This window comes from Aquarana catesbeiana, linkage group LG03, assembly GCF_042186555.1.
Source record: "Aquarana catesbeiana isolate 2022-GZ linkage group LG03, ASM4218655v1, whole genome shotgun sequence".
Taxonomy (NCBI): Eukaryota; Metazoa; Chordata; class Amphibia; order Anura; family Ranidae; genus Aquarana; species Aquarana catesbeiana.
The window spans coordinates 331,176,097-331,390,274 of record NC_133326.1 but is presented as its reverse complement, the minus strand read 5'-3'; the positions used below and the strand labels follow the sequence as shown (position 1 = coordinate 331,390,274).

The window sequence follows — 214,178 nt, the reverse complement described above, 5'->3', positions numbered from 1 at the left end:
TGTGACGGACTTTAGATTTAGAACATGTTTCAAATCTTTCCGACGGACTCGAGTCCGGTCGAAAAATCAGTTGGTCTGTATGCTAGTCCGACGGACGAAAACTGGCGCTAGGGCAGCTATTGGCTACTGGCTATGAACTTCCTTATTCTAGTCCGGTCGTACGTCATCACGGTCGAATCCGTCGGACTTTGGTGTGATTGTGTGTAGACAAGTCCGATTCGACGGAAGTCTGTTGAAAAGTCCGTCAAAGTCCGTCAAAGTCCAACGTGATTCAGTCCTTCAAAAGTCCGGTCATGTGTACACAGCATCAAGCATTCAACCATTTCCAAGGTGTGCTTTATGTAATCCTGCATATCCTGGCCTTTTATCAGCTTGCTTTGGTATAGCTTTCTAATCAAATACAATTTATCACTTTTGTAATCCTTCCCATATTTCTTTAGCAGTTTCACACTTACATATACGTATGATTTGATCATCTTCTATGCAAAGAGAGACTGTGCTCTGAGCTGTTTTATCTTTCTCTATCCACTCATCTGAAGGGTGTTCTGGCCTGACTTCATTTATACATTTCCACGTACTTTATCTTATTAGCAGCATTTTCATCTTGAATTTTGCAAGATTGGTAGTTCTGGTTTGTCAGATTTGCATATGAAAGCTTTGTTGAAGTTGTGTTACTGGCCATTTTCTTTTATTATTTTGCAATCTTCTTTTTGTTGCTGTATCTTGCACTTATTTGCTGTAGCTGGCTATGACTGGGTTCTCAGCTTTTCTCTGGGCTATGCCTGGGCCCATAACCTGTTACATAGTTGCCAACTGTCCCGGATTTCCCGGGACATTCCCGGGACTTACACCCCATTCCCGAATTTTTGGCGTCCCGGGAAATGTCCCGAAAAATCCGTTTTTTGATTTTCGCCGCCCGCCGCCGCTAGAGGTCTGCGGCCGGCGGAGACATTGTCTCCGCCGGCCGCCATCTTGAAGAAGCTCAGGAAGACGGCTGGGGGGGGCTAGACGGAGCTCCTCCGTCGCCGCCCACCCTCCACCCCGCCTACCTCCGCCCCGCTGCCAATCTGTTATGGAAAGGGGCGGGGGTTTTGCCATGCGGTATTTCACAAGAGTGACACCGGCGGACACCTCTGAGGTAGGGGAGGGGGGGCGCACCGCTGTGGGAATTTGTAAGGGGGCTCTGCCAGGGACACCTGATGTGAGGGGGGCTCTGCCAGGGACACCTGATGTGAGGGGGGGCTCCGCCAGGGACACCGGATGTGAGGGGGGCTCTGCCAGGGACACCTGATGTGAGGGGGGGGCTCTGCCAGGGACACCTGATGTGAGGGGGGCTCTGCCAGGGACACCTGATGTGAGGGGGGGCTCTGCCAGGGACACCTGATGTGAGGGGGGGCTCCGCCAGGGACACCTGATGTGAGGGGGGCTCCGCCAGGGACACCTGATGTGAGGGGGGCTCCGCCAGGGACACCTGATGTGAGGGGGGGCTCCGCCAGGGATACCTGATGTGAGGGGGGGCTCTGCCGGGGACACCTGATGTGAGGGGGGCTCTGCCGGGGACACCTGATGTGAGGGGGGGCTCTGCCAGGGACACCCGATGTGAGGGGGGCTCTGCTGGGGACACCCGATGTGAGGGGGGCTCTGCCGGGGACACTCGATGTGAGAGGGGGCTCTGCTGGGGACACCTGATGTGAGGGGGGGCTCTGCCGGGGACACCCGATGTGAGGGGGGGCTCCGCCAGGGACACCCGATGTGAGGGGGGCTCCGCCGGGGACACCTGATGTGAGGGGGGGCTCCGCCGGGGACACCTGATGTGAGGGGGGGCTCTGTCGGGGACACCTGATGTGAGGGGGGCTCCGCTGGGGACACCTGATGTGAGGGGGGGCTCCGCCGGGGACACCTGATGTGAGGAGGGGCTCTGCCGGGGACACCTGATGTGAGGGGGGCTCCGCTGGGGACTCCTGGTGTGAGGGGGGGCTCCACTGGGGACTCCTGGTGTGAGGGGGGGCTCTGCTGGGGACACCTGATGCAAGGACGGACTCTGCTGGGACATCTGACGCAAGGACGGACGGCTGGTGGCAGGCGACGTGGCTAGTGACACACTCGGGGCTCCCACTGATTCTGCATTATGGTGAGTTGAATGATTTCATTTTATATTACAATGTAATAATAGAAATAATGCACTTCAATCATCCTGACACCATAACAACCATTTCCCTCTCCCCCTCTCCATCCCTCATTCATCTCAGACTCTAACCACACCCTCTTGAGCCACGCCCATTTAAGCCATGCCCACCATGACGCGTAAACCACGCCCATTTTCGGCGAACACTTGTATATTTTTCCTAAGACACGCCTACAAACGAATGCCCCACCCCCTAATTATTGAACGGCTCCGCCTACAGCCACAAAAGTGTCCCACATTTTTTTTTTTACAATGTTGGCAACTATGCTGTTAGAAATTCCGTATATAGGTAACAAACAGATGGCCCCCGCACCCACCTATAACTGGCATTCCCAGCAAGGAGCACACAAAAGAGCAATGCATGAAAGGCAAAACCAGAGAAAATTCCCAGCTCAACTCACCAACCAGTCTGCTTACCAACCAAATTAACTTGTCCAATATGCCATATTGCCCAGTATGCATTAAAAACATGGGTTTAGTTAACACACATTTGCAAACGCACATGTAAGCTGCAAGGCCCCTTAACGGCACCCTCTATTACTTGCAGTCCTAACCCTTGTAAATGTATGAGAGTCTCCACAGTGGAATCACATGCTTTCCAATAGATAGATAAGGGGCAGGTGGGCCTGGAGGTAGCCCAATCCTGCTTAAAAGCACAGGGGCACATAGGAATTATGTATATATAGCCCTACAGAACAGACAGTGCACAGTGCACATGGGCTTTGCTGTTTAACCACAGACAAGAAACAGGAAATTTTATTATACAGAGAAAAGTTATAGAGTTTACCATAGAGCAGCTACAAACTTATAAACACTGCCATCTACTGGCTGAAGAATATATCTCTACTGAATACTGACATTGATGTAGCTGTTGCATAAAATACAAATTAATATTGTATTCCAACAGTCCCCCTAGTCGTCAGTGGAGTTTGGTTTTAGATCTCAAAAAGAGCGACAATGCCAAGCCACCTACATTCAGAACTCATCAATGCAATTCCGGATAATCCAGAAATGGGAGACTTCTACATGCTGCCCAAGATCCACAAGCCAGGAAATCCAGGCAGACCCATTATAACAGGTATGAATACACTTACTGAACATATCTCAGGCCTTGTAGAAAACATGTTAAAACCTTTAGTCATGAACACTGCAAGTTTCCTGCAAGACACCACTGATTTTCTGAACAAGCTTAACAATATACAACAATTACCACCTAATACTCTTCTAGTCACTATGGATGTAGAATCTCTGTACAGTAACATCCCTCACAAGGATGGGTTGGCGGCATGTCACAGATTCTTATCATCCTCACCAGACCACAAATACACTGCTGAGGATGTGACACGGCTCATTGAATTCATTCTTACACACAACTACTTCACTTTCAATAATGACATCTATCTCCAGTGTATAGGTACTGCTATGGGAAGCAAAATGGCACCCCAATATGCAAATTTATTTATGGCTGACCTGGAGGACAAATTTCTGAACAGCATACAACAAAAGCCATACAGATATTATCGCTATATTGATGATATATTCATGATATGGACTGAAGGTGAAGAAAATCTAAACCAATTCTTTTCATTGATCAACACTTTTCACCCATCTATCAAACTAAAAATGGACTATTCGAACACACATGTCAACTTCCTGGACACTACAGTATACATCAGGGATGACAAGCCACACACGTCAATATACAAAAAACCGACTGACCGATGCAGCTATCTTCATAGTTCCAGTTTTCACCCCCAACACACCAAACGGGCCATCATACACAGCCAGGCCATCAGATACCACCGAATTTGTTCAGACCCAGAAGACAGAGATAAACATCTCAGAACACTGGCAGACTCCTTCCATAAGAAAGGTTACAAAGACAAAACCATAAACAACAGCATAAACACAGCCTTGAAAACCCGAAGAGAAAATCTCCTCCAATACACAGAGAAAAAAACAAATAACCGAGTACCTCTAGTGACCACATACAACCCAGCACTTGAAGGGATCAAAAAGATAATTAAAGATTTACAACCCATTATAACAGAGGATGAAACTCTGAAAGGAATATTCCAACAACCCCCATTATTGGCTTTCAGACAACCACCCAACCTCAGACACAAACTAATCAGCAGGAAACTTCACTCTGATTATGAAGTCAAAAATAATGGTTGCAAACCCTGCAATAAAAAACGCTGCAAACTATGCAACCAGATAAATCTATCCAAAAGTGTTACACACACAAATGGGACCTTCTATATCATGGGATCTTACAGCTGTACCTCAAGTAATGTTGTGTACCTCATCCAATGCAAAAGGTGCAGCAAAGGATCTTATGTTGGTGAAACAGGACAGAAGTTGCAAGTGAGGATGAATTTGCACAGACATACCATCAAAGAACATAAAGAAGACAGTTTATGCACACCTGTGGGACATCATTTCTCACAATCGGACCACACTATAGAAGACCTCAATGTCTTAGTTCTTAAAGGGAATTTCAGAACTATCCAGGAAAGGAAAACGTTTGAACTAAGAATGATACTTCTTTTTGACACAAAGAATAATGGCCTGAATTTAGACATTGGTTTCCTTACACATTATGCTAAAGTTTTACGACCGCTCTGTGATTAGTATTTCCCCCCCTTGCATTCCCTCCTAGCTCTACCTCTGTCTTATCTCACTAACTCTGCTGCTATCTTTATTACCATTGATTTGTATGTGTTTTGTTTTGTTTTCTTTTTTTTTTTTTTTTTTTTTTTTCCTTTTTTTCTTTAACATTCTGCTTAAAAATGTGTGAATCAGTACTGCTTGGACCTTGAAGAAGGGGACATACCCCGAAAGCTTGTCCTGAAAAATTGTATGTTAGTGCAAATAAAAAAAGTATCACGGACAGTACTCAATTTTCTCTGTCACAATTGCACTAATACGGCTACAACAAATCAAGTAGATCTCAAAAATAAATTATATACGCTGCGCTTCCAAATATGAAATAGATTTTACACATTAAGTGTATGCAATACAAAAAAATACACGCAATAATAAATGCAGTCTGTGCTGACTGTAGAAAAGTGACAGTAGTGCAACAAATAAATATAAATTCTTAAAAACTACTATAAAGTGCTGTAACGTGCATCCATGTGATAAGTAATTGTATCAAAATGAATGTCCATAAAATCATGTAGTGGACCTAATACACTAAAGAAATAAATAGAAATTGCTCCTTTGTGCATATGTGACATCTAATTAAATCAATTCAAAAGTGCTTTTAAAGTCCATGCGATTTGAAAACTGCTGTGTAGGCAATCCAAAGCAAGGTGTGGTGATATCACTCAGGTGCTCCCCCCTAGGTAATAGATTTAGCCAAGCTCCTGGACCCGTTAGCGCAGTACCTCGGATTGATAAAAAAAGAACTGGATGGTGTAATATCGTTTAAACAATTTTATTAATCACATGAACCCCCCTATGGGGTACTTGCATAGACCAGGCGCGTCAGTGCGCCACTCTGCATCAAGCAAACAGCATGAAAAAACGGACTGGTATTGGGAAGGTCTAAGGTTCCTTCCTGACAGATCTCCTGCTGTACGTCCGTCCTGTCCCCTCCCCAACGCGTGTCGATACAGGGACACGCGTTGGGGAGCACCTGAGTGATATCACCACGGCTTGCTTTGGATTGCCTACACAGCAGTTTTCAAATCGCATGGACTTTAAAAGCACTTTTTTGAATTGATTTAATTGGATGTCACATATGCACACAGGAGCACTTTCTATTTATTTCCTTCTTCAGTGGATTAGTTCCACTACATGATTTTATGGACATTAATTTTGATATAATTACTGTATTTATTGGCGTATAACACTCAATTTTTTACCCTAAAAATTGGGTGCAAATAGCACGTGCGTGTTATACGCCAATACTTCAATTTTAGATGCATCAGAGGGGACAGGGAGCGGGGCGGGTTGAGCGCTGTCAGATTACATACAGTGAGAATCTCCTGTTTACTTGGCGGCCTCTGTAATAGGAAGTCCCATCTCCTGGGCTGCCATTGGACCACTGTTCTGTCTATCATAGGAGATTCTCACTGTATATAATCTTTTGGCGCTCGTCCCGCCCCCCTCCCTGTCCCCTCTAGGCTGCAAATGGGCATCGATCAGGCTGCACTGATGGCAATGGTGAGGCTGCTGCACTGATGGCAATGGTGAGGCTGCTGCATTGATGTGGACTGATGAGGTCGCATTGATGGCACTTGTGAGACTGCAGATGGGCATTGATGGGGCTGCATTGGTGGCAATGGTGAGACTGCAGATGGGCACTGACCCTTATTTTGCTTCAAAGTTCCTTATTTAAAATTTTTTTTTTTTCCCTGAAACTTCCCTCTTAAAATTAATGTGCATGTTATACACCTGTGCGTGTTATACGCCGATAAATACGGTATTGATCACATGGATGCACGATACAGCACTTTATAGTGATTTTTAAGAATTTATATTTATTTGTTGCACTACTGTCACTTTTCTACAGTCAGCACAGACTGCATTTATTATTGTGTGTACAGTATTTCACATGCATATCTGCACCTAGGTTATTGCATACACTTAATGTGTAAAGTCTATTTCGTATTTGGAAGCACAGCATATATATTTATTTTTGCTTTTATCTGCATGGCTTTATGAGACGTGCTTGCAGCTGGTTTATAGTGTCATTTTAGGCAATTCATAAGTAGAGGAGGCTCGCAGAACTTTCTATATATTTTTAGTTTTAGATCTCAGTTCTCAGACTTCATGATGGGTTTAGTGAACGCCTCGCAAGAAAATTGTTTAAGAGAAACCTCTAAAGAGAGTCAGAGCTGGAAACCCATGCCACATCCCATATATAGAAATGTGCAAAAAAAAGGGAATGCCCCAGGGATTATATGGGCATGGGAAGTGAAATCAGATCACACAAAAGTATAAAAAAGTACAACATTTATTGGAAATACATATAAACATAAACTTAGTATACAAAGAGTAGAAATAGCTATAAAAACAATGGTACATTACACAAAGAAATAATATATAAACAGCAAACATACACATGAGGTCTAGACCTATAGTCAACCAAAATGTGTTTGCAGTATACCCAACATGTTTCAAAGAAATGGTATATTATTTATTTCCTTCTTCAGGGGCTGAACTGGGGTATGCTGTTTTTATTCTATTAACAAAAGAAAAAACAGAATAATACAACATTCCTAATAAATGAATATAGTAGTATATGTGAATACAGTGGCTGCTTCTCCCCTTTTATATAAGCATGGCATAACATCAACAATTGCAAAGAATACTTACATAACTCGTGTCTTTTTACACAACAAGATGAATTGACACAGGGGAGGCGGAGATCTTCCTATTCTGTTCTACCACATGTTCTCAAGGCTCATAAGATATTCTATATGGGGGGCCATAGAAGGCCTCACCCAATTCAGTGTTATATGATTCCGAGTCTAGCAGACAAAGTACAAAGACTATGTATTGAAAGGTAGCAACGCTTGCCTCACCGCACAACACATCAATGCTCACAAGGATTAAGCCAAAACAACCTGTAGATACAAACCTATCATAGAAAGGAAGAATAGTGCAATAAGTATATTTGCAGAAAGTGCCAAGAATTGGCTTAATATAAAGACATTGTATGTAAAGCAGATTTATAGCACCCCTTGGGGACAGACCTCCACAATGGTAAGGAGAAGTCACCCAAAGAGGATAGTGCTCAGAGCGTCCAAAGATAATGGGCCAGAAATGCTCACCTGTCTGGATTTCTATGTCTAAAGTTGCAGAGATAGAGAGCATGTGTATCGTTCAGGCTGTGCAGCAGAAGTAATTGCAAACCTACCTGGCTAATAAAGGAAGTATGGGGGAGAGACTGGGCTTAAACATACATGAATTGTTCAATGAATGGGGGTAAAGTTTAACAGGTGATCGGGAGGGTCATCCGATTAATGAACGCCTGGAGGTAGCTCAATCCTCCTTAAAGCGGAGTTCCACACAAAAATGGAACTTCCGCTTTTCGGAACCCTCCCCCCCTCCGGTGTCACATTTGGCACCTTTCAGGGGGGAGGGGGGTGCAGATACCTGTCTAAGACAGGTATTTGCACCCACTTCCGGCATAGACTCCCATGGGAGTCTATGCCTCTTCCTGTCCCTCCGCGCTGTCTCCTGGGAAACACACAGCTCCCAGGAGAGAGCAGGGACCACTTGGGACGCGCAGCGCGACTCGCGCATGCGCAGTAGGGAACCGGGAAGTGAAGCCGCAACGCTTCACTTCCTGATTCCCTAACCTAGGATGGTGGCGGCAGCTGCCGAGAACCATGCGGGTTCTCGGCGTCGCCTGCCGACATCGCTGGACCCTGGGGCAGGTAAGTGGCCATGTATTAAAAGTCAGCATCTGCAGTATTTGTAGCTGCTGGCTTTTAATATTGTTTTTTTTTAGCTGATGTAGGTGGACCCCCGCTTTAAAGGCACAGGGGCACATTGGACACCCAGCACATAACACAATAGCAGCAAAGGTGCCCAGTATGTCCCCTCACCAAATTTACACCAGTAACAAACAGATGGCCCCTGCCCCCACCTATAACTGGCCTTTACAGCAAGAAGTGGAAGGGCAACACATGAAAAACAAAACCAGAGAAAATTCTCAGCTAAACTCACCAACCAGTCTGCTTAGCAACCAAATTAACATAATTAATCTGTCCAACAGTATGCGTTAAAAACAGGGGTTTAGTTAGCACACATTTGCAAACGCATGCGTAAGCTGCAAGGCCCCTTTACGGCACCCTGTATTACTTGCAGTCCTAACCCTTGTAAATGTATGAGAGTCTCCACAGTGGGAGCACATGCATTCTAATGGATAGATAAGGGGCAGGTGGGCCTGGAGGTAGCCCAATCCTCCTTAAAGGCACAGGGGCACATAGGAATTCTGTATATATAGCCCTACAGAACAGACAGTGCACATTCCACATGCTGTTTAAAGCGGAGCGCCGCCGAAAAAAAAATTTTTAAAAGTCAGCAGCTACAAATACTGCAGCTGCTGACTTTTAAAACATGGACACTTACCTGTCCAGGGCGCCCGCGATGTCGGCACCCGAGGCCGAAGCGTCTCTCCGTCCTCGGGTGCTGCCGCCTCCATCTTCGGTAAGGGAATCAGGAAGTGAAGCCGTGCGGCTTCACTTCCCAGTTCCCTACTGCGCATGCGCGAGTAGTGCAGCGCAATACGGATGGTCCCTGCTGCCTCTGGGACCCGTGTGTTTCCCAGCAGGCAGCGGGGAGGGAGCAGGAAATGGTGTAAATAACCGCAGATTTTGCGGCTATCTATGCCGGAAGTGGGTACAGATACCTGTAATATACAGGTATCTGTACCCCCCTGCCCCCTGAAAGGTGCCAACTGTGTCACCGGAGGGGGGGAGGAATCTGATGAGTGGAAGTTCCACTTTTGGGTGGAACTCCACTTTAACTACAGACAAGAAAAAGGAAATTTTATTATACAGAGAAAAGTTATAGAGTTTACCATAGAGCAGCTACAAACTTATAAACACTGCCATCTACTGGCTGAAGAATATATATCTACTGAATACTGACATTAATGTAGTTGTTGCATAAAATACAAATTACCACTTGCCGCCCGCCATATAGCAAAATGACGGCATCAAAGTGGTTTCAATATCCTGACCAGACATCATATGAGGTCTTCAGGATATAAGGCCCCCGGGGGCACGCACTGCAGCGATCGTTGTTGCGGTGTGTCAGTCTGACACACCACAACTTCGATCTAGGGAAAGAGTCTCTGATGGAGACTCTTTACCACGTGATCAGCCATGTCCAATCACGGCTGATCACGATGTAAACAGGAAGAGCCGGTGATCAGCTTTTCCTCACTCGCGTCTGTCAGATGCGAGGAGAGGAGAGCCGATCAGCTGCTCCTCTGACAGGGGGGTCTGTGCTGATCGATTATCAGCACAGCCCCCCCGAGGATGCCCACACTGGACCACCAGGGATGCCACCAGACCACCAGGTATGCCACTCCAGACCACCAGGGATGCCAATAAGTGCACACAATGGATGCCAATCAGTTCCCACAATGAGCATCACTGATTGGCAGGCATTATTGTTTGGCACTGATTGGCATCCATCAGTACCATATGTTACAGTACATCAGTGCCACCTATCATGGGCCCATCCATGCCCATCCTTGCTGGCTATTGGTGCCCATCCATGCCGCCTATCGGTGCCCATCCGTGCTGCCTATCAGTGCCCATCCGTGCCACATATCAGTGCCCATCCGTGCCACATATCAGTGCCACCTATCAGTGCCCATCAGCACCGCCTATTAGTGCCCCATCAGTGCCACATGTTAGTGCCCATCATCAGTGCCCATCAATGCCACCTCATCTGTGCCACCTTATTGGTGCCACCTCATCGGTGCCCATCAGTGCCCGTCAGTTCAGCCCCATCAGTACCCATCAGTGAAGGAGAAAACTTACTTATTTACAAAGTTTTGTAACTGAAACAAAAAAAACATTTTTTTTCCCAAAATTTTCAGTCATTTTTTTATTTGTTTAGCAGAAAAATAAAAATCCCAGAGGTGATCAAATACCACCAAAAGAAAGCTCTATTTATGGGAACAGAATGATAAAAATTTTGTTTGGGTACAGTGTTGTATGACCGTGCAATTGTCATTCAAAGTGCGACAGCACTGAAAGCTGAAAATTGGTCTGGGCAGGAAGGTGTATAAGTGTCCAGTATTGATGTGGTTAACATTGTATTCCAACAGTCCCCCTAGTCGTCACTGGAGTTTGGTTTTAGATCTCAGTTCTCAGACTTCATGATGGCTTTAGTGAACGCCAATCAAACTACATCCAGATACATCCCAACTGAGCAACTGGAGACTTCAGTGACCACCAATGTGAGGAAACACTTTTCCATAGACCACCAATGTGCGGGAATACTACAATTTTCACTAACTGTATGTCTTTTCTGGCCATTATTAATATTTGTTTAATTTCATTATTATAACAGAAAATACTTTTTTATATAGAAAAGCCCTAGGTGTCAAATACTTTAGGAGCCTACATGCATTATTCTTATTTATCCTAAACGTGTTGTTAAACCCAGAGTTCCAAGGAAATATGTGTAGAACCCTTGTCCCAAAGCAGGGCTACAGGTAAATTTAAAGGAAGGGAAAAATGGTGCAAGGTATCAACCAAACATGAAAAGAAAAAATATATCAAAATAATAATGATAATAATGTCCCAAGTGTCCAGAATGTCCGAATGGCAAATGTGAGCGTATAAGTATTAACACTATAAGGCACATATACGCTATACTGTAACTATGAAGTCCCAATGGTAACAAAAAGTTCAAATGAGGGTGATACTAGGCACCAGCGGCTGCTCCCTTGGGAGTAGAAGCAAAACTCTGGAAGGCAATGTGGAGATAAAAGACAAGGTGCGCCAATCTAAGTGCAGTATCAAACGTAACTTTTAATATATAAATATAAAAACAAACGGCCAAATGGCTACTCACAAGGATTCAGTAAAAGTAAGGCACATAAAAACATGTAGATGGCCCAGGGACATAATCTCAGCTGCTCAGTGTAGGAACCCAAAGATGTTTCTCAGCGCTGGGGAGAATGTAGAAAGGATGGTCGCAGTGTGTAATCCTCGGCTGGTGGAGGCTTTACTGTAGGGAGAACGGGAAGACCCAGGTGTCCGCAAGGTAGAGCCGGAATCTAGTCAGATACCAGAAGCCAGGAACCGGAAGCAGGAAACAGATGCGGACCAGTGTGAAGCGCACCATACACAAGTGGGGGCAGTGGAAATGTCATCTGGATGTGTCAGATGACGCATTTCAATGCATCCGCATTTTCTTCAGATCTAATAGGCTAACGGGGTAGGAATCATTTATATAGAGGGGCTGGAGTCAGTCGCTAAGCGACGGCATAAACAGGAAGTACTGGCAGTGTATAAGGGAACTGTTTGAAAACAAATGATAATACAAGTATTGGATAAAAGAAAAAAAAATGTGAATATACAGATAAAAGTAAAAATAAAACTAAAAATAAAAACGCTCCCCTCATTAGCTTCCACATTTTTTCCCTTTTTTATCATATTTATTTTCATTTTCATTTTCATTTTCATTTTCATTTTCATTTTTATTTTCATTTTCATTTTTATTTTTACTTTTATCTGTATATTCACATATATATATTTCTCATCATTGCTTTTTTGTCTTATTTTCTTTATTTTCTTTTTTATCTATATTTTTTATCTATATATTTTATATTCTATATTTTCTAATTTTTCTCTGGTTTTCCTTAATATTTTTTATTATTTTTTTATTTTTTTTTATTTTATTATTTTTTTAAATTTTTCAATTAATTAATTTTTATATTAATTATCATTATTTCCCCATTTTTCAACTCTACTAGCTTACATTCCACTTTCTTGTTCTTATAGGTATGAATTTTTCTTTTCCTTTTTTTCTTTTATCCAATACTTGTATTATCATTTGTTTTCAAACGGTTCCCTTATACACTGCCAGTACTTCCTGTTTATGCCGTAGCTTAGCGATTGACTCCAGCCCCTCTATATAAATGATTCCTACCCCGTTAGCCTATTAGATCTGAAGAAAATGCGGATGCATTGAAACGCGTCATCTGACATGTCCAGACGACATTTCCACTGCCCCCACTTCAGTGTATGGTGCGCTTCATGCTGGTCCGCATCTGTTTCCTGCTTCCGCTTCCTGGCTTCTAGTATCTGACTAGATGCCGGCTCTACCTTGCGGACACCTGGGTCTTTCCGTTCTCCCTACAGTAAAGCTTCCACCAGCCGAGGATTACACACTGCGACCATACTTTCTACATTCTCCCCAGCGCTGAGAAACATCTTTGGGTTCCTACACTGTGAGCAGCTGAGATTACGTCCCTGGGCCATCTACATGTTTTTATGTGCCTTACTTTTACTGAATCCTTGTGAGTAGCCATTTGGCCGTTTTTTTTAATATTTATATATTAAAAGTTACATTTGATACTGCACTTAGATTGGCGCACCTTGTCTTTTATCACTACAGGTAAATTTAGTTGTGCTGGGTGGTATCCAGCCTGGCTAATTTGTAGTGTTTAGTGGTCAGATGGCTTTCTTCCAAATCCTGTTTAGCTGTGGCTTTTTCTTTTTGTCAGTAGATGGCGCTGTTGCCTTTGACATTAATATAATGAGCTACAGTGAGTTCAGGTTATGAATAAACATACCTTTCTCAGCCAATCAGATTCGCTGCTATGAATGCTGGGAGGAGGTATTTATTTGGAAGGAGTCAGGTGATCGTAGTCTTCCCCAGCCAGGCTGCGGTCTGGGTGGGATGTTTGTGAAACAGTTCCTGGCTGCTAGGCCTGAAGCTTGAGGCCTATCCAGGTGTTCTCCTAGCTGCTAGGCCTATCCAAGGCCTATCCAGGTGTTCAGGATTCACAGAGAAAAGCCTGCTCAATATTCGGAAACAATTCAGAGAGGGATGGAATTCTAGAGAAGTAAGTACCAGAGGTGACTCTTCAAGGACTGGGGATCCATGAGGTGAATTTATTTTATTTATTTATTTTAATTTTTATTTTTACACTCGTCTTTAAAAAAAAAAAAATGTGTCACTGTTATTCCTATTACAAGGAATGTAAACATCCCTTGTAATAGAAAAAAGCATGACAAGACCTCTTAAATATGAAATCTGGGGTCAAAAAGACTTCAGATCTCATATTTACACTAAAATTCAATAAAATTAATTAAATAAAATTTCGTTTGAAAAAAAAAAATGTCCCTTTAAGAGCTATGGACGTCGCTTCCGCCCTGCAATGGTATGGAGCTGGGTGGGGGTCATCTTCCCTTTACTCTGCAGCCAGCCAAGCAGGGCACAGTATCCGATCGTCTCTGTCACTGCCGGCGGCTCCAGTAAGCGGCAGAGGGCACCGGAGCAGGACACCGATAGAAGTGATCTTGTGGCGAATCCACCGCTGAGACCACTTTTATCTGAAAGCGGACCGCCCGCTGCCATAACAACGATATTCCACTTCAAAGAGCCGCCGTATAATGACGGCAGGCGGTCCGTAAGTGGTTAAAGGCTCTTTTCCTGTACTGCTGTCTGCTTTATCTCACCTTTTTGTCTAAGGATCATGTCTAATGATCATTACTATTTTGACTAAGTGTGTCCTGTGCCATATCCCCTTTTTCCCACATTTTTGTGTTTGTGAGAAATAAACTTCTCTTTGTTTAAGCATAAAAGTGACTGGTGGCCAATTTTCTATCTTGTTCATCACCCACCATGCCTAGTTACCTGCACCCTGAGGAGTTATGTTGGCCCTCCCTGCCTCTGGGGGTCACCACCAGGCCGCTGGTTTCTTACATTTTCATACATTGAAATGAAATGTATATGTTACACATCAAAAAAGCGCCCCAAATACCTTTTTGAAAAGATCATATACCACGGTCACATGATTTTTCTAAATCAACCCCCCCCCTGCATTGTGGGTCCTGGAGGAGGAGCTAAAAACGTTACTCCAAGAAGAGTTTTCCCATGCCCCCCCATCCTCAGTGCTAACTGATGCTGTTGCAGTGATGTCATTGATTAAAAAAAAGAAAAGGTAATTTAAATAAAAAAAAACTCTAAAAAAATGTTTTGAGTAGAAAGAATAATCCTTTGATTAACATTTGTTAATTAATGGTGGAAGCAGAGTTTTGTTATGACATCCCATATCACAGTTTTCGGGTTAATTATCCCTGCTGGATCAGTTCCACTGGATGCTGCTGTGATTGTGTAGGGCGAAGAGGGGGGACAGCGATGACTAGGGGAGGCTTGCTAAGGAAACAAAGAAGTGAATGGCTTCCTCTGAGTGGACTAGTGGAGCGTGCGCACTGAGGGTGACAATGCTACAGCTAGAGAATTGTCAGCTATAGTGTTGCCAACAGCTATTACGAAGTGAGGAGAAACGGCTGGATCAACCAGGTATTTATAAATGTACAGAACGTGCAGGATTGAAAATGTCATTGGTTGCTAGCATGCAAGCAAGTGGGACTGCACATCTTCATGTGTTTCCATGGTGAGGTCAGGCCAGCTGCCAGCACCATAACAACCAGTGATGCTTTACGGCCAATGTAAGATGCTGTGCCGCCTGGCTGCCATGTTGAAAAGAAAGACTATTATTTATTATTTTTATACAGGATTTATATAACGCCAACAATTTGAGCAGCGCCTTACAACATGAGGAGAGACCATACAGTTCCAGTACAATTCAATACAGGAGGAATCAGAGGGCCCCGTTCATTGGAGCTTACAATCTAAAAGGGAGGGTCAAGTGATACAAAAGGTAATAACTATGGGGTATGAGCTAATGAAGAAAATAAAAGTATCGTTTTTTGGTGAGAGCAGAATAGGCTTCTCTGAAAGGAAGGGTTTTCAGGGGTCGCCTAAAAGGGGACAGAGTAGTAGATCGTTGGACAGATTGGGATAGGGAGTTTTATAGGTTGGGAGAGACTCGGGAGAAGTCCTGGAGGTGAGCATGGGAGGAGGTGACGTGGGAGCTAGAAAGCAGGTGGTCTTGGGAACAAAAAAGGGAACAATTTAGTTGGTATTTTGAGACAAGATTAAGTATGTAGTTGTGGAAAGAGTTAGGAATGGCTTTGTAAGTTTTCTAGTATTTCTTTTTTTGGTGTGAGCAGGAGGCCAATGGAGGGATTGCAGTAGTCAGAGTGAGAGACAACCAGGGAGTGAATTAGAAGCTTTGTGGTGTCACTGGCATATTTTGGAGACGTTGTGGAGGTTGAGGTGGCAAGATTTGAATAAAGATTGGACGTGGAGCCGAAAGGAAAGTTCAGAGTCCAGGATTACACGTAGCACCCTCCCATACAGGGACGGGTTAATAGTTGTGCCATCAATCTTGGCAGAGAGGTCAGGGAAGGACCACATGGAGGAGGAAATATTATGAGCTCAGTTATGGATAGACTGAGTTTGAGGAAGTGGTGTATCATCTAGACGGATATGTCTGTCAGTAAATTATTGATGTGTGAGGAGACTGATAGAGTGAGCTGATGGGTAAAAAAGATAGGATTGCTTGTCTGGTGACAGCGTATAAACAGAAATGAAAGTGATGGGAGGCTATCAGCTGACCCACAGAGATTGTGTAGATCGAGAATAGGAGAGGTCCAAGAACAGAACCTTGAGAGACCCTGATTGGAAGAGGAGAGGGGAGAAGGTAGATTTGTAAGTGACACTGTAAGTGCGATGGGATAGGTAAGATGAGAACCAACAAAGAGTACAGTCATAGAGACCAAGGAAGAGGAGTTTTTTGAGGAGCAGGGAGTGGTCAACTGTGTCAAAGGCAGCAGAGAGGTCCAGGAGTAAAGCTGGTCATAGATGGATCGAAATTTGTCCAAATCAGAATGGACCTGTCGAAATTTCGATCCATCTATGGGTAGGCTGGTTGCACAGGAGTTGATCTCTCGGTCGACTCCGATGCAACCAGTCTGCTGGAAAATGTTTGCTTGATCAGTGTCACTGGCTATAGCTGTCTCCCCACTGTCAGAATACAGTAGCTCCACGGGAGGGGTTCCCCCATCCACCCTAAATGTGTGGATGGGGGAATTGATTTATTTTCTTTGTTTAACCCACTGGCATAAGAGTACAGAATAGACCATTGGTTTTAGCCATTAGTAAATCATTTGTGAGTTTTAGGAGAGCTCTTTCTGATTATTGTTGTGGGCGAAATCCAGACTGAAGGGTATCAAGAAGGATATTCTCAGTAAGTAGGTAGCTCAGGCAGTTGTAGACCTTGCATTCAAGTAGTTTGGAGGTAAAGGGGAGTAAGGAGGTTGTTAAGACTGGTGGGATTAAGCGAAGGTCTTTTTAAAGTCTAACTAAATGCTAAACTATTTTTTTAGTTTTGGATAGACTGGAGAGGGAATACAACCCCTGTCAGTTTTTACTTTCAATCTTTTTTATTATTAAAGCAAGTCAGAATACAAAAGTAATTTTGTACCGAGAGATTCAAAAATAAAGGAGGGAAGAAGTAGAAATAGAGGAATAAAAGGGGGGGACCTGGTTGGAACACCAGAACCTAAATAAAGAGGGGGAAACTCAAACGAAGAGCCTGCATTATCATCTCGAAACCAGGAATCCCAACCAGGGTCTAGAAAGAGAGCTCCTACAGTTCAATATCAACGTAATGAGCCATGGCTCACGTACCCTTTTAAACTGAGATACAAAGTCATTAAGCTTTCTTGCAAGGTGCTCATTAAGCCTAATCCAGGAGACCTTACGCCTGAACAAAGCAATATGAACCGAGGTGCTCTTCCAGGAGCAGGCTATAATAAGTTTCTGCTAATAGCAGAAAGTTAATCAACTGGTGTGTGGAACCAGAGACATCAGCAACTTTTTCATTTAATAAAGCAATTCGGGGTAACTGTAGAACAGGTGTAATACATTAATGGTCAGTGTAAATTCCCATAGCATTGGTGGCCAGTGTAGAAACTCCTCTTTATATTGGTAATCGTTAAAAAAATCCAAACCTGCATTTGTGGTCAGTTTCGAATCCTCCCTTACATTGGTGGTCCATGTGGTAGCACCCTTTAATCAGCTGTTGATGTAAAATATCCCATTACATTGGTTGTCAGTGTAAACTTTTCATAACATTGGTGATCAGTGCACATTTCCCTTTACGTTGGTGGTAAGTGCAGAATTGCCCTTACACTGGTGGTCAGTGTAAATCCCCCTTTACATTGGTGGTCAGTGTAAATCCCCCCTAACGTTGGTGGTTGGTGTAAATCCCCCCTAACATTGGTGGCCGACAATGGTTGTCAGTGTAAATTCTCCCTTACATGGAGGTCGTTGTATATTCCCCCTTACACTGGTGGTTGGTGTAAATGCTCTTATTGCAGGTGTCAGTGTAGAAATCCCTCTTTTCTGTTGGTGGGTGGTGTAAAATCCCCCGTTACATGATGGTCAGTGTAAATTCCCCCTCACATTGATGGTCAGTGTAAATCCCCCATCACATTGGTGGTCATTGTAAATTCCCCATTACATTGGTAGAATCCCCCACTATATACTTGCCAAAGATTTCCAGATTTGCTCTACATGATTCAGAATTTGTCACAGTGTACTGCCTCTTAACTAATCCCATCCCCCCACCACTGATCCCATCAACCCCCCAGAATTGCCACTAATCCCAACAGTCCTAGGAGTTTTCTATCTATTGATGGGTCCCCTCGCCTCCCCAGGCTATGGTGTGGAGACAGTGAGGAGATGAAGTGCTGTAACCTTTAGCAACCAATCAGTGAGCAGTAATGCTGTGCACTAACCTCTTGCAACCAATTATTGAGTGGTAAGGATATGCAGTAAGCTCTAGGAACCTATCAGTGAGCAGTAATAATGTGCAGTAACATCTAGCAAACAATTAGTAATTGGTATAGATGTCCAGTAACCTCTAGCAAACAATCAGTGAGCAGTATTGTACAGTAATCTCTAGCAACCAACCAACAAGCAGAAGTCATGTGCTGTAACCTCTAGCAGCCAGTCAGTGAGCAGTAATGATACACTTTAACCTCTGGCAACCAATCGCAAACACTGCCTAATCTGATTCAGTAAACTGATTTTGAGTCTGCTATTTATTGTATGTCTCAAAGCACGTGGAGCAAAATTGCATGGAAGTGGGGGTAGAAGCAAATGTTTGCCCAGGGTCCAGTCAATATTAAAGACGGCCATGAGTGCGAGGATTCGTGCCCTGTCGTTTGGAGGACTAGTGCCCCATCATTAATATTAGTGAGAGAACTAGTACTCCATCTCTAGTGTCAGTAGAAATATAGCACCTTATATCAGTGGAAGGAATAGCGTCCCAAGGGCCGGATAAAGACTAACAGAGGGCCACAGTTTGGAGACAACTGTTTTAGAGAGTTGCAGAAGATGCCAGAAGAGAGGGAAAGGTTAAAGGGGTTGTAAAGGTAAAAATTTTTTCACCTTAATGCATTCTATGCATTAAGGTGAAAAAACTTCTGACAGAACCGCCGCCCCCAGCCCCCCCGTTTTACTTACCTGACGCCTCGAAAGTCAGCTTCGCGTTCCCGACATCTGTTCCTCCGCTCACCCTGGCCGCTGATTGGCTGCAGTGGATGGATTGAAAGCAGCGCAGCCATTGGCTCGCGCTGCTGTCAATCACATCCGATGACGCGGCGCGCCAGGGGGCAGGGCCGAGTGATACAGCGAGCGGCTATAGCCGCCGGCTGTATCACGGGAGCGCGCCCGCAAGCACTCACCACCGTGCGAGGGAGCTCGCATTAAGGTGGTGAATGCTTGCGGGGAGGAGCTGAAACAGCCGCCGAGGGACCCCAGAAGACCAGGTTCGGGGCCACTCTGTGCAGAACGAGCTGCACAGTGAAGGTAAGTATAACATGTTTGTTATTTAAAAAAAAAAAAAAAAAAACACCTTTACAAACGCTTTAATGTTATGAGTTAGAGAGCATATATAATAGAACCAGAGGGTAACAGAAAAAGAATGTAGAAGACAAAGTGAGAAAAGAAGGTGTTAAAGTGGTTGTAAACCCTTTACAACCACTTTTTACTAAGGCAAGTCTATAATTAGTCTTACCTGTAGCTACACTGGATATCTCCTAAACCTGCACGGTGTAGGAGATATCCCTGTATTTGTATGTGCCGGCACCTGCGCACTTAAGCAAACTGAAGTGACAGCACATACGTGGTGTTGCTTCAGTTGTACTGTGCCGTTACCGGCGGCTCCTGTGCACATGCGTGGGAGTGACGTCATCGTGGCTCCGGGCCAATCACAGCGCCCGCGTTACCCAGAAGTAACCCCCGGAAGCGATGCCAGCCGCCAGAGTGGTGAACGAGGACCGCTGCGAGTGCTTCAATCTCAGGTAAGTAATTCATAATGAGCTAGTATGCTATGCATACTAGCTCATTATGCCTTTGTCTTGCAGGGTTTTTTTTTTTTTGGATTTTTTTTTTTTTTTTTAGGGTTTACAACCACATTAAATTAGTTACCTACAGTGACCAATTAGATTTAATCTTTTATTGGATCATAGACAGAACAATTAATACAAGAAACTCACTACTGCAGCACCTGTGGTTTAATAGGCCGTGGCCCTTTATTATAGGTATATACAAATAGTTAATAATAACATTTATATAAATGAATCAATTTATTAAAATTTATTATTAACAACTTCAAATTATTTCTCATATATGTACTAAGAAATATATATATATATATATAGCTCAGCTATATATGAGCTCGAGCTATTACATTACGTACTAAAAACAACATCCCGTACATACAAAAAAATCCAAAAAGAGGAGAGGGATTAAATGACCTCATAATAGGGCCACGACAAAGAAAAATGGGAGGGTAGGGCGGGCAAGTTATACTACCGTCTTCTCTCCTCTGCCCGCTAGTGACGCATCTTCTGTCTTTTATATAGCCTACTTTGCTTGTGCCAGACAGCATTTGATTGGATGATTTAAAACTGACAATCAGGTATTTGAAATATATAATTTAATAATAATTTAATTTTTTTTTTTTTTAATTAACTTTAATTAACACATCAATTTATTTCAATTGTCTGACATGATCCCATAGGTGTTGGGATGGGGACATTCTGCCCCACCTTTCACCTTTATTCTCTGGAAAATGAAACAACTTTCACTTCTCTTTCGGAAAAGAAATGAATATTAATATGGAGAAGAAGGCTAGGAGAATTCTCTGTCTTTCTTGTGATTCTATGTAGACAGCGCACAGTAATAGCCGCATCATTTGCGGTGTGCACAGTCTAGTCAGCGTGCCAGCCATTCACCCACAGCTCTAACTTCCGCCAATCAACACATGGCGTCACCACACTCGCACGAAGACACCAGTAGTCCAGACAGTCATAGAAGCCCCTCCCCTATGGGGTTGGGAAACAAATTAGGACAGGGCTGACTGACGTCCCAACCTCACAATAACCCCGCCCAATTCATATTCCTATCCAATCATCGCGCAAGCCTCCTGACAGCGGAGAAAGCGATTAGAGCGGCGCACTCTAAAATGCAGTTAGTGGCATTGAAAACTTCAGCCAATCGGCGCTCTGTCCGGGGGTGCGGCGGAACGTTGATTGGGCCGGGTGGGTGGGGTCTGTCATTGGCAGCTGGGTGCTGAGAGTCTGGTAGGGAGTGAGTGGCCGCCCGAGGCTCGCAGCCCCCGGCCTATGGACCTATGGAGCTCGAGAACATAGTAGCCAACACCGTGCTGCTGAAAGCCAGGGAAGGTGAGTGTGTGCGGGGGGTGGAGGGGGACTCGGGAAACTTCTATGAGGCTGACTAAGTGACAGGCGAGACTCCTATTGTATGTGTATGAGTGGGAATGTCAGCATGGGTGCCTACCTGCCTGCCTGCAAAGGATTTCTTATTCTTATAAAGCAATATTAGGATCATCATACAGGATCACCAGTCTGATGGGGGTGAAAGCGCAGATGTGATGGCAGATGATGAGTGTCATTGCATGGCTGAGTTGTCAGCTGGGAGATGTTCTGCTGGATCTTCTTCCTTGATCACACTATATCTGGAACTGGGGACATCACATTAGACACATCACAAGGATTCACTATTAGGGATGAGCAGAGTGATTTGGGCCAAATTCATCTCAGTCAAAGTTTGCAGAGAGGAGACTCAATTCTTCACTAGGAGCTGCTTCTGACAAATTTGCTTGGGGGGGGGGGGGGATAAAACTTCTTCCCCTTCTCTCTCTTTTTTTTTCTCTTTTAGAGGATGTTTTTGTGGGTGTATTTAGGGTAGTATAGTTTATTCAAGATTGTTGTGGGTTTTGTTTATTTGATTGTTCTTTTGTGGGTTTTTTTTTGTTTTTTTGTTTTTTTTTCTTTTGTTTTGTTGTCTGCTTATTTTTTATTTTTTTTTTTGTAAAGAAAAACATAACTCAATTCCGAAATATTGAGACTTATGGCCAGTACACACGATCTGAAAAACAGACGACAGATCATCCGTGTTTTTTTTTTTTTTTTTTTTTTTTTGCATGCTAGTCACATATCGAACATGGAGAGGTTACTAAAGTGACAAATTCTCGTACAACAGAATAACAAATCGGAAGTGATGTAATGTGTTTGTAGTGTATTTCTATTGTATTTTCGGACGACAGGTACTGATTAACCACATCGATACAGGGTACTTATACCCCCTTCCTGCCCAGGCCATTTTTCAGCTTTCAGCACTGTCACACTTTGAATGACAATTGCGTGGGCATGCTACACTGTAACCATGTGAAATTGTCTTCACACAAATGGAGCTTACTTTTGGTGGTATTTAATCACTCCTGGGTTTTTTATTTTTTCCTAGAAAAAAAAAAAATAATAATAATGAAAAACAAGTTTTTCTTAGTTTCTGTCAGTAAATTTTGTAAATAAGTAATTTTTCTCATTCACTGATGGGCGCTGATGAGGCGGCACTGATTAGGTTGCACTGATGAGGAGGCACGATTATGCTGCACTTGTGGCACAGATGGGCAGCAGTGATGAACATTAATGGGCAACGGTGATAGCCAGCCCTGATTGGCATCACTAATGGCCTCTGATTGCTGGCACTTTGGCAATTGTGGGCACTGTTTGGCATTGATTGCTGGCAGGGGTGGGCAATCATTGCTGCGACTGGTGGGCACTTAATTGTAATCAGGGCACTGATGATCAGTGCCCTGATTACATACCTAGCTGTCCCCTGTGAGGAGATGCCGCTGATCAGCTCTCCTCTCCTCACTCTGTCAGTGTGAGGCGAGGAGCCCCGATTGACGGTATCTCCGTGTTTACATGTGACCGGCTGTGATTGGACACAGCCGATCACATGGTTAAAGAGCCGCGGCTCTTTACACAGATCGGGGTCGCGCCCAAGAGCGGTCGTTCTGGGAAGACATCATATGACGTCCACCCAGAACGAGAGCCGCACCGCCCACCCGTCATTTGACGGCCGGCGGCAAGTGGTTAAACGAAAATAGTAAGATCTGGTATCGTACGAGAAATTTTCATGTTTGCTCGATCAGATAATATTGGATGAACTGTCGTGATCGGCTCTCGAAAAGCGCTATACTAACGATCTTTTTATCGTACGATCGCTTCGAAAGGTGTTTTTGGTGGCACAAGAACAGGTAAAAGAAGCTACTTTAACCACTTCCCTACCGCTGTATAGTCATGACGCCCGCAGGAACCCTTCGTCCCTCCGGGCAGGCTTCATATGACGTCCGGGGAATACCCTGCATTGTGGAGAGCACGTGGCCGCCGCATCACTTGGGACCCAATGCACGTGCCTGGCGGCCGCGATGTCCACCAGGCACCCGCGTTTGCTCGTCACACAGCAGGGACGTGGATCTGTGTGTGTAAACACACAGATCCACGTCCTGTCAGGTGAGAGAAGACCGATCCGTGTGTTCCCGTTACACAGGAACACCAATTGGTCTCCTCCCCTTGTGAGTCTCCTCCCCCTACAGTTAGAATCACTCCCTAGGACACACAGTTAACCCTTTGATCGCCCCCTAGTGTTAACCCCTTCCCTGCCAGTCACATTTATACAGTAATCAATGCATTTTATAACACTGATCGCTGTATAAATGTCACTGGTCCCAAAATAGTGTCAAAAGTGTCCGATATGTCCACCGCAATATCACAGTCACAATAAAAATCGCAGATCGCCGCCATTACTAGTAAAAAAAAAAAAATAATAATAATAAAAATGCCATAATTCTATCCCCTATTTTGTAGAAACTATAACGTTTGCGCAATCCAATCAATATACGCTTATTGCGATTTTTACCAAAAATATGTAGAAGAATACTTATCGGCCTAAACTGAGGAAAAAAATTGTTTAAAAAAAAAATGGGATATCTATTATAGCAAAAAGTAATATTGTGTTTTTTTTTTTTTTTTTTTTTCAAAATTGTCGCTCTTTTTTTTGTTTATAGCACAAAAAAAAAAACCGCAGAAGTGATCAAATACCACCAAAAGAAAGCTCTATTTGTGGGGGGAAAAAAATTATCAAAATTAATTTTGGGTACAGTGTCGCATGACTGCACAATTCTCATTCAAAGTGTGACAGCGCTGAAAATTGGCCTGGGCAGGAAGGGAGTGAAAATGCCCAGTATGGAAGTGGTTAAAGTGACGCTAAACTCAGATTTATTTTTAATAAAATAAAATTAAACATGTCTAAATATAAGTAGAATGTACAGTGGGTAAAATAAGTATTGAACACGTCACCATGTTTCTAGGTAAATCTATTTCTAAAGGTGCTATTGACATGAAATTTTCACCACATGTCGGTAACAACTAGAGATGGGTTCGGGCGTATTCAAAATCCCAGATGCCCGATCCCGCCAGGAAGCTGACGCTGCAGATCGCTAATAACAGGCAGGGAGACACTTCCCGTCCCGCAGCTGCACAGATCAGGAAATCTCTCACTGCCTGTGATTAACGCTGTGCAATATCGGCTTTCTGGCGGGTTCGGGCAGGTGGGATTTCAAACACGCCCGAGCCCATCTCTAGTAACAACTAAGGATGAGCTCAGGCATGTTTGCAACCCGCAAGTGTAGAGCCTGCCAGGAAGTCAGCACTGCACAACGCTAATCACAGGCAGTGAGACATTTCTCGATCTCTGCAGCCGCGGATCAGGTAAATGTCTCATTGCCTGTTATTAGCACTGTGCAGTGCTGACTTCCTGGCAGGCTCTGCACGTGGGGTGTGTGAACACGCCTGAGTTCATCCTTAGTAACAACCCATGCAATCCATACATACAAGTAAGTTCAGAAGTTCTGTGTAATAAAATGGAATGACACAGGGAAAAGTATTGAACACGCTAACTGAAATGTATTTAATACTTGGTACAAAATCCTTTGTTGGTAATGACAGCTTCAAGACACCTCCTGTATGGAGAAACTAGTCGCATGCTTTGCTCAGGTGTGATTTTGGCCCATTCTTCCACACAAACAGTCTTCATATCTTGAAGGTTCCGTGGGCCTCTTCTATGAACTCTGATCTTTAGTTCTTTTCATAGATTTTCTATTGGATTCAAGTCATGTAATTGGCTGGGCCATTCTAGCAGCTTTATTTTCTTTCTTTGAAACCAGTTGAGAGTTTCCTTGGCTTTGTGTTTGGGATCATTGTCTTGCTGAAATGTCCACCCTCGTTTCATCTTCATCATCCTGGTAGACGGCAGCAGATTTTTATCCAGAATGTCTTGGTACATTTTTCTATTCATCCTTCCTTGATTGATATGAAGTTTCCCAGTACTGTATGCTGAAAAACAGCCCCATACCATTAGGTTCCCACCTCCAAACTTCACTGTTGGTATGGGGGTGTTTTTGGGGTGAATTGTAGTGCCATTTGACCTCCAAACATAGTGTGTATTATGGCATCCAAAGAGTTCAACTTTGTTCTCATCTGACCAGACTATATTCTCCCAGTATTTCACAGGCTTGTCTAAATGTTGTGCAGCAAACTTTAAATGAGTCTTGCGTGGTCAACGTGCATACAGGCCATGGTGGTTGGGTGCATTACTTATTGTTTTCTTTGAAACAATTGTACCTGCTAATTCCAGGTCTTCCTGAAGCTCTCTATAAGTGGTCCTTGGCTCTTGGACAACTCTTCTTATATTTTTTTTTTTTTTCCACTCCTTTGTCAGAAATCTTGTGAGGAGCACCTGGTTGTGGCCGGTTTATGGTGAAATTATGTTCTTTCCACTTCCAGATTATGGCTCCAACCATACTCACTGGAACATTCAGAAGTTTAGAAATCCTTCTGTAACCAATGCCATTAGTATGTTTTGCAACAATAAGGTTGCGAAGGTCTTGAGAGAGCTCTTTGCTTTTACCCATCATGAGATGTTTCTTGTGTGACATCTTGGTCTCATGACCCCCCCCTTTTTTTTTTTTCTTTCCTTTTCTTCTTTTCTTATAGGCCATCAGTTGAGACTGAACCAGCTGATATTAGTTTGCACTGACAAGGGGCAGGATTGCTTTGTAATAACTGTTAGTTTCAGCTGGTGTCTTATCTTTCCATGCCTTTTTGCACCTCCCTTTCTTCATGTGTTCAATACCTTTTTCCCTGTGTCATTCCATTTTATTACAGATTACTTAATTTCTGAACTTTTTTTGTTTTTGTATCTTTGCATGTATAGATTAAAATTTCATGTCAATCGCCCCTTTAGAAATTATATTTACCTTAAAAAAAAAAAAAAATGGTGACGTGTTCAATAATAATGCTGGCCATACACTATACGCAAAATCGGCCGAAATTCGGTTATTTAGACCGTTCGTGCGATAATCTTTGGGACGTTTTTGAGCCGAAAAAATGAAGGACAGGTTTGGAAATTTTTCTGCCGAATGCAAGATAAATTGAAAGGTTAATGTGTTTCCCCTCCGTACTGTACTGTATGAGCTGTTAAAATGTTAACAAACAAAAATTTTCAAAAAAAAAATGTGTTTCCCCTCCGAACTGTCTGCACTAGGTAGATGTAAAAAAACAAACACAAAATGCACTCATTTATGTCCACTGAACGATTTATCAGTCATTACATGATGGCACTATCGTTTGAGCTCACGGCCTGATGTTCGTTTTTCGAATATGGGTTCGGCCGATTTTTTTTTTTTTTTTGTATAGTGTATGGCCAGAATTATTTTACCCGCTGTACTTTATTTATTTTTATATTTCACTCTCTTCCTTTTGTTTTGTCTCTCAAATGCAAGATTTGTTTTTGCAATTGTCTGATTTCCTGTGCTGGGGTGGCTATGTTTCTTCCCCATACTCCTTTCCCGTGTATGTGAATGTAGCCACCGTGTCTTGCTTGCTTCTGAGACTACACACCTACCTATCTATACACTGGGGGAAGAACCTCTGGGGGAATCTAGGATGACAAAGGACCTGGGGGTCCTAGTAGATGATAGGCTCAGCAATGGCATGTAATGCCAAGCTGCTGCTAACAAAGCAAACAGAATGTTGGCATGCATTAAAAAGGGGATTAACTCCAGGGATAAAATTATAATTCTCTCACTGTACAAGACTCTGGTTCGGCCGCACCTAGGAGTATGCTGTCCAGTTCTGGGCACCAGTCCTCAGGAAGGATGTACTGGAAATGGAGTGAGTACAAAGAAGGGCAACAAAGCTAATAAAGGGTCTGGAGGATATTAGTTATCAGAAAAGGTTGCGAGCACTGAACTTATTCTCTCTGGAGAAGAGACGCTTGAGAGGGGGTATGATTTCAATGTACAAATACCATACTGGTGACCCCACAATAGGGATAAAACTTCTTCGTGGAAGGGAGTTTAACAAGATACGTGGCCACTCATAAAAATGAGAAGAAAAGATGTTTAAACTTAAACTTAATAGTTACATAGTAGGTGAGGTCGCAAAAAGACACAAGTCCAACCTATGTGTGTGATTATATGTCAGTATTACATTGTATATTCCTGTATGTTGCGGTCGTTCAGGTGCTTATCTAATAGTTTCTTGAAACTATTGATGCCCCCCGCTGAGACCACCGCCTGTGGAAGGGAATTCCTCATCCTTGCCACTCTTACAGTAAAGAACCCTCTACGTAGTTTAAGGTTAAACCTGTTTTGTAGAGGGTTCTTTACTGTAAGAGCGGCAGGGATGTGGAATTCCCTTCCACAGGCGGTGGTACCAGCGGGGGATCATCAAAAGTTTACAAAAAAACTATTAGCTAAGCACCTCAACCTCACCTACTATGTAACCTGCAGATGCATTCAGCTCTATGGGAATTGTTCCACACATAGAGGAGCAGAGCGTGTGGCCAGAAATAACAGCTCTGTTCTCTCTACACTAGTGGCTGTGAAATGCATCACTGGAGGATAAGGAGCATGCACAGGACAAAAAAGATACCTGAAAACAATTGTAGGAGATATGTAAAAATAAAAAAGCAGAGTCATGGTATACTTGATATTTCAGAATGGTTGACAAAAAATGAGTTTAGTGTCAACTTTAAAATGTTGGTTCGCCTTTACAGAAAATCTGTAAGGGCCAGTTCACACTATGTGCGGTGACAGACGTTTTACCACATAGTAAAACGCCTGTCACCGCAGGGACAAACAGGAAACAATTGTGTCCCATTCACACTGCGACGCAGACTAGCGTTGCTGTAAAATGCAGACATGCTGCATTCTATCGCAGCACACTGGCCTGAATCGCACTGCCAGGCATTGCAGTGAATGGAGTGTAAGTTTCGTACACTTCAAATAAAGCTCATACAAAACAAAAGAAAGGGAGCAGTGGGATGTGATAAATCTTGCACCACATTGCCCCCTAGCGCAGCTGGCAAAGCAGAGCTACCGGAGCAGTGGAAGGTAAGTACAACGGGGACCAGGGGAGCGGGGAGGCATCCCGGTGTTTGGTCACTTTTACAGATTTTCTGTAAATGTGAACTTACACTTTAAAGCGGTATTAAACCCAAAACCAGAAATGTAATATATTGTTGGTTACCAATTATTAGATGTGGTGGCTGCATTTGTTTTCTTTTTTAGCCCTTATTCCCTTTGTTTTTCGCCTGATGATCTGGCCAGTAATACAACTCCTGTATTGGGGGGCTCCACTCTGGATGAAGGAGCAACAGAGACATCTTTGGACAGTAGCATTGTCAGTCTGGCGGGAGGGGAGTGTTAGATGGACCGGCAGATTTAGATATACTAACAAATTGAAGCCAAACTCCAGCTAACAGTGCAGGTACGCAAGCAGTTACAACAAATTTTTATTTTATTTTTTTTCTTTTGAGATAAAAGCTTTACATAACTATAAAAGCTGATCATTGTAAGTACCGCTGCCAGTACCTCTATCAGTAGTAACTGGTTTGTCTCATTCCTGTAATTGCTACATCTGCAGGACAGCTTATTCTGTTAAAAAAAAAAAGCCCAGACTTACTGGCTGGATCACCAGGTGAAAATAAAAGAAAGCAAGCCTAAATAAAAACGAATGCAGCCACCACATCTAAGAATTGGTAAGCTGCACAATAAATGTTTGCTTTTGGGTTTAATACCGCTTTAACCTCTGGCCAAGTCCACGTTTTGCAAAAAAATTAATAAATGTACCCACATTGATTAAAAATAATAATAATGTTGTAGTGCTGATTGTCTCTCTGTTGTACTTTTTGTTTTGTATTTGTGTACAAAACCAATAAACAGCTTCCAAAAAAAAAAATCATTATGGTCATTGGAGCATGCGAAGCATTACAGCTGCAATCAGTGCAATGCTCTGGCTCCTGCGGACTAATCTTCCAGCCGAAGGTCCCTACCAAAGTACAGGCCTTCAGTTATGGGACTGGAGAAAGTATCAATGAAAAACAAGTGCAGTGATGGCACAATTGCACTCCTTTTGGGACTACAGTCCTTGTGCTGCAGTGGCACATGGGACTTGTAGTCTCTCTGTTCGCAGATCTCCCATGAGCACAGCATGCAGAAAGGCCATGTTTATGTACCTGGGTGGGGGGGTCAAAGGGGTTTTATGCAGCCAGCAGCCTGTTAAAAAAATCAATGACAGGCTGACAGATACAGAAGCTTTATTATTATTATTATACAGGATTTATATAGCGTTGACAGTTTACGCATCACTTTACAGCTTGAAGATAGACAGTACAATTTAATACAGTAGGAATCAGAGAGCTTACAATCTAAGAGGGAGGGTCAAGAGGTAATAGCTGTGGGGGGTTGTGTGATGGAGAAAATGAATGTACAGTTGTTAGGTGGGGGCCGGTTAGGCTTTTCTGAAGAGATGAATTTTCAGGGATCGTCTTTGGGGGGGGAGTCGGAGATAGTCGAGCAGATTGGGGTAGAACAGTAGTGTATTTAGGTTTTGTGCTGCCCTAGGCCTAAATAAACTCACGCACCCCCTAATTTGAATATGACCCACCCCTTCCTGTCAAGGCAAGGCCACACCCCTTGCTGCTTAAGGCCCGCTCTGAAATTTTCAAGTGGGGACACTAGTTCTGAGGGCCTGGGGGGGGGGGGGCAATGGATTCCCTTAATTTGCATAGATTTCCTCTCATATCCTGTTTGGCTATGGGACAGGGATGGTAAAAAATACACTGTCAGGGGCTATAACCCTCCCTTACTCTATCCACAATGAAAGAAAAAAGTGTTGCCTATACTTCTACTTTAAGCAAAAATTTCTGCTAATGTTATGGAGAGGACTAAGAAGATATAACCATGCCAATGGTGCAGCAGAAAACATATAGCACGGTGAGGAAGGTTTGTGGTCCAGGATGATAGGACAGTCAAAATTAGAAGCGGCGCCCCCCCCACCCACAGTTGCGGAATGCCGGTCGCCCACATACCGGAAGCAGTGCAGCCGCTTTATGGGGGCGCTAGACTAATTTGCCTCTCAGCCCAGTCCACCCCATAAGACTGGTGTTACACTAATAGTGTAGCGCAAGCTGGCGGGGACTCTTTCCATGCTGCCCCCCTGCAAAGTGCTGCCCTAGGCCTGGGCCTTGTCGGCCTAGGCCAGGATACAGCATTGAGGTAGAGCATTCCAGAGGATGGGAGAGGCTTGGGAAAAGTCCAGGAGGCAAGCATGGGATGAGGTATGGATGTTCCCGCACATCTGAGTGTTTACATTCGCACAGGGACGGATGCATGGTTCTGGATGCAGGCAACAAAACATGGCCTTGCTGCACATGCTTGGCCTCTGCTTGTGTGAATGAGCCCCAAACAGAAGCAGTGGGACAGAGTTACAGCTCGAGTCATAAATCCCTCCCTCAGCTGCTGTAAACCAACACTGCAACAGAATGAAACTTCTTGACTATTCGTCCATTTAGAGTGAACATCTAAAGGGACACATTTGTCACAGATCCTTTACAAATCTGTTGCAATTGGCTGCCAGGATTCCAGGCGCAGGACTGGCAAACACACAGACAAATGGACTTTGCTAACTGAGAGGCAGCCTGATTTGCATTTTATAGTGTTTCCTGATTTGCATTTTATAGTGTTTCCTGATTTGGTTGGTAAATGTCCCCCATTCTGTCACAGCGGCTAAGGAGGAATTAATCTGTCTCGCTGCTGCTGCTTTGCTATGCATTGGTATTGATCAACGCCCCACCCCCTCAGTCCATTTTTACTGATATGCTTTCCAGACAGATGTTGGGATTTTTACATGAATGAGTGATTTTTCATTTTGAACAAATAATCTTCCAGACTTCAGGAACGTCTTTCTTATTTTTGCCCATTCTTTACACTTTCACCAGCAAAGTAAGCTTTGCAATCTGAAAATTAGTTTTCTGCCCATCATTAGAATTGGTGTCGTGCGTGAGACACTTTACTTTGCTTTCCTGTTTTTAGAGGGCAAATCAATGTTTGGAATCATTTTAATTTATTTGCATGTTAATGGTATTTTCCTAAATCTTGTGGAAACTCTAGTCAAACCTAGTCCAGGGATTTGCCTACGCATACTGCCTGTCACCTGCTCTGCTGGATTGGACCTGACAGGTGTCGTGTTTATTTTACAGGTGGCGGGGGAAACCGAAAAGGAAAGAGCAAAAAATGGCGACAGATGCTGCAGTTTCCACATATCAGCGAATGTGAGGAGCTAAGGCGTACGATCGGTGAGTTGTCCATTGCATCCCAGCTCACCCTTGTGTCTGTTATGTCACAAGCTAGTACTGACGAAAAAGCTTCTGTAGTTAGTGTTGACTAAGATGGTTGCGCAGCTTCCTCTTGTTGTGGTACTTAACCCACTTCCTGTGTAAGCCAGCTTACGTGCAATGTAGTACACATATGTATACTTATTGCAGTGTGAAAATCTACCGTGCTTGAAATTCCTTGTTTTGTTAGAATACACTTTAAAGTGTTTGTAAAGGTAATAAAAAATAAATAACATATATAAATAATGTATACTTGCCTACTCCTGTGCAATGGTTTTGCACAGAGCAGCCTCGATCCTCCTCTATTTGAGTCCCTCTCTGGGGGTCCTGGCTCCAAACCCCCCCCATCTGAGTGCCCCATAGCAACATAGGAAGTCGCTTGCTATGGGGGCAGTCATGCAGTCTTGCTTGCAAGCTGCGCTCTGCGTGTCTATTGACTTGGCCGCGGTCCCCGCTTCCTTCTCACTGGCTGTGATTGACAGCAGCAAAAGACAATAGTTCCCACTGCTGTGTCTAAGCCAGTGAGGAGAGGGAAAGAACAGCGATTCTGCTCTCATGCACAGTGCTTAATTGACATTGGGCTTAGGTAAGTATAATGAGGGGGCGCTGAGGTGAACCTGCCTGCATGGAGACGGTTTTTACCCTAATGCATAGAATGCATTAAGGTAAAAAATACTGTCTGCCTTTAGAACTACTTTAAAGCCCAACTCTGGAGACAAGTAAAAAATATACCCTTGCAATGGGGCCCACACACACCAAGGGTTAAATGCTCATGAAGTCTTATTCCTGCTCCCAGCAGAGTCCTGCCATCGGTGCAATTGGTCCTCCAAAGTCTCTTTCAAAGAGGTTCCTAGCCACGTTCACACACTTCCCTCCTCGCATAAAATGCAGGTCCAATACTTCTGCATTGTAGGTAAGGGACCAGCTACAGCCCGGAGCACTGGAGCGAGGAATATGGATAGTATTACAGCCTGTTCCTCTACCCATTGGAGTTAATGATTACAATGTGGGGGGCCCCATTGCAATAATTTTTTCCATCTTAAAACTAGGTTTTTAGTAAAGCTGTATTCCAGTGACAGGAACAGTTTGCACTTGCTGTGGGCCCCATTTCTTCTGCAAGGATTAACTGCTCATTTTGTCTAGGGCAGTGATCTCCACTGGAACTGTGGCCTGGGGGCCAGATGCGGCCCTTTGCATGCTCTCATCCAGCCCTTGGGGCACTATTTTCATCCACTAATACCAACAATGAGGCATAATCCCCCCCCCCCCCCCACCACCACCACCACTGACCCCAATGAAGCAGCAGAATTCCCCACAATGACACCAACAATGGGGCACAATTCCACCCAATGACATCAATGATGGGGCATTATTTATTTATTTATTCCTATTGGTGTTGGGACCTTTTCTACTCCCAATGCCCACAATCCAGCCCCCCTTAAGTCTGAAGGAGAGCAAACGGGCCCTTTATTTAGAAAGTTTGGAGACCCCTGGTCTAGGGGATGATGAAAAATGTGATTATATTTGCTTTTTTTCCTTGCTTCCTCAGCAGCTGACACTCTTCTCCATTGCCTGATGCTCTGGGTTGTGGGTGGGACCCCAGCATCCTTCCATAGAATGCAGGACTGTTGGTCTTGCATTGTACATGATGATGTCAGAGCTGCAACTGGAGGCTTCAGGGCACTGCTTGTGTAAATTTAAAGTGGTTGTAAACCCTTTGCAACCACTTTTATACTACAGGTAAGCCTATAATTAGGCTTGCAGAAGTGACATCATCGCGGCTCTGGCCAATCACAGCGCCGAAGCCGCGATACCTGGAAGAGATGTCGGCCGCTGGAGCGGTGTACAAGGACCGCTGCGTGGGCTTCGATCTCAGGTAAGTAAGGTAAGGTAAGTAATTCATAATGAGCTAGCATGCTATGAAAACTAGCTCATTATGCCTTTGTCTTGCAGGTTTGATATATTATATAAATTTTATAATTTTTTTTTTTTTTTTTTTAAGGGTTCACAATCACTTTAACACTTTATTCAACATCTCTGAGACAAGAGTACCAGTTAACCTTTGCAGCCAAGGGAATGGGATATGTAATTTTGCCTATCATTCCCTAAATACCTTTCTTTAGAAAAGGCTTTACTGTATGTTTCCCTGAGCCTACAGGTACAACATTTTTAAATTGACTCCTGTATTTGATTTCACTGCTTCTCCTATAATGCAGTGAGAGCTTTCTCAGGTTGCAGGTCCATAATGCTCTGCACTCCAGAAAGTGGATTGACACTGACATTATTCAAACTGCTAAATTGCCTGCAGAGCTGTGAGTTTCCAAATAATTATGTTGCGCTACCCTCTTTACATATGCAATCAATAACATGAATGCATAAAAATCACTAAGCATTATAATATAGTGACAAAGTGAATCAAAGGCTGAAGGTTTTTTTTGTCTTCGTACATTATATTACCAAAAGTATTGGGAGGCCTGCCTTTACAGGCACATGAACTTTAATAGTATCCCAGTCTCAGGCCCCATACACACTATTAGATTTTCTGCAGATTTTTGTCTTCAGATTTACCAAAACCATATAGTGCAAGGGCCTGCCTGATTGCATACAAATTGAAACTCTTAAGGTCTGACCTCATATATTATATGGTGTTGGTAAATCTGAAGACAAAAATCTGCAGAAAATCTAATAGTGTGTATGGGGCCTTTCATTTTTAGGGTTCAATATTGAATTGGCCCACCCTTTGCAGCTTAAACTCTTCTGGGAAGGCTAACCACAAGGTTTAGGAGTGTCTATGGGAATGTTTGACCATTCTTCCAGAAACGCATCTGTGAAGTCAGGCACTGATGTTGGACAAGAAGGCCTGGCTCGCAGTCTCCTCTAATTCATCCCAAAGGTGATCTTTTGGGTTGAGGTCAGGACTCTGTGCAGGCCAGTCAAGTTCCTCCATCTTAAACTTGCTCATTCATGTCTTTATGGACCTTGCTTCGTGCACTTGTGCGCAGTCATGTTGAAACAGGAAAGGGCCATCCCCAAACTGTTCCCACAAAGTTGGGAGCATGAAATGTTCCAAAATGTCTTGGTATGCTGATGCCTTAAGAATTACCATCACTGGAACTAAGGGGTCAAGCTCAACCCCTGAAAAACACCCCCACACCATAATCCCCCCCCTCCATCAAATGATTTGGACCAGTACACAAAGCAAGCTTCATAAAGACATAGATGAGCGAGTTTGGGGTGGAGGAACTTGACTGTCCTGACCTCAACCTGATAGAACACCCTTGGGAGGGATTAGAGCAGAGACTGCGAGCCAAGCCTTCTCGTCCAACATCCGTGCCTGACCTCACAAATACGCCTCTGGAAGAATGGTCAAACATTCCCATAGACACACTCCTAAACCTTGTGGATAGCATTCCCAGAAGAGTTGAAGTTGTTATAGCTGCAAAGAGTGAACCAACTCAATATTGAACCATACGGACTAAGACTGGGATGCCATTAAAATTCATGTGCATAGAAAGGCAGGTGTCTCAATACTTTTGGTGACATAATGTACATTGAAAAATCTCCAGGGTGCAACTTCCCCCTCAGCCCCCCCCCCCCCCCCCATACTAACCGACGCCTGATTGATTGATAACACAATGTACTCACTGGAGATGGACTTTTATGTGATTCTTATTATGGATGTCACTTGTCACTATTACTTTGATTCACTTTGTCACTATATTATATTGTTTAGCTTTTCTTCCACATTTGTGTTATTGATGGTGTATTTAAAGGAGGTAGTGCAACATATTTATTCCTAACTGTATGCTCAGTGCTTGGTAATCGGATACTTTTAATTTTAAACTTTTATGTTTTTACCGGCTCTAGACCCATGTACTAAAAGAAAATGTATAAGTATGCTTTTATTTATCTACATGCTACATTGATTTTGGAATTTTTTTGTTGCTCTAAGCGATTGAATCTATGGAAAATGTAACTTGTTTTTTCTAGTTCTAGTTGTACTGCTTGTGTTTTGTGAGGGTGTCGGATACTAGAGAGCTGCTAAATAAAAATCATTGTTTTAGCTGTGGTAGCTAAACAGCACTCTCACCTTGCAGTTTTTCGGAGTCATGGATTTGATCTTTACCAGGGATATGATCTGCATAGAGTTTACATGTCCTTCCTGTGTATGTGTGTTTCCTCCCACAATCCTGTAACCTACTTGTCAGTGTGTTGGCTCCCTCCCAAACTGGTTATACTGTATACTGTATATGTGTTGACGGCTATGGTAGAGCCTTTAGTTTGTTAAAAACTGGGTAAGGTAAATAATGTGCAGAAACCCTTGGCAACCGTCTTTTGTTGCTCAGAATTGGCAAAATGTGACCTCCTGTTGTATTTTGTTGATCACCATTGCTCCTTACACTGTATTTATTAAAGAGCCTGTCCACCCAAAAGTGACATTTCTTTTACAGGTGGAATGTAGTGCGATACTCATACTAGATTCTTCTATTTCTTGAGTATTCCAGTGGGGAGATCTCACGGTTTTAAATTCCTAGCTCTATTCTGTCCAGTGTTTAGGGCAGGGGTCTACAAACTATGGCCCTCCAGTTGTTCAGGAACTACAATTCCCATCATGCCTTGCCATGTCTGTGAATGTCAGAGTTTTACAATGCCTCATGGGACATGTAGTTCCACAACAGCTGGAGGGCCGTAGTTTGGAGATGCCTGGTAGGGTGTTTTAACCACCTTATGGTGTCCCTTTTTGACATACAGCATTCTCCACTTTGTAAGATCTGTGAAAATCCCAGAGCAAGAGTGAGACTCCATGTAACTTCTGGAAAATATACAAATCACCTGTCCCTGAGAGATGCACAGCTCTGAGAAAGAGGAACAAAACTCTGGAAGCTGTCTCCAAACGATGCAGAAAGAGGACAGTCATCGGTATGGCATGCGGTGTCCCTGCCGGTGATCTTTTCTCCATTACTGACTTTCCACCCCTTGTTCTGCACTGTGTCTCTCTATGGAGGCGGCTGTCTTGGTAGAGGCAGGGTTTTGCTTCCTCATGACAGAGCCTCCAGAAAGGAAAATAATGAGCATCACAATAACTGCATCATCAATCTCACTTCAAATCTCTATAGACTAGCAGTCTGAGGCAGCAGTGCCTTAGATTCACACTGAAGATATAGAGCTATGATATTGTAAGCACAGGAGTGCCTAGGCACACTTGCATATCAAGAGGTTTTTAGGTGGAATTGGACACAATTTCATTACGCTCTCTATCATAGCAAATCTTCTTCACTTAAGCACTGTAAACACTGGTTTTCAATCCCTTTCACTTTCAGTAAAAAAAAAAAAAAAAAAAAAAAACAGATACAGTAAATACCTTTTCTTGGATGTCACCTGACTGCAAGATTGCTCCTTTTCTGATCTCTACCCAGGAATGTTGATAGTTGAAGCTATGCGTTTGTGATGTCACTACTGGTTTCCTTAACTGTTCACTTACATCAGGGCAGCCTAGGAAGCGTGGCTGCATGTAGGGCAGCAACTAACGATTATTTTCATAATCGATTAGTTGGCAGATTATTGTTTCAGTTAATAACCTTGAAGTGTCGTGTATAATTTAGTTAACATGCACCCCAATTTAAGAGGAAAGTTTCAGGGAAAAAAACTTTAAAAAAAAATAAACCACTTTGAAGCAAAATAATGGTCAGTGTGCATCAATGCAGCCTGATTAGTGCCCATCTGCAGCTTCAGTGCAGCCTGATCAGTGCCCATCTGCAGCCTAATCAGTGCCCACCTGCAGCATTGCTCAGTGTCCATCTGCAGCCTTGCCGAAATATAGGCTGCCACCGAGGGGAAGGAGGGGACAAGCGCTGCCAAAATCCTGCCAGATCTCCTGTGTACTTGGCTCGGCGTCATGCCCAGTTCCGCCCCTTGGCCCGAATCCTATGATGGATAAAGCTGGTTCAATGCTGGGAAGTCAATGCTAGGAGATGTCCAGGGGGCGGGACTGAGCGTGACTGCAAGCCGAGCCGAGTACACAGGAGATCCGGCTCTATTTCGGCAATGCTCGTCCCCTCCTTCCCCTCAGTGGCAGCCTATATCGGCATATAACACGCAAATACGATTTTCCCCCTATTTTAAGGGGGAAAAAGTGTGTGTTTATATGCCGATAAATACGGTATGTAAAGTTTAAAAAAAAAAAAAAAAAAGACAATTTATTCTTAAATATGAGATCAAATTTTTTTATTTAAAGGGGGGGGAAAAAAAAAAGTTGGACAGTTTTTTTTGCAGATTTTCAAACAGAACTGTAATATATTATATTCTGGCCATACAAAAACAATGTCTTCCTTCAAAAAAAGTAATTTTAAGAACGTTCGTTTGATTTTCTAATCATTAGTGGGGTCAAATCGACGTTTTCTTTTTTAACCACAGTGACGGGAAAATTTAGAGATAATAATAAACTTCTTGGTCCAAAGGAATTTCTTTTCTCGGACATCACGGGACACAGAGCCACAGTAATTACTGATGGGTTATAGGGTATCACTAGGTATTGGACACTGGTCACACCCTAATCAGGAAGTTCAACCCCCTATATAACCCCTCCCCTTCCAGGGATACCTCAGTTTTTACACCAGTGTCTTAGGTGTTGGGCGTGTAAAGATGTCCTGTGCTGAAGCTCCAAAAGGAATATTCTAAGATCCTATACTGGGGCAAGCCAGGCGAACCGGATCCATTCAAAGTGTCTTTTCATGGCCGAATTGGATGGTACCCGGGCCTCGTGTCCGAAGAAACGAGGTTTTACCTGTAACGCTTCTCTTTTTAGAGAGCTGGACCCGCGGATCAGAAAATGGCTTTAAACTTCCTAATTTCTGGCGAGGTGCTTTACAGGCCCAGAACTGAAGGATCCCCCTACTGATGGGGGCCCCAGTCTCTGACGGTTTTTCCACAAACGGAGCCCACCGTGAGAGGCGAAGGCTGGGTCTGTGTAAACTGAACCCTGCGGCCTGGATAAGGTAAGAGGAGATTCCACAGAATTTTAATTCTAGTGGCTTTTCTCCTTTAAGGTGAATGCATGCTGTGCCTATTGTGACCACCGGGGGCTGCCAAGAGCACAAACCTTTTCATGTTTGATCTGTCTCAGCGTCCGCTGCATTAGCTCTTCCTCCAGCTCCAAAGGTAGATGGTGGGGGGTTTTCTCTGCTGGGATGGTCCCCCCAGGCTAGGGAAAGGCTCAGGTATGCTGTAAGGCGGGTGAGACCGCACTGTCACAGCCGCTGCCGCCGCCGCCACCGAAGCCGCATTGCGATGCAGGGCCCATCACTGCCGGCCTCCTCCTTATTCCCCCAACCCCAGCCTCCCTTCAGGCTTGTCAGAAAGGGTCGGCTCGCGCGGGAAGCGCTCGTTTTTCAAAAACGAGGGGGGGGAAGGGGGGGCGGGGCGTCAGCGTCAGCGTGCCCAGACGCCCACAGTGCCAGAAAGCATGGCCATTTAAAGCACACTGTACAGGTGCTCTGAGCTTTGGAGAGACACAGAGCTGACAGTCGCATGTAAGGTGGGACACAGGCATTCCCCTAGGCTGCATTTACTAAAGAACACCGGACTGGGCATTTGGTAGCAAGGCTTTTAGCCAGACTACATCGCTCAGCAGTCAGTGTTCGCTTTTGATACCTCACACCTTGTTGCTTTGCACTATGGGTAGATGAGGTTCAAGCACCCCAAGAACCAGAGGCACTAGGGGGTCTCGTTCAGGTTCTGAGGACCCCCTGTCTGCTACACCATCCCCTCCTGAGGGACCAGGGGCAGCTGGACAGGGAGAGCCATTGGGGTTAGGGGCTACATCTGCTGCCGGCACTTCAGCCCCTGTGTACATTACACAAGAAGTTTTTTCCTCAACCATTTCTGGATTAGAGAAAAAGCTAATGGCCGCGATTACATCTTCACGCAGTGAAAGAAAACGCACAAGGCCTTCCTCTGCTTCCCAAGACCCTCAGTCAGAGGAGCTCTGGGATAAAGGAGATGAATCCCTTTCAGAGGATCGGGATGGGACAGATGATTCCTCTTCGGAGGATTCAGGTGGAGAGCGACCCTCTGCGACTTCCCAAGAGGAGAAAGTCTTAGTGCAGATCCTCACTGGTTTGGTCCGCTCCACATTTAAGTTGTCCCTACCTGAAACTACTACAGAAACCTCTTCTGCTTTGGGGTCACTGAAACCTTTCCAAGCAGCACAGGCTTTTCCTGTTCATAATTTACTTGAAAAGCTGCTTTATTCTGAGTGGGATCACCCAGATAAGCGATTTCTTCCGCCAAAAAAGTTTTCTACACTTTATCCTATGGAAGAAAAGTTTATTAAGAGGTGGGGAATACCGGCCATTGATGCGGCCATTTCCTCTGTAAATAGTAATCTGACTTGTCCTGTAGACAACGCTCAGATGCTCAAAGATCCTGTGGATAAAAAGATGGACTTCTTATTGAAAGATGTGTTCTCTTTAGCAGGATCAGTGGCCCAACCTGCAGTAGCAGCGATTGGAGTCTGTCAATACTTAAGAGACCATGTTAAACAGGTCATCAAAGTATTACCTGAACAGCAGGCCCAGGGGTTTGCTAACCTTCCTGCGGCTTTATGTTATGCTGTTGATGCCATTAGAGATTCTATCGTGCAAACCTCTCGCCTCTTGCTTGGGTTGGTGCATATACGTAGAATCTTATGGTTGAAAAACTGGTCAGCCGAAGCACCATGTAAGAAGCTACTGGCTGGGTTTCCCTTCCGTGGTGAAAGGTTGTTTGGAGAGGACTTGGATAATTATATCAAGATGATCTCCTGTGGGAAAAGCACTCTCTTACCTGATAAGAAGAAGAGTAAGCGTCCCTCTTTTAAACGGACTCTTTCCCCAGTGCCAGGGGCATCAGCCTCCAGGTAGTCACGAGGGTCTCCTCCGTATGGGGCAAGAAACAAGAGTCAACCCCAGGGATACAAGAAATCCTGGGGGAAAAGGTCTTCTAAGCAAGACACTAAGACCTCTTCATGAAGGGGCGCCCCGCTTGCTCGAGTGGGGGGAAAGACTGCTGCAGCTCTCAGGGCCCTGGCAGAAGGACTTCCAGGACAGATGGGTGATCTCCACGGTAACCTTAGGGTACAGACTGGAGTTCCAAGAATGTCCCTCTCCTCGTTTCCTCAGATCAGGTGTTCCCAGAAAGCCAGAAGAGAAGCAGTCGCTCCTTCTAGCGATAAAGCGACTTTTGTCGCAAGAGGTCATTGTGGGGGTTCCCACAAAGGATCAAGGATTGAGACTTTGTTCCAATCTTTCTATGGTCCGAAAACCAAATGGGGACGACAGACCCATTTTGGATTTGAGAGATCTGAAACGATTCCCAAGGATGCAGTCCTTTCGTTTGGAATCAATTCAGACAGTAATCTCCGTCCTGCAGGGAGGAGAATTTCTGATATCAATAGGCATCAGAGATGCAGGCCTATATGTGCCCAGTTTTCCTGCTTAACTGAAGTGTCTGCAGGCAAAGATCACTGCTCTAAGGGAGCTGATTCTGACAGTCAGGGCCAAGAAGGGTCTTTCTGTCCGCCTTTGTATAAGGCTGCAGGGGAAGATGGCGAAGCAGTTCCCTATGCGCAGTTCCAAGCAGAACTGTTGTAACACAGTATTCTGTTGACCTGGAACAGGAAGGTGCAGGCATTAAACTTTCCAATGCACCTATCGCATGCGATGCGTCAGAGCCTCAGTTGATGGCTCATACCCGAAAACCTACAGAAGGGGGAATCCTTCCTACCGGTTGCCTGGGATCCTCTTGCAGGCAGGACGGATGCGTTGGTGATTCCGTGGCATCGGCTCTCACCGATTTATGCATTCCCTCCCATTCTGCTACTGCCACGGCTCCTTCGCAGACTCAGGCAAGAAGGGAAGTCGGCACTTCTGGTGGCCCCCGTTTGGTCCAGAAGAACCTGATAAGCAGAAATAGCAGGGATGATGGTGGGTTCCCGGTGGACCCTACCAATACACCCAGACCTGTTAGCTCAAGGTCCGGTGTTCCAGCCTGCCTCACAAATGCTAGATTTGACGGGTGGGCTATTGAATCCCACGTTCTGAAAAATCGTGGGCTTTCAGGTCCTGTCATATCTACCTTGATCAAGGCAAGGAAGCCAGCTTCCAGAATGATTTATCATAGTGTCTGGAAAGCTTATGTATCCTGGTGTGAATCCAGGGGTTGGCATCCCAGGAAATATGTCATAGGTAGAATTCTGGATTTTCTACAATTAGGATTAGAGATGAAGCTGGCCTTGATTACCATCAAGGGCCAGGTGTCGGCCTTATCAGTGTTGTTTCAACGGCCGCTTGCTTCGCATTCTCTGATCCGAAACTTTATACAGGGGGTGATGCGTCTTAATCCTCCGGTTAAGGCGCCCCTAAACCCCTGGGACTTGAACTTGGTTCTATCGGTGTTACAAAAACAACCTTTTGAACCAATACGTCAGATTCCTTTGGTCTTACTGACGAGGAAACTAATTTTCCTGGTAGCTATCTCTTCTGCTAGAAGAGTATCAGAAATAGCAGCTCTTCCCTGTAAAGAGCCTTACTTGATTATACACAAGGATAGAGTGGTACTGCGCCCTCATCCTAGTTTTTTTACCGAAGGTGGTTTCAGATTTTTCATCTAAACCAAGACATTGTGCTACCTTCCTTTTTTCCAGAACCTTGTTCTTCGGAAGAAAGGTCATTACATTCTTTGGATGTAGTAAGAGCAGTCAAGACCTATCTGGAGGCAACTGCTCAGATTCGCAAGACGGATGTCTTGTTCGTGCTGCCGGAGGGTCCCAATAGAGGACAGGCAGCGTCAAAAGCGACCATTTCTAAATGGATTCGACAGTTGATTATTCAAGCTTACGGTTTGAAACGGAAGGTTCCCCCGTTTCAGATCAAGGCACATTCCACAAGGGCTATTGGTGCTTCTTGGGCAGTGCATCACCGGGCCTCTATGGCTCAGATCTGCAAGGCCGCAACCTGGTCTTCAGTTCATACATTCACCAGATTCTATCAGGTGGATGTGAGAAGGCATGAGGATATCGCCTTTGGGCGTAGTGTGCTGCAGACAGCGGTACAAGGTCCTCAGGTCTGATAGCACCCTACTTGGTTGTGATTCCCCCCCCCTCAGTTGGCATTGCTTTGGGACATCCCATCAGTAATTACTGTGGCTCTGTGTCCCGTGATGTCCGAGAAAAGAAAATAGGATTTTTTATTACAGCTTACCTGTAAAATCCTTTTCTTTCGACGGACATCACGGGACACAGAAGTCCCGCCCCTCTTCTAATACACCTATACTGCTTTGCTACAAAACTGAGGTATCCCTGGAAGGGGAGGGGTTATATAGGGGGTTGAACTTCCTGATTAGGGTGTGACCAGTGTCCAATACCTAGTGATACCCTATAACCCATCAGTAATTACTGTGGCTCTGTGTCCCGTGATGTCCGTCGAAAGAAAAGGATTTTACAGGTAAGCTGTAATAAAAAATCCTATTTTTCAGACCGTGTATTTGGTTTTCGTTCAGAAATTGCATTCATTTTAACTGCTTCAGCCCCAGAAGATTTTACCCCCTTCCTGACCAGAGCACTTTTTGCGATTCAGCACTGCGTCGCTTTAACTGACAATTGTGATGTTGCACCCAAACAAAATTGACGTCCTTTTTTTTTTTTTTTTTTTTTTCCCCGCAAATAGAGCTTTCTTTTGGTGGTATTTGATCACCTCTGTGGTTTTTTTATTTTTTGTCAATTTTTGGCCAATTTGTTGGGCAGATTAAAAAACACAAGTTACTGCAAAAATGCATTACATGCTTTTCTGCAGCTTCTCCATTTAAAGTCTATTAAACCAAAAAAGTACCGTTTTGCATTGAAAAAAAGTCCTTGACCCTTTCCAAACACTCAGCAGCTGAAAAAAGCATAGATGTGAACATGTCCCATAGGAAACCGTGTTAAATGAACTGTAGTCACAGTGTGTTTCTGCAAAAAGCACCAAAAAACGCATAGGTGTGAACCAGGCCTAAGACGTTTAGTAACATAATGGGGTTAAAATAACTAAAATTAGCCCTTTATGGTACAAAAAGAGCAAATAATTGCTACTGTAAGGGGTTCATTTTTTTTTTTTTTTTTACTGTGGAACAGTGAAAGTAATAATTTACAGTAGCGATTCTTTTTGTACTGTAAGGGGCTAATTTTTTTTTTTTTTTTTACCCCATTATGTTACTGGCCGATTAATCGATTATAAAAATAGTAATTGATTAATTTCATAATTGATTAGTTGTTTCGGCCCTAGCTGCATGTATCAAAGGCAGATAATAGAACCTTGCAGGCACATATAGGGGGGCATTCATTAAGAGTTTCTACAACATACTTTAGTATTCCATTGTGCCCCCACATGGCAAATGTCGGTTGGTGTAGCTGATAGAATTTTGGAAAAAGCACAATGTGCAGAGGCCAGAGTGTCGATACCCCTGGTCCCCAACCTGTAGCCCAGAGGCTGCATGTGGCCCTTTTGGCACTTTTTGTGCAGCCTTTGGGGCCCCTGCAAGGAGTTTGTGTTTTTTCTGTTGCCCTGTTATAGCAGGCTCATGTAATAATGTCTCTAGTCAAAGTCTGCTGAAGCATGTCCTAAGGCTGGGTTCACATTGGTCCGACAAACGCTCCGACATTGGGAGCTCATGTCGCATGACGTGTGAAATTTAATGTTTCCCTATGGGAGCCGTCCTAACTGGTCCGACACAAGTCGTTCCGACTTTAGAAATGCTCCCTGTACTACTTTGGTCCGACTTTGATCCTACTTCAGCCTATTGACTATCATTGAAGTCGGATCAAAGTCGGATTGCCGTCTCGCATGATCCGACTTCGGCACGCGACTTGTGCTCAGATGATCTTGAGGGGGAACTCCGCGCCAAATTTTAGATAAAAATCCGGCATGGGTTCCCCCTCCAAGAGCATACCAGGCCCTTGGGTCTGGTATGGAACTTGAGGGGAACCCCCTACGCCGAAAAAGCGGCGTGGGGGTCCCCCCAATCCATACCAGACCCTTATCCGAGCACGCAGCCCGGCCGGACAGGAATGGGGGTGGGGACGAGCGAGCGCCCCCCCCCCTCCTGAACCATACCAGGCCGCATGCCCTCAACATGGGGGGTGGTGCCTTGGGGGAGGGGGGCGCGCTGCGGCCCCCCCACCCCAAAGCACCTTGTCCCCATGTCGATGAGGACAAGGGCCTCTTCCCGACAACCCTGGCCGTTGGTTGTCGGGGTCTGCGGGCGGGGGGCTTATCGGAATCCGGGAGCCCCCTTTAATAAGGGAGCCCCCAGATCCCGGCCCCCCACCCTATGTGAATGAGTATGGGGTACAGCGTACCCCTACCCATTCACCTAGGAAAAAAGTGTCAATTTAAAAAAAAACACTACACAGATTTTTAAAGCATTTTATTAGACAGCTCCGGGGGTCTTCTTCCGACTTCGGGGGTCTCTCCGGTTCTTCTCCACGCTCTCCAGATCTTCTGCCGGGCTCCTCCGCTCTCTTCTGCTCTTTTGCCGCTCTTTTGCTAAAGCGGAGGAGCCCGGTCTTCGGTCTTCAATCTTCTGCCTTCTGCCTTCTGCCTTCTGCCCTCTTCTCCTGATGTTGACACGACGCTCTCTGGGGCTAGAATGCTCTCTGTGCGCTCTGCTCTGACTTATATAGGCGGTGACCCCGCCCCCTTATGCCGTCACAGTCCCTGGGCATGCTGGGACTGTGACGTTTTAGGGGGCGTGGTCATCACCCGATGACCACGCCCCCTAAAACGTCACAGTCCCAGCATGCCCAGGGACTGTGACGGCATAAGGGGGCGGGGTCACCGCCTATATAAGTCAGAGCAGAGCGCACAGAGAGCATTCTAGCCCCAGAGAGCGTCGTGTCAACATCAGGAGAAGAGGGCAGAAGGCAGAAGGCAGAAGGCAGAAGATTGAAGACCGAAGGCCGGGCTCCTCCGCTTTAGCAAAAGAGCGGCAAAAGAGCAGAAGAGAGCGGAGGAGCCCGGCAGAAGATCCGGAGAGCGTGGAGAAGAACCGGAGAGACCCCCGAAGTCGGAAGAAGACCCCCGGAGCTGTCTAATAAAATGCTTTAAAAATCTGTGTAGTGTTTTTTTTTAAATTGACACTTTTTTCCTAGGTGAATGGGTAGGGGTACGCTGTACCCCATACTCATTCACATAGGGTGGGGGGCCGGGATCTGGGGGCTCCCTTATTAAAGGGGGCTCCCGGATTCCGATAAGCCCCCCGCCCGCAGACCCCGACAACCAACGGCCAGGGTTGTCGGGAAGAGGCCCTTGTCCTCATCGACATGGGGACAAGGTGCTTTGGGGTGGGGGGGCCGCAGCGCGCCCCCCTCCCCCAAGGCACCACCCCCCATGTTGAGGGCATGCGGCCTGGTACGGTTCAGGAGGGGGGGGGGGGCGCTCGCTCGTCCCCACCCCCATTCCTGTCCGGCCGGGCTGCGTGCTCGGATAAGGGTCTGGTATGGATTGGGGGCGACCCCCCACGCCGTTTTTTCGGCGTAGGGGGTTCCCTTCAAGGTCCATACCAGACCCAAGGGCCTGGTATGCCTCTGGAGGGGGAACCCATGCCGGTTTTTTATTTAAAATTTGGCGCGGAGTTCCCCCCTATTCATACCAAACACAGTGCCGGCATTGGCGGGGATCCAAGTCGGATCCTCGTTCATTGAAAGTCGGACACATGCCGGCTTCATGTCGCAGGGCAAAGTCGGATCCAAAGTAGGACGGCTGTCGTGTCGCACCAGTGTGAACCCAGCCTTAGCCTCCAACAACTCCTGTAGCATGTCCACAGTCTCTGACAGTCTGCTGTAGCATGTCTGCGGTCTCTGACCATTTACTGTATATGTATATCTACTGTATATGTCCACAGACTCTGACCATCTCTTTTATTATATCTACAGTCCCTGACCATCTCCTGTATTATGTCCACAGTCTTTGATCATCTCCTGTATTTTACAATGACCAGCTTTTATTTATTCATGTAAAACTGTTGCTGTAACTGCAGTGTGAGTTTGGCATCAATTTTAGTCTATTTTGGGCCTTTAATGCACACTGGACATCATAAAAATGCCAGTAGCATTAGCTGTAGAATGCTGCGTTTAAAAACGTATGTTTTTTGCTTTAGCGTTTTTTAGCAAAACTATACTCCCACAATAGCTTGAGGCTCATAAATGCTGGATAGCCACGTTCTTCAGCGTTAGATCGTTTTTCCAGCTGAAAAACTCCTCTTCAAACGCAGTAGTTCTGGGGGGGGGGGTTGTTTTCAGCCTGAAATCTCCCCTGCCAAAAAACGCTGATGAAAGCCTATGTGTGCATGGACAAATAGGATACCATTGCGGGGGAGTTTACTGGCTGTAGAAAAAAATGCCTGACGCCCAAAATGGCAGCTGTAAAAACACCCAGTGTGCATGAGGCCTAAATCTGCTAGTACATATAGATGGCCATGCATGGATCGAAATTCCACCAGTCCAACAGTGACCAGCCGAATTTTAATCGACTTCTGTACAATTAGCCTGTTGGTTTTTTTACAGATGATTAGTGCCACCCCCAAAGCCCCCCTCAAGAATGATAATGCTGCTTTCCAAAGGTGTCTCTGTGTGTCTTCATCCATAGTGGGAGCGTGCCAGGAGGTGTTACTGGCCAGATCACTGGGGGAAAGAAGAAAACAAATGCAGCTACTACATTTAAGGTGGATGAAAATCAATGTGGGTTTTTGTTTTGTTTTTTTTAAATCTAAAAAATCTTTTTTTTTTTTTTTTTTTTATCAAATTTATTTTAATAAAATGCTTTTGGAGTAAAAAATCTATTTAAGATACATTAATCATTTAGTTTATTCAGCATGAAATGTAGGATGAGGCTGTATATTCTGTAATATTTACATTTTTGGTAAACTCATTTATTGAATCCAAGCTCTGCAAGCTGAGATAACAACATGCACTGCATTGATGCATTCACACAATGTCACAGTAACCATGAGATAAACCAACGTTCAGGAATATTCCTTTATCCCATTGTTTTGCAAATCTATGTACACAACAAACTGTATGATTGAATCGGTTCTGATATCGCTGTTTTACTAACCTGACAGCTTATTATTCTAAATGGGAAACCTTCATTTTGTTTGCAAATATTTACGATTCTAACTACCAGCGGGCATCCACTCACCTGCTGCCACCACGTCCCTCACCTTGTTGTGTCACTGCCGCATCACCAGACGTCCCATTAAAGTGAATGGGACTGTCGGTGAGTCAACAGCGGGTCAACGCTGCAGGACAAAGCTGACAGTTGCTCTTTAAAAAATATGATTTAAATCGAGTTGATTCAAATCAAACCCACCCTGAAACTGGGCTTAAAAAATGCCAGTTCTTTTGGCTGCAAAAATGCCCATATAGAGCATTTTTGTACAGGCGTTTAGGAGAGCTTATGTTTTTATTTATTTATTTTTGTTTTTTTTCTGTCTCTTAACCTATGCCTCTAAATGTCCTAATGTGCATAGACACATAGGATAACATTGAGCTGCTTCTACAGGCAAAACATACAACTTTTTTTTTTTTAAGCCAGTTTGCATGGACCCTTAATGGTTGGTAAGCTGCAATACATTGCATTTTTGGATTTGGGGGTTTAATACCACTTTAAGCATCTAATAAATCAAAATTTACTTTTAGGTGGACAAGCCTCTGAAACTTTTGATGCTTGTCAACCTGCAGAATGTTGAGAGCACACTGGAAATGTTTTGAGTCTATACAGCTGCTCTTTTAGATCAAATGTCATTGTTGCCTCTACTTCTCTAGACGTCCTCACTGGCCTTTTGTTCTTCCCACCCTGCGGATTGAGCTTTTAATGACCTTTTCCAGCAGCTTCTTTGTGTTTTAGCCCACCTAATGTCAGTCAAAATGCATGTGACAAAAAACAAATGTGCGAGATTTGTGTGTAATAAATATAAAATATATATATATATATATATATATATATATATATATATTATAATAATAAAATCACACATATATATATATATATATATATATATATATATATATATATATATATATACACACACACACACTTTCTCTATATCTCTATCAAGGATTTGTTGACAAGTTCAGATGTTCGTTGCTATGTTTTTTATTTTCAAATCCTATTAGCTTTAGGCTAAAAGATAGTTAACGATTAACAAAGACATGTCTGCCTGTCGGCATTGAAAACATACCTTTCCAACACAATTTCATTATTTGCCAGGTAAATAATTTTCATTTACAAATGAATGTATTCCTGTGTCCTACAGAGCACGATTATCACAGTCTTTGCGATCGGCAACCCATTGGGCGTCTTCTCTTCCGTCAATTTTGTGAGACTCGGCCGGAGTTGTTGCGTTGTGTCCACTTCCTAGATGCTGTGGTGAGAGCGCTATATTCACATTATACAGCAAGCTATATGTTTTTCCTGTGCCATAAACCTCATTATTCCTTTTCTTTTTAAGGCTGAGTATGAAGTATCTCCAGATGAGAAGCGGAAAGAATGTGGTCTGCTACTGATTCAAAAATACCTCACTAATACGGTAAGGATTTGAAACCTATTAAGAAAACCCAGGTAGAAGAACGCTGAGAGGACCTTTTTATATACCTTCTACGGTTATGATCATTTTGTGAATTTTTGATAAACTAAGAATTTATCAAAAATATAAAAAAAACAGACAAACCAGCCAAAGTAGCATACACTAGGATATTTATAGTCTGAAATATCCCTATAGACCATGTTGTTTAAATGCAACTTATTACGATTTTTAGATGTCTGGGTTTCTTGGGTCAAGTACTTGATAGTCTCTTTTTTTACTAAATCGGCTTCACTGCACTGAATGATTGACTGCTTCCAGGGGAGGCTTCTCAAACAAGTATATAGCTTCATGGCACACTCCCTGCAAATAAAATTTGTGCTGTGAGATATAACCAGTTTTTCATGGTTGCTCTCCCTGGTCATGGTCTCCCTATATTAGTTACTATGCTCCTTCTGCTTTGAATACTTTGACTCTCTGACGTGCAAGCATTCAAAGGGGAGTCCACAGTGCCATCCTACATATTCAACTTAGTACTAATTTCTTTGAAAATGACCTCATATGGTATATAGATGGTTCTTATGATTGTACATCAAATACACATTCTGTCTTGAAGGCTCATGAGGTGCATTATTGAACCAACCAGTCAGGGGCATACCTTGTCACTCAAAGAAATTGATTTTATATTAAGACCTCATGCACACTGGATGTTTTTGCAGCTGCTTTTAGGGGCGTCAGTAGTCCCCCCCACTTCTAAACTCTACTACATGTTAACCTATGTATCCCTGCACAACACAGACTTTTAGCAGCATTTAGGGCACTTTCACACTGGGGTTGGGGGCATTAGCGGCCCTTTTCGGCTGCTAGCGGGGAGCTTTTAACCCCCGCTAGCAGATGAAAAAGGGTTAAAAGTGCTGCGGTAGTGCTGCTTATTGATTTCAATGGGCAGGGGCTCTTTAGGAGCGGTGTATACACCGCTCTTAAATCACTGCAGAGATGCTGCTTGCAGGACTTTTTTTAACGTCCCGCAAGCGCACCGCTCCTTTACACTGAAGTGACAGGAGAGGTGCTTTACAGGTGCTATTTTTAGCGCTATAGCGCCTGTAAAGCGCCTCAGTGTGAAAGTGGCAGGGGCTTTTAGAGGCAGGAAAAAAAAAAACACTGCCAGTGCGTCCAGAAGCAGCAGAGTTTTGGCATAAAAACGCTTGACGACGCTAAAGGCACCTAAGCACGCTAGATGCATTTAGTGCTTGAGAGTAATTAATTTCAATCGCCAGAATAAATTCTTGTTCTGGCCAATGAACTAATGCCCAAACTCTTGATGCCTGTAAATGCTTTAAACACTTTTACAAGCGTCGGGCTTTTTTTTCTGCCAAAGCACTGCTGCCAGGAAGAAAGGCTTCTAGGAGAGTTAGCAAACCATCCTGTGTGCATGCGACCTTATAGCTGCCAGAATCCCCTTTGCAGATCCTGGAAGACTTGCTCCTCTTGAACTGGTCAAGGTCAAGCATTCCAGGCTAATGATTAATAAAAAACTATTGACTGTACTGAATGATAGGATGGAGACCTTCAGGGATGTCTGGATACAATACTTCTCAGTATCTGTAAGGGACAAATAGGTGCCCTACAGATTATTCCCTACACATTATTCTTGATATATAGGCATACCCCTCCTCCTTTTTTTATCCTCTCTATCCTTGCGATAAAGGGTATAACCTTAAATGTTTGCCAGCCAATCATGAGAGCTGTTGAACCAGGTCTCGGAGATTCCCACAAAATCCAAATCCTCCTCGTACAACAGTATCTCTAATTCACCCATCTTGTCGGCCAGGCTCCTAGCATTGGTGAACATGCCACGTAGTTTAGACCAGTAGCATATTATCCTCTTATTGGGTGTTCCGAGATTGTAACTAGGATTTACTACTCTACTTGCTTACCTTGGGTTTATGTGCTTTGGTCAACTTACCACTAATGCCCCCAATACTACCCTCTGGAATATGTTCCGCACTGACTATCTCTACCTCTGGACATCCCCCCCCCCCCCCCCCCCCCCCCGCTTACTTTGAAAATCCCTCTAACTTTTTGACCATCTTCATTCCCAGCTGATCTCATTTAGGTGCAGTTCTTTAGTACCGGTTATCAACTGAGAAGTCTGCCCAGTTCTCCAGGAACACAAACCGCTCCTTACTACACCAGCTCTTCAGCCACTTGTTTACTTCCCTAATCTCCCTCTGCCTTTCTGGTGTGGCTCGATGTACCAGTAGTATTCCTGAGAATACTACCTTGGAGGTCCTTTTCCTCAATTTTTAGCTCCTAAGTCCCTAAAATCATTCTTTAGGACACTCCATCTGCCTCTGACTTTGTCATTGGTGCCAACGTGCACCATGACAGCCGGGTCTTCTGCAGCCCCTTCCAGTATTCTGTCCACCAGATCCGTGATGTACCGAACCCGGTAGACAATATACTGTTCAGTGCTTCAGGTCTTTGTTACAGATTGGCCTCTCTGTCCTTCTAATGCCGCGTACACACGACCGGACTTTACGGCATACTTGGTCCGGCGGACCGGAGTCCATCGGACAATTCGATCGTGTGTGGGCTCCAGCTGACTTTTTTTTTCCCAAAAGTTTGATGGACCTAGAAATTAAACATGTTTCAAATCTTTCCGACGGACTCGAGTCCATTCGAAAAGTCAGCTCGTCTGTATGCTAGTCCGATGGACTAAAACCGACGCTAGGGCAGCTATTGGCTACTGGCTATCAACTTCCTTATTTTAGTCCGGTGTACATCATCACGTATGAATCCGTTGGACTTTGGTTGATCGTGTATAGGCAAGTCCATTCATTCGGGAAGTCCGACGAAAAGTCCGCCGGACAAAGTCTGCTGTAAAGTCCGCTCGTGTGTACGCGGCATAAGAATTGAGTCCCCTACCACCAGAATCTGTCTTTCCTTTCGCTTCCCACCCACTCTCACTGGAGGAGTTCTACCCCTGGCAGCTAGGAGAGTCCCTCAGCTCCAGCAGTGCTGGTCCCTGACTGGTTTCACCAATGGAGCGTACTTATTGGGATGCTCCAGCCCTGGAACGGCCTTGGCAAAGTTCACCTTTGCCAAAAAACTGCCTATGTAGATAAGAGTTGCTGTAGGTAAAGACAAACTGTGCACCTTTTTGACTAAAGTTGAAAAATTCCCTTGCTATAGGTGTAGGCCATTTACATACCTTATGAAGCCTGACTGGAATACTCTCAAGGACATTGTTAGGACGTTACTCAGAAAGGCTTAGTCGTTACTGCTCACCTTTAGGCCTCATGCACACTGGACATTTTTACAGCGGCTGTTTTTGGCTTCCGGTATTTCTTTTTTTCTACTGACAGTAAACTCCCCAGCTTGTTATCCTATGTGTTCATGCACACATAGGCTTTTATCTGTGTTGTGTGTTTTTTTTTTTTTTTTTTTTTTAGCAGGGGTGTCTCCTGGCTGGAAACCCCACCCCCAGAACTAGTGGGTTTTAAGAGGAGTTTTTTAACTGTAAAAGCTCTCTAACTCTGATAGAAGCTTAAAAACACAGAAAAAGCATCTATTCTGCGTTTCATCAGCGTTTTTGAGCCATAAGCGTTTGTGGGAGTATACCGTAGTTTTTTGAAAAACGCTACTGCAAAAATCATTCTACAGCTTTTTACACCTAACGCTACTGGCGTTTTTATAACCTCCAGTGTGCATGAGGCCTTATCACAGGTATGAGCTCCTAAACGCTGAGCTCAAAGCTACTGTATCAGGGGAGAGAAAATGCATGCAAGGGGGGGTCGGAGAAAGAACTCACTCCTGTGATGGTGAAGGTGAGCAAAAATGACAAGCCCTCTCTTAGCAACGCCCTGGGAGTATTCCAGTCAGGCTTCAGGAGATATGTAAATGGCCTACACCTATAGCATTATTTAACTTTAGGGCATTTAAGGGCATTATTCAACTTTAGTCAGAGTTGCACTGTTTGTTTTTATCAACAGCCACCCCTTATCTGCATAGGCAGTTTTTTTGGTAAAGGTGAACTGACCCTTTTAATATGTTTCTGCTATTGTAAAATAGGCTGATGGAGGACTTCTGTTGGATTGCTATGAACTTCTGAGCATTGAAATTCAAAGACAAAGCTTCTTTAGGATATTTTCCCCAGAGTAACATTAGACCTTTTTTCCAAGAATACATAGCTTTTGGTCCCAGATGACTGGTTGAGGAAGCCCATAATTAGCGGTAAATTAGAGAGTTCCTGTTCATTCTATCTCATTACCTACATAGAATCACAATAATCTGACTTGCTTAATTTCCTCTGCTACCGGTAGTAGTGTGTTAGAAATAGACTGTTGCAAACCAAGCTGTATTGCTGTTGCATTCAAATTGAACAACACAGTTTAAGCAATTGACCTCTATAGTTAATTAATTCAATCTTTGTGATGAGAGAGAGAGAGGCAAGAAATTTTAAATCCAAGTGCAACCGTCAATGTCTGGAGCCCCCGGCATAATCATTATGGGTCCACAAAAGCCGCAAATCCATTCCCACTACTGACGCTTGTTCCATTTTATATCAATACCTGACACTTTAATATGCTAAATGCCTTTGCTGCATTTGAATTTACATTTACATTTGCATTTGTAATGAACCGCAGTGAAAGTATTTGCCCACTGCTTTTCCTGTTTGATAAATCACTCAGGCTTCAGCCTGTTTAGGCTTCTGAGCAATCATATTCAGTAAAGTTGGCTTGGTATTCAGTGCTGCCCCTCTTAGCCAGCTGATGTGTAGAGGGTTACCATAGGCAAGTACTTAATAAAAATGTTTAAAGTGAACACGTGCTTTGCTCATACAGTGCAAAGCAACAGGGTCACTTTAATGGTGGGCCCACCAGCAATTTCCATTTGTGAAAGAACAAGTAGCTCACTCCCTTTCCTTCTATTTTAGATGTCTCAGACATCTAGTGCTGTCACATGGCGGAGAGGAGAAAGTTCTCAGCCCTGTGTAAGCTCCAAGTTGCAATAATGCCTTTCTGAAAAGACAGGTGAGGGAGGACTCAGCGTTTTTAAGCTTAATGCATTGAGCACAATAAAATAAGCAATCCCCATTAAACAATTTCTTAAATTTCTTATCCCAGTATTTGCAGATTACAGCTTTCAGTGCTGCCACCTCTTGCTCCAAACTTCCAGTTTTCACAGTTAACAGTGGACAGTGCAGTCTTGAGCCAGTCTGTTAGCTTGGAGATGGAAGGAGGGAGATGAAGTGGAGTGCCAAGCCACCTTCGGTTACTGGGCTGTGTTTCTACTGATGCACACAATGTAGGCAGACACAAATCTAGTCTCTGCATGCAAGTGGCTCCAAAGGATGTTGAAAGAGAAAGGAGCCACCCTGAATCTGGAAACCTTGGGTAGCGGTCATGGCACCAGCCTAAACTAGAACATAGTCAAGGATTAAAAGATAAGGAAGCGGCATACTTAAAGCGGTTGTAAACCGCTGGACGTTTTTTTTTTTGTTTTGTTTTTTTTTTTTTTTTTGTACCTGCAAGGTAATGTCATAATGTGCTAGTATGCATTGCTGTTTATGGCACAGGGCTGTGCTGTGTAATTTGGCCCAATGTAACACCTAAAATACCTGGTTAATCCTGTCAGTTTCTGCCCTCCCCTCTGTAAACTAATCACGTTATATCATGGCTGCTGAGCCCTGTCATCGTGGTCAGTTTACGTGCCTCCGTAATCCGCAGCTCTCCTGTCTGTCGTCCTCTCCCTCCCTGCCTGTCGGCTGCTGTGTCAGGGCCCGCCCCCTCCTGTCCTGCTGCTGAAATACTTTTTCGTATTGTATATAATCCTCCTTGTCTCCTAACCATAGGTGTGTGAGTGTTTTATAAGGAAAAAGTAGATTCTACCTCATTTCAGAGCGTAGCCTGGTGATCACGCGACCCGCTGGCTCTCTCCTCCTCTTCTCCTCCTCCCCTCCCGTCAGCAGGGGAATCTCAACCCCTTCCGCTGCATCCTTCAGACTGGGAAAGGAGAGAGCTGGGCGGGCACGTGATCACCGATTGCCGCTCTGAAATGAGGTATAGACGGCTTTTTTTTTTTTTTTTTCTTTTTTTAAAACACACATACAGGGACACCTATTGTTAGGAGACAAAGAGGATTAGATAAGGTTTTATAGTGGGTTAACAACCCCTTTAAAACCTGGTACACACGGGCCAAATGTCGGGCGGCATTGTCCGGTTCAACCGTAACCTGGGCGTGACCAAAAAATGATCTTCCGATCAGCGCTCTGAGCCATGTCAGATAGTTATTACAATGGCTTCTTCTGAGCTGTCAGTTTTTTGCAGGGCTGAAAAAAAAAAAAAAAAAAAAAACTACTAGTGTGTACTAGGCTTAAGACTTAGAGGAGGTCCAGTCTGGGTGAAAAAAAAAAAGTCAGCTGACTTTTTTAATATTAGGGCATTAACCTGTCCAGGAAGCCCACGATGTCGGCACCCCAGCCGATCTTTGGATGGACTACCAGGTGTTGCCGCCGTCACCATTCCTGGTAAGGAAACCAGGCAGTGAAGTCTTTCGGCTTCACTGCTGGTTCCCTACTGCGCATGCGCAAAGCGTTTTCTAATTGGCCCGGCGGCGGGGGAAGGAGGAAGGGGCCGAACTTACGGGAGATGGGAAGGAAGTGGGGAAGGGGACCTGTCATGTCAAAAGCCCCCCCCCCCCCCCCGACAGGTGCCAAATGTGACACCGGAAGGGGGAAGGAAGTGTATAAGCGGAAGTTCCACTTTTGGGTGGAACTCCGTTTAAATTCAACAGTTACATATTGAGTTACTGAGCACGCTTGGGGTCTAGGGCTATTGGGGCTTGCATGAGAGAGATTTAAATGAACATTGAGATTGATGTAGTAATCGAGTTGAGAATATTCACACAAAAAATGTAGCTGTATTAATTTTGAATACCCAGTCATGTGCAGATGAAATAAACAGGTATTTGTTTTTGCATGATTGCATAATTAAAGTGACTTTTCACTCAATTGTCAACTCCTGTAGTTAATTAGTCTCCAATAGGTAGAGACACTCCATTGGCAAGAATTGGTTCCACTCTTTCTTGAATCGGGCTGTAAATCCATTAACCGCCTCAATTTGTAAGCAGCCCATAGATGTTACTTTTTTTTTTTTTTTTTTTTTTCAACCAGCAGGTTGAACAAAAAAAAATTACTAGATTCCCCTATCCACACATGCGATGTGGATGAATATCCACCCACTGTACTTTTGTATATTGACAATGGGGAGACTTTTTCACCATCAGAATACACTGATCAGTACTGTAGACTATAGCCAGCGGCACTGATTTGAGTGGCAAAAATCTGACAGGGTGGTTGTGCAGAAGTCAATCGGTAGACCGACTATTGTACAACCACCCTGCCAATACATGGATTGAAAATTTGACCGATCCCTGTCCTGACTAAGTTTGAACCATGTGTGGCTAGCTTAAGGGCTGTGTTAACTTTGAGTCTACCTCTGAAATCAGCCAGTACTGAGACAGAGTGGTTGTTGGGGGACAGAGTTCTATAAATGGTAAGGTAAGCTAATATTGGGAGAAATATGGAAAGTACTATTGCTGATCTATCTCTGAAAATGCCAGTTCTGACTCACTTTTTTCATTTGCAAATCACTTCACCATGCTTTGTGCCAGGAAAATCATTTTAGCATCATTTTAAAGGAGGCAAATTATACAATTGATGCTTTCTATAATAATAATACGAGTAGAGCGCAAGCTGACAACGCGAAAGCCTGGAAAACTTCTGCACTTAGTTTTGAAGCGGTGAAACATTGCATGAACAATATTATGGTCAATGAAAAATTAACAGCTATACTTTCTGATTCCAACGACCAATTTCTGTGTGTCTGGCAACCCTGGATACCCTATGCTCACCCTTCACGCTTTGACCAAACACTACTGACACTATGATACTTTTAGAAACGTTGCCCTCTGAGACCACAACCTCTTTCTTTTCCTTCTTTCTTTTCCAATTTCAACATTCTCACCTTTTTCCTCTTTAGCTGAAGAGGTCCTCCTTACACTAAATCTCTCTCTATATCACAACGGACTGATAGCCTCACAGTCAAGAGCGGATAATAATTCGCTCTCGCTCTCTCTCATTTTGAGGCTTGGACCCCTCTAACTCTTCTGGTTTTTTTAGTTATTGTTTCTACAGATTGTTATGCCTTTTTTCAAGGAACACTACCTTAATACAATGGTTCAGCTTACCTATTGTATTAATTTACTCAATGTAACTGCCTTTCACTCCACTTTGGATTTGAACCCTGTGTCACATGTATCGGGGTTTTTTTTACAGTTTGTCAGTTGGTTGTCAGTTGGTTTTTATATATCCATGCTACTTACTAATAAAAAGCTTTTGTAAAAGAAAAAAAAAATGTAAATTCTACCCAAAGTATGCCAACCTTCGACCCTTACACTAACCCTGGCAAACCTTGATCCTTTTATTTTCTTATTTTATTTATTTTTATTCAGTTTTTTTTTTTACACACTTAAGTTTATTTACATTTTTCTCTCCAGCAAGAAGCGGAAGATACAACATATCTTTCTCTTCATTCAGAAGAGGGACTAAACGCATGGGTGGGCTCACCATGACTGATCACTGTGATAGCCAGTCAGAGGCTATCACAGTGATCAGGTGACCTGGAACCAAAAGTCCCGGGTCCCAATCGTTAGCAGGAGACCCAGGCTTTCGGTGAGATACGCATACATGCAATCCCCACGGATAAAAAGCCCACTTCCGTGACGAAGGGGTTAATTCTCTAAGGTAAAAAAACCCTTCTGTGTACAGGTTTCCCCAGCCCCCCTGATCCCAAACTCTATCCAGTGCTGTGCCCGAGAGCAGCGACTCTCACCTCTCTCTCTCCTCACTGAACATGAAGGATACAGTAGGAGGCATTGGGAAGAGTGTGGTGGTGGTGGGGGCAAAGCTATGCTGTGTGTGGTAACGGACACACACAGCGTGTGTCGCCAAATGGCTTCCTACTAAAGAGGCACTTGGAAGGGGTGAGGAGCCAGGGGACCCCCAGAAGAGAAGGTTTAGGGCCGCTCTGTGCAAAGTCATTGCACAGAGCAGGTAAGTATGCCATGTTTGTTTGTGGTTTTATTTATTTATTTATTTTTTTTAAATGTTACCTTTACCATCACTTTAAGACAAATGGTCTTGGCTGAATTCCACAACAGAAAATGTTGTGTTAGATCCCCTCTGTATCCTGCTTCTTCATTTGGTTCTCTGTGGGAGGACATCTCTCCATAATAGTGTTGACCATGCTTGTATAATCACTTTGGAATGCCCAGGCCTCGGTTTAATGTGCTACGCTACTTGGTAAAGGTCATGGGTCCCCTTTCAATGTATGTTTTTCTTTCTAAATGTCTGTCCTTATGTGTGTCAAATGTAATCATCTCTAATCCTACCGTCATTACACAGTGTTGCATACATGTCATGAGTGTACTGTTTAGAGCTTATTTCTCATTAGTTATACAGAATCTGCCGAATGACTTTTTTTCATGTTAACAGAGTGAAGATTTTATCACAGAGGTCCCTGAACAGCTGGTCGGTGGTTGTAGAGACAGCTTGGAAAACAATCCGTGCAAAGAACTGTTTAAAGACTGTTCTAAGTAAGCCAAGATTCAAACATATTATGTGACATTGGTATATTATAATTATAAAATGTGATCTGTCTTATGACAGTGTACAGTAATTTCTAAGAGACATGTACACCCAACCTAGTCCTGATACAAGTAGTAGCAGACTCATCTTCTTTTTTTTTTTTTCGTTTTTCCTACCATTTTTTTTATTATTTTTGTTTTTTCAGACTTGTCCATGACTTCCTCAGCATGGCTCCATTTTCAGATTACCTGGATAGCCAATATTACAACCGCTTTTTACAGTGGAAATGGCTGGAGAGGTAAGCAATAATGCATTCCTGCAAAGCTATTGTCTTTTCTGATCAGGCCATGCTCCTTTGGGCCTAAATATGTCAGATGTATTTAAATGGTGTAAATAATGATACATCAAAAGGCATATCAGTATCACGTTGACAGTCTTTCATCCTCTGCTTGTCATTCTTTTCAGACAGCCAGTCACAAAGAATACATTTCGCCAATACAGAGTTCTGGGCAAAGGGGGATTTGGTGAGGTAAGAACTAATATGATTTTCAGTGTGTCTTAACCACTTGCCGACCAGGCTTTTTCTGGCACTTTTCTGTTTACAAGTTTTAAATCACTATTATTGCAATTCTTTATGATCGTTGCAATTTCTTTTCTCGGACATCACGGGATACAGAGCCACAGTAATTACTGATGGGTTATAGGGTATCACTAGGTATTGGACACTGGTCACACCCTAATCAGGAAGTTCAACCCCCTATATAACCCCTCCCCTTCCAGGGATACCTCAGTTTTTACGCCAGTGTCTTAGGTGTTGGACGTGTAAAGATGTCCTGTGCTGAAGCTCCAAAAGGAATATTCTAAGATCCTATACTGGGGCAAGCCAGGCGACCGGATCCATTCAAAGTGTCTTTTCATGGCCGAATTGGATGGTACCCGGGCCTCATGTCCGAAGAAACGAGGTTTTACCTGTAACGCTTCTCTTTTTAGAGAGCTGGACCCGCGGATCAGAAAATGGCTTTAAACTTCCTAATTTCTGGCGAGGTGCTTTACAGGCCCAGAACTGAAGGATCCCCCTACTGATGGGGGCCCCAGTCTCTGATGGTTTTTCCACAAACGGAGCCCACCGTGAGAGGCGAAGGCTGGGTCTGTGTAAACTGAACCCTGCGGCCTGAATAAGGTAAGAGGAGATTCCACAGAATTTTAATTCTAGTGGCTTTTCTCCTTTAAGGTGAATGCATGCTGTGCCTATTGTGACCACCGGGGGCTGCCAAGAGCACAAACCTTTTCATGTTTGATCTGTCTCAGCGTCCGCTGCATTAGCTCTTCCTCCAGCTCCAAAGGTAGATGGTGGGGGGTTTTCTCTGCTGGGATGGTCCCCCCAGGCTAGGGAAAGGCTCAGGTATGCTGTAAGGCGGGTGAGACCGCACTGTCACAGCCGCTGCCGCCGCCGCCACCGAAGCCGCATTGCGATGCAGGGCCCATCACTGCCGGCCTCCTCCTTATTCCCCCAACCCCAGCCTCCCTTCAGGCTTGTCAGAAAGGGTCGGCTCGCGCGGGAAGCGCTCGTTTTTCAAAAACGAGGGGGGGAAGGGGGGGGCGGGGCGTCAGCACAGCGTCAGCGTGCCCAGACGCCCACAGTGCCAGAAAGCATGGCCATTTAAAGCACACTGTACAGGTTCTCTGAGCTTTGGAGAGACACAGAGCTGACAGTCGCATGTAAGGTGGGACACAGGCATTCCCCTAGGCTGCATTTACTAAAGAACACCAGACTGGGCATTTGGTAGCAAGGCTTTTAGCCAGACTACATCGCTCAGCAGTCAGTGTTCGCTTTTGATACCTCACACCTTGTTGCTTTGCACTATGGGTAGAAGAGGTTCAAGCACCCCAAGAACCAGAGGCACTAGGGGGTCTCGTTCAGGTTCTGAGGACCCCCTGTCTGCTACACCATCCCCTCCTGAGGGACCAGGGGCAGCTGGACAGGGAGAGCCATTGGGGTTAGGGGCTACATCTGCTGCCGGCACTTCAGCCCCTGTGTACATTACACAAGAAGTTTTTTCCTCAACCATTTCTGGATTAGAGAAAAAGCTAATGGCCGCGATTACATCTTCACGCAGTGAAAGAAAACGCACAAGGCCTTCCTCTGCTTCCCAAGACCCTCAGTCAGAGGAGCTCTGGGATAAAGGAGATGAATCCCTTTCAGAGGATCGGGAGGGGACAGATGATTCCTCTTCGGAGGATTCAGGTGGAGAGCGACCCTCTGCGACTTCCCAAGAGGAGAAAGTCTTAGTGCAGATCATCACTGGTTTGGTCCGCTCCACATTTAAGTTGTCCCTACCTGAAACTACTACAGAAACCTCTTCTGCTTTGGGGTCACTGAAACCTTTCCAAGCAGCACATGCTTTTCCTGTTCATAATTTACTTGAAAAGCTGCTTTATTCTGAGTGGGATCACCCAGATAAGCGATTTCTTCCGCCGAAAAAGTTTTCTACACTTTATCCTATGGAAGAAAAGTTTATTAAGAGGTGGGGAATACCGGCCATTGATGCGGCCATTTCCTCTGTAAATAGTAATCTGACTTGTCCTGTAGACAACGCTCAGATGCTCAAAGATCCTGTGGATAAAAAGATGGACTTCTTATTGAAAGATGTGTTCTCTTTAGCAGGATCAGTGGCCCAACCTGCAGTAGCAGCGATTGGAGTCTGTCAATACTTAAGAGACCATGTTAAACAGGTCATCAAAGTATTACCTGAACAGCAGGCCCAGGGGTTTGCTAACCTTCCTGCGGCTTTATGTTATGCTGTTGATGCCATTAGAGATTCTATCGTGCAAACCTCTCGCCTCTTGCTTGGGTTGGTGCATATACGTAGAATCTTATGGTTGAAAAACTGGTCAGCCGAAGCACCATGTAAAAAGCTACTGGCTGGGTTTCCCTTCCGTGGTGAAAGGTTGTTTGGAGAGGACTTGGATAATTATATCAAGATGATCTCCTGTGGGAAAAGCACTCTCTTACCTGATAAGAAGAAGAGTAAGCGTCCCTCTTTTAAACGGACTCTTTCCCCAGCGCCAGGGGCATCAGCCTCCAGGCAGCCACGAGGGTCTCCTCCGTATGGGGCAAGAAACAAGAGTCAACCCCAGGGACACAAGAAATCCTGGGGGAAAAGGTCTTCTAAGCAAGACACTAAGACCTCTTCATGAAGGGGCGCCCCGCTTGCTCGAGTGGGGGGAAAGACTGCTGCAGCTCTCAGGGCCCTGGCAGAAGGACTTCCAGGACAGATGGGTGATCTCCACGGTAACCTTAGGGTACAGACTGGAGTTCCAAGAATGTCCCTCTCCTCGTTTCCTCAGATCAGGTGTTCCCAGAAAGCCAGAAGAGAAGCAGTCGCTCCTTCTAGCGATAAAGCGACTTTTGTCGCAAGAGGTCATTGTGGGGGTTCCCACAAAGGATCAAGGATTGAGACTTTGTTCCAATCTTTCTATGGTCCGAAAACCAAATGGGGACGACAGACCCATTTTGGATTTGAGAGATCTGAAACGATTCCCAAGGATGCAGTCCTTTCGTTTGGAATCAATTCAGACAGTAATCTCCGTCCTGCAGGGAGGAGAATTTCTGATATCAATAGGCATCAGAGATGCAGGCCTATATGTGCCCAGTTTTCCTGCTTAACTGAAGTGTCTGCAGGCAAAGATCACTGCTCTAAGGGAGCTGATTCTGACAGTCAGGGCCAAGAAGGGTCTTTCTGTCCGCCTTTGTATAAGGCTGCAGGGGAAGATGGTGGCTTCATTCGAAGCAGTTCCCTATGCGCAGTTCCAAGCAGAACTGTTGTAACACAGTATTCTGTTGACCTGGAACAGGAAGGTGCAGGCATTAAACTTTCCAATGCACCTATCGCATGCGATGCGTCAGAGCCTCAGTTGATGGCTCATACCCGAAAACCTACAGAAGGGGAAATCCTTCCTACCGGTTGCCTGGGATCCTCTTGCAGGCAGGACGGATGCGTTGGTGATTCCGTGGCATCGGCTCTCACCGATTTATGCATTCCCTCCCATTCTGCTACTGCCACGGCTCCTTCGCAGACTCAGGCAAGAAGGGAAGTCGGCACTTCTGGTGGCCCCCGTTTGGTCCAGAAGAACCTGATAAGCAGAAATAGCAGGGATGATGGTGGGTTCCCGGTGGACCCTACCGATACACCCAGACCTGTTAGCTCAAGGTCCGGTGTTCCAGCCTGCCTCACAAATGCTAGATTTGACGGGTGGGCTATTGACTCCCACGTTCTGAAAAATCGTGGGCTTTCAGGTCCTGTCATATCTACCTTGATCAAGGCAAGGAAGCCAGCTTCCAGAATGATTTATCATAGTGTCTGGAAAGCTTATGTATCCTGGTGTGAATCCAGGGGTTGGCATCCCAGGAAATATGTCATAGGTAGAAATCTGGAATTTCTACAATTAGGATTAGAGATGAAGCTGGCCTTGAGTACCATCAAGGGCCAGGTGTCGGCCTTATCAGTGTTGTTTCAACGGCCGCTTGCTTCGCATTCTCTGATCCGAAACTTTATACAGGGGGTGATGCGTCTTAATCCTCCGGTTAAGGCGCCCCTAAACCCCTGGGACTTGAACTTGGTTCTATCGGTGTTACAAAAACAACCTTTTGAACCAATACGTCAGATTCCTTTGGTCTTACTGACGAGGAAACTAATTTTCCTGGTAGCTATCTCTTCTGCTAGAAGAGTATCAGAAATAGCAGCTCTTCCCTGTAAAGAGCCTTACTTGATTATACACAAGGATAGAGTGGTACTGCGCCCTCATCCTAGTTTTTTTACCGAAGGTGGTTTCAGATTTTCATCTAAACCAAGACATTGTGCTACCTTCCTTTTTTCCAGAACCTTGTTCTTCGGAAGAAAGGTCATTACATTCTTTGGATGTAGTAAGAGCAGTCAAGACCTATCTGGAGGCAACTGCTCAGATTCGCAAGATGGATGTCTTGTTCGTGCTGCCGGAGGGTCCCAATAGAGGACAGGCAGCGTCAAAAGCGACCATTTCTAAATGGATTTGACAGTTGATTATTCAAGCTTACGGTTTGAAACGGAAGGTTCCCCCGTTTCAGATCAAGGCACATTCCACAAGGGCTATTGGTGCTTCTTGGGCAGTGCATCACCGGGCCTCTATGGCTCAGATCTGCAAGGCCGCAACCTGGTCTTCAGTTCATACATTCACCAGATTCTATCAGGTGGATGTGAGAAGGCATGAGGATATCGCCTTTGGGCGTAGTGTGCTGCAGACAGCGGTACAAGGTCCTCAGGTCTGATAGCACCCTACTTGGTTGTGATTCCCCCCCCCTCAGTTGGCATTGCTTTGGGACATCCCATCAGTAATTACTGTGGCTCTGTGTCCCGTGATGTCCGAGAAAAGAAAATAGGATTTTTTATTACAGCTTACCTGTAAAATCCTTTTCTTTCGACGGACATCACGGGACACAGAGGTCCCGCCCCTCTTCTAATACACCTATACTGCTTTGCTACAAAACTGAGGTATCCCTGGAAGGGGAGGGGTTATATAGGGGGTTGAACTTCCTGATTAGGGTGTGACCAGTGTCCAATACCTAGTGATACCCTATAACCCATCAGTAATTACTGTGGCTCTGTGTCCCGTGATGTCCGTCGAAAGAAAAGGATTTTACAGGTAAGCTGTAATAAAAAATCCTATTTTTTTTGTCTCGCAGCATTTGCGCATCGGTTTTGTAAACACAAATTTTTTATAAAAAGTATGCTTTAATTAAAAAAAAAAAAAAAAAACATAATAGTTGCTCTAATTTTTTTTTGTATAATGTGAAAGATGAGGTTACACCAAGTAAATAGATGCCTAACATGTCACACTTAAATTATGCATGCTTGTGGAATGGCGACAAGCTACGGTACTTAAGTCTCCATAGGCGACGCTTTAAATGCCTTTATGAGTCACCTGTTTAGCGTTACAAAGGAGGTCTAATGCTAGAATTATTGCTCTTGCTCTAATGTTCGCAGCAATGTTCGCTCCTGCGTGCAAGCACAGAGGGATAGGGGGCTTTATGTTTCTTTTTTTACACTTTCCCTTTTGATTTTTTTTTTCTATTACTTTTATTCCTATTACCAGGAATGTAAGCATCCTTTGTAACAGAAATAAGGTTAACAGGTCATGTTTATGGAGAGGTCTAGGGTCAAAAAGACCTCAAATCTCTTCCTTAACTTTAGAAGCGAATTATTATTTATGACATCGCTGCAGTCCTCCAAGGCCATAGAGATGATCAAAGAGTATCCAGCTGCAGATCGTTTCTCAGGTGAACCGGTGGAAACAGCCTAAGAAACGCCCATGAGTAGCGCCGGGAGGGGGAAACGTGCCCTTCCCCCACTTTGGAGGGGGGGGGGAAACTCAGCAACTCATGAGCCGCTCGGAATGGTTTCATGACAGAGCCATGCGCTGGCAGCAGAAAACAAATACCGTAGTTATGGCTGATATACTCAGCCGTAATCCCGGTAAACCACTTGCAAACCGCAAGGTGTGTATGTATACATTTTTGTGTGTGTGTGTGTGTGTGTGTGTGTGTGTGTGTGTGTGTGTGTGTGTGTGTGTATATATGTATTGCGGTCGAAAATAACCTAAACTAATGCTAACCCCCACCAGCCAAACCTCTTAAACTTGACTAACTTCCCCGCACCCATTCCAGCCACTTACTTGCCGTGGTCCAGTGTTTACATCATTGGCAATATAATTCTCTTCAGTCCCTAGAAATACTCAGTATATTGACCTGAAGGGGGCCAGAGCAGAAGAGAATTTCAGTGTTGCGGATGTAAACACTGGCTCAGGCCACATCTGTGCAACAAAGATAAGTAAGGAGCTGGGGTTGAGCAAGGTTAGTCCATTTTAGTTAAGAGGACTGGGGTAGGGGGTTAGTGTTATTTTAGGTACACCTTTAATATGACCCTTGCCATTCAGTCTTTTATCCAGTATAACAGCACCTGTGCATGGAGGATGTTGAAAGCTTTTTATTGGTTTCTTTCTCATGTCGCAGCTCTATAGCAGTCCTTAGATAGCAGCTGTGAAAACTGTTAAAAAAAAAATAATAAAACCTTCATCTTCAGACGTCAGATGTGCATTGGTGACTTTTTTTTTCTACTGGTTATGCTTTTTCCTAGCAGAAAAAATTAGCACATGGGCAAGATGCACATTACACTCCCCTTTCTTCCAATTTAAGGATCTAGTATTCCTAGAGTTCTGCAGTAAAATATTTTTTTATTAGATTTTTGTGTGTCAGCTGATAATGCAGAGATTACTAGAGATAGGAGATTGACGCAGTGTGCTACCTCATAGCCAGTAATGAGAACATCCCATGACATGCCACTGAATAGCCATCTTTGTTTATCAGAGTGTTTTGAAGGTAAAACTGCTTGTACTTGCATAACTCATATTCACTTTTTCATTTTGAAATGCAGTCCATAAATGTATAACATGCATGATTGCTTTCTAAGGACATCAAAAATATTTCTTCCTTCAAAAGCTTTAGAGATGAGAGCTGTGTTCTACACCTCCCATTCTTTCTCTACGGCTTTCTTTGAATTATGTGCCTAATGTCTTACCTCATGCAAGCAATTACTAGCTGTTCTAGTTAAAGCAGTCCTAATCCAAATTGCATGCTTTAAATGGACTATTTAGAGATGAGAGAAGAGCATGTCTAATCCCAGTAAATAGACTTGGACATGATTTAAAAAGCTCTGATAATTTTTGCAAGCTTAATGAAGAAATGTAAGAAAAGGATGCTAGTTCACTTTTTGTTTTGGAAAATAGCTAGAATTATTGTGTTTATTGTTGTATTGCCCTTAAAGGGGGTTTCCACCTTCCTCCTTTGTTTTTAACAGAAGAAAAAAAAAAAACTCTTCTGTTTGGTCTGCATTGAAGTTAACATCACTCAGGCAATGGTTTGAATAGAAGTGCAAAGCTTCGTCAAGGGCACGCACTCTGCTAGGCTTGTCATACAGCTTGTATAACAGTGTAAATTTGGCGTCACCTCAAAATAACTCAACACACAGCCATTAATGTCTAAACCGCTGGCAACAAAAGTGAGTACACCACTAAGTGACTTATACAAGCTGTACACTGGCTACTGTACATTGTAGCAAAGTGTAATTTCTTCAGTATTGTCACATGAAGATATAATAAAATATTTACAAAAATGTGAGAGGTGTACTCACTTTTGTAAGATACTGTATTTTTTATTGTAGTCGTTTATTAGTGTGGGGTGCCCTGATTTGCTGTACCTGCTGTGTGGCCCTGTCTGGTCGCCCCCTGCTCTTTCCACAGCTTTTTTTTTTTTTTTCAGTATATTCATGATATGGTCTCTCTGCAGATATTTCATCCAATATAATAAACTCTTGAAGTGAACTTTGCTTCACAAAATGCATCAAGTTATAGGATATCAATCAGTCGTCTTTCCATATATGTGCTGTCATGCCACCATATACAGTATCTCACAAAAGTGAGTACACCCCTCACATTTTTGTAAATATTTTTAAAAAATGTCCAAATTGGGCCCAAAGTGTCAATATTTTGTGTGGCCACCATTATTTTCCAGCGCTGCCTTAACCCTCTTGGGCATGGAGTTCACCAGAGCTTCACAGGTTGCCACTGGAGTCCTCTTCCACTCCTCCATGATGGCGTCACGGAGCTGGTGGATGTTAGATGTTTACCCTCAGCTTCTTTAGCAAGGCAGTGGTCATCTTGGAGGTGTGTTTTGTAGTCGTTATGTTGGATAATGACTGCGGCCTAGTCTACAAAGGGGGTCGGTCATGCTCTGCTTCAGTATGTCACAGTACGTGTTGGCATTCATGGTTCCCTCAATGAACTGTAGTTCCCCGGTGCTGGCAGCACTCATGCAGCCCCAGACCATGACACTCCCACCACCATGCTTGATTGTAGGTAAGGCAGACTTGTCTTTGTACTCCTCACCTCGTTCCCGCCACACACTCTTGACACCATCTGAACCAAAAGCTTATTGTGTCTCATCAGACCTCAGGACATGGTTCCAGTAATCTATGTCCTTAGTCTGATTGTCTTGAGCAAACTGTTTGCAGGCTTTCTTGTGCATCATCTTTAGAAGACGCTTCCTTCTGTGACGACAGCCATGGAGACCAACTTGATGCAGTGTACGGAGTATGGTCTGACTGACAGGCTGACCCCCCATGCCTTCAACCTCTGCAGCAGTGCTGGCAGCACTCCTGTCTATTTCCCAAAGACAACTTCTGGATATGATGCTGAGCACGTGCACTCAACTTCTTGGCAAGGCCTGTTCTGAGTGGAACTTGTTCTGTTAAACCGCTGTATGGTCTTGGCCACTGTGCTGCAGCTCAGTTTCAGGGTCTTGGCAAACTTCTGATAGCCTAGGCCATCTTTAAGTAGAGCAACAATTCATTTTTTTCAGATCAGAGAGTTCTTTGCCATGAGGTGCCACATTGAACTTCCAGTAACGAGTATGAGAGAGTGAGAGCGATAACACCAAATTTAACACACCTGCTCCCTATTCACACCTGAGACCTTTTAACACTAACAAATCACTTGACACCAGGGAGGGAAGATGGCTAATTGGGCCTAATTTAGACATTTTCACTTAGGGTTGTACTCACTTTTGTTGCCAGCGGTTTAGACATTAACCACTTAAGGACCGGACCATTATGCTGCTTAAGGACCAGAGGACTTTTTCCAATTTGGCACTGCGTCGCTTTAACTGCTAATTGCGCGGTCATGCAATGCTGTACCCAAACGAAATTTGCGTCCTTTTCTTCCCACAAATAGAGCTTTCTTTTGATGGTATTTGATCACCTCTGCCGTTTTTATTTTTTGCGCTATAAACGTAAAAAGACCGAAAATTTTGAAAAAAAAATATTTTCTACTGTTTGTTATAAAAAAAATCCAATAAACTCAATTTCAGTCATACATTTAGGCCAAAATGTATTCGGCCACATGTCTTTGGTAAAAAAAAATGTCAATAAGCGTATATTTATTGGTTTGCGCAAAAGTTATAGTGTCTACAAACTAGTGTACATTTTCTGGAATTTACACAGCTTTTAGTTTGACTGCCTATATCATTTCTTGAGGTGCTAAAATGGCAGGGCAGTACAAAACCCCCCCAAATGACCCCATTTTGGAAAGTAGACACCCCAAGGAAATTGCTGAGAGGCATGTTGAACCCATTGAATATTTATTTTTTTTGTCCCAAGTGATTGAATAATGACAAAAAAAAAAAAAAATATTTACAAAAAGTTGTCACTAAATGATATATATTGCTCACACAGGCCATGGGCCTATGTGGAATTGCACCCCAAAATACATTCAGCTGCTTCTGAGTACGGGGATACCACATGTGTGGGACTTTTTGGGAGCCTAGCCGCATACGGGGCCCCGAAAACCAATCACCGCCTTCAGGATTTCTAAGGGCGTAAATTTTTGATTTCACTCCTCACTACCTATCACAATTTTGAAGGCCATAAAATGCCCAGATGGCACAAAACCCCCCCAAATGACCCCATTTTGGAAAGTAGACACCCCAAGCTATTTGCTGAGAGGCATGTTGAGTCCATGGAATATTTTATATTTTGACACAAGTTGCGGGAAAGTGACAATTTTTTTTTTTTTCTTTTTTTGCACAAAGTTGTCACTAAATGATATATTGCTCACACAGGCCATGGGCATATGTGGAATTGCCCCCCAAAATACATTTAGCTGCTTCTCCTGAGTATGGGGATACCACATGTGTGGAACTTTTTGGGAGCCTAGCTGCGAACGGGGCCCCGAAAACCAATCACCGCCTTCAGGATTTCTAAGGGTGTAAATTTTTGATTTCACTCTTCACTGCCTATCACAGTTTCGGAGGCCATGGAATGCCCAGGTGGCACAAACCCCCCCCCCCCCCCCCCCAACTGATCCCATTTTGGAAAGTAGACACCCCAAGCTATTTGCTTAGAGGCATGGTGAGTATTTTGCAGCTCTCATTTGTTTTTGAAAATGAAGAAAGACAAGAAAAAACATTTTTTTTTTTTTTTTTCTATTTTCAATTTTCAAAACTTTGTGACAAAAAGTGAGGTCTGCAAAATACTCACTATACCTCTCATCAAATAGCTTGGGGTGTCTACTTTCCAAAATGGGGTGATTTGGGGGGGTTTTGTGCCACCTGGGCATTCCATGGCCTCCGAAACTGTGATAGGCAGTGAAGAGTGAAATCAAAAATGTACGCCCTTAGAAAGCCTGAAGGCGGTGCTTGGTTTACGGGGTCCCGTACGCGGCTAGGCTCCCAAAAAGTCTCACACATGTGGTATCCCCGTACTCAGGAGAAGCAACAGAATGTATTTTGGGGTGTAATTTCACATATTCCCATGGCATGTTTGAGCAATATATCATTTAGTGACAACTTTGTGCAAAAAAAAAAAAATTTGTCTCTTTCCCGCAACTTGTGTCACAATATAAAATATTCCATGGACTCGACATGACTCTCAGCAAATAGCTTGGGGTGTCTACCATTTTATGCACAACATTTTGAAGCTTATGTCACACATCACTCACTTTTCTAACCACTTGAAGACAAAGCCCTTTCTGACACTTTTTGTTTACATGAAAAAATTATTTTTTTTTGCAAGAAAATTACTTTGAACCCCCAAACATTATATATTTTTTTAAAGCAAATGCCCTACAGATTAAAATGGTGGGTGTTTTATTATTTTTTTTTTTTTTCACACAGTATTTGCGCAGCGATTGTTCAAACGCATTTTTTGGGGAAAAACACACTTTTTAAAATTTTAATGCACTAAAACACACTATATTGCCCAAATGTTTGATGAAATAAAAAATGTAAATATCCCCTATGATAGCAATAGGTAGTGACAGGTACTCTTTTTTGAAAAAATTGGGGTCTATTAGACCCTGGATCTCTCCTCTGCCCTCAAAGCATCTGACCACACCAAGATCGGTGTGATAAAATGCTTTCCCAATTTCCCAATGGCGCTGTTTACATCCGGAGAAATCTAAGTCATGAAATGCTCGTAGCTTCCGGTTTCTTAGGCCATAGAGATGTTTGGAGCCACTCTGGTCTCTGATCAGCTCTATGGTCAGCTGGCTGAATCACCGGCTGCATTCTCAGATTCCCTGTTGAGACAGGAGAGCCAGAGAAAAACACGGAAGACGGTGGGGGGGCATTCCCTCCTTGTAAAAGCAGTCTAGAGGCTAATTAGCCACTAGGATTGCTTTTACATGAAAGCCGACCACTGGCTGAAAAGAATGATACCAAGATGGTACCTAAACCTGCAGGCATCATTCTGGTATAACCACTCAAAGTCGTGAATGGCGTACCTGAAGACAAAAAAACGGTTAACAATAAAACACAGTAAACGGTAAAGTATAAAAAATTGCATACCTGAAAAGCAAACATGATAAAACATAATAACAATAAAACATTGCAGAATAGAATACAGTAAAAAAGAGCAGAACAATAGAGAGAGAGAGAACAATAAAACGACAACTATCTTTTTTTGAGAGAGAGAGAGAGAATCTTTTACAAAAATAGGGGTAAGTGGTGCTACCTTTATTGGGGTATCTAATGTGAAAATAAGTGCTGAATGTGTATTTTAAGAGCACCCGCTCTGAAGGGTAAAAATCAAATTAATTAAAATAAACTATTTATTTATTTAATTTGATTTTTGATTTTTACCCTTCAGAGCGGGTGCTCTTAAATACCCCAATAAAGGTAGCACCACTTACCCCTATTTTTGTAAAAGATTCTCTAGTAATAGCCACCCTCCAGAAGAGCTGTCTAAGGGGAGGCTGCACACCTAAGTCTGTGAGCGCGGAAATCCCCGTATTTTATATATATATATGTATAATTTTTTTTTTTTACACTTTTTTTTTTTTTTTGTAACTAACTTTTATAACTGTAACCGGTTCCAGGTTCGGGTCTCTCAAAATGCGATGGCATCTTGGGAGACCCTGTGAAAGTGTGCCTAGTCTGTGCAATGCTGTACCCTACGCTAATACTCAGCTAGTGAATGGTAGCGTTCAAAACATTCACCAATGCAAAGACCAGGATTGTCAGGACAGGAGGGACAATAATAGCGGGTGTCACGCATATATCCGCGCTTGCTGCAGACATGACATCTTTTTTGGGGGGGTTCGTTGGGTAGGGGTACTCGGGAGGACATAAAGAAAATGCCTCTCATGAGGGGACTGCATTTGGTTGGGGATGTGAATAGGGGAAGTACGGGTGCTGCAGAAGTGGTGGGTTCCCAATTAGGATTGGCGAATGCAGCAGGAAGGGCACTATGGGCACGACGGGCCTGTGTTTGTCTTCTTCTTGGTGGCAGCGGGACACTACTTGTGCTTGCCACCTCACCAGCTTGAACTGCACTTATGGGACTCGCCACGTCACCACGTGATACTGCAGTGCTGGTTTGACTACGACCGGGGTGTACAAGGCCACTGGTGCTTGCCAGTTCACCAAAACGCTACCAAAAAAACTGTTAGCGATCGCAGGGATCAGGCCTGACTCTGCGAACGCTGCAGTTATGTGTTTAGTGTTTTGTAAGTGACAGTGATCGATCGATACTGCACTTGGGTGGGCTGGGCTGGGCTGGGCGGAGGGGCAAAACGCAGGTGCTAGCAGGTATCTGGGCTGATCCCGCTAACACTGCGTTTTTGGGAATCCTAAACTGCTGGGGACGCTAGTATGGATCTGATCGGATCAGATATTGATCCGTTCAGATACTATACCACTAAGGGAGGCACATGCTGCGTGCGTGGGTGTTAGTGGTACTGGTGCTAATCTGACGCTGCCTGGGGCGATGCATATCACCGCCGGGCGATCAGGGGGCTAAACCTTTATTCGGTAATAAACGGCGGGTGCCCTGACACTATAAAAAATGAACAAACTAACCAGCATCACCCGTAACGGTTATACGGTGATCAGTGGTGAAAGGGTTAACTAGGGGGCAATCAAGGGGTTAAAACCTTTATTAGATAGTATATGGGGGTCCCTGTCGTTATAAAACGCTGACGGCGAACCTAAATATTTACCTCCCTAACTAGCGTCACCAGTGACACAAATACAGCGATCAGAAAAATGATCGCTTAGCGACACTGGCGACGGGGTGATCAAGTTAAAACTTTATTAGGGGGGGTTAGGGGGGTACCCTAGACCTAAAGGGGGCTAACCCTAACTGCCCTAACACAGTAACTGTCACAAACTGACACCATGCAGTAATAAAAAAAAAAAAACAAAACTGTTTGGTGTCAGTGTGACGGGGGGGGGGGGATCGGGGGGTAAAGGGGGGTGTAATGTGTGCCTGGCATGTTCTACTGTGTGTGTGTGTGTGTGTGTGTTTGGTGCACTCACATTTCAGTCTTCTCCTCGGCGCCGGAACAGAAACTGCCGAGCCGAGGAGAGATGACATCATTTCCTCTGCCTCTGTGTACTACACAGAGGCAGGGGAAGAATCTCATTGGCTGGGAGCGATCGCGAGGGGGGGCCACAATCGGATGGCCTCCCCCTCATCTCTGATCGCTGCCAGACCAAAGGCGACCGCCGCTGGCACGGGGGGGGGGTCCAATCGGACCCCCCACCCGCGGGAAGGCAAGGACGTATATGTATGTCCTTTTGCCTGCCCGTGCCATATATCGTCGTGCGGCGGTTGTCAAGTGGTTAATGGCTGTGTGTTGTTGAGTTATTTTGAGGGGACAGCAAATTTACACTGTTATACAAGCTGTACGCTCACTACTTTACATTGTAGCAAAGTGTTATTTCTTCAGTGTTGTCACATGAAAAGATTCAATAAAAAATTTACACAAATGTAAGGGGTGTACTCACTTTTGTGAGATACTGTATCATCAGGATATATTCTATGTAATTTTAATATATTTGTGTTTGGTGCAACTTTCCAAATTCCCTTTTGGCAATGTGTGTTTTTGAGAATTCCCATTCAGATGTCTTTTGGGGGAAAGCCTTGCATATTTTAGCAGGACAATGCTAAACCACATATTGTATCTATGACAACAGCATGGCTTCATAATAGAAGATTTCGGGTGCTTAACTGCAGTCCAGACCTTTCACCAATTGAAAATATTTGGCACATCTTGAAATTAAAATTATGACAAAGAAGACCCTGGACTGTTAAGCAGTTAGAATCCTTTTATCAGGCAAGAATGGGAAAACGCTCCTCTCCCACAATTCTTGCAACAGGTCTCCTCAGTTCCCAGATGTTTATAGAGTGTTGTTAAAAGAAGAAGGGGATGCTACACTGTAGTAAACGTGGCCCTGTCCAAACTCTTTTTAAATTTGGGGTTTCTTTCTCGAACATCACGGGACACAGAGCCACAGTAATTACTGATAGGTTATATAGGGTATCACTGGTGATTGGACACTGGCACACCCTATCAGAAAGTTCAACCCCCTATATAATCCCTCCCCCTGCAGGGATACCTCAGTTTTTACACCAGTGTCTTGGGTGATGGACGTGTAAAGATGTCCTGTGCTGAGCTCCAGAGGGGAATATCCCATATCCTATACTGGGGCAAGCCAGGTGAACCGGATCTATTCAAAGTGTCCTTTCGTGGCCGAATTGGATGGTACCCAGGCCTCGTGTCCGAAGAAACGAGGTGTTACCTGTAACGCTTCTCTTTTTAGAGAGCTGGACCCCGCATATTAGAAAATGTTTTTTCAAGCCTAATTTCTAGCCGGGTGCTTTACAGGCCCAGAACTGTGGATCCCCCTATTCGTAGGGGGACCCAGTCTCTGACGGTTTTTCCAGATGGAGCCCACCGTGAGAGTTGAAGATTGGGTCTGTACAACAGAACCTTGCGGCTGGATAAGGTAAGAGGAGATTCCACAGAATTTTTTAATTCTAGTAGGTTTCTCCTTTTAAGGTAAATGCATGCTATGCCTATTGTGACCACCGGGGGCTGCCAAGAGCACATACCTTCTCATGCTGATGTCGGTCTCAGTGTTCTCATGCTGCACAGCGTCTCCGGCCGGCTCCAGGTAGGATGAGATGGGGGGATTCCTCCTGCAAATGTTCCCCCCAGGCTAGGGGGAGGCCATGGGTGTCTGAAAAGCGGTTGTACACCGCTCGAGCGCCGCCGCTTTGCCGCCATTACAGGTCAGGACCCATCACTACCGGCCTCTCTCCTTCCTCCCCCAGCCTTCCTCCATATTATTTCCGGAGGGTCGGCCAGCACGGGAAGCGCTCGGTTTTTCGAAATTCGAGGGGGGGGGCGGGGTGTCAGCACAGGTGTTTAGACGCCCACTCAGGCCAGCTGCAGGCTATTAAAGGCACTTTGTACAGGTGCACACAGCCTTCTGGAGGGACACAGAGCTGACAGGTCGCATGTAAGGTGGGACACAGGCATTCTCCTAGGCAGCATTTACTAAGGTAACACCAGGCTGGGCATTTGGTAGCAGGGCTTTTAGCCGGACTGCATCGCTCAGCAGTCAGTGTTCATTTTCTGATACCTCCACCTTGTTGCTTTGCACTATGGGTAGAAGAGGTTCAAACACCCCAAGAACCAGAGACTAGGGGATCTCGTTCGGGTTCTGAGGACCCCCTTTCTGCAGCATCCCCCCCCCCCCTGAGGGGCCAGGGACAGCTAGCCAGAGGGAGCCATTGGGGTCAGGGGCTATACCTGCCTCCGGCACTTCAGCCCCTGTATACATTAAACAGGAGGTTTTTTCCTCAGCCATTAGTGGTTTAGAGGAGAGATTAATGGCCGTGATTACATCTTCACATGGTGGAAGAAAACGCACTAGGCCTTGCTCTGTTTCCCAAGACCCTCAGGAAGAGGAGCCCTGGGATAAGGGAGACAAATCCCTTTCAGAGGATCGGGATGGGACAGATGATTCCTCTTTGGAGGAATCAGGTGGAGAGGGACCCTCTGTGACTTCTCAGGAGGAGAAGGTCTTAGTGCAGATCCTTACTGGATTGGTCCGCTCCACATTCAAGTTGCCCGTTTCTGAATCCGTTAAAGAACCCTCTTCTTCTTTGGGGGTCACTGAAGCCTCCTCAAACAGCACATGCTTTTCCTGTTCATAGTTTGCTTGAAAAGGTCATTTTGATCTGAGTGGGATCACCCAGACAAACGTTTTTTTCCGCCGAAAAGTTTTAACACTTTATCCGATGGAAGAAAAGTTTATTAAAATGTGGGGAATACCGGCCATTGATGCCGCCATTTCTTCCGTAAATAATAGTCTGACTTGTCCTGTAGACAATGCTCAGATGCTCAGGGATCCTGTAGATAAAAAGATGGAATCCCTATTGAAGGATGTTTTCTCCTTGGCAGGTTCAGTGGCTCAGCCTGCAGTTGCAGCGATTGGAGTCTGTCAATACTTAAGAGACCATGTTAAGCAGGTTATCAAAGTATTACCTGAACAGCAGGCCCAGGGGTTGGCTAACTTTCCTGCGGCCTTATGTTACGTTGTAGACGCCATCAGAGATTCTATCGTGCAAACCTCTCGTCTTTCACTGGGGTTGGTACATATACGTAGAATCCTATGGTTGAAAAATTGGTCAGCCGAAGCACCATGTAAGAAGCTGCTGGCTGGGTTTCCGTTTCGTGGTGCAAGGCTGTTTGGAGAAGACTTGGATGACTATATCAAGCAAATCTCTGGTGGGAAAAGTACTCTCTTACCTGTCAAGAAGAAGAGTAAGCGTCCCTCTTTCAAACGGACTCTTTCCCCAGCGCCAGGGGCTTCACGGCCTCCTCCGTCTGGGTTCAGAAACAAGAGTCGACCCCAGGAACAAAAGAAGAAGGGGAAGAAGCCTATTAGGCAAAACACTAAGACCTTCTACATGAAGGGGCGCCCCCGCTCGCTCAAGTGGGGGGAAGACTGTGACAGTTCTCAGAGCTCTGGCAGGAGGACTTCCAGGACAGATGGGTAATCTCCACAGTAACGTTAGGGTACAAGCTGGAGTTTCAGGAATTTCCCTCTCCTCAGTTCCTCAGATCAAGTGTTCCCAGAGACCCAGAGAAGAAGCAGTCGCTCCTTCTAGCGTTAGAGCAACTTTTGTCGCAGGAGGTCATTATGATGGTTCCCGCAAAGGACCAGGGATTGGGCTTCTATTCCAACCTTTTTACGGTCCAAAAACCAAATGGGGATGTCAGACTCATTCTGGATTTAAGGGATTTGAACCGATTCCTAAGGATTCAGTCCTTCCGCATGGAATCAATTCGGACAGTAGTCTCCACCCTGCAGGGAGGAGAATTTCTGGCATCGATAGACATCAGAGATGCATATCTGCATGTGCCCATTTTTCCTGCTCATCAGAAGTTTCTGCGCTTCGAGATAGGAGGGCGCCATTTCCAGTTTGTGGCTCTGCCTTTTGGGATCGCCTCTGCACCTCGGGTGTTCACAAAAGTCTTGGCCCCTCCACTGGCCAGATTAAGGGCTCAGGGGATAGCTGTCATAGCATACCTAGACGACCTGCTACTGATAGACCGGTCGGTAGCCCCCTTGAACGGGAACTTGAGAACCACAGTCAAGTATCTGGAACGCCTAGGTTGGATCCTCAACCCAGAAAAGTCTTTCCTAAAACCAGTAAGAAGACTGGAGCATTTAGGTCTGATCATCGATACAAGCCAGGAGAAAGTATTTCTACCTCAGGCAAAGATCACTGCTTTAAGGGAGCTGATTCTGGCAGTCAGGACCAAGAAGGGTCCTTCTGTCCGTCTTTGTATGAGGCTGCTAGGGAAGATGGTGTCTTCATTCGAAGCAGTTCCTTATGCTCAGTTCCATTCAAGACTACTGCAACACAGTATTCTGTCGGCCTGGAACAAGAAGGTTCAGGCGTTAGACTTTCCGATGCATCTGTCGCATGCGGTGCGTCAGAGCCTCAATTGGTGGCTCGTACCCGAAAACCCGCAGAAGGGGAAATCCTTTCTACCGGTTACCTGGATGGTGGTAACAACAGATGCCAGTCTGTCAGGTTGGGGAGCAGTTATGGAACAGTCTGCGGTTCAGGGGGTATGGTCCAAGACAGAGAGGACCTTACCTTTCTGGAAATCCGTGCGGTAGGTCTAGCCCTGAAGGCCTGGACTATCAGGCTACAGGGTTACCCGGTCAGGATCCAGTCCGACAGTGCCACAGCAGTGGCCTATGTCAATCATCAGGGAGGCACCAGGAGCCGAGCTGCTCAAAAAGAGGTGAACCAGATCTTAGTCTGGGCAGAGAGGCATGTGCCGTGCATATCGGCAGTCTTCATTCCAGGGATAGAGAACTGGCAGGTGGATTATTTAAGTCGCCAGAAGTTACTTCCAGGGGAATGGTCTCTACATCCTGACATCTTTTTGGAACATATGCCAAAGATGGGGGGGTCCCAGATGTAGATCTTTTTGCATCCCGTTTCAACAAAAAGATAGACAGATTTGTGGCAAGAACAAGAGATCCTCTTGCATGCGGGACGGATGCGTTGGTGATTCCGTGGCATCGGTTCTCACTGATTTATGCATTCCCGCCTATTCTGCTACTGCCACGACTTCTTCGCAGGAAAGGAAGTCAGTACTTCTGGTGGCCCCCGCTTGGCCCAGAAGGACGTGGTATGCGGAAATAGTAAGGATGACGGTGGGTTCCCCATGGACCCTACCGGTACGCCCAGACCTGTTATCTCAAGGGCCAGTGTTCCATCCTGCCTTACAAATGCTAAATTTGACGTTTTGGCTATTGAGACCCACGTTCTGAAGAGTCGTGGGCTTTCAGGTTCTGTGATATCTACCTTGATCAATGCAAGGAAGCCAGCTTCCAGAATGATTTATCATAGAGTCTGGAAAGCTTATGTAGCCTGGCGTGAATCCAGGGGTTGGCATCCCAGAAAATATGTGATATAGGTAGAATTCTTAATTTTCTACAATTGGGTTTAGAGATGAAGCTGGCCTTGAGTACCATCAAGGGCCTGGTCTCGGCCTTATCATTATTATTTCAACGGCCGCTTGCTTCGCATTCTTTGGTCCGAAACTTTATACAGGGGGTGACGCGTCTTAATCCTCCGGTTAGGGCGCCCCTAAACCCCTGGGACTTGAACTTGGTCCTGGCTGTGTTACAGAAACAGCCTTTTGAACCAATAAGTCAGATTCCTTTGGTCTTGTTGACAAGGAAGTTCATTTTTCTGGTAGCCATCTCTTCTGCTAGAAGAGTATCAGAATTAGCAGCCCTTTCCTGTAAGGAGCCTTATTTGATTATACACAAGGATAGGGTGGCACTGCGCCCTCATCCTAGTTTTTTACCAAAGGTGGTTTCTGATTTTCATTTAAATCAAGACATTGTTCTGCCTTCCTTTTTTCCAGATCCCTGTTCTCCGGAAGAGAGATCACTACATTTGTTGGATGTAGTAAGAGCAGTCAGGGCCTATCTCGAGGCAACTGCTCAGATTCGCAAAACTGATGTTTTGTTCATGCTGCCAGAGGGTCCCAATAGAGGACAGGCAGCGTCAAAAGCTACCATTTCTAAATGGATTCGACAGTTGATTATTCAGGCTTACCGTTTGAAACAGATTCTTCCGTTTCAGATCAGGGCACATTCCACAAGGGCTATTGGTGCTTCTTGGGCAGTGCATCACCAGGCCTCTATGGCTCAAATCTGTAAGGCCGCAACCTGGTCTTCAGTCCATACATTCACCAGATTCTATCAGGTGGATGTGAGAAGGCATGAGGATATCGCCTTTTGGGCATAGTGTGCTGCAGGCAGCGGTACAGGGTCCTCAGGTCTGATTGCACCCTACTTGGTCGTGGTTTCCCCCCCCTCAGATAGCATTGCTCTGGGACATCCCATCAGTAATTACTGTGGCTCTGTGTCCCGTTATGTTCGAGAAAGAAAATAGGATTTTTTAAGACAGCTTACCTGTAAAATCCTTTTCTTTCGATGGACATCATGGGACACAGAGGTCCTGCCCCTCTTCTAATACACTATATTGCTTGGCTACAAAACTGAGGTATCCCTGCAGGGAGAGGGATTATATAGGGGGTTGAACTTTCTGATAGGGTGTGCCAGTGTCCAATCACCAGGGATACCCTATATAACCCATCAGTAATTACTGTGGCTCTGTGTCCCGTGATGTCCATCGAAAGAAAAGGATTTTACAGGTAAGCTGTCTTAAAAATCCTATTTTTACTTTGCCAGCTTTTTTGTTGCCCTGCATCAGCTTTTTTGAGACATGTTGCCATCAAGTTCATCTTTTATCTTAAAATGGTACATTTTCCCAGTTCAAACATTTTATATGTTTTCTATTGTGAACAAAATATGGGTTTATGAGATTTGCAAGTCATTGGATTCTGCTCTGCTTTTATGTAGCTTTTTTTTTTTATTTTTTTTTTTATTTTACAGCATCCCAACTTTTTTGCAGTTGGGGTTGTATGGTTCATTTATTTTTTTTATCTGTTGCAAAATTTCCTACCTGGAGATTCAGCCAGTAACCACATCCCCTGTAGCAGGCTGACCGTGCCAAGACACTGCTTTTAGCTTTGTCATCCTGTCCTGTGAACTCTTTCAGTTGACCATTGGGCTGCCTATCAATTAGACCTGATGTGCAGCCCAACAAACAGCTAAAGGAAAAATTGGGCTGGCCGCACTGCTGATAACTGTAGGGTAAAGTTCTAGCTTTGTCAGTCTGCAGTAGGAAGTTATTTTGTTGGCAGGATCTCCAGTTAATAAACTTTGCAACAGATTTACAAAATATTACTTTCTCAACACCAGGATAAGCAAATCTTGTCTAAATACAAGAGGCATGATTTGTGCATTTCTTTCAGGTCTGTGCAGTAATCCAGTGTGAAACTTTACCTTTGTTCAGGAGCTTCCTGTAATGAAGGCCAGTCTCTGTGCCTTTCTCTCCCCTGTGCAGGGTGACTGGTCTTGTCCCCGCCCCTTCCTGTAGTTTTCTGCATGCAGCCTGTAGGGGGTGGGCCTCCTGGGTCCCTCCCACACCTCTGCTTTCCGCACAGGCTTTTTACAGCACAGTGATGATGTCACACTTCTCTTTTAAAAGGCAATGCCTTTTGATAGCATATTCATTTAGTGCACACAGTAGAGTTTTATCCTTTCTGGCCTAACTAAATTATTTTTTTTGTGCCCGAAGTTCAGCTCTAAGAAAACATACAATGAGCCATAAAGCCAAACATGCTGAAATTTAGATTTTGGGGTTATATTAACACAGTAGTAGCATAGCAGCTGTGAGTTTCTTTGTTCTAAGAGCAGGCTGTGGGATGTGTTGTAGAATGGAAGCCAATCAGTTGCATTTACACTCTTTTTAACGGACCCCCTCTCCTCAATTCCCAGGCTCACCTGCTTCACACATTAAGATGGCAAGCAGGGAAAGGTGGAGGAACGTCCATTTTGCCATCTCTTCTGTTAAGTATAAACTCAAACACTAAGCTCTGAGCACTTCTGGGTCCCAAGCAGTTTCCATCCAGAAGAACCAGGTGAAGCAGTGCACTTGAGGACACTGTGTGTCCTTATAGGCTATGGCTAATTGCTGGGGAGGCATTAGGGGGGTTAAAAGACACCAGATGTCTTTTATAAAGTGTACTTTTCACTCAAAAAGTTCTATTGCTTAGGGGCTTGTCAGCCCCGTTGTGATAGCAATAATGTTTAAAAAAAAAAGTGTAAAAATTTTAAATGAAAAGCCCCACACCTCTGCACATACATTTACACACCGTAACATGGCACGCGTACATAAACATTGATTGTCTGACTCATGACACGTGCTGGGTATCACTGTGCAAGCCAGAATTAGAAGAGTGTGATTGGCTGACTGATTTTGGGCATTCTTTGTAACAAAATTATTTTGCTGAGATGCTCCCAAAGGGAAATTGCGTATTAGAACCTTGCAAGTGCAGCAGCTGATTGGTCTTTTTAATATCTCTCCCATTCACATTCACTTGGCACATGGACACAGACAAACAAATGGCTATTTCTTCAGAATAACAAAAGAATCTACAACAAAGTTTGTTAATCATTTCCCACAAAATCTGCACGGGCGTACGCAATTTGGTATCTATTCGGCGTGACATCATCTTTTATATTTTACAAAAAATGGGGTTATGTATTGTGTTTGCATTAAAATTGAAAAAGTGTATATCTTTCCCAAAAACAGTGTTTGAAAAACTGTGGCGCAAATGCTGTGTGACATAAACAAAAACCACCAATTTATTCTCTAGGGCCTCTGCTTTAAAAAAAATGTTTGGGGGGTTCTAAGTGATCTTCTAGCAAAAAAAAAAAAAGTGCCAGAAAAAGCCTGGTCTTCAAGTGGTTAAAATAATTGCAACATATGTGCTTAGATTACCCAGAGGGGAATGTGTGTGTGTGTGTGTGTTTGTGTGTATATGTGTGTGTGTGTGTGTGTGTGTGTGTGTATATATATAAAAAACCTCTAATGCCCCGTACACACGGTCGGATTTTCCGATGGAAAATGTGTGATAGGACCTTGTTGTCGGAAATTCTGACCGTGTGTAGGCTCCATCACACATTTTCCATCGGATTTTCTGACACACAAAGTTTGAGAGCAGGATATAAAATTTTCCGACAACAAAATCCATTGTCGGAAATTCCAATCGTGTGTACACAAATCCGACGGACAAAGTGCCACGCATGCTCGGAATAAATAAAGAGATGAAAGCTATTGGCCACTGCCCCGTTTTATAGTCCCGACGTACGTGTTTTACGTCACCACGTTTAGAACGATCGGATTTTCCAACAACTTTGTGTGACCGTGTGTATGCAAGACAAGTTTGAGCCAACATCCGTCGGAAAAAATCCTAGGATTTCGTTGTCGGAATGTCCGAACAAAGTCCGACCTTGTGTACGGGGCATAAGTCCCAACTTTTACATTTTTCAGAAAATTCTGAGATTTTGTTGTGTTTTGCATACACTAAAATTTATTTGACAAACGGGTGCGCAAATATTGTGTAACCTAAAAATTTGCAGCTACCATCATTTTAATTCTATATGCTTTTAGAAAATATGTGGGGATTTTGGGGGTTTTATGTGCTTTTCTTGTTTTAAAAATGTACATTTTGACTTGGGTGTGAAAAATGGAAAGGGCATATAGACCATTCACATTAGGAGTAGTAGAGCATGTTCACATTGTCAAAGTGAATGTTCACTTTAGTAAACAAGGTCAAACCAAGTGACAATCCATTTAAAAAAAAAAATACCAAGTCAAATGCAAATTTGTTAAGTAAATAAATGTATTTTCCTAAGGATTGACATCAGCACAGCTTTACCCTATTCACTAAGCAAAGTGAAAATTACCTTTTGCAAAGTGGATGCATTCTACTCCTTTAGTACATCAATCCCATTGTCTTTAACATGGAGAGATTTGATGTTGCATTTATCACACGGGTTTAGCCAAAGAATGTCCAAGATTTGAATCCCATCAAAAGGGGTGTACCCATGTCATCATTCCTTGTGAAATGAATTCTCCATACAGAGACATTCCGGCCAGATAAGATGCAAACCGATATGCAAGGAAAGCAATTTCTTTATCACTGAAAATCCTGAGTGTCAGGAGGGCACATTACATGGGATCAGGTCTCTATTGGCAAGTTGTTCCCCGTTAGCTCATCCTCCCCCTCTTGTCCTGGACAGTAAACTGTTTGTCAAACTTGATGTTTCTGGACAACCCCATACACCTGTCTACTTTTTGTTTTCTTTTTTTTTTTTTTTTTTTTTGAAACACTGTGAAAAGACGTGTGTGTGTGTGTGTGTGTGTGTGTGTGTGTGTGTGTTTGTGTATATTGCGTCTTTTTATTATTAATTTTTATGGCAGCCTATCTCCAGTTGCTCTTTTGAGATGAGCAATTTCTGGAGTGTCCTCTGCACGTAGACAGGCAAGGGAAACCTTTAGTAAACAGAACGTTTGAGTAGTTTGTTGGAATTGGCTAAAATTAAACTTCCATCCTTATCTTTATTGAATTACTGTATCTAGGTTTGCGCCTGCCAAGTTCGAGCAACAGGCAAGATGTATGCATGCAAGAAACTTGAGAAGAAACGTATTAAGAAACGGAAAGGAGAATCCATGGCCTTAAATGAGAAACAGATCTTAGAGAGAGTCAACAGCAGGTTTGTAGTAAGTACAAATCCATCTGTAGGTCCAGGGGTTGATGATAAAGCAAGGAGGGTGCATTCAATACATAGATAATATCTGCATCTGTGCGTATTCAAGGAAAGTTAAAGAAAAATGTAATTGTTTCATGCAGACTGGGTAGTCTTTACATTTTTTGAATTGAACCCATATTTAACTTGAAAAAGTCTAAAGACTACAAGTATGCAAATACAAATCCAAAGTCTAAATGTACTTTGGATTGTGCATGCTTGACTCAGGTTACAGGAACTGGCATATTTACTTTGGGATGCCAGCTATGACTGCTTGCAGCTTCCCACTGCACATGCGTGAGCCATGCTGTGCTTTGTGACTAATCCCGCAGCACTCTGGGACCTGTGACATCCTAGAAGGCTACAGGGGAAGGACTGGGGGGGGGGGGAACCAGCTACATGCTCCCCACCCAAAAAAAAATTGTGCCAAAGCATAAAGGGGTGGTGGCAGACGAATGGAACCTCCCCGTTTTGGGTGAAATTGCACTTTAAGCTACCCATAGACCCGTCAAATTTCGATCCATCTATGGGTAGGCAGGTTATACTGAAGGCAATCTAACAATTGACTTCATTACAAACAGCCTGTCATTTTTATTTCGTACAATTAGCCAGCAGCAGTAATCATATTCTGACAGTGGGGAAACCTCCCTCTGTCAGAATACAATATCGCAGCGGGAAGGATTCCCCCCATCGACACTTCTTTAATGTATGGCCATATACATATGCAAAAAATAGTGCGCTTCTTGTGGTATACTCAACATAATTATCTGTGCTATGTGTGTATACATTAAGCAAAACAACCATTACACGTTCATAAATGTGATGGGTAAAAAGTGGTCAGTCCATATTGTAACAGAAGAACTGAGATAAAACGTCTTTGTGAATAAATTAAGGTAGATCTTCTCACAGAGATTCCACCAAAAAATTAACCACGTGAAGAGACTAGGATGTGCACCTTACATGCGTGCCCACCACCACCAAAAAAAACCTCTTGCCAGACGGATGTGATCCCCAATTATAGAGATCAAAAGCCCATAGAGTCTCAAATCCTCAGCTGGAGTCTACAAATCAGGTAAGTATGGTCAGCAGGGTCTTAATATAAAAGCATCACTTAGTAATTGCCACAACTTCAGCTCAGCCATTATACAGGGAAAGGAATAAAGGACTCGCATACATGATGCAAGAACAGTTCTTGCTCTGGTTTTCCGAAAACAACAACTTTGTGATGTGAAATGTATTGGGCTGGTCCACGAACGCATGACTTTGTCATGCCTGCTGATGCCGGTTGTCTGTGAGGCCGTCCACTATCTGATTGCCTTGTATCTGCCTGAGCAAGGTGAATACCTTTTTCTTTTTTTTTTTAAGTTGTACTAGCGGTATTGACGCTAATGTGAGTCCTTTATTTCTTTTCCCTGTATAATGCCATCACATTTATGAACGTCTGATGGTTGTTTTGCTTACTGAAAATAAACATAGCACAGATACTTATGTTGCGTAGACCATAAGAAGCACACTATTTCTTTTCTCGGACATCACGGGACACAGAGCCACAGTAATTACTGATGGGTTATAGGGTATCACTAGGTATTGGACACTGGTCACACCCTAATCAGGAAGTTCAACCCCCTATATAACCCCTCCCCTTCCAGGGATACCTCAGTTTTTACACCAGTGTCTTAGGTGTTGGACGTGCAAAGATGTCCTGTGCTGAAGCTCCAAAAGGAATATTCTAAGATCCTATACTGGGGCAAGCCAGGCGACCGGATCCATTCAAAGTGTCTTTTCATGGCCGAATTGGATGGTACCCGGGCCTCGTGTCCGAAGAAACGAGGTTTTACCTGTAACGCTTCTCTTTTTAGAGAGCTGGACCCGCGGATCAGAAAATGGCTTTAAACTTCCTAATTTCTGGCGAGGTGCTTTACAGGCCCAGAACTGAAGGATCCCCCTACTGATGGGGGCCCCAGTCTCTGACGGTTTTTCCACAAACGGAGCCCACCGTGAGAGGCGAAGGCTGGGTCTGTGTAAACTGAACCCTGCGGCCTGGATAAGGTAAGAGGAGATTCCACAGAATTTTAATTCTAGTGGCTTTTCTCCTTTAAGGTGAATGCATGCTGTGCCTATTGTGACCACCGGGGGCGGCCAAGAGCACAAACCTTTTCATGTTTGATCTGTCTCAGCGTCCGCTGCATTGGCTCTTCCTCCAGCTCCAAAGGTAGATGGTGGGGGGTTTTCTCTGCTGGGATGGTCCCCCCAGGCTAGGGAAAGGCTCAGGTATGCTGTAAGGCGGGTGAGACCGCACTGTCACAGCCGCTGCCGCCGCCGCCACCGAAGCCGCATTGCGATGCAGGGCCCATCACTGCCGGCCTCCTCCTTATTCCCCCAACCCCAGCCTCCCTTCAGGCTTGTCAGAAAGGGTCGGCTCGCGCGGGAAGCGCTCGTTTTTCAAAAACGAGGGGGGGGAAGGGGGGGCGGGGCGTCAGCACAGCGTCAGCGTGCCCAGACGCCCACAGTGCCAGAAAGCATGGCCATTTAAAGCACACTGTACAGGTGCTCTGAGCTTTGGAGAGACACAGAGCTGACAGTCACATGTAAGGTGGGACACAGGCATTCCCCTAGGCTGCATTTACTAAAGAACACCGGACTGGGCATTTGGTAGCAAGGCTTTTAGCCAGACTACATCGCTCAGCAGTCAGTGTTCGCTTTTGATACCTCACACCTTGTTGCTTTGCACTATGGGTAGAAGAGGTTCAAGCACCCCAAGAACCAGAGGCACTAGGGGGTCTCGTTCAGGTTCTGAGGACCCCCTGTCTGCTACACCATCCCCTCCTGAGGGACCAGGGGCAGCTGGACAGGGAGAGCCATTGGGGTTAGGGGCTACATCTGCTGCCGGCACTTCAGCCCCTGTGTACATTACACAAGAAGTTTTTTCCTCAACCATTTCTGGATTAGAGAAAAAGCTAATGGCCGCGATTACATCTTCACGCAGTGAAAGAAAACGCACAAGGCCTTCCTCTGCTTCCCAAGACCCTCAGTCAGAGGAGCTCTGGGATAAAGGAGATGAATCCCTTTCAGAGGATCGGGATGGGACAGATGATTCCTCTTCGGAGGATTCAGGTGGAGAGCGACCCTCTGCGACTTCCCAAGAGGAGAAAGTCTTAGTGCAGATCCTCACTGGTTTGGTCCGCTCCACATTTAAGTTGTCCCTACCTGAAACTACTACAGAAACCTCTTCTGCTTTGGGGTCACTGAAACCTTTCCAAGCAGCACATGCTTTTCCTGTTCATAATTTACTTGAAAAGCTGCTTTATTCTGAGTGGGATCACCCAGATAAGCGATTTCTTCCGCCGAAAAAGTTTTCTACACTTTATCCTATGGAAGAAAAGTTTATTAAGAGGTGGGGAATACCGGCCATTGATGCGGCCATTTCCTCTGTAAATAGTAATCTGACTTGTCCTGTAGACAACGCTCAGATGCTCAAAGATCCTGTGGATAAAAAGATGGACTTCTTATTGAAAGATGTGTTCTCTTTAGCAGGATCAGTGGCCCAACCTGCAGTAGCAGCGATTGGAGTCTGTCAATACTTAAGAGACCATGTTTAACAGGTCATCAAAGTATTGCCTGAACAGCAGGCCCAGGGGTTTGCTAACCTTCCTGCGGCTTTATGTTATGCTGTTGATGCCATTAGAGATTCTATCGTGCAAACCTCTCGCCTCTTGCTTGGGTTGGTGCATATACGTAGAATCTTATGGTTGAAAAACTGGTCAGCCGAAGCACCATGTAAGAAGCTACTGGCTGGGGTTCCCTTCCGTGGTGAAAGGTTGTTTGGAGAGGACTTGGATAATTATATCAAGATGATCTCCTGTGGGAAAAGCACTCTCTTACCTGATAAGAAGAAGAGTAAGCGTCCCTCTTTTAAACGGACTCTTTCCCCAGCGCCAGGGGCATCAGCCTCCAGGCAGTCACGAGGGTCTCCTCCGTATGGGGCAAGTAACAAGAGTCAACCCCAGGGACACAAGAAATCCTGGGGGAAAAGGTCTTCTAAGCAAGACACTAAGACCTCTTCATGAAGGGGCGCCCCGCTTGCTCGAGTGGGGGGAAAGACTGCTGCAGCTCTCAGGGCCCTGGCAGAAGGACTTCCAGGACAGATGGGTGATCTCCACGGTAACCTTAGGGTACAGACTGGAGTTCCAAGAATGTCCCTCTCCTCGTTTCCTCAGATCAGGTGTTCCCAGAAAGCCAGAAGAGAAGCAGTCGCTCCTTCTAGCGATAAAGCGACTTTTGTCGCAAGAGGTCATTGTGGGGGTTCCCACAAAGGATCAAGGATTGAGACTTTGTTCCAATCTTTCTATGGTCCGAAAACCAAATGGGGACGACAGACCCATTTTGGATTTGAGAGATCTGAAACGATTCCCAAGGATGCAGTCCTTTCGTTTGGAATCAATTCAGACAGTAATCTCCGTCCTGCAGGGAGGAGAATTTCTGATATCAATAGGCATCAGAGATGCAGGCCTATATGTGCCCAGTTTTCCTGCTTAACTGAAGTGTCTGCAGGCAAAGATCACTGCTCTAAGGGAGCTGATTCTGACAGTCAGGGCCAAGAAGGGTCTTTCTGTCCGCCTTTGTATGAGGCTGCAGGGGAAGATGGTGGCTTCATTCGAAGCAGTTCCCTATGCGCAGTTCCAAGCAGAACTGTTGCAACACAGTATTCTGTTGACCTGGAACAGGAAGGTGCAGGCATTAAACTTTCCAAAGCACCTATCGCATGCGATGCGTCAGAGCCTCAGTTGATGGCTCATACCCGAAAACCTACAGAAGGGGAAATCCTTCCTACCGGTTGCCTGGGATCCTCTTGCAGGCAGGACGGATGCGTTGGTGATTCCGTGGCATCGGCTCTCACCGATTTATGCATTCCCTCCCATTCTGCTACTGCCACGGCTCCTTCGCATACTCGGGCAAGAAGGGAAGTCGGCACTTCTGGTGGCCCCCGTTTGGCCCAGAAGAACCTGATAAGCAGAAATAGCAGGGATGATGGTGGGTTCCCGGTGGACCCTACCGATACACCCAGACCTGTTAGCTCAAGGTCCGGTGTTCCAGCCTGCCTCACAAATGCTAGATTTGACGGGTGGGCTATTGAATCCCACGTTCTGGAAAATCGTGGGCTTTCAGGTCCTGTCATATCTACCTTGATCAATGCAAGGAAGCCAGCTTCCAGAATGATTTATCATAGTGTCTGGAAAGCTTATGTATCCTGGTGTGAATCCAGGGGTTGGCATCCCAGGAAATATGTCACAGGTAGAAATCTGGATTTTCTACAGTTAGGATTAGAGATGAAGCTGGCCTTGAGTACCATCAAGGGCCAGGTGTCGGCCTTATCAGTGTTGTTTCAACGGCTGCTTGCTTCGCATTCTCTGATCCGAAACTTTATACAGGGGGTGAGGCGTCTTAATCCTCCGGTTAAAGCGCCCCTAAAGCCCTGGAACTTGAACTTGGTTCTATCGGTGTTACAAAAACAACCTTTTGAACCAATACGTCAGATTCCTTTGGTCTTACTGACGAGGAAACTAATTTTCCTGGTAGCTATCTCTTCTGCTAGAAGAGTATCAGAAATAGCAGCTCTTTCCTGTAAAGAGCCTTACTTGATTATACACAAGGATAGAGTGGTACTGCACCCCCATCCTAGTTTTTTACCGAAGGTGGTTTCAGATTTTCATCTAAACCAAGACATTGTGCTACCTTCCTTTTTTCCAGAACCTTGTTCTTCGGAAGAAAGGTCATTACATTCTTTGGATGTAGTAAGAGCAGTCAAGACCTATCCGGAGGCAACTGCTCAGATTCGCAAGACGGATGTCTTGTGCATGCTGCCGGAGGGTCCCAATAGAGGACAGGCAGCGTCAAAAGCGACCATTTCTAAATGGATTCGACAGTTGATTATTCAAGCTTACGGTTTGAAACGGAAGGTTCCCCCGTTTCAGATCAAGGCACATTCCACAAGGGCTATTGGTGCTTCTTGGGCAGTGGCTCAGATCTGCAAGGCCGCAACCTGGTCTTCAGTTCATACATTCACCAGATTCTATCAGGTGGATGTGAGAAGGCATGAGGATATCGCCTTTGGGCGTAGTGTGCTGCAGACAGCGGTACAAGGTCCTCAGGTCTGATAGCACCCTACTTGGTTGTGATTCCCCCCCCCTCAGTTGGCATTGCTTTGGGACATCCCATCAGTAATTACTGTGGCTCTGTGTCCCGTGATGTCCGAGAAAAGAAAATAGGATTTTTTATTACAGCTTACCTGTAAAATCCTTTTCTTTCGACGGACATCACGGGACACAGAGGTCCCGCCCCTCTTCTAATACACCTATACTGCTTTGCTACAAAACTGAGGTATCCCTGGAAGGGGAGGGGTTATATAGGGGGTTGAACTTCCTGATTAGGGTGTGACCAGTGTCCAATACCTAGTGATACCCTATAACCCATCAGTAATTACTGTGGCTCTGTGTCCCGTGATGTCCGTCGAAAGAAAAGGATTTTACAGGTAAGCTGTAATAAAAAATCCTATTTTTTTGCATATGTATATTGTTATATCACATTTGATATTCGTGTGAGTTATAGTTGCCATGCTTGCGGTTTTTTTTTTTCTTTTCTTTTTTTTTTTTTTTTTTATACTTCAGCGCAGTAACATTCTCTTGGTTTTAATGTATGGCCAACCTTAGGCATGCGAGTCAAGATTTGAACTTCTGTTCTTGCCAACAAACTATAGGATCAGCATTGCTGGCATGTGCCCACTTAGGAGTAACCATAGATAAGACAAGAGTTTTAATGAGTATACAGTAAGTCCTATAGAAAGATGTCCTCATAACAAAACAACTTTCCTTTTTAAACTTGGTGCATGACATAAACTTTTGACATCAATGAAAAGTTTCTTCATTCTATGTATATGAGAAGAATGTTTTACTTGCAGGTTAGTCTGGCTTATGCATATGAGACAAAAGATGCTCTTTGTCTGGTGCTAACACTAATGAATGGAGGTGATTTGAAATTTCACATTTATCACATGGGGGAGGCTGGATTTGATGAAGACCGAGCAATATTTTATGCTGCAGAAATTTGTTGTGGCCTTCAAGATCTACAACAAGAAAGAATAGTTTACAGGTATGCATGAATGTGTGCGTTATGTATTTGTGTGTGTGTAATGTAATGTAATGGGGACTGTTGGAATACAGTGATAATTTGTATTTTATGCAACAACTACATTAATGTCAGTATTCAGTACAGATATATTCTTCAGCCAGTAGATGGCAGTGTTTATAGATTTGTAGCTGCTCTATGGTAAACTGTCTTTTTTTTTTTCTCTGTATAATAAAGTTTCCTATTTGTCTGTGGTTAAGCAGCAAAGCCCATGTAGACTGTGCACTGTCTGTTCTGTAGTGCTATACAGTATCTCACAATGAGTACAGCCCTCACATTTTTGTAAATATTTTATTATATCTTTTCATGTGACAACACTGAAGAAATTACACTTTGCTACAATGTAAAGTAGTGAGTGTACAGCTTGTATAACAGTGTAAATTTGTTGTCCCCTCAAAATAACTCAACACACAGCCATTAATGTCTAAACCGCTGGCAACAAAAGTGAGTACACCCCTAAGTGAAAATGTCCAAATTGGGCCTAATTAGCCATTTTCCTCCCCGGTGTCATGTGACTCGTTAGTGTTACATGGTCTCAGGTGTGAATGAGGAGCAGGTGTGTAAAATTTGGTGTTATTGCTCTCACTTTCTCATACTGGTCACTGGAAGTTCAACATGGCACCTCATGGCAAAGAACTCCTCTGAGGATCTGAAAAAAATAATTGTTGCTCTACATAAAGATGGCCTAGGTTATTAGAAGACCCTGAAACTGAGCTGCAGCACGGTGGCCAAGACCATACAGCGGTTTAACAGGACAGGTTCCACTCCGAACAGGCCTCGCCATGATCGGCCATAGAAGTTGAGCGCACATGCTCAGTGTCATATCCAGAGGTTGTCTTTGGGAAATAGATGTATGAGTGCTGCCAGCATTGCTGCAGAGGTTAAAGGGGTGGGGGGGTCAGCCTGTCAGTGCTCAGACCTTATGCCGCACACTGCATCAAATTGGTCTGCATGGCTGTCATCCCAGAAGGAAGCCTCTTCTGAAGATGATGCACAAAGCCTGCAAACAGTTTGCTGAAGACAAGCAGACTAAGGACATGGATTACTGGAACCGTTTTCTGTGGTCTGATAAGACCAAGATAAACTTATTTGTTTCAGATGGTGTCAAGCGTGTGTGGCGGCAACCAGGTGAGGAGTACAAAGACAAGTGTGCCTTGCCTACAGTCAAGCATGGTGGTGGGAGTGTCATGGTCTGGGGGTGCAAGAGTGCTGCCAGCACGGGGGAGCTACAGTGCATTGAGGGAACCATTAATGCCACCATATACTGAAGTAGAGCATGATCCCCTCCAAGACAACCACTGCCTTGCTAAAGAAACTGAAGGTAAAGGTGATGGACTGGCCAAGCATGTCTCCAGACCTAAACCCTATTGAACATCTGTGGGGCGTCCTCAAACGGAAGGTGGCGGAGCGCAAGGTCTCTAACATCCACCAGCTCTGTGATGTCATCATGGAGGAGTGGAAGAGGACTCCAGTGGCAACCTGTGAAGCTCTGGTGAACTCCATGCCCAAGAGGGTTAAGGCAGTGCTGAAAAATAATGGTGGCCAAACAAAACATTTACACTTTGGGCCCAATTTGGACATTTTCACTTAGGGGTGTACTCACTTTTGTTGCCAGTGGTTTAGACATTAATGGCTGTGTGTTATTTTGAGGGGACAGCAAATTTACACTGTTATACAAGCTGTACACTCACTACTTTACATTGTAGCAAAGTGTCATTTCTTCAATGTTGTCACCTGAAAAGATATAATAAAATATTTACAAAAATGCAGGCAACTTTTATTCATTGATTTTACCAAATCTATGCTATAAAACCGATCCTTACTAATCCTCTGCAGCCTATTTATTTACTCTGTTTATATGGTGTTCATTAACTGCCTGCTGTATGTGTTGATAAACCACAAATATTCCGTTTACTACTTAGATATTTGTTCAGGTAAAACAAATGGCTAGTTTTTATAACCATGCTGGAAAGATCAGTAAATCTTTGAGGATTGCCTGTAGCTCAGAGTATTCTTCTGTCGGTGAATGCAATGTTCACTTAATTGTGGCAATTACAACATGACTTGCAGCCAAAGGAAAGTCACACCATTCTATACATCTCTTGTGGTAGGACTTTCTTATGTAACATAGTAATTGTTGAATCATAAATCGCCTTCTCTATTTGTCCTGTTTACCGTTATCACCAAGAGTGAAAGTACAGTAAAATCCAAATTTTTGGGTTGTTGCCAGAACTCAAATAGAGAGGAAATCTTCCAATGGTGACAACCAGGAAATCCTCCAATTTGAAAGGATTTCCTCTCATTACTTGTTTTGGCAATGGGACAGGAAGTAAAGCAAAATCTCCCCAATTGGACACAGATGACAAAAATTAAATATCTGACAGCGGTTATAACTCTCTCTTAGGCCAGCCATAGATCGTTCGGTTTAGCTGGAAAGGGCCGAGATTCGAGCCATGTGTGTGGGCAGGCTGAATGTACCAAGTTGATTGATTAATCAACTTGGGTACAACCAGCCTGCCGGATTCACTTGTGATTATCGCAAGTGGCCTGCTAACGCCGCTAGCAATAATCACTGTCTTTTCTTTTCTCGGACATCACGGGACACAGAGCCACAGTAATTACTGATGGGTTATAGGGTATCACTAGGTATTGGACACTGGTCACACCCTAATCAGGAAGTTCAACCCCCTATATAACCCCTCCCCTTCCAGGGATACCTCAGTTTTTACGCCAGTGTCTTAGGTGTTGGACGTGTAAAGATGTCCTGTGCTGAAGCTCCAAAAGGAATATTCTAAGATCCTATACTGGGGCAAGCCAGGCGACCGGATCCATTCAAAGTGTCTTTTCATGGCCGAATTGGATGGTACCCGGGCCTCGTGTCCGAAGAAACGAGGTTTTACCTGTAACGCTTCTCTTTTTAGAGAGCTGGACCCGCGGATCAGAAAATGGCTTTAAACTTCCTAATTTCTGGCGAGGTGCTTTACAGGCCCAGAACTGAAGGATCCCCCTACTGATGGGGGCCCCAGTCTCTGACGGTTTTTCCACAAACGGAGCCCACCGTGAGAGGCGAAGGCTGGGTCTGTGTAAACTGAACCCTGCGGCCTGGATAAGGTAAGAGGAGATTCCACAGAATTTTAATTCTAGTGGCTTTTCTCCTTTAAGGTGAATGCGTGCTGTGCCTATTGTGACCACCGGGGGCTGCCAAGAGCACAAACCTTTTCATGTTTGATCTGTCTCAGCGTCCGCTGCATTAGCTCTTCCTCCAGCTCCAAAGGTAGATGGTGGGGGGTTTTCTCTGCTGGGATGGTCCCCCCAGGCTAGGGAAAGGCTCAGGTATGCTGTAAGGCGGGTGAGACCGCACTGTCACAGCCGCCGCCGCCACCGAAGCCGCATTGCGATGCAGGGCCCATCACTGCCGGCCTCCTCCTTATTCCCCCAACCCCAGCCTCCCTTCAGGCTTGTCAGAAAGGGTCGGCTCGCGCGGGAAGCGCTCGTTTTTCAAAAACGAGGGGGGGGAAGGGGGGGGCGGGGCGTCAGCACAGCGTCAGCGTGCCCAGACGCCCACAGTGCCAGAAAGCATGGCCATTTAAGGCACACTGTACAGGTGCTCTGAGCTTTGGAGAGACACAGAGCTGACAGTCGCATGTAAGGTGGGACACAGGCATTCCCCTAGGCTGCATTTACTAAAGAACACCGGACTGGGCATTTGGTAGCAAGGCTTTTAGCCAGACTACATCGCTCAGCAGTCAGTGTTCGCTTTTGATACCTCACACCTTGTTGCTTTGCACTATGGGTAGAAGAGGTTCAAGCACCCCAAGAACCAGAGGCACTAGGGGGTCTCGTTCAGGTTCTGAGGACCCCCTGTCTGCTACACCATCCCCTCCTGAGGGACCAGGGGCAGCTGGACAGGGAGAGCCATTGGGGTTAGGGGCTACATCTGCTGCCGGCACTTCAGCCCCTGTGTACATTACACAAGAAGTTTTTTCCTCAACCATTTCTGGATTAGAGAAAAAGCTAATGGCCGCGATTACATCTTCACGCAGTGAAAGAAAACGCACAAGGCCTTCCTCTGCTTCCCAAGACCCTCAGTCAGAGGAGCTCTGGGATAAAGGAGATGAATCCCTTTCAGAGGATCGGGATGGGACAGATGATTCCTCTTCGGAGGATTCAGGTGGAGAGCGACCCTCTGCGACTTCCCAAGAGGAGAAAGTCTTAGTGCAGATCCTCACTGGTTTGGTCCGCTCCACATTTAAGTTGTCCCTACCTGAAACTACTACAGAAACCTCTTCTGCTTTGGGGTCACTGAAACCTTTCCAAGCAGCACATGCTTTTCCTGTTCATAATTTACTTGAAAAGCTGCTTTATTCTGAGTGGGATCACCCAGATAAGCGATTTCTTCCGCCGAAAAAGTTTTCTACACTTTATCCTATGGAAGAAAAGTTTAAGAGGTGGGGAATACCGGCCATTGATGCGGCCATTTCCTCTGTAAATAGTAATCTGACTTGTCCTGTAGACAACGCTCAGATGCTCAAAGATCCTGTGGATAAAAAGATGGACTTCTTATTGAAAGATGTGTTCTCTTTAGCAGGATCAGTGGCCCAACCTGCAGTAGCAGCGATTGGAGTCTGTCAATACTTAAGAGACCATGTTAAACAGGTCATCAAAGTATTACCTGAACAACAGGCCCAGGGGTTTGCTAACCTTCCTGCGGCTTTATGTTATGCTGTTGATGCCATTAGAGATTCTATCGTGCAAACCTCTCGCCTCTTGCTTGGGTTGGTGCATATACGTAGAATCTTATGGTTGAAAAACTGGTCAGCCGAAGCACCATGTAAGAAGCTACTGGCTGGGTTTCCCTTCCGTGGTGAAAGGTTGTTTGGAGAGGACTTGGATAATTATATCAAGATGATCTCCTGTGGGAAAAGCACTCTCTTACCTGATAAGAAGAAGAGTAAGCGTCCCTCTTTTAAACGGACTCTTTCCCCAGCGCCAGGGGCATCAGCCTCCAGGCAGTCACGAGGGTCTCCTCCGTATGGGGCAAGAAACAAGAGTCAACCCCAGGGACACAAGAAATCCTGGGGGAAAAGGTCTTCTAAGCAAGACACTAAGACCTCTTCATGAAGGGGCGCCCCGCTTGCTCGAGTGGGGGGAAAGACTGCTGCAGCTCTCAGGGCCCTGGCAGAAGGACTTCCAGGACAGATGGGTGATCTCCACGGTAACCTTAGGGTACAGACTGGAGTTCCAAGAATGTCCCTCTCCTCGTTTCCTCAGATCAGGTGTTCCCAGAAAGCCAGAAGAGAAGCAGTCGCTCCTTCTAGCGATAAAGCGACTTTTGTCGCAAGAGGTCATTGTGGGGGTTCCCACAAAGGATCAAGGATTGAGACTTTGTTCCAATCTTTCTATGGTCCGAAAACCAAATGGGGACGACAGACCCATTTTGGATTTGAGAGATCTGAAACGATTCCCAAGGATGCAGTCCTTTCGTTTGGAATCAATTCAGACAGTAATCTCCGTCCTGCAGGGAGGAGAATTTCTGATATCAATAGGCATCAGAGATGCAGGCCTATATGTGCCCAGTTTTCCTGCTTAACTGAAGTGTCTGCAGGCAAAGATCACTGCTCTAAGGGAGCTGATTCTGACAGTCAGGGCCAAGAAGGGTCTTTCTGTCCGCCTTTGTATAAGGCTGCAGGGGAAGATGGTGGCTTCATTCGAAGCAGTTCCCTATGCGCAGTTCCAAGCAGAACTGTTGTAACACAGTATTCTGTTGACCTGGAACAGGAAGGTGCAGGCATTAAACTTTCCAATGCACCTATCGCATGCGATGCGTCAGAGCCTCAGTTGATGGCTCATACCCGAAAACCTACAGAAGGGGGAATCCTTCCTACCGGTTGCCTGGGATCCTCTTGCAGGCAGGACGGATGCGTTGGTGATTCCGTGGCATCGGCTCTCACCGATTTATGCATTCCCTCCCATTCTGCTACTGCCACGGCTCCTTCGCAGACTCAGGCAAGAAGGGAAGTCGGCACTTCTGGTGGCCCCCGTTTGGTCCAGAAGAACCTGATAAGCAGAAATAGCAGGGATGATGGTGGGTTCCCGGTGGACCCTACCGATACACCCAGACCTGTTAGCTCAAGGTCTGGTGTTCCAGCCTGCCTCACAAATGCTAGATTTGACGGGTGGGCTATTGAATCCCACGTTCTGAAAAATCGTGGGCTTTCAGGTCCTGTCATATCTACCTTGATCAAGGCAAGGAAGCCAGCTTCCAGAATGATTTATCATAGTGTCTGGAAAGCTTATGTATCCTGGTGTGAATCCAGGGGTTGGCATCCCAGGAAATATGTCATAGGTAGAATTCTGGATTTTCTACAATTAGGATTAGAGATGAAGCTGGCCTTGAGTACCATCAAGGGCCAGGTGTCGGCCTTATCAGTGTTGTTTCAACGGCCGCTTGCTTCGCATTCTCTGATCCGAAACTTTATACAGGGGGTGATGCGTCTTAATCCTCCGGTTAAGGCGCCCCTAAACCCCTGGGACTTGAACTTGGTTCTATCGGTGTTACAAAAACAACCTTTTGAACCAATACGTCAGATTCCTTTGGTCTTACTGACGAGGAAACTAATTTTCCTGGTAGCTATCTCTTCTGCTAGAAGAGTATCAGAAATAGCAGCTCTTCCCTGTAAAGAGCCTTACTTGATTATACACAAGGATAGAGTGGTACTGCGCCCTCATCCTAGTTTTTTTACCGAAGGTGGTTTCAGATTTTCATCTAAACCAAGACATTGTGTTACCTTCCTTTTTTCCAGAACCTTGTTCTTCGGAAGAAAGGTCATTACATTCTTTGGATGTAGTAAGAGCAGTCAAGACCTATCTGGAGGCAACTGCTCAGATTCGCAAGACGGATGTCTTGTCCGTGCTGCCGGAGGGTCCCAATAGAGGACAGGCAGCGTCAAAAGCGACCATTTCTAAATGGATTCGACAGTTGATTATTCAAGCTTACGGTTTGAAACGGAAGGTTCCCCCGTTTCAGATCAAGGCACATTCCACAAGGGCTATTGGTGCTTCTTGGGCAGTGCATCACCGGGCCTCTATGGCTCAGATCTGCAAGGCCGCAACCTGGTCTTCAGTTCATACATTCACCAGATTCTATCAGGTGGATGTGAGAAGGCATGAGGATATCGCCTTTGGGCGTAGTGTGCTGCAGACAGCGGTACAAGGTCCTCAGGTCTGATAGCACCCTACTTGGTTGTGATTTCCCCCCCCCCCTCAGTTGGCATTGCTTTGGGACATCCCATCAGTAATTACTGTGGCTCTGTGTCCCGTGATGTCCGAGAAAAGAAAATAGGATTTTTTATTACAGCTTACCTGTAAAATCCTTTTCTTTCGACGGACATCACGGGACACAGAGGTCCCGCCCCTCTTCTAATACACCTATACTGCTTTGCTACAAAACTGAGGTATCCCTGGAAGGGGAGGGGTTATATAGGGGGTTGAACTTCCTGATTAGGGTGTGACCAGTGTCCAATACCTAGTGATACCCTATAACCCTTCAGTAATTACTGTGGCTCTGTGTCCCGTGATGTCCGTCGAAAGAAAAGGATTTTACAGGTAAGCTGTAATAAAAAATCCTATTTTTTTCTCTCGGCAGGGATGTGGTTGCATGAAAGAAATTTTCACCATCTATGGCTGGCCTTACATTATGCATTGATAGATTATCTTTACCTTTTTGACACTCGGTAAGGCAAGGTCAGTGATAGCACCAACCAATAGTGTTGGATATCTCTTACTTTTCCTTTTACCAGCATATGATCTTGAAGAATACGTGTAAGTAGAGCTTTACATTTCTATGACTCATTGCTCGAACATTGTACAACAGTGCTGTAATAAAAATCTTAGTTTCATATTGAAAATGAACATGTCCTTTGCCTGTAGAGGGCAAACTAATGGCTTTACTTTAATGTTAACACTCTCAGCTGCCTACACTTACTTACTTACGTTTTACAGAAATAACAACAATCCTCTGAGTGAAACCCTTACTGTCTACGTGGCACTAACAGTACCTGAGATGCATAAAAAATGAGGCATGCAGTATATAAAGCGGGTAAAATAAGTAGTGAACACGTCACCATTTTTCTAGGTAAATCTATTTCTAAAGGTGCTATTGACATGAAATTTTCACCACATGTCGGTAACAACCCATGCAATCCATACATACAGAGAAACCAAAACAAACAAGTTCAGAAATGAAGTTCTGTGTAATAAAATTAAATGACACAGGATAAAAGTAAAGAACACACTAATGCCCCATACACACGGTCGGACATTGATCGGACATTCCGACAACAAAATCCTAGGATTTTTTCCGACGGATGTTGGCTCAAACTTGTCTTGCATACACACGGTCACACAAAGTTGTCGGAAAATCCGATCATTCTGAACGCGGTGACGTAAAACACATACGTCGGGACTATAAACGGGGCAGTAGCCAATAACTTTCATCTCTTTATTTATTCTGAGCATGCGTGGCACTTTGTGCGTCGGATTTGTGTACACACGATCGGAAATTCCGACAACGGATTTTGTTGTCGGAAAATTTTATAGCCTGCTCTCAAACTTTGTGTGTCAGAAAATCCGATGGAAAATGTGTGATGGAGCCTAAACACGGTCAGAATTTCCGACAACAAGATCCTATCACACATTTTCCGTCGGAAAATCCGACCGTGTGTACAGGGCATAACTGAAATCTATTTATTTAATACTTTGTACAAAATCCTTTGTTGGTAAGGCGCCTCCCGTATGGAGAAACTAGTCGCATGCATTGCTCAGGTGTGATTTTGGCCCATTCTTCCACACAAACAGTCTTCATATCTTGAAGGTTCTGTGGGCCTCTTCTATGAACTCTGATCTTTAGTTCTTTCCATAGATTTTCTATTGGATTCAAGTCAGGTGATTGGCTGGGCCATTCTAGCAGCTTTATTTTCTTTCTTTGAAAGTAAGTGAGAGTTTCCTTGGCTTTGTGTTTGGGATCATTGTCTTGCTGAAATGTCCATCCTCATTTCATCTTCATCATCCTGATAGATGGCAGCAGATTTTTATCAAGAATGTCTTGGTACATTTTTCTATTCATCCTTCCTTCAATGACATGAAGTTTGCCAGTACCGTATGCTGGAAAAACAGCCCCACACCATGATGTTCCCACCACCAAACTTCACTGTTGGTATGGGGGTGTTTTTGGGGTGATGTGCAGTGCCATTTGGCATCCAAACATGGAGTGTATTATGGCGTCCAAAGAGTTAAATTTTGGTCTCAGCTGACCAGACTATATTCTCCCAGTATTTCACAGGCTTGTCTAAATGTTGTGCAGCAAACTATAAACAAGGTTCAACATGCTTTTTCTTCAGCAATGGAGTCTGTGGTGAGCGTGCATAGAGGATATGGCGGTTGAGTGCATTACTTATTGTTTTCTTTGAAACAATTGTACCTGCTAATTCCAAGTCTTTCTTAAGCTCTCCACAAGTGGTCCTTGGCTCTTGGACAATTCTTCTAATAATTCTTTTCACTCCTATGTCAGAAATATTGCGAGGAGCACCCAGGCCCGGATTTACTCCCTTTGCCGCCCCAAGGCCGGGCCCTTCAATGCCGCCCCCCCACCACCACCACCACCACACCACCAGAAAGAGCCCCCAGACATAATACGGTCAAAGACTGCAGACATGATACAAGAGATGGTCAGAGACTGCAATCATAGTACAGGAGATGGTCAGAGACTGCAGACATAGTACAGGAGATGGTCAGAGATGGCAGACATGATACATGAGATGGTCAAAGACTGCAGTTCCTATGGACATTAGTAGATAATGGCCGATCGGCCCTCTCACCTGACCCAGCGATACAGCAATGGTTCCCCTGATCAGGAGTCAGCTCACTCTGAATTGCCCGTGGCGACTCCGCTGGGTAGCACCCAGATCTGTATTCCTGCAATGACTCCATTCCTTTCTCCGCCAGGGATGGCGCCAGGCTGTGTCGCTTTCCCTCTGGTGGTGCAGGGCAGCGGGGTTCTCTCTCTGATGGTGTTCCCTCTGCACTGCCCTCTCCCTCTGGAGCCCTGGGTGTACTTTCCTGGGTGTAGACCCCCCCAGGACAAACCACCCCCTTCCATTAGTACAGACCCTCCCCCCAGGACAAACCCCCCACCATTAGTACAGACCCCCCCCAGGACAAACCCACCCTCCTCCCTTCATTAGTACAGACCCCCCAGGACAAACCCCCCTCCCTTAGTACAGACCCCCCCAGGACAAACCCACCCCCCTTCCTTAGTACAGACCCCCCCAGGACAAACCCCCCTCCCTTAGTACAGACCCCCCGGGACAAACCCACCCCCCTCCCTTAGTACAGACCCCCCCAGGACAAACCCCCCTCCCTTAGTACAGACCCCCCCAGGACAAACCCACCTCCCTTCATTAGTACAGACCCCCCAGGACAAACCCACCTCCCTTCATTAGTACAGACCCCCCAGGACAAACGCCCCTCTATTAGTACAACCCCCCCAGGACAACCCCCCTCCATTAGTACAAACCCCCCCAGGACTACCCCCCTCCATTAGTACAAACCCCCCCAGGACAACCCCCCTCTATTAGTACAAACCCCCCCAGGACAAACCACCCCTCCCTTCATTAGTACAGACCCCCCCTAGGACAAACCCCCCTCCATTAGTACAAACCCCCCCCCAGGTCAACCCCCACCCCCTCCATTAGCACAGACTCCCCAAGGACAAACCGCCCCTCCCTTCATTAGTACAAACCCCCCAGGACAACCCCCCTCCATTAGTACAAACCCCCTCCATTAGTACAAACCCCCCAGGACAAACCCCCCTCCCTTAGTACAGACCCCCCCAGGACAAACCCACCCCCCTCCCTTAGTACAGACCCCCCCAGGACAAACCCACCTCCCTTCATTAGTACAGACCCCCCAGGACAAACGCCCCTCTATTAGTACAACCCCCCCAGGACAACCCCCCTCCATTAGTACAAACCCCCCCAGGTCTACCCCCCTCCATTAGTACAAACCCCCCCAGGACAACCCCCCTCCATTAGTACAAACCCCCCCAGGACAAACCACCCCTCCCTTCATTAGTACAGACCCCCCTAGGACAAACCCCCCTCCATTAGTACAAACCCCCCCCAGGTCAACCCCCACCCCCTCCATTAGCACAGACTCCCCAAGGACAAACCGCCCCTCCCTTCATTAGTACAAACCCCCCCAGGACAACCCCCCTCCATTAGTACAAACCCCCTCCATTAGTACAAACCCCCCCGGACAACCCCCCCCCCTTCACTAGTACAGACTTTGCAGGACAACCCCCCCTCCATTAGTACAGACCCCCACCAGGACAAACCCCCCCTTCACTAGTACAGACATCCCAGGACAACTCCCCCTCCATTAGTACAAACCCCCCAGGACAACCCCCCTTCACTAGTACAGACCCCCCAGGACAACCCCCCTTCACTAGTACAGACCCCCCAGGACAACCCCCCCTTCACTAGTACAGACCCCCCAGGACAACCCCCCCTTCACTGGTACAGACCCCCCAGGACAACCCCCCCTTCACTGGTACAGACCCCCCAGGACAACCCCCCCCTTCACTAGTACAGACCCCCCAGGACAACCCCCCCTTCACTAGTACAGACCCCCCAGGACAACCCCCCCCTTCACTAGTACAAACCCCCCAGGACAACCCCCCCTTCACTAGTACAAACCCCCCAGGACAACCCCCCCTTCACTAGTACAGACCCCCCAGGACAACCCCCCCTTCACTAGTACAGACCCCCCAGGACAACCCCCCCCTTCACTAGTACAGACCCCCCAGGACAACCCCCCTTCACTGGTACAGACCCCCCAGGACAACCCCCCCTTCACTGGTACAGACCCCCCAGGACAACCCCCCCTTCACTGGTACAGACCCCCCAGGACAACCCCCCCTTCACTGGTACAGACCCCTCAGGACAACCCCCCCCTTCACTAGTACAGACCCCCCAGGACAACCCCCCCTTCACTGGTACAGACCCCCCAGGACAACCCCCCCTTCACTGGTACAGACCCCCCAGGACAACCCCCCCTTCACTGGTACAGACCCCCCAGGACAACCCCCCCCTTCACTAGTACAGACCCCCCAGGACAACCCCCCCTTCACTGGTACAGATCCCTCAGGACAACCCCCCCTTTACTGGTACAGACCCCCCAGGACAACCCCCCCTTCACTAGTACAGACCCCCCAGGACAACCCCCCCTTCACTAGTACAGACCCCCCAGGACAACCCCCCCTTCACTGGTACAAACCCCCCAGGACAACCCCCCCTTCACTATTACAGACCCCCCAGGACAACCCCCCTTCACTAGTACAGACCCCCCAGGACAACCCCCCCTTCACTAGTACAGACCCCCCAGGACAACCCCCCTTCACTAGTACAGACCCCCCAGGACAACCCCCCCTTCACTAGTACAGACCCCCCAGGACAACCCCCCTTCACTGGTACAGACCCCCCAGGACAACCCCCCCTTCACTAGTACAGACCCCCCAGGACAACCCCCCCTTCACTAGTACAAACCCCCCAGTACAACCCCCCTTCACTAGTACAGACCCCCCAGGACAACCCCCCCTTCACTAGTACAGACCCCCCAGGACAACCCCCCCTTCACTAGTACAGACCCCCCAGGACAACCCCCCCCTTCACTGGTACAGACCCCCCAGGACAACCTCCCCTCCAAGTGTGTACAACAGAACAGATGGAGACAGGGACAGGCTTGGGCAGGAGTGAGAGGAGAACACGCCCCCCCGCCGCCGTCGCCGCACAGAGACCAGCCGCTCCGATCTTCGGCGGCTGCTCTCCTTCTCTGACAGGAGGAGGGAGGGGGGACGGGCTTGAGCAGTGAAAACACAGCGATGGTGGCAGTGACCTGCGGAGGGAGCCGCCTCAGTCTGGACACAGAGAGGAGGAGGAGGAGGGAGCGCCCGGGTGCACTGCATGCTGATGTTAGTGTGGGGGGAGGCGGCGCCGCCCCTGTACCACTGCCGCCCCGAGGCCTAGCCTCGGTGGCCTTGTGGGAAATCCGGCCCTGGGAGCACCTGGTAGTGGCCAGTTTATGGTGAAATTATGTTCTTTCCACTTCTCGATTATGGCCCCAACAGTGCTCACTGGAACATTCAGAAGTTTAGAAATCTTTCTGTAACCAATGCCATCAGTATGTTTTGCAACAATAAGGTTGTAAAGGTCTTGAAAGCTCTTTGCTTTTACCAATCATAAGATGTTTCTTGTGTGACACCTTTGTAATGTGACCCCTTTTTTATAGGCCATCAGTTGAGACTGACCCAGCTGATATTAATTTGCACTGACAAGGGGCAGAATTGCTTTCTAATTACTGATAGATTTCAGTTGGTGTCTCATTTTTCCATGCCTTTTTGCACCTCCCTTTCTTCATGTGTTCAATACTTTTTTTCCCTGTGTCATTCCATTTTATTGCACATAGCTTAATTTCTGAACTTTGTATGTATGGATTGCACAGGTTGTTACCAACTTGTGAAAAATTTCATGTCAATAGCACCTTTTAGAAATATATTTACCTAAAAAAAATGGTGACGTGTTTAATGCTTACTTACTTTACCCGCTGTATGTGGAGTTCTGCATGTTACCAAAGTCAGTGGTTCTGAATGTCACAAAGGTAGCTCAGTGTCTTACAAAAAAATAGATGCAACCTGGGAACACCCATGCGATCCGATTCTGCTGCAGACCAAAAAAAGGATCCTGTATGAGTTTGGTCCGAGTGCAATGCGAATTCAGCCATATTATCTGTATGGCTGAAATCGCATCGCACAGAGATCGGATGTGATTTTGCACTGCAGTGCGGTGCGAATCACATCCGATCTCAGACTCCGCAGCAGTGGGAACTGGCCCTAAATCATATTGCATTTGCACCAAAATGGTACAGGACCCTTTATTTGAACACCCATGCGATCCGATTCCTGCACCATTACATAGTTCGTACTGCGATTTGTGAAATGATCTGGGGGTGTCATTAACTTTACATTGACACCCGCAGTGGTGCGCAGATGTCAATGTAGGTGCGATGTCTGTCTGTCTGTCTGTCTGTCTCTCACTCACACACACACACACATATATATATATATATATATATATATATATATATATATATATATATATATATATATATATATATATATATATATATATATATATATATATATATATATATATAGATATAGATATATATGTGTGTACCAGTGAGGTGCCGAGATCGCACCTTCATAAACTGGCTGTTTCTGTGACAGTCCGTTACAGATTCACACTGTGCTGAGATAATCAGCAGAGAACCTCAGTTTCATAAGCTGGTAATGACCTGAGATCAGCGGTGAGACTCGGGATCGCAGCTGATCTCAGTTTCATAAAAGGACACCTAAGTGCTGGTTGCATATCAGATGCTACATGCTCTGATTCTTTATGTACTCAGTTGTTTTGCCAAGAAATATCCCATCTTATGAATGCTATAAAACACACCATGTAAACCCACTTAAAAGTACAAGCCTTCAGATTTTATAGTAACCAGTATTTATTGTTGACTGCCAGGGGCAAGACTTCATATATGCACTGAGAGTTTTAATTAACTGTTGGCAGGTATCTTATTTGCAGCACATTAAAAAAAAAATAGTGCTTTTATTGAGATAAATCCACAATCCGACACAATGTAATGCACATAAGAAATGCGTTGAAGTTGGGGAGGGGGATTGCTTCAATGTGTGTTAACGCTTTGCAATGCACACCAGTGCATGCATTGTACACACAGAAAAGCACATTCTGTGGTGTGCATGAGTTGGTGTAGGTCTAGCCTTACCATTGAGAGACCTTTCATGTATGTATTGAGCTGTGGTACTGCAAGGCTTTGAATTCACTGTGCTGTATAGCATTACACCACCACAATATACATATAGAGAATTATAAGCATAGTCCTAACGAATCATAGGTAAACAGATTATCTGTATAGATCTTTTTAACACATTTTCCTACCTAGAATTAAAAAAAACATATATATTTTCAGGTTCTTGAGTCTCAGTTTTAGAAGATGAGAACCTTATTTTCGAAAGCAAAAATGTTAGCTACTTCATATTTTTAGGGCATATTGGAAAATGATAAAGAGGAGGAGAAGCTGACTGATTTCAAATTTTCGTTATAAGGGTCCAGCACAAGGTAGCAATCTTGACTGTGATCAGTCCCTAATTACACTTAAAGCTGACTGGCCATAGATGGTTCGAATTACGGCTGGTTCAGCAGGGACCGGCCGAGATTCAAACTATCTATTGGTAGGCCGATTGTACCCAAGTCAAACCATTAATTGGCTTACCAGCATGTCGGATTTTTACATGCGACGATTGCCAGCAGCTACAGGAGCTTACAATAATCACTGTGTTCTCCCAGCAAGGACTGTTTCCTGCTCCCCCTGCCAGGTGAACACAATGGCTCAGCAGGAGGGATTCTTGCATCAACACTGACTGTTAATGGGGGAATCACGCCATTTTCTGTCCTGAAACTGTGGCTGCAGGAAAGAAAATTGCATCACATATGGCCTGCTTAAGAAGGCTGGCAAATTTTTCAGGATATCTACTTCCCAACTTGCCCCATGTTTAAAGCTATATTTTACTTCACAAATGGACTGCTACAACCCGAAGAGCTAAAAAAAAAACAATTTTATAATATTTATTTATATAAAAATGGCCAATCACTAATACACAAGCTAGATTTTTTTTTTTTTTGGATCATTTGGTTCCCACACCCCCAGGGGTTATAGATTCCCCCAATTAATAACACTTGCTTTAGAGATTTGTCTTGATGAAGTAGAGTAATTGCCATTTTATATTCTATGTGGGATGCTCATGTGTGAATACCCTCTCTCTTTCAACAGGGATTTAAAACCAGAAAATATTTTGCTGGATGACCATGGTATGTAATAAGATTCTAAATCCTTATCTATCATTGAGCCTAATGGTTAAACGGGTTATGATTTATGCACATTATCAACTGGAAGAGGTTGAAAAGGCTTGCTACAGATGTTATGATGTTGTAGTTCAATGCTGAAATCATTGGAACTTTCTGCAAAGAAAAGTATGCTTGTGTATGTCCTGATAAATCAGTATAGACATAAATTATCCTAGGCTGGCCATACACAAGTAATTCTTCTTATAACTAATATTTTTGCATAATATGATTGATAGTAAGTAACCAAACCTATACATTTTATCATTTTAATTTAGTGTGAACATTCACTGTTTCTAAAGGGTTTTCACTTAGATCGTGTATCATTGTCCTGTAAAATTAATAATTGTTTGTATAGAAAACATTTCTCAGAGAATGATTTTCCCAGCTGAATTATTCTGAAATAATTTATCCATCGCCAGTTTTTTTTTTTTTTATTTTGCACCCTATAATGTAATGGTTGGTTATGTTCACTGATTTATTTGGTTGTACAACAACAACAAAAATTGTGTATGGCTAACCTAGGCATGGCCATTAATTGGCATTCACCAGACATCTCAAGCTTTAAATGAATAGTTTTTCATATAAAAGATTGTTCAGTAAGCAAGTTATTAGGTTCTGTGCTGAGAACATTGTTTGAAAAATGCAAATATAACTGTGCCAGATAACCACAAACGAGAACAGGAAGTGGGCATGTGTCTTGCATACAATTTGCCAATTACCTGCTTGACGGGTAGACCTGCAAACAGATCCTGATTAAAATCGGTATATTGAAATGAAAATATAGGTTGATATGCAAATTAGCGTTTTGAAATCCTACTTGGTGGTCTTCTAACTACTTCCTTCTGCTCTTATGCTCTGTGTCTGTCATGTTCCAGTATTTTGTCAATGTAGATATTTGCCAGCACACCATGGATCTTTAAGTTGTCCAAACAGCTTTATTGAAGTATGATCACATAACAAAACAGGAGAGTTTAACATTTCGGAGTCATGCAGGACTCCTTCATCAGGCAGTGACGATCATCTTAAATGGCCACCTTAAATGCAAACTAGTAATTGTACCAGGGCCAGATCTAGCTTATCTAGTCTGGGGGTGCAGTAATAAAAGTCAGGGGGTGTAATGTCGGTAGAGTGACAGAGACAAAGGAAACCAGTATTCCCTGTTCACTGGGCATGCTTCATAAGTGATCAGGGAACACTATTACAGTTATGTCTTAGCCTGTCATCAGATTAGGATGAATAAACAATACCTGTGCCTTCTTATATCAGGTGTCCTCATCAGAGTCCCATCTCACATCAGGAGTCCTCATTCGAGTCCTTCTTTACATTAGGTGTCCCATCAGAGCGCCCCTTTACATCAGTTGTTCCCCATATGAGTGCCCCTTATATCAATTTATTTTCATCAGAGTACACTCTTAAAGAATAGTTCCAGCCCATATTAAAAAAAAAGTATTTTAATAAAAAAAAAAAACTTGCCTGTCCAGGGAGTCCGCGATGTCGGCACCTGAAGCTGACCCGTCCATTGGCTTCGGGTGCAGGCAGTGGCATCCTTACTAAGGTAAAGGGAAGCCTTGTGGCTTCACAGCCTGTTTCATACTGCGCATGCGCAAGTCGCGCTGCACTTTCTGAATAGTCCAGCTGTCTTCTGGAACCTGTGTGTGTCTCCCAGAAAGCAGCGGTGGGAGCGTAAATGACGTAGGTCGCAGCGACGCCCTTACACGCAAGTGGGATTGGGTATCTGTGTTTGACAGTTATCTGCGCCCCAACCCCCCGCCCCCCCCGAAAGGTGCCAACCAAATGTGGCACCGAAGGGGGCAAGAAGCAGATAAGTGGAGCTTCCATGTTTGGGTGGAACTCCGCTTTAAATAAACTGTCCACATCAGAGTGCCCCCTTACATCAATTGGCCCCTCAGATTCCTCCTTACATCAAATATCCACATCAGAGTGCCCCCCTTACTTCAAATGCTCCTATCAGGGTCCCCATCGGAGTCCCCCTTACGTCATTCACCCCCATCAGATCAGTGCATGCACTCTCGGAGGCCCCAGTAGATGGGGGGGGGGGTGCAGCCCACCCCAGCACCGCCTAGATCCGGGCCTAAACTGTACAGATGTTTACCCTGTATAATATTATAAATTGTCTCATCCCTTATTGTAGGTTGTGACTTTTTTTTTTTTTCTTTTTTTTTTTTTTTACATGCTGTGCATATATTTGTTTCATGTCATAAAACAATTCATAAAATATTCTTAACTTCCTCCAAAGACTATTTTTATACATAAGGCCAATGATGTAGTGTAGGCATATTTTTATACTTGAGTGGGTGTCTGCTAAATGTATGTCTTCCTGCCTGGCTTTTCATACTGTTCTTATTTTCATAGGACACATCCGGATCTCCGATCTCGGGTTGGCTGTGCACATCCCAGAAGGTCAAACTATTAAAGGCAGAGTAGGCACTGTAGGATACATGGGTGAGTAGAGGTCTTAAGGTGACCAGGAAAAGTGCTGGCTAAGATGGGGTTATAACAATGCTTTTGTCTTTTTTAGCTCCTGAGGTGGTGAAGAATGAACGGTACACATTCAGCCCAGACTGGTGGGCACTTGGTTGTCTGCTGTATGAGATGATAGAGGGACAGTCCCCTTTCCAGCAGAGGAAGAGGAAGATCAAACGTGAGGAGGTAGAGCGGTTAGTAAAGGAAGGCCAAGAAGAATATTCAGGCAAGTTTTCGCCAGAGGCGAAGGCTCTCTGTACTATGGTGAGTAAAATTCCATTCTGTGTGACATGATAGGGAAATGGCAGAACCTATAGTCGCCAATTGCCAATCCTAGTTGGTGTTGGGAACTGCAAAACAGATGCATGCTCTGTATTTTTGAAACAGCACTCAGGCTCAATACACAAAAAGCTTTAGCACAAAGATAAGGATCTTTATTTTAGTCGCCCTCGCATGACTACTTTTCAAATCTCATTGGACAGTGAACTCTTTATGACCAGGCCATTTTTTGCTATTTAGCACTATTCTACTTTTAACTGGTAATTGCTTGTTCATGCAATGCTGTACTCCAAACAAAGTGTCTTCAGTTCCTGCTTGTTCTTGGGGCATTTTCTCTTCAGTTTTGTCTTCAGCAAGTGAAATGCATGCTCAATCGGATTCAGGTTAGGTGATTGACTTGCCATTGCATAACATTCCACTTCTTTCCCTTAAAAACCTCTTTGGTTGCTTTCGCAGTATGTTTCGGGTCATTGTCCATCTGAACTGTGAAGCGCCGTCCAATGAGTTCTGAAGCATTTTGCTGTATATGAGCAGATAATATTGCCCGAAACTTCAGAATTCATCCTGCTGCTTTTGTCAGCAGTGACATCATCAATAAATACAAGAGAACCAGTTCCATTGGCAGCCATACACGCCCATGCCATGACATTACCACCACCATGCTTCACTGATGAGGTGGTATGCTTTGGATCATGAGCAGTTCCTTTCCTTCTCCATACTCTTCTCTTCCCATCACTCTGGTACAAGTTGATCTTGGTCTCATCTGTCCATAGGATGTTGTTCCAGAACTGTAAAGGGTTTTTTAGATGTTGTTTGGCAAACTCTAATCTGGCCTTCCTGTTTTTGAGGCTCGCCAATGGTTTACATCTTGTGGTGAACCCTCTGTATTCACTCTGGTGAAGTATTCTCTTGATTTTTGACTTTGACACAGATACACCAACTCCTGGAGAGTGTTCTTCATCTGGCAGGGTGTTTTCTTGACCAGGGAAAGAATTCTTCGGTCATCCACCAGAGTTGTTTTCCGTGGTCTTCCGGGTCTTTTGGTGTTGCTGAGCTCACCGGTGCGTTCTTTCTTTTTAAGGATGTTCCAAACAGTTGATTTGGAGAGTTGCTATCTCTCTGATGGGTTTGTTTTGTTTTTTCAGCCTAATGATGGCTTGCTTCACTGATAGTGACAGCTCTTTGGATCTCATATTGAGAGTTGACATCAACAGATTCCAAATGCAAATAGCACACTTGAAATGAACTGTGGACCTTTTATCTGCTCCTTGTAAATGGGATAATGAGGGAATAACACACACCTGGCCATGGAACTGCTGAGCAGCCAATTGTCCCATTACTTATGGTCCCTTTAAAAAATGGGAGGCACATATACAAACTGTTGTAATTCCTACACCGTTCACCTGATTTGGATATAAATACCCTCAACTTAAAGCTGAAAGTCTGCATTTAAAGTACATCTTGTTTGTTTCATTTCAAATCCATTGTGGTGTATAGAGCCAAAAAGATTAGAATTGTGTCGATGTCCCAATATTTATGGACCTGACTGTATATTGCTTGATTTGCGTGAAAGTTAGTGTCTACAAAATATGGTGTGTATATATACTGGATTTTTTTTTTTTTTTTGGTACTACTAATGGCAGTGATTAGTGACTCATAATGGGACTGCGATAGTGTGGTGGGCAATCTGACACTAACTGGCGCTAAATGGGAACTGACTAAATGACACTGACATCACCAGGGACACTAATACAGTGATCAGTGCTAATATACACTGTCATTGTACTAATGACACTGACTGGGAAGGGGTTAACCTCTTGGGTAATCAAGGTGTTAACTGTGTGCCTAACAAAGTGTAATGTGTGCTGATTATTACTAAAGTTCTTTGTTTTTTATCCCTGCAAAGCAGGGATAAGAAACAGATTGTTCCCTTTGTATAGAGCCCTGTATTGATTGTCAACACAGGGCTCTGGGCTGTGATTGGACACAGCCAATCAGCAGATCCCGCCCACGAATCATTGGCCGAGACCTGCTGACAGACTCCCGCTGTGTACAATCACAGTGGGGCGGCGCCTGTGCCTGCACAGGCTGCGCTTCTGCAAGTGGTTAAAATAAAGATCCCCATCCTGGTGTTAACTGTGTAAATTGGCCCTCATAGGTTTAGAATAAATAATAGAAACATGATTTAGTTTCAGGAAAAAACAACGCAAAGTGTAATTCAAATACACTTTTATGTGTACCTGTTAGAAGTGGTCTTGTTAGAATTTTTACATATCCACCTTACACGGTCTTGAGCTGATGTGAATCTGGGCAAGAGACCCATTTACTGCTTTTAAATAAGAGCAGAGGGCTTGAGTCTTTCTTACATTCCAACCGCTTTAGACAAAAAGGTGTTCTTTATGGCAATGCTGACATTTTCTAAGCAGTATTATAAAACGTCTGCTAGAATCTGACTCTTGGCTGTGGGTGACATTTGCACTTTGGTTTACCCAACTATGACATATACAGTATGGCGTAGTTGGTAAATATCTTGAGAAAGATTCTCATGACTTTCATATCTAACTTGTGATGTACAGAGGATGTAGGTGTGGTGAATATCTGCAACATTCACGAGCAGGAAGATCTGGCCTTTTATATAGGTGTTTTTATTTGATTTTTCTTCTGCATACCACAGAAATAGGAAGGCAATTAGGTTTTGTAACCCATGACCTGATCTAGATTTCTGTCATCAGTTGTAGTAGAAGGTGCACCACTTCCTTTCTTCTTCTTTTTTTTTTTTTTTTTTCCACACTTCTATATTTATCGTGAAACAATTAAGATATAGGTCATTCGATGTAAACTGGCAGTTTCAGAGGAAATGGTCTGAGGGAGCTTTTATACTTTTTTTTTTTTGTTTTGTTTTTTTGTTTTTTTTTTTTTTTACAAATTTTCCCCATGTAAAAATACATTTGTGGAAATAAAGTATGGTAATTGGCTATAAGAAAGTAAAACGTAAGCCTACTAGAACAGCTAGCTATGTCTGTAATTGTGAAAGTGAGATTGTTTTGCAGAACAGGGTAGGGCACTTCCGCTTGATAGTATGAAGAGGAGAGGTAAGTAAAGTGTCAAGTTCATTCATTCACTTAGGATGAAAGGGTGAAATATGACATTAAAGGCTAAAATCGATCAGCCCACTGGTTGATCAAAAAAAATAAAAAACTGTTCTAGGTATGGCCAGCCTTATATCCAAAGCAACACTGACGAGACTATATTTTTCTTTTAAATTTGAATTCCTGCCTGATAGGGGCACACAGCTGTATTAAATGGGATATGTTGTATCTGCCCAGAGTTCAGCTTCAAATGAGCCTCCCACTCGAAACGGGAAGCTCTGCTTGTTTACTTCCTCTCCCCTCCGCTGCCACATTTGGCACCTTTCAGGGGAAGCAGATACCTGTCAATAACAGGTACCCACTCGTTCTGAAGCAATCTACAAGATTTCCTGCCCCCCCCCTCCTCTGCATTCTGGGAGACACACAGATCCCAGAAGACAGCGGGATTCAGAATGCGCAGTGCGACTTGTGCATGTGCAGTAGTGAAGATGCCTGCACCCGGAGCCGATGGACAGACATCATGGGATTCCTGGACAGGTAAGTATCATTATATTAACTCAGCAGCTACAGTATTTAATTTTTTTTTTTTACAGGCCAGAACTCCTCTTTAAAGTGATACTAAGCACTGTACTGTTTAACCACTTGCGGACCGCCCACCATAGATATAATGCAGAAGGGCGGCCGCTCTGTGCCTGATCACCTACCTAGTACCTGTGATCATATACAGCAGGAACTGACCAGCGGGTTCTGTGGACTCGATGCCTGCCAGCACCCGCCAATCCTTTGGTACAGAGGGAGAACTGCGATCTGCCTATGTAAATAAGGCAGATCACCATTCTGTCAGTAAAGAAGGATGGATCCTGTGTCTCTGCAAAACAGGGGCACTGATCCATGCCTTCCCCTAGTACAAGTACCTCCCCCACAGTAAGAAAACACCAGCTAGGCACACAGCTAACCCTTTGATTGCCCCGGATGTTAAAGTGTTTAACACAAAAAAAATAAATAAATAAATATATATATATATATATATATATATATATATATATATATATATATATATATATATAATTATGATAGATCCTGGTCCCTTAATGCAGATTAAACGGCACAGTGCTTGAGTAACCTGCCCCTCTCTAAACTAAAAAAAAACTGTCTGATCCTGCCACTTCTTAAATCCGCCCCCCACTATTAGTACAAATACATTATAAATGGGCACTGCCAGCCCCTCTAATATAGTCAGGCCTACCACACTGTATTGGTCTTTTTTTATAAAAAAAAAGAGGCATGTAAATGTCTTTTAAGTGCGATCTTTAGGCCGGTCACGTGACTCTCGGCCGGTTTCCAGGGCTACTGCAGGAGGGGCTGAGTGGCCACGTGACCTCCCCAGCTGACGTCAGAGGGAGATCTTGGCCCCTGCAGAAGCCATCCATCGGAGCTGTAAAGCGGCCGCGAGTCTTTTATATTTTTATATATATATATATATATATATATATATAATATATATATATATATATATATATAATTATATGTGGGTTAACAAACCCTTTAACCCCTTCCCAGCCAGTGTCATTAGTACAGTGATAGTGCATATTTTTTAGCACTGATCACTGTATTAGTATCACTCGTCCCCAAAAAAGTGTCTAAAGTGTCAGTGTCCGATTTGTCCGCCACAACTATGCCTTTTACGCAAACCAATACGCTTATTGGGATTTTTTTTTTTACCAAATATATGTAGCATGCATATTTGACCTAAATCAATAAGGACTTTTTGTTAAATGTATTTATTTATTTTTAATTTTATTGGATGTGTTTTATAGCAGAAAGTAAAGTAAAAAATATTCCCCCCTTCTTCCTTTTTTTTGTTTGTGTTTTTTTTTTTGTTTTTTTTTTTCAAAAATTGTCATTCTTTTTTTGTTTATAGTGCAAAAAATAAAAAAACGCAGAAATGATCAAATTCCGCCAAAAAAGAAAGCTCTATTTGTGGGAAAAAGACATACATTTTATTTAGGTACAGCATCACACGCCCGTGCAAATGTCAAAGTATAGCAGTGCCGTATTGCAAAAAATGCCCTGTCGTTAAGGGGGTAAATCTTCCAGTGGTTAATTTTACATTGTCCCCTCCATTTGTGTATATGGATGATAGCGCTGTAATTATTTTATTTAAAAAAAAAAATCTAAGTACCCTTTTCCTAATTGCTGACCCAGATCTTTGCCAGCCCCTCTGCAAGGAAACATAAGTAGGATGAGCTTGTAGTCCTCTGTTGCTGGTCACAAAAAAAAAAAACAGCCTTTGGAATACAGAGTAAAAATAAAAAATTAACCAGTTCTTGCCTATAGCAAAATGTTGACAGGTTGGGACTTTCATTTATCGGGTAGATGTCATATGATGTTTTGAATTCACTGTTTTTAAATTGTCATATAAATATATATTTGAAATCAAATCATTATTTTGTGGAAATAACATGGTGTGAGTGGATTTCTGCCAGTCACAGGCTGTGTCACGCCCTGCCAGCCTATGTCTTAGATTAACAGGGAGGCGATTCCTCCATTAATCTACATGAAATACCCCACCCCCATTGTGTTTAGTTTGTATGGCTGAAGTCGCATCGAATTCGCACCAAAATGGTGCAGGACCCTTTTTTGGTCTGCACTGGAATCGGATTGCGTGGGTGTTCAGACCCATGTGATCCGATTCCACAGTTTGCACTGTGTTCTATGAACCGATTTGGGGGTGTCATTAACTTTCTACTGACACCCACAGAGGTTCGCAGATGTCAGTGTGAACTGCCTGCAAGTCAGATGCGGGGACCCGCACAGGAATCTGCTGGTTTCTGCATCCCACCAGTGTGAACCGAGTCTTAGTGACTCTTTAAAGCCTTCTAAAGATATTTTGCATTCTGTAAAATTTTTCCCATGCCTCGCTTTCAAAAGAACAGTAACTTTATTTTTTTTGGAGCTTGCGTTGGATTGCTGTCAGAAATATGTAGTGTTTCTGTGGTACGTGACTGCAGATGCATACAGTGTTTATTTTTTTTTCCTTATCGAAGTATATGCATTGATTGGCACATAAGCATAACAGTGATAAATACGTGCACTGTAGAAATGAAGCCTCCCACGCACTCATAATTTTTGTTTCTGTATGAATAGGTGTCATGTTGGTGTTCAGTTCTCAAATTTGTTTTTTTTTTTTTATCTTACACAGCTTCTATGTAAAGACCCTGATCAGCGATTAGGTTGTTGTGGTGGAGGCGCACAGGAAGTAAAAGAACACCCATTGTTCAGGCATATAAATTTTAAGAGACTTGAAGCTGGAATGCTAGACCCCCCATTCAAACCAGATGTAAGAATAACATTTTATTTTCAACACTTAAAGAAAGCGAATTCAGTGATGTGAACAGGGGAGGGGGAGATCTCCAAGCTTACTCAATATTTCTGCTGGTCATGGGATGATCCATAATAGACTTTTTATGATGCTATGTGATATGCTTTTATGTAACCTCATTCTCCTGCTATGTTTCAGCCGCAAGCAATTTACTGCAAGGATGTCCTGGACATAGAACAGTTTTCAACAGTAAAAGGAGTGGAGCTAGAGCAAACCGACAGCGACTTTTACAGAAAAATTGCTACTGGTTGTGTGTCTATACCGTGGCAAGATGAGGTAGGTCTACATCAAGCATGATGTAAGGATTGCCATAGTCACCAGTCCAGAGACTGAATTCCCTTTTATGCAACCTTAATTGGAAAAGAAAAGGGTATATTTAGAGTTTATTATTACTGTAGTGGTAATGTAAAGGTCATTTGAATACAACTTTCACATTTTTATATATTTGTGCTTTTGTATTTTTATATTTGTATTAAAAATCAAGATTTGTAGATTGACATTTAAAGGGTTGTAATAAGCATTTAAGGCTGCACCAACAAGTTCATAAGAATATTTACATAAAGCTGACTTTACATTTAAAGTGTAAGTTTACCTTGGTGGGCAGGGGCGTTGCTAGGTCTGCAAAAGATCTGGGGCTAGAGCCCATAGCAGCGGTCACCAACCTTTTTGCAGGCCCGGGGGGGCACACCGGTGGTAAGCAATTTTTTATGGGCAAAGGCTGGTGTTGGCGTTTCAGTGATCATGGCACCATGGTTGATATTGTTTCTATTGTTACATTCTAATATATAATGAAGTGGTTCAACTCGCCATAATGCAGAATCAGTGGGAGCCCTGGGCGTGTCACTTGCCACCGTCGCCTGTCACCAGATACAGCTTTTTAACTTGCCACCGTCGCCTGCCACTAGACGTGGATTGTCACTTGCCATGTCGCCTGCCACCAGATGTGGATTGTCACATCACCTGCCACCATTTGCAGATTGCCACGTCACCTGCCACCATTTACAGATTGCCACGTCACCTGCCACCATTTGCAGACTGTCACTTGCCACGTCACCTGCCACCATTTGCAGACTGTCACTTGCCACGTCACCTGCCACCATTTGCAGACTGTCACTTGCCACGTCACCTCCCACTAGATGTGGGTTGTCACTTGCCAGCTGATGTGGATTGCCACTTGCCATGCCAGCCAGTGCCACCGCATTGTCGCCGCATTGGTGGCAGACTGGCAGCACTGGTCCATTTAGTGAGGGCAGAAGAGCGGAGATGCAGGGCGGGCAGTGAGAGATGATGTAATCTCTCTGTTCCTCTCCGCACCTCCAACATTAAAGATGCCCGCGCTGTGAGGGCGGAAGAGTGCTGATGTGTGGCGGGCAGTGAGAGATAATGTCGTCTCTCTGCTCCTCGCCGCACATTGCTCCCACATTGAAGTGGCCCGGCTGTGAGGGCGGAAGAGTGGTGACGTGGTGTGGGCGGAGAGAGATAATGTCATCTCTGCTCGTCTGCCCACTCGTCTCTCCCCCCCACCTCTAATGCAGCCCACCTGCCGCAGCCGCGGCCCGCTGGTTAGGCAGGGACCCTGTGGCAAGAGATGGGCTCCAGATTCGAGGCTACAGCCTCAATAACCACCCCCTGGCGACGCCTACGGTGGTGGGTATTATTGGGGCACACAAACAGGAAAAAGGGATTAAAAATCCATACAAGCTCTATTGCTTACAGCTAAAAATCCACAATATCGGCCATAGCTTTGGAAGTGTATCCCACGAAACATACACAAGCACACAAGCAGGGGCGTAACTAGAAATAGCAGGGCCCCATAGCAAAATGTTGTATGGGGCCCCCCTGCAAACAGCCCCCCCCCCCCACAGCTGCCCTAGTGTCAATGCATCGTGACCTGTGCCCAGTGCAGCGTGACCTGTGCCCAATGCAGCGTGACCTGTGCCCCATGCAGCGTGACCTGTGCCCCATGCAGCGTGACCTGTGCCCCATGCAGCGTGACCTGTGCCCCGTGCAGCGTGACCTGTGCCCAGTGCAGTGACCCGTGCCCCATACAGCGTGACCTGTGCCCCATGCAGCGTGACCTGTGCCCAGTGCAGAGTGACCCGTGCCCCATACAACGTGACCCTTGCCCCATGCAGCGTGACCCTTGCCCCATGCAGCGTGACCCTTGCCCCATGCAGCGTGACCCTTGCCCCATGCAGCGTGACCCTTGCCCCATGCAGCGTGACCCTTGCCCCATGCAGCGTGACCCTTGCCCCATGCAGCGTGACCCGTGCCCCATGCAGCGTGACCCGTGCCCCATGCAGCGTGACCCGTGCCCCATGCAGCGTGACCTGTGCCCCATGCAGCGTGGCCTGTGCCCCACACAACGTGGCCTGTGCCCAATACAGCCTGGTCTACCTGTGCCCCATAAGCCTCACCTGTGCAGAGGAAAAGGCAAGCCACCCAGATCAGCAGAGAGCGGGATTGCCCGCTGTAATAGCTTTCATTTGAATCCCATCTTCCCGGGGCTCATCGTCACATAGCCCCACCTCTTGGCCTGATGCCTTTGATTATGTCACACATCCCGCATTGGATCGGCATTCTGTCTATCAAAGGTGCCGGGCCAAGAGGTGGAGCTATGTGACGTGAGCCCCTGGAACACTGGAAGTTCTAATGAAAGCTCTTACATCGGGCAATTCAGCTCTCTGCTGATACGGACAGCTTGCCTCTTCCTCTCCTCTCTCTTTCCCTGGCTGGGAGACTGTGCCGGCGGTGCTCTCATCCTCACCAGGCCCCACTTGGCTGTGGGCCCCATAGCGCCCGCATGGGTTGCTATGGTGGTAGTTCCGCCCCTGTACACAAGGATAATAAATACCATAAATGCTAAACACTGTACATTTTCTGACCCAGCCAAATTTTCATACATTTATGGCCAGCTTAAATGGTAAGTTCACCTTTACAGAAGAATCTGTCTACAGGCTTGGAAATATCAGTTTGTAAATGTATAGAAAACTGGCTAAAAGACAGAATTCAGAGAGTAGTCGTTAATGATTCTTACTCTGAATGGTCTAAGGTTATCAGTGGTGTACCCCAAGGTTCAGTGCTAGGACCCTTACTTTTTAATACCTTTATAAATGATGATAGGGTCTGGGATTAAAAGTACCGTTTCAGTCTTTGCAGATGACACCAAGCTATGCAGTGGAATAACATCCTTACAGGATGTCTCCAATTTACAAGCCGACCTCAATGCATTGTCTAATTGGGCAACTATGTGGCAGATGAGGTTTAATGTTGATAAATGTAAAGTTATGCACTTGGGAGCTAAGAATATGCATGCATCATAGTACAACTGGGGGAATCCGTGGTGGAGAAGGATCTGGGGGTTTTGGTAGATCACAAGCTCAATAATAACATGCAATGCCAAGCTGCGGTTTCCAAAGCAAGCAAAATACTTTCTTGCATTAAGAGAGGTATGGACTCCAGAGATATCATTTTGCCTCTGTACAAATCATTAGTAAGACCTCATCTGGAATATGCAGTTCAGTTTTGGGCATCAGTTCTCAAAAAGGATATCGGGGGAACTGGAGAAAGTGCAGAGAAGGGCAACCAAACTGATAAAAGGCATGGGTGAGCTCAGCTATGGGGAAAGATTAGAGGAACTGAATTTATTCTCTCTTGAGAAGAGATTAAGGGGGAATATGATCAACATGTACAAATATATAAGGGGTCCATATAGTGAACTTGGTGTTGAGTTATTCACTTTACGGTCAACACAGAGGACAAGGGGGCACTCTCTATGCCTAGAGGAAAAGAGATTTAATCTCCAAATACGGAAAGGGTTCTTTACAGTAAGAGCTGTGAAAATGTGGATTAGACTCCCTCCAGAGGTGGTTCTGGCCAGCTCAATAGATTGCTTTAAGAGTGGCCTGGATTATTTCCTAAATGTACATAATATATCTGGGTATTGATAGGTAAAGTTGATCCAGGGAAAATCCAATTTGCCTCTCGGGGGGGGGGGATTTTTTTACCCATGCTGTAGCAAATTGGATCATACTTTGCTGGGGTTTTTCGCCTTCCTCTGGATCAACTGTGGGTATAGGATTGGGTATATGGGATTGTATGATATTTTTTATTTATTTTTATGGTTGAACTAGGTGGACTTGTGTCTTTTTTTTTTCAACCTGATTATGTAACTATGTGAACTTACACTGGACCCCCTCCCCATTGCACCTGGTCCCGCTGTACCTGAAGCCGGCGATCTGATGCATCATATCGCCACTTTACCGGTACGGGGATTTGAAATCCCTGTGGCTTTCTCTTCTCCAGCGCTGACAGGATGGGCTACATGGGTTCTGATTGGTCGGCACCGAATGCCCAATCAGAATGCCTCCTATCCGTATTTCTGTGAGCTACATTTAGGAGATTAAACCGTGGGGGATTTCTGATCCCCGGACCGGTAAAGCAGCAATTCGATGTGTTAGTTTGGGAGATCGACAGCTTCCCACCCCTTTAAGCTGGCCATAAATGGATCAAAATTTGGTTGGGTCAGAAAATGTATAGTGTTTAGCATTTATGGTATTTGTTAACCTTGTGTATGTTTTGTGGGATACACTTCCAAAGCTATGGCTGAGATTGTGGATTTTTAGCTGTAAACAATAGAGCTTGTATGGATTTGAAATCCCTTTTTTTCTGTTTGCCCCAAAAATACCCACCACCCGCATTTTCCAGTTTGTATATCTGACACTTTTTGGGCGCGGATGGGCACAGAGACCGTCTCCAAACGCACCCATTGATATTATTATTTAGTGCCCTAGCCTTACCCCTTGAAATGTCAAAATGTTGTTATACAGCTGGGGCATGCCTTCTGACTTTGTATTTTGCAGTATTGTCACTTTCAATTTATCACTGTCACTGATGATAGGAAAGATTTGATAATAAAAATATGTTTATTATGTGTTCTCTTTTTAGATGATAGAGACCGACTGCTTCAAAGAACTAAGTGAAGTGCCCATGGATGGTCCTGTCCCACCTGATCTGGACTGGAGAGGTCTACCTTCCCCAGAACCCAAGAAAGGGCTGCTGCAGCGACTGTTCAGCAGACAGGTGATGGGAGAGAGAATGAGAATGTTAGGATTTATACTGGTGTGTCATTATAGCAACAGGCTCTTATTCTCAGAGCTGGATACATTCCAGGATCCAGTTTTAGTAAATCAGCCCCTAATGTTTATAAATGTGTACAGCTAGTGTCAAAGATTTTACAAATATTTTTTTTGTAGCATTATTATACAATTGTTATGTTATAACAATGATTGTTGTTTTTACTATGATATCTGGAAGAACATGTTCTCTGGGCCCTTAAAGGGGATCTGTTCTGTGAAAGCTGTGCCTAAAAAGACAGGCAAACTGCAAAGGCCTAGTCATTGGTATTGCCAGTGGTCTCCCTGCAGATGATCTTTTCCCCATTACTAACTTGCCATGCCTTGTTTTGCACTGTCTGTGACCACCTTGATAGAAGCAGGGCTTTGCTTCTATATACATTATATTGTCAAAAGTATTGGGACACCTGCTTTACACGCACATGAACTTTAATGGCTTCTTAGTCCATAGAGTTCAATATTAAGTTGTCCCACCCTTTGCAGCTATAACAGCTTCAAACCTTCTGGGAAGGCTGTCCACAAGGTTTAGGAGTGTGTCTATGGGAATGTTTGATCATTCTTCCAGGAGCACATTTGTGAGGTCAGGCACTGATATTGGACGAGAAGGCCTGGCTAGAAGTCTCTGCTCTAATTTACCCAAAAGATGTTCTATCGAGTGAGGTCAGGACTCTGTGCAGGTCAGTCAAGTTACTGCACCCCAAACTCGCTTATCCGTGTCTTTATGGACCTTGCTTTGTGCACTGGTCCAAATCATTTGGTGGTGGGGGATTATGGTGTGGGGTTGTTTTTAAGGGGTTGGGCTTGGTTCCAGTGAAGGGAACTCTTAAGGCATCAGCATACTGAGACATTTTGGACAATTTCATGCTCCCAACTTTGTGGGAACAGTTTGGGGATGAACTCTTCCTGTTCCAACATGACTGCTCACCAGTGCACAAAGCCACGTCCATAAAGACATGGATGAGTGAGTTTGGGGTGGAGGAACTTGACTGACCTGCACAGTCCTAACTTCAACTTGATAGAACACCTTTGGGATGAATTAGAGCGGAGACTTCTAGCCAGGTCTTCTCATCCACATCAGTGCCTGACCTCACAAATGCGCTTCTGGAAGAATGGTCAAACATTCCCATAGACACACTCCTAAACCTTGTGGACAGCCTTCCCAGAAGAGTTGAAGCTGTTATAGCTGCAAAGGATGGGCCAACTCAATATTGAACCCTATGGACTAAGACTGGGATGCCATTAAAGTTCATGTGCCTTGTAAAGGCAGGCGTCCCAATACTTTTGACAATCTAGTGTATCAAAGCTGCCTCCCTAATGACTAGTGACCTGATGAGTGATTGAGAAATAATCAAGCAGCAGAAGTGCAGAAAGCATGCAAAGTGTGGATCAAGCAGGGAGATCCTTGTACTGCTGGTCCTCAGCTACATCTTCCTCTTCTGCTAGGAGAACTGTGAGCAGCATAGTAGTGACATTAATAAATCTTACTCTAAATCCTGTAAGACTATCAGTCAGAGGCAGCTGTACCTTGGATGATCTCACACTGCAGATACACAGCTATAGGGCTCAAGGCATGTTGTACTATAAAACTGTCCCTCATGTAGGCTTGTAATAATAAATAGAGGCTGTACTTGTGCCTGTCTATATCTTGGGGTGTTTTCACACTTTTTTTGGTAAAAATGTGTGTTTTAACACATGTTAAGATGTGTATTTTAAATGCCTTTTATGTGCAGTCTATTGTGTATTTAAAGAAAATAGGAAGTGGTCAATAGAAAGGTTTCAGTTCTGCTAGCTATCTTTTAACAAACTTCACCGCAGTTAAAAGTGAAGTCAAGAATGGCACCAGATTTGTTTGCATTTGAAATGTGCGTTAAACACATAAAAAAGCAGAAGAGTGTGCCCTTCATTCTGTGTTTTTGTTTTTTTGTTTTTGTTTTTGTTTTTTTGTTTGTTTTTGTTTGTTTTTTTGTTTTTTTAATAGAGAGCCAGCTGCATTTTTTATTCATTTCCAGCATGCAATGCAGCCACCACATTTTATAATTGGTAAGCTGCAATATACCTGTATTAGATTTTTTTATTTTAGATGTGAAGACATTAGCAATGAATGGCATACCAGCATGTACAGTATCTCACAAAAATGAGTACACCCCTCACATTTTTGTAGATATTTTATTATATTTTTTCATGTGACAACACTGAAGAAATGACATTTACATTGTAGCAAAGTAGCGAGTGTAGACCTTGTATAACAGTGTAAACTTGCTGTCCCCTTAAAATAACACACAGCCATTAATGTCTAAACCGCTGGCAACAAAAGTGAGTACACCCCTAAGTGAAAATGTCCAAATTGGGCCCAAAATGTCAATATTTTGTGTGGCCACCATTATTTTAAAAGCACTGCCCTAACCCTCTTGGGCATGGAGTTCACCAGAGCTTCGCAGGTTGCCACTGGAGTCCTCTTCCCCTCCTCCATGGCAACATCACAGAGCTGGTGGATATTAGAGACCTTGCACTGCTCCACCTTCCGTTTTGAGGATGCCCCACAGATGCTCAGTAGGGTTTAGGTCTGGAGACATGCTTGGCCAGTCCGTCACCTTTACCCTCAGCTTCTTTAGAAAGGCAGTGGTAGTCTTGGAGGTGTGTTTGGGGTCATTATGTTGGACTACTGCTCTGCAGCCCAGTCTCCGAAAGAGAGGGGATCATGCTCTGCTTCAGTATGTCACAGTACATGTTGGCATTCATGGTTCCCTCCATGAACTGTAACTCCCCCGTGCTGGTCAGCACTCATGCAGCCCCAGACCATGACACTCCCACCACCATGCTTGACTGTAGGCAAGATACACATTTGTCTTTGTACTCCTCACCTGGTTGCTGCCACACACGCTTGACACCATCTGAACCAAATACGTTTAGCTTGGTCTCATCAGACCACAGGACATGGTTCCAGTAATCCATGTCCTTAGTCTGCTTGTCTTCAGCAAACTGTTTGCAGGCTTTCTTGTGCATCATCTTTAGAAGAGGCTTCCTTCTGGGATGACAGCCATGCAGACTAATTTGATGCAGTGTGCGGCATATGGTCTGAGCGCTGACAGACTGATCCCCCACCCCTTCAACCTCTGCAGAAATGCTGGCAGCACTTGTACGTCTATTTCCCAAAGACAACCTCTGGGTATGACTCTGAACACGTGCACTCAACTTCTTTGGTCGACCATGGCGAGGCCTGTTCTGAGTGGAATCTGTCCTGTTAAACCGCTGTATGGTCTTGGCCACTGTGCTGCAGCTCAGTTTCAGGGTCTTGGTAATCTTCTTATAGCCTAGGAAAATCTTTATGTAGAGCAACAATTCTTTTTTTTCAGATCCTCAGAGTTCTTTGCCATGAGGTGCCATGTTGTGCCATGTTAAACTTCCAGTGACCAGCATGAGAGCGATAACGCCAAATTTAACACACCAGCTCCCCATTCACACCTGAGACCTTGTAAACCTAATAAGTCACATGACATCGAGGAGGGAAAATGGCTAATTGGGCCCAATTTGGACATTTTCACTTAGGGGTGTACTCCCTTTTGTTGCCAGCGGTTTAGACATTAATGGCTGTGTGTTGAATTATTTTAAGGGGCTAGCAAATTTACACTGTTATACAAGCTGTACACGCACTACTTTACATTGTAGCAAAGTGTCATTTCTTCAGTGTTGTCACATAAAAAGAATAAAATATTTACAAAAATGTGAGGGGTGTACCCACTTTTGTGAGATACTGTAGCAATACTTCTCATTGTTACAAAAAATAGTATCCCTTAAATGTATAAAAGTTGATCCAAAGGCTAAGCGTAGTTCATAGATACATAGAACAACACCAGATAGCATGCATTACTAACACCAGAGTTATGAGGGGAGAGCCAAAAAAAGTGGTGGCTTTTCAAGCTGTTATCACCTCACCTTTATGTACTCATATCCTTTTGTAACTATGAGATGTATTACTAATAACTTGTATGCTATATATACAAACACACCTAAATCTAGTACCCGTGGAAACTGTTAAACTAGTGAGTTCATTTATACAAAGAATTATTGCTGCACTATTTTTGTTTTTTCTGGCGTGCTTAAAGTACTATTAAACCCAAAAATAAAAATGTAATATATACTGTAGCTTATCAATCCCTAAATGTGGTGGCCGCATTATATTTTATTTGCACCTAGTGTCCTAGCCAGTAATGCACTTTCTATCTTAGAGTCAGTTCCTACCTGAATCATACAGGAACTACTTTTGGTGCGATCCAGTGCGATTTTCATCCTGTTCAAATGAATTTGCTGAAAATCGCACCAAATTGCACCAAAAGTAGTGCATGCACTTTCAAGATCACACTGCATCAGATGGCATGGTATTGAGGTATAAGAAGGTCTCCATTAATCCACACATCTATATACAATCCCATGGATCACAGGTTAGTGGCAACCTCAGCCTGGACTCCCACCAGGCCATGCCCCCGACGCGTTCCACTCTGCTCCTCGGCTCTTAATCATGGGGATATAGATGTGCAGCTTAAGGGAGACCTTACACATTCAGCGTTCACAGGAGCCGGGACGAGCTTCCTCCCAGACTGGCACTCTCAGCGGTGGATGTCAAGGATTCCTACCCTTTGGAGAGCCTGAACGGTTCACACATTGGGTCTTTTGGATTCACAATGGTACTGAGGTACCTGAGGTCTCCCCTTTTGGATGAAGGAGCATTGGAGACACCTTTGAACAGCTGTATTGTCAGTCTGGAGAGAGGGTAGTGTTAGATGCACTAGCAGATTTAGATGAACTTGACTTACAAATTAAAGCTGAACTCCAGCTAACGTTATTTTAAGCAGTTAAAGTAATAATTTGTTTTCCCTTTTGGGGTAGTTTTATATAAATGAATAGCACCCCTGCCAGTGTTAAATGGTTTGTCTTAACCCTCATGCCACTTTTACTGGGCAGCTAAATAATATATTATTTGGCTATATGTAATAACATAATCATTTATTTATCTATTTACTGTGAAATTACTGGTTTGATGTTATAACTTCAAACTTCATTAATTTGTCCGTTAAGCCACCTGCTTGAGTACAGTTTTTCAAAATATAGTAAATACACCCTAGGGCAGTGATGGCGAACCGTGGCACCCCAGATGTTTTGGAACTACATTTCCCATGATGCTCATGTACTCTGCAGTGTAGTTGAGCATCATGGGAAATGTAGTTCCAAAACATCTGTGGTGCCAAGGTTCACCATCACTGCCGTAGGGAATAAAATGATGGTTGTTGCTACTTTTTATGTTACACGGTATTTACGCAGCAATTTTTCAAACGTGTGTTTTTTTGTTTTTTGTTTTTTTTTGGGGGGGGGGGAAACAGTTTCATGAATAAAAAAAATATTGTTTCCAGCATCAACAAAAAGGGTGACTGATAAGCATCTTAAAGTGACATTGTTTGTAAATATTTTTGTTAAATGAGTATAACTAGTAGAACTGTAATCGCCTACATAATGAGAATCGAATACATAACTTGTGAATATGTAACCTGTGTGTATCTGGCTCTGATACTAGCCAGTGCCCCACCAACCACTGACCTCACCGCAGGTCCCTGCTAGAAATGCCTAAAATAGAACATATGGAAGGCAAACCAATGGGTTAATGTTAATGCCAGCACCTTCAGCAACAAATACCTACTTTTCTTTGTCTCCTATACTGCTGGGGAAAAAAGGAATGCCCTATGTAAGATATTATTAGTCATACCTACGACAGGGCAACAGTTTACCAGTGAGGCCACGCTAATTGGCCCAGTGCTGTCACATGATCCTCAATATCTGAAAGGACTGGGTATTTCCTTCCTTTTCCATCCACCGAACATAGCTGCAGAGAAGTAGAGGTCAAGTACATAGTACTGTATATGTGGGAAGTATATAGCGAATAGAAGCAAACCTGTGCTCTTAGACAGTTTAATTGTAGTTTTTGCTTTTATTCGCATGGCCTCTTTCACTGTATTTGTTCTGATTGTGCTTTTTCTCCTTCTCCAGGACTGTTGTGGTAACTGCAGTGATAGTGAAGATGAGCCGACTCGCCTATAGCTTTGCGGGACTTCAAAACAATTGAGTTGAACCGGTTTACAGTTGTGTGTTTGTTTTTTTTTTTTTTTTGCACACTTACCACACACTTCCCCTCCAGAAAGGCAGTTACAACACAGTGCTACATGAATTGGTCACTAGTTGTCTGCTAGGGGAATTGTGTCAAATATTTTATGTATAAATGGAAATCTATGAATATAGGAATGTATATTTTCAGAGTTTTTTTTTTTTTTTTTTGCCCTCAGTGGCTTGATTAACTCCATCCCTTGCTGCCATAGGCCAAAGGACTGCACAGGCCTCTCAGGAAGGACTAGCGAAAGGAAACCACACAATATTTCACACTGTCCTTTCTTTGTGCTAAAAGATTTTTTTTATTTTTGTTTAAAAATTTGTATTTTTTTTTTTTTTTACTTCTGTATAGGAATACATAGGGTATTTACCACAGTCCTCACTTCAAACTCCTTTTGAGAGTTAAACCTCCACTTGCATATGTTATGTTTGTCTTTTTCATGTTATGTAAAGCTAAAAATGGATGTTTAGTAATCCAGTATGTGAAAAACTACTTTTAAGCATTTAGGTGTGTAATTTCAAGGCAGGCGATTTAATGTTTGTTCATGCCACACTGGGCATTATGGGTAATACTTTAGAATCTGTTGTGGTGAGCCTGCAAATGTTGGAAGGGACTGGTTTCATAGGGTGATGGCACACTGGCGCTTTTAAGCTAGCATATTACTATGCTATACATATTATTAAAGAATTAACTGCTGCAGACAATCTTCACAATTTAAAAGGGTCACAGCTTTTTGTCAATGCTTGTTCAGCCTAGAAAAGTCATGTACTACATGTGCCAACAGCAACCAATTCATTGTTTTATTTATTTTGCTTTAACTGCTTTAAATTATTAAAAGTTGGAATATGATTGGTTGCTATGGTTTCAAGAACTTGTTAACTGCTCTTTGAACTGGCTTATTAAGCACAACAGACATTTAAAAGCCTAGTGTATGTACTTATCAAGTGGTTGTAAAGGGTGAAGGTTTTTACCTTCATGCATTCTATGCATGAAGGTAAAAACTTTCAGTGTGCAGCTCCCCCAGCAGGCCCTTCTAATACTTATCAGAGCGCAATCTCGATCCAGGGATGTGCACAAGCGCAGCAGCTATACCAGGTCTCTTCCTCAATGGCTGTCTATCACAGCCAGTGAGGAGGGAGCAGGGGGCAGGACTGAGCCACACTCTCTATGTATCCCATAGACACACAGAGGCGGCTAGGGAGTGAGCATGCACGAGGGCCCCCAGAGCAAGCTTGCTCTGGGGGCACTTGGCAAGGGGGAGGAGCACCAGCGGGGGGACCCCCGAGAAGAGGTGGATCGAGGCTGCTCTGCTCTGTGTGTGATGTGTTTTTTTTATTTTAAAGAAAAGAAAATTGAACATTTTTAAAACCTCTGTAAAGTGGTTGTAAACCCTTGCATATAGCCAGTGAGGTGACTAGCTCCAGGTGATGCAAAGATGAAACAAATCCTCTTACATAAGTTGTATCTGTAAATTTTTACGCCACAGAAATTGTCTTTCAAAATCTTTCCAGTTGGCCAGTGTGCATTCTGAATTAAATCCACATCACATTGAAAGCCAGATGACCAGCCTTACACTGAAATGGAATTCAGAGTGTAAAGCCATCATAGGCCACACTGGTTAACTGGAAAGCATTTGGAAGAAATATTGTGCAGTGCCAGGCAAGACCCACAGGTAAGATCTCTGAAGAGAAGTGTCAAATGTAAGTAATGTTGAATACAGAGAGGGGAGCCCACTCATGAGAGAGCACTTATCTTTACAGTTTTAGCTATAGACCATCTTTACATTCCAAAATCTCCAACCATAGCATTTTGAATCTGAACAGGCTTTTATAATTTTTTTTTCCCCCCTTAAAATGGACCTGTATATGAAATGTCATTGTTAATACTGCTCTTTAAGCGCCTGTGTGCCACTCCCATAGCCCTGTCCCCTCGGTGTCCATGCCTGTGCCTTTTTACATTTCTGTTTTCAGGAAAAGTACATTGAACTGAATTGTCGCTGTTTTTCTTTCTCCTTTAATGAGGGGCACAGGATTTCAGAGATTGTTGGGTTATACTGCTGCCTACAGGAGGGTTTAAACAGCAGTACAGGCAGTCCCCAGGTTACAAACAAGATAAGTTCTGGTCTCCCCCCCCCCCCACCTTTGGGGGGGAACCCCGTCCCCACTTCTGTCAGACCTCGCCACGGCAAGGTACATCAGAAGTGTAGCTCCCTCCTCCTTTCCCTGCTGTCGGGCCAGTAGGGTAGCGCAGTGCGCTTTGCCCATAAGGCTTCACGGCCGGGTTCCCGTACTGGCAATGGCGGCGGCAGCAATGGAAACACCACCTGGGGTGCGGACATCTCTGGACTGCAGGATAGGTAAGTCTCCTAATATTAAAAGCCAGCAGCTACAGTATGTGTAAAATGTTTGAGGGGGAGGCGTAACTCCACTTTGTTGAATTTGTAGTTGAATAATAGGGAAGGGTTAACATCCGTGTAACATTTGTTTTGCTGTTTGTGCCCCTGTTCAGAAGATTTCACTTTACTTTCTGTCCCTGTGACAATTCGATTTGACAATTTTGGGTTGTCTTGAAGGATTGGTGATAAAGCTTCAGTGGAGACACCTTTTTCCCATAATAACTCTTACAGGAGTGAATTTTCCTTCCTAGAGGTAGATTTCCTCACACTTCCTGTTGTCTCCCTCCGTTTGTAATTAGGAGTCATTCGTTACTCGAATGTTCATAACTCAGGGGCTGCCTGTGTTTAAAAAGAAAAAACAATGGCTAGCCTGCTACAGTCCCTTCTACTCCCAGCATGCCTCAGTTTGGTGAAGCGGTACCAAGAGCATAATCATTTTTGCTAATGTCCTAAGAAGATAGACACCTTTCCTCTGCTCTACTGAGAAAGTGTAACCTTTTCTTTGATCAAGATTTTTTTTTGCTCTGTCAAGACTTCTCTGCAAGCTGCTCAGGTGGCCTTTTATATGAATCCGCAGCACTAGCTTTGGAGACCGTACAAAGTCCCCACTGGACTGGAAAATTGTGAGGTTAGTTCCTGAAGGTCACATTAATGTCTGCTCTGCATTGCAGACCTGAATGTACTGAGTGCTTTATGAATCCAGAGCCATGGAACAGCATCAGCCCTGTGTGGGCTGTGCACCAGGAGCCACCATGTTACTAGGGCTACTAAGGACCATTTGAAATTCATGCTTTCTATCAGTTTACCGTGAAAAGAGTAATGCCAAGGGACTGGCCTTTGACATCATCCAGTGGGGTGTAATGTCGTACGTGCTTCTTACACCCTTTTCTGCCATTTAGTATAGAGGAAGCACCTTCCTGCTGCTACTCCTGACTGCAATTGACGTTGATTTATCCTTAGTTTATCTCTGTTGCCCTCACCTCTGGCCACCTTAACCTTTCCTGCTACCAGTAACTGGTTCGTGAGTGTTCAAAACCTGACCTTATACCCTGAGCTATGTTGCTTCTGCCTGCGGTGCAGCATGTCTGATCCCAGACACTTGGATAACAGTCTCACAGCTCCAGGAATCTTCAGCTTAAGATCTGCTAACTGTTTTGGTGCTGCCTACAGTACACCCTCTGAAGGTCCTGACTTTGGCAGCCTGGTATTTTGCCCTCTGCTTGAGTCTACACCATCCTCTGAGTCTTCCGTAGCTCTGTCGAGAGTGCCCTCCCCCCAATCCCCTTCAGCAATGTCTCAAAAGCATTTCACCACAGCCATGCAGGATTTTATGGAGCAACTTTAATTGCTGACTGACCGCAGAGGCCATGAATGCGTCCACATATTCCACTGAAGAATTCTTATCTGAGCTACCTGAGGTATTAGTGGCCTGAGGTTTCAGTCATCAAGATTCCATTAGACGCTGAGTCTCTTAAGGGGTTGTAAACCCTTGTTTTTTGTTCTTTTTTTGTTTTTTTTAAATAATAAACATATAATACTTGCCTCCACTGTGCAGTTCGTTTTGCACAGAGTGGCTGTGATCCTCGACTTCTGGGGTCCCCCAATGGCACTCATGGCTCCTCCCCACATCGGAAAACCCCCTAGGAGAAGCGCTGTCCCTGGGGGTTAATGTGCAGGCGAGCTCCTGAGTCCAGCATTTGCGTCCAAAGACACAGAATGCTGAACTCGGCCCCGCCCCCTGGCGCCCGCGTCATTGGATTTGATTTACAGCAGCGGGAGCCCATGGCCGCGCTGCTATCAATCTATCCAATCAAGAGCCAAGACCCCGGCCAGAGAGGGTTTGCGCGTCTCCGGCTTGGGAACAAACAGGCTCAGTTGAGTAAAACTGGGGGGCTGGTCAGTGTCAGAAGTTTTTTCACCTTAATGCATAGGATTCATTAAGGTGAAAAAACACAAGGGTTTACAACCCCTTAAGTTCTTAACAAACAACAATACGCCTGAGGAGACTGCATATACTCCCAGACTTGAAGACCATTTTGGATTTATTAAAGCAGTTTGTGCTACCTTAAAACTTGAGACTCCGTCTGCTGCTTTTAACAGTGCAGTTCCCAGCCTAGGCTCAATTAGGGTCACCACAACCTTTTTGGTTGTTTTACATTGTCCTTTTAATAGTGACTAGAAAACCCTGACAAAGATGTTCACCCCTCCCAAGTAGCTGTCAGTCCTGTACCCGTTTGGGGAAGACTGTTAAAAATTGGGTGCCCTGCTTTGGATCTGGCAGTATCTCATCCTAACAAAACCCTAACCATCCCTGTAGAATGTACCTTATTTCAAGGACCTCATTGACAAGCAATTGGAGGCCCTTCCTCACACCTTTCTCTCTCAGGTATACCCTACTTTTCCACCTGCTCTGGCCATAACACTAATTTGCCAAATTCTAGCTGCTTAGTTGATTGCTATTCAAGCGGATCCTCTACTTAGGGAGCATATGTATACATCTGTCCTAACAAGAAACCTAGGACTCAGTCCGGGAGGATTCATCCCTCCACAGAGGCCAAGAAGCATTCCTTTAATCATTCCTAGGCTTTAACTCTCAAAACCAAGCCCAAACCTGTCACCCAGTCCGCTCACAAACCCTGGACTTCCAAGTTCCCCAAGCCTTCGGAAATACTTTCTAACCCTTTTGATAGTGAGAAACGCCTGGTAGGCTTTGTGGACATTTTAGGCAAGCATCTCCGTTGCTTGGGTGCGGGAGGGGGTTCCAGAGCTTCAATCTAGAACTTCACTCTCTGTCCCTACCTCTGTTTATTCCTTCCAATCTACCTGTATCACTGCACAGATTAGCAGATCTCCATGTAGCTTTTGTGGGACTTCTGGAGCCAAGGGGTCATTGCCCCAGTACCAGTGGTTCTACTTCAACCCATTTACAGTTCTTAAATGTCTTTGGGCCCAGAAATTCTGCACGGAATCCACCAGTCCTGTCATAGCCTTTCTCCATCAAGGAGACTTTCACCTGAAGGTGTCTCAGGACCTTTGTCACAGGTGGGGGTCACTGGATGTGGCTCTACTGGCCTTCGGGTTCAACAAAAAACTAGACAGGTGTTGTCACCAGGCGCAGAGATCCTCTGGCAGAAACAATGAAGGGATCAGGACACCCTGATCTATGCTTTACCTCCTGAAACTCCTTCCTCGTCTGTTCTGCAGGATAAAGATGGAGGGAGGACATTCTGGTCATCTACACAACTTCGGACTTGCCCAGGCAGATGTGGTACTCCAAAATAAGCAGACTCCTGGCAGATGCTCTGTGGGCTCTTCCAGCTCTTTAATACCAGGAACTGGATTACCATCCTGCTACACGGTCACTGGCTTTAATGGCATGGCTGTTGAAGCCCAGGTCTTGAGGGACAGAGGCATCTCTGAATTGGTATTTTCCACAATGCTAAAAACTAGAAGAATATTTTCCACAATGTCTACTATTGCACTTGGAAGGCATACTTTGCTTGGTGTAAGGCTGACCATACATTGTACAGTTTTTTTTCTTGTACAATTTTCAGTTCACTTTACCAAAACCATATAATATGAGATCAGACCCTAAACACTTTCAATTTGTATGCAGTCAGGCAGGCCCTTGAACTACATAATTGAAGTTAAATATATAGGAAATTGAATAAGAAAATTGTATAATGTGTGGCCAGCTTAAGTGAAGAACAATTTCATCCCATCTGAGTGAGATGTTATCTGGCCTTCCTGCAAATGTCAGCCTCCATGTAAGTGTAGAATGTTTAATAAAATATTAAAAGCAATAAAAATTGACTCACTAGTAAAAAAAGATCAGGGCTTGTCATAAAACACCCATAAAAACCTCCAAGGATCACAATAGGGCTGTAGAGCTCGGCAGTGGCTGGCTTAAGCAGAGTTCGGCCAGGAAGCTGCTGGTAGCACATTAGATGTCAGGCTTCAGGTTGGAACACAGGCAGTGGTGGCTTCGGGTGTAGAAAGATAGCTGCGGCTCTGACCAGCAGCCAGTTCAGGTGCTGGTCGGGGGCCGCAGCCAAATCAGCGTTTTGGCTCTGAATACTATCAAGGAGCAGATGTTAGTGCTTGTGATCTTGTTCCAGAGACCACTAGCTTCCCACTGTTTAAGACTTTTGTGTTTTTAGTATTTGTCATGTGGCATGTGGTTCTGTATTTGGTTTATTTGGCACCTAAAAAATTTTTTAAGTCTATCAGATATTCCATTTTCCCCCATCACCCACACGTCGGTGTTGCTTGTTGCTTCTGAAAGGCATGTATCTGAGCTGGTGACTTATATCCTGTAAAGGACCCTTTCTGGTCTTCCCACCAGTCCCACCATTTCCGGGTTGCTCAGACAGATCATCTTTCAAGCTTATGGTCATAGAGTGTGGTTCCACCCTTTCCTGTCAAGGTGCACTCTACTAGATCTTTTCAACATCAGGCTATGGTTTTCCAGATTCAAAGCTGCCATCTGGCCTTCTGTTCACATGTTCCCACAGATCTTATCAAGTGGATGCTCCGGCCTCATCTGATGCAAGCTTTGGGCGTAAGGTCCTTTTTAGATGGCGCTTTCAGCTGCATGAAGTCCCTCGTAGTGTTGGTTTTTCTTGTGGGTCTGTTAGTGTTTTGTTGCTGTTACTCACCCCTCAGTTGGACTGCTTTTGGATGTTCCAGCAGTCTGTGAATTCCTGTGTCCCTCAATCGGCAAGAAAGAAAATGGGATTCTTGTACTTGCCATAAAATTCATTACTTAAAGTTCATTTAGGGCCATAGGTCCCACCCATCCCTTTGATTATGCTTTTGGTAATACTTTTCCACTAAACTGAAACATGCTGTGAGTAGAGGGGGTTATACCTTTCTGGCAACTAGTTTTTTGTTTTTCCAGTGTCCAAATCTTCCTGTAGGCAGCAGTATAACCCAAAAGTCTCAAATTTCCTGTATCCCTCAATGAATTTCAAGAAATCAATTGTATGGTAAGTACAAAAATCTCATTTTAATGTGTAGCAAAACAGTGAAGCACAAATCACTCATAAAAGTGTCGCATATACATTTTCCACCCGTAAAATGTCTGTTTTATTGAAAAACATAAAAGTAGCATGGCTCCGGGGAGCCTGGCTGGTGCCTAACATCATGTATGTCCTTCCAGCAGGCTGGAGGGAAGAACTGGCTCATAACGGAGCAGGATTAATAAATCTCCTCTTCTGCTCCCAGAGGACAGCCACCTGGATGCCTTGTATTATCGTAGCACTACTACCTAACTGCACTGCTGCAATGTCACCAAAATGCCTGGATATTTTATTTCTCCTTTGTAACATGTCTTGTTGATTTTATACATTTTTGTTTTCTAAGAAAAAAAAACACTCCAGACTTTTTCTTGTGGTCCGTGTGAATTTCTGAAATCATCAAGATGCTAAAGTTTTTGTGTTTTATTTGGACAGAAAACTTCTATATGAACTGCAGCTTATTGAATATTTATTTATATTTCATGATAGTTCATACATGTGAAACACTTTCAATGAAAAATGCATTTCAAGACTGCCATCTAGGGGTTATTTGTAGTATGACTGTAAGGCTCTTTTGCAGAATTACATTTGTTTGTCCACATATTTAGGTTAGGACTACATGTGCACCTTTTTTACTTGTGTTGTAGATTGGAGTATTGTTACCTGTGTGACAGAGGCTCCTTATCAAACCTTCTACACAGTAGCACCATATAAAGTTGTATGCAAAAGTTTAGAAACCCCTGACAATTTCCATGATTGTCATTTATAAATATTTGGGTGTTTGGATCAGCAATTTCATTTTGATCTATCAAATAACTGAAGGACACAGTAATATTTCAGTAGTGAAATAAGGTTTATTGGATTAACAGAAAATGCGCAAGATGCATCAAAACGAAATTAGACAGGTGCATAAATTTGGGCACCCCAACAGAAAAAAATCACATCAATATTTAGTAGAGCCTCCTTTAGCAGAAATAACAGCCTCTAGACGCTTCCTATAGCCTGTATCATAGTGTCTGGATTCTGGATGAATGTATTTTGGACCATTCCTCCTTACAAAACATCTCCAGTTCAGTTAGGTTTGATGGTTGCCGAGCATGGACAGCCCGCTTCAAATCACCCCACAGATGTTCAATGATAGGGTTTTATTGGATTAACAGAAAATGCGCAATATGCATCAAAACGAAATTAGACAGGTGCATAAATGTGGGCACCCTTGTCATTTTGTTGATTTGAATACCTGTTACTACTTAGCACTGATTAATTGGAACACACAATTAGTTTGGTGAGCTCATTAAGCCTTGAACTTCATAGACAGGTGCATTCAATCATGAAAAAAGGTATTTAAGATGGTCAATTGCAAGTTGTTGCTCTCTTTGACGCTCCTCTGAAGAGTGGCAACATGGGGGCCTCAAAACAACTCTCAAATGACTTGAAAACAAGGATTGTTCTACATTATGGTTTAGGGGAAGTCTACAAAAAGTTATCGCAGAGATTTAAGTTGTCAGTGTCCACTGTGAGGAAATGGAAGACCACAGGCACAGTGCTTGTTAAGGCCAGAAGTGGAAGGCCACATAAAATATTGGAGAGGCAAAGGCGAAGGATGGTGAGAACGATCAAAAACAGCCCACGGACCACCTCCAAAGACCTACAACATCAACTTGCTGCAGATGGTGTAATGCCCCGTACACACGGTCGGATTTTCCGATGGAAAATGTCCGATCGGAGCGTGTTGTCGGAAATTCCGACCGTGTGTGGGCTCCATCACACATTTTCCATCGGATTTTCCGACACACAAAGTTGGAGAGCAGGAGATAAAATTTTCCGACAACAAAATCTGTTGTCGGAAATTCCGATCGTGTGTACACAAATCCGACGGACAAAGTGCCACGCATGCTCAGAATAAATAAAGAGATGAAAGCTATTGGCCACTGCCCCGTTTATAGTCCCGACGTACGTGTTTTACGTCACCGCGTTCAGAACGATCGGATTTTCCGACAACTTTGTGTGACCGTGTGTATGCAAGACAAGTTTGAGCCAACATCCGTCAGAAAAAATCCTAGGATTTTGTCCGACCGTGTGTACGGGGCATAACTGTGCATCCTTCAACAATTCAGTGCACTTTGCACAGGGAGAAGCTGTATGGGAGAGTGATGCAAAAGAAGCCTTTTCTGCACACACAACACAAACTGAGTCGCTTGAGGTATGCAAATGCACATTTGGACAAGCCAGCTTCATTTTGGAATAAGGTGCTGTGGACTGATGAAACAAGGATTCAAATAAGGTCATAACAAGGTCGTTATGCATGGCGGGAAAAGAACACAGCATTCCAAGAAAAACACTTGCTACCCACAGTAAAATTTGGTGGAGGTTCCATCATGCTGTGGGGCTGTGTGGCCAGTGCCGGTACTGGCCACACAGGGTTAAAGTTGAGGGTCGCATGGGTTCCACTCAATATCAGCAGATTCTTGAGAATAATGTTGAGGAATCAGTCACAAAGTTGAAGTTACGCCAGGGCTGGATATTTCAACAAGACAACGACCCAAAACACTGCTCAAAATCTACTCGGGCATTTATGCAGAGGAACAGGTACAATGTTCTGAAATGGCCATCCCAGGCCCCAGACCTGAATATCATTGAACATCTGTGGGGTGATTTAAAGCGGGCTGTCCATGCTCGGCAACCATCAAACCTAACTGAACTGGAGATGTTTTGTAAGGAGGAATGGTCCAAAATATATTCATCCAGAATCCAGACACTCATTACAGGCTATAGGAAGCGTCTAGAGGCTGTTATTTCTGCTAAAGGAGGCTCTACTAAATATTGATGTGATTTTTTTTTTTCTGTTGGGGTGCCCAAATTTATGCACCTGTCTAATTTTGTTTTGATGCATATTGCGCATTTTCTGTTAATCCAATAAACCCCATTTCACTACTGAAATATTACTGTATCCTTCATTTATTTGATAGATCAAAATGAAATTGCTGATCCAAATATTTATAAATTACAATCATGGAAATTGTCAGGGGTTTCTAAACTTTTGCATACAACTGTACAGGCATGTAAAGTTTGTACCCCAGTACACTGTGCCATAGACAGATACAGTTATCAAGTGTACTCTGGGTTAGCGCAATCAAAAATCGCATGTCAGTAAAACAGGGGAATTAACATTGGTTATTGTTACATCCCTACCTTTCCTCGCTCACCTAAAGGATCACTAAACCTAAAAGTTACATAACGTAAGATAGCCATGGACAACATAAACAGCCACGCATACAGAAGTATCCACACCAATATGGAACATGGGATTTAATTTTTACATAACTTTTGTAAAAAAAAAACTATGGAAGCAGTACAATGACAGGTTTGTGTTTGAAAACATTGCTTCCCACAGTCATTTTAAAGTGTTACTAAACCAGGGACTCCCTGGTCTCCCACAGTACATGGAAATGCAATCATTTTAGTAAATATAAACTGCTAAATACCTTTTCTCATCACCAGTATATAGCAGTCTTGTGACTTCTATTGCTGTCTGGCTGAGCACTGGCTTAAGCTTGTAAGAGGAGTTTTCATTCTCCTCTGACTGTCCTATGAGGCTGCAAGACCTCTGACCCTCTGTCTGGACAGTGCTGATTGGCCCTGTGTCGATTACATGCACCCTCCCAAGAACAAAAACAACTCTTTAGCAATACACACTACACTGAGCATGCGCAGAGTGACTCCAAAGGCTCTGTACTATATTAGCAGATGAATTGAGGACAGTGGCAGAAGGGGAGAATCAGAAGACAGGATCAAACAGCCTTTTTACACAATGTGGAGGATTATCTCCTTATGTACAGTGAGTATAACAAGCATGCTTTTCTTCTAAAACAATCTGATTTTACTGTTGTGGGTTTAGTAACACTTTAGATACTGTAAATTCTATTGTAATAACCACATTAAAGTGTTGTAGCTTTCGTCATAAAAGTGGAACTCCATATGGCTTGGGTTAGAGTTTCATAAGTAATTAGGAGCTAATGAGAGATTTACCCACGTGTTGGCAATCACCTTATTTGCAGCATTCAACCAATATCAATGTAGCACTTATGAAATAACTGTCAATCTGTCACAAGAGGATCAAAAGACTGTAAACCTTTCTCGAGGGTATATACCGTAATCACCAGAAAATACAATCCTAACACCATGCTGACTCAAATCCTTTCTTCTTCTTTCTCTTCTTTCTTCCTGTTTCTTTCCTTTCCTTTTCAAAACTTCCTTTTTTTTTTTTTTTTTTTCTTGGAATGGAAGATTGGAGTCAGCACTGTTTTAGAGTTGTATTTTTTTTTTTTTTGGTGATTACTGTGGATATAGTAAAAGTTTATATCTATGATTTGCTCCTTTAAAATACAAAAATTTACACTTCTGGTTGAAAGACATTTAGAAATTAAATAAAGGCTTTTTCCATTTTGTTTTTTTATTTTTATTTTTTATTTTATTTTTTTATGTGGCACTAAATAAATTTAACAAACCAATTAAAAAAAGTTAAAACGTTACCGGTTTAAAAATAACAAAAGATTACCAAAAACATGAGGGAGATGCATTATTTAGGACTGATTAGGGTTAACAAAGGGTTCAACACTATATGCAGATTGAAACTTATCCCTTTGATCTGCAGATGAATGAAGCAGAGTAGATACAAAAGTAGCATAATATTACTTTGTATCACCGACTTGGGCTTCGAAACAATTTACAAACACTGGTCAGGTCAGTTTTTGACAGCAGTGTTTGGGGTCAGCTGCTGTATTTACACAGCAAGTCCTGGCTGTAATATTGACAACAAGGAATTGCTGGTACAGCAGTGTGTGTGTATGGTGGGGGGACGACAGGGCATGTTATTTTTTGGGGGTGTACATAGCACATTTAGGGTAAAAGGCTGGTTATTCATTTAAATGTTTCTAATACAAGAGCCACTTGCGTGATTCCACTCATTCAAATATATCCCATCAGATTAATCTCATAGGACTACTCTTTCTAACAAGCATGCGTCAATCCCCTGCAGTAACATTGCATAGCAATTTTTTTAAACCAAATATTTTTTCATTCTGCAAGATTAAAAATTGCCTTACTCCTCATTGCTGAGGCATAACTGTACATAATATGTAATATAATAAGGTGATTGCTTCTTTTGTGGAGTTGCATCTCCATTAATGTAGCATGGACAATTCAGCAAATTTTCTGCTGTCTAGATCAGGGGTCTCTAAACTTTCTAATCAAAGGGCCAGTTTATTGTTCTTCCGGCCTTGGGGGGGGGGGCTGGGGCTGAACTGTGGCCAGCAGAAGTGGCAATTTTCCTGGCATCAGTGGGAGTAAACATCACCACAGTTTGTATTAGTGGGAGGAATAGTGCCCCATTGTTGGTATCATTGGGAGGAATAAAGCCCATTGTTGGCGTCAGTGGGAGAAATGGTGCCCCATTGTTGTTAGGAGACACTATTCTAACACCTATCAGTAGGAATGCAATCGTGCCCCAAGGTCCTGATAAAGGCATGCAAAGGCCTGCATCCAGCCCCTGGACCGCAGTTTGGAGACCATTGGTCTAGATCAATGTTTCTCAATTGCAGTCCTCAAGTACCCCCAACAGGTCATGTTTTCATTTTCCATTATTTTGCACAGGTGACTTGATCAGTTTCACTGCCTTAGTCATAACCACAGCCGTTTGATCTGAGGGAAATCCTGAAAACATGACCTGTTGGGGATACTTGAGGACTGGAGTTGAAAAACATTTGGTCTAGATGATATGTGATTTAACCGCTTCCTAACCAGCCGCCGCAGTTATACTGCGGCAGGCTGGCTCCCTTGCGCGAGCCGTCGTAGCTATACATCGGCTCACGGGGCCAGGAGAGCAGACGCATGCGACTGCTGCACAGCAGGGGTGCCAATGCTCATGGCCGCCGGTCGCGATGACCGCCAGCCACGAGCGATCGTGAGTGGGAGACACAAAACAGGGACGAGTGTGTGTAAACACACACTTCCCTGTTCTGTTCTGACAGGAGTGACAGATCGTGTGTTCCTATTAGCTAGGAACCACAATCCGTCACTTCCTCTAGTCAGTCCCCTCCCCCTTCAGTTAGAATCACCTCCCAGGGAACACATTTAACCTCTAGATCGCCCCGTAGTGTTAACCCCTTCACTGCCAGTGACATTTTTACAGTAATCTATGCATTTTTATAGCATTGATCGCTGTATTAATGCAAATGGTCCCAAAAATGTGTCACAATTGTCCGATGTGTCCGCCATAATGTTGGAGTCACGTCGCACAACCGCGCAATTGTCAGTTAAAGCGATGCAGCGCCAAATCGAAAAAAGTGCTCTGGTCAGGAAGGGGGTAAATTCTCCGGGGCTGAAGTGGTTAAAGTGGTAGTTTAGTCCGGAAATGAAGAAAAAAATTTTGTTTCCCCTGCAAGTTAATGGTATTTTGTGCTAGTATGCATTGCATACTAGCACATTATGACAGACTTACCTGTAAAATGTATCCCTCTAGTGATGCGCTGTGAGGGCTTCTATCTTCACTCGCTCTTCCTTCCAGGTTTGCGGGCTCTAGCCGTTTAAATGGCTTAGCCGCGACGTCACTCCCACGCATGGGAGTCGCAGCCCAGCACTCTGGAATAACAGTGCATTCCATGTGCCTTCAATTCAGAGGGCAGTGCGCATAGGCCGGTGTGGGTTTCCCCGCATCCATTTCGCTAGGGTTGCACCGATACTAGTACCTGTATCGGTGCCGATACTGAGTATTTGCACAAGTATCTGTACTCGTGCAAATGCACCGATACTTTGAGGCTCGGCTCTTTGAGCTGTCAGTGGGTCTCCCCAGTGTTAAAGAAGTCAGGTAATTGGAGCTGTCATAAAAAAAAAAAAAAAAAAAGCAGCCAGCAATGTTTATCACCAACATTGCTCAGCCCTGAAACACTAAAATAAAAAGAAACATTGTTTCTTTTTGTATATTACTGTTTCTTCATCTGCAGATCAAAGGGATGAACAAATGTTCCTCTGTTTAACCCCTTAATAACTCTTAATTTACTCTAATCAGCCTTAATTAAATCCCTACTCTCCTCCATTTAATTATTATTTTCCTGCTTTTTTTCTTTTGTTCATGTCTTTTTTTATAAACGATAAACAAGGAAAATTTTTTTTTTTGTTTGCTTTGTAAGTGAATATTTTTACACATGCATATTAATATATATTTACACATTTCACATTGAAAAAGCGCTGAATTAAAAAAAAAAAAATCTATTTCATTTATAAATAACTTTCCAATGCTTTGTACCATTGCTGACAGCTGAAATTAAAACAAAACAGTTGCGGTAGGTATCGGTAATTGGTATCGGCAAGTACTAAAAAAAAAAATAAAAAAGTATCGGTACTTGTACTCATTGTAAAAAAAATGGTATTGGTGCATCCCTACATTTCACATTACAGGAGATTGTGACCGGCTCTCAATGGAGCCATTCACATATCTCCAGAGCGGCTGCGGAATGGATTGCTTAGAGGTCCTGTGCGTCTTTGGCTCCATTTCAGGTCCGAATTCAGGCAACAATTCAGGCCTGATTTGTCTCTGAAACGGAGAACGGGGACACACCAGACCCCTGTCTTGACCTGCTTGCGAAGACAGTGTGAACCTAGCCTTAAGCTTATTGAGCCTTGTAAAAACGGCCTAATTGAAGCATCTAATTGCATAAACTGGCAACATGTACCTTACTTGTGTAATTTGATTGATCACTTCTTGGAGTACTCATGAACTATTTGAAGAGAGAACTTGGATGGAAACAAAGTACGTTACATATGGATAATGGGACCTTCCCTTCCACAAAAGAGTGGCAAAAAATGGCTGCAACTGCAGATCAAAAATTGTGTTTTAACGAATTTCTCTGTGTATTTTTTTTAAGTGGCCCTTCAAGATACACGTTGTATCACCAACATAGACAAGAGGATTTACAAATGAATTAATATTAACACAATGTCTTTGCTATTTAGGGAAATCAACAGGTTCTCTTGAAAATCCACCTGCGCTGCTGCTTCTACTTTTCTTGCATCTTTCATGCTTGCTAACCTGTAAGCCAGTTCTAATAAAAAGGTCTGTGTGACTTGGTTTCAGTTTACATCAGAGCTTACACACAGCTAATTATCTTCTCCCACTAGCTATGTGATGAAGCCTAATGATTGGCCACTTATGCAGCAGGCACAACATCATGGGAGAAAGGGGAATGGCCACATGCACCACTTTGCCTAAATGGCAGGTTTTTGGCCAGGACTCTGTCTGGCAAACAATATAACGGAAAATTGAATACTTACCTTTCCGTAATTTTCCTTTCCTGGTGCCTGCCCATGGCAGCATACCCCTGGTTGGTTGCTCCGCCCCCTACCAACCCACAGGACCATTTTAACTCTATAAAAAAAGAGTTCCTCCCCTTAGTCAGTATTCTTGTAACTAGATCTCATAACGCTAAGGATCATTGAAGGGAGGGTGTATGCTGCCATGGGCGGGCACCAGGAAAGGAAAATTACGGAAAGGTAAGTATTCAATTTTCCGTTTTCCTGGTGCCTCCCATGTCAGCATACCCCTGGTAAATAACTCGCTTACAGGGAGGGTACTGCAATAAAGCAATTTAATTAAACAAAAAAGCTACAGTACAGATGACTGCAAAGTCCTTTCCCCAAACTCTCGGGAAGTAAGGACTGCTGGGTCCACACTATAGTGGGACATGAACGTGCTGAAGGACGACCAGCTGGCCGCTCGACAAATTGTCTCAGGGGAGACCCGCTCCAAAGCTGCCCAGGAGGAGGCTATTCCACGCGTTGAGTGCGCATTGACCGCATCATGAACTGGGAGACCACTAGCCCGATATGCTCTTTGGATTAACCTTACAATCCAGCTTGCCAAGGTCGTCTTAGATGCTGCCATTCCCTTCCTGGCACCCTTGGGGATGACAAATAGCCGTTGATCTTTCCTGAACTGCTGCGTCAAATTTAGGTAGTGACTTAGGGATCTGGCTATATCCAACTCATGCAGTTTTGAGGAGGCTGGATCCTCCCCGAATGCTGGAAGAACCCACTCTTGGTTCAGATGGAAGACTGAAGGTACTTTAGGGATGAACTGATGAATAGGTTGCAACACCACCCTGTCCGGGAAGAAGGTAATGTAGGGTTCTTGTGACCCTAATGCTTGGATCTCTGATACCCTGCGACCCGAAGTGATGGCGACTAGAAAGACTGCCTTCAGAGAAATATCCTCCAAGGTGCATTCTTCTGTGGGAGAAAACTGAGGTTTTGAAAGGATATTAAGCACAATAGTCAAATCCCATTTGGGGTATAGCATCTTTCTAGGCAGTCTCAATCTTAGAACTGCTTTCAAGAAACGTTCCACCAGAGGATCTAGCGCCCACTGGGTGTCTGTTAGAGCCGAAAGGGCTGAAACCTGGACCTTAAGCGTATTCAGTCCCAAACCTAAGTCCAATCCACTCTGTAAAAAGAGGAGTATGTTCTGGATTCCGGGGTTTAGAGGATCGAAATGGTTCGTTTCTGCCAATTCCGTAAACTTTCTCCAAACTCTATAGTATGTGGAATTCGTAGATGCTTTTCTGGCCTGTAGTAGTGTTTGAATGACATTATGCGAACATCCTAACTCGCCCAACCTTTTCCGCTCAACTTCCAAACCCTCAAGTCTAGGATCTCCGGGTGTGGGTGACAGAACTTGCCTTGAGACAGAAGGTTGTTTATGCGTGGAAGGTGAAGCGGTTTGCACAAGGTCATCTTGATTAGCAACATGAACCACGGTCTCTTGAGTCAGTATGGAATCACTGCTAAAACTGTGATTGCTTTTGTGGTTAGACGTTGGAGAAACCTCAGTATCAGTGGAGTTGGTGGGTATACGTATGCCATCTGAAAGTTCCATGGCTGGGTTAGGGCATCCACCCCTACTGATTTCGGAGATGGGAACCTTGAAAAGAAAACGGTGTCTTCGCATTGAGCGGGGAGGCAAATAGGTCTATTTGGGGAGTGCCCCATTGTTGGCATATCCAGGAGAAGACCCTCGGATTCAGAGACCACTCGTTGTTGTGGCTGAAAGATCTTGAAAGCTGATCGGCTAACTGGTTCTCTGGCCCTGGGATATATGAGGCTCGTAGGTTGACTAAATTTCTCTCGGCCCATGTCAGAATGGGTGTCACTTCGTTCAGAAGGGACCTGCTGTGCGTTCCTCCTTGATTCTGAACATAAGCTACTGCCGCTTTGTTGTCCATCTGGAGAAGGATGGATTTTCCCCTGAGGAAGGTGGCCAGAGACAGGATTGCTAACCAAGCCGCCCTTAGCTCCAAGGTGTTTGATACTACCTCTGTCGCATTGAATTGCCATCTGCCCTGTACCAACTGGTCTTGGTAATGTGCCCCCCATCTTAACTGACTTGCGTCTGTCGTTAGAACAGTCCATGGGATGGGGCCAAGGGGACAGTGAAGCAGAAGGTTGGATGGTCTTGTCCACCACCAAAGGCTGTATTTCATTGTAGGTGTAATCAATATCCTCTGCTCTAGGCGATCTTTCTTTCACTGTGATAAGAAGCCCACCTGGAAAGTCTGTAGATGCCATCTGGCCCATTTCACCATAGGTATGCATGAAGAGAGGGAACCTAGCAGGCTCAGACAGTCTAATGCTGCCATAGAATGGCTCGCTAGCGCCCTTTTCACTTTCCCTATCAATGAAAGGATTTTTTCTGCCGGTAAAGAAACTGCTCTTCCTGGAGTGTTGAAGAATGCCCCTAGGTAAATTATCTCCTGTGTGGGCGTAAGTTGACTTTTGGCGTAGTTGATTAGCCAACCAAACTTTATCAGTGTGTCTAGGACCAACTGTACATGTATCACCAAGGTCTGCCTGTGCTGAGAAAGAACTAGAATATTGCCTAAATAGTGTAGTACTCGAATCCCCTTCTCTCGAAGAGGAGCCAAGATCGCTACTAGCACTTTGGTGAAAGTTCTGGGCGCTGTTGAAATCCTGAAGGGAAGGCATTGGAATTGAAGATGTAAGTCGCCTATTCTGAACCGAAGAAAAGGTTGAAACTGAGGGTGGATAGGTATGTGCAGATACGCATCCTGAAGGTCTATGGACGCCATCCAATCTCCTGGCTGAACAGATAGAATGACCGTGTTTAAGGACTCCATCTTGAAATGTTCCACCCGGATATACCTGTTCAGCCTCTTCAGGTCTAGCACCGGCCTCCAACCCCCCGATTTTTTGGGGACCAAGAAGACTGGGGAATAAAAGCCTAAGTGCTTCTCCAAGTCTGGCTGCTTATCTTTCTCTTTATCCCCTGTAGCCTCTAGTAGACACTTCTCGCATACCAATTTTTCCGGCAGCGCTTGTCTTCCACATACCCAACAGGTCTTCTCTTTTGGATACACCGGTCTGTGGGATTCGTGTCTGCTAGGGGTATGTTGGGGTGACCTCTGGCCACTTCGAGAGGCATGAGCTGAGGATGAGTGAGAGTGTCCTGAGCTCCTATGACCTTTGGATCTCCTATCTGAGGAGCTACGGTGAGATGATCTGCGGGACAATCCCCAGTGCGGGCTGTAGAAACAAAAAATATGTTCTAATTTGCCCGTAGTGCTCTTTTTTATTTTCCTTTAAAACTTACCTGATTGTTGCAGCCCTTACCTAGTGGTATGATGAGGATCTTTTTGTTGCGGTATCACATTACTAGGGGCAGCTGGGCAAGAAAAAAACAAAAGGATAGATTTCTTTCTGCTTTCCTTTTTAACTATATATATATATATATATATATATATACACATACATACATACATACACACACACATAGATACACAGATCTCCACAATACATATACATAACATTAAACAAAAGTACCCATTTGCAAGCCCCTAAATACCTTGGTCAGGCTCCATTGCAAAAAATAGGGAAGACACTTAAGGGAGATGTCTTCACCTTGATATTTGGCCCTGTAATGAATCCCAGGCTCTTCATTTATGCTGAGAGCGCTTTGGGAGTACCAAGCGGATAAGAGACATACCATCAGGGAAGAGCATAGAGGAGAGGCTAAGCTCCTGTTAATCTTCCAATATGGCCCAAAAAAAGATCCACAGAAAAAAACGGCCTCCCATACTTATCTGGCGCCTTTAGCAGCCCAAGCGATGGGACTCCATACTGCAGGAGAGCATGAACCTGCAACGGTTACACCATAAATCGGTGAGGTAAGGCTGGTAATGATCCTGCAGGCATGAGGACAAAGTAAAGAATACTGACTAAGGGTAGGAACTCTTTTTTTTATAGAGTTAAAATGGTCCTGTGGGTTGGTAGGGGGCGGAGCAACCAACCAGGGGTATGCTGACATGGGAGGCACCAGGAAAACAAGTTGCAGGGAAGATAAATATTTACAACAGAGAGGATAGGCTAGCCTGAATTGGCAAAGTGACAGGTTTTGGTCCTTTACATTTGAAAAACTGGATGATGCTGTAAATTCCAGTATGACCCACTTCACCCAGAATATAATTATATCATAATTATATGATTCCATACCTGTTTAGATTACTTTCCAGTTGGTTTATCATTTGCTGAATTAATTATTATTTTCCTTTTGTTTATATAACATCAGAATATAGAATATAACATAGCGCTGTAATTACAATGTTGAAGGTGTTCATTCATTGCAGTTTAATAAACTCATTCTAGATACTGAAAATAGAAAATACTTTTTAGAAGAATGGATGTTTTTCAGCATAGTATCAATGATTAGATTATTGCACAAATATTGTCTCCATGAGACATTTTTTTCTTTTTTCTTTTCTTTTTTTTCTTTTAGTAATTAAGAAGATAAGCACATTCAAACAAATTAGAACACATTCCATTTTAAAATGTTTTGTTAATGTGTTTTTTTGCATCAAATATGGAAGCTGCTTAGATCAATTTAAAGTATGACTAAAGTCAAAACTTTATTTTTTTTGTTTTGGATAGAGTTCAGAAGAATTATGCCCCGTACACACGGTCGGATTTTCCGATGGACAATGTCCGATCGGAGCGTGTTGTCGGAAATTCCGACCGTGTGTGGGCGCCATCGGACATTTTCCATCGGATTTTCCGACACACAAAGTTGGACAGCAGGAGATAAAATTTTCCGACAACAAAATCCGATCGCGTCAATTCCGACCGTGTGTGGCCTGTTCCGACGCACAAAGTGCCACGCATGCTCAGAAGAAATTCCGACACGGGACAGCTCGTTCTGGTAAACTTAGCGTTCGCAATGGATACAGCACTTTCGTCACGCTGCAATGTTAAAAATGGTTTAATACAGCGCACTCTCTTCTTCTTTATAATGTGACAAGAATTAAGTCGTTTTGCTGCTCATATTCACACACTTCTCACAAACTTTTATTTGTGTTTTTTTAGTGGGATTCCCTCAATATATTATTAGTTGTCACATCTGACAGTTTTTAATTTTTTAATTTTTTTTTTTTTTTTGGATTTTCATCCTTTTTTTTTCTTTAATGTTTGGATTTTTTCCAAGGCTGATCTTTGCTCAATGTTATTTTTATTTTTACTCCAGAATATTTTTGTGTGTGTTTTGTGTGTCAAGTTACCCCAACACCATTGATATCTTTTATTATTTAATCTCCAGGAGATTGTTTGGTGTTGGTGTCCCTTGTTCATTTCACATTGTATATTTGAAATGTACCTGAATCCTCACAAACTATCATTTTTGAAGTAAAACACATAGGAGAGTATAATTCAAAACAAAAATCCTTTATTAAGGGATCAGAACCAAACAAAGAGGAAGGCAACACTGGATCAACATGAGAAATTAGCGAAGCCTGGGACCCCCACGGCAGACATCAATTCTTCAACATCAAAATTGGTGGCCTGAGGAGTCCATATGTAAGGGAGGGCAGTCTGGTCCAGAAGTCCCAGAGATCCGGATAGCAGCAGATGACATCTGTGTCCCCAGGCTGTGGTACCACAAGAGGCTGCATCTTTTGGCCAACCAGACTGAACCCAGGGCAATCACTGTCTGGTCTTCCTTCCACACTTCCTTCCGGGCTGTGGCTGTGCAGTTGGAGATGTGGCAGGAGGAGGAGTAGGACCTGGAGGAGGAGGAGGAGGAGGACTGGGAGGACCTGGAGGAGGACTGGGAGGACCTGGAGGAGAGGGAGGAGGAGGAGGAGGAGGAGGACCTGCAGGAGGAGGAGGAGGACCATCCCAAAGCTGTGTGTGAGGTGTAATTTGGCCCCTCATACCTTTCTCCAGAGCCTCTGATATGAGGGCCTCACACATGGCTTTTTGGCCCTCCTCCATCCTCTGCATTTTATATGCTATGAATACAGCAATGTTCTCCTGCCTGGTGTGGGGTGCTCCCAGGACCTCTGTAGCCCTCCAAAAGAATGCTATAGCCGCCTCCTCTAGGGCACTCGTCCTACTGCCACTTTCTGTTTTCAGGTGTAGGGGAGGGACCTTGATATCAGCCAGCCGGCTCGGCCCGGGCAACCTCCTGGCTGAGACTTCCCTGTGTATGAAAAAGGGACATGGTTGTAATGTTTTGCATCATCAATCACAATCCTAAATTAGTACTCCCAACTAACATCTAGTTATCATCATTGATTGGACAAGCAGAAATATTTAGAGGAATGCTATACCTGGCTCAATCTGGGCTCCTCCACATATGGCCTGGAAGGCCCAGGTTGGGCGTCAGAAGCCTCAGCCAGGGGGGAAGGAAGCGTGGTAGGAAGACTGGAGAGGGATGGCCTGGGTTCAGTCTGGCCTGCCAGAAAGTGCAGCCTGTCATAGTACCACATCCTGGGGACATAGATGTCATCTGCTGCTCCGGATCTCTGTGAATCCAGGACTTTCTTGCGCTCCCTTAGATATGTGCTCCTCAGGCCACCAATGAAAATCTTTAAATAAGTGATGTCTGCCGTGGGGATCACCTGCTTCACAATTTCACACAATTGCTCCAGTGCTGCCTTCCTCTTTGCTTGGTTCTTGAAATGGGGGTGGGTAATCTCCCACAGACAGGGCAGCTCACTTAGCATATCTATGAATACTGACATGAAGTCATTATCTTTCATTAAGATATCCATGTTCACTGCAAGACACAACACAAGACAAAGCCTAATGTCAGACAAAACTCTCCTAATCTTGTTACAATATAGGCCTCAATCTAGAAGCAGTATAGGCACAAGTTTGTCTCTTACCTTCGTTCTTACGATCGGCGCGTCCAATGCTCCTTCCTCCGCTCACAGATCGTACGTAATACGCACGCGTGTTACGCTTTATACACACTGCGCATGCGTGTAACTCCGCCCGCCCCTGACATTCTTTCTAGTCTATTCCCCGCCCCTTTTCGTTCGGCGCAGTGGGTGAAGAGCACATGGCGGAGTTACAGCAGGTGCGTGCTAATTCGAACAACGAGGAGGAGGAGGAAAGCCCGGATCCAGGCACGTCCCGATCCAGAAGGAGACGTTTTAAGGCCACAAATATGTCGTTTGGGGAGATGTTGGAGATGGTCGACATCATGAAGAAGTCCGACTATGACAGAAAATATGGGCCTTACCCCAACCCCAACATCAGAAAGGCCAAGATCATGGCGAAAGTGGTCAGGAGTCTTGAGCGGAATTTCGGGGTACGAAGGTCTAAAGATCAGCTCAGGAAGAGGTGGTCGGACCTGAAGTTGAGAGAGCCAGAGCAGTACCGAAAGATCCGGAGAGTGCTGCAAAAAAGTAAGTAGTTGTGCTGTGTTCCTATTCTTTCTGTCTTTATTCCGTTCGTTCTGCTCCATATGCTTTTAGTAATTGTAACGTTTCAAAAGGTCAACTTTAATGTTCATGGGCCCATTATTTGTTCGTATCAAACATTTTTCTTTCGGCCTCTAGAACACCATTGCATTTTCACACATTTTTGGGGGCCTACTTGGATGCCAAATATTTGTTTGTGTAGATGGGTTTGTTACTAGAATGAAATGCAAACTAGATTGTGTGTAAGGAGAAGACACTGAGCAGCTGTTTTCACATCTGGACACTGGAGCACTAGTGTGGGACCCCAGAACACCCTTTTTATTAGGGGGGCCACACAGGTGCTCCAGTGTATACTATAGGGGGGGCTACATCTGTGAAGCTTGTACCAAACATGTAAAGTATTGCAGCTTGACAAAGGGCAATAAAAAATATACATCTTGGAACTCGGCTAAAATAGATAATTGTACCCCACTTCCAAGCAATGTTTCCTATTTCTAGTTCTGCCATCAAATATCTGTGTGCTAATTATACCATTTTTGTTTTACATAGGGGAGAAAAGACTCGGACACCCCTCATCCCAGGAGACCAGAGACCCCCCCCTCTGGAAGAAGGGGAAATACCAACCCAAGAAGCTGAGCAGGAGGAAGAAGAAGATGTGGTGGAGATTGGCACCACAACAGGTGAGTGTCTGCGACCACAGACTCAGGTAAAAGAGATGGATGGTGGCAGATTTTTGAGTCCTTTTTTTTTGTTCTTTATCTCTTTTTAGGTGATCGTGATCCAGAACGCTTTACATCTGAAAGTGCCCAGATACTCATCGGGGAGATCATGGGGTGTAATCTCCAATTGCAAAACATCCAGCAACAAATCACTGATGTTATTAAAAAAAATAATAACATCATTGATGTTTTGGGGCGAATTTAAACCCCACAAAATCACCTGTTTTATGTTACTAAAATTTTTACAATGTTTAGAAAAGCCAAATTTGGAGGATGCACACAGTGTGCCAACATGTGCTATCTGCCATCACGGGAGATCAATGGACGCGTTTTGGGGGTGCAACCCCTTCCTCAATTATAAAGTCGCATTGAGGAAGGGCTTGCTCCCCCAAAACACGTCCCTTGATCCCCCCTGATGGCAGATAGCACATGTTTTGAAATGTTCTGAACTTGGTGTGCATCTTCCAAATTTGGCTTTTCCAGGGGTGATTTCCCCCCATCTGAACGCTATATCAAACACAGTTCCTAAATACTCATGTCTGATATAGCCTTCAGGTTTTACCATATGTGAACTTTGTAAGTTCAAGTTTTTTGGCTTTCTTGTTGGTTTTACACAGGCCTGTTTTATCTGAAATGGATATTTCGATTTTTGATAATGCTACTGCAAACATTGTTATACAACAAACATGTTGGTTTGTTTTAAAAACCTTGCGGAAATGCACATGTGATTGTGCAGCTATAAAAAAGTGCCTTACTCAAGAATGTGTGGATTATTGTCTCAACACTACAACACTTTTGGGGTGATGTAATTGCTGTTTTATGCACAAATGGGGGTTATTTCCTAAGGGCAATTACACTTTGCACTACAAGTGCAGGTTCAGTGCAGTTGCAAGTGCACTTGTAGTGAAATGTGTTTTGGCATTTAGGAAGTACCAGCCAACACTATTTTTTATAAGGTTACCCAATCACGACATTTTCTGCACTCAAAACATTTCTGTCAGGGTCAGCTAAAACAAACACAAGCAGTAAATGTCCACCAAGAATTTCTTTTGTTTTTTTTTTATTTTACAAAGGTGTCACAGATTCTCTGGCATATTGATAGCCCCCCTACCCGCAAAGAACTCCAGGTAGCGTAACCGGACATCACGGGCATTCAGGGAGGGCAAGCCAGGACGGCCACTTTCAAGCGCCGTCAGCGTTGATGGATTTGGGATTCCGGCCTCAGGCCCAACTGAGCCAGCATAGTTGGCTGAATGTTTTCTTAAAAAATTATGGATAACACAGCAGGCAAGTATTATATGGTTCAGTTTATACTCCGCCATATGGATGGGTGTCAGAAATAATCGGAACCGGCTGGCCAGGATTCCAAATGTGTTCTCCACCACTCTTCGGGCTCTGGCCAGCCGGTAATTAAAGACCCTCTGTTCCGGGGTGAGGGTCCTCATCGGGAATGGCCGCATCAGGTGGTCCCCCAGCGCAAATGCTTCATCAGCAACGAACACAAATGGGAGACCTTCCACATTGTCCTCTGGAGGTGGCAAGTCCAAGCTGCCATTCTGGAGACGCCTGTAGAACTCCGTCTGGGCGATCACTCCACCATCGGACATCCGGCCATTCTTCCCCACGTCCACATACAAGAAGTCGTAATTAGCCGACACCACCGCCAACATCACTATACTATTAAACCCCTTGTAATTATAATAGTACGACCCCGAGTTGGGTGGTGGGACGATGTGGACGTGTTTCCCATCAATTGCCCCTCCGCAGTTAGGAAAGTCCCACCGCTGGGCAAAGTGGGAGGCCACAGTCTGCCTTTCCTGTGGCGTGGAAGGAAACTGTTGAGGAAAAAACAATAAACATTACTATTTTTTCACAGAAACATGGCAAGCAGATTATACACAAACATTATGGGGCAACCTCCAGATAGCATTTAATAAGGGGAATTTAACAAGGCCAAAGTATAAGGTACACCTATCATATTCACCCTCCCCCCCTCTCATGGGCCATTTCTAACATTATAGGGGGGGGGGACTCTTGGACAGGTAACCCTCTTCACTTCATTTTGAGATGAATGCCTAAATACAGGGTATTACTTGGAACAGCCCCTCCTTAGTTACACTATTAGCAGACCACTGGACAGGTAAGAAGTGTCTGAATACAAAGATATAAATACACATTGTACACATTTGAGGACATTTGGACATTCTGCTATTACCTATCAAGATAATAATAGGATACAAAAACTTTAAACAGTTCCATTGGAAAGTATACAGGCAGGCCCTTGCACTACATGCTTTGGGGAATTCATCCATAAATCTGACCAGTAAAGAGATGGGTATAGTGTGTATGGGTTTGGCAAAGTCAGCAGATAGATGATTGAGGATAGAGAATTGGGATCAGCTGACTTAGCAGTTGGGGGAGGGAGGGTTACCAAAAATTTGTGGACACCACAAAAAAAGCCTCTGGCACTCTGCCTGAATTTAAAGCTAAAATAACATTAACAAACATTTTAGGGGGTGTTTGGGGTAAAGCACTATTATGGAGCTGATAAAATACATTGTTAAGTGACTACATGAGGTGAATATAGGGCAGGAGACACCATGCTGGAGAGGTTATTGAAGGGCAAATATGTATGAAGGACATAAAATAATAATTACATAAAAATCCAGCATGCATGAGGACAAAGGGGACATTCACAGCATATTCCAATCATGGTAATTATGGAATGAGGAAAGAAATACAAGATATTAGCAAACATTCAATACAATAAAATATGATATTACCTTCATATACTCCTTCTGCAGGACCTGGATGATGGCAGAACAGGTCTCTGGGATAATGATCCCCAGAGCCTGGGGGGAGATGCCTGTCGAGAACTTCAAGTCCTACAGACTTCTCCCTGTGGCCAAATACCGCAAGGTAGCGACCAACCTCTGCTCCGGAGTGATGGCTTGCCTCATGCAGGTATCCTGCCTGCTGATATAGGGGGTCAGCGAAGCCAACAGACGGTGAAACACGGGGTCCGTCATCCTGAGAAAGTTCCTGAAATCATCAGGATTATTCTCACGGATCTCACGGAGCAAAGGCATATGACAGAACTGGTCACGCTGAAGCAACCAATTCTTGGTCCATGAACTCCTCCCCACCCTGTTCATGGACTGGACTTGTGTCAAGGTCAGGACCCCAACACCAAGCCCCCGCACAGCACGAACTCTACGAGGAGTACGCATACGAAACATGGCTAGAAAACGGTCGGCTGCTCAGAACGAAGTAACAGAACGCACTGAAGAACAGCAAGGCCTGTGAAGAGCGACCTGAAAACCAGTAACGAACGAACAAGAATACAGTGACTAAAGTCACGCGGAACTTGCTTGCACGCACTGAAGAGCAGATACAAACCCACAAGCACAAACTGAACGGCAGAAAACGATCTGAAAGCCACGAGTCTGAAAAAGCGCGAATCGTCTCTCACCAAACTTTTACTAACACGAGATTAGCAAAAGGAGCCCAAAGGGTGCCGCGCTTGGTTCTGAACCGGCCTTTTCTAGTCTCGTCGTACGTGGTGTACGTGACCGCGTGGTTGTCGATCGGAAATTCCGACAACTTTGTGCGACCGTGTGTAGGCAAAACAAGTTTGAGCCAACATCCGTCGGAAAAAATCCGAGGATTTTGTTGTCGGAATGTCCGAACAAAGTCCGACCGTGTGTACGGGGCATTAGAACGCTTTTCAGTTTTTATTGCTGTCTGTGCTTCCTGTTAAGAAGATTCACCCTCTCTATTTGTCCTGTTTACCATTGTCATTGAAAGTAAAAGAAAATCCCAAATTTTGGGTTGTCCCCAGAAAAGTAATAGAAGAGAAATCTTCCAATGGGGACACTAGTTCTGGTGACCTGGGGGCAATGGGACACAGATGGCAAAAAAATAAATCTGAAGGGTTAAAACAACGCTTTGCTCTATCCAAAATGAGAAAAAACTTTTTGCCTATAGTTCTACTTTGAAACTAGCAGTAGGAGAGATGGACATGGACACAATGGCGTCCCTGGGGGGGGCCAGAGGGTGCCCTGACCCTTCCAACATTATACTGTGCCCCACCATGTCCCCCCCCCCCCCCCCCCCAATTAAAAAAAAAATCTTTTTTTTTTACAAAAAATCAATGTCTAAGAGGGAGAGAGTCCCCAGTCAGCTCCTGCGGGTGATTCCTCCCCCCTCCCTCTGCTCGCTGACACTGCATAATGCAAGCGCTCACACAACCACGGCCGCCCGATCTGCTCCTTCCCCTGCATCCTCATTGGCAGGGAGAAGAGCGAGTTGCAGGAAGGACTCCACCAGGACTCTTAGTTACTGAAAAAACAGACTAATTTCTCCCATCCTTAGGACAGGAGAACCAGCCTGTAAATTCCAAGAGATGCCAGACCAGCGCTGTCAATAGCAGGGGCAGGACAGCAAGAGGAGGCTGGGGAACCCCACAGTGGCAGAACACCAGGGCCCAGAGGCAAGACAACCTTTGCAACCCTGATAGTTCTCCCACTGCTTTGGATCCTTATATTTTCTTGGTATGCTGGTGACATATATCTCTTGTTTTCTGCCACCCTGGGGAGCCCCAATACAGTAGAAAGGGAGCTCACTGCATAACATGTGAAAGGGCCATTGTGGGATCGTAGTAAAGGGCCCCAGGATATATATATATATATATATATATATATATATATATATATATATATATATATATATATATAATTGCATTTTATAGTTGCCCCTCTACTTTTGTCCCTGTCCCCCCATGTGCCCCCCCTAAATATGAAAGCTGGAGACGCCACTGCATGGACAGGACAATCCAGAGACAATTACAAACGTTCCCTAGCTCTCTGGATTGCAAAAAAAGTTTAATTAAACTGTTTGAACACTACAATGCAAATACATTTGCGTTGCCAGGGCACCACTGTAAAATTCTGTCCCTAACTCTATCCAAGCTCCCAACTTGGGACATATACAGTGAGGAAAATAATTTTCTTTATCATACATCAGAGACACAGAGCCTTAACCAAGTGCCGACCGCCGCGTGACGATGTACGTCGGCAGAATGGCACGGGCAGGCAAAAGGACTTACAGGTACGTCCTTGCCTGCCCGCGGGTAGGGGGTCCGATCGGACCCCCCCCCCGGTGCCTGCGGCGGTCGGCAAATCTTCCCCGGCGATCGGTGGTAAAGGGGGAGGCCATCCATTCATGGCCCCCCCTCGCGATCGCTCCCAGCCAATGGGATTATTTCCCTGCCTCTGTATTGTACATAGAGGCAGAGGAAATGATGTCATCTCTCCTCGGCTCGGCATTTTCTGTTCCTGCGCCGAGGAGAGAAGACTGGAATGTGAGTGCACAACACACACACACACAGTAGAACATGCCAGGCACACATTACACCCCCGATCCCCCCTGATTACCCCCCCGATCACCCCCCAATCACCCCCCCCGTCACACTGACACCAAGCAGTTTTTTGTTTTTTTTTCTGATTACTGCATGGTGTCAGTTTGTGACAGTGTGGTAGGGCAGTTAGGGTTAGCCGCCTTTAGGTCTAGGGTACCCCCCTAACCCCCCCAATAAAGTTTTAACCCCTTGATCACCCCCTGTCGCCAGTGTCGCTAAGCGATCATTTTTCTGATCGCTGTATTAGTGTCACTGGTGACGCTAGTTAGGGAAGTAAATATTTAGGTTCGCCGTCAGCGTTTTATAGTGACAGGGACCCCCATATACTACCTAATAAATGTTTTAACCCCTTGATTGCCCCCTAGTTAACCCTTTCACCACTGATCACCGTATAACCGTTACGGGTGACGCTGGTTAGTTCGTTTATTTTTTATAGTGTCAGGGCACCCGCCGTTTATTACCGAATAAAGGTTTAGCCCCCTGATCGCCCGGCGGTGATATGCGTCGCCCCAGGCAGCGTCAGATTAGCGCCAGTACCGCTAACACCCACGCACGCAGCATACACCTCCCTTAGTGGTATAGTATCTGATCAGATCAATATCTGATCCGATCAGATCTATACTAGCGTCCCCAGCAGTTTAGGGTTCCCAAAAACGCAGTGTTAGCGGGATCAGCCCAGATACCTGCTAGCACCTGCGTTTTGCCCCTCCGCCCAGCCCAGCCCAGCCCACCCAAGTGCAGTATCGATCGATCACTGTCACTTACAAAACACTAAATGCATAACTGCAGCGTTCGCAGAGTCAGGCCTGATCCCTGCGATCGCTAACAGTTTTTTTGGTAGCATTTTGGTGAACTGGCAAGCACCAGCGGCCTAGTACACCCCGGTCGTAGTCAAACCAGCACTGCAGTAACACTTGCTGACGTGGCGAGTCCCATAAGTGCAGTTCAAGCTGGTGAGGTGGCAAGCACAAGTAGTGTCCCGCTGCCACCAAGAAGACAAACACAGGCCCGTCGTGCCCATAATGCCCTTCCTGCTGCATTCGCCAATCCTAATTGGGAACCCACCACTTCTGCAGCACCCGTACTACCCCCATTCACATCCCCAACCAAATGCAGTCGGCTGCATGAGAGGCATTTTCTTTATGTCCTCCCGAGTACCCCTACCCAACGAACCCCCCCAAAAAAGATGTCGTGTCTGCAGCAAGTGTGGATATAGGCGCGACACCCGCTATTATTTTCCCTCCTGTCCTGACAATCCTGGTTTTTGCATTGGTGAATGTTTTGAACGCTACCATGCACTAGTTGAGTATTAGCGTAGGGTACAGCATTGCACAAACTAGGCACACTTTCACAGGGTCTCCCAAGATGCCATTGCATTTTGAGAGACCCGAACCTGGAACCGGTTACAGTTATAAAAGTTACAGTTACAAAAATAAGTGTAAAAAAAAAAAAACACAAAAAAAAAATATAAAATAAAAAAAAATAGTTGTCGTTTTATTGTTCTCTCTCTCTATTGTCTCTCTATTGTTCTGCTCTTTTTTACTGTATTCTATTCTGCAATGTTTTATTGTTATTATGTTTTATCATGTTTGCTTTTCAGGTATGCAATTTTTTATACTTTACCGTTTACTGTGTTTTATTGTTAGCCATTTTTTTGTCTTCAGGTACGCCATTCACGACTTTGAGTGGTTATACCAGAAGGATGCCTGCAGGTTTAGGTATCATCTTGGTATCATTCTTTTCAGCCAGCGGTCGGCTTTCATGTAAAAGCAATCCTAGCAGCTAATTAGCCTCTAGACTGCTTTTACAAGCAGTGGGAGGGAATGCCCCCCCCCCACCGTCTTCCGTGTTTTTCTCTGGCTCTCCTGTCTCAACAGGGAACCTGAGAATGCAGCCGGTGATTCAGCCAGCTGACCATAGAGCTGATCAGAGACCAGAGTGGCTCCAAACATCTCTATGGCCTAAGAAACCGGAAGCTACGAGCATTTCATGACTTAGATTTCGCCGGATGTAAACAGCGCCATTAGGAAATTGGGAAAGCATTTTATCATACCGATCTTGGTGTGTTCAGATGCTTTGAGGGCAGAGGAGAGATCTAAGGTCTAATAGACCCCAATTTTTTCAAAAAAGAGTACCTGTCACTAACTATTGCTATCATAGGGGATATTTACATTCCCTGAGATGACAATAAAAATGATTAAAAAAAAAATGAAAGGAACAGTTTAAAAATAAGATAAAAAAGCAAAAAAATAATAAAGAAAAAAAAAAAAAAAAGCACCCCTGTCGCCCCCTGCTCTCGCGCTAAGGCGAACGCAAGCGTTGGTTTGGCATCAAATGTAAACAGCAATTGCACCATGCATGTGAGGTATCACCACGAAGGTCAGATCGAGGGCAGTAATTTTAGCAGTAGACCTCCTCTGTAAATCTAAAGTGGTAACCTGTAAAGGCTTTTAAAGGCTTTTAAAAATGTATTTATTTTGTTGCCACTGCATGTTTGTGCGCAATTTTAAAGCATGTCATGTTTGGTATCCATGTACTTGGCCTAAGATCATCTTTTTTATTCCATCAAACATTTGGGCAATATAGTGTGCTTTAGTGCATTAAAATTTAAAAAAGTGTGTGTTTTTTCCCCAAAAAATGCGTTTGAAAAATCGCTGCGCAAATACTGTGTGAAAAAAAAAAAATGAAACACCCACCATTTTAATCTGTAGGGCATTTGCTTTAAAAAAATATATAATGTTTGGGGGTTCAAAGTAATTTTCTTGCAAAAAAAATAACTTTTTCATGTAAATAAAAAGTGTCAGAAAGGGCTTTGTCTTCAAGTGGTTAGAAGAGTGAGTGATGTGTGACATAAGCTTCTAAATGTTGTGCATAAAATGCCAGGACAGTTCAAAACCCCCCCAAATTACCCCATTTTGGAAAGTAGACACCCCAAGCTATTTGCTGAGAGGCATGTCGAGTCCATGGAATATTTTATATTGTGACACAAGTTGCGGGAAAGAGACAATTTTTTTTTTTTTTTGCACAAAGTTGTCACTAAATGATATATTGCTCAAACATGCCATGGGAATATGTATAATTACACCCCAAAATACATTCTGTTGATTCTCGTGAGTACGGGGATACCACATGTGTGAGACTTTTTGGGAGCCTAGCCGCGTACGGGACCCCGAAAACCAAGCACCGCCTTCCGGCTTTCTAAGGGCGTAAATTTTTGATTTCACTCTTCACTGCCTATCACAGTTTTGGAGTCAATGGAATGCCCAGGTGGCACAACCCCCCCCCCCCCCCCAAATGACCCTATTTTGGAAAGTAGACACCCCAAGATATTTGCTGAGAGGTATAGTGAGTATTTTGCAAACCTCACTTTTTGTCACAAAGTTTTGAAAATTGAAAAAAGAAAAAAAAAAGTTTTTTCTTGTCTTTCTTCATTTTCAAAAACAAATGAGAGCTGCAAAATACTCACCATGCCTCTCAGCAAATAGCTTGGGGTGTCTACTTTCCAAAATGGGGTCATTTGGGGGGGGGGGGGGTTTGTGCCATCTGGGCATTTTATGGCCTTCAAAACTGTGATAGGTAGTGAGGAGTGAAATCAAAAATTTACGCCCTTAGAAATCAGGAAGGCGGTGATTGGTTTTCGGGGCCCTGTACGCGGCTAGGCTCCCAAAAAAGTCCCACACATGTGGTATCCCCATACTCAGGAGAAGCAGCTGAATGTATTTTGGGGTGCAATTCCACATATGCCCATGGCCTGTGTGAGCAATATATCATTTAGTGACAACTTTTTGTAATTTTTAATTTTTTTTGTCATTATTCAATCACTTGGGACAAAAAAAATTAATATTCAATGAGCTCAACATGCCTCTGAGCAATTTCCTTGGGGTGTCTACTTTCCAAAATGGGGTAATTTGGGGGGGTTTTGTACTGCCCTGCCATTTTAGCACCTCAAGAAATGACATAGGCAGTCATAAACTAAAAGCTGTGTAAATTCCAGAAAATGTACCCTAGCTTGTAGACGCTATAACTTTTGCGCAAACCAATAAATATACACTTATTGGCATTTTTTTTACCAAAGACATGTGGCCGAATACATTTTGGCCTAAATGTATGACTAAAATTGAGTTTATTGGATTTTTTTTATAATAAAGTAGAAAATATCATTTTTTTTCAAAATTTTCGGTCTTTTTCCGTTTATAGCGCAAAAAATAAAAGCGGCAGAGGTGATCAAATACCATCAAAAGAAAGCTCTATTTATGGGAAGAAAAGGACGCAAATTTTGTTTGGGTACAGCATTGCATGACCGCGCAATTAGCAGTTAAAGCGACGCAGTGCCAAATTGTAAAAAGTGCTCTGGTCAGGAAGGGGGTAAACCCTTCCGGGGCTGAAGTGGTTAAGTAATTACTTAATGGGTTATAGACCACTTTCAGGTGATGGACACTGGTATACCGAATCCAGGAAGTTCACTCCCTATATAACCCCTCTTCCTTCTAGGAGCACATCAGTTTTTTTTCATCTGTGTCTAAGGTGTTGGTTACGAGTGAAGATGTGCTCTGAGGAGACTCGAGGAGGGATCCATGCTGGATTTTAATGGCCTCCATAGACCAGATCCAGCCAAAGCGCCACTGAGGCCAAAGTGGATGGTACCCTGGCCTCGTATCCAAAGCACAAGGTTTTGTCTGTAACGCCTCTCTTTGTAGGGCTGGACCCTGGAACCCAGGACTTAGGTTATGCTACATTACCTAAAGCTTTCCTGGTGGGGTGCTTTTACGGGTCCAAGGGAGTGGAACCCCGTTATTAAGGGACCTTGAAGGTTTGCTAAACGTAGCCCGCCATTGATGTGAAGGTTGGATTGTCTGTTAATTCAGCAAATCCTGCGGCGATAAGTCCACCTATGCTTTCTACTTTAGGGGAAAAATGTTGTCATGCCTTAATTCTCCACTAGAGGGAGTCTATGCACATACCTTAATCTGTTGTCTTCACTGTAAAGCTCAGTCAGTCTCTGTGTGGCTGCAGCAGGGAGATTTTTTCAGGTAAAAGAAATCTGCCAAAATGCTTTCTTTCTTTCCCCCTGAAGGGTTAGGGGAACATCAGCGGTATACCCCCCTTACATTACCCCCCCGCCGCGGGCATTGCGGAGGTCCCGTGGTTACTGTTACTGTTACCATTACTGTTGTTTTTTCTTTTTCCTGCTGGTAACAGGGCTCTGCCTCCCTTCTCCCCCGCCTTCGTGACCCGAAAGAGCCTGCGCATGAGCGCAGGAACATTTTTTTTTTAAAAACGAAACGGGGGGTGGGTTTTTGGAGGGGGCGGTGCCTAAACGCAGCACCGTGCAATGTCCACGAGGACGCATGGCAGGCAATGATAATCAAAACACAGCTGGGACAGTCTCTCCTCGGCTGACGTGGAAGAAACAAGCAGTCTGCACACAGGGACACAGGAGCGGTGGGGCATGTGAGGGTCGCAACTGGCATTCCTGATACAGGAAGGACACCTTTTTCCCAGCACTTGGCTGAACTTAATAGCGGCTTTACTGTCATGACTATGTTCAGCGATTAAGTGCAATTGTATAGTGCCTCTGTTTTTTGTTCTTAGGACTATGCCTGCCAAAAAAAGCACCACAAAGACCAAAAAGGTACCAAAGGTTTCACCCCCAGGTGCTAGGATCTCGAGTCACATTTCCACGCTGTCATCCTCACCTGAATTACCAATTATGGCAAGCCAGGGTGAGCCATTGGAACAAGTTATTGGTGCAACTGCTTCTTACATCTCAGCCCCTGTATACATGACTGAAGATGTCCTTTCCTCCACCCTGCAAGGTCTGGAAGGAAGATTAGCGGCTTTAATTGCATCCTCCATTCAAATGGATAGGAAGAGTGCTAGATCCCCCTCCCCCACTTCAGACCCATTGCAAGGTGAACAGTGGGCACAGGATGAGGTGTTACCCTCAGGCGATCAGGAGGAAAGACAAACCGATGATTCCTCTGCGGAGGAAACAACGGTAGATGAACCTTTTTCAGCCTCACAATCTGAGAAATTGCTGATACAATCTTACGGAGATGGGTCATTCTACTTTCATGCTACCCCTAACCGAGTCTCCTGAAAGCTCGGTTTCTTCCTTGGGTTCCTTAAAACCCTCACAGCCTTTGCATGCGTTTCCTGTGCATGCATTACTAGAACAGCTTATTTTTTTCTGAACGGGATCACCCAGATAAGCATTTTCTCCCTCCAAAGAGATTTTAAGTTCTCTATCCCATGGAGGAGAAACTCGCCAAGAAATGGAAAGTACCAGCAGTTGACGCTGCGATTTCCAGCGTGAATAAAAGCCTAACTTGTCCAGTGGACAATGCACAAATGCTTAAGGATCCAACAGATAAAAGGTTGGAATTCCTGTTAAAATCTACTTTTTCCTTGGCAGGTGCCGTTATTCAGCCTGCAGTCGCTGCAATAGGCGTCTGTCAATCCCTAAAGGACCAATTTAAACAGGCTCTTAAAGAGGTTTCTGCACAACAAGCCCAGGAATTGGCTGAACTACCAAAAGCATTATGCTTTGCCATAGATGCCATTAAATATTCGATTCACCAGGCGTCCCGCCTTACTCTTATGCTAGTACATATGCATAGAATCCTGTATTTAAAAAATTGGTCAGCTGATACACCATGTAAAAACTTCCTAACTAAGTTCCCTTTTCATGGGGAGCAGCTATTTGGGAAAGATTTGGACAAATATATATCCAAACAATTTCTAGTGGGAAAAGTACTCTTTTGCCAGTCAAAAGTATAAACGCCCACTTACAAAGAAATTAAGGGTCTATAAATTTTTTCACAGCTATATTTTAAATGATAGAGACAGAATATCAATCAAAAATCCAGAAAAAAAACACATGATACAATAGTTATAAATTGAGTTGCATTTCAGTGAGTAAAATAAGTATTTAATCCCCAAGTAGAATATGACTTTGGTTACCAGGATTGCACACATCTCAGGAGGGACTTTGGTCCACTCTTCTTTACAGATCTAAAAATTCTTAAGGTTTCTTGGTTGTCGCTTGGCAACTAAAGTTTCAGCTTCCTCTATAAATTTTCTATAGGATTAAGGTCTGGAGACTGGCTAGGCTGCTACATGACCTTAATGTGCTTCTTCTTGAGCCACTCCATTGTTACCTTGGCGGTATGTTTTTGGTCATTGTCATGCTGGAAGACCCATCCATGACCCTATAGTGTACTGGCTGAGGGAAGAAGGTTCTCATCCAAGATTTTACAATACTTGGCCCCGTCCATTGGCCCCTCAGTGTGGCAAAGTCGGCCTGTACCTTTTAGCAGAGAAACAGCCCCAAAGCATAATGTTTCCACCTCCGCGCTTGACTGTAGGGATAGTATTCTTAGGGTCATAGTAAGCAACTTTCTTCCTCCAAACACGGCGAGTTGAGTCAATTCCAAAGAGCTCAATTTTGGTCTCATCTGACCACAGCACTTTCTCCCAATCCTTCTCTGAATCATTTAGCTGTTCATTGGCAAACTTCTGATGGGCCTGTACATGTGCTTTTCTTAAGGAGAGGGACCTTGCGGGCGCTGCAGGTTTTTTAATCCACGGTGGCGTATTGGGTTACCAATGGTTTGTTTGGTGACTGTGGTCCCAACTGCCTTGAGATCATTCACAAGCCCCTCCCATGTAGTTCTGGGCTGATCCCTCGCTCTTCTCATGATCATCTTTACCCCATGAGGTGAAATCTTGCATAGAGCTTCAGATCGAGGGCGATTGATAGTTATTTTGTATTTCTTCCATTTGCGAAAAAAATCGCTCCAACAGTTGTCTCTTGCTCACCAAGCTTCTCGCTGATGGCTAGCCCATTCCAGCTTTGTGCAAGTCTACAATCTTGTCCCTGAATTCCTTTGACAGCTCTTTGGTCTTGCCCATGATGGTGAGGTTTGAACGGAAGAAAGAGATTCTGTGGACGGGTGTCTTTTTTTTTTTTTTTTATAATCCTTAAGCCGCGTACACAGGAGCGGAATGTCCGACAGAAAAAGTCAGACGGAAGCTTTTCATCGTATATTCCGATCGTGTGTGTGTGCCTCCATCAGACAGAAATAGAACATCTTCTAAATATTTCCGACGGAACCAATTCCTATCGGGAAAACCGCTCGTCTGTATGCTGTTCCGACAGACCAAAAACGACGCATGCTCTGAATCAAGTACGGAAGCTATTAGCTACTGGCTATTGAACTTCCTTTTTTCTAGTCCCGTCGTACGTGCTGTACATCACCGCGTTCTGGACGGTCGGACCTTGGTTTGACCGTGTGTAGACAAGACCGCTTGAATGGAATTCCGTCGGAGAAACCTTTGGAGTTTATTCCGACGGCAAAACCAGTCGTGTGTACGCGGCATAACGGGTTGTCGTTTGGAGCACCTTCTTAACCCTTTCATGACTAAGCCTATTTTTGAAATTTGGTGTTTACAAGTTAAAATCCATATTTTTTGCTAGAAAATTACTTAGAACCCCCAAACATTATATATATTTTTTTAGAAGAGAATCTAGAGAATAAAATGGAGATTGTTGCAATATTTTATATCACATATATATATATATATGTATATATATATATATATATATTTGTGCAGCGGTGTTTTAAACGCAAATTTTTGGAAAAGGGACACTTCCATGAATTTTAAAAAATCCAAACAGTAAAGTTACCCCAATTTTTTTGTATAATGTGAAAGATGATGTTACGCCGAGTAAATAGATACCAAACATGTCACGCTTTATAATTACACGCACTCGTGGAATGGCGACAAACTATGGTAGCTATGAATTTCCATAGGCGACGCTTGAAATTTTTTTTACGTTTACCAGGTTAGAGTTACAGAGGAGGTCTAGTGCTGGAATTATTGCTCTCGCTCTGAAGATCGCGGCGATACCTCACATGTGTGATTTAAACACAGTTTACATATGCGGGCGCTACTTCCGTATGCGTTTTCTTCGCTGTGCGAGCTCGCGGGGACGGGGGCGCTTTAAAAAATTTTTTTTTTCTTTTATTTTATTTATTTTTAGACTTATAAATTGTGTTTAAAAAAAATTTTTTTTTTTTTTTTTACTTTTATTGCTGTCACAAGGAATGTAAACATCCCTTGTGACAGTAATAGGTGGTGACAGGTACTCTTTATGGAGGGATCGGGGGTCTAAAAGACCCCCGATCCCTCCTCTGCACTTCAAAGTATTCAGATCGCCGAAAACGGCGATTCTGAATACTGTGTATCTTTTTAAATTCGGCGCGATTGGCAGCCGAGTAAACGGGAAGTGACGTCATGACGTCGCTTCCGCGTTTACATTGAGAAGGCTGGAACGAAGCTGCCCACGGCTTTGTTCCAGCCCGCCCACAGCCGCCGGAGGCAGCCGAATGGACACCGGGCCCCCCGATCAAACGGGAGGCCCGGTAAGAGCGGCGAGAGGCGGCGGGAGGGGGGATGTCCCCTTCTGCTCCTCCGGTATAACAGCCGAGCGGCTTTTAGCCGCATCGGTTGTTATATACGGGTAGCCGATCGCCCGCTCAAAACAACGGTACCGGGATGATGCCTACAGCTGCGGGCATCATCCCGGTATAACCCCCGGAAAGCCGAGTACGCAGATATACGTACGGTCGGCGGGAAGGGGTTAAATTGACAGTACTTATTTGTGTACTACATGAGCACATTCTTGGTTGGTTGGTAGGGGATCAAATACTAATTTTACTCACTGAATTGCAACTCAATTTATAACCTTGGTATCATGTGTTTTTTCTGGATTTTTGGTTGATATTCTGTCTCTATCATTTAAAATACACCTATGATAAAATATAGACCCTTCATTTCTTTGTAAGTGGGCAAACTTACAAAATCTGCAGGGGATCCAAAATTTACTTTGCCCACTGTATATGATGACGCATAGAGAGCAGGTATGCTTTATTCCTCCTTTAAATATAGAACCAAGGATATACAAATATTGTACAGAAGACCTGTTTCTTCACTCCAATTGTACTATGACTAGAGATCTCACACTCTAAATATACAACTATGAGGCTATATGCACAGGAGTTCCTAGGCATACTCGCATACCTGGGCGTGCTCTGTTATTTTTACAGGTGTAATTCTAGACAAAGTGTACATTTTTTAGTATACTGCCTAGGCACCATTAACAATTCTAGGTGTTCCCTATATCAAAGCAAATCATTTTTCCTGTTCAGCCCCACTTTAACCACTTAAGCCCCGGACCATTTGGCTGCCCAAAGACCAGAGCACTTTTTACGATTCAGCACTGCGTCGCTTTAACTGACAATTGAGCGGTCGTGCGACGTGGCTCCCAAACAAAATTGACGTCCTTTTTTCCCCACAAATAGAGCTTTCTTTTGGCGGTATTTGATCACCTCTGCGGTTTTTATTTTTTGGGCTATAAACAAAAAAATAGCTTCAATTTTGAAAAAAAACGCATTATTTTTAACTTTTTGCTATAATAAATATCCTCAAAAAATATATAAAAAAAAAAAAAAAACACTTTTTTCCCTCAGTTTAGGCCGATACATATTCTTCTACATATTTTTGGTAAAAAAAATAGCAATAAGCGTTTTGCAAAAAAGTTATAGCGTCTACAAATAGGGGATAGTTTTATGGCATTTTTATTAATAATTTTTTTTTTTCTAGTAATGGCGGCGATCAGCGATTTTTATCATAACTGCAAAATTATGGGGGACAGATCGGACACTTTTGGCGTGATTTTGGGTCCATTCACATTTATACAGCGATCAGTGCAATAGCGTGGCTATGTGTGACACGACACTAATCACCGCTCCCAATACAGGGAGCGGTGATCAGTGTCCTGTCACTAGACAGAACGGGGTAATGCTTTGTTTACATCAGCATTTCCCTGTTCTTACTCTCCGTGAGACGATTGCGGGTATCTCTGTGGACATCGAGTCCGCGGGACCCACGATCACACTCACGGAGGTTGCGGCGGGCAGGCGCGCGCCTGCAAACCGCTTCTTAAAGGGCAACGTACAGGTACGTTAATCTGCCTGTACGTGCCCTTCTGCCGATGTATAGCGGCGTGAGCCGGTCGGCAAGCGGTTAAGGTACAGCAACACACCAGAAGCCCAGCCTCAAGACAGCTTTGGACCCCCAGTGGGTGTCTGTGTCAAACCCAAAAAAACAAATATATGAACCGTTGAGATCAATTTATAACTAGCAAAAGGAAAGGCATTTGAAGGCAGAGAAATACACAGAATGCAAAATTCCCCAGAATACTTACAAGTTAGTCTGCACTATGACTTTGAATAGTTAAAGGCAAAGTTCACCTTTTTAAAAAAGAACAAATGCAAACAGTTTTAAAGGTAAAAAAACAAAAATGCGTTTTTATTATTTATTTTTTTTACAAGAGCCTACAGAGCATTGTACCTGTGATCAGAGGATTGTGGGTGCAATGTCAGGCTCCTGCAAACACTGCCTGCGGTGTCTTGAGTCTATGGCATCAGTTTGAGATGCTTCTGAAAGCTTTCAGAATTAAGGCCCCTTGCACACAGAGCGAGCGGCAGCTGCGATTCTTTTGCTTAGCAGGGTATGTGATCGCTGATCCCCGCTGAGCAGGCGGATGAGAGGTCTGTGTCCAACACAGACACAGCCCCCTCTTCTCTATGGGCGGTCAGATGCAAATAGACCGCATGCCTGTTTACACCTGACTGCCATCTGATTTGATCTGCTGGACTGAGAGGAGCGCTCCCCATCTGTCTGTTTTTAGCGGATCAAATTGGATGTAGGCGGGTGTAAACTGACTTACTGACCACTACTTTGGCCTTCAGTTGACCTCCCTTTGTGAGCTTTACTGATTGCAGAGACATGTTTCTAACTCAGTAGGTGGCATCTCAGACCTCTGCCAAGAGACCACTGCTCCTTGTGGCATTTTGGCTGGGGGCAGGCGTTTCTACACTAGTCTAGTCTGTGGCTACTTTCTAAAAAGAAAACTAAGATTTTCCACGTTTTTTATTTTGGTGCACCTGGTACATGTTTGGCAGTTTTAGAACTCCTTCACACTAGCTTTGTTCTCTGAGGAATGATCCATATTCGGATTGCTCTTCAGAGGGCGTTTGACAGGCATTGGGGTTGATTTACTGAAGGCAAATAAACTGTGCACTTTGCAAGTGCAGTTGCTCCAGAGCTTAGTAAATGAGGTAAGTCTTCACTTTGCAAAACCAATCACATGCAAGGAAAATGAAAAAAACTGCATTTTTGCTTGCACATGATTGGACGATGGAAGTCAGCAGAGTTTCTCCTCATTTACCAAGCTCTGGGTGTCACTGCACTTGCAAAGTGCACAGTCTTTTTCCCTTTAGTAAATCAACCCCATTGCATCGCCTTTTTTAAAGCCTGCTTTAATCCCCTGAAGCACGCACTAGCATGCTGTAACCGCATTGCACACAGTTCCGGGGCACATGCAGAGCGGCCCATTTCCCTTCAATGGGTTGTGTTCGGAGGGTGCTATTCCTGCTGAAAGCGACAGGGGTGTAATTTCTGCCACAGCATATGTACACCCCCGTCTGCTGCCCCTGATGGGTTTTACCGCTATTCTGAACAAGCCCTTAAACTGAAAGATCAGTTGAGCTTTAAAGCGGTAGTAAACCGCAGTTGGTTAAAGCGTAACTCCACTTTTGTTGAGAAAAAAGAACTTTCCCCTCTGGGTGATCTATGTACATTGCAAGGGTTAGAACAACATTTGTTGCAGATTCCTACATTTTTATTATCCTGAAGAAGTCCATGTGCGTTTGTCTGTGCCTCTGTACTGAGTGGGTCTAATGGGAGTGGTTTCATAATTAACTGTCAGGTGTGCAGCTGCAGGGCAATAATGAGTAAATCTGCTGGACCTGCATCCCTTTTAGATGTGCTCTTATTGAGAGTATCTCTCCAAAAATGACATTTTTGTTGCAGGGGATGCCTGAAATCTGACTTGTATCTTAGGCAGATTTCTGGGAAAATTGGTGAGCCAATCACACAAGCAGGACATGCTGTTTCTGGGGAGTGGTCAATACACGCTCTGTGTACAGAACAACTCCAGGTAGCCATAGTGCAATGCATTCTCAGAAAATTACAATGGCTGCAGATTGAAAAGGAAAGGTCATTTTTAATAACATTCGATTATAATATGATTGGTGTCGCAATTATATGTGCTATATTATTTTCTCTTAATTTGCTTCCCCCTCCCCCCCAAAAAAATTACTCTGTAAGTGGGGTTACCCTTTAAAAAAAAAAAAATCCCTGCAAGGCAATGTCATAATGCACTAGTATGCATTGCATACTAGCACATTATGAGAAACCTACCTTAGAATGAAGCCCTCCAGTGCCGCGCTGTCACCGCTGAGATGGCTGACATCTTCCCCCAGCCTTCCTGATTCCTGGCCTCCAGCTACATGAGTGGCTGGGGGCGCGATGACGCCACTCTCGTGCATGCGCGCGGGAGCCGTCATTTACATCACGGGCTCTGAAGGTCCAGCACTGTAAGCTGGCCCTTTTAGAGTGCATGCGCCGGTGATGTCACAGGCTGCATGCACTCTGAATATCTCCTTAACTGTGCAAGTTTAGGAGCTATTCACAGTACCTACAGGAAAGCCTTACAGGCATACCTGTAGGTATAAGTGGTATAACAGAGTTTACTACCACTTTAAGCATTCAATCACTTTGTACACAGGGCCCTTAAAAACATGTTTTTAGGCTTCTGAATAATGCAGGAATTCCAAATCTGAAAATTAAATGGGTAATTTAGGTAATGTTTATGCACTCTGCCTAAGAAATATAAAGACTGATTTAAATTTAATTATGCATAATTAACAGAAAAATAGTTCAGCATTAATTGTTCTTCACCCCACTTAAGCAGCACTACTTTTACCAGTATTGTAGCCAAACTTAGAAGATTATTCATAGCTACAAGAAAACGAAAAGCACTTTCTACCTTGGTGTTTATACCAAGACATCATCAAGGGGAATTATTTCACAATTTTCTCCACGGTGAACCACGGGAACGCTAACAATTTCACATAAGTTGTATTTGTTCACATTGTAAACATACAAAAACAAGGGCTTATCTTTTTCAGAGCAAAAGGAAAAAAAGAATGGAGGGAATACACACTTTTAGGATAATGATTAGGAACACAACCTTCAATTTCATACTGCTGTTTCCAATGAAGTTGCAAAAGAATATAAAATAAACATTTGAAATAAACCAAGCCAACCCTGATCAACATAAACTTTTTCACTAAATCTACATCAATGTGGACAAATGAAGGATGAACTAAGAGATGGTAATTCATTGCAATTCTAAATAAGTGATGGAGGCGGCTGGAGAGTTGAAGTGAGACACACCTTTTTGCCTGGTGAGGAGTGCTGATAACTAGAGAACTCCATCTGCTGTGGACACAGCTCCATCCAGTCTGGATAACCCTTTTTGGGCACTTTATCACTGCATATATGCCGAGCATGAGAGTGCAAGGCATTATTTTCTGGTGAGTGCGGCTCCATATGAGTGGATCACAATCACAGCCGGTGTGGTGAAGGAGTTGTCTTTGACACAGGAAGATTTATGTTTGAGGGTCACTTTTTGATATCCACCTTTGAGCACTGACTTTATTTCAGTCTTTTATCTTTAACGTTGCATGAACTATTTGCAGTTGTTTTGACTTTTTTGTATATTTTTCTTTTGTCACTAAGAGAAATGTTTGTATATTTTATTCATTCAAGGATTATGATCATACATCATTGAGTTGGTTTGGTAGAGATATAGCACTTACCACGGTCACTTAGTATATGGCTGTTTAGTACAGCTATAGTACTCTCCATTATTTATTATTGTTTTTTGCATCACTGGTTATAATTATTAAGTACTTTATTCACCATTATTTGATTTTGATGGTGTTTATAGCGCCACTATTTTATTTATTTAGAATACATTTTCACATTATATTTTTAAGTTGGCAGCTACAGGTATCACAGTGGAATTAATACCATAGCGCAGCGGTGGTTCATCAGGTTTATTGTGCGCGACACTTGATCACCATTTTTTAAATTAATTGCAATTGTAGGGGCCGGCAGTGACCTTATTGACCTTATTGCTTTCCCCTGAAAAAGCACAGGTTTACATAAAAGAGTACTGTAAAGGCTCGTACACACTATAGAAAAATCGTGCTGTTGACAGCTGATTCCAAATTTTCGTATAAAAATTCCAGAAGGAACAAACTCCAAAATTTTTCTCGTACGGAAACAGAAACAAAAACGGATCGAAACAGAACGAAACAAAACAGAAACGAAACGGTTTTCATTTTAATGTGTACGATTTTCGTACAAGAAGAATTAGAAAAGAAAGACTGCGCATGATCAGAAACAATAAACAACAAAAAAATGCCTTTGCCGAGAATTTTCATATGAATTTTCGTTCATCGGTTTCCAAATTGAAACAACAAGGAAAATCAGAAGATCGTTTGTCCAATTTTCTTATAGTTTGTACCCCACTTAAGCCTCTATTCTTGTCCTTATTTCTCTTTCTGCAGCAACTGCTTGTAATCATCACTAGAGGGAGCTGAAGAGATGGCCTTTGTATTGCAATCCACAGTCACTCTTTTTCCCTTTGGCAATCTCTAGTGGTAGCTAAAAGCAGCTGCTTCCAAAAGAGAATGATAGCCACTCTAGAATTTTTTTTTAAGCTGCCTGTGCAAGAAAAAAAAAACATATATATCTCCTGCTGCCTGTGCTATTGATCTTTGTTATATTGATGGACTACTTCCACAGAAAAAAAAATCTGTAACTAACACACTTCTACAAATGTAGGATACTTTTTCCCCCACCTTACACTGTTTCATCTGCCAATCCCTATGTCACTCACATTAAATCTGATGGAACCAGGGGACAATTACCAAAAGAACACATGGAAGTGTGTTGGATGCTAAAGAATCTTCAGCCTTCATATCTCTAAATCAGTGGGGAGATCATCAGTGGGGCTGTTCAGACTGGTAACTATTAAAGAAGTACTAAATGGCCTCCCATTAAAAAAACACGTGGTGCAGCACTTATATATATGTGTATCTGCACTAACAGTCTTCTCCCCCTGCAAAGTCCCACAAATATTTGTTGAGCCCGCTAGTGAAGTCCATCTAATGCAGCATCTTGTGATGATGTGGCAACAATGCTGCTACATTTTTTTTTTTTTTTTATATAATCCTATATACACAATCCCATACCCAACAGGGGAAACAATTCCTTCCTGATCCCCCAAGAGGCAATCAGATTTTCCCTGGATCAACTGCCTGCTTTTGTATACTTGTAGGCTCCATGCACACTAGATGCTAAAAAAAAAAACACTGGATAAATAAAGCTAATATTTCTATTTTCTATCTTTGCACTGTTTAGGAGCGTTTTCAAAAGTGTTTAGGAACATTAGCATTTTTGTTAAGGAGCAGGTGGCTGTCGGCATCCTTAACCACTTCCCCATCGGCCTATTGCAGAATGACATCCGCAAGGTGGCGCACAGGGGCGCATAGCGTGGCCATCGATGGTGCTGGGTGTCGCTCCGACACACCACATTTCTGATCGTGGTAAAGAGCCTATGACGTAGGCTCTTAACCACGTGATCAGCTGTGACCAATCACAGCTGCTCACAGCGGTAACCACTAAGTGCCGGAAACCAGCTTTCCTCAGTTCACGCTGACAGGGAGAGACGATCAGCAGCTCTCCTGACAGGGGGGTCTGCGCTGATAATCAGTGGATTTATTATCAGCACAGCCCCCATCAGAGGTGCCCACCAGATGCCAATCAGTGCCCATCACAGATGCCAATCGGTGTCCATCAGTAAGACTGTCAGTGCCTCCTTATCAGTGCTGGTTCATCAGTTCCCGTCAGTGAAGGAGAAAACAAAATTTTATAACAGAAACTAAGAAAAACTTTTTTTTTTTTTTTTTTTCAAAAATTTAGCAAAAAATAAAAACCCCAGTGGTGATTAAATACCACCAAAAGAAAGCTCTATTTGTGGGAAGAAAATTATAAAAATTTAGTTTGGGTACAGCGTTGCATGACTGTGCAATTGTCATTCAAAGTGTGACAGCACTGAAAGATGAAAATTGGCCTGGGCAGGAAGGGGGTGAAAGTGCCCTGTATTGCAGTGGTTAACAACCAATGTATAGCTGGTTGTTAGGGAGCGGGCTGGCAAGCCAGCTGCCACGTCCTTAACAACGGATGAATCATCAGCTGTCAGCGTGAGGGGAAAAAAAAACTGATTACCGACTTCTGTTTATATCACGTGATCAGCTGTCATTGGCTGACAGCTGATCACACAGTAAGGGGCCATGAACTCATGGACTCGCTGATCACAGAGCGCACCGCCCACGCCCCGCAGGGGGCGTGCAGGCAGTACATGCAGTGGAGGGCGTACATGGACGCCCTCCCAGCAATTTAGGCCCGCTCTGTAGCTGTCTTTCGGCTATAGCGCGAACGCAAAGAGTTTCAAAGGTGGCAACGATCTGCTGTCACAAGGGCCCTGATGTAGCCTAAAAGAGGCCATTCAACTTTCATTTGAATCTAGCCTTAAAACATGTCATACAGCCTTCAATGGAGTGCATGCATGTAGACGGGATGTGGAGAGATCAGCAGGGCTGAGGTACAACAAAAGATCAAAACAACATTTTATTTTAAAAAAAATGGAAATCGTTTATGATAAATAGTGTTTTCTAAATGGTGGCCTAATCTTTTAAATTGTAAGATCTAACAAGCAGGGCCCTCTTATTCCTCTTGTATTGAATTGTATTGTAATTGTACTGTTTGCCCTAACCTTGTAAAGCACTGCGCAAACTGTTGGTGCTATATAAATCCTGTATAATAATAATAAATAATAGTGTGATTGTTAGAGTTTACATCCACTTTAAGGGCCCATTCAAATAGTCACATCTATCTGATCCCCCTGAGGAAGACACGTGATTAGCCCTGTGTCGTCACATGTAGGGGAGGGGCCAGGACAGTGGAGGAGCTCGGGTACATGCTTGTTTGTACAAGCTGCTGACACATACAAGTTTGGAAGTCATTTGGAATGGAATTCTATGCTTAATGCTTTTATAGTTTGGTGTGCTGGAAGCACCTAAAATGTGTGAGTACCCTGATGTTATGGTTTCTAAATAAATTTTTAAACTAGTGATAATGCACTATCCAGCCTCTTTCTTGTTTTAAAATTGAGGACAACTTCTCTGGATTTTCATGTGGGATCCTGCTAAGCCAGTTTCACTTATGCAGCGTACACACGAGCGGACTTTTCAACCGGACTGGTCCAACGGACCATCCGATCATGTGTGGGCTTCATCGGACCTTCAGCGAACTTCTCCAGTCAAAAATCTGAGGGACTTTAGATTTGAAACATGCTTCAAATCTTTCCGACGGACTCGAGTCCGGTCGAAAAATCCGCTCGTCTGTATGCTAGTCCGGACAAAAACCCACGCTAGGGCACCTATTGGCTACTGGCTGTCAACTTCCTTATTTTAGTCCGGTCGTATGTCATCATGTACGAATCCGTCGGACTTTGGTGTGATCATGTGTAGGCAAGTCCGTTCGTTCAAAAGTCTGATGTCAAAAGTCTGACGAAAGTCCGCCGGAATGGCCGTCGGACTTTTGTTGCCGAAAAGTCCGCTCGTGTGTACGCGGCCTTAGAGCCTAGGAGTGGTTCAACTGCTTATGTGGGCTAAACTGGCGTGTGCGGCCTCACTTGATATTAAGGAATAATACTAAATTTCTTTCACTGTGAGTTTGCTTGTTACACAAAAAAATATTTTTTTATTGTTCATAGTTAACTTTTTTTTTAACAATATTGATTTTCATTGTTTATGGCACTATCTATGCATTTGTAAGGTTCAGTATCACACAGTGCTGCATTTTTTTTTGTTTTTTGTTATATATGTTTTCACAGATTATGGGATTGTGATCAATGCTTAGCAGCTGTGAGTTTGCACTTTGTTTCACAGGAATTGTTATACCACACCTGACGCTAGGTTGTAACCTCAGGTTACTTTATACCTGACGCTGATTGCAGTCTCAGGTTGCTCTAGAGTAGTCCGCAAGATTTATATATTTTTATAGTGTGCTGCATCATAATATGCTTTGCATTAAAAGAAGTGTGCAGATCTGATTTTTGGGGTGTCTTTTGGAAGATTGACCCTTAAAGCGCAACTCCAAGTTGAGCACAAAGATCAGTCCCCTCCCAACACATCACTACCTTGGGCACCCTGCATTATTAAAGATGAAGTAAACTCCTCTGTTTTGTTTGTACCTATAGGTAATCCTATAATAATGCTTACTCATAGGTACTGTAAATATCTCCTAAATTTGCACCGTTTAGGAGATGTTTACTGTATGCACCAGCTATTACGTCATCGGTGCATGTGCTGTGAAGAAACGGCCGCCCGTGCCGTTCTTCGGGGCCTGTGCTGAGACCGGCGGCTCGAGCGTCCATGCGCGAGGTCACTGTGGCCAATTACAGCGCTGGAGACCGCGAACCTGGAAGAAACACTGGGGAAGATGTTGGCGATGTCAGCGGTGTGTGGGCACTGCTGCAAGGCTCCGTTCTAAGGTATTTCATAATGAGCTAATATGCGATGCATACTAGCTCATTATTTCAAGAAATATGATACAGCGCTGCGCTACAACAAACTAAGTAAGCAGCCAACACACCCGTAGACTCAGGGAGAAAAAAAAACAACTAAAAAATGCACAGTGTGGCGCTATTATGTGAATACAGTATGAAAAAACTAAACATAAATTATTCAAATCATAAACATCTCATGTGAGCACTTATGACAGTGACTAGTGAAAGAATAATATATATGTGTGTTTAGATGAATTAAACATCAAAGGCAAAATCAAATATAGAGTCCATAACACCAAAAAGAAAAAGTCAGTGATAGCAGTGTATAAATGGTATGCAGGTGTATTTCCTGTATATGCAGGAAGATCAATTAGACCCGGTAGCCTGGTAGATGAATGGACCATAAACGACCAGAGGTGCACAGAAATTTGAAAACGGTGCCAGGACCATCACCAGAAGATATGGAGGCTTACCAGAAGTAGTGGCCCGAAATAGCGTATGCTAAAACAGGTCAAGAAGGCTTGGTGACCAACTGGTCTAGATGTATTGTCTGGTTAGATGTCATCACCACACCAACGGAGGGAAGGGGGGGAAGCAATCAGCACGATTTCCTCAATAATAATCACACCACCAAGCCAAGCGAAAGATTCGTGTACCATGTGAGGAATGAAAACACTCACATAGTGTAATAACGTATTAACTTGGATTTATTAAAAATAACAATAAAAAACAAACTCACATTTTATGCAGATCAAACAGGCATGTAAATCGTATAGCGGTAGTTGTGAGGGGTCCACCCAACATGTTTCAACTAAAAAAGTCGTCTTCTGGGGTGACTAGCTCATTATGTCTTTGTCGTACAGGTTTTTAATTTTTTTTCACGGGGGTTTACAACCTCTTTAACCACTTCCCGCCTGGCCCATAGCAGATGACGGCCGGGCGGTGGTTCAGTTATCCTGACTGGGCGTCATATGACATCCAGCAGGATAACATGCCACCGTGCGCCCGCGGGGGCACGCATCACGGCGATCGGTGGAGCCGTGTGTCAGTCTGACACACCGCTCCACCAATTTTGGTAAAGAGCCTCCGACGGAGGCTCTTTACCATGTGATCAGCCGTGTCCAATCACGGCTGCTCACGATGTCAATAGGAAGACATCGCGAATAGACGAGAGCCGATCGGCGGCTCTCCTGGCAGGGGCGTCTGCGCTGATTGTTTATCAGCGCAGCCCCCCCTCATATGCCCACACTACACCACCGGGGAAGCCGCCAGAACCACCAGGGAGCCGGGCAACATGTGGATGGCAAGGTATGTACCCCATGGCCATCCACATGTGCCCAATCTGTGCCAATCAGTGCCCACAAATGGGCACTGACTCGCACCATTTTTAATCAGTGATGCCCAGCAATGCCACCCATCAATGTGATCAGTGCTACCAATCAGTGTCAACAGTGCCACCCATCAGTGTCCATCTGTGCCACCTATCCGTGCCCACCTATCAGTGCCACCTACGAGTGCCCATCAGTGCCGCCCATGAGTGTCCATCAGTGCTGCATACCACCTATCAGTGCCACCTATCAGTGCCACCTCACTTGTGCCACCTCATCGGTGCCCATCAGTGCCGTCGTATCAGTGCCCGTCAGTGCAGCCATATCAGTGCCCGTCATTGAAGAGGAAAACGTACTTATTTACAAAAAATTTGAACAGAAACAAAGAAACTTATTTTTTTCCAAATTTTTGGTCTTTTTTTATTTGTTGCGCAAAAAATAAAAACCGCAGAGGTGATCAAATACCACCAAAAGAAAGCTCTATTTGTGGGAACAAAATGATAAAAAATTTGTTTGGGTACAGTGTTGTATGACTGCGCAATTGTCATTCAAATTGCAACAGCGCTGAAAGCTGAAAATGGGCCTGGACAGGAAGGTATTGAAGTGGTTAAAGAATATTTTTTACAAACCTTTTTTACCAAATTTTTTACATACAGTGCTCAGCATAAATGAGTACAACCCTTTGAAAAAGTAAAATTTTAATCAATATCTCAATGAACACAAGAACAATTTCCAAAATTTTGACAAAACTGAGTTTTATAGAACATTTGTTTCGCTCATTACATGAAAGTAAGGTTAATAATGTAACTTAGATTTCAAAATCTTCAAATTAGTCGATGCAAAAATACACCACACAAAAAAACGACTCCATCTAGTATTTTGTATGACCTCCATGATTTGTAAGAACAGCACCAAGTCTTCTAGACATGGAATGAACAAGTGGGCGACATACTGTACTGCAACATCTATCTTTTTCCATTCTTCAAGAACGACCTCTTTCAAAGCCTGGATGCTGGATAGAGAGTGATGCTCAACTTGTATTTTCAGAATTCCCCATAGGTATTCGATTTGGTTCAGATCAGAAGATATACTTGGCCACTGAATCACTTTCACCCTGTTCTTCTTTAGAAATGCAGTAGTGGCCTTAGATGTGTGTTTTGGATCATTGTCATGTTGGAAAAGTGTAGGACGACCAAGGGCACGGAGTGATGGTAGCATCTTCTCTTTCAATAAAGAGCAGTACAATGTGAATTCATGATACCATCAATGAAATGTAGCTCCCTGACCAGCAGCACTCATGCAGCCCCACAGAAGGATACTGCCACCACCCAGGGCCGGCGCTACCTATAGACAAGGTAGGCGCCAGCCTAGAGTGCACATCAGTCGGGGACGCTGTGCTGGCAGGGACGGACTGGCAGGGCCGGTGCCAGCATAAGGCAGGTTACAGCGCCAGCATGGAGGGGGTGGTAAAATCTGAATCCCCAGCCACTTGCTAGTGATTCCCTACTTGCCAACTGTCTCCCCTTTGTGCTAGGCATCCCGCTTCTACTGTGTTCTGCAGAGCTGTGAGCGCAGTCACACACATTTCCCTACATGAAATGCGGCATAGTGTGTAGCCTGGCACCTCCCTCTCCTGACACACTGTAAAGCCTGTGTCCCCCGCCCACCCCGCACTGCTCCAAACAGGCTCGCAATACAGGCACCAGGAGTACTACATAGCCACCTCGGACCTCCCCGAGTACATCTAGGTAGTGGGGCGGTGCGTGATTCCTTGCTACTCCTCGGCTTCTACACTCTAGACTCCAAGGAGTGCCCGTGCAAGGCAGTCACATGTGGGTGGGTTTAAATCCTCTAGGTCCACACAGGACGGACAGGAATGCTTAATGGGGTTTTTTTTGGAGCCATATGTGTACTGGATGGGGGGGGGGCGATTGAAGGCATAGGTGCATAGCTGTACTGGTTTGTGGGGAGGTGATTGAAGGCATAACCTGTCTATATACTACTAGCCTTTCTATATACTACCCTAGCCTGTCCATTTACTACCCTAGCCTGTCCATATACTACCCTAGCCAGTCTAAATATTACCCTAGCCTGTCCATTTACTACCCTAGCCTGTCCATTTACTACCCTAGCCTGTCCATTTACTAGCCTGTCCATATATTACCCTAGCCTGTCTATTTACTACCCTAGCCTGTCCATATACTACCCTAGTCTGCCTATATACTACTCTAGCCGGTCTATATACTACAGTAGCCTGTCCAAATACTACCTTAGCCTGTCTACATACTACTCTAGTCTGTCCATATATATCATGGCTGGTCTGAAGAAGTGAGCTGGCGCTGCCACTATATGTCTTCGGGCAGGTGTGGGCCTGCGGACTACAGCTGAAGAAATAGGTGGAGAGGCGCCGCAAAAATCTCCTCGCCGACCCGCCTCCACTGTGTACATGAGCATGGCAAAGGGGGTGGAGTCAGGGGCAGAGCCAAGGTGGGAGAGCAGTAAAATGAAGTTTCACCTAGGTTGTCAAAAATCCTTGCACCAGACATGCCACCACTATGTTTCACTGTAGGCTCCATGCATTTTTCTTTGCATTCCTCACCTTTGTGATGCCATACAGTTTTAAAGCCATCAGTTCCAAAAACATTTATCTTGGTCTCATCACTCCAGAGTACAAAGTCTCAGTAGTCTTCTTTTTCAGCATGGGCCCTGGCAAAATCTAGGCAGGCTTTTTTGTGCATGGGCTTAAGGAGAGGCTTCCTTTGTGGACAATACCCATGTATGCCATTCCTCTGCAGTGTACGCCGTATTGTGTCATGGGAAACAATCACCCAGTTTGTTCTACTTTAGCTAACTGCAAGATACTTGCATGGTGATTTTCTTCAACCCTTCTCATCAGAAGATGCTCCTGTAGAGGTGTTAACTTCCACGGACAGTCTGGACATCTCTGTGAGATAGTTGCAATTCCATCTTTGTTAAATGTTTGTATCACTTTTGCTACAGTATTCTGACTGATGAGTAAAGCTTTGCTGATCTTCTTGTAGCCTTCACCTTTCTTGTGTAAAGAAATGATTTTCATTCTTAGGCCTTGTGACATTTCTCTTACATGTGGTGCCATTGCTGACAGCATGAAATGGGAAGGGGTTTTCTTTGTTAAGTAACACCCCTTTTATAATCAACTATCTGCTGGACACCTGTTTAATGAATAATTAGACTCACCTATAGTTGAATTCTTGTTAATTAGGATTTATTTGTTTAAAATTTAGCTTTGCTCCTAAGACTTTCATTGGAGTGTATTCATTTTTGCAACATGGTCTTCAATTAATTTGTTAGGTAAAAAAAAAATGTGTGTGTTCAAATTAACAAATCTTGGTTGCAATCAATGGCCAGCATTTGTGGGAGTATTTTGTAGTATAGTGCCCCAAAGAAAATGTTGATTCTGAAAGGAAAGTAAAGGTTTTCTGGCAAATCTGTTGGGGTGCACTCACTGAATTTATAAACATGTTTCTACCAGATGTCTTCTCTTTAGTCACATGTTAAGTAGGGTAATGACCTCATGCTGGATATTATTCAACCTGGAGCACCAGGAGCTGGACAGAGCAAAACTTCAGCAGGGGACAGCACTAGTGAGTTTTTCCGTGAAAGCTGCATTTCTAATATGAGCTTATGCTTGGTAATTGATTTTAAACTTTTTTTTTCTACTGGAGCTAGGCTTTAAGTTCCAGGGTACAGCATGACATGTAATTGCTCCTGAAAGAAACATATGCTGCAGTCAATAACCATATTTCAAATAATTTTGCTAAATATCCTTGCATGACTATACTGAGGTTAGACACTCAATTATTTACTTGTACTATTATGTAATACGCATTATAGTAATTTAAACTGCATTTGAAACATGTCAGTAGAGATTATTTCAGCAACCACTGAAACATAAATATAGTGTTGAGTGCATGATATATTGTAAGTAATGACCTGAAAAAAACAAGGGCATGCCACTAGAGCATGCAGCTTGTGGAAACATACTAACAGCTTGCCTGTCATGTATGTTTCACTGCAAGGCCCATCATGTGCAAGACTAAAAAGCAGCTCTTCACTTTGAGCCCAATGTACATAGAAGGATATTTAGCAGCAACTGACAATAATAGATTATGGGCTCTGTGGAAAAAGAGGAGGACAAGGACAAACATCTGTTCTTGGAGCTTTATTTCACTATTCACAGCAGTGCTACCAGCTTCACTTGACCTCTGCATATAAATTCCCTATCATATAACAAGACAGTCCCGCAAAACTAAATTTAATGGAAATCCTGTACAAATGTGCACACCATTCCATCTCTTGTATCTGTATACCTCTTATGGGCCTAAACAATTATTTACTTTTCTAGTTTGAATAGTGTTATCTTTAAAACACATAAAGTTTCTGCAAATAAAAAGTAAAAAAAAAATATTGTATGATTTATAATGACATTAAAATTACGATCTTGGTACAAAGCATTGCAAGGGTACTTACAAATTGAAGTAATCTATGCAATATTATACAATCTAATATATCCTATATAACTATTGCATACATGTATTAACTTGCCTATCCCTATAAATTAGCTAGTCTATAAGAGTCTGAAAAGCACAATGATACAACAAACACATCTGCTTAGTAAACAATGTTACATTTACTGTATTTCCCAAGAAAATAGGAATATACTAAACAGCAGAATTAGGAAAACTAACATAAAGGTATTAAAAGAAATTGCAATGTTTCAAAGCTTACAATCAGAACATAATACAAGAATATACTTATCACATCCTCTAAACTAGACTCCTCGGCTGGTCTCAAGATGTTGAAAGAGAGCTCTGGGCCACATGGCTTAGGCCCAAGCCAGCATTCAGAGCAAGGTCTCAAGATGGCAGAACCAGCAGGCTTCGGTAAAGACCTGCAGCGAAAGAGAGAGAGAGCTCTTTGTCTGCAACAGCCCTTTTTACAAACACACACCATCCAAACCCCCTCCCGTTTCCAGCCCAACTTGATTTTGGACGAATCAGACAATTCCTGGGGTGTTCCTGCTCAGCAGGTTATATTACTGACCGTCTTGCCGTAATTGGCCTCTGGGGGCAGTATTTGTCCATGAATCATCTCTATTAGCCCTGGGCCGTCTTAGCTAGCTTTTATTTTTTTTGAGGCCTGTAATAACACATATCACAGCAGATGGGCTTGAGCCAAGCCATTGTTATTCTGATATGTTACAAAGCTTTGACGTGTTTCATTCCAACTTAGGCCACCTGGCTGTATCAACCAGGAAATGAAATACCAGAGGTATGATATTAAACCATGCTGCTATCCAACACAAATTAAAGGCTTTTTTTTGTCTCTTAAGGCACGGTTCACATATGTCCGGCAGCGGTTTCAGCAGGATTTTTAAAAGGAGTCCGTTACTTGAAATCACACCTGAACCGGATGGAAAAACACACAGGACTTTTTTTAAAAATGCACCAAGGCCGGTGTCTTGCCGAGAAAGATCCCCTGGCGGATAAGGACCTCCCTGTACTGTGCAGGCGCTGAACTTGCGCAGTACGAATGACTAGGAGCCGCCGAAAATAGCCGAAGCTGAAAAACTTCAATCAGCTGTACACGGCGCCTGCACCCTGTGTCCAGGTTGAAGCCCCACCATCCAAGTGGACCTAGAGGGAGAATAAAAAAGTGCCGAGCATAGCGAGGCCGTGCCCGAAGCGTGGCAAGCCCGCGAGGGGCCCTCTTACAGGCGCCGTGTACAGCTGATTTCTATTCTATTTGGCTTCGGCTATTTCTGCCGGCTTCTACTGCGTAAGCACTGCGCCTGTGCAGTAGAGGGGGGTCCTTATCTGCCGAGGGGAACTTTCCTGGCAGAACACCGGCCCGCAGATATGTGAATCGGCTCCATAGAGAAGGCTGCCGGTTCACATGTCATACCAATTGGATGTGATTCAAAAGACATCCAATTAGCATATATGTGAACACAGCCTCAATGGTGCACAGTTTTTCTAATGTGACCCTAAAAAGCAACACTAAGATACCAAAAAATTAACACAAAAAAGGTTCAAATATAAATAGTTGTAAAAATAGGAAAAAGTGTACAACAATAAAAGCTAAGAGTAGAGGAGGAGCAAGGCATTTGGACTCATTAGGGTTGAGTACAGGTGAAAATAGGAACATGTGAATGAATAAGTGAATAAGATGGAACAGTAATCTGTCACATAGTATTTCTTAAAGCAGAATTAAACCCAAAAATATAATATGTTGCAGCTTACTAGTTCTTAGCTATGATGAATGCATGAATTTTCTTCTCCTAGGCTTTGTTTTTTTACTTTATTTTCACCTGGCGCCCTGGCCAGTAAGTCTGTTATATTTCAGTTTCCCTATAACAGACCAAGCTGCCCAGCAAAAGTGACAGGTAAAGGCGTACAATTGACAGGGGCGCTTACAATGATCAGCTTTTATTCAGTAAAACCTTTATCATAAAGTAAAAAAAAAAACATTTGCTTTGACTGCTAAAACTGTTTTAGGGGATGCCCAGATTAAGGCACCATCTTGCATACCTTCTGGAGCTGCAACATTTTGAATCCCATATGGTTACAAGCAGCAGCTAAGATTGAACATATCATAGGCAAAAAAATCTCCCTCACTCCTAATATATGTTTATTGTTTGCACCTATGCCAAATATACCCATACAGCATATTAGATTAATTCGCACTTTGTTCAACTCAATCCACTGAATGATAGCGTTTAACTGCCACTCACCAACAGTCCATTGGTCCCAAGTATTGAGCAGAATGGAACAAATAAAACTCTCAGAGCGAATTCATCATACTGTCTTTGACACCATGCACATTTAAAAAAAAAAAATGGTCACCTTGGGATATACCACAACCCTAAATATCTCCTAATGTAGCCTAATTATAAATATAAGCTTAGATCAAAACTATGATGAAATTTATGCAACCTCATAGGAAAAACTAATTCTTATGCCGCGTACACACGAGCGGATTCCGCTCAAGCTTGCCTTGCATTCACACGGTCACACAAAAGTTCTCTGAACTTTCAACAGTCAAGACTGCGGTGACGTACAACACTTTGACGAGCCGAGAAAATGAAGTTCAATGCTTCCGAGCATGCGTCGAATTGTTTCCAAGCATGTGTAGGAATTTTGCACGGAATTTGTACAGACAATCGCATTTTCGGAACGGAACTTTTTCCGACCGAAAAATTGAGAACCTGCTCTCAATTGGAATTCCCGCCAGCAAAAGTCTGATGGAGCATACACACGATCGCATTTTCTGACCAAAAGCTCTCATCTGTCTTTTGCTGGCCGAATTTCCAATCGTGTGTACACGGCATTAGATATCAATACTATTTTTCTTATGTTGTATTGCTATGTTCTTTTTTTATACATACCATTTACCTCATATTAAGCACATACTTGATATATATTGGATGTACCTTTTTGTTTTTGTTATACATTTGTACCAAACTATGACCTCTTTGCAATAATAAAAATCATGTGTAAAGCTTTAATTTGTTAGTCAAGTCCATGTAAGTGGAGACACTCATAGACCCCATACACACTATAAGATTTTCTGCAGATTTTTGTCTTCAGATTTACCAAAACCATATAATATGAGGTCAAACCTTAAGAGTTTCAATTTGTATGCAATCAGGCAGGCCCTTGCACTACATGGTTTTGGTAAATCTGAAGACAAAAATCTGCAGAAAATCTAATAGTGCGTATGACAGAAAGTGTGTTACTGGCCAGATCACCTAATAAAAATAAAGGAAAAAAGCCTAAAAAAAGAAAACTAATATAAGGATAAGTAAGCTGCAGTATATTATTATTATATTTTTGTTTTTGGGATTAATGCCATATTAACCCTTTCAGCTCTTGTACCTTTTTATATCTCTTATAAACCAGAGCAATTGCTACATTTCCCCTAGACGTCTATTTATCTGGCAATAACTTTGTCATAACTTGCAAAGTCACCCATTCATTTTTCCTTCCCTTCTTATGTAATCCACTGGGTTGTCCCAAAAAGTGACAATATCTGGTAGCGGCCCTGATGATGCGCTATGGCAAATGCACAGTGTGGAGTATGATTGCTCCTAGTATGAATCTCATTCCCCCTTCAAACCCTTGTTGAACCAATGAGGTTCGAAAAAGGAACGATAAGCATATACGAGAAAAATGACTGACATGTAGAAGAGGGATTAAGCTTTAAGAAAACTAGAGGGTAACTCCAAAGTGACAGAGGTTTTGGAAGTAGATTGGCAAGGATGTGCAAAAAGGATAACTAATGTACAACTTAGATAAAAGGATGGGGGGACTGGGTTTTGGAGGAACAGCATGGATGACGACTGAGAGTTAACAGAGATTTGGAGAAGTAGTAAAAGAGGTTTATAGAAGTAGACAGGGAAGGTGAAAAAAAAGTCTGGGTGTTTCACACCATATATATTGTGCGTCACGACAGGTAATTACTGGAATATACAGCAACATACTGTAGACTTATTTTAAAATGTATTGTCATTCAAAGTTACATGTGCTACAAAGTTACAAACTGTAGCTGTACCTGCGTCCTATGAATTACATACTCTAAATGGAATATATTGAGGCACTTTTATAAAAAAAGATATTTTTTTCATCAATACATATATCAAACATATATGATATATGCATTGATTTAAAAAATATCTGTTCATATAACTTTTGTAATAAATGTAATGATTTTAAACAGTATTTAGTGTTGTGAGTACAGTGGTACCATGAAAGTCTCTAGTGCCTCAATATATTCCATTTCGAGTATCTATTGTCACTCAAAGTTAATTCCACCCAACCTACATCTACAGTGTACTGCAATGCCTCTGGTACGAAAACTCAACTGTGTTATGGTGTGAAAGAGCCAGTGATAGCTTTAATTGGTTAGCCATAAATTGTAAAAATGCCAGTTTTTTTTTTTTTTTTAGCATATTGACAGGAAGAGGAAAAAGAAAGGTTTGGTGAAGATTAGATATTTTATGGAGGAGAGAGGGATGTCCCAAGGTACGTCCTAAAATGGACAGCTTTATTTTCTATACAAGTGAAAAGGTTCCACTTTCATACTATAAAGTTTTTATTCTGCGAGTCATGCAAATAAGAACAGGTCACTTATGGTCCTGATGCCTAACATTCCTGTTGGCGGTCCAGAGTGCTCATCTATTAGGCCTGATTCACACCTATGCAGGTTTCAGTTTGCATATTGGAGGTGCATTTTGCATTTTTCAATACACATTTTTGATCCATTGAAGTCTATGGAACCAAAAACCAGAAAAAAGTTCCTGGCCCTTTCCATAAAATGCACAGATGTGAACTATATCCATAGGAAACCATGTTAAATAGACTGTAGTGTGTTTTTGCAACGCACTAAAAAAATGCATAGGTGTGAAGCAGGCCTTATTGGTTTTCTTCAAGTCTAAAGAAAGCTAACACAGCCTATTCTCAAAATTCAATGACGTTAGTCAGGTGAAGGTGAAGAAATCAACCAATTGATACATGTATTTAAAGCAAATCTTTTGCAGGGGTCTGAGTAGTAAGATACCACAACTGCTCCTGACTCCTTACATTAAATCACTGTCAACTATTTCAATAAATATAGAAAATCCCATTGGACATACATCATATGGTTCTGGAGATTGTTTAAAGTGATTGTAAAGTAAATTTTTATTTTTATAACAAACATGTTAGACTTACCTGCTCTGTGCAATAAATTTGCACAGAACAGCCCCAGACTGCCTCTTCTGGAGTCCCCCACTGGTGCTGTCTACTCTTCCTCTTCTGTGTCTGCTCCCATAACAAGCTGCTACACACACTGGCAGCTTAGCCCACCCCCTGCTCTCTCTTCACAGGATTTGACTGACAGCAGCATAAGCCAATAGATCCCACTGCTGCCTCCATGTCCATTGAAGAGAGAGAGAGAGCAGCAATGCTGCTCTCGGGCACAACGGTGGAGATTGGGCTCTGGTAAGTATTTGGGGGGAAGGGGGCCAGAGCTGACCATGGAAGTTTTTTTTTTTTTTTTTATCCTAATGCAGAGAATGCATCAAGGTGAAAAAACCCTAATCCTTTACAGCCACTTTAAAAATAACGATCATTTGTTCCTTAACTGACAGAGAGGCGATTCTGTTGCTTGCGCTAACCGTCAGAATACAAAAGATGCAGTACCATCTGTGCTGTTCAGCATAGATAGGGGAATCTGTAATGTTTTTTTTTTTGTTCAGCCTGCAGGCTGAAAAAAAGAATCTAGCTATGTATGGCAATAACAAGAGCAATTGACATCAGAAACCCTTGTTATTGTACGCAGAGGATTACAGCAAAAGATAATTAGAAGATAATGATCTTCTAAGGTCTGCTAAAAATATCATTCACAATTCGGGCATAGTTATGTTCAGTGGGTACAAAAAGTTATTACTTTTCTGTAAAAAGAACCATCACAATTTCATATGAACAAAATAAGTGTCCCGCATAGTAGGAAATATCTAAGCTTGACCCCATGACTGCTGAGGCGCAATGGGCTTAAGTACAAATCAACTGTACATACTCCCCCCACATCCTTGCCCCTTCACCCCATTTAATAAAACACACTTACAACTGTTGCCTTGATGAGTTTATGTGAAATCTCCATTAATAACTGTAAAATATTGTATGTATGGTCAGAGAGGTAATTTAATGGGATTTTATGGGCACCAAGCAAGTAATTTTAGACAGACATCAAGATAAAAAATATAAATGACATTTTATTGAACATAAACAAAGTTTAAAAATGTATGCTGGCTAAGCATAGTATAGAACCAACAGCAATACATATCAACATAAGAAATAAAGGGTCACTCAGCACTATAGTCCCGACATGTTTCGCCCGTTGGGGCTTCCTCAGGGGATATGTGTTGAGGGACGAAGCTGGATAATATCACTGAATAGAATAAAATACAATTAGAAGCCATCAAAATATTAGCCAAAAAAGTATATTTGGGGAGAAAAGAGAGATGTTAGCGACTGTCCTAAGCTAAAAATGTTCAAATGCCAACTGATGGCCACGCCCCCCGCTCTCCTCCACCTGATGTCATCTTCCTAGGAACCTGCTGACGCGCTATCTGAGGGAACCCCAAGCCAAACTACAGACTCCACCGCAAGCGGCCGAGGCCGGCCCCGCCACAGACCAGCTGGTTTGTGATGTGACTCTGCGTTGCCCAGGAGAACCTACCTATGCCTATTTCTTATCACACAAATGTGAGTGTACAATATGTAATATTAAAGTGTTATCTTTTAACTACCTACTACCCTTAGAGCAGTGCTGCTTTTCTTTTTGCTTTATCATACCACAGAGTCCCTTCTACTCTGACAAGCCGGCTGCCACTCATCATAGAAGCTTTAACCATCTTTAACTGTTTTTAACTGTTTATTACCCCCTGGACATATCTTATCCCCCACGTTACTGCCCCTTATCTACCTACCAGCAGCACCTGTCAGCGCTCCATTCCCCCTCTCTTACTATAATCATTGGCTAGTTTGTCTCTATCCTTCAGTTGAGCTTCAATGACTGCTAGACCTTTTTCATGCGGGATAGAATTGTATAAACTTTCAATATCAATGGTCACCAGCCATGTATTTGGGGGAAGGGTTACCCCTTCAATACTTTTAAGCAGATCCATTGTATCCTTGATGTAAGAGGTAAGTGACACAACATGTGGATTAAGGTATTGGTCAATAAGACTGCTAGCATTCTCAGTTAGACACTCACAACCAGATACAATAGGTCTGCCCAGTGGTGATGTTAAGGATTTGTGGGTCTTTGGAAGGGCATAAAAAGTGGGAATTTTTGGGTTTTTTGACGTGAAGGAAATTTCAAGTATTTACATCAATAATGCCTTGGCGGTGGGCTTTTGCGATAATGCTGTAATATTCATCATTGTAATGGTCAATTACAGTTTTGGTAATTGGTCTGTACCAATCTTTATTTTGCAAAATCTTTAAGCACATAGCTTCATAAAATTCGACATCCATTATTACCAAATTTCCACCCTTATCGGCTGGTTTTATTATTATTATTATTGATGAATTACTTTGTAGGGAAGATAATGCCCATTTTTGTTGAAGTGAAAGATTATGCGATTTAATTTCATGTCCTCTGATCTTTTCAATCTCCCGTGTAGTTTGTTGTACAAAGGCCCATATGTTAGGATTGTTATTCAGTAATGGAAAATTACGGGATTTTAACTTATCCCGTAATCCAGGCCCACCTAGGTCTACTTTCCCCAGTACAGCGCAGTGTCCATTCTCCCACGTCTTTTGAAAGAATCAAGTTTCCTCTGGGTGGGACTTTAGAACAGGGCAGATAGCACAATGAAGTATGAAAAAGATATATAAAAAATATATATGATTTTATTAAGAAACATTTTTAAAATAATGAGCACAAATGAATAATACACATATCGGAGTCACAATCGGATTCTGGACAAAACTGGTCATACAGTAGCATTTCAATGGGGACAACTAGTAATCGCAGCTGTGAGGGTGGACACAAGCGAGGACCTGCAGCTTTGTGCTCTCTGATTGACCAGATCAATCCCTTGATTGTCTTCGGGCTTTACCAGAGTTCCCTGACATACCTGTCTGCACAGCTCTCAACAAGCAGGTCCTCGTCCGCTGATTACTTCCTCTGTTCCATCTTTCCCCTTGGCTTCTCTTTGGCAAGCAAGGGGTACATCTCGGAGGGTCAACCCGGGGTTGTCCTTTGTGTGGGACTCTGTTCTCTTTCCCCCTCCTGCTGCCGTTGGACCTACCTCCCTGTGTCGGTGTATTGACCTACCCCGCCGGGCCGGGGGCCTCGCAGGCTGACAGCTGCAACACATTCTGTTTTTAAACGATAAATTCTGGATAGGAAACTATTTCAAGAGCCACAGTTTGCACGACGTTTGTACGTTCTGCGACTAAATCGCACACACCCCTTATGAAGAAATAGTAATTTTGAAATGCGTTGGGTTTTTTCTGTCGTGTTTATTATCAACTCAACAAATCTTTGCGATTACTAGTTGTCCCCATTGAACTGCTACTGTATGACCAGTTTTGTCCAGAATCTGATTGTGACTCCGATATGTGTATTGTTCATTTGTGCTCATTATTTTAAATGTTTCTTAATAAAATCATATATATTTTTATATATCTTTTTCATACTTCATTGTGCTATCTGCCCTGTTCTAAAGTCTCACCCAGAGGAAACTTGATTCTTTCAATGTACTGTAATTAGGGATGTGGGGCAGGTTAGCGTAAACTCTGTGACAATTAGCACTTTTTTCAATTGTTCTCCCACGTCTGGTCTCATCTTCACAGCAGGTAACTACCCATAAGTTGGCATTTGAACATTTTAGCTTTGGACAGTCGCTAACATCTCTCTTTTCTCCCCAAATATACTTTTTTGGCTAATATTTTGATGGCTTCTAATTGTATTTTATTCTATTCAGTTATATTATCCAGCTTGGTCCCTCAACACATATCCCCTGAGGAAGCCCCAACGGGCGAAACATGTCGGGACTATAGTGCTGAGTGACCCTTTATTTCTTATGTTGATATGTATCGCTGTTGGTTCTATACTATGCTTAGCCAGCATACATTTTTAAACTTTGTTTATGTTCAATAAAATGTCATTTATATTTTTTATCTTGATGTCTGTCTAAAATTACTTGCTTGGAGCCTATAAAATCCCATTAAATTACCTCTCTGACCATACATGCTATTCAGGGATGGTGGCGCCCTCTTTTTGACACTGTCACCTATCCATACCAACCTGTAAAATATTGTAATTTATGAATATATTTCATTTGGCTTGTATCTATGGAGGGCGTGTAACATAGCTTCACAGAAGTGTCTGTTAGACAGACAATTTGGTGCCTAAGCTTGTGTATACAAGCAATAGGACCCAAACCTCATTGTTCTACACGTACTCACTTCAAAGGATTCCATGTTTGAATATGCAATGAGGGGCCGTGGCCAGTCCGTCATGTATACCTTATCTCCCTGAAAATGTAATCTACTTACAAGGTTAAGTTTCCTGCTCAAAATAGTCTGGGACAAGGATTTGCATTAAAGGGAGCTGACTTATGCAAAGTATAGGGATTGGAGATGTAGCCAGTCCTTACCCAGGATTAAAGAGGCCCACCATTTAGAGCCACGCCATGCCAACCAATCAGGCATCACCCTGTAATGATATACACAGACTAGATAGGAGGGAAACACACACTCTCTGGTGGAGCCGTCACCCGAATGGAACCTTTGTGGGTCATAGCCTGGTAACTATTGGAACGAAATATGTTTATCTTATGTCTTTTCTGTCCAACTGTTTGTAGATTAAGGTTTTAAGGAAAATACTCTGTATTCCTTCATGTAATCCATGATTTTTACCCTTTTCCTGTGCAATTAGATAGATTGCTGTGTATTAGTCTAGGCCTACTTTACTATATACCAATATATTTTTGTTATTGTGTTAAGCTTTCACTCATGGCCAAAGAATTCTAATTTAACCCAAATCATATCTGAGAGATATGAAATCTCAGATATAGTAAATAGGTAACACAACCGTAAGTTTGGAAAGCGCAAGGCAACAGCTTTTTTTAAATTCCAACACATAACATATTAACACTTCAAACCAGTGCCAGTCACAGTTGCACTGTGAGCATGCAATTCCAAAAGGGAGGCCTGTCCTTACCATAAGTGCTGGACAGACAGCCTACTTCCAATTTTCCATCAAGGGCTTAGCCCATTACATCAACTTTACTGCTGGCAAGGTCAAGAAATCGCAGCAAGTTGTGACATACCAAAAAGAAAAAAGGGCGGGAGGGCGGGCAGCTCTTCTAGCCACGTTCTTCTAAAAGGCCCATAATTCCCTGGGGCAATAACTTTTCTGAGATCTGGCCCAGCCCATCCCCCATAGTTTGACCAATCCCGACCATACACCTTAATTGTCCAGCACCTGGCCATGCCCCCATCAGTCAAGGCTCTCTTTCGCTATAAAGGTTCAAGAGGCCTTCATGCTTAGTATTTGCTCTAGTCAACCCATCCATGAACTGCTCATCAGCAAGAATTAGGTGCAGTATGGCCAGTCATAGACCAGTCTGACAAATATTTTTTCACTAAGCATGCAGTCCTGACTCCTTAAGCTTGCCATATACTAGTAGAATTTTGTTGAGAAATTTTCATTTTAAGAATGTTTGTTCAATATTTTAATCAGTCTAGGGTTCAAATCAACATTTGGTTTTAACTGCAGTGACAAGAAAAGTGGGATGGAAAGAGAATTTCTAACACTGAATGTGTTTTTTTGTTTGGTAAAGTCCTTTCCTTCCAAAACTAAATGGAAAAAGCAGACCAATGCTGCGTACACACGATCATGATTTTGGGCGGAAAAAAGTATGAAGGCTTTTCCAACGGGATTCCGCTCAAGCTTGTCTTGCATAGACAAGGTCACACCAAATTCTGACCGTCAAGAACGCGGTGACGTACAACATGTACTAGAAAAAGGAAGTTCAATAGCCACTGCGCCACCCTTTGGGCTCCTTCTGCTAATCTTGTGTTTCTCTCGTGTTAGTAGAAGTTTGGTGAGAGACAATTTGCGTTTTTCAGCTTTTGTGCTTTTCAGTCCATTACTGCTCCTCAGTTTGTGCTTGTGGCTTTGTATCTGGTTTTCAGTGCATGTAGTCAGTTCATGTCTGTTTTTCAGTGCGTTCTTGTCCTCTCGTTTCTGATTTTCAGCTCGCTCTTCACAGGCCTTGCTGTTCTTCAGTGCGTTCTGTTCGTTCTGACCAGCCAACCGTTTTGAAGCCATGTTGCAGGTATGTGCTAGTCGTAGAGTTCGTGCTATGCAGGTGCTTGGTGTTGGGGTTATTACTTTGACCCAAGTCCAGTCCATGAACAGAGTGGGGAGGAGTTCATGGATCAAGAATTGGTTGCTCCAGCGTGACCAATTCTCTCATATGCCTTTGCTGCATAAGATCCAGGAGAATAACCCTGATGATTTCAGGAATTTTCTCTGGATGACTGACACCGTATTTCACTGTCTGTTGGCTTTGCTGTCCCCTTATATTACGAAGCAAGTCACCTGCATGCGGCAAGCCATCACTCTGGAGCACAGGCTAGTCGCCACGTTGCGGTACTTGGCAACAGGGAGAAGTCTGCAGGAACTCAAGTTCTCGACAGGCATCTCCCCCCAGGCTCTGGGGATCATTATTCCAGAGACCTGTTCTGCCGTCATTCGGGTCCTGCAGAAGGACTATATAAGGGTAAGTTTTCTCCTTTAACATCACATTCTATTTAATGTGTGCTAATGTATTGTATTTTTTTCATCATTCCCTAATTACCATGATTGTAATATGCTGTGAATGTCCTCTTTATCCTCATGCATGCTGGAAGTTTTTAGTGCTCCTGTTTTTTCCTTCATGCATATTTGCCTTCACTAACCTCCCCAGCATGCTATCCTGGGCCCATATAGACCTAGCCTAGTCATTTAACAATGTATTTTGTCAGCTCTATAGTACTGCTTTACCCTAAACACCCCCTAAAATGTGTCCAAATGTTATTGTTGTTCTTAAACTCATTTATAACCCCCCCAATCTTTTTCCAATGGGCCATCAGAGGGGGGAGGAATCTGATAAGTGGACCTTATATTTTTGTCTTTAAATACTCCTTAAACTAAATGTTTATACTGATGTTGGCCAAGAATGTTTGTGTCTAATCTGCTTGCAATGTTTATGTGCAAAAGTACAAATTTTTCTTTCTGTTTTGACTTCACAGTTTCCTATAACGCCACAGGAATGGCAGACTGTGGCATCCCACTTTGCCGACCGTTTGGGACCGTTGGGCAGTTAATGGGCAGCACATCCACATCGTCCCACCACTCCATTCGGGGTCATACTATTTTAATTATAAGGGTTTCAATAGTATCATGTTGATGGCGGTGGTGTCAGCGGCATATGAGTTTCTCTATGTGGACGTGGGGAAGAATGGCCGGATGTTGCACTCGGTCTTTGCCCAGACCGAGTTCTACACATGTCTCCAGAGTGGTGGCTTGGGATTGCCACCTGTGGAAGAGAACGTGGAAGACCTCCCGTTTGTTTTTATTGCCGATGAAGCGTTTGGTCTGGGTGATCACATGATGAGGCCATTCCCCCAGAGGACCCTCACCCCGGAGAAGAGGGTTTTTCATTTCCGGCTGGCCAGAGACTGCTTGGGTTTCTTTTATCTGTCTCCTAGGTTCACCTAGTGCACTTGTAGTGCTAAGTGGTTTTTCCATTATTAAATAACACCCATTGTCACTGTAAACACCAACTTAATACAAAAACTGGTATTGAGCATTGAAAGAAGAAGCCACACATTGTTGAGTATAAAACCTTTTACTCCGTGCACATTCACATGTGCGTTGTTAAACCTTTTTTGTTAAAAAATAACATCTTTGTTTTATAAATTTTTACCTTGAAAATATTATTTTGGTACATAAACAGGCATGTTTCAAAACATAACATACACAACTCAGGAACTTACAAAGTTCAACAGTGAAAACCTGAAGGCAATATCAGACATTATAGTGTCAAAAATGTCCTGATACTGCCTTCATCAGATGGGGTGATGTCACCCCTGTAAAAGCCAAATTTAGAAGATGCACACAAATTGGGAGTAAAAATGGGGTTTTCCCTCCTGATCCAATGCCTAATGTCAACATGTGCTATTTCCCATTATGGGGGGATCAATGGACGTGTTTTGGGGGTGCAACCCTTCCTCTCACCTACTAGAGTTGGGAGGAAGGGGTTGCACCCACAAAACGCGTACATTGATATCCCCTGATGGCAGATAGCACATGTTCACACACCGTGTGCATCTTCCAAATTTGGCTTTTAAAACGTATAAAAAAGTTATTTCAATTTTATTATAAAAAAATTAAAAAGTTGTCATTTTTTTGGATTTAGATTCTCCCTAGTACATTAGTCATGTTCTTCATTCTTTGTTCAATCTCCTTGGTTTTTTCCTTGATGAGGTCTAAATCCCGACTGCAAAACATTATCTCCTGGATTAGCCTTTGTGCACTGTCACTCGTGAAAGGAGTAGCTTGTTCTTCCGCAACATGCACATTACCTAAAAGAAAAAATACACACCATGTATTATAAATATGCAGGCATACATCTATTACCTGAATCTGTGGTGTCAGACACTTACCTGTTGTGACAATTTCCACCACCTCTCCTTCCTCCACATCCTGAGGTTGTGTCCTCTGTTCCCCTTCTTCAGGAGTGGGGGGGTTCCTGTTGTCCTCCGACGTCCCGAGTCTTTTCTCCCCTATGAGAATGAAACAAAAGGTGTACTTGGCACACAGATATTTATGACCAAAAATATGAATGTGAAACATTGTTTGGAAGTGGGGTACAATTGTCTGTTTGGACAGAGTTCCAAGTTGAAGACATTTATTCCCTTAACAAAGCTGCAATACTTACCTTTTTTGGACAAGTATCGCACATGGAGACACCCCAGGTATCCACTGGGGTACCTATGTGGGACACCCTAAAAAGTTTGTTCTTGTGTCCCACACTAGTGCTCCTGAGTCCAGATGTGTAAACAGCTGCTGAGTGTCCTCTCCTTACATTACACTGAATCAAGTTTGCTATTCATTCTAGTTACAAACACATCTAGACAACAATGTCCTAAACTTCTTTTAATACAAATTAGCATGACCAAATGTAGTTAACCCTGTATCTGCCTAAAACATTGTATTTAGTTGGTGAACGAACGATGTTTACTATAAACGATTATGCCCTGTGCACACGGTCGGATTTTCCGACAGAAAAAGTGCGATCGGATTGTGTTGTCGGAAATTCCGATCGTGTGTGGGCTCCATCAGACTTTTTCCGTTGGAATTTCCGGCACACAAAGTTTGAGAGCAGGCTATAAAATTCTCCGACAACAAAATCCGATCGGTTAAATTCCGATTGTGTGTACACAAATCCGACGCACAAAGTGCCACACATGCTCAGAATAAATTAAGAGACAAAAGCTATTGGCTACTGCCCCGTTTATAGTCCCGACGTACGTGTTTTACATCACCGCGTTCAGAACGATTGGATTTTCCGACAACTTTCTGCCACCGTGTGTATGCAAGACAAGTTTGAGCCAACATCCGTTGGAAAAAATCCATGGATTTTGTTGTCGGAATGTCCGATCAATGTCCGATCGTGTGTACAGGGCATTACTGTGCCCACGAGCCTAAAAGTTGCCATTTTAAACTGTACAACAGTAAAGAAAAGCACATGGAGCAGCATGCAAGTAATAATAATAATAAGAAAACACGACAACTACTTACTTTTTAGAAGCTCTTTTTTGATCCTTCTGTACTGATCCTGCTCCCTCAATTTGAGGTCTGATCAGCGTTTCCTCAATTGCTCCTTGGATGGTCGTACCCCAAAATTCCTGTGCAGACTCTTCACAACTTTAGTCATAATCTTGGCCTTTCTCAAATTTGGGTTTAGAAATGGTCCATACTTCCCATCATAGTCGGCCCTCTTCAAGATGTCCACCATCTCTACAAAGACCATATTTGAGGCCTTAAATCTTCACCTCTGGGATCGGGATGTTTCGGGCTCCGGGCTTTCTTCCTCCTCGTTACTGCCATTACGCACCTGCTGTGTCTCCGCCATGTTGATCTCCCACTGCGCTAAAAGAGAAGGGGCGGGGTGGGTGGAGTTTCACGCATGCGCAGTGTATATAAAGCTAACACGCATGTGTCATACCTATGTTCTGTGTGTTCTTAGGAAGGAGGACCGGAAGCGCCGAATGTTCTAACGAAGGTAACATTTTAACTTGGGACATCAGTGGCCTATACTGATTGTAGATTGAGGCCTATATTAGGATAAGATTAGGAGAGTTTAGCCTGATATTAGTGTTTTTGTCTTGTATTTTGTCTTGCAGCAAATATGAAACAATTCAAAGACCCTGATTTCATGGGCCATTTCATTGACAAATACAGGGATATGAGAGATTTGTGGGAGGTTAAAAACCCGTTATATCGCAATAAACCAGCTAGGAAGGCATCTCTGGAGAAACTGCTGCAATTTGTGAAGACGAAGGTCCCCAACGCAGACATCGAGTTTGTAGAGAGGAAAATTGGTACCTTGAGATGCACGTATAGGAAGGAGCTTAATAAGGTCCAGGCTTCCATGAGATCAGGAGCAGCAGCAGAAGACGTGTATGCACCCAGTCTGTGGTACTACAACAGGGTGCGGTTTCTGGAAGACCAGATGGAAGTCAGGGAATCACTTTCTACACTTCCATCCACCCTTCTCTCAACCCTTCCCTCAACCCCAGCTGAGGCGTCCGAGGACCAACCTGGGCCTTCCATCCTGGAAGAAGTGGAGGAGCCCAGCTGGAGCTAGGTATAGTATTTTTTAACATATTTATTGTCCGAAAATTATTTGTTATCAATAATAACATCTAGTTAACAAAAAGTGTTTTACATATCAATAGACAGTAGGGGGCAAAAATGATTGGGACAAGAATGAAAAATGCTGGGCTCAGAATGATAGTCTTTTCTATTTATTAACATTCAATTTGCAACAGTCATGAGCTGAAAATTGTGTGTGATTGATGAACCAAAAACTAAAACTATGTCCCTTTTTCATACACAGGAAGACCTCAGCCAGGACGAGGCTCTGGAATGTGGCACATAGGAGGAGGCGGGGGTAAGTGTCAGCCAGGAGGTTATGGGGGTAAGTGGCAGGCAGGATGTGGTCGGGCCCAGTAGGAGCCTCACCCAATCCCAGGTGCCTCCCCCCCGCCTTCCAACAAAAAGGGCCAGGAAGGGGGGTAACGTGGAGGAGGCAGCACTGGGCCTCATTAACCACTTCAATACAGGGCACTTATACACCTTCCTGCCCAGACCAATTTTCAGATTTCAGTGCTGTCGCAGATTGAATGACAATTGCACGGTCATCCATCACTGTACCCAAACTAGATTTTTATCATTTTGTTCCCACAGATAGAGCTTTCTTTTGATGGTATTTGATCACCTCTGCTGTTTTTATTTTTTGCTAAACAAATAAAAAAAGACCGAAAATTTTGAAAAAAATAAAAGTTTTGCTTTTGTTTCTGTTATAAAATGTTGTAAATAAGTAAGTTTTTCTCTTTCACTGATGAGCACTGATAAGGCAGCACTGACAGGCACTGATAAGGCAACGCCGATGAGGTGGCACCAATGACCGGGCACTGACGATGGGCACTGATATGCGGCATTGATGGGCACTGGTAGGCGGCACTGATGGGTGGCACTGATATGCAGCACTGATGGTCATTGATAGGCGGCACTGATGGGTGGCACTGGGTGGTACTGGTGGGCACGGATGGGCACTGATAGGCGACTCTGGGCACTGAAAGGCTGCAAAGATGGGTTCATATGGGTGGCACTGATAGGCGGCACTGCTGGGCACTGCTGGGCACTGATAGGTGGCACTGCTGGGCACTGATACGCGGCACTGATATGAGGCACTGATGGGCATCCCTGGTGGCACTGGCAGGCATTGGAGTGGGCACTGATTGGCAGCTGCCTGGGCATTGATTGGCAGCTGTCTGGGCATAAATTAGTATTTCCCTGGGGGTCTAGGGGGGCATACCTGGTGGTCCAGTGTGGTGGCCATCCTGTGGTCCTGGGCGGCTTCCCTGGTGGTCCTGGCTGGGATCCGAGGGAGGGCTGTGCTGATAAACAGTCAGCACAGACCCCCCTGTCAGGAGAGCGGCTCTCCTCTACTCATGTCTGTCAGACGTGAGTGAGGAAAAGCCGATCACCGGCTCTTCCTATTTACATCGTGATCAGCCGTGATTGGACACGGCTGATCACATGGTAAAGAATCTCCGTCAGAGACTCTTTACCTAGATCGGAGCTGACACACCGCAACAACGATCACCGCGATGCGTCATATGACGCCCAGTCAGGATATTGAAACCACTTTGCCGCCGTCATTCTGCTATATGGCGGGCGACAAGTGGTTAAGGAGGCTAATGCGCCCTTGAAAAGCCCCCCCAACGCTGAAGAGGCCTATGGCTGCTATGTAGCTGCCAAATTGCAGCAAATGGAGGGGGGCCAAAGCGTCAGGTGTGAGAAAATGATTTTTGAGGCCATTCATAAGGGGTTGATTGGCCAAATTAGTGAGAACATGCACTTAGATGCGCTCGCCCATCCTCCTCCTCCTTCTCCTCCAACTCCTCTTCCTCCTGCCACAAGTCCACCTCCAGAGCCACAGCCTCCAAGGAAGGCTGTAGGGAATGCTGCAGGGAAGGCTGCAGGGAAGCGTGGAGGGAACGCTGCAAGGAAGACAAGAAATTGATGGCCCTGGGTTCAGTTTGGTCTGACAGAAGACGCAGGCTGTTGTAGAACCACAGCCTGTGGACATATATGTCATCTGCTGTTGTTTGTGATCTCGGGGAATCCAGGACCAGATTGTGCTCCCCATTATATGGACTTCTCAGGCTACCAATTTTAATTTCCAAAGAGTTGAAATTTGCCCTGGGGGCCAAAGGCTTCGCAAATTCAAGCAGTTTCTCCAGCGTTGCCTTCCTCTTTATTTTGTTATTATGAGCCAGAATAAATGTTTTTTTTTTTTTTTTAGATGAAAATACTTGCCTATGTGTTTTTCTTCAAATAGGACAGTTTGTTTGTGAGTAGGCAGGTACATTTCCAAAATACAATGTCTAATTAACAATGGACAACAACCAACCTCCTTGAGCTTTATAAAAATACAAGATAATAATGTTGTTGTGAAAACTTGACACACACAAAAAAAAATTATGGAGATCACTAGAAACTAATTTAAAAATAATCCAAAAAACAGGAGATCTTGATTAAAAATAAAAAAAAGATGACTATAAAAACTAGTTCTAAACAATATTATGGAGATCTGGCTTTAAAAACAAAAAATATTATTCAGGAGATCACGAGAAATAATAAAGAAATTAGTTTGTGAGAACTGTCTGAATAGCAGCAAAACAACTTCATTCTTCTAGCATTATAAAGAACAAAAGAATGCGCTGCATTAAAAGATCCAAAAATTTACAGCGTGACAAATGTGCTAGCTCCATTATGAACGCTAATTTTACCAGACCGAGCGCTTCCGTCTCGTACTTGATTCTGAGCATGCATGATTTTTGGCGAATTGCATACAGACGATCGCATTTTCGGCTAGGAACTTTTTACGACCGAAAAATTGAGAAACTGCTCTCAATCTTTTGGTGGCTGGAATTCCGCCAGCAAAAGTCCAATGGAGCATACACACGGTCGCATTTCCTGACCAAAAGCGCTCATGGAGTTTTGCTGGCGGCATTTCCGATCATGTGTACGGGGCATAAGTTTGAAGTATTTTGAATGACATACATCAAAAATGCACTGAGAATTTTCATACAAATTTTCATACAAATGTTCCTTTTGAAAATCTACTAGCGTAAGGCCAGCTTAGGTAGCTCTGTTTTTGATGTTACTTGTACAGATATCATGTATACATTTATGAATAATAGACACATGGCATGTTTTTTTTTTCTTTTTTTTTTTTTTTTTTTAGCAATATTTATTTATGGGTTTCCTGTAGTCTTAAGTTGCCATGCCCATGTGTCTTATCTCCAAGGTGGAGAAAAAAATTCCCAAGCACAGTTTTTTTTTCTTGGTAACAGTTACCATAGTTACAAAAGAGGCACAGAGTACCACATACATTTGTGTGTGTTTATGTATGTGGTATATGTGCTTGTGTGTGTGTGAGTGTATGTACTCAGCTGTGTATATGCATATTTAATCAATCACAAATTTTTTGGTCCTGGACGCTAAGGTTCATTTCTGTTTAAACTGCATGCAATGAAGCTATGAAGGAGAGAATGGGAGAATTTTAGCCCTGGCTCACACCAGTGCGGCTTTGAAATTGTGCTACTTCAGCGTGATTTCAAAGCTGCCAATCATTGCGTGCGTGATTTAATTGCGGCTTGCTTTCACTTAGCAGAAGTCAATGCAATTTGCAATGAACTTGCAGAAAAGCAGTGCAGGAACCATATTCAAAGTCGCTGCGCCCTGAGTCGCAACAATTTGAACGGTTCCATTGCCGCAAATGGAGTGCGTCATTTCATGCGATTTTTGCACTGTAAATTCGCATGACTAACACATTGATGTTAACCAGGACTTAAACACCCCCCAGAAGGGATACACAGTTCCAATCTGACACTATCTAACACTTAAATCCACCTGTGTGGTATGCATTATTAAATGTCGGTGGTTTCTGTGAACATTAGACAATAGGCTTGAGGAAGGGATAAACAAATGTATTGTTGCCTGTTTGTTGTTACTCTTAATGGATCAATAAAGAAAACGAATGCTGCAGCTACTGTGTGTGTGTGTGTGTGTGTGTGTGTGTGTGTGTGTGTGTGTGTGTGTGTATAAATATATATATATTACAACACAGTATCTCACAAAAGTGAGTACACCCTTCACATTTTTTGTAAATATTTTATTATATCTTTCCATGTGACAACACTGAAGAAATGACGCTTAGCTACAATGTAAAGTAGTAAGTGTACAGCTTGCATAACAGTGTAAATTTGCTGTCCCCTCAAAATAACTCAACACACAGCCATTAATGTCTAAACCGCAAAAAAAGGGAGTACACCCCTAAGTGAAAATTTCCAAATAAGTGAACATTTCCAAATTGGGCCCAATTAGCCATGTCATGTGACTTGTTAGTGTTACAAGATCTTAGGTGTGAATGGGGAGCAGGTGTGTTAAATTTGGTGTTATCCCTCTCACTCTCTCATACTGGTCACTGGAAGTTCAACATGGCACCTCATGGCAAAGAACTCTCTGAGAATCTGAAAAAAAGAATTGTTGCTCTATATAAAGATGGCCTAGGCTATAAGAAGATTGCTAAGACCCTGAAACTGAGCTGCAGCACAGTGGCCAAGACCATACAGAGGTTTAACAGGACAGATTCCACTTAGAACGGGCCTCCCCATGGTCGACCAAAGAAGTTGAGTGCACATGCTCAGCGTCATATTCAGAGGTTGTCCTAGACGTATGAGTGCTGTCAGCATTTCTGCAGAGGTTGAAGTGGTAGGGGGATCAGTTTGTCAGCAGTTAGACCATACGCCGCACACTGCATCAAATTGGTCTACATGGCTGTCGTCACAGAAGGAAGCCTCTTCTAAAGATGATGCACAAGAAAGCCCACAAACAGTTTGCTGAAGACAAGCAGACTAAGGACATGGATTACTGGAACCATGTCCTGTGGTCTGATGAGACCAAGATAAATGTATTTGGTTCAGATGGTGTCAAGCATGTGTGATGGCAACCAGGTGAGGAGTACAAAGACAAGTGTGTCTTGCCTAAAGTCAAGCATTGTGGTAGCAGTGTCATGGTCTGGGGCTGCATGAGTGCTGCCAGCACTGGGGAGCTACAGTTCATTGAGGGAACCATGAATGCCAACATGTACTGTGATATACTGAAGCAGAGCATGATCCCCTCTCTTCGGAGACTGGGCCACAGGGCAGTATTCCAACATGATGACAACCCCAAACACACCTCCAAGATGACCACTGGCTTGCTAAAAAAGCTAAGGGCAGGGGCGGGCTGGGCCGGTAGGCAGGGTGGAAATTTCCCCCCAGGCCGCCTACCTTATATTCAAAACGGCCACGCTGCCTGTCTGCTATTTATTTTATTTTTCCTGTAGATGGTAAAAGTCGGCCCCGGCGGCCGCCGATTGGCTGGCTGGCTGGCTGCAGCGCTGCATTTTGTGAGTTATAGTCCAGACCACACTCAAGTACTTGGTGGCGGTGGGTGGAACTGAGCAGCGCAGCAAACTACAACTCTCAGGAGTCTCTGAGGCAGGCAGAGGCAGGGTGTGCCAGGGGATGTGTCCTGTGACTGTCTCAGGCTGGGGGCTGGGCACTGGCTGGAGTGGCTGCAAGAGTGAGACAGTGCAAGTTGCAACTAGTTTCGAGCACACAGAGAGAAGAACTGACTGAGAGTCTGAGAGCAGCCAGCTTACTTTCAGTGGAACAAGCAGCTTACCCTCCACTACACTCCCAGAGTCTTTGGACTGGGGGCAGGCAGATGCAGCAAGGGGCCAGTGCATGCCAGGGGACGCAAGTGATTTGCTAGGGCTGGGCGCTGGCTGCAATTTGGACGTTATCACCCCCCAAGAGGCCGTGCAAGGACCTGCTGAGCTACCGTCGCTGAGGTGAGAGAGAGAGACCCAGAACCTGACATTCCCCACATCCCATTCTCCCCCCCTATGCACCCCATTTACCCTGCCCCAGTGCCCTACCCACCATCCAGTAACCTCAAAATAGGAAATAGCCCTTAACACTCTCTGGCTGTCAGGTCCTGTGCTGGGCATGGCCTGTGGGTCCTGTGCTGGCCATGGCCTGTAGGCGGTGGCATCGGGAGGGGGGCTGACCCAGGCTATAACTCCTTTGGGGTGTGCCCCCAAAAACCCCCAGGTCTCGGTATTACCAATGACCATTATTAGCCCTGAGTCCCAAGGCCTGTGGTTGGCCGCAAACTCGGGGCTATTGGCTGCCTGCCCTGGGGCATCTTTCGGGCCGGTGCACACCAGGCTGCCTCTGAGAAAGGGGGCGAGTGCCCCCGATTTACACAGAGTGGGGATCTCCAACTCCCACTTGCCCGACGCAGCCGAGTGACATATAAAGTCTTGCCTCTTGGACTGGCTCCTGTGACGTACATCTTAGGAGCCGGTCCAGGAGGCAGGACTTAATGTGACAATGGCCGGATAAGCGGGAGATACCCGCAGTGTGTAAACCGACAGCTCTCCTCTCTCCCCATGCACTGGCAAGGCTGCGCTGATGAGCACTGCTGTCTGATCCAGCTGCATTGATGGGAACACGTAAGGCTGAGCTGATGGGATGGGCACTGATGAGGCTGCATTTATGGGCACTGGTGAGGCTGCATTCATGGGCACAGGTGAGGCTGCATTTATGGGCACTGGTGAAGCTGCATTTATAGGCAATAGTGAAGCTGCATTTTTGGGCAATGGTGAGGCTGCATTTATTTGCAGTGGTTAAGCTGCATTGATGGGCACTGATCAAGCTGCATTGATGGACACTGGGGAGGCTGCATTTATGGGCACTAGTGAGCCTGCATTGATGGGCACTGATCAGGCTGCATTTATGGACACTGGTGCGGCTGCTTTGATGGACATTGATGCTGCATTCATGGACACAGGTGAGGTTGCATTGATGGGCACTGGTGAGGCTGCATTTATGGGCACTGGTGAAGCTGCATTTATGGGCACTGGTGAAGCTACATTTATGGGCCTGGTGAGGCTGCATTTATGGACACTGGTGAGGCTGGATTGATGGACACTGGTGAGGCTGCATTGATGGACACTGGTGAGGCCGCATTGATGGGCACTGATCAGGCTGCATTTATGGACACTGGTGAGGCTGCATTGATGGACACTGGTGAGGCTGCATTTATTAACACTGGTGAGGCTGCATTGATGGACACTGGTGAGGCTGCATTGATGGACACTGGTGAGGCTGCATTGATGGGCACTGGTGAGGCTGCATTGGATGGGCACTGATCAGGCTGCATTGATGGACACTGGTGCGGCTGCTTTGATGGACATTGACGCTGCATTTATGGACACAGGTGAGGTTGCATTGATGGGCACTGGTGAGGCTGCATTTATGGGCACTGGTGAAGCTGCATTTATGGGCACTGGTGAAGCTACATTTATGGGCCTGGTGAGGCTGCATTTATGGACACTGGTGAGGCTGCATTGATGGACACTGGTGAGGCTGCATTGATGGACACTGGTGAGGCCGCATTGATGGGCACTGATCAGGCTGCATTTATGGACACTGGTGAGGCTGCATTGATGGACACTGGTGAGGCTGCATTTATTAACACTGGTGAGGCTGCATTGATGGACACTGGTGAGGCTGCATTGATGGACACTGGTGAGGCTGCATTGATGGACACTGGTGAGGGTGCATTGATGGACACTGGTGAGGCTGCATTGATGGGCACTGGTGAGGGTGCATTGGATGGGCACTGATCAGGCTGCATTGATGGACACTGGCGAGGCTGCATTGAAAAACCAGGTGGGCATGAATGGTGAGCTGATTCAGTGGTTCAATGGGCTACTTGACCAGACCCCCCAGGCCTAAGGCTGCCAGCCCTCCCCTGGCTGAGGGTAAAGGTGATGGACTTGCCAAGCACGTCTCCAGACCTAAACCGCATTGAGCATCTGTGGGGCATCCTCAAATGGAAGGTGGAGGAGCACAAGGTCTCTAACATCCACCAGCTCCGTGATGTCATCATGGAGGAGTGGAAGAGGACTCCAGTGGCCAGGGCAGGACTTAGGGTGGTGGGGGCCCCTGGGCTTGAGTCACTTTCGGGCCCTACCTTCTATACATTACTTTAAACTTTTAGTTTTATTTTCAGCGCGCCACTCTGATACCGTTTGTCTGCCATTACATCACTGTCTAATACAGACAGATTTTCTCAATGGCAGTAAACGAGGCACTACGTAACTGCCAATAACCAATCAGCAAATCTCAAGATAAGAGTTTGAGGAATTTTAAGTAAAAAACTATTTAAGTAAAAAAACTTACATTTAATTGCTCATCAATGCAGCCTTGCACAGCGTCCATCCCAGTGACATTGCAGCCTTGTCAGTGTCATTTGCAGCCTTGCAGCCTTATCAGTGTCATTTGCAGCCTTGTAGCCTTGTCAGTGTCATTTGCAGCCTTGCAGCCTTGTCAGTGTCTATTTGCAGCCTTGTCCGTGTTATTTGCAGCCTTGTCCGTGTTATTTGCAGCCTTGCCCAGGTTGCAGTTAAACTGCAGTGATTTGTCAGTGTCACTGCAGTTTAAATATGGTGCCGCTGAGATACACAGTGTTCTGCTGAGAAAGTTCCCCCGGGCAGATAATGACCCCCCTGTACTGCGCAGGTGCAGCGCTTGCGCGGTATGAACCAGAACGGAGCCGCCTAAAATAGCCGAAGCTGAACACCTGTGAGTCAGCTGTACACGGCGTCTGCATGCCAACACTATTGTAAAAAAACATTTTGTAACAGGGCCCCTTTGCCCTATGATGGACATAACACAGGTCCAATGGCGGGACTGTGAGCGGAGCCGAGTGCCGCCGATATACATACATAGCCGAGTGTACTCGGCTAGCTCCGCTCACAGTCATGCCCAGTCCCTGTGTTATGTCCATCATAGGGCGGTACTAGGCGTGACTGTGAGCGGAACTAGCCGAGTATAGCCGTGTCCACTCGGCTAGGGCCCTAGGGGCCCCCTATTGGCCAGTGGCAACCTGTGAAGCTCTGGTAAACTCCATGCCAAAGTGGGTTAAGGCAGTGCTGGAAATAATAGTGGCCACACAAAATATTGACACTTTGGGCCCAATTTGGACACTTTCATTAGGGGTGTGCTCACTTTTGTTGCCAGCGGTTTAGATATTAATGGCTGTGTGTTGTTATTGAGGGGACAGCACATTTACACTGTTATACAAGCTGTACACTCACTACTTTACATTGTAGCAAAGTGTCATTTCTTCAGTGTTGTCACATGAAAAGATATAATAAAATATTTACCAAAATGTGAGGGGTGTACTCACTTTTGTGAGCTACTGTGTATATATATAGCGTCAGCTAGCCAAAGAAAACCTTGGGTTAAGTCCAGGATGGATTGATTAAGTGGATTACCTGAGATTCTTTGGGTTGACTGATTAGACAAAAAGCCAGACTGAAGCAGGTCTAGTAGTTTTTGGCTTACTTTATATAAACTCAGAAGTTTTGCTCCACCCTGTAGAGTGTAGAGCAGCCTACAGAAATTAGTTGGGTGCCCTATGCTCAAAGCACAACAACACGAAATAGCATGCTTATGCACAATGAACTATCAATGTGGTGAAAATATAGCTTGCAGAGAGTTGGGTGCCTGGGCAGCACTGGATTGCCCCTGGTCTGTTAGCCATGGACCTTGTATGTTAGTAAATTGCCAAATGGAAAGATTTCTTTAATAATTTTAATCATTTTCTTTTTGCTTTCTGTTTTTTCTCCTATTCATAGTGCATATTGCCTTTGTAGATGAACTGCATGTGAGTTTCACTGAGAGCTGGTGTTTGTTGTGCCTGTTTAAAGTGTTTTGAACCCATCCAGGGAGTCAAGCATACTCTGCTGCTGAGTTATTCCCTAAGTTTTAAATTCATTACATTTAGTAAACCTCTTAACACGAAACAGAAGAATCTGATTTTATTACGCTATAACTAAACTATGCCAAATGGAATTTCATGAAATTACAACAATGACTTAACTGAAAATGAACTGTGAGTGTATGAACTGATTTTAAGATACCAATGGAACCATACAGAATTGTGTGACTGTGAACTGTCAGAGAAACTCAACACATTTAACATTCAACAACCTATCCACAATTGCCATTTCCTTGATTTGACAACTATAGATGCACTCTTATGCAGGACAAAAGTAAATGAAAACGCTGCAATAGATCTAAAAAATGACTAACTTCACAAAAACGCCTGAATAGCTGCAATTCTGATATAATGTGTTCTTCGGTATGGTGTTGCCGATGCACCAATGACCACTTCTTGGGTAAATCTAGTGTCCATAAATGGAAGCTCATGAATAACAATGCTCAGGTATGCTATATTATTTCACTAATAGTCAGTTGAAGTTAAACTGGTATTAACGGTTTGGCTTTAAACAAATAAATAAAAAAATAACAAACATGTTATAGTGGTTTGGCATAGAGCAGCCTGATCGTCCTCTTCTCAGGCCCCCCACCAGCACTCCTGGCCCCTCCCCCTTGACCAGTGTCCCCAATAGCAAGCCACAATGGTGCATGCTTGCTCCCGAGCCCTGATCTATGTGCCCATTAGACATATAGAGCTGTGGCTCAGTCCCTGCTCTCTCATCATTGGTTTGCTGGTTGTGATTAACAGCAGCGGGAGCAAATGGCTCCTGCTGCTGTCTCAGCGAATGAGGAAAGGGAGTCCTGGGACAGCCAAGACACTCGTGTACATTGCTGGATTGATAGGGGGAGCAGGTGAGTATTAAGGGGGGCTTTGGGGGGGAACAGTACACACGAGGTTTTTTTACCTTCATGCATAGGTAAAAAAAACTTCAGCATTTACAACCACTTTAAGTCATCTAATGTGTGCCAAGAAAGAATTTTCCATACTATTACACCCAGGGCCGGTACAAGGGGGGGCGGAAGGGGTGGATGCCCTGGACGGGACCAATTAATGGAGGAAGAGGGGCGCAATAGAAGCGCCAGTGAACCGGTGTTGCAAAAATTCCTGCTACCTATGCAGAGTTTACAACACCGGCCGCGCGAAAATTGATAATTTTTAACATGTGCCGAGTGCGCTCCTGCACCCGGCACAAGCCTGAGACCAGCCCCGCCCTGCCTCTCACTTCCCTATCAGGGTTTCTATCCCACATTGGAGGATCTACCCATCAATCGCCGACAGCTGGCGCCTGACGGGTAGATCGAGATGCATGCAGAGCAGCGCAGGAAGCATCTGTAATAAGTTCTCTCTCTCATGTCACGCTGCTCCCCGGCGGCCCCTCCTCTCTTCTCGTCCTTCCCTATTTGCTTGTGACATCATCTGGGATGGACGAGAAGAGAGGAGGGGCCGCCGAGGAGCAGCGTGACATGAGAGAGAGAACTTATCACAGATGCTTCCAGCTCTGCATGCAGGCTAGTAAACAATGTGCCACACTTAATGTGCTATGTGTCCTATGATGTGCCCTGACGTGCCCCATGATGTGCCCTGACATGCCCCATGATGTGCCCTGATGTGCCCCATAATGTGCCCTGATGTGCCATGTGCCCCATCATGCGCCATTATGTGCCCTGATGTGCCATATGCCCCATGCCCTGATGTGCCATGTGCCCTGATGTGCTCCGTGCCCTGATGTGCCCCGTGCCCTGATGTGCTCCGTGCCCTGATGTGCTCCGTGCCCTGATGTGCTCCATGCCCTGATGTGCTATGTGCCCTGATGTGCCCTGTACCCTGATGTGCTGTCCCCTGTACCGTGATGTGCTGTGCCCTGATGTGCTATGTGCCCCGTGCCCTGATGTGCTATGTGCCCGGATGTGCCCTAATGTGCTATGTGCTCCGATGTGCCTTGTGCCCCGATGTGCTGTGCCTTAATGTCGTGTGCCCCAATGTACTGTGACCTGATGTGCTGGGCTCTGTACCCTGATGTGCTGTGCCCTGAAGTGCTGTACCCTGATGTGGCCTGGTGTGCTGTACCCTGATGTGTTGGGCTCTGTGCCCTGATGTGCTGTGCCCTGATGTGCTGTGTCCTGATGTACTGTGACCTGTGCCCTGATGTGCTGTGCCCTGATGTGATGTGCCCTGATGTGCCCTGATGTGCAGTGCCCTGATGTACTGTGACCTGTGCCCTGATGTGCTGATGTGGCATGACAAGTTTCCCCAGTGTGAACCGCGCCTAAGTCACTGATCGTCGCCAATACTAGTATTTAACAAATTCCCAGTATAGATCCCATCGTCTGTAGGCGTTGTAGCTTTCACAGCGGCGGGGGGGGGGGCGCAGTTTTCCATCTTTGCCCTGGGCACCAGATGACCTTGTCCCGGCAGTGATTACACCACACTGAGGCCAACCTATTTAATTATGTTGTGTGAGACAAAGTCTGAACCTACCTCTAGCAGAAAATGAAATTTTTCAGAACAGGTAACCTTTTTCCCTTTATTCACCTGGTTTTAGTGATTCCTGCTTACTGGATTTATTATTTTTAGCTTAGATGTGGAACCTGGCATGCTCTTCTGCTGCTCAAGCCATTTTATGATGCCATTTTGCACACCACCAATGTATAAAAACAAATTCAATAGATGTGGGCTTTATATCTACTTGAACAAGTCTGGCCATTTTCCTGTGACCTATCTCACTGAAAATGTGGTTTCACCGATAGAACAGCTGCTCCCTGGATGTTTTTTGCTTTACACACCATTCTTTGTAAACCCTGGAGACTGTAGTAAATGAAAATCCCAGAGAGTCAGCATTTTCTCAAATGATACAATGGCCACATCACGCAGCAACAACCATTTCATGGTCAAAGAGGTTTAGATCACGCATCTTCCCCATGCTAATGTTTGCTGAAACAACTGAACCTCTTGAGAAGGCAACTGAATGATACACAGTTTGGCTATTTGCATGAATATCTAGTAAATAACAAACTGAATAAAGTGGACACAGAGTGTGTATTACACTTCAGAAGACATTTGTTTTGACCACTGAGGATTCGGTATTAAAAGCAATAGACTCCCTCCACATCCTATTACCTCTAACCTGATTCGGGACATAAACTTTCAAAGGCAATTTCAACCGACAGACATCCCAACCTGCAAAAACCCATTTAAGGGAGGTGCTCCCCCCTCCACATCAGAGTCTCAAGCATTCCCCCTTACATCAGGGGAGGGTCAGTGTGATCTGGATGCATACAGAGAAATGGGGAAATGACCTGAAATCTGTACTCCCCCTTTGATCAGTGTCCCCCTGCCCTCAGAGAAGGTCACCTGGGAGAATAATTGACCAGTCAGGATTTTCCACCAAATTATTCCACCTGTCTCTCAGTTCGCTAGGTGGCTTCTGGGGCTATATCCCCGAATCTGGGGCCCATAGCCCTGAGTCTCTTACCGGGTGTCAGGACTGGCCTACCGGGATACCGGCAAATTTCCTGGAAGGCCAGCAAGGCCGCCTTTTTCAAAACAACATGGTGCCACAGCAGCATGAATTTTGGTGCATGTGAATACGCACATCTCAGCAAATGCGTGAGGTGTCATTAACAATTACTGACACCACTGTGTATCTGCTAATGGACAGCACGTTTCTGTGGTGTCAGGAAAGCAATTTTGCATGCGTTCCCGTGAACCCCGTGAAATGTGAACCCAGGCTAAAAGTCTCAGTTACATTGGTGGTCAGTGTAAATCTTCTCATTACATTGGGGCTTGGTGTACAATCCATTCATTTACACTAGTGGCCAGTGTGAAGGTCCCCCTTACATTGGGGGTCAGTGTAAATCCCGTCCTTACATTGGTGGTTACTGTGAATGTTCCTATTACATTAGTAGTCAGTGTAAAGCCCCATTACATTAGTGGTCAATGTAAATCCTCATTACATTAGAGGGCAGTGTAAATCCCAATTACATTACTAGTCAGTGTAAATCCCCATTACATTAGAGGGAAGTGTAAATCCCTAATTACATTAGTGGTCAGTGTAAATCCCCATTACATGGGTGGTCAATGTAGAAACTCCTCTTCATATTGGTAATCGGTAAAAAAAAAAAAAAACTTGCATTTGTGGTCAGTTTCGAATCCTCCCCTACATTGGTGGTCCATGTAGAAACCCCCTTTAAATTGAATATGAATATCTCTGTTAATGTTAATGAATAGAGGAGCGAAAGCCCTAACTGCATGCAAAACCGTTGTCCGCTGTTGGAAGCAGTTTGACATTTTAAATTGAAATTATAGTTGGTTTTAAAACCAAAGTGTGTCACATGTAAAAGCTGCAGTAGCATTGTCATTGATATAAAAATGAGACTGTAGGGAAATACTTGAATCATATAGCAGAGATCCATTTATGGCTGTTATCTGTAGGTTTTGACTGACCCTGCTTCAGTCTTGTTGCATCTGCCCCATTTGACATACTTCTGGCAGCACAGCATGTTCTCAATCTATAATAAACACTGAAGACCAGAACATTACTCCAGCCAAAACTTTTTTTCTAGTTTTGGATTGAGCTGGGAAGGGTTACAACAAAATGTCAGATTTTAATTGCTGTCTGTGCTTCTAGAAGCGATTTCCCCTCACTTCCAGTCTCAGACATACAAATGACAGTGAGAGGAAATCTGAGGAAAACTGAGGGGAGATCCCATCTTTGACCACTGTCACAAAATCAGAACTTCCCATTGGAACATGTCCTCCTTTCCCCACTTCAACTCATGTCCTCCTTTTATTTTTGCAAATCCATTTAATAGTTGCAGCTAATTTTAGGGTCATGAACAGCAGAGAAGCTATCAAATGCAAATACTATGAGGTGCTTTCATGGAAAAAGGTTGTGTTTTTGAGTTTCTTTGTCTTGCTTCAGAACTGCTCTAATTTTACTTTAAAGAATAAGTTCACCTTTAGAAACGTTACATCTATATTCAGGGTGTAACGTGTAGGAAGGTGTAGTTTGTCCTCTCCCCACACCCACTGTCACAATTTAGAAACAATGCTTCGGTGCGGGGGTCCGCCCACAAAGCTGTGTCATTCATAGTGATGCGTAAATTTAATGAACTACAAGTCTGGTCTGCCACAGCGGTAGTCGGCTTGTAGTTGTCACTGAACTACCATCGTCAGCGCCCTCGTAGTTCACTAACACTTCCTGCAGCTGAGTAATTGCCTGCCTGTATGGAAATATGGGCAGACGCTGCCAAGAATGCAATCTACTGATCGCACTTGCAATGCTTTGTATGGTAAAAAAATATGAATACCCATTTTTTACACGCTAAATCATGTGCATTTATTTTATGTTTTAATATTTTTATTGAAAAAATGTTTTCATAACAATACAAGTAACAAATAGCTGAGTGAATGACATAGGTGAGAAGAATACCTGTCAACAGTTTTCAAGTAGAGCGTAAACCTGCTACAGAGAATCAAGTACAAAGTCAATTCACAATAAAGAACAATCAAGTAACACAAGTAACTACCTGGGGAAAAAAAAAGCTATCGGTGTAAACCGATGTTGCGTCATTTAACAGATAAGGTTTCTAGAGTCTGTATGAATTTAGTTTGTGTGGTCGCTTGTGAAATC

The 214,178-nt window shown here is 44.1% G+C and overlaps 1 protein-coding gene across 1 annotated transcript; it reads left to right on the top strand.

The window, feature by feature from the left end:
- The first annotated feature begins 21,351 nt into the window (after nt 1–21,351).
- GRK6 (G protein-coupled receptor kinase 6) lies at nt 21,352–135,776 on the top strand. The gene is made up of 16 exons (XM_073620517.1): nt 21,352–21,507; nt 31,736–31,831; nt 49,196–49,308; nt 49,391–49,468; nt 59,022–59,122; nt 59,320–59,412; nt 59,580–59,643; nt 84,083–84,223; nt 91,205–91,395; nt 107,398–107,435; nt 109,845–109,934; nt 110,011–110,219; nt 116,526–116,663; nt 116,844–116,981; nt 121,653–121,787; nt 127,877–135,776. Exons 1-16 carry the CDS (start codon nt 21,456–21,458, stop codon nt 127,925–127,927), a joined length of 1,728 nt encoding a protein of 575 aa, XP_073476618.1. The 5' UTR covers nt 21,352–21,455; the 3' UTR covers nt 127,928–135,776.
- Nucleotides 135,777–214,178: the final 78,402 nt, after the last annotated feature.

Bases quoted from the DNA above. Each gene is read 5' to 3' on its own strand.
- GRK6 (XM_073620517.1), top strand. From the start codon at position 21,456: ATGGAGCTCGAGAACATAGTAGCCAACACCGTGCTGCTGAAAGCCAGG. The intron at 59,123-59,319 runs GTAAGCCAAGAT...TTGTTTTTTCAG, and splicing joins CTGTTTAAAGACTGTTCTAA to ACTTGTCCATGACTTCCTCA. The intron at 109,935-110,010 runs GTGAGTAGAGGT...TGTCTTTTTTAG, and splicing joins AGGCACTGTAGGATACATGG to CTCCTGAGGTGGTGAAGAAT.